General features: G+C 54.9%; 9 protein-coding genes across 21 annotated transcripts; 3 read left to right on the forward strand and 6 right to left on the reverse strand.

Moving 5' to 3' along the window:
* Positions 1 to 44,288: 44,288 nt before the first annotated feature.
* On the forward strand, positions 44,289 to 51,773 carry COMP (cartilage oligomeric matrix protein; the record flags this gene model as incomplete). Its single annotated transcript, XM_079702863.1, has 19 exons — positions 44,289 to 44,367; positions 44,598 to 44,683; positions 45,097 to 45,148; positions 45,578 to 45,747; positions 46,443 to 46,580; positions 46,836 to 46,910; positions 47,013 to 47,171; positions 47,261 to 47,365; positions 47,454 to 47,561; positions 47,761 to 47,920; positions 48,464 to 48,582; positions 48,793 to 48,845; positions 48,946 to 49,127; positions 49,341 to 49,519; positions 49,647 to 49,695; positions 49,899 to 50,095; positions 50,590 to 50,762; positions 51,382 to 51,521; positions 51,605 to 51,773. 19 exons carry the CDS (start codon positions 44,289 to 44,291, stop codon positions 51,649 to 51,651), a joined length of 2,271 nt encoding a protein of 756 aa, XP_079558989.1. The 3' UTR covers positions 51,652 to 51,773.
* A 4,955-nt stretch (positions 51,774 to 56,728) lies between these two features.
* Positions 56,729 to 130,232, reverse strand: CRTC1 (CREB regulated transcription coactivator 1; the record flags this gene model as incomplete). 7 transcript variants are annotated; one of them, XM_079701654.1, is made up of 15 exons in its annotated part: positions 56,729 to 57,556; positions 58,827 to 59,007; positions 59,632 to 59,718; positions 63,178 to 63,282; positions 65,394 to 65,444; positions 65,553 to 65,705; positions 67,646 to 67,779; positions 72,462 to 72,682; positions 73,160 to 73,200; positions 76,340 to 76,425; positions 78,498 to 78,592; positions 80,574 to 80,631; positions 81,642 to 81,783; positions 84,594 to 84,710; positions 130,107 to 130,232. In XM_079701654.1, the coding sequence occupies 15 exons, from the start codon at positions 130,230 to 130,232 to the stop codon at positions 57,345 to 57,347; spliced, it is 1,809 nt and encodes a 602-aa protein (XP_079557780.1). In that variant the 3' UTR covers positions 56,729 to 57,344. The 7 variants fall into 7 exon arrangements, with proteins under 7 accessions (XP_079557780.1, XP_079557776.1, XP_079557782.1 ...); XM_079701650.1 differs by adding an exon at positions 83,320 to 83,367 and having other exon boundaries at positions 65,394 to 65,705; XM_079701656.1 differs by lacking the exon at positions 84,594 to 84,710.
* Positions 130,233 to 140,608: 10,376 nt separating this feature from the next.
* KLHL26 (kelch like family member 26) lies at positions 140,609 to 168,343 on the reverse strand (the record flags this gene model as incomplete). The annotated part of the gene is given in 4 exon segments (XM_079703972.1): positions 140,609 to 142,240; positions 142,242 to 142,272; positions 144,373 to 144,555; positions 168,267 to 168,343. Coding segments are annotated over 4 exon segments (1,923 nt in total).
* Positions 168,344 to 183,983: 15,640 nt separating this feature from the next.
* Positions 183,984 to 188,433, reverse strand: TMEM59L (transmembrane protein 59 like; the record flags this gene model as incomplete). Of its 3 annotated transcripts, none has more annotated exons than XM_079703285.1 (8): positions 183,984 to 184,112; positions 184,358 to 184,475; positions 184,578 to 184,695; positions 185,045 to 185,147; positions 185,719 to 185,871; positions 187,002 to 187,111; positions 187,197 to 187,341; positions 188,272 to 188,433. In XM_079703285.1, 8 exons carry the CDS (start codon positions 188,431 to 188,433, stop codon positions 183,984 to 183,986), a joined length of 1,038 nt encoding a protein of 345 aa, XP_079559411.1. The 3 variants fall into 3 exon arrangements, with proteins under 3 accessions (XP_079559411.1, XP_079559410.1, XP_079559409.1); XM_079703284.1 differs by having other exon boundaries at positions 187,197 to 187,353; XM_079703283.1 differs by having other exon boundaries at positions 187,197 to 187,356.
* Positions 188,434 to 194,854: 6,421 nt separating this feature from the next.
* On the forward strand, positions 194,855 to 205,239 carry CRLF1 (cytokine receptor like factor 1; the record flags this gene model as incomplete). The annotated part of the gene is given in 11 exon segments (XM_079701506.1): positions 194,855 to 194,966; positions 199,573 to 199,854; positions 200,190 to 200,319; positions 200,487 to 200,656; positions 201,890 to 202,047; positions 202,182 to 202,350; positions 204,269 to 204,456; positions 204,565 to 204,618; positions 204,620 to 204,627; positions 205,109 to 205,156; positions 205,158 to 205,239. Coding segments are annotated over 11 exon segments (1,401 nt in total).
* A 451-nt stretch (positions 205,240 to 205,690) lies between these two features.
* Positions 205,691 to 208,769, reverse strand: REX1BD (required for excision 1-B domain containing). Of its 3 annotated transcripts, none has more exons than XR_013810854.1 (5): positions 208,277 to 208,769; positions 208,100 to 208,182; positions 207,595 to 207,886; positions 206,465 to 206,614; positions 205,691 to 205,913 (listed from the first exon to the last, which is right to left on the reverse strand). XR_013810854.1 is itself a non-coding variant. In XM_079702954.1 (5 exons), the coding sequence occupies exons 1-5, from the start codon at positions 208,376 to 208,378 to the stop codon at positions 205,841 to 205,843; spliced, it is 540 nt and encodes a 179-aa protein (XP_079559080.1). In that variant the 5' UTR covers positions 208,379 to 208,760; the 3' UTR covers positions 205,691 to 205,840. The 3 variants fall into 3 exon arrangements, 2 of the variants coding, with proteins under 2 accessions (XP_079559080.1, XP_079559079.1); XM_079702954.1 differs by having other exon boundaries at positions 206,538 to 206,614; positions 207,595 to 207,799; positions 208,277 to 208,760; XM_079702953.1 differs by having other exon boundaries at positions 206,538 to 206,614; positions 208,277 to 208,760.
* Positions 208,770 to 209,681: 912 nt separating this feature from the next.
* Positions 209,682 to 211,182, reverse strand: UBA52 (ubiquitin A-52 residue ribosomal protein fusion product 1). The gene is made up of 4 exons (XM_079702395.1): positions 211,072 to 211,182; positions 210,718 to 210,804; positions 209,965 to 210,067; positions 209,682 to 209,879 (listed from the first exon to the last, which is right to left on the reverse strand). Exons 1-4 carry the CDS (start codon positions 211,172 to 211,174, stop codon positions 209,786 to 209,788), a joined length of 387 nt encoding a protein of 128 aa, XP_079558521.1. The 5' UTR covers positions 211,175 to 211,182; the 3' UTR covers positions 209,682 to 209,785.
* A 1,674-nt stretch (positions 211,183 to 212,856) lies between these two features.
* On the reverse strand, positions 212,857 to 217,813 carry KXD1 (KxDL motif containing 1). The gene is made up of 4 exons (XM_079702976.1): positions 217,695 to 217,813; positions 216,499 to 216,651; positions 215,032 to 215,078; positions 212,857 to 214,224 (listed from the first exon to the last, which is right to left on the reverse strand). Exons 1-4 carry the CDS (start codon positions 217,793 to 217,795, stop codon positions 213,995 to 213,997), a joined length of 531 nt encoding a protein of 176 aa, XP_079559102.1. The 5' UTR covers positions 217,796 to 217,813; the 3' UTR covers positions 212,857 to 213,994.
* A 9,844-nt stretch (positions 217,814 to 227,657) lies between these two features.
* Positions 227,658 to 236,798, forward strand: FKBP8 (FKBP prolyl isomerase 8). Of its 3 annotated transcripts, none has more exons than XM_079702938.1 (9): positions 227,658 to 227,703; positions 228,698 to 229,017; positions 231,346 to 231,515; positions 231,673 to 231,761; positions 232,053 to 232,273; positions 232,848 to 233,020; positions 235,125 to 235,202; positions 235,702 to 235,833; positions 236,259 to 236,798. In XM_079702938.1, the coding sequence occupies exons 2-9, from the start codon at positions 228,723 to 228,725 to the stop codon at positions 236,343 to 236,345; spliced, it is 1,245 nt and encodes a 414-aa protein (XP_079559064.1). In that variant the 5' UTR covers positions 227,658 to 227,703; positions 228,698 to 228,722; the 3' UTR covers positions 236,346 to 236,798. The 3 variants fall into 3 exon arrangements, with proteins under 3 accessions (XP_079559064.1, XP_079559066.1, XP_079559065.1); XM_079702940.1 differs by having other exon boundaries at positions 232,056 to 232,273; XM_079702939.1 differs by lacking the exon at positions 227,658 to 227,703 and adding an exon at positions 228,027 to 228,055.
* Positions 236,799 to 237,861: the final 1,063 nt, after the last annotated feature.

Genomic DNA, 237,861 nt, shown 5'->3' on the forward strand with positions numbered 1-237,861 from the left:
CGCAGGCTTCAGTAGTTGTGGCACTCTGGCTCAGTAGTCGTGGCTCTCGGGGTCTAGAGCTCAGGCTCAGTAGCTGTGGCACACGGGCTTAGTTGCTCCGTGGCATGTGAGATCTTCCCAGAGCAGGGCTCGAATCCATGTCCCCTGCATTGGTAGGCAGATTCTTAACCACTGTGCCACCAGGGAAGTCCCCCTTATCAGAGTTTTAAATGCATGCCTTGCCCTGCATTTGACCTAGCAATTCCACTTCTAAGGATCTCCTCTTATGTCCTACATACACTCACATTTGCAAAATGTTTTAGTGTATTTGATGATACACTAAAACATATCTATTTAACATAAAAGAAGTTGGTAATGGAGGAATTGAAAAAAAAGACATGACGTATAGAAAGCAAATAGCAAATGGCAGAAATAAGTCTTTATGTGTAATTACACTAAATATAAATGGATTAAACTCTCCACTTAAAAGACAGAGATTGTCAGAACTGATTTTTTTTTTTTTAAATCATGGTTCAACTATGCTGTCTACAAAAGACTCACTTTAGATTCAAAGACAAAATTGAAAGTAAATGGAGAGAAAAAGACACTCCATGCAAATAGTAACCAAAAGAGAGCTGGACTGGCTATACTAATCTCAGATGTTAAGACAAAAATTGTTACTTAAGACAAAGAACATTATATAATGATAAAAGTTTCAGTCTATCAGGAAGAAATAACAATTATACACATGAAAGCACCTAACAGTAGAGACCCAAAATACATGAAGCAAAATGTGATAAATTGAAAGGAGAAATAAACAATTCAACAGTAACTATGGTTTACTCTTGAGGAAAGGAGTCTAAGGCCTAGGGAGATGAAAATGTAGAGTGGATTTGTCATTTAAGACCTATTAACCCATCCTGGGAGGTCCCAAGGATACAACTTTCACCATGATTGTGAGAAATAAATTTGTGAGGGGAACCCCAGCATCCTGGAGGAGCTCTATGATCTCTCTTCTCTGTAGCTCAGAACTTATAGCAGTAACTGCTGCCACTGAATTGGGAAACCTAAATACAATGAGAGTAATTGAATCCTGGGTTGGCACAAGCCAAGTGGTGGCACTCAAACACCAAAGGCAAGGTGAGTGTCATTACCATAATGGACATCAGAGTCAAAGCAGCAATCAGGAAAAAAAAAAAAAAGCAATCAGAATAGTCTGACTCACAGAGACCTATGGCATTGGCTAGCTGATCATGGTGTTCCTAGAAGTGAAATAGATGGGAAGCCTACTAAGTTCTTATTTGATCTGTTTAAGCAGAGAAGTTCTAGGTCAAGTGAACAAAAGTCTAACTTGAATCATAAAAATAGAGAGTCGTGGCCCCTCAGTCAATCCTCAGACTTGATCCAGTTCACAAACCTAGAACATCTTTAATGAAGATGAGGCTGAGTGCCCTTGAGGAAGGACCCTGGTACACTACCAAAAATTTGTATGTTAACATTTCTCCCAGTCTTCTCCAATGAAACCTATGGCCCTTTACCAAGGTGACTGTGCACTGGGGAAAAGGAAATAATTAGGCCTTTCAGGAATTACTGGACACTGGCTCTGAACCAACACTAATTCTGGAGACCAAAAATATCACTGTGGTCCATCAATCAGAATAGGGGCTTATGGGGGCTTCCCTGGTGGTCCAGTGGTTACGAATCCACCTTCCAATGCAGGGGACACGGGTTCCATCCCTGGTCAGGGAACTAAGATCCCCCATGCCGCAGGGCAACTAAGCCCATGCACCACAACTATTGAGCACACATGCAAACCACAACTAGAGAGAAGCCCAGCACGCCTCAACAAAAGATCCTGCATGCCACAATTTAGACCCAACGCAGCCAAAAAATAAATAAATAACTAAATATATTTAAAAAAATAAAACTAAAAAAAAAAAAAGAATAGGGGCTTATGGAAGTCAAGTTATCAATGGAGTTTTAGCTGGTCCATTTTACAATGGGTCCAGTGGATCCCTGAACCCATCCTGTGGTATTTCCCCAGTTCTGGAATACATAATTGGAATAGATATACTTAACATCTCGCAGAATCCTCACATTGGTTCCCTGACCTATGGAGTGAGGGCTATTATGGTGGGAAAGGTCAAGTGAAAGCCACTAGAACTGTCTCTAGCTAAGAAAGTGGTAAACCAAAAATAATACTGCATTCCTGGAGGGATGGCAGAGATTAGTGCCAACATCAAGGACTTGAAAGATGCGATTGAATGCACATCCCCATTCAACTCTGCTATTTGGCCTGTACTGAGGACAGATGGAGCTTGGAGAATGACAGTGGGTTATCACAAGCTTAAGCAGGTGGTTGACTCCAGTTGCTGCTGCCCTATCAGATGTGGTTTCATTCCTTGAGCAAATAAACACATTTTCGGTACCTGGTATGCAGCTATATAGGTGGCAAATGCCTTTTTCTCCATCCTTGTCCAAGACCAGAAGTAGTTTGTTTTCAGCTGAAAAGGCCAGCAATACACCTTCACTGGCCTACCACAGGGGTACATCAACTCTCCAGCCCTATGTCATAATTTAGTTCACAGGAATCTTGATCACCTTTCCCTTTCACAAGATGTCACACTGGTCCATTATAATGATGACATTATGCTGATTGGACCTAGTGAACAAGAAGTAGCAACCATTCTGGACTTACTGGTAAGACATTTGCATGTCAGAGGGTAGGAAATAAATCCAACAAAAATTCAGGGGCCTTCTAGCTCAGTGTAATTTTTAGGGGTCCAGAGGTGTGGGGAGTGTTGAGGTATCCCTTCTGAGGTGGCTAAGTTGTTGCATCTGGCCCCATCTGTCACCAAGAAAGGGACACAAAGCCTAGTGGGCCTCTTTGGATTGTGGAGGCAACATATTTCTCATTTGGGTGTGTTACTCTGGCCCACTTACCAAGTGACCTGAAAAACTCCTGGTTTTGAGTGAGACCCAGAACAAGAGAAGGCTCTGCAACAGGTCCAGGCTTCTGTGCAAACTGTTCTGCCACTTGGACTGTAAGATCCAGCAGATCCAATGGTGTCAGTGGCAGATAGCGATGCTCTTTGTAGCCTTTGGCAGCCCATGTAGGTGAAATGCAGCACAAGCCCTTAGGATTTTGGAGCAAAGCCCTGCCATCCTCTGCAGGTAAATACTTTCCTTTTGGGAAACAGCTTTATGCCTGCTACTGGGCCTTAGTAGAGACTGAACCCTTCACCATGAGCCACCAAGTTACTATGGGATCTGAGCTGCCATCATGAACTGAGCACTGTCTGATCCACCAACCCATAAAATAGGATGTGCACAGCAGCCCATCATCAAATGGAAGGGGTATGTATATAAGATCAGGCCTGGGCTTCCCTGGTGGCGCAGTGGTTAAGAATCCGGCTGACAATGCAGGGGACATGGGTTCAAGCCCTGGTCCAGGAAGATTCCACATGCTGTGGAGCAACTAAGCCCATGTGCCACAACTACTGAGCCTGCAAGCCACAAGTACTGAAGCCCGTGCACCTAGAGCCCGTGCTCCTCAACAAGAGAAGCCACCACAAGGAGAAACCCGCGCACCACAACGAAGAGTAGCCCCCACTCACCACAACTAGAGAAAGCCCGTGCGCAGCAACGAAGACCCAATGCAGCCAAAAATTAATCAATTAATTTAAAATATATATGACCCTGAAGGCAGAAGTAAGTTACCTGAAAAACTGGGCCAAATGCCCATGGTCCCCACTTCGGTTACACTGCCTTCTCTCTCCCAGCCTGCACCTATGGCCTTATGCAGAGTTTCCTATGATCAGTTGACAGAGGAAGAGAAATCTTGGGCCTGGATTACAGATGGGGCTGCGCAATATGCAGGCACCACCAAAAGTGGACAGCTGTAAAACTACAGCGCCTCTATGACAGCCCTGAAGGACAGCCATGAAGGGAACTCCTCCCAGTGGGCAGAATTTCAGCCAGTGGACTTAGCTGTTCATTTTGCTTGGAGGAAGAAATGGCCAAATGTATGATTATACACCGATTCATAGGCTGCAGCCAATGGTTTGTTTGGATGGTCAGGGACTTGGAAAGAACAAGATTGGAAAACCGGGAACAAGAAAATCTGGGGAAGACTATGTAGATAGATGTCCTTGAATGGTGGGGGGAAGAATGTGAAGATATTTGTGTCCCATGTGAATGCTCACCAAAGGGTGAACTCAACAGAGGAGTATTTTAATAATTTTAATAATCGAATGGACAGGATGACCCATTCTGTGAACACCAGTCAGCTTCTTTCCCCAGCCACTCCTGTCACCACCCAATGGACCATGCATGAACAAGTGGCCATGGTGGCAGGAATGGAAGTTATACATGGGCTCAGCCACCTGGACTTCCATTCACTAAGGCCAGTCCAGCTATGGCCACTGCCGAGTGCCCAATCTGCCGAAAACAGAGACCAACACTGAGCCCCCAGTATGGCACCATTCCCTGGCCAGCTACCCAATGGTAGGTTGATCACTTTGAACCACTTCCATCATGGAAGAAGCAGCATTTTGTTTACTGGAATAGACACTTACTCTGGATGTGGAATTGCCTTCTCTGCATGTAATGCTTCTACCAAAACTACCATCTGTGGACTTAACAGAATGCCTTGTCTGCCATGATGGTGCTCCACATAGCATTCTTTTGATCAAGAAACTCACTGCACAGCAAATGAAGTGTGGCGATGAATTCACTGGTCTTACCATGTTCCCCATCATCCTAAAGCAGCTAGTTTGATGGAGCAATAGAATGGCCATTTGAAGACTCAGTTACAGTGCCAGCAAGGTGGCAGTACCTTGTGGGGCTGAGGCAGCCTCTCCAGGAGGATGCATGTGGTCTGAATCTGATAGCCAGGATTCACTGATCCAGGAATCAAGGTGTGGATGTGGGAGTGGCACCTTTCACTATTACCACTAGTGACCCCTTAGCAAAACTTTTGCTTCCTGTCCCCATGACGTTATGCTCTACTGGCTTAGAGGTCTTCATTTCAAGGGGAGGAATGATTAGACCAGGAGAAACAACAATGATTTCATTGAACTGGAAGTTAAGACAGCCACCTGGCCACTTTGGGTTCCTCATGCCTCTGAATCAACAGGCAAGGAAGGGGGTTACTGTGCTGGCTGAGGTGATGGATCATGATGTCCAAGGGGGAAATTAGCCTTCTACTCCACAATGGAGGTAAGGAAAAGCATGTCTGGATCACAGGAGATCCCTGAAGTCATATCTTAGTATTACTATGGTCCTGTGATTAAGGTCAATGGAAAAATACAACAACTCAGTTCAGTTCGGACTGCTAATGGCCCAGACCCTTCAGGAATGAAGTTTGGGGTCACCCTATGATGTAGAAGACGATGACCACTCAGGTGCTTGCTGAGGGCAAAGGGAATATGGAACAGGTAGTAGAAGAAGGTAGTTAATACCAGCTATGACCACGTGACCAGTTACACAAGTGAGGACTGAAATTGTCATGAGTATTTCTCCTTTTTTTGTTATGTATGTGTGTGTAATATCTATATATTCTTCCTTCTCTTATCCTCTTATCATGGAACATGAGACATATTGACTTTATAGTACAGTATTTAAGTATTGTTAGCTTTACATTGTAGTATTTAACTTAAAGGTTATCAAGAACAAAAGTAAACATCACCCAAGGACTTTGCATTCTCCTCTAGAGAAAAGGTTAGTGCATTTTCATTGTATACAGGAAAGTTGTATTGTGTTAGGCAAAATTATGACCTGGTTATAATTATGCCTAACACAATAAGTAACTGCATGACACTCTATTTGAAAATTAAGTATGGTTTAAGGAGATGTGTATGATGCCAAGTTGACAAGGGGTGGACTTATGATGGTTAATTTTGGGTGTCAACTTCACTAGGCCATGGTATCCAGATATTTGGTTAAACATTATTCTAGATCTCTAGGTATTTTTTAGATGAGATTAACATTGAAATGAGCCAGGCCAAGAAGGATTCCATTCCTATGAGGTACTGAGAATAGGCAATTCATAAAGATAGGAAGTAGAATGGTGTTTGACAGGATATGGGGGAGGGGGAATTGCAACAGGTATGGGGTTTCTTTGGGGGGTGATGGAAATGTTCTGGAATGAGATAATGGTGATAACATTGTGAATATACTAAAAAATCAATGAATTGTCTACTTTTTTTTTCTTTGGCAGTGCCGCTCGGCTTGTGGGATCTTAGTTCCCTGACCAGGGATTGAACCTGCACCCTTGGCAGTGAAACCATGGAGTCCTAACCACTGGACCGTGAGGGAATTCCCTGAATTGTCTACTTTAAAATTATGAATTTTATGTTATGGGATTTTATCTCAATTTAAAAGTCGCTCCCTCATCAACATTTTGGAAGTTTAAAATATGTCCTCAAATCCTTTGACACTTTTTTCGATTGCCCTCCCCTTGAGTGTAACTGGACTTAGTGACTTGCAGGTAATGAATAGAAGGCAAACAGAAGGTGACAGAAGAAACTGCATGATATTGGAGGAACTGAGGTTTCTGCCTTGCCCTCTCCTGGTCACTCACTCAAGGGGACACAAGCTACCACATCATGAGGACACTCAAGCATTGCTGTGGAGAAGCCTCCAGGGAGAAGAAATAAGACCTCTCACCATCAGCCAGCACCTGCTGCCACCCATCTGTGGCAATGAATCCTACAGCCCCAGGAGAGTTTCCTCTGGCTCCAGTTCTAGCCAATATCTTGACCACAAGCTCCTAAGAGACTCTGAGCCAGATCCACCAGGGCAAGCCACTCCCAAATTCCTGAACTACGGAAACTATGAGATAACAAAGTTTATCTTTTTAAACTACTAACTTTGGGTGTAACTTGTTACACAGCAATGGATAACTGATACAGATATTTAATTGCAGGTTAGTTGGTAAAAGCAAAGGATTCCAAACAACTTAGGTGTCCATCACTAGTAACAAATGACTTGTCCCAACATCAGATTGGGTTGTCACACCCCTAAGGGCAGGACAGCCTCAGCTGTCATGGGCTGGGTGATATCCTGGCTGAGATGCCTCAGGAGGGAAGCCAGCCCTAGAACGTGGTCTGGAGCGGCTGAGCCCCAAGCCCTTCCATTGCACTTTAGTTCTCCAGCAAACCTGGAGACATGGTAGCCAGAATTCCAGACTCATGCCTTATCCCTCCTTTCCCTGTCACCCCAAGACTTTCCTTTCCCTTCCTCTGATGGAGCCCTTTTCACAGCCAGCATTTGTAACTGGACAGGACCCTGTGGGGCCATCCCAGGACAGACCCCACCTCCCATGTCTTCCGCCTGCCTCTTGTCTGCAGAAAAATCTTTAGCCTCCTAGGCCTTTCCCAAGTTCCAAAGAATAAATTTAATCAGAGAAGTGGGAAAATTCAGCTAGAAAGGAAAACAGTCAAGCAAGACAAAATAATTTCAGTTTAGTCATTAAACAAAGTCAAGGACTTTTAGTTCCTTCTCAAGGGCTATACATAATATTCTGAGCCATGTCCTTTGAGTTATTTTGCAGATACTGAAACTCTTACCAGGTAGAAGTTAACTGCATGCTGCCCACAAGCACATAAACCCCCAGATCAGCTGGAACTAGAAGATTGATGATATCAACTCCCAATCACCTCACCACCAGCCAATCAGAAGAAAGTCCATGAACTGATCACACACCCCACAACCCTCCTCCCTCACTGTCTTTAAAAACCTTTCCCTGAAAACCATCAGGGAGAGCCTTTTGAGGGAGAGCCTTTTGAGGGAGAGCCTCTAGCTGCCTGTACTCCTTGCTTGGTGCCCTGCAATAAACGCTGCCTTTCCTTCACCACAACCTGGTGTCAGTAGATTGGCTTTACTACGAGTGGGCAAGTGGACCCAAGTTTGGTTTGGTAACACATTGATCATAATTTTGATTAAATTATTGTCAGTGTGATTCTTTGTTGAATGTTCATTATTTTTTTGGAGAGGATGCTGCAGGTGTCCCACCCAGATCTCCTTTACTGGCTGACACACCCCTACCCCAGCTGCTGTAAATATTGTCTGCTAACAGCTCACAGCCACCCATTGTGAATTGCCCTCACCCGAACTGCCTCACCAGGGAGGTTATGCCCCACAAAACACACATCCCCTAGGGAAGCCCACACCAAGGACCAACTGGCATGGGGAACCAGAGGCCAGACCCCTTGCATCAAAGTAGGACCAACTTGGGGTTGTCACGCTCCAGGGTCCCCCCTAGATCAGTGGAGGCTTGACACCAGTTGAGCCCACTTCCTTGCCTGCTCCTTCCCTAAATTGTCCTGCATCCTTCACTCCCTCACAAGTTTCCCCCAAACTCACACAACCTTGAATCTCCATCTCAGGCTCAGCTTCTAGAGAACCCAACCCAAGGTGAGGCAGAAATCAGTTCTCTGAAGGCAGGAACTGTGTCAGTTTCATTCACTGCTGTATGCCCAGGGCCGAACACAAGGCTTAGCACACAGTAGGTGCTCAGTAAATGTTTCAGTGGCCAAGTCACGAGCCCATATTACTGCTTGGGGAGAACATAGAGGAGTCCTATTACCCATATTTATAGGTTGAAGGGATGACTAAAAGGATCGTCACACTTTTTCAAAATCTTCCATTCTCAGTCATCTCTGGCATGTTTCTCCTGCAAACTCAAGATCCATCAACATCTTCATGTGCTTTGAGCATACAGAGGCCAAGGACTCCTCAAAAAAGAAGGCACATTGATCTACTTGTTTCTTTTGTTGCTTGTGCTTTGGGTGTCATTTTCAAGAAACCATTGCTAATCCAAGGTCATGGACATTAACCCTTATGTTTTCTTCTAAGAATAGTATGATTTTAGCTCTTACATTTAGGTCTTTGATCCATTTTGAGTTAATTTTGTGTATGGTGTGAGGTAGGGGTCCAACTTCATTTTTTTGTATGTGGATATCCAGTTGTGCTAGTACCTTTTGCCAAAGAGATTATTCCTTCCCCATTGAATGGTCTCGGCACCTGTTATAAACTGAATGTTTGTGTCCCCCCCTAAATTCGTATACCGAAGCCCTAACCTCCAATGTGATGGTATTAGGAAGCAGGGTCTTTGGGAGGTAATTAGGGCTTGATGAGGTCATGAGGGTAGGGCCTTAATAATGGGGATTAGTACCCTTATAAGAAGAGATGCCAGATCTCTCCCTCCCTTCCTCCCTCCCTCTCCCTCCCTCTCTCTCTCTCTCTCTCTCTCTGCCAGGTGAGGACACAGCAAGCAGGTGGCCCTCTACAAGCCAGGAAGAGAGCTCTCACCAGGAACTGAATTGGCTAGAATCTTGATGTTGGACTTATAGCCTCCAGAACTGTGAGAAATAAATGACTGTTTAAGCCATCCAGTTGGTGGTATTTTGTTATAGCAGCCCAAACAGGCTAAGAAAGCATCCTTGTTAAAAATCAATTGATCATGAATGTAAGGCTTTATTTCTGGATTCCCAATTCTATTTTATTGATGTATTTGTTTATCCTTATGCTAGTACCATGCTGTCATGATTACTATGGCTTTGGAGTAATTTTCAAAATCAGGAAGTGTGGCTTTCAAATTTTGCTCTTCTTTCTCAAGGTTGTTGTTTGGGGGGAGAAATGTCTATTCAAGTCCTTTGCCCTTTGTAAATTGTTATTTATATTTTTACTATTGATGTGTAAGTGTTCTTTTTGGATACTGGATACAAGTCCTTTGTCAGGTATATGATTTGCACGTGTTTTCTCCTATTCTGTGGGTTGTCTTTTTCATTTTCTTCATGGTATCATTTGTGGCACAAAAGTTTTAAATTATGCTGAAATCTAAATTATCTATTTTTCCTTTTGTTGCTTTTGTGCTTTTTCCATCATAGCTAAGTAACTGTTGCTTATTCTAAGGTCACAGATATTTATTCCTATATATGATAGATGTCCAACTTTATTCTTTCACATATACATATATATATGTATACATATGTATGTATACATATATATATACATATACATCACAATACATATACGTTGTAGATATACAATTGTTCCAACACCACTTGTTGAAAAGACTGTTCATTTCCCATTGAATTGTCTTGGCACCCTTGTCAAATGCCTTTTTAGTATAAGTGTGTGCCATGGGACAAACTTAGGCTAAAAAATTTTTCTATGTTTATCTGAAATTCAAATTTACCTGGGTATCCTGCATTTGTATTTGCTGAATCTGGCAACTCTATACTGGCATCTAGTGGGTAGAGGCCAGGGATGCTGCTAAACATCCTACAACGCTCAGGACAGCCCTCCACAAAAAATGAAATCTTATCCAAAATGTCTATGGTGCTGAGATTAAGAAACCCTGGTGTGAAACCAATACAGGTATAGCATCGCTTGACGACCAGCACACCAGCAACTCTGAGAGTAGGTGGGATCTGCCCATTTTCCAGGAGTGGAAACTGAGGCTCAGAGCAGGTGAAGCAAGCATGGGAGGTTGTGGGCAGTGGGGATTCACCTGGATTCTCTTTAAAAATCATCCAGGAGGGGCTTCCCTGGTGGCACAGTGGTTGGGAGTCCGCCTGCCGATGCAGGGGACACGGGTTCGTGCCCCGGTCTGGGAAGATCCCACATGCCGCGGAGCGGCTGGGCCCATGAGCCATGGCCGCTGAGCCTGTGTGTCCGGAGCCTGTGCTCCGCAACAGGAGAGGCCACAGCAGTGAGAGGCCCGCGTACCACAAAAAAAAAAAAAAAAAAAATCGTCCAGGAGAATCTGTCCCAGAAGAGACAAAGAGGTTCTTCAAAGGGGCCTAGGCTACCCCCTATGGATGCAGGCACCACAGATCAATCTCCAAGGATCCTCCCCACCCCCCCACCCCTGCCAGACACTTAGCCTGAGAAGATCCTGGGCACGCCCGGGCATTTGCATCTTAACGCTACCCCAGGAACTCCACTCAATATTCTGTAATAACCTATATGGGAAAAGAATCTGAAAAATAATGGATATATGTATATGTATAAATGGATCACTTTGCTGTATACTTGAAACTAACAAAACATTGTAAATCAACTATACTGTAATATAAAATAAAATTTCAAAAAAAATACATACTAACCCAGAGCGCTTCTTTAGGATGTCATATGGAGAGGATGAAAAATAAAATAATGCTTGGTCTAGCCACATTCTCATCACTGGAGGGTCCATGGCCACTTTTCGTTTACTTGGTTAGTAGTCATTTTTAAAAACCTACAAATGGGGAATTCCCTGGTGGTCCAGTGGTTAGGACTCTGTGCTTTCACTGCCTGGGCCAGGTTCAATTCCTGGTCGGGGAACTAAGATCCCACAAGCCGCACAGTGTAGCCAAAAAAAAAAGGTTTTTTTAAAACTACAAATAAAATAAAAACCTACCAGTCATTAATATTTGCCCCCTCTAGCAGGTTGAATTGTGTCCACCCAAAAGATATGTCCAAGTCTTAACCTCTAGAACCTATGAATGTGATCTCATTTGGAAAAAAGGGTCCTTGCAGATGTAATTAAATGAAAGATCTCAAGATGACATCACCATGGATTTAGAGTGAGCCCCAAATCCAAGGACAAGTGTCCTTATGAGAGACAGAAAAGGAGAAACATAGAGGAGAAGGCCATGTGATGACAGAGGCAGAAGCCGGAGTGCTGCAGCGACAGGCTAAGAAACACCTGGAGCCCTCAGAAGCTGGAAGAGGCAAAGAAAGATCCTGCCTTAGAGCCTCCAGAGGGAGCACGGCCCTGCCAACACCTTGATCCTGGACTTCTGGCCTCCAGAACCGTGAGAGAATAAATTCCTGTTGTTTTAAGCCACCCAGTCTGTGGTAGCTTGTTACAGCAGCCCCAGGACACTAACACCCCCACCAGATGACTCTCATCTCAAAGACCCCCATCCAACCCTTGTACTATATTTTTCATACCTCTATTAATTATTAAAAATACATATACATCTTTATTTGGATTGCTTTTAACTGTATAAAAGGGCATCAAGCTGCCTGTGATCTTGGGGTCACTTACTCTTTTTCGCATGGTGATTCTATTTCTGAGCTGTGGCCATATTGTTACTCATCCCTCTGGGCATACTTTTTGATGGCTGTATAATATTCCACCATCTCCATTCAGCATTTAGGCAGATTCCAGACGTGGACACCTCCAACACGTCTAGCAATTTCTCTCGAGCACGTTGCAAGGCATGTGAATATTCCACTTGAGGAGGAGAAACAGCATGGCCACCACACACACCTGCCCCCCAGCTTTCTATGAGTTCCCCAGGAGCCCCATTCCCACCATGCTGGGTATCATCTTGCTGGGTAATTTTTGCCGATCAGCTGGATGCAAAGTGGTATCTCATTGAGGTACTCAGGTTATTCTAATTTTATAATGCAATTCACACAATGTAAAATTCGCCATTTTGGCTATTCTAAAGTGACATTTAGTACACTCACAATGCTGTGTGAACATCAGCTCTAGTTCCAGAACATTTTCATCACCTCATAAAGGAAACCCTGTACCTTTAATACAACTTTTGAGCAAAACTAAGCAGCTGTTTAACTGGTATTTAATTCTTGTTTGTTTTTCCTATTCGGGGGAAAAAACACAATGTTTGTATGTATGGGGTGGAGGATGCCTCACTGTAAAAGTAACACATTCTTGATGCTGGAAAAGAAAAAATCAGACAAAACAGAAAAGTAGAAAGAATATAAAACCACCTGGAATCTCACAACTCAGAACACAGTGTGCGCCATGATCCCCACCCCCAGGTGGCTAATGTGAAGAAGATTGACACCAGCAAGTGTTGACAAGGATGGGGAGGAACTGAAACTCCTGTCCAGGCCGCTGGAAATGCAAACTGCTGCAGCCACTTGGAAAGGCAGTTTGGCGGTTTCTTCAAAAGTTAACATAAGTCAGGGCTTCCCTGGTGGCGCAGTGGTTGAGAGTCCGCCTGCCAATGCAGGGGACACGGGTTCGTGCCCCGGTCTGGGAGGATCCCACATGCCGCGGAGCGGCTGGGCCCGTGAGCCATGGCTGCTGAGCCTGCGCGTCCGGAGCCTGTGCTCCGCAATGGGAGAGGCCACAACGGTGAGAGGCCCGCGTACCGCAAAAAAAAAAAAAAAAAAAAAAAAAAAAAAAAAAAAAAAAAAGTTAACATAAGTCAGCCTTTCCCCTCCTCAGTATTTAGCCTAGAGAAATGAAAGCAGGTGTTCACAGAAGACCTGGTACATGAATGCTCCCAGCAGCTTTATTTATTAGTAATCGTCCCAAACTGGAAATAACCCAAATGTCCACCATCAAGGGAATGGATGAACACACAGTGGAATACTTCTCAGTAATAAAAAGGTGTGAACTGTTGACACTCCAGCAACAGGGATGCACCTCCAGCCCATTATGCTGAGTGAAAGAATCCAGACGCAAAAGGCTACATACTGCATGATTCCTTTTATATGCCATTCTAGAAAGTGCAAACTAATGTAAACTGACAGAAAACAGGTCAGAGGTTCCAAGGGGAGGGGTGGGAGGAAACATTTAGGGTGATGGTTATGTTCACTATCTTGATGTGGTGACAGTTTCACAGGTGTAGACATATATCAAATGCATCAAATAGTACACATTAAAAATGTGCAGGCAGGGAGATCAGCTCGGTGCTTTGTGACCACCTAGAGGGGTGGGATAGGGAGGGTGGGACGGAGGGAGACGCAAGACGGAAGAGATATGGGAACATATGTATATGTGTAACTGATTCACTTTGTTATAAGCAGAAACTAACACATCATTGTAAAGTAATTATACTCCAATAAAGATGTAAAAAAAAAAAAGAAAGAAAAAACATGTGCAGGTTTTGGTATGTCAATTATAACTGAACACTGCTGTTTTAAAAAGCAATGACAATGACAGTATTATATGAAAAATGTGTGTGTGTGTTGTAAGAAAAAAAAAACATAAGAAAAGAACTCAGAGTTGGGATTCACAGATACTTGTATGGGTATGTTCATAGCAGCCCTATTTATAATACCCAAAAGGCAGAAATAACCCAAATGTCCATTAGTGGTTGAGTGGATAAACAAAATGTGGTCCATCCAAACAAGGGAATATTATTCAGCCATAAAAAGGAATGAAGCACTGATTCATGCTACAACACGGATAAAACTTTTTTTTTTTTTTTGGCTGCACTGCACAACATGTGGGATCTTAGTTCCCTGACCAGGGATCAAACACACAGCCCCTGTAGTGGAAGCATGGAGTCTTAACCAATGGACTGACAGAGAAATCCCAACACGGATAAACCTTGAAAACATTATGCTGAGTAAAAGAAGCCAGACCCTAAATGCCACATGTTGCATGATTCTATTTCTATGAAAAGTCCAGAACAAGCAAATCCACAGAGACAGAAAGCAGATATTAGAGATTAACTAGGGGGTAGGGGAGGGGGAGATGGGAGTTATTGCTTAATTGGCACTGGGATTCTATTTTGGGAGATGAAAAATTTTGGAAGTAAATAATTGTGATGGTTGCACAACATTTCATGAATGTACTTAATGCCACTCAATTGTACAGTAAAATGGCGAATTTCATGTTAGGTATATTTTTCCACAAAAGAAGTCTAAAACGATAAAATTCAACTAAAAAGAAAAATACAACACATGGTTGTGTTGATGGGTTTGGGTTAACTAAAGCAGGTCTGGATTTATATCCCTGCCCTGCTATCGGCTTGCTGTGTAACCTCTCTCACATGTCTTGACCTCTCTGTGCCTCATCTGTAAAATGAGATTCTAGTGACCCCAACACCCCACAGTGTGTTGAAGGGCTTAGGGCAGTATCTGGACGGCAGCCATCAAGCACCAGTTCTCAGTGTTCTTTACTTTGTCTACATTTTCACAATTCATCATTGAAAATTAAAAAAATATATATATATATTTCAAACCACACCAAAGTTCCCTCGGGCCTCCACCACAGCCCAGGCTGGGTCCCAAGTAGATCTCAGCCAATCCCAGGCCTGTCCCACTCAGTGACTTAACCCAGCATGGGTCGCACTCCGGAATTCACCCGCCAGTCCTGAATTCACAGTTCTGCCCCACGTCCTGGTCCAGCCCCTCCTCAAGTTCCATGTCAGCCTCCAAGTCCAGGGACATGGCATTCTTCTCTTGTACCAAGAGAGGTCCCTCGAGGGTAAGCAGCGGCCATGGTTGCTGCAGGGAAATTCCATGACTTTGGAAAAAAAAGACATTTAGGATCTTAGCTTTCCCCCAGACCAGCTTCTTTGAAACCCCATCTGTTGGGCTCCTGGCTCCCACAGAAGTGGCCCTCGCCAGCCACGCCTTGCTGAGATGTGGGCAGCCCAAGCTGACTGTGGACCCCATTTGGGGCTCTTCCCAGGAACAGTGGGCACTTGTGCGTTTCTGTGGGCCCCCCTCGTGGCCCCATTCTTGCTTCAAAGGAGTCTCTTGTGGGACATGGATATGTGGCCAAAGCCCCGGCGATGCTGGTGGGGAAAGAAAAATAGGCATGTGTGTATATTTTATAGCCTTCCTCTGCTCTCTGAACAGCCTCTTTGAAGGTGACGATGGGTCACAGCAGGCCTTGGGTGGGGGGGACAGTGAGTGGCCACCTTGATTCTAATTCAACCACAGGCTGCTTTTGGGGGGGATATGCTGGGGTGTCGGGAGAGGTGGGTTTTGGCCTGGCCTCAAAGCTCCGGTTGCCAAAGAGACTCAAGGCTGCCATTGTGGGTGGCAAGGCTCCAGGAAAGAAGTCAGCCCCCAGGGACCCTCTTCTATTCCCATACGAGGCTGTACGCTGGGATATATTTGGGGTGGAATTCACCATGGATGTTTTAGAAGGTGTTGGGCTGGGAAACTAAATAACACTTCCCAGTGGGCCCGACCCAGGTCATTCTCCCCAATTCACAGACAGCTGTGTGGCCTCTCAGAGCAGGGAGATGGATGATAAGCAGAAGTCATCAGAAATCAGTAACTGGTGTAGTGTGTGAGAAGGGGACAAAAGGATGGGGAGGAAAACGGACCACGCCACACCCACTAGGAGGGCCACAATCCAAAACGGAAAATAACATGTGTTGTTCAAGGCTGTGGAGGAATCGCAACACTTACGCGCTGCAACTTGTAAAAACGTGTTATGGTGCAGTCGCTGCGGAAAAGTTTGGCGGTTCCTCAAAAAGTTAAACATTGAAATGCCGTGTGATCCAGAAATTTCACTTATGGGTATATGTGCAAAAGCGTTGAAAGCAGGGTCTCAAAGAGGTGTTTGTAAACACATGTTCACAGCAGCACTAGTCACAATTGCCAAGAGGTGGAAACAATCCAAGTGTCTGATGAATGGATAAACAGAAGGTGGTGCCTCCATACGGTGGAATATTACTCGGCCATAAAAAGGAATGAAGTTCTGATACATGCTACAATGTGATGAACCTCAAAAACGTTATGCCAAGTGAAAGAAGCCAACACGAAAGGCCACACAGTATATGATTCCATCTGTACGAAATGTCCGAACAGGCAAATCCATAGACAGAAAGCAGATTAATGGTTGCCAGGGGCTGGGGGCGGGGGACGGGGAGTGACTGCTTAGTGGGTACAGGGCTTCCTTTTGAGGTGATGAGAATGTTCTGGAACAAGAAAGAGGTGATGGTTGCACACATAGTTAATGTACTAAGTGGCAGTTTAAAGGGGTAATTTTTTGTCATATATTTTACCACCAGAAAAAGAGAGAAAGAAAGAAAGGAAGGAAGGAAGGAAGAAAGAAAGAAAGAAAGAATGAAAGGAAGGAAGGAAGGAAGGAGGGGGAAAGGGAAAGGGAAAGGAAAGGGAAGGAAAAAAGAAGAGAAGAGAGAAGTAAATAGTTCCCTGAGGGGTCGATGGACACCTGGGTGCAGGGCCACATGCAGGGTCAGATGTGTGACTGCAAATCACTGGCCAGATGTGCCCAGAAGATGGGCACAGTATAAAACCCACCAGACCAACTGAAACTGAATCATCACAGATGAGTTAGAGGACACTGCATGAGGTTCCTGCAGCTGCTGTAACAAAATATCACAAACTAGGGGGTTTAAAACAACAGAATTTATTCTCTTGCAGATCTGGAGGCCAGAAGTCCTAAATCAAAGTGTCGGCATAGTCACACTCCGTTTGAGGGCTCTAGGGGAGGATCCTTCCTCGTCAATTCCAGCTGCTGGGGGCTCCAGGCGTCCTTGGCTTGTGGCCACATCACTCTAGTCTCTGTCTTTACATCACCTCCTCCTCTTCTTCTGTCTCTTATAAGGACACTTGTCATTGGATTTAAGGGCCACCCAGATAATCCAGGATGATCTCATCTTGAGACCTTCAACTTAATGACACCTCCAAAGACCCTTATTCCAAATAAGTTCACGTTCACAGGTTCCGAGAAGACATATCTTTGGGGGACCACCATTCTACCCACTAAACTATCGCTCCGAGGACTGAGCCACTTCCTCAGGGCCCCTCTGGCAGCTTCTCACTCAGACCTGGGCAATGTTGAAGTCCCCAGGAAGTGAATTCAAGGTCCAGTGACATTCACAAAGCCAGCATGGCCCGTTAGGCCTGCACACCGAGGCTTGAGGCCCAGGAGATCAGAGGGGTTTGTGGACACCAGCAGCCCAGCATCCCCAAGTGAAGGGGTGCAGACTGCCTGGCATCAGCTACCCAGTGCGTGTTCGTTGAGCACCTCTGCGTGCTGGGTGCCCTCACCTCAGGCTGGGCAGAGTCTGTGTATGGAATGCTCAGATGGGCCTGGGGCAGCAGCACTGTGGGTGGTTTAAGGCTGAGGGCTCTGGGTTTGAGTCCTGACCCAGCCTCTTCCTGATTTAGGAGGCTGTCTGCACTCTCTCCTCACCCATTAAATGGGGCAAAATCAAATCCTTCATGTATAAGTCAAGATTCCCCAGAGAAACAGAACCAGTCGGTTACATATAGATGTATAGAAAGAGATTTATCATGAGGCTTACGTGATTATGGAAACTAAGAAGTCCCACAATCTTCCATGGGCAAGCTGGAGCCCAGGAAAGCCAGTGGTGTAGTTCAGTCCAAACTCAGAGCAGGGGAGCTGATGGTGGAAGTTCCAGCTGAGTCCCAAAGCTTGAAAACCAAGGTGTTGATGTCTGGGGGCAGGAGAAGATGGAGAGCCCAGCTTAACAGAGAAAGAGCAAATTCACCCTTGCTCCAAGTTTTTGCTTTATTCAGGTCCTTACTGGAGTGGGTGATGCCCACCCATACTGGTGAGGGTAAACTTCCTTACTCAGTCCTCTGATTCAAATGCTAAGCTCTTTGGAAATGCCCTCACAGATGCAGCTAGAAATAATGTTTTCCCACCTCTCTAGGGACCCCTTAGCCCAGCCAGATTGACACTTGAAATTAACCATCAAGAGCTAAAGGATAGGGCTTCCCTGGTGGCACAGTGGTTAAGAATCCACCTGCCATGCAGGGTACACAGGTTCGAGCCCTGGTCCGGGAATATCCCACATGCCGCGGAGCAACTAAGCCCATATACCACAACTACTGAGCCTGTGCTCTAGAGCCCGTGAGCCACAACTACTGAGCCCACGTGCCACAACTACTGAGCCCACGTGCCACAACTACTAAAGCCTGCATGCCTAGAGCCTGTGCTCCACAACAAGAAAAGCCACCAGAATGAGAAGCCCACGCACTGCAACCAAGAGTAGTCTCCGCTCGCCACAACTAGAAAAAGCCCATGCACAGCCACGAAGACACAGTGCAGCCAAAAATAAACAAATTAAATAAATTATTTTTTTTTAAAGAGCTAAAGAAGAGGGACTTCCCTAGTGGTGCAGCTGTTAAGAATCCACCTACCAGTGCAGGGGCCATGGGTTTGATCCCTGGTCCAGGAAGATGCCGCAGAGCAACTAAACCCATGCACCACAACTACTGAGCCTGTATTCTAGAGCCCGCAAGCCACAACTACTGAGCACGCATGTCTAGAGCCCATGCTCTGCAGCAAGAGAAGCCACCACGAGAAGCTTGCTCACTGCAATGAAGAGTAGCCCCTGCTCACCGCAACTAGAGAAAGCCCGCATGCAGCAAAGAAGACCCAACGCAGCCAAAAATAAATAAATAAATTTATTTTTTAAAAAAAGAAAGAAAATTTCAGCTCATAAAAAATAATAGGACTTCCCTGGTGGCACAGTGGTTGAGAGTCTGCCTGCTGATGCAGGGGACATGGGTTTGTGCCCCGGTCCGGGAAGATCTCACATGCCACGGAGCAGCTGGGCCCGTGAGCCATGGCCGCTGAGCCTGTGCGTCCGGAGCCTGTGCTCCGCAACGGGAGAGGCCACAACAGTGAGAGGCCCACGTACCGCAAAAAAAAAAAATAATAATAATTAAAAAAAAAAGAACATGGATATCTGTGGAAGAAGTGTACTCCAGGTGCACCTAGGAGGGGTTAGATGTGCTAGAGCAGCAGTCCCCAACCTTTTTAGCATCAGGGACCGGTTTTGTGGAAGACAATTTTTCCACAGAAGGCCAGGGGATGGTTCAGGTGGTAATGTGAGTGATGGGGAGCGGCTGTAAATACAGATGAAGCTTCGCTCGCTCTCTGCCACTCACCTCCTGCTGTACTGCCCGGTTCCTAACAGGCTGTGGACTGGTATCAGTCCACAGCCCAGGGGTTGGGGGCTCCTGTGCTAGAGGTTTATTTTGGAGCCAATGGAGGCCAGCAGGGCCATCCAGACAATGCGAGTGTCACTCTGAGAAGAAGAGAGGGAAGGAAAGAGGATGTGGAGAGGCTCAGGTGGAAGCAAGGAGAAGATTCCTGCCAGGTCAAAGGATTCTTCCTGATTAGGTCCTGCCTGATGTCAGCATTGGTCTCTGTTGCTGATAAGCTGGACCATTCCAGAAGTAGTGGTAGCTGAATCATCATGGTAAATGGGGGTTCCTACTGATGGCCTACATGTCACCCCTTCTCTGTCCTGTGGCCCCTCTGTTCACATGCCCATCACGTGACAAATGACAAATGTGGCCGACTGTTGCTTGGCTAAGTCATGTGGTCTCTGTGGTTGTTCCAAGCGTTCTTTGTGGTGGATGATTTCTGGAGGATGTTGATGCTGATACAGAAATCCTCGTGTTTCAGTCCACTCCTGATTGTCCATTGATGGCTCTACCCCAGACCTCCTTGTCTTTGATCTTCCAGATCTTTTTTTTTTTTTTTTTTTTTTGCGGTACGCGGGCCTCTCACTGCTGTGGCCTCTCCCGTTGCAGAACACAGGCTCCGGATGCGCAGGCTCAGCGGCCATGGCTCACGGGCCCAGCTGCTCCGTGGCATGTGAGATCTTCCCGGACCGGGGCACAAACTCGTGTCCCCTGCATTGGCAGGCGGACTCTCAACCATTGCACCACCAGGGAAGCCCCCAGATCTTTTTAAATTAATTAATTAATTAATTAGGCTGTTTATTTATTTATTTATTTATTTATGGCTGCATTGGGTCTTTGTTGCTGCACACGCCTTTCTCTAGTTGCGGCGAGAGGGGGCTATTCTTTGTTGCAGTGCGTGGGCTTCTCATTGTTGCGGAGCACGGGCTGTAGGTGCGCGGGCTTCAGTAGTTGTGGCACATGGGCTCAGTAGTTGTGGCACACGGGCTTAGTTGCTCCGCGGCATGTGGGATTTTCCTGGACCAGGGCTCGAACCCATGTCCCCTGCATTGGCAGGTGAGTTCTTAACCGCTGCGCCACCAGGGAAGTCCTGATCTTCCAGATCTTTTACTTCTGGCCCTGGCCCAGGAATCTGTGTATACTCTCACCTCAGGTCACCTCTCTGTCCCACAGTGTGTCTAGTCAGAGACTCTCTCACAGCTCTGCCCACGGGGGAGAACACCCCTCCACCATGCTTTGGGGCCACCCCTGCATGAGGCTGTACTGCAGCCTTTGGCTCACACCTGTGTGCCAAGCAATCCACCACACAGACCCAAGTGGGAGAGCTAAAATGCCTCTGGGTGTAGGCATGCCAGATTCATCAAGACAAACACACACCCAGAAAAAACTTTTTTTTTTTAAAAAAAAGGACATTCAGTTAAATTTGAATTTTACATAAGCAGCAAATAATTTTATTAAAATTTTTTTATTGTGCTAAAATACACACAACATAAAATTTACCATTTTAGCCGTGTTTAAGTGTATAGTTCAGTAGTGTTAAATACATTGTTGTTGTGCAGCCGTCACCACCATCCATCTCGAGAACTCTGTTCTCTTCCCAAACTGAAATTCTGTGCCCATTAAACACTAACTCACCATTCCCCCTCCCTCAGCCCTTGGCACCCACCATTCTCCTTCCTGTCTCTGATTACTCTAGGGACCTCATATAAGTGAGATCATACAATGTTTGTCTTCTTGTGTCTGTCTTCTTTCACTTAGCATAATGTCCTCAAGGTTCATCAACGTCTCAGAATTTCCTTCCTTTTTAAGGCTGAATAATATTCCTTTGTATAGATATACTCCAATTTTATTTATCCATCCATGTGTCAATGGCCACTTGGGTTGCTTCTACCTTTTGGCTGTCGTGAGCAATGCTGCTATGATTATGGGTGTACAAATATCTCTTTGAGTCCTTGCTTTCAATTCTTTGGGGAATGTACACAGAAGTGGAAATGCTGGATCATATCTTAATTCTATTTCCAATTTTTTGAGGAATTGTCATACTGTGCACCATTTTACATTCCCACCAACAGTGCACAAGGGTTTCAGTTTCTCCACATCCTCACCAACACTTGTTATTTTGTGTTTTGTTTTGTTTTTTTAAGAGTCATTCTAGTGGAGATGAAGTGATATTTCATTGTGGTTTTCTAAAAATATTTATTTATTTATTTGTTTGGTTTTGGCTGCGTTGCGTTTTCATTGCTGCGCGCGGGCTTTCTCCAGTTGGGGCGAGCAGGGTCTACTCTTCGCTGCGTGCGCGGTCTTATTGTGGTGGCTTCTCTTGTTGCAGAGCACAGGCTCTAGGCATGTGGGCTTCAGTAGTTGTGGCGCACGGGCTTAGTAGCTGTGGCTCACAGGCTCTAGAGCGCGGGTTCAGTAGTCGCGGCACACGGGCTTAGTTGCTCTGCGGCATGTGGGATCTTCCCGGACCAGGGATCGAACCATGTCCCCTGCATTGGCAGGCGGATTCTTAACCACTGTGCCACCCGGGAAGTCCTGTTTGTTTTTTAATTGCAGTAAAATATACATAAAGTTACCGTTTCAACCACTTTTAAGTGTGCAAATTCATTGCCATTTAGTACATTCACCATGCTGTGTAACCACCATCACTATTTAGTTCCAGAAATTTTTCATCACCTCCCCAAACAGAATGGGCATCTGTAGCTTTTTGGGCAATCCTAGCCCTGGGGCAAAACTGTAAATGCATATCCTGTCTATCTTGTGGGAATGTGAACTGTTTCTGGTCCTTCTTTCTAATCAGAATAGAAAAGAATGCATCCACCAAACCAGTGGCCACAGGCGACATAGCTGAAGCCTCAGGAATAAGCTCTGTCAGGGCCACCCCCTCTACGCAGCAGCTGGATGGGGCACCCACTTGATCAGACCTGAGGAAGTCCATGGTCATTCTCCAGGGCCCATCTGGTATCCTCAGAGGCTGACTGGAGAATTTGATTGGAGAATTAAACAGAGATGTGATAGGGACCCTCTCCTGTGTCTTTGATGGTGGCGGATCTCTATGGATGTGATATTGTTTGTGTTTTACTACTTGGCTGCAGGTGGGGACAGATTTAGAGGTTTCTTGTGGCCTTCCCCACTCTTATCCTTCAGGCCTCAAGGGTGAGAGGAAGTTCCTCCAACTTCCAAGTATATCTGTTCTCATCAGCTCTACTTGTATACTCAGGGACCGCTGAGCTGGTCCACCATGAACTAGACTTTCTCCAGGACTTTGTTCATTACCTGACCCCCCAGCCCTCTGTCTGCAAGTGGCCATGGTGACTCACTGGTTTCTGAGTATCAGTGTCAGCTCAGACCCAGTGTCTGATAATCCTCAAAATGTCTGGGCATCCAGGTTCTGCAGTGGACGGCCACTTGAGTCCAGCACCACAGGTCGCTGTGAGAAAAAGGACTGAGGATTTGTCAAGGAAACAACTTTCCAGTGTCCTCCCTCCTCGCACCTGACCAGATCTTCAGGCCAGCTCGGGTCTGGGAACTGGGCAAAGGGATTGAGACTCAGCATCCCGCTCCTCTGTTCTTGTGTTTTTAGATCGTGGTTGTTAATTATGCAGTATCCTTGGTAGCTGCCCATCCATCTCACCCCAGGGATATTCTATTAGCCTTATTAATCATCTTCACAACTCACTGGGGTCAAGCCCCCTTCCACCTTGCCTTGCCGTATCAGCCAGTTTCTCCCAGAGATGGAGCTATTAGGACATGTATACATCAAAAGACTTATTGCAAAAAAAAAAAAAAAGACTTATTGCGAGGAATTGGCTTATGCAATCATGGGAGCTGGTGAGTTCGAAATCCAGGCTGGCAGACTGGGGATTCAGGCAGGAGCCAACAAATTGGTCTCCTTGACCAAACTCAAGCCAAACTCCTCCGAGCCCTCTTCTCAACTAGGCTCCAATCTTGGCCTATAAAGACTTGAACGAAAAACTAATGTGGTATCCAACGGCTCAAGGTCGTTTCCCTAGGATGACCCTAGCCCCTCTTTTTTTTAAAAAAAAAAAAATTATTTATTTATTTGGCTGTGCCGGGTTTTAGTTGCCATGTGCAGGATCTTTAGTTGCGACATGCGGACTCTTTGTTTCCCGACCAGGGATCGAACCCAGGCCCCCTGCTCCCCCGGGAGTGTAGAGTCTTAACCACTGGAAGTCCCAACCCCAGCCCCTCTTAAAGTGCCTGCCTGAGAAAACTCAGGGCTGCCAAAAGAAGTGACCATTTGTTCCAGTCAGCTCTTGGAGATGGCGCCCCGGTCTCTTGGCCTCAGTGGGAGGGTGGAGGCCAAACTTTGAGAAGCACCAGTTGGCAAACCTAGATGGGTCTCATGTGGAACAACCCTTCCTTCCTGCGTTTTGTCATTTTCACTTCCCTGCCTCTACAGAGCCCCCCTTCACCCCCCACTTCCATTCCCTCATTCTCCCTTTAAAAAGACAAATCAAAGTTGAGTTCGCTCCACATTGAACCTTTTTCCTTATGGCAATAGTATGTTATGGATTAAAATCTCCCCTGATCGCTTTATTTTATTTATTTATTTTATTGAAGTATAGTCGATTTACGATGTTGTGTTAGTTTCAGGCATACAGCATAGTGATTCAGGGTGTTTTGTTGGCTTTTTTTTCTTTTTTTTGCAAATTATATTACATTACAGGTTATTGAAAGATATTGGGTGTAATTTCCTGTGATATCCAGTACATCCTCCTGCTTATCTATTTTACGTATAGTAGTTAGTATCTGTTAACCTCATACCCCTAATTTGCCCCCAGCCCTGCAGCTTTGGTAACCATAAGTTTGTCCCGACCACTTTAACTAGGGTCTGGCTTTGTTTATCTTGGACAAAGTGGAGTTTCTCCGTCCTTGGGAAAACCTTAGTTTTGCTCCTAGATCATCTCAGCTGCCTGGATGAGACCCACCCTGATTACTTAGGGTCAACTGGATATGGAAGTGAACCACATCTACAAAATACTCCACTGCAACCCCTAGACTGGGGCTTAAGGGATGACTGGGCACAGTCTAGCCAAGTTGACATGTAAAACTAAACAAGCTGACATGTAAAACCATGGTACTGTTCTTAGAATAATTGTGGGTTCTGGCTCTTGGCGGTGAAATGCCCACCCAACCTCGTACTTGGAGCATCATGCCCACGGCTCTGTGACCACCTGCAGAAGACACCACTACCCAGCTCCCTCCTGGCGCTGGCATCTCTCTCGGACAGCCTTGGGAGATGGTGTGCCCTCTGAGCCCTCCCGCGGGACACCATCCTCTGGGATGCTTCCACATATGCTTCCATTGCCCTCAGCCGCTGCCAGAGGACAGCTCACCCAGGTAATTCCACTCCTCTCAGCCTGAGCCAGCACTTTCTCCAGGCTTCTAAGAGCCAACTCAGCAACCCAGCTGGCCCATCATCCTCTGAGTCCTTGCCAGGATGTTAAATCCCAAGATTTAACATGTCCCAAGAAGGTGCCCCCAAGTCAGTGCACTCTCGTTCCCCTGGTCTTACATTCTGGCTCCTGGACAAAACACCTTCAACAAGAAGCAAAAGCAGGGACTTGAACGGATGCTTGCACACCTGCGCTCACTGCAACAACATTCACAGAAGGCAAAAGGTAGAAACAGCCCAAATGTCCATCGACAGATGACTGGATAAGCAAAATGTGGTGTATCCACACAATGGAATATTATTTAGCCTTAAAAAGAAGGAAATTCTGGGCTTCCCTGGTGGCGCAGTGGTTGAGAGTCCACCTGCCGATGCAGGGGACACGGGTTCGTGCCCCGGTCCGTGAAGATCCCCCATGCCGCGGAGCAGCTAGGCCTGTGAGCCATGGCCGCTGAGCCTGCACGTCCGGAGCCTGTGCTCCGCAGCGGGAGAGGCCACAACAGTGAGAGGCCCGCGTACCACAAAAAAAAAAAGAAGGAAATTCTGACACCTGCTACAATGTGGTTGAACCTTGAGGACATAATGGCCAGTGAAATAAGCCAGTTATAAAAGGACAATACTGTATGATTCCACTTATATGAGGTCCCTAGAGCAGTCAGATCCATAGAGAAAGAAAGCAGAATTATAGTTTTCAGGGGGCGGTGGGGGTCAGGGGAAATGGGAAGTTAGTGTTTAATGGGGACAGAGTTTCCGTTTTGCAAGATGAAAAAATTTCTGTGGGAAGATGGTGATGACGGTAGCACCACATGTGAATGTACTTACTACCACAGAAATGGACACTTAAAAATGGTTAAGATGGGGACTTCCCTGGCGGTCCAGTGGTTAGGACTCCACGCTTCTACTGCAGGGGGCCCAGGTTCAATCCCTGGTCGGGGAAGTAAGATCCTGCAAGCTGCGTGGCACTGCCAAAAAAATTTTTATAAAGAAATGGTTAAGATGTTAAATTTTATGTTATTTTACCACAATTAAAAAAAGAGAGAGAGAGGGGATAAAAAGAGACTTAAGGGAGATGACAACCAAATACGGACTTTGTTTGGAACCTGATTCTAATACACCAACTGTAAAAAGTCATCTTTTGAGACAGCTGGGGAAATTGGGAGATGCATGATGCATCGTGGGTGCCTATGAAAATCTCCATCATTTCTGGAGCCAAGTGGCAGAGAAACAGAGAAATGACTCGAGGCCTGGGAGTGCTTTAAAATATTTCAGCAAAATAAAGTAAAAATAAATTGAAAATAAAGTAACCTTGAAAACATCATGCTGAGTGGAGGAAACCAGCCACAAAACCCCTCATAATGTAAGGATCCATTTATATGAAATGTCCACCACAGACAAATCCATAAAGACAGAAAGCAGATTAGTGGCTGCCAGGGGCTGGGAGAGGAGAATGGGAGTGACTGCTCATGGGGACTGGGTTTCCTCTGGGGGTGATGGGAATGTTCTGGGATTAAATAGAGGTGGTGGCTGCAAGACACTGTGAATATACTAAAAACCACTGAATTGTGCACTTTAAAAAGGGTGCATTAGGGGCTTCCTTGGTGGCACAGTGGTTAAGAATCTGCCTGCCAATACGGGGGACAGGGGTTCAAGCTCTGGTCTGGGAAGATCCCACATGCTGTGGAGCAACTAAGCCAGCGCACCACAACTACTGAAGCCTGTGTGCCTAGAGCCCGGCTCCGCAACAAGAGAAGCCACCGCAATGAGAAGCCCACGCACAGCAACCAAGAGCAGCCCCTGCTTGCCACAACTGGAGAAAGCCTGCAAGTAGCAACAAAGACCCAACACAGCCAAAAATAAATAAATAAATAATAATTTTTTTAAAGGGTGCATTAAATCAAAACTACAGTGAGGGGCTTCACTGGTGGCGCAGTGGTTGAGAGTCCGCCTGCTGATGCAGGGGACACGGGTTCGTGCCCCGGTCCGGGAAGATCCCACATGCTGTGGAGCGGCTGGGCCCGTGAGCCATGCCCACTGAGCCTGTGCGTTCGGAGCCTGTGCTCCTCAATGGGAGAGGCCACAGCAGTGAGAGGCCCGCATACCGCAAAAAAAAAAAAAAAAACCTACAATGAGCTACCACCTCACACTGGTCAGAATGGCCATCATTAAAAATGTTTACAGGGCTTCCCTGGTGGTGCAGTGGTTGAGAATCTGCCTGCTAATGCAGGGGACACGGGTTCGCGCCCTGGTCTGGGAGGATTCCACGTGCCGCGGAGCGACTAGGCCCGTGAGCCACAACTACTGAGCCTGCGCGTCTGGACCCTGTGCTCCGCAACAAGAGAGGCTGCGATAGTGAGAGGCTCGCGCACCGCGATGAAGAGTGGCCCCCGCTTGCCACAACTAGAGATAGCCCTCGCATAGAAACGAAAACCCAACACAGCAAAAATAAAGAAAAATAAAATTAATAAACTCCTACCCCCAACATCTTAAAAAAAATGTTTACAAATAACAAATGCTGGAGAGGTGGAAAGGTGAGTGGTGCAGCCATTATGGAAAACAGTATGGAGTTTCCGCAGGTGGAAAGGTGAGTGGTGCAGCCATTATGGAAAACAGTATGCAGTTTCCTCAAAAAGCTAAAAATAGAGTTGCCATATGATCCTGCAATCCCACTCCTGGACATATATCCAGAAAAAACTCTAATTCAAAAAGATACATGCACCCCAATGTTCATTGCAGCACTATTCACAGTAGCCAACACATGGAAGCAATGTAATGTCCATAGACAGATGAATGGATAAAGAAGATGTGGTACACATATACAATGGAATACTACTCAGCCATGAAAAAGAATGAAATAATGCCATTTGCAGCAACATGGATGGACCTAGAGGTTATCATACTAAGTGAAGTAAGTCAGACAGAGAAAGACAAATATCGTATGATATCACTTATACGTGGAATCTAAAATACAACACAAATGAACTTATTTATGAAACAGAAATGGACTCACAGACCTAGAGGACAGACTTGTGGTTGCCAAGGGAGAGGGTGTGGGGGAGGGGTGGATTGGGAGTTTGGAGTTAGCAGATGCAAACTACTGTATATACAATGAACAGACAACAAGGTACCACTGTATAGCACAGGGAACTATATTCAATATCCTGTGATAAACTGTAATAGAAAAGAATATATTAAAAGAATACTGTGTGTGTGTATATATATATATATATGTATAACTGAATCACTTTGCTGTACAGCAGAAATTAGCACAACATTGTAAACCAACTATACTTCAATTAAAAAAAGGGGGGGGCATTGCATGCTGTGTGAACTCTATCTCAAGAAAGCTGTCTAAAAATAGTGAAGAGGGTCAAGGAAGCCAGTGAGGCCAACGCTTGATAATTTAGAGTCTGAGAAATGGGTCCATGGCAGGCGTAATGTATGATTCTTTCGATTTGGGGGTATGTTTGAACATATTTATAATAAACAATGGGAGTACTTCGTGGAGGAAGATGGGAATTATTAAACCAGAGGTTCGTGCCTGCCCTGCTGGAGCAAGATCCGAGTAGCCGGTGCCCTCCCAGCGAGGTGTCCAGGTGGGAGGTGAACCAAGGGCTCGCTCTCGGCCTTAGGATGGGCTGACTGCAGGCCCCAGGCTTACTGTGGATCCGGCTTTCCCCCCAGCCTTCTGGAGCTGGGATGTAGACTCCAGTCAGTAGGACGGGACGGCAATCACCCAGGCCTGAGAGCTCCCAGTGCCAACGGAGTTTCAGCAGAATGTTTGCTGAGATGTGGAGGGAATTAATGCGGACGCATCCCAGGCACGCCGTCCTGGGGCATGTCAGCCGATTTCCTGGGCAACTGGCTCTGCGTGGGTCAAGGTGGCTTCTAGGGTCTGGACTGTCCAAAGAAGGGTCCTTGTGTTCCTGATATACCAAACTCAGCACACTGAACCTGGCTTTGCTGCGGAAAACTGGTTTGAGGTCTCTCAAACAATTCCACATGGAATTTCCAGCAATTTCAGCAATGATCCAGCAATTTCACTCACAGGTATAGACCCAAGAGAACTGGAAACAGCTGTTCAAACCAAAACTTGTACACGCATGTTCAGAGCAGCACTAGCATGGAGACTAAACAACATGCTACTAAAAAACCAATGGGTTGGGACTTCCCTGGTGGCGCAGTGGTTAAGAATCCACCTGCCAATGCAGGGGACACGGGTTCGAGCCCTGGTCCGGGAAGATCCCACATGCCACAGAACAACTAAGCCCGTGTGCCACAACTACTGAGCCTGTGCTCTAGAGCCCGCGAGCCACAACTACTGAAGCCAGCGTGTTTAGAGCCCGTGCTCCGCCAAGGAGAAGCCCGTGCACCGCAATGAAGAGTAGCCCCCGCTTGCTGCAACTAGAGAAAGCCCACGCGCAGCAACGAAGACCCAATGCAGCCAAAAATAAAATTAAGTACTTAATTAATTTAAGAAAAATGTCTAAGGGATATTTAAAAAAAACCCAGTGGGTCAACAATGAAATTAAAAATACCTGGAGACAAATGACAATGAAATCACAACCATACAAAATCCACGGGATGAAGCAAAAGCAGTTCTTATAGCAAAGTTCATAGTGAATAGGCCTTCCGCAAAAAACAAGAAAAATCTGAAATAAACAAACTAACCTACCACCTAAAACAATTAGAAAAAGAAGAACAAACAAAACCTAAAGTCAGCAGACAGAAGGAAATAATGAAGATCAAAGAGGAAATAAATAAAATAGAAATTAAAAAATAGAAGAAAATCGATAAAACCAAGAGCTAGTTCTTTGAAAGGGTAAACAAAATTGACAAACCTCTGGCCAGGCTCACCAAGAAGAAAAGAGAGAGGCCCCAAATAAATAAAATATGAAATGAAAAAGGAGAAATAACAACCGATACCACAGAAATACAAAAAAAATAAGAGAATACTATGCCAACAAATTCGACAACCTAGAAGAAATGGACAAGTTTCTAGAAACATACAGGCCACCAAAACTGAATCAAGAAGCAATAGATAATTTGAACAGACTGATCACTAGCAGTGAAATAGAATCTGTAATTTGAAAAACTCCCTACAGGGACTTCCCTGGTGGTCCAGTGGTTAAGAATCCATCTTCCAATGCAGGGGACGCAGGTTGCATCCCTGGTTGGGGAACTAAGATTCCACATGCCACGGGGCAACTAAGCCTGCATGTGCCACAGCTAGAGAAAAGCCCGCACACTGCAAAAAAGAGATCCTGTGTGCCACAACTAAGACCCAACTCAGCCAAAAATAAATAAATGAATAAAATATTTTTAAATATAAAAAATTTAAAACTCCCTACAAAAAAAAGTCCAGGACCAGAGCAACACTAGTCACAGTTGCCAAAAGTGGAAACAACCCAAATGTCCACTAACAAAACATGGTACAACTGTACAGTGGAATATTACACAACTATAAAAGGGGATGAAGCTCTGACACACCCTACATCGTGGATGAACTTAGAAACCATTACACTAAGTGAAAGACGCCAGACACAAAGGCCACAGATTGTATGACCCTATTTACGTGAAATGTTCAAACAGGCAAATTCACAGAGGCAGAAAGCATATCAGTTGTTGCCAGGGGCTGAAGAGTGGGGTGGGAGTGACTGTCAATGGATAAAGGTTTCTTTCTGGGATGATGAAAAAGCTCTGGAATGAGACAAAGGTGACGGTTGCACAACATTGTGAATGTACTAAATTCCACTGAATTGTTCACTTTAAAATGGTGATTTCTACATTTGGGGAATTTCACCTCAATTAGACAAAAGAAAGGCGTCTTTGGAACTGCTCTATGTTGGTCTCTGCCCCTTTGCTTATTCCCTGCACCGTCTCGGGCAAGCTGCCACCTTCCCTGCCCCCCTTTATAGACCTGTGACCTGGGGGTACTCTAGTGCCCCTTCCCACCTGATTCTGGTCCCCACTCTAGGGCAGGACAGGTCCCACTTGTTCCTGCTGTGTCCCCAGCACCCGAAGGAGACCACACAGTAGGAGCACAGCAGGCGTTTGTTGAATGAATAAATGTTGGAAAATGCATTAGCTCCAAGCTTTATCCTGAGCCTCTATTTTGCTGGAGAATTTCTCCCCAGTCCGGGGGAGGGCGGCGAGGGGGACTTTGCTTGGCTAGGAAATCCCTGCAGAACCCAGGCCTCTAAGGAGGGCCCAGGAGGCAAGCAGGGTCGAAGACGCTCTGCAGAAGGAACAGCGTCGGGACGAGGCCTTTCCACTCTGCGGTCAGACTCCCAGCCCCGAGAACCATAAAACAGTCCTGCTCGGACTGGAAACATTTTCTTTTAATATATTCCTGGAGGCGTTGGCAGGGCCTGTGAGGAAAATTCCAGGGGAATAAGGAGAGAGGTCTTTGGCATCCACGAAGGGCCTGGAAGGGGTAGCCAGGCCTAGGGCCTTGGGGGGACCTTGCTGTTCTTGGGGGATGCTGAGGGGCCCAGGCAGGGCCAGGTGGCTGTCAGCACGTTAGCTGGGTCTGGGAGGCTCCTGCAGACCGACAGACCTCCCTGAGTCCTGTGGTGGTGGAGGTGGTGCGTGGCCTCACCAGTCGGAGACAGTTCTCCACAGGAATTCATATAAAGCTGCTTCGAGATGTACCCAGCAAACATGAGCTACCCACAGTGTGCTGACGTCTGAGGAAGGAACCTCCTGGTGCCCGGCACAGGGCAATGGGGTCCACACACCTCCCATGGCTCCCTATTGTCCCAGGATGGAATCCAGACCTCATTGTCTGGCCTGTGTCCCCTGCCCCCATGTGAGCCGGGCCCCAACACAGCCAGGTCCAGGAACACTGCCTTGTTCTCGTCCCCTCCGGCCTTTGCCCACACTGGCATGTATTGAGGGTGAAGTTCTGGATTATAAATCCTGGGGCATTGCTGGGGGAGGTCAGGGGGACTCAGAGGGGTAGATGTTTCTCAAACCTTGTCATTGGGGCTCGTATGTGCCTTTGTCCCCTAGAAGACAGGACCCCACCTACTATGGGCTGGGCATGATGGTACATGCCGGGGGTAAAACACAGTTTGTATTTGTATGACCATACACACAAAGAAGATAATTTCAAAGAGGGAAGAGTGTTTGGAAGAAAGTTGAGTGAAGGTATTTTTGTTCAGGGGTTGGGGAGGCCTCCTGAGGTTGGTGATATTTAAGCTGAGATCTGAAGGACAGGAAAGTACCGTGTAAATATGGAGAATGAGAATTTCAGACAGAAAGGATGGCTTGTGCAAAGGCCCTGGGGTGGGAAAGGACGTGGCTGTTGGCAGAACAGTGAGGAAACCAGTGTGACTGGAGCAGAGTGAGGGAAGGAGGAGACGGGTAGGAGGGATGGGAGGAAGTCAGATTGTGTGGGGCCTTGCAGGCCACAGAGAGGAGGTGGAATTTATTCTGAGAGTAATAGGGAGCCATGGAGGGTGTGTGAGCCAGAGAGGAACATGATCTGATTTATGAATTTGAGACATCCCCTGTGGCTACCCTGGGGAATGGGGCAGTGTCCAGGCAGGAGTCAGTGGGGTGGAAACCAAGGCTGTGCTGCTGGGAGGGGCAAAGTGTTTGGATTTGTATGTTTTGGAGGCCGAGGGGACAAGAGCTGCTGACAAACTGAACATAGCGGGGGGCGGGGGGAGGGAGGAGCCTCAGATGCTGCCCAGGTCTCAGGCCCAGCACGGAATGGATGGTGGGACCATTGCCTGGGACAGAAAGCCTAGGAGAGATGACGTCAGGGTACCAACGGCTGTGCCTTGGCCGTGCGGTCAAGGTGTCTGGTTGGAACCACATTCCTGGGCCAGGCTGGTCAAGCTCCAGATGGAACTGTGGACCTTGTGGGCGAAGAGTGGACTTTGACGTCCAAGCCTGGACCGGGTCCACCAGGGAGAGGCAGGCAGGGGCATGGCCCAAGCCCTAAAACCCCAAGCTTTGTGTAAGCAGGCAGGGCCCAAGTTTTCCCCATCCGGGTCCTTTTTTTCCAGCTGGAAACTGGGACCAAGTGGAGAAATCCAGATGTGGAGTTGGATGCAGCCCCGAGACCGTGTGGTCTGGGGAGGCCCAGCATCCAGGCGTCCAGTGGGTCAAGCCTCCGTGTGGCCTCTCTGGCCATAGCCCGGCCAGGTGTGGGGGGGCAGGACGGTTTCAGCTTTGTGTCTCTGGCTGCAACTGCAAAGTTAAAAAAAATAATCCCAGCCCCGAGGCCTCACCCTTCCCGGTGTCAACCCAAGCTCCGGGTGGAAAAACAGGCCCCGGGCCCCCCGCCAACCCACAGGTCTGAGACCCGCCCAGGGACCTGTTTAGGAGCAAGAGCAGGGGTCAGGAGGGCAAAAGACTGGCTCCCAGCATTTCTCTAGACATGAAAGTTGACTCCGTTTTCCACCTGGAAAAGGGGGCATTGCTCTGGACTCGCATCCACATTCAAGGTCTCCTGAAGGACCAGCTGTGTGCTCAGCCGAGGGCCACGAACTGGAGACCAACCCCTCAGACAAGCCATGGCCAGCCCTGCCCTGAGGGCCTCCCAGTCCAGCGGGACAGGGTGTGGGGTTCGCTAGACAACAGCTGTCACATTCCTGGGTCTCAGTTTTCCATCTCTGCAATGGGGAGAAAAACAGCCCCACCTCAGGGAGTCAGCATTATCCCCATGACAACTTCCTCATTTCGGACCATTCATGACCCAGCTTGGGGCCCCATGGACAAGATCCCAGTGGTCCCAAATCTTCTAGATCAGGGGCACAAGTCAGCTGTTTAAAATCAGGTGGGGTGGGAACTGGGTTGAATCACTTTCAGGTCTTCTGATCCCAGTCACTAGGAGAAAGTGGTTCAAGTGTGGCTTAAGAAGTGGGGACAGGTAGCAGGGGCGGGGAGAGAGCTGGGGTGTTGCTTAATGGGGACAGAGTTTCAGTTTTTCGATCTGAAAGTCTTCTGGAGATGGATGGTGGGGATGGTTGCCCAACAACCTGGACACACTTCAGGCCACCAAACTGTGCACTGATTAAGATGGAAAGTTTTGGGCCTCCCTGGTGGCGCAGTGGTTGAGAGTCCGCCTGCCGATGCAGGGGATACGGGTTCGTGCCCCGGTCTGGGAGGATCCCATATGCCGCGGAGCGGCTGGGCCCGTGAGCCATGGCTGCTGAGCCTGTGCATCCGGAGCCTGTGCTCTGCAACGGGAGAGGCCACAGCAGTGAGAGGCCCGCGTACCACAAAAAAAAAAAAAAAAAAAAAAAAAAAAAAGATGGAAAGTTTTATGTTATGAGTTTTTACCACAATAAAACGTAATTTTTAAGAAAGAAAACAAAAGGTGAAGACTGAAATCAGATCTGCCTCTCATGTACTGTGTGGTCTGAGCAAATGTCTTGCCCTCTCTGGGCTTCTGTTTGCTCCCTCCCTCCCTTCCAGCTCTGGATCATAGTCACAGCTCTGATCTCGATGATTCCCTGTGATTGTGCATTTCCCCCATTTCAACCCTCTGGGACTTGAAGCGGGGCTGGGGAGCAAGGGAGATGAATGTCAGTTGAGCAGCCTTGAAATGAGTGATGGGGTGAGAAGCTAGTGAGTATGGGCCCCTCTTGCCACCTGCCAGCCATTTGGAAATAACACATTGGTGACTGCAGCCGTCCCGGGCAAAGCCTGTTTCCTTGTGATGTTCAAGGTTGCCTGGTACCCAGGGGAGGTCAAGAGGCCAGCAGACTAAGGAAGGGCCTTGGCTGGGCCTGGAGCTTCCCCCAGCGGCAGCCTTCCAGGGAAAGCCTGGGCCAGAGCTGGGACCACCACCATTCCTGCAGGCAGAAGGTAACAAGAGGGGCCTTGAATGTAGCGTTTGGAGATGGAGGCAGACGATGGAGGCTTGGCATACTGCCAGGGTCACCTCCATTAAAGCAGGTGGTGTCCGACAAGCTGTAATCCAGAACGCTCACTAAGGCAGGAGGCAGGTGGCAGATCCAGTCTCCATCCTTTGCATCTGGTGGCATCCAGCTGGGGGCTTACCCCCTTCCCCACCTCGACAGGATGACTTAAGCCCCTGGCCTGTCCAATCAAAACCTTCCATCTACAGAACACAGTGACTGGTTCCGGGAAAGGCATGGAACCTGAGCCGGGCCAGCGAGCCTCAGCCCTGAGATCTCTACTGGGCCCAGCAGGGAGAAAGGTACTCTGCTTCCGCTGGACCATGGGGCTGGAGAAATTTAAGCCTGGCCCATCTTTGCCACTCCAAGAAGCAGGAAGAGGGCTGATCAGGGAGATGCAAATCAGAACCACAAAGAGACATCACCTCACACCCACTAGGATGGCCATAATAAAAAAATAAATCTAAAAACCGGCATTGGCAAGGATGCGGAGAAACTGAAACCCTTGTGCATTGCTGGTGGGAGTGTCAAATGTTGCAGCCGCTGTGAAAAACAATGTGGTGGTTGTTCCTCTCAAAGTGAAACATAGTTCATCATCCTATGATCACAAGATCCAGCAATTTCACTCTAGGTATACACCCAATTGAAAACAGGTGTTCAAACAAAAACCTGCACACACATGTTCCTAGGGTTCTTTATTCACAATAGTTAAAAGGTGGAAACAACCCAAATGTCCATCAACTGGTGAACGGATAAACAAAATGATGAACCCTGCAGACATACTGAGTGAGAGAAGCCAGACACAAAAGGACACATGGTGTATGATTCCATTTATATGAAATGTCTAGAACAGGCAAATCCATAGAGACAGAAAGCAGATGAGTGGTTACCAGGGGCTGAGGGAAGGGGGAACGGGAGTGACTGATAAGGGGAACGGGGTTTCCTTTTGGGAGAAGATGAAAATGTTTTCGAACTAGATAGAGGTGATGATGGCATGACCTCACAAATGTACTAAAAACTACTGAATTGTACATTTTTAAATTGTTGAAATTATAAATTTTATGTAGTGTGTATTTTATCACAATTTTTTTTTGTTTTAGAAAAGGGAGAAGACAGCTGACAGAGAGACACAGATCCTGAAAGCATCATTTGGGGTTCTGGATCCAGCCGTAGCTGAAGGTAACCCTGATGCTAAGGTAAGGCAGCAAGGGATGGGCTTTCCCTCCCTGTAACCTGGTATTTCAGAAAATCAGCTGCTTCGTCCCCATCATGATGAGAACAGCCCTCACTGAAGGTGCCGGGGGCCTCAGGAGGCTGGAATCCCCTCCCTGACCCTCTGCTTTCCCATCTATAAAATGGGAGGAAGGGAAAGTTCCTCCATGCCAGCAATACGAGGTCCCAGTGTGCACTCATGTTTGATCATGTATGATCATGTTTCATCCCCGTGGCAGCTCTGTGAACAAGGTGTTCTGAGTTCAGCAAAGGGAAGAAATTGCCGAAGCCCATGCTCCTGCCTTCGACGCTGTGTCACATCTAGAAGCAAATGGCTGGGGCCCCAGGAGGAGGGGGGTTAGGGCTCCCAAGAGGAGGCTCAGCTGGGTGGTGACAAGCTCACTCTTAGCATCCAACAGCCCTGAGTTCGAGTCTCAGCTCTGGCCCTCTGTGATCCCGGGCCAGTGGTCTTCACCTCTGGGCCTCGGTTTCCCCTCTCCAAAACAGACTGGTTACTCTGGGCGTCAGGTGCCGGGTCTGCTGGGTGAACAGTTGCTGTCCTGGGAGAGCTCATTAATACACGGATGTGTCTGGTGGAATCCGAGCTGGGCTATGACTCCTGGTGTCGGGCAGAGGCCAGCGCTGGGGGGGCAGCTTACCAGTTGACTGCCATCCGGAGGCAACGCAGCCAGGATACAGCCTCCCCTCCATGCCGTGTTGCTGTTGGCTTTTAAGAGGATATGGATGCAGAAGGAACTCGTTGATGCTTTTTCCACTTGCTTCTGAGCACTCGGCGTCCCGGCGCGCCTGGCCGGAGGCTGGCACTGTTTCCTGGCACCTGGACAGCCTCGCTTGGCCCTGGCCACAGGGACTCACTGAGTGTTTGGCGGCTGGCTGGCCCCAGACATTGGCGATGGCGTGGTCCTTCTCTCCTGTGGCTGCCCCAGGGAGCAGGGAGAGAGCACCTCAGAGCTCCCGTGGCCTCTGGGAGACTCCCTGGACAGGTGCCAACAGGTGAGGGTGGATCAGAGAGGGTGACTCTGATGGCATCACCTCTGAGACTCCATCCTGTGGCATCTCATATGTGGGGCTCACCAGTGTTGTGTCTCAGGCTCCCTGGGCTCCTGCGGCTTCCACCATCCCACAGTTCTGTGCTTCTGTTGACTGGTGGCCATATCACCTGCGTCTGTGGTTTTTAGCACTGTGATCCCATGGCCCTAGGATCCCACAGTGCCGTGGCTTTAGCATGTTGTGGTCCCATGTCTCCATGAGCACATAATGCTATGACTCTGTCATTCCTTAGTTCTGTGGCTCCTTGTTCTGTGGTCTTGTGACTCTTGGATTCATTGGAACTTCCTGAATTTACTTTTTTAAAATAAATTTATTTATTTGTTTGTTTTTATTTTTGGCCGTGTTGCGTCGTCATTGCTGCGCGCGGGCTTTCTCTAGTTGCGGCGAGCGGGGGCTACTCTCAGTTGTGGTGCACAGGCTTCTCATTGCAGTGGCTTCTCTTGTTGCAGAGCACGGGCTCTAGGTGCACAGGCTTCAGTAGTTGCAGCACGAGGGCTCAGTAGTTGTGGCTCACGGGCTCTAGAGCACAGGCTCAGTAGTTGTGGCGCACGGGCTTAGTTGCTCCGCAGCATGTGGGATCTTCCCAGGCCAGGGCTCGAACCTGTGTCCCTTGGATTGGCAGGCGGATTCTTAACCACTGTGCCACTAGGGAAGCCCCACTTGTGGCTTTAGAAATGGGTAAATCATCTAACCCAGCGGGAAACAGAGTCAAGAAAACTCATGGGGTGGGTGTTGCAATGACCCCCCCTCCACCAGCACTATGTGGGCCAGCAGCAACAGAGGCATCACCCCTTTGCCAGAGGGTTCCATGTGGCTGTCATCGTCCCATAGCTCTCTCGCAGACTGTCCCAACAGCTGCTGTAGTCAGTCTCCTTCTGTGGGGTGAGAATAGGGACACACAGGCCAGCCAGCCTGGTCCAGCCTGAGGGAGTAAACTTTAAGTTAGTGTAAATAGGGGTCAGCCAGGTAAAGAGCTGAAGGAAGAGTGCTCCAGGTGGAGGGCACAGCCTGTGCAAATGTCCTAGGGTGGGGAGGAGCCTGAGAGTAGGAGGTACAGGGAGAGGCATCCAGTGTGGCTAGAGTGAGCCAGGCCAGTTCACTTTCCTTTGTCTCATGTAAGGTAAGGGAGACAGAGACTGGACAGAGGCACCTGCTATGTGCTTCACCTTCACTGTCTGACTGACTTCTCACAATGACCTTTGAATGGGCTTGTCACATAGCTAGAGAGGCCCCAAGGGGGCATCCATTCATTCATCCATCCATCCTACCATCTGTCTATGATACATCCGTCCACCTGTCATCCACCCATCCACCCACCCAGCCATCTATCCACCAACCCAACCATCCATCTCCCCACCCATCTGCCTGTATATCAATCCACTCATTTAGCCATCCCATCTATTCATCCCTCCATCCATCCATCCATCCCCTGATCCAGCCAGCCAGCTATCATCTATCCAACCATCCATTCATTTGTCCATCCATCCGTCTGCCTTCCTTTCTGTGAGTCCGTCCATCCACTCACCCGTTTACCCATCCACCCACCCACCTACCCACTCACTCATCTATCTGTCCATCAGTCCACCCATCCATCCATCTACTCAGCCATCCATCCATCATTCATTTATTCTAACATGTGTATGATGCTGGAGATATGGTGGGCCTCAGTGTGATGAAGGATGCAGCCCCATAGCCATGTAATCCATCTGTGCCCATTCAGTGTGGTCAGAGCTGTGACAGATGATACTCAGGGCACTTTGGAGGCCAGAGGATGCTACTAACCCAGCTGGGACAAAGAGGAGTGAGCGATGTTAAAGGGGAAGGTGGACCAGGGAGAGTCACAGCCCAACGAAGGGCCCAGAGGGCAGAAAGAGATGGGGCTGGAGAGGCCCGTGAAGCCCAAAATGGCTCATGGCTCTGTCCCGTCCAGCCCTCTCCCCTTCCATCACACCCTCACCTCTCTGCTCCAGCCACACCTGCCTCCCTGCTTAACCTCCCATACATCAGGCACATCCTCCCTCCAGGCCTTCACCCTTGCTGTGCCCTCTGCCTGGGATACCCCTCATCAGCTGGAACCCGTTCACTTGTTCAGGTCTCGACACTAACATCCCACTGCAGAGTGGCCTCCCTGACCCCTGGGCTCTGTTTCCACAGCCCAGCCAGCCCCTACTTCCATGCAGCTTGTGTGCACTTGTCCACCTTCGAGGCTACCTACCACAGGGCTGAGAGGCCGAGACCACCTCCTTCCCATCCGCTGTGCAGCAAAGGGTCAATGCTTGTGCAGTGGATGGAGTTATTTAGTTTTATCCTATTGATTGCTAAGCATTTATTTGGCACATATTGTATGCAGTCCTCACATTTGCGGGCTGGGGCTCTCCCCTGCCTGGTAGCCTCCCTCCCCCACTGGCCCATTCGAGCCTGGGCCTCTGCCTGCCAGGCGGTCAGTGGATAAACACACCCCGCCCTCACCCTCGGCCACCCGCCCGTCACTGGCTAGAACAAGGGCCTCCTGTTAATGAGCTGAGGTGGGGGCTGGAGAAGGGGGGAGGAGGAATTGGGGGCAGGGCTCTGGTTCCTGTGATCTCTCCTGCCTACCCACCCACAGAAACCTGAGTGGGGGGCCTTCTCCCCGCGGCAAGGCTGTGTGCCTTCCCTCTCTGAGCATCCAGTGCCCAAATAGAGGAGGCACGACCAGCCTACTACACCGAGCCTCAGTTTGCCCATCTGTAGAGTGGGGGACATTGGCAAACACCAGCATCAAAAAGTGCTGAATGCGCTTTTCATGGACTAAGTATTTGGGTGTCATGATGAGCCTAAGAAGTTGGGGCTCTCATTGTCCCCATTTCACCTGGGTTTTTAGTGCTGCTGGTATAGTGCAAAAAGACTTTAAGAATTTCCAATTTTCACTTCATTAGACAGAGAGGCAAATGGACAGACAGACAGACAGACTGAGGGAGAGAAGGAAACCACTGCAGTGAGACCGCAGGCAGTCTCTCTCCGTGTAACACAGACACAGGTTTGTTTTGCTGTTACCTACAAGACTCTCACTAAATGCGAGAGGAAAGGAGAAAAGAGCAGGGCAGTCATTTGCCGTGCCACAATTATCCCTGGAAAATTATGAAGATAATGGTGGTGTAAAATCATTCTCAGAACTCAGTGCCCATAGAATGCCACATTGTTAAATTCCAGTCGCTTCCTAGTGAAGTCCTTTCTCCCCTAAGGCAACTCCATAGTCCATTCTCTAAACTGGAGATGTAAAAATTTACATTATAATAAACTTTTGAAGGTGTCCTCCCCGACCCTGTCCAAAGAAAAGAAAAGAAACACACACACACACACACACACACCCCACCGCTGCAAGGCACAGTGATGTTAAGCAACTTGTCTCAAGTTGCACAGCAGAGCTGGGATATGAAACTCAGGGTCCTGGTGCCAGAGACCAAGACCTTCATGGTGGTGTCCTGATGCCTCCCATGATGATGAGTTCCTGCCTCCTGAGGCTGCGGGGAGAGTGGGCAAAAAAGGAAAACCCACAAAAGTGATGTGGCAAGGTTTCAAGCATTTGGCACTTGCTCAATAAAATTGTAGTCACTATATTTATTGTTATTTTCTTCTTTCTTTATCATACCTTTTGAAGAGCCTGAGACCGAATGACAATAGATTCAGGGTAAATGGAGGGTGGGAGGGGAGGCAGGGCTTGCTGAAATTCACAGAGCAAGTCAGGGTGGGCCTGCCAGACTCCAGTGCCCAGATGGCACCCTATCTGTCCCCCTGCCCCTCTTCCCACCACTTGGTCCTTCTGGAGAGATGGGTCCAGTCAGGCCATTCAAGGCAGGCTGGGTCAGGCTCCTCAGCTGCGGATGCAGCAGTGGCTAAGTGGCCTCCCTTGCTGCTCTAATGAATTCCCCAGACCCTGGGCCTGTGGTGGGGCCCGCCCAGGGCAGGGCGGCTGCCTTCCCGACATACTTTCTCTCTGGATTCACAAGGAGAGGCGGCTGGGGGAGCTGGGGGCGCCCACATGTCTCCTGGCGCAGCAGGACTCTGCCAGGAAGGGCTCAGGGGCCCCATCACACAGGCATCAGCCCCTCTGCCTCAGCCTGGCCAGGTTCCTGGAACCACTGGGTCCAGCATCATGGGAAGGGGGGATGTTTGGGGCTCCAGCCAAGGGCTCAGGCCAGGAGGTCCTGGGTAGCAGAGTTTTCACAGCTAATGAGGGGCCTGGGCTAGCATTTCTCGTCTGGAATCTGTGGCCAAGGGCAGAGAGTGGGTGGTATGAAGGCCTTAGGGGTCCTGCCTTCTCCTGTTTTAATCCTGGCTGTGTGACCTTGAGCTGTCTCATGCCCTCTCTGAGGGAAATGTGAATAAGAACGATCTGAGGTATAAGTGACATAGTGTATAAATTACAGATTATATAATGAGGCTAACACAGGAGGCAGACACGGGGCATGGGTTAGCTCATTCAATCCTCTCAAGAGTGATCATTCCCACTTTCTAGGTGAGGAAACCGAGGCACAGAGAAGTCAAGCAACTTGCCTTAGGTCACACAGCAAGGCTATGCCCGGCTGACATTCGAATCCAGGCCATGTGGCTCCTGAGTCTGTCCTAAAGTACAGTGGTAGCAGGGGTTACTATTATTAATAGTAATTACATTACATTAATTATAAGGAATAATAACAATGTTACACTAATCATGGCAGGTGCTCTTTGCAGGCCCAGTGGCCCCCAGGGTAGGAGGAACGGAACAAAACACAGACATTTCCAGTCCCCCAGGTGAGGCCATCCCAAATTTCTCTCCCAGAAATATTCTGTCAGGCATTCTAGAAGAATGTCACACAGGCACCAGCCCCTAAGCCCTGCCCAAGAAGAGCAGGGAGGTATTCCTGAAGGAGGGGGCACCAGAGCCAGACCTTGGAGGATGGAGGAAGGTGTTCAGGATGGTGGGGGACAGCAGGTACAAAGGCCAGAAGGACACCCAGAGTGAGTTGTTGTGTAATGTGAGGCTGCCGAGGTGTGCGTGGGAGGAGGGGGCTGCTGCCTGGAAGGGGAATTTCAGGGCCGATGGGATTCGGGAGGCAGGAGCATGAACCCAGATTGCCCATGTCTCCAGGCCTCTGTTGTCTAACCTGCAGACTGGGGCATCTTAAGGGCCTCTGCCTTTGCCATTCCCTCTGCCTAGAATGTCCTTCCCCGCATCTCCTCACGGCCGGGCCGTGAACAAGGCCACGTGTGTCCAAGCCACAGCCCCATGCCAAGCCTGTGGTGGGGGCCTGGCTTCCATGTGCCCTTGTCCCAGCTGCATGAGGCACACGCAAGCCCACAGCCCTTGCTGGAGCCGTGGTTTTCCCAAGAATTCCAGCACCAGCCAGGAGTGGCCCCCAGGTGTGCCGGATGCCAAGGAAAACAGGAGGTGAGCTCATGGCCCTGCCACAGGCATCAGGGCATGGGCCTGTGGCACTTCACTGGAAGTGCCCAGGCTGGGATTGGCTGCTCCTACCCAGCCTCCCCTCCAGACCCACCACTCCTCACTCACCCTCTGTGGCTCCCCATTGCCCTCAGAAGACAGCACAAGCCCTGCCCCACTGGTATTACTTCTCCTGAGCCCCAAGATTTCTCTACCCTGAGATCAATCTGTCCATCAGACCAGGCTCATCTTTGCCTCAGGGCCTTTGCACATGCTGTTCCTCTACCTGGAATGCCTTTCCACCATCTCTTTATCTGGCCATGGCCTCCTCACTTTCCTGGTCCTAGCTCGGTGTTCCCTCCTCCTCTAAGAAGCCTGCCCAGACTCCCCCTGCCACCCCAAGCTGGGTCAGGCACCTTCTAGGAGCTCCCACTGCTGCCTGTGCATCCCCCACCACGGTCCTGGCCCCTTGGGATGATTACATGTAGCTGCTTCCCCACCAACCTGGGTTCCCCACAAGGGAGGGGCCCAGTCTGGCTTGTTCACTCTGTGTCCCCAGCATCCTGCACAGGACATGGCACACAGTAGGTTCTCAATGCATGTTTGAGAATAATGAATGTGCCTGAAATTTCCCCACCTCCAAGCTCCACATGCTTCCCTCTGCCAGAACTGTCCTCACCTTTTTGTCTCTGCTGATCTGAGTCTCCTTTCCTTTAGGTTTCCTTGCCACCTCCTCCAGGAAGCCCTCAGTGACTTCTCTGCAAGCTCCCATGAGAACAAATCTGGCAATGAACCTACCCTGGCTTCATCCCTGCCCCTCGCAGTGGCCCTAGGCTAGTCACTTCCCCTCTCTGGTCCTCAGTTTCCCTGCCTATAGAATAGAGACTGCAAACGCTGAAGGGTAGGGGCAAAGAGAGTTAACTCCAGAAAACAGAGGTGTTTTGTAGCTTAAGAGCATGGCTGGGCTGGGAGGATTTTCCTGATTAGCAGTAATTTCTATTTTTATTACAGGCTGTTCCCACAGAGCTGGACTGGAGCTTGGATGGTATGGCAAAGTCTCGACAAACAGAAGCACAGGGCCTCCCCCGCTCAGATCTCCTCCAGCCAGAGCCCTTTAATTTGCTCACCCTCCTGCTGGGGAGGGACACACACACAGCCCAGTGCACAGATTGGGAGACTGAGTGGGCTCCGGCCCCTGGGCGACCAGGCTGCCCCCCTCCCCTACTCACCAGCTAGAGAACCGCAGAGAGAGATCAGAAAGGGGTTGGGGGAGGAGGTGAGTCCTAACCTTTAGCCACTCTTGACTCAGTTTCCCCAAGTGTGAGCTGAGGGGAGCCACTGTGGGGATCACTTCGTTCCCAGATATGACCGAGTCTTGGCACGCAACCATCACTCAGATAAGCGAATGAGAGGGCTGGAGGGCGGTCCCACTTGATTCCCCGCCCCACCTACCCCGGCACAAGCCCCCCCGTGACTCAGTTTCCCCGCCGGATCCGGGTTCAGCCGCGCTGGGCGGGGCCTTGAAAGCGGAGGCCAGCGCCGTCTGTTTACCTTGAGGCTGGACGCTGGGCAGGGCCGCGGAGGGCCGTCCCCGGGGCCGGCCGCGCCGCCGGCATAAATAGGCTGCGCGGGCCTCGTGGGCGGCAGAGAGCGAGCCGCTGTCCAGCTCCCCGCCGCCGTCATGGTCCTCACCACCGCCCGCGTTCTCTTGCTCACCCTGGCTGCCCTCGGCGCATCGGGCCAGGGGCAGATCCCGCTGGGTAAGCCGCGCCTGACCCCCAAACGGACACGACTCGCGGGAGGCCTGGGGTCGCGGCTTCTTGGGACTCGGGGACTGTTCGCCGGGGCGTGCGGGGCGGAGAAAGCAGGCAGCGGGGGCAGAGGCTCAGGAAATGGGGTGGGCGTCAGGGGTCCCTGCGGCGGCGGTGTGAGGGGTGGTGATGGGGGTCTCCGGTCCCCGACGCCCCACCAGCGCCCCCTGTCAGCGCAGGTGCAGACCTGGGCCCGCAGATGCTACGCGAACTACAGGAGACCAACGCGGCGCTGCAGGATGTGCGGGAACTGCTTCGGCAGCAGGTGCCTCCGGGGTTGGGGGGACGGGGGTGCCGGGTTGGCACAGAGAGGCTTGGAAGAGGGGAAGGGGGTCTCGGAGGTAGGGGAGTGGGGGGCAGTGGGGGGAGGACCGGAGAAGGGGATCCTGGTGGAGGTGAAGAGGGCCCAGAGTTATGGAAAAGAGGAAAAAGAGGGGTCCCAGGGACAGGGGGTTCCTCGGGAGAGGGGTAGGGATCCGTGAGGGGGGAAGGGAATCCCAGGGAAGGAAGAGAGGGGCTGGGAGAGTAGGGATCTCGGGGTAGGGACTCCGTGGGGAGGGGGCCCGGGCCGAGTGGGTGGGTCTGCGGGAAAGGAGTTTGAGAGAGGGACAGGGGAGACCCGACGGGGGAGGAGAGGGATGGACCCGCTGACCACACCCCATCCCCCTTGCACCAAAGGTCAAGGAGATCACGTTTCTGAAAAACACGGTGATGGAGTGTGACGCGTGCGGTGAGCGCAACTGGAGCGGCAGAGACTGGGCGGCGGGGGAGCGAGAAGAGATGGGGAGACAGAGACAGAGAGCGAAGGACAGACCGGGAGGAAAAGAGACAGAGAAGAAGATGGAGGCTGACAGAGATGGAGAGATTGGATGAGGGATGGAGAGAGAGAAACAGGAAGGGGAGACAGAGACTATGGGAGGGGGAGACCCCAAAAGGGCCAGAAACCATGCGAGAGATGCTGGGAGGTGGAGAGTCGCGGAGGGAGAAGCAAAAAACGGCCGGGCGCAGAGATCCAGATACTGGAGAGACCTGGCGGGCAGAGCGCTCAGTACGAGGCGGGGTCGCAGAACAACCAGGATCTCACCATGCCCTCAGGGGCCACCCCCCCAGGCTCCACCCCTGGGCGTGGCCCTAACCATTCCCGCCCCACCCCCCGCAGGGATGCAACCCGCGCTCACCCCCAGACTGAGCGTGAGGCCCCTAAGCCAGTGCGCGCCCGGCTTCTGCTTCCCCGGCGTGGCTTGTACCGAGCCAGCAAGCGGCGCGCGCTGCGGACCCTGCCCTGCAGGCTTCACCGGCAACGGCTCGCACTGCGCCGATGTCAACGAGGTGCGTCCGTCACCACCGCCCAGACGGTCCTCCAACGCGTGACCCCACAGCTCCCCACCGCCCCGACGAACTCCTCATCCGCTGGGGGTGCTCTCCCGGAGAGCCCCCTCATCTCCAGGGGCGCAGGTCTAGACGACCTCCCCACCGCCGGGGGACACCCCCCACTACCACACCCCTCTCCACCTGGGACGCCCATCCCGACGACTTCCTCCGTAGCCGGTGACCTCCGCCCCGACGACTCCCCTACCGCCGGGAGTGGTCCGCCTCAACGACCCCCCTCACCACGGGGAGCCGCCGACCCCAGCCACCCTTCCACCACCGGGGGGCTCCAGCCCGGACAGCCTCCTCACCGCCGGGCACGCACGCCCCGACGACCACTTCCCGCCTCCTCTGGGGACGCCCGCCCTCAAAATGTCTTCCCCCGCCCATGAGCACCCAGCCCACCGGGTCCCAGGAACAGATCCCCTCAGGCACGCCCTGTTCCCCGCCTGGTCTTGTCCCTTCCCACATCAAGGCAAAGCCATGTGTGACCCCGGGACAGTGGCCTCTGCCCCACATGGCACTCCCCCTCGCCAAGAGCTAGCTGATGGCCCTTGAACTTTACAAGTACAAGCCCAATAAGCCCTGAGGCGCCTCTCTCGGGGGGCCCAGCTACACGTCCGTCCTCTGACCCTCCGGGGCCCTTCCTCCCCCAGTGCAACGCCCATCCCTGCTTCCCCCACGTCCGCTGCGTCAACACCAGTCCGGGCTTCCGCTGCGAGGCTTGCCCGCCGGGGTACAGCGGCCCCACCCACGAGGGCGTGGGGCTGGCCTTCGCCAAGGCCAACAAGCAGGTGAGAGCCGTGGGCGGTTGGGGTGGGGAGCCAGGAGGAGCATTTTGGGGTGGGGGGCATTTTGTTGAGTAAACTCGACCTCCAGCCTCGCAGCCGAGTCTGGGGAATAGAGGAAGTTAAGGGTCCACGTCAGGGATGGTCCGGGTTGGAGGCAAGACGTAGGGGAGAGGTAGGATTCAGAGGAGACGTGAACCGGGTGGGAGGTCTGGGGGTATCTGCGTGGGAGCAGTGACCTCTGCCCTCCCTCCCACCCAGGTTTGCACGGACATTAACGAGTGTGAGACCGGGCAGCATAACTGCGTTCCCAACTCCGTATGCGTCAATACCCTGGTAAGGCCTGGGAGGAGAGGGGAAGGACTGAGAGATGGAGGATGGGACGCGAAGTGTCAGGAGGTGGGAGGGGGGTGCTGACCTCCTGTGGCCCGGGCTCAGGGCTCCTTCCAGTGCGGCCCGTGCCAGCCCGGCTTCGTGGGAGACCAGGCATCAGGCTGCCGTCGGCGCGCACAGCGCTTCTGCCCCGACGGCACGCCCAGCCCGTGCCACGAGAAGGCCGACTGCGTCCTGGAGCGTGATGGGTCGCGATCCTGCGTGGTGAGTGCGAGCGGGCCAAGGAAGGGCGTTCGATGAGGGTCCGGGGGTGGGGTCACGCCGGAGCACCCACTCACTCCCCCACCCCGCAGTGCGGCGTCGGCTGGGCTGGCAACGGGCTCTTCTGCGGCAGAGACACAGACTTGGACGGCTTTCCCGACGAGAAGCTGCGCTGCTCAGAGCGCCAGTGCCGAAAGGTGGGCGGGGTCTGAAGGGCGCGGCCTGGTATGAGGGTGGGCGTGGCTCCCTGGCAGCGCCCCTCATGCCCGCCGCGCCCACCCCTAGGACAACTGCGTGACGGTGCCCAACTCAGGGCAGGAGGACGTGGATCGCGACGGCATCGGAGACGCCTGCGACCCGGATGCCGACGGGGACGGCGTCCTCAACGAGAAGGTGGGGCAAAAGCGGGGGCCTAGGCGAGACTAGATGGGGGCTTGGCTCGAGTGAGGGGTGTGGCCTTAGAGGCTGATCTCACGGGTCCCCGAGGGTTAGGGGTTCCCTGCAGAGGAGGCGGGGCCTCGGAGATGGACAGTCTGGGGAGTGACATTTGCCTCTCTAGGCCTGACTACTCCCAACCGGCCCTGACCTCTAGGACAACTGCCCGCTGGTGCGGAACCCAGACCAGCGCAATGCGGATGGCGACAAGTGGGGCGATGCGTGCGACAACTGCCGGTCCCAGAAGAACGACGATCAGAAGGACACCGATAACGACGGCCAAGGCGACGCCTGCGACGACGACACAGACGGCGACCGTGAGCTCTGTGGCAGGGGGAAGAGGAGAGAGAAGGGCTGGCACCAAGGGGCGGGGCTTGGCTGGGGGCGGGGCTCGGCCTCCTTTGGGAGCCGGAGGGGGTGTGCTCGCCTAGGGCTCCAGGGACCGTGGACCATGCTCCGGAGGGCAGCAAAATGCAAGCTGGGATATGATGTCGAGGAGAAAAGGAAGGAACTTTTGGAGGAGGGGAAAGTGGTCCTTGTGTTAGATGCTGCAGGGAGGAAATAAGAGGACAGAGACGTGAGCCTGGGGTTTAGGGCTGAGGAGGTACCATTTTTACATCTGGGCAGAGACTCGAGGTGGTGCATTCACAGAGCTAGTCCCCTCACCGCCATCCATTCATTTAGTCTCTAGGAGGCTGGCGACTGGGCATGAATACTTGGTTTAACTTTGTAGTTATTGGGAACCAAAGATGGGGTGGGACTCTATCCCAAGCTAGCCCCAGGTCTGCACCTGCCCTGCTGAAGTCAGCCTGGCCCCGTCCTAATCTTGGGATCCCGTTCTGTCCTTCTGCTTCCCGCAGGGATCCGCAACACGGTGGACAACTGCCCCAAGGTGCCCAACTCAGACCAGAAGGACAGTGATGGCGATGGTGTAGGGGATGCCTGTGACAACTGTCCTCAGAAGAGCAACGCAGACCAGGTGAGGGCAGGCCAGACCCCAGCTGGGTCAGACCCCTGGGGTAAGCCCCAGGCTGATTAACAAGACTCCAGCCCAGTCCCAGCAGCCTGGCGGGGGGCTGGTATTCCTCCGCGTCAGGAAGGACCTTGGCTCTGGAACTCGGAGTGGGCGGGAGGCTTCTGAATTCTTCTGCCCTGATTATGGATATTTACATCCTTCCCCCGCCCACAGAGGGATGTGGACCACGACTTTGTGGGAGATGCTTGTGACAGCGACCAAGATCAGTAAGGAGGACATCTGGGGCTGAGATGGGCACCCAGGGTGGGCAGCCCTTGATCCAGCTTTCTGGGGTCTCATTGTCTCTGCCCCACCCACGCACTCTAGGGATGGGGATGGGCACCAGGACTCGCGGGACAACTGCCCCACAGTGCCCAACAGCGCCCAGCAGGACTCAGACCACGATGGCCAGGGTGACGCCTGCGACGACGATGATGACAACGATGGGGTCCCCGACAGTCGGGACAACTGCCGCCTGGTGCCCAACCCGGGCCAGGAAGACGTGGACCGTAAGGCAGGGTGCAGGGCCTGTGGTGGGGACGGGGCTAGTGTGGAGCCACTAGGGTGAGATTTGGGGTGGGCATGCTGGGGCCAGTGGCACGTGTGAGCGGAGCTGGAGACATGGTGTGGGCAGGGCCGGTAGCCTGTGTGGGCGTGGCCAGGCCTGGGGCGGGGCCTGGAGCTGACTCTACTACGGTGGGGGGCCTCCCATCTCCTCTCAGGGGACGGCGTGGGCGACGCGTGCCAGGGGGACTTTGATGCAGACAAGGTAGTGGACAAGATCGATGTGTGTCCGGAGAATGCTGAGGTCACCCTCACCGACTTCCGGGCCTTCCAGACGGTTGTGCTGGACCCCGAGGGCGACGCGCAGATAGACCCTAACTGGGTGGTGCTCAACCAGGTGCGGGAGGGGCCCAGGCGGGAGGTGGGGGGAGCCCAGGACCGCCACAGCGGGTCCTAAGCTAGGGGCGGGGAGCCGAGGGCCCAAACGGCTGGCCTGAGGCCCTTCTTCCTTTGAACCCCACCAGGGGATGGAGATCGTGCAGACGATGAACAGCGATCCTGGCCTGGGTGTGGGTGAGACATGGGGAGGGGCCAGGCCGTGCAGGGGGCGGGGCTAGAGGAGAGGTGGGACGGGGCGGGCCTGGACTCAGGAAAGGCGGGGCCAGGTTGGGTGGTCTGGGCTCAGGGGTCGGGCGTTCTGAACTCTGGAGGGGCGGGGCCGGGGGGCGGATCTGGGCCCCGGTGCGGCAGGGGCTAGCGTCCCTTCCTCTCCCCAGGTTACACGGCCTTCAATGGCGTGGACTTCGAAGGCACGTTCCACGTGAACACGGTCACGGATGACGACTACGCGGGTTTCATCTTTGGCTACCAGGACAGCTCCAGCTTCTATGTGGTCATGTGGAAGCAGATGGAGCAGACTTACTGGCAGGCAAACCCCTTCCGTGCAGTGGCGGAGCCTGGCATCCAGCTCAAGGTGCTGGGCCCTACCTGAACTCGGCCTCAGTGCCAACTCGGAGGCCCCAAACCCTCCCACAGATCCCCAAAGCCTTACAGCCCCCAGCCTCATTCTATGGACCTCGAAGTCTTTCTACCTAGTTCCTCCCACAGGCCCTCAAACACTCCCCCGAGATCCCCCAACCTTTCTGTGGGCCCCAAAACCCTCTCACCGAGCCCAAACTTTCCCTCAGGCTCCAAATCCTCCTGCAGGCCCCAAAGACCCCAGTATTTCACTGAAACCCTAGAATTCCCCAAGTCCTCTACACTCGAGTTTATCCCACAAACCACTGCTGCCCCTACAGCCTGACTGCAAAGCTCCTCGTGTCCCCCAAGGCTTCTTCGTGGGTCTCCCATCCAGGCATACTGGGGGACCCCACCACTCCTTTATGACTCACAGCTCCTTGCCTGTCTGGGAGCTCTGGTGGCCTGTGTGGTCTCTGACCCCCGCTCCCCTGTTCTCCGGTGTGGCAGGCCGTGAAGTCCTCCACAGGCCCTGGGGAGCAGCTTCGGAATGCACTGTGGCACACGGGGGACACAGAGTCACAGGTGCGGCTGCTGTGGAAGGACCCCCGCAATGTGGGCTGGAAGGACAAGACGTCCTACCGCTGGTTCCTGCAGCACCGGCCCCAAGTGGGCTACATCAGGTGGGAACCCGCCCTCTGCCAGGGGGCCCGGAGTCCCTGCTCTATCCTGGCTCTTGAGGGCAGGGGGGAGTGCTTCAGGGGGCCTCGGTCCCTGTATCTGTAAAATGGGAATAATACAGGCAGTTAGAAATAACTGTCTGGCCCTGGGGCATGATACCCCTCCCAGGACAGGGGGAGGGGCCAGGCTGTGCAGGGAGCTGCTCAGGGGGCAGGGCCAGAGGAGAGGTGAGACAGTGGGGAGCCTGGACTCAGAAAAGGTGGAACCAGTTTGGGTGGTCTGGGCTCAAGGGTCCGGTGGTTCTGGACTCTGCACACAGCAGTAGGTGGGGTCTCACTGACTCCTGGTTTCTCAATCCCCACTCTACGCTGCCAGGAAGACCAGGCACTACGCTTAGCACCTACTGTGTGCAGGGCCCTAGATGTCCATCCTCTCACACAGGGAAACTGAGGCTCAGGTCAGGAGCCCCCTCTGCCCTGAGCATGGCCCAGGCAGGGAGACATATGGCCCCCTCTCCTAGAGAGGAGGGGGCCTAGCTCATGGGGCAGGATGCTGAAGCTCTGAGAGGGGAGGCAGCACCTGGCCCAGGGCCCCGAATCACAGTCCCTTCCTTCCCCGCAGAGTGAGGTTCTATGAGGGCCCGGAGCTGGTTGCAGACAGCAATGTGGTCCTGGACACGACCATGCGGGGAGGCCGCTTGGGAGTCTTCTGCTTCTCCCAGGAGAACATCATCTGGGCCAACCTGCGCTACCGCTGCAATGGTAAGAGGGCACTGCTGGGGAAGGTGGGGTGTCCCTACCGCCCAGCCTCACCCGCCTCTCACCTGCTCACCCTCTCTCCACAGACACCATCCCTGAGGACTACGAGGTCCAGAGGCTGCTGCAGGCCTAGGGACACAGGTGGGGACCCGCCACTGGATGACGGCCACCCTCACGGCTGCCCTCACTGTGGGAGGCCATCAGCACCCGGCCCCAAGAGGCAGCTGGCCTGGTGGGGAGGGAGAGGGGCTCAAAGAGGACAAAATAAAGTGTGCGTGTGGCGGAGCAGCCGGCTGTGGTCTCTGCCGCGGGGAGATGGCAGGGTCGAGCCTCTGAGGGGAGGCCAGGGACCCCAAACTCGGGCCTTGGGCGAGTTGGGGGCCTGCCACTCTCTCCCCCCGTGACTGGCTGGGGCCCTAGGTGCGTGACTAGGAGTGTCCGGCCCTGCTGCATCCCACTCACTCTCCTGGGGCGTCTGCCCCAGGATCCTGGGGTGTGTGTGTGAGGGGCTCATGCCTGCGTGTCCGTGTGTCTGTGTCTGTGGCCCCTGTGTGGCTCCTGCCTGGTGCACCTGCAACACCCACAGTTCATCCTCCAGAGGGGAGAAGAGGGCAGGAAAAAAGGGGAGGAGGCAGAGATGAAAACATTGGATTTTTATTACGTTTCATTACAAAGGATGCAAAGGTACACAGACGATAGCGTCCACGCCAGAGAGGATGGGCAGGGGCCGGCCGAGTGCGCCCTGAGCGCCCGCCCCCGCCCGCCATGGGCACCCACGCGTGCGGCCCACGGGACATCTACAGCACAATGTACATGCTGGGGGTGGGGGCAGAGCCAGCCTGGGGGAAAGAGGGACATGAGTGGGACAGGGCTTGGACTGGCAGGTTTGCATATATCAGTGCCCAGTCCCTGGAGGGGCAGGGGCAGTTTCCAACGGAGGGCATAGCGGGGTCAGTGGACCTTGACTGCCAAAGGCCTCCCTTCCGGAGTCTGGTGGCAAATGCCACAGCTGCGTCCCCTTGTCCCCGGTTGGCAGGAGGTCAGAAATGACAGGCTGGGCGTCGATTACCCCCAAATTCCACAACCCTGCAAGATGGGGGCAACCCAAGTGTCACTGGCTCCTCAGGACAGGGTATTGGGCACTGGCCAGGAGGGCAGAAGGCAGAGGGAGCTGTCTGGAACCAGTCCCTGACATCCAGCCCCTGCCTGGGATGAGCCTGGGGCCCTGAGACCCGTGGGCCTGAGCTAATGACAAGAGGGAACTGAGGCCCGGGTCACAAGGGTCTTGTCTGCCCCCCGGCGCCTTCAGGAGTACCCCAGTGCCCAGGCCTGGGGGTGCAGGTCACCCCACCTCCATTGGGGTAGAACTCTTGTCTGTGGCCAGCCACCTGTGGCACACCAACGGTTATGAGAGGTGCCTGAGCCCCACGCAGCCAGGACCCCCAAAAGCTGAGGAAGCCAAAAAGAGTTGGTTTAGGCCAAGCTGGCCGGGCAGGGCCTGACAAAGCAATGTCCCAAGGACCCCTGTCATATGCTGTGAGACCCCCAGGGGATGGGGGCCCAGGGTCCACGGAGAACTCAAGCAGAAACAGACCTGTCTGCCCACTCACCCCAGGGTAGGCGAGGTGCCAAATCCTCCCCCAGCTCTTCAGGTCACGTGGGGGGGGAGCGGAGCTCAGGTGGCCACAGCTCCCTCACCTGAAGCATCACCTGCAGGGGTGGTAGGCCAGGCCCAAGAGCAGCAGGTACCCTTGACCTTGCACCCCTGTGCCCCAACACTATGCCAAGGGCACCCTGAGGACTCCTACTACAGCTCCCTCAGAACCCAGTGAGGACAATGGGTGCTGCTACTGCTGTGTCAGGGCTGGGGGCGGGGGTCTCCTGACCCCACCAGGCCTCACCACACCCAGCCTGCACCCTGGGGTGGGGATGCCTTCTTTGGAAATGCAGAAGACTCAGAATCCAGTTGGGGGCAGGAGTTTGGCAGCAAGTTTGGTTATGAACTAGCTCGGGGTCGGCTGAGATGTGGAGGTCTGGGGAGGGGGGCACCACCCCAAGTGTTCTCAGCTGCCTGGAGGCCTCCAGGTCAACAAAGTCTTCTCTAGGAGAAGGGGATCATGGGGGCTCATTAGGCCCAGGAGGCTGGACAGAGGGGGGGTCGCCCCTGCTGCTTGAGTCCCACCCAGCACCTCCATGGGCCTTGTACCTACTCCCATCCCCTGTGACCAGGCCGTGGCCAGCACCCGGCATGCACACAGGCCCCAAACTGGACACCCACCCCAGCAGGATGGACGGACGACACGGGACGTCTCGCCCTCCATGCAGGAGTCTCACAGCATCTGATGGACGGACAGATGGACAGCTGTCCTTGCCCGCCCCACTGTGACACACAGGCCTCACAACGGGCCCACTTGGCTGGCCGCCCTCCTGGGAGGTCGGCCACCTGAAGAAATCAGGCCAAACACACATACGACGTCAGAACCCTCCTGCCCAGCCCTCAACACCCACAAGGAGATAACAGCACACAGGCCGCAAAGGCCGGCCAAGCACTCCCAGTGAATGGAGGTGTTGCTGGGGAAAGGGCTGCAAACACACACACCTGCCCTTGCCTTCCAGCCTCACAGGCCTGGTCCCAGGGAACTCCGTGGACCGCACTGGGATCAGGGGCTGGACCCAACGCAATTAGGGTCCCTTCTGCTGTGTACTTGTCCCCACAGGGAAGCCTGACTGTTTTTTGGATACCGCTGGCTGTGGGCCTCCAAATTTTGCTGAAGGGTCGACCTGCCCCCTGAGCTTTCCACTGAGGGTCTCAGGGCCCCCTGCCCCAGGGGACTGGCCCCTACCCTTCTTGCCCGGAAGAGCGCTGGGGGGGAAGCAAGGCGTGCAAGGAAAGCGGGGAGGGGGCTGCAGGGAACCCCAAACAGTGCTGCCTGTCTTCCCTCTGCTAAGGGCACGGTGTGGGGGGAGGTCCTCACGGGTACCTGCGACAGGGATGTGACCCCGATGAGACTCCTCCTTCCCCAAGTCAACCCTGGGCACTGCAGGGGGTGATGCTGACAGGTGAGGGGTGGGGACCAGGGGCATGAACTCTCTTCTCTGGGGGACACAGAGACAGGCTGACCCCAGGTCTCATCCTCGGCCCATGGAGCCTCACGGGGGAACAAATTTACCACCCTGGGGGCTCAGAGGACAGAGGCAGGTGGGGACACGGTGGTTGGCTCACACTCCCGGAGGAAAGGTTTGCACAGCTGAGGGGGGCTCGGCCACAGCGAGCGGGTCTATATACACGATGCAGGGGCTCCAGCTCACCCCTCACGGCGCAGCTCGCCTGAAATCACAGTATTTTCACATCACAAGTCAAAGGGCTGATTCCCTTAAGCTGTCCTGTTTCTAAAAGTCTTGGCAATTCATATTCAATATTTAGTAGAGAAATGATATTTAAGAAAAAAACCCAAATCCCCTGTTGTAGACCCCCAGAGGCCTGCCCAGGCCCAGGAGGGGGCAGTGAACCCTTTGAGGACGCCTGGCCGCTGGCTCCTGGCTGGATCCCCTCCCCGGGAAAGCTCTGCACCTACACCCCTCACGGGCTGAGGCTGCCGTGTTAATACAGTATCACCTGTGCTCCTGGCTGAGGGATGCTAGAAACGGGCCATGGGGCTGGACAGCCCCTCCTTCCCTGCCCATCTGCACCAAGAACCCAGTGCCGGGCAGATGGGAAGTGTAGGCTGACAGGGCTCCCTCACGGGGTCCCCTACTCCTTGTTTGAAAATTGCATCCAGGAAGGTTGCTTGTAATTTTATTAAGGCCATTTTTTAAAAAAAGTTCTACATACAAGTCTAATGGTAATCAAACCCTTCTATGTACATACATGTAGTTTTTCTTTAAAAAAAGAAAGAGTCCACTCTTTGCCCCCAGCCCTGGAAAGAAGACAGGCCCTTGACCTGGATGGACTGACACTAAACCTAACTCCACTCCAGACAACAGCGGCGGAGGCCAAGTGACCGAGGACAGGGGGCTTCCCGTCTGTGGGGCCACGCGGCCACTTGGCCACGTGCTAAGAGTCCGGCCAGGGAACAAGAGAGAGGGATGGTCGCTAGGATCAAATCTGGCTCCCACAGATAGAGGCGAGTGCTCCCAAGACGCCGACGGAGGCGGAAACGCACCAGGCAGGAGGTGTCAGCCCTGCTGGCAGGCGGAGGAGCGAATAAGAACTCGAGATGTGATGTCGGAGGGAATGAAACTGACGTTCCTTTTCCAAAGCAATTGACAGAACACAAAGCCAGCCCTGTCACCCCCTCGCAGGGCCTGTAGGGCAGACGGATGGCCTCTGGTGCGCCAGTGAGCCCTGATGGACGGTCACCTGGGCCTCCTGAGGCACTCTGAGAAGCACCTGGAAACCAGCCACTAAAATGCACACTGCTCTTTGCCTCCAAAGCCAGCCCTGCCAGGAAGGGCTACAAAAGAGATGGCGGGATGGTGGGAGGGGATGAATGTCGGCTGGTCCTCAGGATGGGGGTGCTGAGGACAGGCTTGTCTCCGGGGCATCTCAAGAACAGAGGGGCCGTAGCTGCTGCCGCTAGCCATGGGGTCTAGGACAGGCCTGCCCTGAGGACTGGCTGGCACCTTTGGGAAGGCCGGGCAGAGCTGGGTCTTCACGAGACCCCTGATGGAAGCCGCGGCTCCTTCCCAGAAGTCTGTTAGGGATCAGAGCAGAGGTCACTCTGGCCGCTGCTGCCAGCTTCTGCCAGAGTGCCCACCCAGGCCAACCTCATGTCCTTGTTTTGGGATAACGGAGCAAAAGTAAAAAGGCCGGAGATGCAGCTCAGACCCAGGCAGACAGCAGACCACTTCCAGTTAGCTTACAAATATTATAACGTTGGATTTCTAGAATAAAAACATGCTCTCAGGCAAGTGTTGGCTTGAAGGAGTCAGTTATTCATCTACAACCAAAATGTAAATACAAACCGAAAGAAACAAACCAAAAAATGCCCTGGCCGCCTCCACCCCCCCACCCCCGGCCATTCTTTAAATAATAGTAACAGTGACCACGGTACAGAGAAAGAAAGATGGAAACAAGTCGCAAAACCCCCTAGAAATAATCCCCGCCTCCACGTGCATCCCCGACAGGCCTGGGTGGGGATTTCACAGCAAAGGTGGCCACCGAGGAGCCCAGCTGGGGGTGGCGAGGCGGGGGCATGGGCTTCCCTACTGGGCCCCGGGGGAGATATAGCTGCTTCGCATGCTCTGTTCACACATTCACATCCCACCTCCGTAGGATGGAGTCTAGTGTTCTGTGTGTGCTCAGAAATATAAAAGACGGCAGTCCAAATAGTGTTTATTTCCGCTTCATGTCCGCCCACCCCCCACCCCCGGCGCCTTCTCCTTTTGGCGGGGTGGGACTGGCTCGCTACCTAACCAAGGGCTGGGGGCTCGGGCGGGTGGGGGGACCGGGGACAAAGGAAGGCAGTGAGAGCTGGACAACAGTCGCAAGATGCACCTCATCCCACCACCGTCGCTGAGCACGGCGCCCCCCGAGGCCGGCGGCCCTGCCCAGCACGCATTCCGCATCTTACAGGGGGAGGAGAGAGCAGGGAGGGAGGGTCCGCGGGGGCGACGACACGCGGCCTCACGCGGGAGGTGGACGACCGGGGTGGGCGGGCGGGTGGGCTGGGGCGCTTGGCGGCATTGCAAGCTCAGAATCACAAGCTCGGCCGTTTGCGAGGGACGGAGCGCCGCCGTCCCCAGGCTTGGGGAGACGCCGTGGGGACCACTGACCGGTAGGGTGACGGAGCCGGGGGCTGGGCGGCCGTGTGCCGGGCGTGCGGCTCACAGACGGTCCATCCGGAAGGTGTCCTCGGTGGCCGGGTCGGCCAGGACCATGTCTGGGTCATTGAGCATGTGCAGTCCGTCCAGGGTCAGGGGGTCAATCTTGAGTTCGTCCAAGGGGAACTGGTTGTCAGAATCGAAGCTGACGTCACCGACCCCGGCCAGCGTGCTGGTCAGTTCTTTAGAGAGGCTGGGAGGGGACTCTCCTGTCACTGGGGGTGGGGGGTACACACAAAAGGCTCAGCTTGGCCCTGACTCCCCGCACCCCGACTCTGCGCCTCCATGGCTCCCATCAATGCTCAGGCCATACCAGGGAGCTCACCTGAGCAGTCTGTTCCCCAAAGGACATTTGCGATGTCTGGGGACATTTTTGGTTGTCACGACTGGAGGGAATGCTACTGGTATCAGGTGGGTGGAGGCCAGGGATGCTGCTCAACACCACATAGCACACGGGATGGTCCCAACCCAGATGTCGGGGTACCAAAAGGCTGGAAAGCCCTGGGATGCGGGCTGCGACAGACTTCAGTGTGACCTGGAGGGAGCAGGGGCCTCTCAGGCTCTGCCAGGTTCTGCCAGGCAGTCTGCTCCGTGTGCATCAGGGGCCTCCCCATGGGTGGGAGGGAAGCCCGGGTTTCCCTGCAGAGACCCAGGTTCACACCTGGGCTCCTTCCTCTACTTGTGGTGAGACCCTGGGCCTCAGTTTCCCAATCTGGGAAACAGATATGAAAGTTTCGTACTTTCTGGGCTGTTGGACAATCACAGAGGCCTGATCCTTCTCACACAACCTCCAAGGCCGAGGCTTCTGCACCCAGAGCATCTCCTGCAGACCCTTGGGGCGGGGAGGAGGCACTGGGTCTGCACTCGGCTGTGGGGAGCTCTGGGCAGGAACCCCTCCATCCTAGAGATGTCAGTGGGGACTGCTGAGAGGGTCTCACCCTCAATTCCCCGACAGCCCTGGCTTATGAGGAAACTGCCTCCGTCTTTGATAAAACCTAGAACCTTCAGGGGCATGACGAGGGGTGGGGGTGGGGGACTGCAGGGTCTGAGCTCTGCTGGGAGAAGACTCACTCAACATGCGCGTGCGCAAGCCTGGGTGCCTGGGCACTGTGCTCAGGCCGCGCGGGGAGGCCCGACGCAGCATGCGCGAGCTCTTACGTGTCTGTCAGCTGCACAGGACAAGCCCCAGCAGGCAGGGCCCACCCCACAGTCACATGCATCCCCGGCACGCTCAGCTACTGGGGTTCAGGGGACTGGGCAGGAGGTGAAGGGCTAGGTGAGTGACCGGTTTCATCCTGTTCTCACTCTTGAGCCTGGGACACCGGACACCTGGTCCAGGGTCCAGTGTGCATCCCCCCAGCCTGTGTCCTGTAAGCCCAGCAGTGAGTCGAGGTTGGTGGGTTCTGGCCTCCTTGGACAGGGACACCTCAGCCCCATTGCGCCTCACCCTGCAGGGCGGGGACTCCACCTCCCCCGGCCTCTCACCTGTGAGGATGATATTGGGGATGCTGCTGTGGCTAGGGAAGCTGAGCTGCTGTGTGTCCGGCAGGCTCCCGTGGCTGCCCGTGAGGCCCATCATGGCCGCCTGTGAGTAGTTGAGTGTCGAGCCCGGGCTGTACAGGCTGCTGGAGCTGATGGCATTCTCTATCATGTTGAACTGCTCCAGCTGGCAGAGGAAGCATACAGGTGTGAGGCCAGCCCCCCGAGCTGGCCACCCTGGGACCCCGGTCGTGGTTGGCTGGCCGGCCTGCCTGCGACCGCCAGCACCTCCTCCCCTACAGGACAGCCAGCACTCATGCCAAGGTACACTTGGGGCTGCCAAGCATGAGTCCCTCTGCCTTGGGGTCTCCCCGTCTCCGAACCTGCCTGGGCCTGCCGGCACACGGCCCCCTCAGAGCTTGCTGGATGGATGGATGGATGGATGGATGGATGGATAAGTGAATGAGTGAACAGCTCCAGGCAGCAGCCAACCCTTCCCGTGCCCACACGCCCCCAATCCCGGCCTTCACGCAAAGCCACTGCAACCTCCCGGCAAACCCACGTGCACGGCCCACACTGAGGCACCGCTGTAACAGCCACTGCCCGTCCCTACCAGCGTTCACCACCCACCCTTCCTCCCCCTCCGCTGGCGGCCTCGTTCTGTGGGCAGGGTGCAAACGCCAGGAGAGGCCAAGCCAAGCCACCCCCTCCAGGGCCTGGGCCTCTGCAGCCTGGAGACTGGAGAGGCTGAGAAGCTCAGGCAGAGGAGCAGGCAGGGTCTGGCGAGCGTCTGCGGTGGGCGCCCGCTCACCTGGTGGGACAGAGCATTGGCCTGCCTGGCCGCCATCTGCTGCTCATAGTATGAGTCCCCAAACACGCCGCCCAGGGTGGAAGAGTGCTGCAGACAGAAGAGAGGCCCACTGTCGTCAGGGTTCCCAAAACCAGGCAGGGGGTGAGGCTGCTATGGGGTGGGGGGGTGCTCCCACGGGCTGGCGGCACCCATACCCTTCTCCCAGGACCTCACCACCGGCCTGGGCTGGGAGAGGAGGGAGGCCTCTGGAACTTCCTGGAAGATGCTCAGGACGTGAGAGGCTGATGACGTCTATCTCAGGGCTCCTGGGAGAGCCCACACCCGCTGGGGTGGAGGGGTGCACCCCTACTCTCGGGATGATTGCTCCTTTCCACCGCCTGCTCCTGGGGGTTGGGGCCTCTGCCGCCCAACTTCCCCCAAAGTGCCATCCCACCTCCTCTCCTTAAGCTCAGGTGTGGGTGAACCCGCTGTCGTCAGATGGAAGACGAGGGGCCACAGGGACCGGGAACCCCACCTGCCAGGCCCCAGAGGAAAGTGTGTGAGTGGGGCAAGGCAGGAGATACTCGGTGTTCAGGGTGGGATGTGTACCTTGTCAGACGTGGGAGACGCGGGACAGGCAGCAGGACACACACACTTGGGCAGGAAGGGTGCACAGAGTGAGCACGGGACAGGTACACGGAAAGCCCCTGCCCACCTGTCCAGCCGTGGCTGCCTGCCTGCCCGCGAGGCCCTGGGGCCTGGGGGATGGCAGGCAGTCCCACTCCTGTTAGCCCAATGCCAGCTGGGGCAGAGGGATGGGGGCTGCCCCTGGGAGAGGAGCAGGGGGCTGGGGATCCTCTGAGGCAGTGGAGATGCCAAGAATAGGAGTGTGGAGCCCCTGCCCATTCTTCAGATGCTGCCAGGGAGATGGCACGACAGTCTGGCGGGATGTGGAAGGGAGGAAAGGGATGGCCGTGTGTGTCGCCAGGTCACACCAGAGGCAACAGACCTGGGGAAACAGATGCCCCACCCAGGGCCCTCGGCGTCCCTGAGGCTGGGAGCTCTGGCCTGTTTCCTCCTCTGTAGAACAGGGTGACCTGCAGAAGTCGCTCCCCTGCGGCCGTTTCCAGGTCAGAGTCTTCACGGACCACAGGCCCTGGACCTCCCCGCTTTGAGCTCTCTATTCTAGAAAGGTCCCCGCGTTCTCTGACAACTGCCAAAGCTTGACTCTCAGGCCTCCATCCCAGAGAGGAGTTGGCCACAAAGCCCCCAGCCACTCTGCGTGTTCAGTGGACTGACCACAGAAAGGGACAGCCACTCCGGCTGGTGCGGTGGTTCCTGGGGATGCACATTCCATTCAAACACCAGGAAAGAGTTAAAAATGTGAAAGGAGTAAGAAGCAAAAAAGACAATGTGGCAAAAAGGCCACATTTGCCCTAAAAATCGCCAGCTTCAGGTTTGGAAAAGGGGGCTGTGAGGTTGCTGTGTTTACCTGTGAAGGAGGCAGATGATGGCCTTGGCTGAGGCCGGGGGCAGGCTGTTCTGGGGCACTTGACCCTGTCCCCATGACCTTGAGCCCAGAGAGGCCCGGCACACACAGGAGACCCCAGATATGGTTTCTCTTGTGAAGCTACCATGAGGGTTTGCCAGAAAGGTCTGCCCAGAATGGAAGGGCTGGGGCTGGAGGGGGCAGCACAAAGGAGCCAATTCCAGCTGCCTAAGGTTCAGGGTGCAGCCGGACACACGCAACATCCGCTTGGGGCCAAGTGGGGCAAGGCGGCTGCCTCGTGCATCCAGGGGAGATGCTGGCTGGGCCGGGGAGGCGTGGGGTGACCCAGGCCCATGGGGCTGATGAATGTGTCCCCAGAGATCCAGCTGCAGTGGGAAACCATGGTTTGCCCCCAAGCGAGCCCCTGGTTGGGGCCAGACAGCCTGCCGGCCCCGTCCTCACATCTGAATGAGCAGCCTGCCTCCCTGGCCAGTGCCCAATTGATGGACGGACAAACCAACACACAGACACGGGCTTGAGGAGACAGCAACATGCTTTCCGCTCAGAATGGCCCATTTTGGTTCAGGAGAACCTCTCCTGAGAGCGATCTGCTCCACCCTTAAATTCCCGTCCTGCCTCACGTACGGCAGGCGCCCTCTATTGCTGCCCCTGCCTGGACCAACTTCTCCCACTCCCACGTCCCCTCGGCACCACGTGACGAGACCAGACGCGAGAGCTCAGAGCCGACAGGGATGGACGGAGAGCATGCAGACACCAGGCTGACCCCCCGCCGGCCCCGAGCTCACTGCACCTTCCCTGCCTTCTGCGGAGTGGGGGGCTGCACGCCAACAGTCCCAGCGGGACCCCTGGCTGCCGTGGGTGGTGGAGGGAGCGCCCTGGGAGAGCCCCTCCTGTATCAGTGAGCCATGAGAACAGTCTCAGGTCCCCTGAGGGCTAGGCCTACTCTCCTGACACACAGGGCCTGGCTCGGGGTGCGTTGCTGCCAGCCTGGGAGATGGACAGCGGGGCATGTCGCCGGGGACAAGGGAGCCCACGTCCTGCCTGGAGGAAAGCTCCTCCCCCTGCTCTACCCGGGAAGTAAGGCCCTATCTTCCCCTGGCTGAGGAGACTTCAGGGTCTTGGGCACTGCAGTAGCTCCTGAGGTTTCCCAGCTTGGTGACGTTCTGGGGATGGGGTGGTGAGGTCCTGGGGAGGCTCTGCTGCTACAGAGAGAAGTCTGGGGCCTGGATGTCAGTTTTGCAGGAACCCCTTCTCCCCTGATGGAAGGTTCCAGACAGAATGCAGCCATGGGTGGAGCAGAGCCAAGAGGGATTCTGAGGAACCTGGAAGGGGTGTGTGTGTGCGTGTCTGTGTCAGAGATCGGGGTCCCGTGGTGCCTGGTGTGGAGGGAGGGAAAACCTGAGTCTGATAGACATGATCTAGCCCTGCCTGTTGCCTGGGGCAAGCCTCAGTCTCCTCATCTGTGGAGAGAGGACAAGGACACTGGAGGGGCTACTTCCTGTGCTGGGGGTCTGAAGGCGAGAGACACGCCATCCTAAAGGGCGGAGGGGGCTGAAGAGTCAGAGCCCCCATCACAGGCTGGCCGTCACCTCAGCTGCACCCTGATGCAGGGGGAGCACGCCTCCACCTCCAGAAGCCTGGAAGCAGGAGGCCTCAGGGCGGGCAGACCTGGGTGGGGATGGGTGCACGGGCTGCTCGATGCCTGCTCTGAGCCGCACACCGGGCTCGGCATCCTAGCCACGGGGTGAGGAGCTGGGGCGAAGGCGACACCAACGTCACCAATGCAAATGGGGAGCCCGCCAACCCCACCTGGGGCTTGGCGTGGACCACAGAGACGCCGAGGGAATGTGACAGCTCCAGGAGAGGGTGCCTTCTCCTTGGCCACTGCCCAGGGTGGCCGCCCCTCACCGGTCCCCACCCCGGTGGAGTGAACAAGATGGGGTGGAGTGAGACGGGAGGCACAGATGGCGGACAGACAGGTGGATGGGGGACACGTGGGGGGGGTGCCAGCTAGGCTGGAGTGGGGGAGGCCGGGGAGGGGAGGCGGCGTCCCTTACTTGCGGGGAGCTCCCGGGGGAGAAGCCTTGATTGGAGACGGGTGAGGTGGGAGACTGGTTGGCTGGGGAGCCAGCGCTAGTACGGTACTGCTGCAGAGCCGGCGCCTGTGACGACAGACAGGTCAGGATGCTCGCGGGGCCCCAGGCCTGGCTTCCCGGGACTGGCTGTTCACTGCTGACACCCCTGGCAGGGCCCCCATCCCTCAGGTGAGCTGAATACCCAGGGCACCTGCAGGAGGGCACCTGAGCCCAGGGCCTCAAGGGGCCCTACCTCCAAACCCAACTCTGGGAGGGGTGGGGGCATTCCATCAGAGAGCATGGAACCCAGCCTCACAGAATCGCCCTGGGGGGCTGGGGAGGGAAGGAGGGATCAGGCTCTACTCAGCAGGTTTTAGAGCACTCACACGAACGCACACCACACCCACGTATGTGTGCACACAGCCGCACACGTGTGAACACGCACACCCGCACAGGCAGGGAAGGCCCAGGGCCAGTCAGATGCCCTCGGGCTAACAGCCAAGGCCGTCTGGGGCACACTGCAGGGTTCCTGGCGCCGGGCAGTCACTATCACTGGTATTGCTTGGGACAAGTCCGCCAGGTTATGCTGTCCACCGACTTCCAAAGAACGGCCACCTCCTCACTCGAATGACAAAGGGTCTTGGCTTCTTATCAGACTCCTGGGGGGCAGGACAGGCTAGGCCAGGACCTGGATTTAGACCCTGCTCTGGTCCTACCCAGTGAGGCCCTGCTGTGTGCCTCTGGGCAAGCTGCCTGACCTCTCTGAACTTGTTCAATGAGACCCAGCCGGCCGGCCCAGGGCTCCCTAAGTGCTATGTCTCCTTCATTTCCTCAGCGGCCTGTTCTGAGCAGTTTGGGATGGGGGTTGAGCCCAGATGGGGCAGGGGGCTCGTGCATCAGGGTGTGGGTGTCAGAGACATCAGCGTGGTCACTTGGCAATGACCAGCTCAGGCCTTCTTCGGGTTGAAAAGAGGGGAATGACCAGAGGGACATTCTCCTCGCTTGGGTGGATCTACAGAAACTCACAGAGGAGGCCACTGGAATCTGAGCCCTGAGGGAGCCACCACTCCCACGGGAGGGGAGGGGGTTGCCCGACAACAGCGCCCTGACCCGAGAGCCTGGCCTGGATAGCCCATGTCTCCAAAGTCCCCCCAGCTCCACAGAGAGGCACCGCCATGGCAGGGTGTCATGGAACTGGGTGCCCCAGGCAGCCCCAGTGTCAGGGCCACCTCCGTACCTGCTGTGTGTCTGCCCAAGGCAAGGCTTGGGTGCAGTCCCATCCAAGGGGACCCCTGAGGTCTGCCCTCTGAGGGATCAGAGCAGCCTGGAAATGTGGGTTTCTACCTGTTGGGTTACCTGCCCGCCCTGGCCAACCTGGGGGGGGGGGGCGGCCTGTTCTTCACAGAGCACATGATGTTCTGATGACATTTATCCTGGGGCTGGCAGCCATGGGCCAAGTGAGTGGGGAGGACTGGCTGGGCCCCAAATGTGGCTCCCTGTTCCTCTGGATGTGGCCAAAGGTAGCTGTGACCACTCCCTTCCCATCAGGGCAACCTGGGTGAAAGTCTGAACAAGCAGGAAGGTTTGGGGTGCAGGGGTCAAAACCTAGCACTTGTTACCCCAAGCCTGGCCCCAGGCAAGGGGTCCCATGGTCTGAGCTGCAGGCCCCCGGCCCAGGGCACTGTGCTGTATGAACCACAGAACTGGCTTCATCCCTTCTTCTCCTCCAAGTTCATCTCCATCCCTCTGGCTCTCAGAAGTCAACTCCCGAGGCCCTGAGAGCTCCGTGTTCTCCCTGCCTCTGAGGAAGCCTTGTCTCGGGTGGGAAGGGCTGAGGGGGGCAATCGGGGCCATGGGGGAGGGCTTGGCAGCCAGACGTGGGGTGGCCCGTCCTGGGTGAAGTCTGGGGCACCTGACCCCTGCTTGTGCCTCAGTTTCCCCATCTATACCGAGGTGACAAACTTGGCTTGAGGATTCCAGGGAGAATACCCCACTGAGCTCCCAGCCCCAGGCAGTGTTTGCCTCAGCCCCAACCCCTGGCCGAGTTGGCCTCAAAGTGGAGCCTCGAGGTGGCTGCAGATAAAGCCAGGCACCCTGACACTCCTCCTGCAGGTCTGATGGTGGTCTCCCACAGCCCCTGGGCTCCTCCTGCACAAGCCCCATCCCCCGCCCCCCGTCAGGCCCCGCCCCGGGCTTACCGAGGCAGTGTCGATTCCCATCGGCGGCTGGCCCGAGTTCTCTGGGGGGGACTGGGGGAGAGAGGATGGTACCGTGACCGCAAGCGGGGGCAGTTGGGGCCCCCGAGTCAGGCTGGCGCTCGGCATCAGGGAGCCGCCCTGGGGGAGGCCGACAGGCACCTGCGGGGGCGGCGGGGGCGGCTGCTGCTGGGACGCAGGCGGCGGCGGGGGCGGGGGCTGAGGCTGAGGCGGCGGCGGCTGCTGAGAGCCCGCCTGGGTGAAGAAGGCGTAGGGCAGCTGCTGCTCCAGAGACAGGGCGTCCATGGCCACGGCCTGAACGGAGAGGAGGGCATCAGGTGGGACACATGCTCAAAGGAGTGGGCCGGGCAGGCTGTGAGCACCTGGCCCCCAGGGGACCCCCATGGCCTGGCGTGATTGACACTGAAGTGAGAGATGAACAGAGGGATGTCCAGACCCTGGACCAGGGAAGCGAAGAGGGCTTCCCCCAAGGCCCACGGAGGCCTGGGCTGCAGCTCAGTAGGCCTGCCCCCAGTGAGCCTTTCTCACTGCACACCCCTCCACACTTGCAGAGACTCAGGATGCTCCACCTCCATCCCCCACCTCTCTGAGCTGGAGTTTCCCCACTGTGGGCAGGCACAGGGCACCACGCTCTGGTAGCCCAGCGGGGAGCCAGCACCTAGCCCCTGTGGGGTCCTGCCAGGGAGAAGGAACCCCCTCCCGCCACCCTGCAGCCTGGGCACCAAGGGGAGGCTGGAGACGATGGGGCTGACGGAGGCCCCTGTGTGGTCACTCGGCAATGACCAGATCGGGCCCCTCTTGGATTTGGAAAGAGGAAAATAACCAGAGGCAAGTTTTCCAGGCTCACGAGTCTGCGCTCCTGCCCTCTGAGGGAGGCTGGGTATGCCCAGGAGCTACAGGATGTAAACACTTAGCAGAACGCAGGAAAGGAGTGGCCGGAAAGGAGTTTCCGGAAAGGGAAGGCAGGCCTCAGGGGTGGGGCGTGGCGGGGAGGGGAGAAGAGGCTGGGGTCAGGGATGAAGAGACTGAAGACACAGCCGCTAGGAGCCATGCATGGCTCTGTTTGGATCCTGATCTGAACAAGAACTGTACAAGAGACAGAGACACGGTGGGGAGCCGAGACCAGGCCGGGCATCGGAAGGTATAGAAGAACTACTGTTAATTTCGTTGTGGGTAGATAAGACCATCGAGGTCACGTTAAAAACCAAAGAAACAAGGGCTTCCCTGGTGGCGCAGTGGTTGAGTCCGCCTGCTGATGCAGGGGACGCGGGTTCGTGCCCCAGTCCGGGAAGATCCCACATGCAGCAGAGCGGCTGGGCCCGTGAGCCACGGCCGCTGGGCCTGCACGTCCGGAGACTGTGCTCCGCAGCGGGAGAGGCCACAACAGTGAGAGGCCCACGTACCACAAAAAAGAAAGAAAGAAAGAAAGAAAAAAACCAAAGAAACAATATTATCTATTAGGGACTGAAAAGCAGACAAAATGGACAAATTCCTCAGAACACACAAACTACCGAAACGGACCCAAGAAGGAAAAGGACGTCTGAGTAGGACCGATATTGAGTAAGGAGGTGGGATCAGCCACCAAAAACTTTCCAGTGAAGATCTGCCAGACCGCAGCACCTTCACTGAATTCTACCAAACGTTCAAAGAAGAATTAATACCAATGCTTCTCAAACTGTTCAAAAAAATAGAAGAGGAGGGAACACTTCCTAACTCGTTCTACGAGCCTGGATTGACCAAAAAAGAGAAGATTCCAATTATGGAAATCGGAAACGAAAGGGGCAACGTTACTAACCACTTCACAGAAATAAAAAGGATTATGAGAGTACTCCGAACAACTGTATGCTGGCACGTGGGATAACTTTGATGAAACGGACCAACTCCTAGACACACACAAAACTACCAAAGACGCAGACGAAGCAAATATGGTAAATTGGGGGGGGGGGGAAACCTTCTCTAAACATTTTATTTTGGGAAATTGCAGCTAGATCTTAAAGAAGAGAACAGCATAATAAAGGATGCCCAGTCACACGGGCACAAGCTAACAGCCATGATGGGCACAGGGGAATCCAGGCCACTGATTTCTGCATTCCCCGTGCGTTTGAAAATTTGACAACAAAAAGCAAAACAAATGTTGGCAGGATTTTCAGGATTCTGCTCCCTGGAAGGAGCGTGAGCCCTCCCAGAGAGGCAGAGCCGGGCCCCACCTCCCCCGCCCCCCTGAGCCCTCGCACCTGAGTGATGGGTGACAGTGGGGAGAGAGTGGGCGACACCTGCTGGGCCTGCTGCCGCCTTGCCTCCGTGCTCAGGGACAGCGGGCTGACGCCGGCCGGGCGGTGCTGCGGTGAGGAGCCAGGTGTGCTCATCCCTGAAAGGAAGGGAGGGTGGGCATGATGCCAGCCACTGGGATCATGGCAGGGGGCACTCACACACCCAGGGTCATTGCTGAGGACAGTCCAATCGCTCAGACAGACGCCAGTGGGCACATCCTGATCACCAAACCCGGGATGCCCCCTCTGAGGTCCCGATACCCTGACCTCAGGGTCCCCCAGCTCTGCATGGGCTCCCACCTCCAGTGCTGACGAACACTCTCCCCACAGATCCTGCCATCCCTCCAGGAGGGGCGTGTCCCGCAGGCCCTGCCAATCAGCGCTTCCCCACCTCTGGGCTACCGCATGATTGGCCCCCAGATGGACATGTGACTAGGCTGGCCAAATGAGACCCTGCCCAGGGGCTTTTGATGGGCTTTTGAGGTCCAGAATTGTGTGAGGAGGCATCCTGGTAACCACAAGGGAGCTGAGGGGCAGAGATAGCACCTGAGCCCCAAATCCAGCCATGCTGGCACTTCCCTGGTTTCAGAGACAGCCCCCCTCCTTTTTTTTTTCTATAATGGCTTGGGTTTTGGTTAGCTCCAACCAAATCGGTGCTGCCTGATGCTGCAGTTTCTTCTTGAGCCTCATCGTTCTCCTCACCCTCATTCCGTGAACGTGCCCCTTCCCATAACTGCTCCTTTGGCCAGATCTCCTCTTGGCCCCTGACCTCTGTATCTGGCAGCCCTTCCCCCCACATCACACACCCACAACCGCCTCCTCCCACCTCATGCACTCCCCATGCTGCAGCACCAACCCCACCAGGATGCCTGAGCAAGAAACTCAGTTATTTGATCTTCTTCCTGATGGAGCTTTTGCTGGGGGGGCTCCAAGTCACCCCTTCCCTCACCCTGGCCCCCTCCCCCAGCAATATGATCCCTGGATGTGTCTGCTGTGAAGGAGCTAAGTGAGGTCAAGTTCAGTGTGTTGGGGCCTGCCAGATGATCCTGGGGCACTGTGCCAGGGAAGCAATGGGCCCCCTGATGCTGGGGGCAGGAAGGGAGCCCTGGGGGCCTGTCCTGATCACCCCAGGCTCAGTTTCTTTGTCCTCTCCAGTTCACCATGAGGCCCTAAGGAGGTCGTGAGCAAGCTCAGAGAGAACCTGGCCTGCAGTCAAGGCCAGGTGAAGGTGCCTGACTCACTGGGGGAGCCGGGCCCACTCCGCGGAGGGCACCAGATCAACCTGGTTCCAGCGGGTGAGGCGGCAGTTTCCAGGGCTGGCAAGAATGCACCCAGCATACACTGAGGGGAGATGACGGGCAGCCTTCCCTCCACCCCAGGCAGCTGTTCACTGGGGCCGTGTCATCTGTGCAAGGCGAGCCCGGTCACGCCTGCACTTCCCCTCGGATGCCCTGGCAGCTCCACTCGGCTGAGCACTGCTGGGGGGGCCTGGCACCGTCGACAGCTCCTGTAGCAGAGCCCCCGGGGTCCAGTTTCTGCACAGACCTTGGGCCCAGAATCAGGCTGCTGCAAACACAGTGACGTCAAGGGAGCCATCGACAGAGGCCTAGTCAGGAGGAGTCCGGAAGACGCCTGCTGAGAGCACACTGGGAGTCGGGACCCTGCACCGCTCCCTCGTCTTCTCTGAGCATCCGACGCTTCATGTGTCCGGCGGGCCGAGGAACGCTCAACACGCACGTCGGGAGCAGATGTCGGGGCTTGGTAAGCAGCAGAGGTAGATGCCAAGAGTGACGGGCACAGAGGGGCGACGGGGACAGGAGGGGCCCGCAGCAAACTGGAGTGCTCTAGCCCAGCTTGAGGCACACGACCTCGACCCACCATTGCTGGGCCTGACTCTTCAAGATAAGCTGGAAATCCAGGTTTTTACGTGCATATTTGAATGTCAATTCAAAGTCTCACACACACAATCGTAGGAAAGCCAAAATACACTGGGGGGCTGGATTTGGCCCTTCGGCTGCCGCCTGTGACGTCTGTCCTGAAGGCAAGGGAGTTTTTAATCCTCTGCTAGGCTGTAACCTGAGCTCCTGGGCTCACATGGGGTGGCCACCACCCCTGAGACACCAGTTGGGCCAGGAGGGCCGAGGGATGCCTTGCTGTTGAGTTCCTTTTGACAACCTGGATCAACTTTAGGAAAAGAAGTGGGGCCAGCTGGAAGGGAAGCCTAGCGTGGGCAGGGAGAGCTGCCAGGGGAGGGCAGCGCAGGTGGCAGGAGCCCACCCCAGTGGCATGGAAGCCCTGTGCACGGGGCTAGCCGGCCACGGAGCTGTGCAGGGAAGGAGGACCTCAGCCTGCCCACTTCCCGCTTCCGGCGCGCAGCCAGGGAAACGACTTTGGCAAACTTGGAAGGAGATGAGAGGGGCCACTGTCTCCCTGGCGGCGGAGGCCTCCGTCCTCCTCCTCCACCGGCTCCCGTCCTGACTGCAGGGTGGGCCTGGTGGTACGGGGGGCGATCTCCATGTGTGCCAGGGGCCGGCGGCTCTGCTTGATTTAAAACACATCTGGAGAGTGAGGCCCCCGCCAGGCGAGCTGCTGGAGCGCGGCAGGTTCGCAAACAGCCGAACACATGTCAGACATTACCAGGCCGAAGCTCTGAGCCAGGCAGGCTGGGGTCTGGGCCCCACGCTCGGGGTCTGCACTCGTTCCCGCATCTACGGTTTTCACATGTGTTGTGTTTTCCTGTACTTGTTTAGACTCGGCGCGGGCTGGAGGTGCGAGGCTCCCAGGCGGGCGCTGGGGGGCTGCCAAGGGCCCTCCAGTGGAGGGGGTGGTGCCCTGGAGGCTGCTGCCAAGGCGTGAGGAGAAAAACGGGGGCCGGGAAACAGCGACTCTCTGCCGGAGGGCCAGCAGCTCCAGGGCCGACCTGATTTCTTGCCTTGCACAGGCATCTGTGGATGCTGCCCACCCACTGGTGTCTTGCAAGGGCCACGGATCTGGGGCTCCCCTGAATCTGCTCGTTTTGCCTTCTGGGCCTTCCCTGGAGGTGTGGGTGGGTGAGTGGGGTGCACACGGCCAGGGCCAGTATCCTCTGCCCAATGGCTGAGCCTCAGTGGGCACGGGGCCAGGTGCATGGGAAAAAGAACACAGCCTGAATGGCATGAGGCAGAATGTCACTCTCCTCTTCACCACTCTGGCCTCCATCTCCTCGCCTAAATACCTAGGGAATGTCTGTACCACCCTCAACACCCCTCACCTGGTCCTGGCCCGGTCGGCACCAAAGCCGGGAATGACTCCGGGCTCCTCGCTCTCCTTCACTCCCTGAATCAACCCGGCTCCAAGGCTGGCCAACTTCACCCTGAAATCTCTCTGCAAAGCTCCCAATGGGGCTCTGCCCTGGCCCAGGGGCTGCCTCCTATTCCTCACAGTCAGCTTCTCCCCGGGGCAGTCAGAGGAAGTGTGGCAAACACGAATCTGAGTGTGTGATTCTCTCTCAGAAAACCCTGCGTGGCGCTACCCACCATGCTCGGGGCGGAGGTGCCGTGGGCCTGTGGATGGGGTGAGCGCTGACCTGTGCTGTGGCTCCAGGACACAGGGAGGGCATAGCGAGGCAGTGCTCTCACCGACCGCCGAGTCCAGACACATGTGGGGACACATGTGAGTCCCCACGGCCCCTCCTGCCCGTCCCACCGCCAGGCTGTTGGGGGCCCGTCCTGTCTCCTCCCTGGGCGCAAACCCACGCCTCCCACAGTCAACGTGGGTAGAGGGGTTAGAGCAAGGGCGTGGGAGATCAAGGCCCAGCACAGGGGACAGACGAAAGAGCAAAACAGTGACTCAAGAGCAGCACGGTGAGTGCAGAAAAGCAACCCAGTGTGAGAGGGGGCAGGGGCAGGGAGTCAGGAAGGCCTGCAGAGGGGAGGGGAGGCGGTCTGCGTAGGGAATGGGATGAGGAGCCTGGAGGAGCGCTGTGTGGGTGGGGTGGCATGTGCAAAGGCCCCACGGTGGTCGGCGGTAAGCCTGTTGGCTGGAGAGGAGTCGGCATGGGCAGCAGGAATTAGGGGGCCCCGCGGGTCTCAAGCTTTCACTAGGGAGGAAACTGAGGCGCTGTGCAAGGTCCTGACCAGAGGAGGGCCATGAGCTGATGGCCCTTCTGGGTGAAGAGGCAGGGGCTGGGCGGGGAGCAAGCAGATGGAGGCCATGCAGGGGAGAGGGTCTGAGTGGAGAAGGACACCTCCAGGGTCCCTGCCTGAGTCATAGGAGGACGGTGCTGCCAGAAGTCCCAAGGAGGAGCAGGGTTGGGGCAGCACCGGGGGATACTGGGACAGGTCAGGGGCCCATGAAACGTCCTCAGGGGAGGGGGCCGGGCTGGAGCATCCTAAGCAGGCAGCCACGGTCGGGGGATTGGGGGGTCGGGGTTGGGGGAGTGGGAGAGGTGGGGGAGAGGAACAGATCAGGCCTGTCCCTTGATGAGGGGCATGAGGAAAGCCTGGCCCACCCCAACTCTCTGAAGCCCCCAGCTCCCCCTAAGAACCATGGTCCCATCCCTGGGGGCATGAGCTTTCCCAGCCCTGGTCCTCTGCCCAGGCTGTGCCCTCTGCCCAGATGCCTTTCCCCTTGGGTCAGCCTGGCAACCCTGAACCCCCATGGTGGACTCTGTGCTCCACCCCCATGCCTGGCATTTTGGACGTGACCCTGCTAAGTTATCATTCAAACACACTTGTCATTCTCACTAGACGGTGACCTCTGTCAGGGAAGGGAGTGTCCCCGCCACCCAGCCCGGCCTTACCCTGGCCGGCACCGCCGATGCCCAGGTGTGTCAGGTTGGCTGCGAGGTTGCCGGTGCTGCTGGAGCTGCTCAGCGCGGGGAAGGTGGGCTCCTCGGGGTCCAGCGGGGTCGGGAGGGGGGAGGGGAAGTGGATGTTGGTCAGGTCAGGCAGGGAGCCCCCCGTGTTGTGGGTGGCAGGGATCAGGGCTGTAGTGTTTTCCTGGTCGGCGGATGGAAAGATGCTGGGGGGAAAGGCCAGACAGAGGGGGCGGTGAGCTCTCGGGGTGGCGGCTGGCCTGTTCTCCCACGAAAGCTGTGGCAGGGGCGGAGAAGGCTGGTGCAAAAAAATTCGCAGGCGCAAAATGACACCCCATAATTAGGCACCGCCCTGCTGGAGAAACAACTGTCAGCACCTCCAGTGGGACCTCAGGAAGCAGCCTATCCCTGCGGGATGGGGGCTGGGGTGAGGGTCCTCCCACTGCCCAGGAAAAGGGTGTGTCTGAGGGGTGAGTGTGCTGGGGCTAGGACAGGGACTCTGTCATCTCAGGGAAGGAGGGGTAGGAGTGTACCCCTGCGGTGGGGCTTGCTGGGTGGCTGCCAGCGGCACAGTGCCCCTCTTGTCAGGATATGTAGCCTCATGAGCGGAGGGGAAGCCCTGGCATCGTCCAAGCAGCCCAGGGTGGCCTTGGGCACACAGGGTGGGCCCTGCTGAGACTTACTTGATTCCAGGGACCTCGCAGGACTTGGGCCTGGACCCCGTCTGAAAGAGAAGACAGCAGAGGCTGAGCTGGCCTCCTCATGTGCACTGCTCCTCCTCACAACATGGCTTCTCCCCACCAGGGCTAAGAAATGCTCAACAAGAGTGGAGTTTATCTGCAGATGAAGAACACGTGGCCCCATGGGATTGGGGGGGGGCCTGCCCCAGACACACCCAGGGGCAAACCAAGAGTTGTGTGGAGATGGTCTTTCTACAGCCCCCTCCCAGCTTCCACTCTGTCTACCTGTGGGCACGGCCCAGGGGTGGTGTGGTCCCCTGTGAGAGCAGGCACTGGGGAAGAAGAGGAAGCTTGCCCACTCTTCACATCTGAACCCCCCAGGGCTGTACCATGGCTGTTAGCAGCCAGCCGGGGGGCAGGGTCACTGAAAACCCAGGGGCCTCCAGGCTAACACCCTGTGTCACTCCTGAATCGAGGCAGGCAGGGCTCCAGTGGCAGGGGCTGCCTCTGTTCCATGTGCCTCTGTCCATGGCAAGGAAGGACACCACGCGGAGAAGTCTGAGAAGGCTCAAACCGCATGCCCTAAGTAACACAGAGGGCGCTCCCCACACCCCCTGCTGACACGCCTTGCAGCGGTGTGGTGCCCCAGAGCTGCGACTCCCACGGCGACCCCGGTGCTGACGTGCTCTCTGGCCCACGCGGCCCAAGGACAGAGACCGTAGCTGCCCTGGAGACCAGCCCCGGGGAGAGGGTCCCAGAGAAATCCTGTTTCCCCTTCTGTGAACCCGGGACACTATCACCATCCAAGAACTGCAGGCTCCAGGCAGGGTCCCCAGACCTGTTCAAGGACAAAGGAGGAAACTCTCTTCCGATGGAAGCAGACATGACTGGACAGAACCTGGCATGCCAGTGGAGGGCTCGGCTGTGTCACGTTCCCTTATTCCTCTCTGCCTCTCGGGCCCTGGGGCAGACACTCCTGGCTGACATGCTACAGGAGCGTGGACACACCGGCGGGGGGGGCTAGGCCTGCCTCCCATGCACACACCCAGTGCGGTGGGGTGGGGGAGGCCCCACTGGCAGTGACTGGGGAGCCCAAGGGGGGACATGTGACCAGCAGGCATTTAGCCCCTGCAGGGAATGCCGGAGGAACGGGTTTCTACTTGGCCACAGGCTCCTTAATTCCGTGGGTAAACACTCGCTTCATTACCAGATTTTTTACTAAGCACTTTGACAATGACTTTTTCTAAAGAATCTTTTCAAAAGCATTCCACGAATGTTATGGGATCCTAACAGATTTCTAAACAGTATTAAAAATTCACCCATCACCCCCCACCCCACCCCCAACAAATCCACAGGAATTCCTTTACTGACATCCTCACAGATGCATCGTTTTTGAGCGGCAGTTAAAGGAAGTCTCGCCAAGATGCTGGGCTCTGCCACCATCTTCTCACTCCCAGGATGCTGGGGCCGTCCCCCTCCCCAGAGTCAAGATGCTGGCCATCTTCACTTTCTTTATGGTAGCACCACGTTTGGGCATGTGTAGGGACCCTGCTGTCCTTACTGACGCACCTCTCTGCAACTAGACGTTTCAGTTACTTTTTGACTTTGTTTGGGTTGTTAGAATTTTTAAGTTTCTCCCCCCAAGTTTGAAAATCATATGCGTTCCTTGTGCAAAACTGGAACATGCAGACAGGGATTAAAAGGCCAACAGTGCTGCTCACACCTGCACTCGGGTCTCCCCCAGGGCCTGGTCCTGCACACCCAGGGATCTGTTGGCATCATTACGTGTCTTGTGCCTTTCTAAACAGCTTTATCCTGCTCTTTCCACATACCAGTTTTATCACAAGTCTCTCATGCCTTTAAAATTCCTTCAAAGATCCCAACCCATACACACAGAGCTTTCCACACGAGGGACTGAGGACAGTTTCCTTATAAATCCCCTACTGTCAAACATTCAGGTTGTTTCCTGTTGATTTCAAACGTTCTGAACACATGCCTTTGAGGAACATAGTGCTGTTTGCTCATTCATCATCTCCCTCCGAGTTCCTGACAGGGTTTCAATTTTTTTTTTAAAAAAACATTCAAAATCGCTTCAGTGTTAATGCATTTTTGTTCTATTCAAATTCGTTGAAATCTGTATTCATGGCACGAATTCTATCTTATCACTAGACATTTTTGTAGGTTGAACTTGAGAAATTTGTTTCTGGACCTGGAAATAACACAGAAATCCCAATCCAACTGGGAATTCCAAGCAGACTCTGTACTCTAATAAAAGCTGCAATTATTGTGCAAGTGAATGGAAGTTTATGTTTAAGAATGAGGACAGGGAACTCCCTGGAGGTCCAGTGGTTAGGATTCCGTGCTTCTACTGCAGGGGGCACGATTTCAATCCCTGGTTGGGGAACTAAGATCCCGCGTGCTGTGCGGTGCAACAGAAAAAAAAAAAAGAATGACGATAAACGATGATAATTACCCAATACTGTGGGTTAGTAGAACGATCACAGGCTAAAAATTAGGAGGTATATGTTCTAAACCCTAAGTATCTTCACCACCTTGGGCAAATCACTTAACTTCCCTGGCTTCAATTTCTTTCTTCCTTTTTTCATTGAGGTATAATTCGCATATAATATTAGTTTCAGGTGTACAATATCATAATCCTCTATTTGTATATACTGCAGTGGTCACCACAATAAGTCTAGTTAATAGTTAACATCCATCACTACACATAAAAATATGGAACGCTGTGTGAATCTGCACATAATCCTTGTACAGGGGCCATGTTAATCTTCCCTGCACTGTTCCAATTTTAGTATACATGCTGCCAAAGTGAACATAGATTTTAATTCTTTACATGGTTTTCACCAGTGTAACAGGCCTGCCATTAGTATTCAAGGCTTATGCGACTGGTCAAAACTGAATGAGGTTTAGGCAATTCCCTGGTGGTCCAGTGGTTAGGACTCCAAGCACTCACTGCCAAGGGCCCAGGTTCAATCCCTGGTTGGGGAACTAAGATCCCGCAAGCTGTGCAGCACAGCCAAAAAAAAAACATTGAATGAGGCTCACACTTCAGGGAAGGCAACACTCCCCCAATGTGCTATTCCACCATCTTCACGTGGGTTGTGCTAAAAAAAAAAAAGAAAGATCAAGAAGGAAAACCACTTCCGAAAACCCTTAGGCTCTTACCTTCTTGGTGTCCCATGCTTGCTTAGAAAGGTTCTTGTCCATCTCTGATGTGGTCTCCTCCATTCCAGGGACTGTTAATAGTAAGACTGGGGTGGGGTGGGGTTGGAGAAGAAGGAGAAGCAGAAAAGGAATCTTTGCAGCTGTGTGGTGGCACCAGGAGGGCACTTCCCTGACATACAGAGTCACGACCGTGATATGAATGAAACTGCCCCAACAGTAACTTCTGGGGATTGTACTAAAGTAAAAAAGAGTTTCGTTAAAAAAAAAAAAAGAAAGAAAGAAAAAGAAAAGTTAAAAAAAAAAAAGTCAGAGAACCTGTGACTTAAAAAGAAATGAAAATGAAAGCTCTGGAGCTAAGGACGTGTGTCGACTCTGTCTCTCACAGGACCCACTCAGGCCTCGGGCTGCAGAGAACAGCCAAGAATCTCTCCCCGTCTCCCATGACGGGTCGCCTCACCCCGTGCACCCCACCTACAGCCCTGTGGACACCTGCCTCCCCCTCTGGGCTGTCAGCACCCAGAGGCCGGGCCCCTCTTGGGCTTTTGGCACCAAGCCACGTAGCTCAACGTAGTCTGAGGTCGATCCAACCATGGTAGCTACGGCTCCGTGAGTTAGCTGCAATGCCAACCAGTCCCAGAGGAGGAAAGGAGGAGAGAGAAGGTCTAAGGGACTGGATGGGTATCGTTCGAGGCCCTGGAACCAGCTGTGCCTGAAGGCCCCTTTCCTTAAAACTTTCAGTTAATGTGAGATTCAACACTTTCTTTATGAGATCCAATTTCTTGATGCCTGTTGGAGGTTCCGTTTTTCACCTGCAACAGCACCACTACGAACATAATTAGAAGGAGGAGGTTAATTCCTCCTTCTAGAATCCTGGACTGGGCGATGGGAGGACAGCCAGGCTAACACCAGACTTCATTACTGCCTGGGCCCCTCCTAGAGGAACAGGGAGAGGTGATGTGTCCCACGCCCCCACCCCCACCCCCGCCAAGGCCAACTGGACTCTGAGCTGCCAGGGGTCCTTCCACAGTCACAAAGAGTCCCTGGGGAGGGCGAAGCCCACTCACCCACCCCCCCAAAGCCCCAAGTTCCTGGAGGACCCCCCTCAGGATAGACGGCACCCTCTGAATTGCCCCCAGCATCAGGAACAGGAGGGAAGTGCCAGGTCCATTCTCGTCACCCCTAGGCATTTGGAATCCTCACTTTTATTATGGAGACATTCCCATCTGCAGTCTCGCCTTTGATGCCCAATGAGCTGGAAAGATCACATGAGGAGAGCCCCTGCCCACCAAGGGGTGAAGTTCTGGTTGACCATCCTTCTATCAGCAAAATCTCCCCGGTATGTTTACATACTCGCACAGTGAAACGCTACCAAAAAAGTGGTGAACATTTGGACCTGCAGTGTAAACGATTAACTGTCTAGTTTCAGCGTCTTGGAGCAGATCAGGCCCACATGGGTTTCTAGGGCTGGCCTCACAGCATCACACTCCCCTCTCTGGGTGACACTGCCCCAGTTTTTAAGATGCCATGTACCTTCCTGGAAGGTCCCAGGGATGCTGCCTCCATACCTGGCTCCAAGAAGGAACTGAGGCCTGGGCACAGATCTGCCCCAGCTGCAGGGGTGTGTGCATGACCCAGTTGGAAAGGAGGCTCTGGACAAGAGTTAGGAAACAGTTAGCCTCTTTTCCACCCACTGTTGCCAGGACAGACCCTGTGGACCAAGAGGTTCTGAGCATCAGAGCCGGGAAATGATCCAGTGTGAAGCCCTGGATCAAACGGTACCTGAAGCTGAACATCTAGCTCCGACTGTTGGTCACGAGCTGATAAATGCCCCTTTTCCCCGGGCCTGCTGCTCCCAACATTTGAAAGAATCTGCAAGGCCCCCAGACTGCACGGCCATACCCTGAATCCATGATCAGAAGCTAATCTGAGGTTGCAGGGACTGTTTTCTCTGTCTAGAAAACTCCTACGCACTCCTCAAAATCCAAATCAAATAGCGCCATCTCAGAGTTTCCCTGAACCCCTCCCCTTGTCCCACAGCACCTGCTGAGTCTTCCTTCTCAGGTCTGTCCACCTACATATTTGTGACCTCTGGGAGCACAGCGGTCACCCACTGGACTTGCATGACCCCAGGAAAGACACCCATGGGCCCCATTGATACCTTTTTTCTGGTGCACGTCCTGGGACCCACCCGTAAAAGGCTCTGGCTGGGTGGGTGTCATTGTGCTCTGGTGCAGGGCAGAGTCAGAATTGGTCCTGGGGAGAGGAGAAAGACAGTGAGCCTTGGCCCCAAAGGGGACGAAGGGACAGTCCTGGCTCCACTCTATCTGGGACCCACCCGATAGAACAGGGTGGCAGTCATGGGTCATTTTTGTGAGCTGCATACCTGAGCAAAAACCCTGAAGAACCACAACAGTGATTGTGGTTTTAGTCTGCAAAGGCTGCAGCAGAGCTGTCCCTTCATTCCTAACCAGCCCCTGCCCATCCCTGCCCCTTCGATGGCCTTCACGGCTTTAGGGAAAAGGTAGTGCTTTCCTGTTGAAACCCTGAAGAGAGAGGGCCTGACAGTCCCACAGTGGCCCAGCCTTGGGAGTATGAACCCATCATGGAGCCCCCTACTGGTGACCAATGGCCAAGGGGGGGTCTTGCTCCAACCAGCCCAGTGTTCCCAGGAGTCTGGGAGAGGCTCCACTCTCTGCCCCAGTAACACAATCTGCCCCCAGCTGCAGGTGCCTGGAGGGAGGGTCCTCAGAAAAACCCCTCAGCTGCCTAGGAAACCAGGGGCAGCCATGGGGAGCTGGGCAGACACGCAAAGGGCAGGTCCAGCTGCACAGCCAATTCAGGGAAAGAGCCACACACCCTCAACGGGGATGTCCCAGACACTGAGAGTGACGTAGAGGAAACTTGGTTCAAGGACAACAGCAGGTTACAGAGGACCGGGCTGTCTCTGACCCTGGGGCCAGCTAAGCTGTGAGGAGCCAGGGGAATCCTGGCTCCCCAACAGCTGTCTGTCCCTGAGCAAGTGTTCTGACCTCTCTGCACGCTTTCTTATGCCTAAAATGGGGCGGATAACAGCACCAACTCCACAGAGCTCTGTGCGTCTTACATCAGTTAATGTATGTGATGGTTGAAATAGGACCTGGTATATAAGCACGTGCTTGGTGGGCATTTAATTATGTCTTTTAATTAATTAATTAATTAATTAATTTTTGGCTGCATTGGGTCTTCATTGTTGGGTCTTAGTTGCTGCACGTGGACTTTCTCTAGTTGTGGCGAGCGGGGGCTACTCTTCATTGCGGTGCGTGGGCTTCTCACGGTGGTGGCTTCTCCTGTTGCAGAGCTTGGGCTCTAGGCACGCGGGCTTCAGTAGTTGTGGCACGCGGGCTCAGTAGCTGTGGCTGAGCGCAGGCTCAATAGTTGTGGCTCACGGGCTTAGATGCTCCGCGGCATGTAGGATCTTCCCGGACCAGGGATCAAACCCGTGTCCCCTGCATTGGCAGGCAGATTCTCAACCACTGTGCCACCAGGGAAGTCCCTAATTACGGAAGTCCCTAATTGAATGATATATTTTGTGCTGTGTTTTTTTTTAACAGCTTGCTTACTTTGGGTTTTTGTTTACTCAAGTCACCTACATATGTTTTATTGTGTGTGTGTGCTAAAATAAATATAAAATTTGCCTTTTTAACCATTTTTAAGTATACACTTCTATGTCATTAAGTACATTCACACTGGTGTGCAACTATCACCTGTGTTATTGTAGGTATTTATATTAACTATATTATTGTTATTATCTTAGATCTTCCTAGATGATGGCATTATGGACTTTTTTTTTCATCTTCTAGATGCATTTATGTATTTTCCTAATCTTCTAGTAATAAATATTTCATACTTTTCCAATCAAATTTTCTTTGGCTTTTCAGGAATGTGGGAAACAATCATAACAGAGCATTAAATAAAGCAAGTGACAACACTGAATATTCACTACGATCCCAACTTTGTTTAAAAAAGAAAAGGAAAAAAAAAGTCATAAATAGAGGGGAAAAAAAAAAATCCCTGGAAGACCCCAAAACTGTGACCTCATTGTTTACAGGGATAGAGCTGATTTCTAGAAACTTCTGGATGCTTCTAAGTTTTGTCATTTTTAAGTGACTGCGTATTGGTTTTCCAAGCACAGCCACGATGAAAGTATAGTTTTGTTTCCAATGAAAGGGCTGGGGGTTGGCTCTGGGTCACTGACCTTCTCCAGCTGGTGTCCGCAGGTGGCGAGAGGTACACGGTGCCATATGGGCAGCTGTCTGCGTGAGTATGAGTTAAGGGGATGGTGCTGTCAGCTGAGGCCCTGCCCTGAGCCCCAAGAACCCTGCGCTGGCCAGCCCGAGTAGCCAGGCTGCTGGGAGCCGGCAAACAGCTGGGGCCTCGGGGCGGGGGCCTTTCCTGCCTGGCTGCGAGCAGCCCCCAGGGTGCAGCCCCATCCACCTAGCACTCAGCACTCACCCCCTGCAAGCGCACGTGCAGGCTGCACCCCTTCCAAGAGGGGCCTCAGCCATGAAACGGGGGCCCGTAGGGGGGGCTGCAGGGAGTCTAGTTCAGCTGACCCCGGTCTTGACTCTTAACTTTGGGCTGACGGGGTGACTCCCAGGGCCCGAGGGCTTGGTCTGGCGCCCAGTTGCTCAGGCTCCCCCAGCCCATGGAAACGAGAACCAGGAAAGAACAGGCTTCTCTGTTCTAGAGAGCCAGGGTTCCCAGGAGCAGCCACTCAGACCGTAGTGGCGGGGGAGACTGGCTGGTTAAGTACCAAGGGGCAGCCAAGTCGGTGGGGCGGGGGGTATTCCTCACAACCTCTCTGCTTGGCAGAGGTGCAAAGGCAAATTTTGTGTCTTCAGATCAAGCCTCCCTCTGATCTGTGTCTGGCTCAGATCCCCCTCGGCCCCACTGCCTTGGCTCCATATGGCCCCCAGAGGGGTCCACCATCATGGCCCTGACATGTGGGTGCCCTGCTCACAGCCTTCCTGGGCCCCACTGCCCAGTCAGGCATCTGAGTGTACCCTTCCAACTCTCATCTCAGGCTGTGTGCTCCAGTGGGCTACTCTGTGTCACTGTTCCCTGTGCTCCCCTAGGCCCTGCCTAGCTAAAGGCTCCTCAGCTTGCACTGCCTCCTCCAGGATTGCCATGCAATGGCACCCCCTCTTGGTGGGGCCCAGTAGCCCTGGAGGACTGGAGCAGCCCTGATTCTATCACAGAGCTGGCAGCAGGCAGGTCCATCAGCTGGATGAAGTGGTCCCCGCCCCCATCCTCTGGGAAAAGGATATCTGCCTTCCATGTTTGTCCACTGAGAGGGGCCGGCGATGTGGGGAGCCAAGGCGGCCACGCTCCCGGTACACTCTGTCCACTAGCCCATGGTGCCGGGTAGTTCGGCTGGTGTCCAGGCCTGAGGACTGGAAGGGTGTCTGGGGGTGGGGAGGGAGAAGAGGAAGAGATGGAAAAAAAGAGAGGAACCCAAACCACGGTTACCAGCTGTGGTCCAAGATCTGACCCCAGCTCTGCCCACAGGATCTCACCTCAGGGTCCCTCTACAACGCCCCTGCCCAGTTCTGGAGACATCCTCGGCTACTCCAGACGGGCTTCCTTTCCTCCTCGGCCCCTGCCCCCAGCCTCCGAGCACTGTAGGGGTGGCGGCGAGCTGGGGTTCCAGGTGCCGGGGCGGCAGGCGTGCAGTGCAGCTGGCATGCACGGGCCAGGCAGAGCGGTGCAAGCTCGGGGCCCGGAGCCGGCCAGGGTGCCAGGGGTGCAGACGGCCCGAGCACCCCCTCCCAGCCTCGCCAGGTGCAGACAGGCCTCCGCCCTCTCTCTCCGGGCCTGGCCGGCCTCCTCTCCCCACCTACGTCATCCCTGGAGGGGCCTGCCAAGAGACAGCCCCAGGGCTTCCAGCCCAGGACGTCAGGGGCCCACCTGGCCAAGTGCTGGCTCCCTGGAGGCTCCTCGTGGAGCTTGGGGCTGGTCCTGATTGAGACTCGGCCCCCACGCACTCTCCCCCACGGCCTTGTCCCAGCACCACCGGCAGCCAAGTGCAGGCACTTTCCGGAGCCCTGGCCCACAGCTTGGCTGGATGGGGCTCCCTTCCAGCACCTGGGGCTGGCATGAGGCCCCCAGTCACGCCCGGCTCCCACTCCTGGCTCCATGCTCCTGAGGTCCCCAGGAGCCTGCTCTCCACCAGCCCTGGTGCCACGGGCCCCTCACCATCTGACTAGGGTGAGACTGGCAGCCTTAGCTAGCTCTGGATGCAGCTACCAGCCTCCTACCTGGCCATCTGGCCCTCGGGCCCTTCTGTCTTCTCTGGGCAGCCAGGCAAAAAGCAATTTCCTCCAGAAGACTGCCACTGGCTGGCTCACTGCTCTTCTCCACCTGTCCGAAAACCTCGGATAGCATTCAGGGCTGACTGCTCTCCCTGGCGTCCGGGGACCCCTGGCGTCCGGGGACCCCGTCTTTCTCTGACCCAGCAAGGACGCTGCCAGCTTGGGTCTTTCTGTGCTTCTGCCTCCAAAAGGCTGTGGGCCCGGGAGATAGCAGTGACCGAGGGAGGGTAGGAATGTCCAGGCACAGACGCCAGAGGACAGGGGCCGTTCATCTCCTCCCAGAGATGCCTGGAAGCCCAGAGGGGAAACCAAGGCGGCTGAAGCAGAGCCAGAGGCACAGAGAAGCTCAGGCCCAGCTCGCCAGGCCGAGTTAGGATCCGCGCACACGCGTGTGTGCATGTGTCACAGGAACGAACCATGCAGCGTTGGCACGCATGCTAGGATCCCCCAGGAAAGGGGTCTCTCGACGCGACCATGTGCACTTCCCCAGAGAAGGGGGTGCAGAGCGAATCTGCTCCCGTTTGGCAGACCGGACACCTCCCGCTGGGCCACGGGGGCGGCCGCACAGGAATACCCAGCGCCCACACACGTGCCGGGGATGCCGAGGCCTCAGCCCAGGGGCTCATTTACCAGAGAGACAGGAGCCGCTGCCAGAGCCTCCCCCAGATATCCGCTGGGCTGAAAATGCAAAGAACCAAGACTTTGAGACACTCCTGCCTCGCCTGGCCCCCCAGTGGGAAGCCCAACAGGCCCCCATGCACCCTCGGCCCTCGGGGGCTCTATAGTGGCCTCAGGCAGGGCCAAGCTTGGGGATGCCCAGAGAGACACTGTCCTTGACGGAGGAGGGGATGGGGAAACAGAGGAAGAGGGGAGCCAGGGAGGAGAGGAGAAAACCCAAACTAGAAAGGGCCCTGACAAAGAGGTGAAGCTTTTGGAGCATGTCAAGATCAGCATGACAGCCCCATGCATCTATCTGCTCTGACGTGGAGGCCATCTGAGGAGGGCCGTGCTCCAAGAGGCCTGGGGATTCAGAGCTGAGCCAGCCGGATCCCAAGCCAGCCTGTGGGACCCTGGGCTGGTACCCTGCCATATCCCAGCAGCAGTGTGGGAGGAGTACAAGCTGGGGAATGACTGCGGGGTGGGTGGGGACTGAGATCCCTGTGAGACCGACCCAGCTCCACCTGGCCTGTCAACATACTAACGGACATGGCTGTTTCTGGGGCTCTGTCCCGGCAACGGGACAAGTGCGTGGCTGTTCGGTGGACCTGTCCCTGCAGAGTCCAGACATCGTGCTGGAGTGGGGGGGCCCAGCTATCAGCCCAGCTCCTGGGCCCACCGTGCCCCCACTTCCACCTGCAGACCAGGGTCGAGGGACATGGCCCGGGAGAAGAGGCCGGCCCTGCACCGGGCAGGCGGTGGACCTTATCTGTTCTTATTTATGATAAGGACGTGCGCGGCAGCTATGCGGCCTGCGGGAGCCGTGCTGTGTGGGTCTCTGCCAGAAAACGTTTGCAGACAAGTGGGGTCAGGCTGAGGGGCCTCCTTCTGAGAATTGCTGGGCTTGCGGATTACTGAAGCGGGACGGAGCCAAGCCCCAGAGGCCCTGAGCGGTTCCCGCTGCCGCACAGCCGGCCAACAGGTGTAGCGGCTGCCGAAACACTCACAGCCAGACCTCGGCCTCTCTGCAGGCTCTGCTGACAGAGGATGGGCAGGGGGGATCCGGGTGAGGCCTGGCCAGGCCATCCCAGGGGAAGGAGTAGGTGGGGGCTGGGTGGGCGGCGGCAACTGTCTGGTGACCCCAGCTGTTCACAGGCTGTCATGCACGCTCTCTTGCTCTGTGGCCAGGGCCCAGACTGCAACACACTCCAGGTGGGAGGTGGTGTGGGAGAGGAATGGGGGCTTACCTGGAAGGGCAGATCCACGGTGCCGCTCCCAATCTGGTTCACGTTGGGCAGGGAACCGCCATAGTACTGGCCACGGCTTGGGCCCAGCTGCAGGTACTGGGACTTTTGGAGCTGGAGCTGCAAGAGAGAAACCGACAGCTATAGCGTAGGGGGAGCGGGGGTTGGGGGGGGTGGTTCCTGAGCACACCCTGTGGAGCGCCATTCCCGAGGGCCCCAAGTAGTGGAGTCAGTGGCACCAGGCACAGAGGGTGTGGCAACCCCATGACTCAGATTCTCAAAGGAGCCATGATTCTCTCCACCAAAACCAGCAGAATCAGAGACCCGAGACGCCCAGGTGGCCCTCCCCAGGCAGGGAAACTCGCCCTGGGGGTGCTGCCTCCATGAACTTGAGGGGGCGTCGCCAGCTGATTCAGACAATTTGTGAATAAGCAAGAGTATCAAGTGGACCTGGAGCCTGGAGCCTGTGCAGGAGGCCCCTCACCCCCCCGGGGGAACCATTTCTTATCACGCCAAAGGCTGCGTTCCTGGGGTGTGGGCCAGAGGCTGCAAATTTACGCCCGGACACAGGAGAAATTGTCTTTCCACTGGCCTGAATCAGAGAGGCCAGCTCAGAAGTGCAGTGCTGGCTTTCAAAGTGCAGCATGTACAATCCCTCTGACAGCACACACAGGGCGAGAGGGTCTGCCAGACCCCGCCTGAGTTCTAAGGAGTCCTGCCCAAGCCCCCAGGCTCCTTCTGCCTGTCCCGCCAGCCTCACGCATTACAGAGCCTTCATCTGGGGTGGCTGCATCCCTGCACAGTCCTCTGCCCATCACTCGCGTGGGGGATTCATCCTGCTGGGCCAGGCCTCAGAACCAGGAGTCCGGGGCTCCCTGACCAGCCACGGCTGCCTTGGCGCGGGGCTGGGACCTGGCCTTTCCTCGCTGGAGCATCGATTCCACTTTGCCAGGAATAGCAGATGCTCGTGACCTGGTTGACACCACTGGTGGCCCTAGGCCGTCAGCCAGGTCCCCAAAGCCCGTCAGTCTGCCCAGGCTGGGATGCAGGTGCTGTGACGAAGGGGTGGCAGCTGGGCAGCCGGGGAGAGGTGGGTGTCCGCTCCAGCCGGCTGGGGCGGTTGCTAGGGTCGACGCTGTGTACACAACAAGACCGGCTCACGTTCCCTCACAAACAGCTCCTGGCAGCGCTCCGTTTGCTGTCCGCCCACACCACCCGGCTCTCCCACGCCAGTCCCGGCTTCCTGGGGGGCCTCCGACACCGGAGGGGGAAGTGAAGCTCGGGAACTGGCTGCTCGCCCGGCCGAGCACCTCACCCAGGTAAACAGCTGTTTCCTGCGAGCTGCGGTGGAGCCAGGAGGGAGATTGACCTTGCTCCGTTCCTCCGCGGGTGGTTCTCAGGCATCTGTAGGGTCCGGCCCAGGCTCTGTCTCCAATGGCTGGAGACGCTCACGGTGAACACCCCACTGTGTCCCTCCCTGCGGTTGCACGAGATGAAATAGGCTGGCCCCCGATCAGGAGAGGTGGGGAGGCCAAGCAGGATGGGCGATGGGCACGGGTTACCTTGGACCCGAGACCTGCCCCCCACAGCCCCTTCTTGTGTCTGAGCCACGTGGCAGGAAGTCGCCTTACATCCACCTCTCAAGAACCACCTCTAGAGTACCATGTGGCCCTGGGGAGCTACAGCCCCCTTCTGGGCCTCAGTTACCCCCTGTCTAGAGTGGGTGGTCCAGGTGAGCGTGTGTGCACAAACGCCAGGTGTGTGATACAGGAAGTGCTTATAACACACGTGCTTCTGTCACAGGCTGAACTGCCAGCTCTGGAAACCGCAGCATCCAGGAAAGTACTCTGCAAAGCTGCCACGTTCCGGGCCAGAGGGAGCCCAGACTGGGGACAGGCTGCTCACGGCTTGTGCGCTGCTGCAACAGCGGCCCTCCGGCGGAGGCTTTCTTTCCCTTGATGGTTCCCAACCCCCATCCACTGTGCTTTGGGAATGTCAGGCTTTGTGGTGCGGCCTCTGGAGTGGACACAGTGCGGGGCTCCACTCGTCCTTTGGGGGACCCCTGTGCTCACCCTCAGTTGTATGTGGGGCTGTGCAGGAGAGTTGACCTGGCCCAGGGCAGTTTGACCTTTGCCCCCAGCTCCTGGGAAGTGAAAGCCCTGCCTGATACAGTGTCTCTGTTTGCCTAGGTCCTCGGGCCACGCTGGGTATCTATGCCAACAGTGTGACTGCGGGTGGAGGTCTCAGGCCAATGCAATACCAGCTCACCCTCTGCAGCAGCTGGAGACAGCAGTCAGCAGAGTCTGCGTGGCGAACCCCAATAAAAACCCTGGACACCAAGGCTTGGGGCACATCCCTGGTTGACAGTCCCCATGTATGTCATCACACACTGGTGCTGGGAGAAGCAAGCACTGTCCATGTGATTCCACGGGAAGGGACAACCTGCAGCCCTGTGTTTGGAAGTCTCCCGGCCGCCGCCCCATGCCAACTGTGATCTGTGTCCTTTCACCATAATAGATCGTGACCGTATGATGGTTTCCAGTGACTTCTGAGTCCTTACAGTGCACTGCCGAGTTGAATGTAGTCTTGGGAACCCTCAAATTCTGCAGTTGGTGTCAGCTGTGAAGGTGGTCTTAGGGACCCCCTTGACTTTTGCAGGGGCTGACTGCCATCCCAGGCCTGGCCAGGAAACCCCAAGAGTAAGGTCCTGGGGTGAGGAGGTGCCAGCCTGGGCTCCACCCATGGACCTGATGCCTCAGAGGGTCCACAAGGACGACAGCAGAGTGACACCACCAGTCAGGGTCTAACAAGCTGCCTGACGTTGAAGTTCATGCCTCTTCCCGCTGTCAAGCCACAGTCCCTCGTGCATCCCTCCACCCAGCGGTCCTCACTCTGTACCCCCTCGATGGCACTTCCTACCCTACCCTACCCCCAACCTCACCATAAACCTGGCATCCAAGCCAGGGTCTAACACTCAGCAGCACCTGCTGGTGGAACAAAGAAACACAGAACACACGAGTGAATGGATGAATCAATGAATGAACACCCCTGTTCCCGCTCTCAGGAGCTGACTTTCACCAGCCAGGTGACAGTCCCATTTGGAGGCCATATAAGAACTTTTCAGGACACCAGCATAGCTCCTGATGCCCTCAGGAGGCTTGGGCCGCCCCTTCCCCTCACCCCATCCTCGGGTTTTGGCAGAGGCAGGCGCAGACAGAGCAGTGAAGCCTGGACAAGGCCCACCGGCTCAAAGGAGCTGTGACTCCCAGGCTCCCCCTTGCTTTTGGCCTGTGGGTCAGGCAGCCTGGGGTCCAAGTCCAGGCTCCCCGACTGTGAGAGTGGACCCCACTCCAGATGCTGAGGGCAGGCTGATGCCCCATCACCCACGCTTTCACTGTGGCCTCCTTGCCCTCTGCTCTCCCCACTCTTCATTTCCTCTGGCCACCTGACCCCAAAGCACCCCGAGTTTGTGACGCCCCCCCCCCAGGGCCTCAGCCTGTGACAGCTCTCCCTCCACACCTACCCTGGGGGGGCCTCTCTGACACCCCACCCAAGGAGCAGGCCCCCGCAAGCCACCTTCACACTGGCCTCTGGCTTTGTTGTTGTTGTTTTTAATAAAGTTTTCGGTTCACAGAAAAACTGCAGAGATGGCACAGGGAGTTCTGGAATCACCCTGCCCAGCTTCCCCTAAAGCTACCCTCTTCCTTTACTGGGTCAAAAGGAAGAAAAATGACAGCACCACTGACTGACCCAGGCCTTTTCCATATGGCCCTTGGTTTGTCTAGCCACGTTTGCCCCATCCAAAATGCCTGGCCCATGAACCCTGTCCACCATCCCTATCCTGTACCCACCAGGTGGCGGGGTCCCAAGATTCACGGTCTACTGGTCACAATGTGTCTGGTGCCAGCACTGCATGGGGCCACGCCGGACCCCCAGGAAGTGCTGCTGCATGTCTGGCCTTGCCTCCCACTAGCATCCTGCAGCCCCAGGTCTTTCCAGAACAGTCCAGTTCGTGTCTCTCAAATCCTCTTGCTCTCAGATGTGAACCAACCAACCAACGACGTGGCGCCACACCCTAGGGGTCAGAGGTGTTTCAGGGTTGAGGCCGATGGGGACACGACAGATGACCAAGAAGCACAGCACAGACCTTAGGCACCCTCTGAGCCACTCTCCCACCCCAAGTGTTGCAGACGGCACCCCTGAGCCCCCGCCATGGGCCACAGAGCTCTTTTCAAGTCTCAGTACATTTAAACATCACAACTGCCCTGTCTCAAGTGTCCAGAGGCGACCAAAACAAATTACCAGACTGGGTGGCTTATAACAACAGGAATTCCCTCCCTCACAGTTCAAGAGGTGGAAGTCCAAAATCAAGGTGTGGACAGGGTTGGTTCTTTCCAGAGGCTCTGAGCGATGATCCGTCCCAGGCCCCTCCCGACTTTGGTGGGGGGTGCGGCTAGGGGCTCCAGGCATCCCTGGCTCACAGCTGCCTCACTCAGATCTCCGCCTCTGTCTCTACATGGCCTTCCCCTCTGTGTCTGTGTCTCAAATCCCCCTCTCCTTTCTCTTAGAATAATACCTGTCATTGGATTCAGAGCCCATCCTAATTTAGAATTAATCTCATCTTGGGACCCTTAATTACACCTGCAAAGACCCTCCTGCCAAGTAAGGTCACATTCCCAGGTTCCAGGGGTGAGCACGTGGACATATCTTTTTTTGGGGGTGGGGGGCGTCATGAGGCATGGGGGATCTTGGTTCCCCGACCAGGGATCGAACCTGTGGCCCCTGCAGTGGAAGTGCAAAGTCTTAACCACTGGATCACCAGGGAAGTCCCCAGGACACATCTTTTGAGGGGACACAATTCAACCTAAGACAGGCCCTTTGGGAGTTCTCTGGTGGCCTAGTGGTTAGGATTCCAGGCTTTCACTGCAGTGGCCCGGATTCCAGGCTTTCACTGCAGTGGCCCAGGTTCAACCCCTGGTCGGGGAAGATCCCACAAGCCGTGCAGCGAGGCCAAAAAAAAAAAAAAAAAAAGAAAAGAAAAGAAAAAAAAATAGTAATAAGACAGGCCCTTTGAGGAGGTTACCAGCACACTCCACTTTCCAGATGGGAAAACTGAGACTCAGCAGGCAAGGGAATTGCCCAGGGCCATTGAGCTCAGAAGTGGCCAAGTGGGGCATAGACTCCACTCCTGGAATCTGACTCTCACGTAACCCTGTGGACCAGCGGGTGGCTAGGACCGCAGAGTGTCACAGAGGCCACATCACATCACAGATCAGAGCACACCAGCTCTTCTGGGAGCTTATAGTCAGAGCATCAACCCAACCATTTCGGCTCTGTCAATGGGGACCCAGCACAAGTCTCACTATAAAAAGCCACTTTAGGTCCTGCTTTCGCCCTGGGCCCCTCATTTCCACACAGGGTTCCCCTGCCCCAGCCCCTGACACAGCCTGAGTGAGGACCGGCCCTCCCACCCCATACAAAGTCTTTCTCCCCCACCCGACCCCCACTCCCCCTACAGAACCGTGTATAAATGGGTGGCTTCTCCAGCCTCTCCCAATCCCCTTGCTGACAGGACCCCACAGGGACAGAGTTGCCCAGCACAGCGTACATCCCCAGTGTGTGTCCACATCCCTACTGGGCACACCCCCCCCCGATCCTGGCAGCATCCAAGGGGCTGGGAGGAGTGGGGGCCACAAGGCCGGGGAAGAATGGGGGCCCATGGCCCTGGGAAGGCATAGCATGGCAGATGCAGTCACTTCTCCAGGGCAGCCCCCATCCTCTGGGACCCCCACAGGATACAGCAAATTCCCATCTGCCAACCCCTCCCAGGCCTCGCCGTCTAGAAGGAGCTGGCCTCAGTCAGGCCCATCAGCAACCACCATGGCAACTGGCCAAGCTTCTAATGAAATTAAGGGGAGGAGCTGAAGGCTGAGCTCTGTCCTGCAAAGCCAGGGCAGGCATGGGGGCTGCAGCAGAGCGCCAGAGAGGAGCTGTGAGCTCTCAGCAGACCTGTTTCCCCCTCTCACCACGAAGGCCTGCACTATCTGGCCCTCTGCTCTCCCCCAAACACTGTGCTCTACCAGCTGAGGTAACTGCCTCAGGGCCTTTGCACTGGCCCTCCCTCCTCCAGAAGGCTCTTCCCACTGGGCCAGCCCAACACTGTGCACCTCTCCCCCATGGGGTCACCTCCTTCCACGGCTCACTATCCGAAACCACCTGACCAAGGTCTATCTCCTCTCATTAGACTGTCAGCCCTGCAAGGACCCTGGCACAATGGAGTAGCTTGGCACTCACATGGGGACTGAGAGACCAGATAACAGATGAACATGTGAATGCAGGAACAACTAACTGTTTGATGTGCTCAGAATCCCAGGCAGGGACAATGTTTCTCCTGCACCCACATGGGACAGCCCACCCCCCGACTCTGGGGAAACTGAGGCCCAAGGAAGAACAGACAGTTTTGCAAGTACACAGTCAAAGAGCCACTCGTGAGAGGGAGGTGGATAGCAAATCCCATCTCAAGTGCAGGATCCTTCTGGGACCTGAGTGCTGAGCAGGACCCCAGGGGATTCGCACACCCTGGTCTGAGCACTGCCCCTCAGGGATCCCCTAGGTGGAGTCCTCAGGAGGCTGCCAACAGCAGAGGGGTCACCTTTGGGGGTTATTCCCTGGGAGGGAGAGACCAGGGCTTCATCAGGTTCTCCAGGTATTCCAGCAGCAGTAGGGGCCTGTGGAGGGAGCCCCAGAGAGCCCCTGAAAGGGTCTGATTCTGAGTCACGTGGAGCTGCCAGTGCATTTTCTGGGGCCAGCAGTCCCTGAGAGGTGTGTGCACCCCAGTTAGTCTGGCTGTGTCCCTCCAGGTTCCTTCCAAGGCCTGGCCCCAAGTGCCTGCCTGGTCTTAGCTCACGCACCAGACGTGAGTTTGGGGAGGGGAGACGGCCCCTCCCGGGCTCCATTCACAACATCTGTGGGTTGTGCCGTCTCTCCCCACACCTCTCCTGCCCGCTCTGGAAAGGACTGGAAACCTGGGGCTCTGGGGGAGATGGCTGTGCCTGCACAGGTACCCAACCAGGAAGGCCCGGAACCACTCTTCTCCCTTCTTAAACATTTTTTTTCTTTGTTATCAAAATAAAAGTCACACAACATAAAATGAACCCTTTGAAATTGTACAATTCAGTACCATCTAGTACATTCACAGTGTCGTGGAACCATCACGTCTAGCTAGGTCCAGAACATTCCCATCACCCCAAGAGAGACCCAGCGCTCATTAGCAGTTGCTCCGCATCCCCCCACCCAGAGCCCCGGCAACCACTAATCTGCTTTCTTTGTCTATGGATTTGCCTGTTCTTGATATTTCATATAAATGGGATCACACACTATCTGTCCCTCTGTCTCTGGCTTCTCTCAGCATGGTGTTTTTAGAGTTCCTCCACATGGCAGCACGTGTCAGAGCTTCATTCCTTTTTATGTCTGAGTAATATTCCACCGCATGGATGGACCACATTTTGTCCATTCATCTATTAACGCACGTGTGTTGTCCCACCTTTTGGTGACTGTGACTAGTGCTGCCATGGATGTGCATGTACAAGTATCTGAGTCCCTGTTTTCAAATGTCTCAGGTATGCACCTCCAAGGAGAACTGCTGGATCATATGGTAACTCCATATTTCTCTTGTTGAGGAACTGTCAGACTGTTTCCCACAGCTACTGCACCATTTTCTATTCCCACCAGCAGGGCACGAGGGTCCCAATTTCCCCACATCCTCATCAACACTTGTTAAGTGTCTGTTGCTTTGATAGTAGCCATCCTGATGGGTGGGAGGTGGTCTCTCATTTCGGTTCTGATTTTCATTTCCCTGATGACTAGTGATGTTGAGCATCTTCTCATGTGCTTATCGGTCACTGTACATCTTCTTTGGAGAAAGGTCTATTCAAGTCCTTTGCCTTTTAAAAAAATTGGGTTGTATGTCTTTTTCTTGTTGAGTTATAAGAGTTCTTTATATATTCTGGATCTTAATCCCTTATCAGCTATATGGTTTGCAAATATTTCATTTTCTTGACAGTCTTTTGATGCATCGAAGTTTTTAATGCTCATATGCTCCAATTAATCTTTTTTTTTTGCTTGTGCTTTTAGTGTCACATCTAAAACTCCATCACCTAACCCAAGTCCAGGAAGATTTATACCTATGCTTCCTTCTAGGAATTTTATAGATTGAGCTCTTACATTTCGGCTTTTGGTACATTTTTAATTCACTGTTGTTGGAAATTCCCTGGTGGTCCAGTGGTTAGGACTCTGTGCTTTCATTGCCAAGGGCCCGGGTTCAATCCCTGGTCGGGGAACTAAGATCCTGCAAGCCGTGCAGTACGGCCAAAAATAGTAATAATTCACTGTTGTTAACTTTGTTGCTGCCCCAGTCCCACCTCACCATGGGCCCCCACGCCAACTGACAGCTCCACAGTGAGGAGAGCCAGGTTGCCCCCACGAAGTGTGCCCGGTACACTGGAGTTTCTCATTACACGTCTACCGAGCACGGGAAGGAATAATGAATGAACCCGGGAATGAATGAAAGCATCACAGGCATGTGGCCGAGCGTGGATTCCAGGCTGAGTCACCCCGGCCCCCGGCCCCCTGGCCGACTGAGACACTCCCCAGCTGCCTCCTCACTCGTTCCGTTCCCAAAGTGTAAATACAGAACCAGATACACAAACACCGAGTGCGCCTCGGAATGCCTTTAATCAGGCTCTGCTGCCGCTGCCAAATCCCCATCCCCGGCTGAATCAGAGGGTCCGCTCTGAGCATGTTTTGTTTACCTCGTTGGTGGCAGTTGTTGAGCACAGACGGTCGGGCTGGGATGTAGGAAGGGTCCCTTGGGGTCTGAGTGCAGCACAGCTGGCTCCTGGGGGGCCTCTCTCCCCTGCCCGCCAGCCAGGCACCCACTCTGGGTGGGGCCTTGAAGCAGCCCTGAGATGGGGAGACATGGCTTCACCTCCGTTTTACAAGGGGGGAAACTGAGGCCCGGGGGGAATGACTGGCTCGCCCTGAGGTCACCTGGGAAACAGGACGGGGCCTCGGTTACAATCCAGGCTCTTTTCCTGGCAAACCTCAATTTCCCGGTGGCCCACGAGGCCCTCCCTTGCCTCCTGCCTCTGGGCCCTTGCACCCACCTCACCCTTTTCTGGAACCTTCCATGGAGCTCCTTCTCATCCTTTGGGTTTCAGCTCGAACATGACAAGAAGCCTACCCTGACCCCTTACTTACAAAATAACCCTCTGTATTAACTCGGGCCACTGTAACAAAATACCACAGACTGGGTGGCTTAAGCAGCAGATGTGTACTTCTCAGAGTTTCAGAGGCTGGAGTCTGAGATCAGGGTGCCGGCACAGCCTCTGGTGAAAGCCCTGCTGTTGGCCTGCAGAATGCTGCCTTTTCCCAGTGTCCTCACGTGGCCTTTCCTTGGGGTGTGTTCAGCGAGAAGTCTCTCTCTCCCTCTTATAAGGACACCTGTCCTATCGGATCAGGAACCCTCCCTTATGACCTCAGTTCACCTCAATCACCTCCTGCACGCCCCATCTCCACATAGGGTCACACTGGAGGCTAGGGCTTCCACACAGGAAACTGCGGAACACAGTTCGGTCTGCAGCACCCTCTCACGGATAAGCTGCCGGCCTGTGTCTGTCTGGTGGGCCAACAGGCCCTGACAGCTGGGGCCCTGCTTGCCTGGCCTCCGTAGGTGCCTCAGGGACCAGCTCCCATCCCGAGGAAGCAACCATTGACAGCTGTATCTGTTGTTGTGTTTTGTTAATATTTATTTATTTATGTGGCTGCGTCGGGCCTTAGTCACAGCGCATAGGCTCTTCAGTGAGGTACGCGGGCTTCTCTCTAGTTGTGGCGCTCCAGAGCACACGGGTTCAGTAGTTGCGGTTTGCAGGCTTAGTTGCCCCGTATGGCATGTGGGATCTTAGTTCCCTGACCAGGGATGGAACCCACACCCCCTGCAGTGGAAGCACGGAGTCCTAACCACTGGACCACCAGGGAATTCCCAACAGCTGTATCTGGAATTGGGAAGCCCAGACCGCCCCACACCCTGAGTCCTCTGTGAACACCCACAGCTAGCCAGGCCCAGGTGAAGCCCAGGGACCCCAGGACTCTCCCAGCAGGAGCCCCCAAGGTGCAGGGTGGGGTGGCCTGTGAGGAAGGCTCTTCTCTGGACCTGCCCCGGGAGTCAGTGAGGCAGAGGTGACAAGTGGTGCGTGCTGCTCCGGGGCTGCTGAAGACAGAGATGTGATGGGTGGACAATCACGGCTGGCGTTTCCAGAATCAGTGGCCCAAATGTAAAGTCATGTGCCTGTTCACCAGGGTCACAGGTGGGGGGCCGGGTGGGGGCACGTGCAAGGCAGCACAGAGGAGCAGGAACAGCCCAGGGTGAATCGGTTCAGCCACTATACGGGGGCTGCATGCCCACCCGGCACCTCAGGATATGACCTTGTTTGAAAATAGTTTTTGCAGCTGTGATGAGTTCAGGCTCTTGAGATGAGGTCATCCTGGATTTCGGGAGATCCCTAAATCCAACAACTAGTGCTCTTCGAAGAAGTGAACACAGACAGACAGGGAGAAGGCCGTGTGAAGGTGAAGGCAGAGATCGGAGGATGCAGCTACAGCCAAGGGTTACAAGGAGCCACCAGAGCCGGGAGAGGGGCCTGGGACAGACTCCCCCTGAGAGCCCACAGATGGATCCAACCCTGCACACACCCTGATCTGGGACTTCTCGTCTCCAGAACTATGAGGGAGTAGATTTCTGGGGGGTTTTTTCTCTTTTTTTCTGTTTGTTTTTGTTTTGAATCTGTTTGGTATTTTTTGATCCTTGTATTGTTATTAAATTCTTTTTTTTTCCAAAACAACTTTTTTATTGAAGTAGAGTTGATTTACAATGTTGTGTTAGTTTCAGGTATATAGCAAAGTGATTCAGTTACACAAATATATATACAGCTGTTCTTTTTCAGATTCTTTTCCATTGTAGGTTATTACAAGATACTGAATATAGTTCCCTGTGCTGTATAGTAGGTCCTTGTTGTTTATTTTATTTTTTTATTTTTTATTTTTTGGCTGAGTTGGGTCTTCGTTGCTGTGCATGGGCTGTCTCTAGTTGCGGCGAGCGGGGGCTACTCTTCATCCAGGTGCGCTGGCTTCTCATTGCGGTGGCCTCTGCGGAGCACGGGCTCTAGGTGCGCAGGCTTCAGTAGTTGCGGCACGTGGGCTCAGCAGTTGTGGCTCACGGGCTCAGTAGTTGTGGCTCACAGGCTCTAGAGCGCAGGCTCAGTAGTTGTGGCACACGGGCTTAGTTGCTCTGCGACATGTGGGATCTTCCTGGACCAGGGCTCAAACCTGTGTCCCCTGCATTGGCAGGTGGATTCTTAACCACTGCGCCACCAGGGAAGTCGCTGTTTATCTATTTTATATATAGTAGTGTGTATCTGTTAATCCCAAACTCCTAATTTATCCCTCCCCCTCCCCTCTGGTAACCAGAAGTTTGTTTTCTATATCTGTGAGTCTATTTCTGCTTTGTAAATTCATTTGTATTATTTTTTTAGACTCCACATATAAGTGATGTCATATGGTATTTATCTTTCTCTGGCTTACTTCACTTAGTATGATAATCTCTAGGTCCATCCACATTGCTGCAAATGGCATTATTTCATTCTTTTCTATGGCTGAGTAGTATTCCATTGTATAAATATACCACATCTTCTTAATCCAATCATCTGTTAATGGGCACATGGGTTGCTTCCGTATCTTGGCTATTGTAAATAGTGCTGCTTCGAACATTGGGGTGCATGTATCTTTTCAAATTAGCGTTTTCATCTTTTCTGGATATATGCCCAGGAGAGACTTTTGTTGTTTTAAGCCTCCCAGCTTAAGATACTTTGCTACAGGAGCCCTAGGAAGCTAACTCTGGGGGCCCAGAGAGGAGGCAGGGCCACTCAGAGCCAAGCTTGGGGGAGGTGGGGGCCCTGAGAATGGATGATCGGGGAAGGTCGATGATGGGGACCCTCAAGGTGATACTCCAGGGTGAAGAAGTAAGGGTCTAGGCAGAGGGCAGATTAGGGGCAGAAGTGGAAGCCCAGGAAGAGAGGGAAGACAAGGTCAGGCCAGCTCTGATGGGCAGTTACTGCAGAGTGGTGGGGAGGGAAGCACAGGTGCCCAGTCCGTGACAGCACAGGGAGGCAGTGAACGCCCAGCTGGAGACCCAGGGGCTGGTGACACCATAGTGGACTCGCCAGGCGGGGCGGTCTCGGCACCCTGGGAGCTGCAGAAGGGCCCCCCAAGACACGCCCCTGGAAGGTCCTCAAGGCACCCTTCCCCAACACTATGCCAATCCCACCCCAAGGTTCTGGGGGCTGCACTAGGTGGGACAACAGGGACACGGGGTCTTACTGGGCACAAAGCTCCGCTGGAGCTGCACACCTCCCTCTGGCCTGCACCTGGGCACCGCATCCCAGCAGGCTAGGGTGGGATCAAGTGAGCAGGGGCCTCAGCAACGTGACTGCCCCCAACCCCTTCACCACATACTGACTGCAGGGACACAGCCCGTCACTGTCAGGTTCAGAGGGTGGGAGTCAGCGGGGAGGGTGTGTGCAGCAGGCCAGGAGGGCCCGGTGTTTGCTCTCCTACCCCTGCCCTACACAAGCCCTGACAGGTCCTAGAGAGGTGTGAGGGGCCCCAAGTGGGACGCAGGGGAGCCATGCTTTGCAAGCCCAAAGGCAAAGCCCAGTGCTGCCAGCTGGGCCAACTGGAGATGCTGCTCCCGTTCCACAGCCTGGCGTCCATGGGAGAGGAGGCCGACTGCCCCACAGGCACAGGATGGCCCGCACACAAGCGCCAGCCCTGACCCCATCTGTCTGGGCAGCAGGTCCCCACAGCGTGGCTGAGCCTCCCCCAAGGCACGTGGCCGAGCCTCGCACACTGTGAGGCCCCTTCCAAATAGCCAAACGCACCTGGTTTCACCTGTGACCTCAGGAAGCTCTCCCGGCCTCCAGGGGGGCTACTCAGCCTGGGCCCAGCAGGAGGCTCTCAGGGGAGGCCCCAGGGCTGAGGGGCTCGAGGCCAGAGGGGCTTCCAAGAGTGAGGCCAACAGAATAATCAAGTGAACTTCGAAAGCAGATCAGGCTTGAAGAAGTTACTTGGAGCTGCCCATTTCTACTATTACTGTGTTCTAACGTTACTTGATTTCTGGAGCTGATAAGATCTAGATCTCTGATATGTTTAAGTCCAAACCCCTTAGACGCTGCAGTTCTTTCCCAGTTTTGCTTACCCACAATTCATTCTGTGTAGCTAGTTAAGCTGGAGAAGGCTGGGAATAATGTTTGGAACCAGGTTAATAAAGTTCCTTGCCTAGTAACAAAAAAAAAAAAAGGAAAGAAAAGAAAAGAGTGGGGTGGTGGTTCAGGACAGTGCACACTCCCGACCCCTGGCAGCCTCGTCACATGGAGAGGCACGGCGGGAAGGGTGCTTCTGTGGGAGCAGGAACCCTGACCCCAGGGCCCTCGATGTCCACCCCCCACTCTGGGGCACTATACAAGTTTCCTGGGGCTGCCGTAACAAATGATCACAAACTGCATGGTTTAAAAAACAGGAATTTATTCCCTCACCGTTCTGGAAACCAGAAGTCTGAAATCAAGGTGTGAGCAGGGTTGGACCCTTCGGGAGGCTCTGAGGGAGAATCTGTCCCAGGCCTCTCTCCTGACTGCAGGTGGCTTTCAGCAGTCCATGGTGTTCCTGGGCTTGTAGATGTGTCACCCCGATCTCTATCTCTGTCTTCACATGGCCTTCTCCCTATGTGACTCTGTTGTGTTCTTGTAAGGACCCCAGGCACTGGATTCAGGGCCCACCCTATTCCAGGATGACCTCACGGTGACTTGATGAGATCTGCAAAGACCCTACTTCCAAATAAGGTCCCATTCGCAGGTTCTGGTTAAACATGAACTTGGGGGAGGGGGGACACTCTTCAACCCATCAGAGTCACCCAATCCTGTGTCCCCTCGAGTCCCACACTAAGAACCATCCCATAATGGCAACACCTGAAAGCTCAAGCCCCAACCCTGCCTGCAGCCCCTGGGGCCCCCAGGCCATGCCCTCTCCTTCATTTCCTCAGCTGTCACCCAGGGGCTGAGGGGTGAAGCCAGGTCAGCACACAGACCCGCCCAGCACACGTCAGCTACAGAGGAAATGACCCAGACCCTGAGAGGCAGGTGGCCGGCAGCATCTGCAGAGCCATTTGGCTGCATCCATTGGGAGCCTGAACGATGTTCCTGCCCTATGACCTGTAATCCCACTTCTGGGAAGCTCTCTTGAGGAAGAGGGTCCAAAAGGCAGATTTATGCACAAGGATGTTCCTGCAGCGTCGCAGAGCTGCAGAGAGAGGAGCCCGAGCCGCATGGCAGGATCCTCCAGAGAAGAGCAGGGGACACATGCCCGCCCCCAGGGCTGGAGGTGGATGATGGGGAACCCACCTTCTGTTGCAATTTCTGGACCATCTCTGTGGTTGGTCCGTGCAGGCGCAGACTGACCCGGGAGAAGGCTGGGCTATCCCCTTTCCAGGGACATCCCCAAGTGGGAACAGGAGCTGGAGTGTGCAGGCTGCAGGGTGGCCGGCAGCCCCAGAAATGCCCCATGGGACACGGGAGGAACTCCAGGTCAAAGGAAGGGTCACGGCAAACCGCATAACCAGGGTGACTGGGGCGACCTGGGATTTAAGCGGGGACCCAACACTCCACATTCGTCCTCCACAGGCCAGAGACTGACGTGAACCCCAAACCAGGCCAACACAATGATCCTGACAGTGAGGGGTCCTGTGAGGGAGGGGGGCTCCCTTGGAGGCCATAGGGAGAGACGCCCCAGCTGCATGGAGCAGGGGAAGGGGAGGCTTGAGGCTTGAGGTGCAGAGGCCCCGCAGAGGTCAGAGGTCAGAGAGGAGGCTTCCCCCACTCAGGCCAAGGGGCTTGGGGAGTGGTGGGAGCGTGATCTCACATGCAGACAGTGAGTCACAGACGTCCACCCAGTGTACCTGGGGGATGCGGAGAGGCATCCCCAGCTCCGGGCAGGCCCACCAAAAGGGCATGGGAGGTAGAAGGGACAGAGCAGGCGTGCTGGGGTGACACAAGGCAGGGCTGGGCGGGTGACAGGGTCAGAAGCCCCTAACTGACAAGGGCAATGAAGATGGTGACAGCAAGACCTAAATGGCACCTTCCCACATCCCACCAGGTGCCGACCAAGCACCTGATGTGGGTCAGCTCAGGCACATGCAGTGGGTTCACTTATGTCCCGAAAAACTTAAGTCCACATCCTCACCCCAGAAACCTGTGACTTTGACCTTATTTGGAAAGAGGGTCTTTACAGATGTAATTAAGGAAAGTATCTTGGGATGGAGAAATCTTCCTGCGTTATCCAGGTGGGCCCTAAATCCAATGACAAGTGTCCTTATAAGAGACAGAAGAGGAGACACACACAGGGAGAAGGCCACGTGGAGATGAGGCAGAGACTGAGGTGATGCCATCACACACTAAGGAACGGGGGAGCCCCCAGAAGCTGGAAGATGCAAGGAAGACTCTGCCCCCAGACTTTCAGAGGGAGCCATGGCCCTGCTGACACCTTGATTTCAGACTTCTGGCCTCCAAAGCTGTGAGAGAATAAAGTCCTGCTGTTTGAAGCCCCCCAGTCAGTAGTACTTGTTACAGCAGCCCCAAGACACTCATACCCACAGATCGCCCAAGCCAGGACAGATGCAGCCATCTCCCCTTCCCAGGGGAAGCTGAGGCTGGTGGGCGGGTCCTGAACCCCTCTCCCTCGCACAGATGGTGCCCTATTACCTCTTTTAACTTGAAAACGGAGTTGAACTCCAGCAAGCACAAAGAACTACAGACCACATATCCACTCCCTCAGTCTAAGACCTAATAGCTGTCACTGCTCCGTCATCTCGGCCTCTCACCTTGCAAAGTGGACAACGGAGCCCTGAGGAGGCCACCAGGGCACCCACATTACTGCCATGCTTCCCACCGGGCGACAATGGACGCCATCGCCCTTGATGCACTGACTCACGATCTGCCTTCTGGGGGCTCTGAGGGGACAGAGGCTACGAGGGGACAGAGGCTACTTGGGGACCATCTAGTTCCATCAGGGCCCCACACCCCTCTCACTAACAGGCCCCTCTGAGCATCCAGGTCACACAGCCCTCTTAGGCACCCCCTGCCCCCAAACAAAGGGCCCAGAGGCAAAAGACACCGAACAGATGAGCACATGCCCCGGCCTTCCAGAGTTCCCCACAAGGTCCTCCGTCCAGCAGGTACCAAGCCCACTACTGGAAACACTGCCCCAAACCCACCACAGGCATGAACTTCTGACACTTTAAACCTCACAGTGGTGCCACCACATGTCCCCAGAGGTCGGACAGTCCCACAGCTAGAACCAGCGGACAGAGACAGAAGTGGGGAGACTGAAGGTCATATGTAAACACATTTACAAACCGTGGATGGACTGTTCACGACTGCCAAAAGGCGGAAACAACTAAACGGACGAAGGGATAGAAAAAATGTGGTCCGGCTATACCATGGAATATTCCTCAGTCATAAAAAGGAAAGAAGCACTGACACAGGATACGACGTGGATGAACCTCGAAAACATCAGGGTGAGTGAAAGAAGACAGACACAAAAGGTCACACAGTGTAGGATTCCACTTATGTGAAGTGTCCAGAACAGGTAAATCCATAGAGACAGCAGATTAGGAGTCACCAGGGGCTGCAGAGGGGGTGTAGGGAGTGACTGCTAATGGGGACAGGTTTTCCCTTGGGGATGATAAAAATGTTCCAGAGCTAGACAGACACGACAGTTGTCCAACATTGTGAATGCACTAAATGTCACTGAATTATTCACTTAAAAATGGTGGATTCTATGTTATGTGAATTCCACCTCAATTTAAACATTGGTGGCTGCTGGTAATCCTTGGTGTTCCTTGCCTTATGGCTCCATCACGCCAATCTCTGCTTCTACCCTCACACGGCCTTCTTAGAAGGACACCAATCACTGGATTCAGGGCCCACCCAACTCCAGGACAATCTCATCTCAAGATCTTTGACTTAGTCACACCTCCAAAGACCCTTTTTCCAAAGGTCACAGTCACATGTTCCAGGGGTTAGGACTTGGACATACGTGTTTGGGGGACACCATTCAACCTACTCCACCAGGGTTGCTGTAAGGCTGACAGCCTGTGTCTGTGCCCACCCTCCTACTCCCCAAACCCCTGGACTTCTGCTCTCCAGCCAAGGGACCATAGGCAAATCTGTAACCTCTTGGCCTCAATTTTCTCATCTGCAGCATGGGGCTGCGAGTGCCTCCCCAGCCGGATGGAGGAGGGGTCGGAATGATTCTCACAGGGGAGCACTGAGGGGTGCCTGGGAGGCAGCGAGCCTAGGCAGGGACACCAGGGGCCCACAGTGCACGTCCACAAACCCCCAGCTCTGTGCCCAGTGAAGACCCCACTCACACTAGGCTGCGCCCCCATGTGCTTGAGTGAAGGCAGGGCAAATCACTGCACCTCTCAGGGAGCTAGGGCCTCACTGAGGGCCAGTGGACCTGCTTGGTGGAGGGTCTGTTGTGGGTTGAATTGTGTCCCCCGAAAATATACATCCACGTCCTAACCTTCGGTACCTGGAAATCTGACCTTATTTGGAGACGGTGTCTTTGCAGATATCATTAGTTAAAGTGAGATCGTACCGTAGTAGGGTGGGCTCCAGTCCAATGACTGGTGTCTTTAGAAGATGAGAAGCGACACAGACACACAAGGGAGAAGGTCACGTGGAGACAGAGGCAGAGACTGGGATGATGCGGCCACAATCCAAGAAACATCTGTAGGCACCAGAAGCTGGAAGAGGCCAGGAGGGATCCTCCCCTAGAGCCTTCGGAAGGAGCACAGCCCTGCCACACCTTGCTTGGGACTTCTGGCCTCCAGAACCGTGAGAGGAGATGTATTTCTGCTGTTAAGTCACCCAGTTCATGGTCATTTGTTACAGCAGCAACAGGACACCAAGACGGGCCTGAGGACTTACACGTGCGTGCGTGCTGTACACGGGGAGAGGCGGGGGACTCTGAAACTCATAGTTTCTCCACCTCTACTCCGAACACACACCACTTCGGGAACGTGTGAACACGTGTCTCTGTTTACAGCCGAAAGAATGGACCCTCAGCAGTTTAATTTTAAATCTCATCACCAACTGGAGAACACAAACCACCAGCTGGGATGCCGGTCACCAGAAACCGGGGCTGCCTCCCAGCAAGGGGCCCCTTGGCCCCGGCATGGAGAGGGAGCCGGACTCAGACGGGCCGTGATGGGTTCCGCGCCTCCCTCTGCCCGGCCCGCCTTGAAAACATCAGACTGAGTTTCTGACAGGTGCCAGATGCAGCAGGGAGCACAGCCTTCTGCACGCCCTAGGGGTCAGCACCTGCCGGCCTCCAGGATCCCCGGCGCCGTGGGGCAGTCTGCCAGCAGCAGCTTCGGGCCGATGCCAAACAAATGACTTTTGAAAACGGCCTCCACACAGAACTCAGATTCTGGTTGAAACCGCTTCTTGTGAGTGGCTCCTTCAATGCTGCCTCCCCCTAGGATGGAAGGGGCCACGGGAAGATAAGACAAAAGCGAGATGCCCTCATTACCACGGGCCCAAAATAGCTTTTATGCTCCATTTTTCAGACAGCACAACTCTGGAGTTACATATTAACACTGCACGCTGTTTTGTGGTCTGGGAGGCAGGATCCCGGGCCTGCCCAGGCCCACCCTGTGCCCCTCAGGCGCTCTCACAGCCCTGCCTGAGCCCCTAAGACCACCAGCCCCCAGCGGGGCCCTGGGTGGCACCTGCTCCGGGCATGGGGATGGGCAGGGTCAGCCCTAGGGCTGCCTCACTGCCCTCAGACCACAGTTGGCCTGGCAGGGCGGGACCCACTCGGAACTGTCGTGTCCAGTGGACATGTCCCAGGAACCGTCACCAGCCCGGGGCCACGCCCCCCGCCCCCCAAGGAAAAGAAAGCAAAGACAAGGGATGAGAAAGGTGAATGCCAAGGGCTTGTGGGGATGAGCAGCTGGGCAGGGTGACATGGCGAGGAAGCCATGAGAAGGTGAGGCCAGAGAGGGGGCCGGGCCGGGCTGGAGAGGGCCTCAATGCAGGGCCGAAGAGGCGGGGGCAGGCAGGGGAGCATCCCATGGCTTCCCCTTTCCCTCTTCCCCTTGTTGTTTCTGTGAGCAACTCCCAGTGGCTCCCCCTCCAGGGCCCCTGTGTGCCCCGTCCACATTCCCAGCCTGGGTCATCTTGCACCAGGATGCCCACACAACCTCCTCCCCGATCCCCCTGCCCGAAGCCGTCTCCGCACACTGCTGCCAGGAAAGCCTTTCTTTCCTTTTTTAATTAAGTTCAAATTGTGTCACGCTCCTCTTTTAAACACACCAGTAGGTTGCTATCCTATTTAAAATCAAAGCCAACCCCACTTCGGCAGTTCCTGAACAAGTTAAAAAGAGTTACCTCAGGATGTAGCGGTTCCACTCCTTGGTACGTGCCCCAGTGAAGACCTACGTCCACGCTGACACTTGCACACGCGTGTTCACAGCAGCCAAAAAGGTGGAGACAACCCAAGTGGCCATTGATGGGAAAATGGATAAACAAAACATGGTCCATTCACACAATGGAACATCACTCAGCCATAAAAGGAACAAAGCGCTGACACACGCTACAATGAGGGTGAACCTCGAAACCATCATGCCAAGTGAAAGCGGCCAGACACCAAAGGCCACATGCTGTAAGGCTCCATTTAAGTGAAATGTCCAGAACAAGTAAATCCACAGAGACAGACAGCAGATTAGTGGTTGCCAGGGGCTGGGGGAGGGGGTGGGGAGTGACTGCTCACAGGCCTGGGGTTTCCTCTTGTGGGGGGTGGGAATATTTTGGAACTAGATAGTGGTGGTGGTCACACCACATTGTAAACATACTAAATGCCATTCAACTGTTCTCTTTAAATGGTTATTTTTATGTTACATGGAATTCACCTCAATAATCAATCAGTCAGTGAAAATCGAACCCGACCCCGGGGGGCTGGCTGTGCCTGCCATCTTCTCCCTTGCCCCCCTGCCCCGTCACTCGGCCCCGAGGTGGCTGAGTCCCTCTCCCCCCCAGAACCTCTGTCTGTGCGTCCCCTCCTCCTGCCCACGCTCCCCCCAGCTCTGGGAACAGCTGCATCCCAACCTGGGGGTCCCATGCCAAGCCCCCTCCTCCGAGAAGCCCTGATCTGCTTCCTGCCCAGCACTCGGGCCTGCCTCCTCCCCTGGGCCCAGGAGGATGGGAGCAGCATCTGCAGGCCTCCGAGCCCCCTGGGGTCAAGTGGGGCTGCTGATGAGGAGGGGAGGACCTGGCCACTGGGCTGTGCCAGCCCGCAGTGAATCCACCCCAGCATGCGGTGTGGGAATGCAACCCCGATCCTCTTCATGGGCCGCCGAGAAGACAGAGCCGGGCTCCAGGGCACACTTGACCCCGAGGGCCACCGCCCAGAGACCGATAAGGGGGAGGAGCCCTCCCCTTGGCTCCTGACTGAAGTCCACTTGGACCCTGACTCCCCAGTCTAGCAGCCTCGTCTCAGCCCCCGTCTCACGCTTGTCAGGATTCCCTCGAAGCTCTCCAAATTCTGACTTCCAACCCAGCGCCCGCCATCCTCACAGAGAGGCTGCACAGACATCACAGGCGAGACACGCACACACCTCGCTCACATGTGTGTGCAGAGGCAGGCATGCATGTCTGGGCACACACACTCACACGAATGTGTTCACACACACCCAGTACTGAATGCACACGCACGCGCATGCACACACTCACCCACACACTCGTGTGTGCACACCCATCCACACGTATGTGTGCTCACTCACTGGTGCACACGCTCACACCCCTCCCATCCGGAAGTGCATCTCTCAGAGACACCCCCAGAGTGAAGAGGCAAAGAAGGATCCTCCTCTAGAGCCCAAAGAAGGAACCAACCCTGGCAGCATCTTGATTTTGGACTTCTGGCCTCCAGAACTATGAAACAATAAATTCTTGTTGTTTTAAGCCACTAGGCTTGTGGTCATTTGTTGTGGCAGCCCCAGGAAACTAATAAACACAGTGCTTGAACTGTCCCTGAAGACTCTCGGGGGCCCTCCCCAAAATCGCCCTCCAGCTGGGTGCAGTGGCACCAGAGCCCAGTGGTAGCAGGAAGGGCCCTGGAAAGGTGGTGAGGGAAGCATGGAGGTGCAGGCAACAGGACGCAGCCAGAGCGGGGAGGCCCCCGAGGTCATCTCCACCCCTCCAGATGTGGGGATAACATCCCAATCCCTAACCCACCATCCTGAAATACAAAAGCTCTGCAGAGACCCTTCTGGTGAGCGTGGTACAGGCCTACCAGCAGTAACACCAGTGGATGGGAGGCTATTCCTGTTTGTTCACAGAGCATCAGTTTTTCTGCAAATATGTTCCAGGTCCATACTGTGAGGCTGCCCAGACCCCACCATGTCTGTACACGCACAATGCCATCTTCCCAGAAATAGAGCCAATATGATTCCCAGTGATTTCTGGAGCGCCCTTGACCCCCTGCTCCTCAGTCTTCCTGGGTGTGTGTCGCTTGCCTGGTGTCACACTGGAGGCCAGTGGGGGGACTGCATGGGCCCCAGTGAGCACTGCCACTCTGCTGCCTCTGGGTGGGCCTGGGAGTGAGGGAAGGAGTCCAGTACAGGCTGCCCACAGGAGGCACGTGGCTGCTATTTTCAGGGTGGGTTTCCACACTCGCAGGCCAAGCCGCCGGGACAGGGAGTGGACTGTGTGGGTACAGGGCACAGCAAGGCGGGGGACTTGCTGGCAGCCACTGCACAGGCATCCAGGGGCACCTCCTTGGGCATGCAGTTAGGTGTGCACAAAGGGGTTCCCTGCTCTGGCCTACACCCTGGGGCTCTGTGCCTGGGCGTGTTATGCAACATCCCTGTGCCTTCACGTCTTCGCATATAAATGGAACATTCCAGATGGACCAGGGCAGGAATCCCAGCCTGCATCGAGCCCCCAGACATTGAGCTAGAAGCAACGAGCGGTGAGCCTCATGGTTACAGGACCGTGTGCAAACAACTCAAACCTCCATAATATAAAATAAGACAATCCTAATAAAATTGGGAGTGAGTGGGGAGGGGAGGTGAAGGACCGGTAAATGGGCACAAAGCCCCAGCTCCCAAGCTGGGATGCAACACAGAACATGGAAAGGGTTGTTTGCAAAACCAGCTGGCTCTTGGAAGATGGTCTGGTGGGTCCTCGAAAAGTGAAACACAGAATTACCACATGACCCAGCAATTCCACTCCTAGGTTACAGACCTAAAGAACAGAGCTCAGGTGTTCAAACAGAAACCTGTACAACCATGTTCATAGCAGCACAAGTCACAGTCACCAAAAGGTGGAAACAACACCCATGTCCACTGACTAATGAATGGATAAACAAACTCGATCCATCCATACAATGGAATATAAAAAGGGATGAAGCACTGATATATGCTACAACATGGATGAACCTCGAAAACGTCATGCTATGGTACTGGCAGAAAAACAGCTACAAAGTTCAATGGAACAAAATTGAGAGCCCAGAATTAAACCCTCGCATATACAAATAATTAATTTACGACAAAGGAGTAAAGAACATACAATGGAGAAAGGACAGTCTCTTCCATAAATGGTGCTGGGAAAAATGGACAGCCACGTGCAAAAAAATGAAACTAGACCACCAACTCACACCATACACAAAAATCAACTCAAAATTTATTAAAGACTTAACTGTAAGACCTGAAACCATAAAATTACTGGAAGAAAATACAGGCAGTGCACTCTGTGACATCAGTCTTAGCAATATTTTTCTAGTATGTCTCTAGATAGGCAAGGAAAGAAGCAAAAATAAACAAAAGGGACTACAGTAAACTAAAAAGCTTCTGCACAGCAAAGGAAACCATCCACAAAATGAAAAGACGACCCCGCCGATGGGAGAAGATATTTGCAAAACATATATCTGATAAGGGGTTAATATCCAAAATATATAAAGAACTCATATAGCTCAACAACAACAACAAAAAACCCAATTTAAAAATGGGCAGGGGAGCAGAATAGACATTTCTCCAAAGAAGACACACAGATGACCAACAGGCCATGAAAAGATGTTCAGCATCACTAATTATTAGGGAAATGCAAAACCACAATGAGATTATCAACTCACGCCTGTTAGAATGGTTATTATCAAAAAGGCAAGAAATAACAAGTGTTGGTGAGGACGTGGGCAAAAGGGAGCCCTCGTGCACTGTTGGTGGGAATGTTAAGTTGGTGCAGCCACTATGGAAAACAGTATGGAGGTTCCTAAAAAAAATTAAGAATAGAGGGCTTCCCTGGTGGCGCAGTGGTTAAGAATCCACCTGCCAATGCAGGGGACACGGGTTCGAGCCCTGGTTCGGGAAGATCGCACATGCCGCGGAGCAGCTAAGCCCATGCGCCACAACTACTGAGCCCACACGCTGCATCTACTGAAGGCTGTGTGCCTAGAGCCCGTGCTCCACAACAAGAGAAGCCACCACAATGAGAAGCCCACGCACCGCAACAAAGAGTAGCCCCAGCTCGCCGCAACTAGAGAAAGCCCACGCGCAGCAACGAAGACCCAACACAGCCAAAAATAATAAATAAATTAAAAAAATAAAAGAATCTGCCTGCCAATGCTGGGGACATGGGTTCAAGCCCTGGTCTGGGAAGATCCCACATGCTGCGGACTAACTAAGCCCGTGTGCCACAACTACTGAGCCCACATGCCACAACCACTGAAGCCCACGCTCCTACAGCCCATACCCTGCAACAAGAGAAGCCACTGCAATGAGAAGCCCACGTACCGCAGTGAAGAGTAGCCCCACTTGCTGCAACTAAAGAAAGCCCACATGCAGCAATGAAGACCCGATGAAGCCAAAAAATAATTAATTAATTGGTTTTTTTTAAAGCTTTGTTTGGTTTAAAATAAATTAAATTTTTTAAAAAGTCCCCTCTTAAAAAAAAAAAAAACAGAGGTGGTGCATGTATACAACAGAATACTACTCAGCCATAAAAAAGAATGACATTTTGTCATTTGCAACAATATGGATGCAACTTGAGGATATTAGGCTAAGTGAAATAAGTCAGATGGAGAAAGACAAATACCCTATGATTTCACTTGTATGTAAAATAGTAAATAAATAAGTAAATAACCAAACCAAACAAAAATAAACATGTAGATACAGAGAACAGAGTAGTGGTTACCAGAGGGGAAGGAGTCGGGGGGGCAGAGAGGGTGGAATGGCTAAAGGGGATCAACTGTCGGATGGTAACTAAATTTTTTTTTTTTTTTTTTTTTTGCGGTACGTGGGCCTCTCACTGTTGTGGCCTCTCCCGTTGCGGAGCACAAGCTCTGGACGCGCAGGCTCAGTGGCCATGGCTCACGGGCCCAGCCGCTCCGCGGCATGTGGGATCTTCCCAGACCGGGGCACGAACCTGTGTCCCCCGTATCGGCAGGCGGACTCTCAACCACTGCACCACCAGGGAACCCCAGGTAACTAAATTTTTGACAGTGAGCACACTGTAGGGAAGGCAGAAGTAGAAACATAATGTTGTACACATTAAACTTACATAGTTATAAACCAACGTTACCTCAATAAAAAATAAATTTAAAAAAGAAAACATGACAGAAGCCAGACACAAAAGGCCACATAATGTGTGATCCCATTCATACGAAATGTCCAGAAAAGGCAAATCCATAGAAACAGAAAGCAGACTAGTGGCTGCCAGGGTATGAGGGGAAGGAGGGAGTTGGGGAGTGACTGCTCATGGGGACGGGTCTCCTTTGGGGGTGATGGAAATGTTCTAGAACTAGATAGAGGTGATGGTTGCACAACTTTGTGAATGTGCTAAATACCACTGAACTGTGCACTTTGAAATGGTAAATTTTATGTTATGTGACTTTTACCACAATAAAACAATATGTAAGAGAAATGAAAAGCATTCCCAAGATTCTGGCCAAGCGCAAAGTGCACGTCAGCATGGAGGTGAGCGGTGGATGAGACCCAGAGTGACCTGTCCTGAGCCCCCGCCCGCAAGACAATGGTGTGGGTGGGGGACGGTCGCAAAGGACCACGTCCCTGCCCTCAGAGCAGTGTCATCTAACTGGGAAGCCACCACGGCCCCACATGTGTACGCAGAAGAGGAACACAGACTGCCACGTGGCTTCTTGGCCATGGCACATCCCCTCTTGAGGCAGCCCAGGGTCAACCTGCCAGGCACCCACCCCAGGAGGGGCACAGCCACCCACGCACTGCCAACCCACAGCGCCTTGGGGTCCATCGGTCCACGTCAGAGCCTGTGATCTGGCAGGCAGGAGCACCGAGGCCGCAGCTGTGGCCTTCTTGAGGTCTAAGAAGCATTTTGAAAAATGCAAACTAGTGGCCAACTTCTAAATTTTTTTGAAATTAACTTAAACATCAGAATTGCTGGCTCCTCCTGTAACACTAAAAGTGCCAACAACTTGGGGCCTGGATTCCTGGCTCGTGATTTATTATCAGCCAGCGCAGGGCCACATTCCCCGCACTGAGACAAGAGGGCTGCACAGGTCCCCTCATGCCCCATGTGTGAGTCTGGGTTCCAAGAGGGCCGGCAGGCCTGAGGTCACCCAGCTGGCTGCAGACCCAGGGCTGCCAAGCCCAGCTTGTCCCCGCTGCCCCTCCCTCCAGCTCAGCAGCTGTGTGGACCGACCCAAGGCCTGGAGGGAGGAAGCCCCCACCCCACCCCCAGAAGCAGGCCAAGTGGGACAAGAAGGTACAGAGCTAGGATGTTGCATGTGGGCCAAGCGAGGCCCAGAAAGCAGGTCTCACCCTGAGCCAAACCCCAAAGAAATCCACTGCTGCCTGTCCAGCATTTAACCATGAGCAGCCCCAGCCAGAGTGGACACCAAGAGGTCTGCAAAGCCCTGGGGAGGGGACAAAGCAAAGTCAAGGGGTCGGCAGTCAGGCCCAGGCCCAGGCTGGCTCAAGAGCCAGGGGTTCCTTGGGGAGACACACTACACTGCCACCCAGAGCCCCCACCTGAGGGAACCGCTCAACACAGCCCAGGAGCCCTGCCACCCTCACTGGCTCCTGTCTTTACCCTCCAGCAGCCCCAGAAAACCCTGTATGTCTGGCCCAGCCGGCGGGGCTAGTGCCCTCCAGGGAGGGTCCACTAGGTATTGCCTAGGGCCAGCAGGACAGGAGGCCCAAGCAGGCAGTTGGAGACACGGGGAGCCGCCCGTCACCTGGGGGTGCTGGAAAGGAGGCTGGCAGGGAAACCAGCAGGGCCGGGGACGAGCTCTGTGGCTCACGTGCTTACCCACCAGCATAAAGAGGTCCTCGGGCGCTCCAGGTTCCGGGCTGGGTGGAGGCTGAGGATTTCTGAGTGAGAGGGGCTGTGCAGAAAACAAGCAGGAAAGGGGGTCGGGGGTGGGGGAGCAGGTGGCAAAGGAGGTGACACTGGAGCTGGGAAAAGCACTCCAGGCAGGCGGCCCAGTGAGTGCAAAGGCCCTGGGGTCAGAGTGAGCATGAGAGGCGGAGGGGGACATGGGGGCAGGCCAGGCCACCCATGAGTGAACAAGGAGCTAGGGGGAGGAGGGCGCAGAGCCTCGCGGGATCTCACTCTGAGTGTGATGGGAAACTACGAGAAGGATTAAAGCCAGTGACCTAGGCTGCCTTCCCTCGCACAGAGTTCCCATGCTCGGAGGAGGTGGACAGAGGAGCCAGTGTCGCGCTGGCGATGGGGGAGCAGACGGCCCATCCACGGCAGGCAGGGCACAGGGCAGGTGGAGATTAGGCCCCTGAACTCAGCCACCTTCCAGGATGGGGCCCAATGCGACACCTGGACAGATGAGTGGCTGTGCAGGCACAAGGAAAACCACCCAGGGCAGACGGGACCTGGAGACCCACCTGTCCCAGGGACCAAGCGCACCTAGGCAGCACCCCTGGGTGCACTTCCAACTTTCCAGCAGGTCCCAGGAGGGTGTTGACAAGCACACCGGCTCACCCCAATTATCATCCATGGCCCCTGGCTGGTCCCCAGGCTCTTTCTGTCCCTCTCTTGTCCCCATGCAGGTGCTGGCCAGCCTTCCTCCCAAGGTCTCCCTCCTTCCCACCCAGACCCCAAGGCAGGGTCTGCTCCCCTGCTCCAGCGGCTGTGCCCCTCACTGCAGGCTTCCTGCCACCACCCTCGGAATGAAGTCCCACGTGCCCGCAGGAGCGTGAGGCCAGGACAGGCGCTCTCAGGATCCTGTCCCCTTGGTCCCCACCTTCTCACAGGCAACCCCCACCCCGCCACGCCAAGCCTCTGCAGCTGCTGTGCCCTCTGCCAGGTGCACCCTCGCCCGCCCCCCCAGGCGAACCTCACTCGGGGCACCACAGGGCCCAACATGGCTCCCCCCATGCCCCATCGGGCACCCACTGCTCCAGACGCAGCTGTAGCCCTGCACCTCCAAGCACCATGAAGGCTCAGAGCAGGCACTGCTGGTCATGCCTTTGTCGACCGGGGGTGCCTCTCCAGCCTGGTGCCCGTGGCTACCCTTGTGAGGGAAACCCCCTCTCTCCCCATTACTTCGCTCCTCTCCCAGCCTCCGCCCTGTGGTCCCCTCCCAGCTCCCTCCAACACAGCTCTCTTAAGGACTCAGCCCTCTGCTTCTCACGTGTCACCCCTTCTAGGGCAGCCCCGGATGCCAAGTCAGCCAGCAACTCCTGTGTGCCACCTGGCCCTGTGCTCGGAACGCTCTCTGTCACGCTCACAGGAACCTCCTCCATCTCAGCAGCCCCTCACGAGGCTCTTGTCCTCCCAAGTCCTCCACTCCACACCCCCGCTCCTCCTGGCCCTGGCAGATGACACCGTGATCTTCCCCATGTGGCAGCCAGAAACCCGGGGGTGGCCCCGTTCTTCCCTCGGGCCTTCCCGCCGTGGCCGGCCTGGCGGTCACCTCTCCTCCACAGCTCCTGAGCCCCCAGATTCCCCTCGCCCCACAGTCGTGCCCCAGACAATCCCCTGCCAGGTCTCTGTGCCTCAGGACATGCTGTTCCTCCTTCTCCCAAAGACGCTGTCGCTCCCTACCCACCTCGTGTCCCACCACAGAGCTCTCCGCCTCCAGGCAGCCCTCCCAGCTTGGCCCCACCCTCCAGTAACCTCTTCTCCCCTCTATGTCAGTAGCTCTTCAGGGCAGTCAGCAGATGTGATTCCCTCCACAGGGCACCAACTGTGTGCAGGTACAGTCTTAAGGGTTGTTCACACACTGAGATGGTTAACCCCCTCTACAGCACATCTTAGGAGCGGTGATGGGAAAACTGACAGGGGTCAGTTATGTGTTTGCCCAGGGTCACACAGCTGGCAGGAGAGGAGCAGAACTTCATACTGTTAGGATACCAACAATACCCAAAGCAACCTACAGAGACAATGCAATCCCTATCAAAATCCCAACAACAGGGGCTTCCCTGGCAGTCCAGGGGTTAAGACTCTGCTCTCCCACTGCAGAGGGCACAGGTTTCGACCCCTGGTTGGGGTAAGATCCTGCATGCCGCACAGCGTGGCCAAAAAAAAAAAAAAAAAAAAAATCCCAACAACATTTTTGGCAGAAATAGAAAAATCCACTGTAAAGTTCATATGGAATCTCAAGGGATCCCAAATAGCCAAGACCATCTTTAAAAAGAAGAACAAAGTTGGAGGACTCATGCTTTCCCAATCTCTAAACTTACCACAAAACTACAGCAACCAAGACAGTGTGGTACTGACATAAAGACATATAACACTAACAGAATAGAATACAGAGTCCAGAAATAAACTCTCACATATATGGTCAAATGATTTTTGACAAGGGTGCCAAGACCATTCAAAAAGGAAAGGACACTCTTTTCAACAAATGGTGCTGGGAAAACTGGATCTCCACATGCAAAAGACTAAACCAATACCTTATACCATATATAGAAATTAACTCAAAAAAAAAAAAAAAAAAAAAAAAAGAAATTAACTCAACATGGATCCAGACCTAAAGCTAAAACTATAAAACTTTAACTATGTAACTAAAACTATAGAAGCTCAGAAGAAAACAGAGGAAAAGCTTCAAAACATTAGATTTGGCAATGACTTCTTGGCTGTGGCACCAAAAATACAGTCAACAAAAGAAAAATATATATAAATTGGACTTTGTCAAAATTGAAAACATTTGTGTATCAAAGGACACCATCAACAGAGTGAAAAGGTCCCATTCCCATGGAACGTGAGAAAATATTTGCAAATCATGTATCTGATAAGGGATTAATATCCAGAATATATATGGAACTCCTAAACCTCAACGGCAAAAAACAACTCAATTCAAAAATGGGCAAAGTAACACAAAAAAACTAATTAGAAAAGATATATGCACGCTTATGTTCATTTCCACACTATTTACAATAGCCAAGATATGGGAACAAACTAAGTGCCCATTGATGGATGAATGGATAAAGAAATCGTTTTATACATATGTATTTATACACACACACACACACACACACACACTACAACTCAGCCATAAAAAAGAATGAAGTCCTGCCATTTGAGACAACATAAATGGATATGAGAGTGTTATGCTATGTCAAATAAGTCAAATGGAAAAAAACAAATACCATATGATTTCACTCATATGTGGAATCTAAAAAAAAAAAAAGAACAAACAAAATAAAATAAAAACTCATCGATACAGAGAACAGATTAGTGATTACCAGAGGGAAAAGGGGTTGGGGGTGGACAAAATGGGTGAAAGGGTCAACTGTATGGTGATGGACGGTAACTAGACTTGTGTTGGTGATCACTCTGCAATGTACACAGATGTTGAACTACAATGTTGTATGCTTGAAACTTACATTTAAAAAAAATAAAATGGGCAAAGGACCCAAACAGATATCTCTCCAAAGAAAATATACAAATGGCCAACATGTGCATGAAAAGATGTTCAACATCACTAATCATTAGGGAAATGCAAATCAAAACCACAATGAGATACCACCTCACACCCACAAGGATGGCTATAATCAAAAAGTCATAAAATAAAAAGTACTGGTGAGGATGTGAAAAAATTGGAACCTCTGTGCACTGTTGGCGGGAATGTGCAGCCGCTATGGAAAACAGTGTGGAGATTCCTCAAAAAATTAAACACAGGATGGCCACATGATTCAGCAATCCCACTCTTGGGTATACACCCCCCAAAAAAATGGGTGCAGGGATTCGAACAGATATTTGTACAGCCATGTTCAGAGCAGTATTATTCACAATGGCCAAAAGGTGGAAGCAATCCAAGTGTCCAATGAAGAATAAATGGATAAACAAATATGGTCCATCCATACAATGAAATATTATTCAAGCTTAAAAAGGAAGGAAATTCTGACATATGCTACACCACAGACAAACCTTGAGGACATTACGCTAAGTGAAATAAGCCAGTCACAAAAGGACAAATATTATGAGTCAGTCCATTTACATGAGGTTCCTAGAGTAGTCAAATTCATAGAGACAGCAAGTGTTTAATATGGGAACACTTTCAGTTTTGCAAGATGAGAAGAGTTCCAGAGATGGATGGTGGGGACGGTAGCACCACAATGTGAATGTACTTAATGCCCCCGAACTTAAAAATGGTACACTTAAAAATGGTTAAGATGGTAAACCATTACATGTATTTTCCCACTTTATTTATTTACTTATTTGGCCACGTCACGTGACTTGCGGGATCCTAGTTCCCTGACCAAGGATCAAACCCGGGCCCGGGCAGTGAAAGTGCTGAGTCCTAACCACTGGACCGCCAGGGAATTCCCTCCCACAATTTTTAAAAAGGAAAAATACAAAAAGAAAATTAGCATTTCACTCCTATGGAATTCCTGCCAAAAACACACCACCTTAACCCAATGGCAAGAAAACAGACAAACCGCCCTGAAGGACATTCCACAAAAAGACTGAGCAGTTCTCTTCAAGAGGTGAAGGTCATGGACAATGAGGAAACCCTGAGCATCATGGATTGGAGGAGAATGAGGTGACCCAACGACTAAATGCAACATGGGAGCCTGGACAGAACCTAGGCCCAAAAAAGTCACTGAGGGACATCTGGGGAAGTCCAAACGCAGACTGGAGTCTAGTTGATAGACCTGTGACAATGCTGCTGTCCTGGTCCTGTGACGCCGTTCATGGTGAGGGGCTATGGAAACTGTACTGTCTTTGCAACTTTTCACTAAATCTAAAACTCTCTCAAAAGAAAAAGTGAAAAGAAATGAATATCCCCCCCGCAATAAAACTGAACAGACAATTCCTAAACTGTTTCTTGGCATCTGTCACATGTCAAGCCAGGGCACATGGGTGCAAAGTGTAAGACCCTGCCCCATGGGGCACCCTGATGCCCCCCAGCACGAGGCTAAGAGCTTAGGGAGGGCACGTCATCTAATCTGTACAAGTCTACACACGGGAACCTGAGGCACAAGAGGAGGAGTCATTTGGGGGAAGCCGGCAGAGGCAGGGCTTTGAGCCCCAATAATAGCCACTTAGACTTGCAGGGTGGGGGCGTCACCATGAGGCGGGCTCTTGGGCACAAGTGACCCCCAGAAGGCCCCTGCTACTGACCCTCAGGGCTCCTCCCTCTGCATCTGCTGAGCCAGCAGGGATGAAATTAGCATCTCCTTGGCATCTTGGCTGCTGGGCCCATAAATCACTCCTGAGGCTGTGCATTGATTCTGTGATGATTTAATGAGCTGCTCCCATCCTAATTACAGCTATCAAAGCCTCCAGCTCGGGAGGACAGCAGGGATCAAGACAGCACAATGCTCACGGGTACAAAAGGACCCATGGAGGAGGGCCGCAGGAGTTTGTCTCTTCTGAACTTGATCTCAATGTGAGAGAGGCTCTTTAGCCGGCAGGGCATGGACACAGCAGCCCCCTGGACGTTCCGGCAGGGCGGACAGATCTCAGTCTTTGTGGGGCATGCTCCACCCCCCCACCCCGGTGTCCCCAGCCCGAGGACTGGCCAGCCCTGCAGAGCCAGCCCTGGGCACTCTGCCTGGCTGGGCTGACACTTCCTCCCTGAGATTTCCAGGCGAATGACCAGCTGGCATGCACCCACCCACCCTCTGCGCCCAGGTGAGCTGTTGTCAGATGCACGGAGGAAAAGGGAAGTGCTTTGGGTTTTCTGTTTTCAATTCTCATCAAAGTTTTGAGACATAAACAATTTCTTTTATTATTGAAAAAAAAAAGTGTGGCAGGGTACGTCCCTGCAACTCCAGCCGGCAGGGAAGGGCAGCCCTCAAAAGCTCTCACAGGGCTTCTCCCGTCCTAAGCGTCCTTGCGGGAGCAGGGCAACTCAGGAGGGACCACCGAGCTCCCAGGCTGGATCCAGGAACAGAGGCTCAACGCTCAACAGCCAACAAGGGAAAAGATCTGTCCTTCACAGCAGAGACTGACCCCTCTGGATAGAACGCCGTGCCCCGGCTCTGGGGTGAAACCCCCGTGACCAGTGGGGTGTCAGGATGGGACCACCTGACAGAGAAGGAAGTTCACATATCAAATTAGGACTCAAGGTCTCTTCTCTGCTGCAGAAATGCCTTTCCTCATTGTGGGGGCCACCAGAGCATAAAGTGAAAGCTATTTAATATAAACCTCCCCCATCCCCACCCTGGGGAATCAGATTCCGGATTCTTGGGTGAAAGAACTTCTGCCAAGTCAGCAAGTCCTGGTCTGTAAGGAGTCAGCGTTCATTCCCTCAGCACCCACCACCCCTTGGGGATGCCTGCCCTGGTCCCCTCCCAGGGGACTAGTCCACCCCAGACCCCTGCATCCCCTGCCCTCACTCTCCCCAGGCCTGTGCCCATATGGTGGCTGGAGGGATCTCTGCTAAACCTACAGCGCACATCACTGCCCTGCTCATAATCTTTCTGGAGCACCCTACCACCCCAGAATCAGACTCTGACCCCTCACGGGGGCCCATGACACATCACCCAAGGAGTTCAGCCGGGCCAGGCTCTCCCCAACAACAGGCCTCACATCCCCCAGTCCCATGGCTCACCCTTGTGCCCCGGGGCTCAGCCCAAACGCCACCTCCACCAAAGGGTTCCCCTACTCCCATCCCATTTCACTCTCTCAGAGCCATGACTTTGGGGCCAGGGACCAGCTGGCTGCTGGCATGGTTCCCCCCCACTCCGGGGCAGGGGCTCCTGGTGACTTGTTCTGCAAGGTGTCCCCAGGGCCCAGCACAAAGTAGGTTCTCAATAAATACTGACTGAAGGACTAAACTTTCCAGTCCAAACCCTGGCCACTGCAGGGAAGACGTCATTGGGGGGCCCGGTGCTTCCTACGTTCCCCAGCCCAGGGTACCTGCAGGGCCAAACAGGCACCACGCTGCCCCAGGCCCGCCCTCCGGAGGCCACAGGGGTCTGCTAGTCCACTCCAGACCCCTGCACAGTCAATACAAACTCCAAGTTTCTCCCTAAAACTGTTCAGAAAACTGTAGCTCTGGGAAGATCCCATTACCCACCTGGCTCTGTAGCCACTCGGCACCTGGTACACATTCCCAGATGGAAAACGGGACCCCACGCCACATTCCCACTACTTAAGGGGAGAAGCCTGGCTGTGTGGTGGGAAACTGGCCCTTTTAAAGGACACTTGCACCCAGAAGATTCTAAAATGAACTAGAGATAGGCCTGCCCTCAGGGGGGTCACAGTCCAGTATCTGCCTAGTGCCTGTTGAAAACCCACTCTGTGCCTGCTGAGTGTCTGCTGTGTCCACTCCACGCCTGCTGCCAAGTGCCTGCTGAGCACCTGCTGGGTACACCCTGTGTGCCTGCTGAATGCCTGTTGTGCACCCACCAATGGTTCACTCTGTGTCTGCTGAGCACTCGCTGGGTATGCTGCGTACCTGCTGAGCAGGAGCCGAGTGTCTGCTGAATGCCTGCCATTTGCCCACCCAGTGCCGCTGAGTGCCGCCGTGCGTTCACTGTGCACACGCCTCCAGAATCCTAGCAGCAGCAAGCACGCAGCAAGCGTCTACATGCAAGCCCCATTCCGGACACGCTACCTGGGTTAACCCGTCTATGTCTCACCACAATCCTATGAGGCAGACGCCACTGTGACCCCCGCTTCACGGATTGGGAGAAGAGCCCAGAGGGGACTCCCCGGTCTAAACTCACTCAGGAGGAAGCTGGGAGAAGCCCAGCAGCATGGTCCCAAGCTGGGTACCAGGTGCTACAGGACCCCTCACCCCAAGCACCTTCTCCCCTCCATGCCCATCTGAGAACCCTGAGGAGGAAGCCCCGGCCGCGCCTCATTTCCATCTGGCAAATAACAAATATTGACTCTCTCTGAATCCTTGGCCCGAGAGGCAAGCAGTGGCTTCCTTGTTTGCGCACCTGGACCCCCAGCCGGCCAGCGGCACCAGAGCCACCCCTAGCCAGGGCAGGGCACACCCACCTCTGCTCTGGGGTAGGGCTGGACGTGGTGGAGGGAGGGAGGTGAGGAGAGGGGGTCAGAGACGATCCAGCCAGAAATGGGGGGCCAATCCATCCTACAAGCTCCAAGACGAGGTGAGACTCTCCCATCCCCACCCCTTTCTCACTGGTTCCCCCACCTCGCTCTCCTTCCTGTTCACCTCTGAATAAACCCTGTCATTATTACCTCTGAAATGTCCCAAATCGGCCTTCCCTCAGTCCTCACCGTGGCCGAGCCCAAGGTGCTACAGTCCCCTCCCTGCTGCAGGGGGCTCAGAGACAGACACACAGGTGGGGCAGGCACAGAGAGGAACACAATGAACGCCTGATTTGCACAACACCAGGGATGACCGCCATGGTCATCAACAGATGTATATGAATCGAAGCTCAACCTCCAACAGGGTCCCTTATGGCTGCATTAAGAAAAATGTGGGCCCCAGATTCAGACACAGGGTCGATCCCAGCACCTCCACACACAGCAAACCACATGACCTGTCATGCCTTGGTCTCTCATCTGTGCACCAGGGGAAGCAACAGGCTCTTTCTTGGAGTGACCGCCACCACTTGCTGGGTGTACGCACCTGGGCTCTAGCAAGTATGGCCCCTGCCACTCCCACACCTTCGTGTCACTCACGTCACCATCCTGCTGGAACCTTCCATGACACCCCATGGCCCACAAACAGGGCCTGGCCTAGGGCCCTCCATCACCCGCCCCGCCTCCCTCCCCAGCCCTCTGCCCCTGCAGTGTATGCTCCTCAAGCCCTTCCCTCCACGCACAGGGTTCCAGCAGCCTGGAAGGCTCTGCCCCACCCCGACCGGCTGGCCAACTCCCAGAGCCGCATGAGACAGGGGAAAACGTGTGGTGACCTGGGTCTGTCCAAAGGGATCAAATCCCAGCTCTCCCACCTCGAATGTTCTGGGACATTTGCTCTCTGAGCCGTGGTTTCCCCCTCAGTAAACCCGGGAGGATGCCATCAGCTGCCTGGGGTGTTGATATGTCGCCAGGCTCAAGGTCTGCACCTCAAGGAACCGGGGGCCTCTACTGACCCCTTCTCGCCTGCACAATCCTGGCACGCGGGGGAGCACAGGAGCAGGGCTTCTCAACCTCGGCACCCACCGACATCAGGGGCCTTGTGCACACTGCAGGGTGTTGAGCGGCATCCCTGGTCTCCATTCACCAGATGCCAGGAATACCCACCCCAAGTCATGACAACCCAAGGTGTCCCCAGATGTTGCCAAAGGCCCGCAGAGGCAGAACCGGCCAGGGTGAGCACCCTGTAGCACCCATTTTTGACACTTCCCCACCACTGCACTCGGGCCGGTCTCTCCCCAGGCCAGACCCCACCCCTGACATCCGCATGGCATTTTCAAGAGGGTCCCTGTTTAAAAAGAAATCCCCAGCACCAAGGACTCTGAATCCCAACCCCTGAGGCACCGGTGCCCTGTCTCATGCAACAGCACGGAAGGGAGCCTGTACCACTGAGCTGAAACCAGAAGCTCCCAGTGCCGAGAGCAGCAGAGGAGGCCCAGCACTCAGCCTTCGGGACGCCCGCAACGGCCCAATTCTGACCCAGAGTAACCTAAGTAACCCCGAGCAGGACCAGAAGGCCCACTGCATGGACAAGAGTCACCTGGCACTCTGCCCCCGGGCCAGCCTTGGGGACAGTGACAGCAGAACCCTCCCTGGTGGTATGGACCAACAATTACCACCAGGCCACCAACCAAGGGCCAGACAGCCCACTTACCCCTCTGACGGAGGCCAACCCTATCCCTCCACCTGGCACAGCCCTGGTGACCCCGGTGTCCAGGCCTCCCAGCAAGGCCCACATGGCAGGGTCCTCAGATCCCCACTCAGAACTCAGGTCCCCACCCAGACCTCCAGAAGCAGGATCTTGGGGGAGCCCAGAGTCTGCATCCTTTAGTTCCAAGGTGGTTCAGAGACCCCCAAGAGTGACAGAACCACTGCCCACCATCCTCCCAACCTTCCTTGTTGCTCTTGGTCAGTGGGGCTCAAACTGTGGGTGACAGCCATTGGCCCAGGGCCAGCAAACTCCTGTAAAGAGCCAGATGGTAGATATCTCCACCTCTTTAGGCCATCAGGTCTCTGTGGCAATGACTCAACTGCCACAGACAAGGCATAAATGAATGGGCGTGGCTGTGTTCTAATAAAACTTTATTTACAAAAAACAGGTGTAGCTGGCTGAGCCCTGGATTACTGGGTTATGAAACCAATTCAGTGGGTCCCTGGCATTTTATAATAAACAGAAGGGAACCAACTATATCAACTTTGCACACACACAGGGAGGGCTGGACTCCTTGGAGAAAACTGTTTCAATTGTATGTTTGTTGGTGGCTGCTGTTATGTCACGAAACACAAATTTCTAACACTGGGTCACAGTCAAGGAAATGAGAAGGCGGCCTCGGAACTAAGCCCTCAGCTTCCATGCCCGTCCCTCAGCCAATGACACCCTCCCCTCACTCAGCCACACACACCCCTGGTTCCACACCTACTGCAGGTCCAGGAAGCCCTCCTGGATTCCCCAGAGCAGGTGGGCCCCAGCACCGCACACCCTGAGCACCGGCCGCCACCTAGTGAAGCAACATGCCCAGCAATTCCACTCCCGGACATGTGCCCACAAGGTGAAAACAGGGGCTTGTGCAAACACCTGCACACACATGTTCACAGTAGCACCATTCATGACAGTGAGAAAGTGGAAACAGGCCATATACCCACCAACAGGTAACAGATAAATTAAATGTGGTCCATCCACACAACGGAATATTATTTGGCCGCAAAAAGGAATGACACTCTGACACATGCTACAAAGTGGATGAACCTCAAAAACATCATGCTGAGTGAAAGAAGCCAAACACAAAAGGCCACATGTTGTATGGACCCATTTACATGAAATGTCCAGACACGCCAATCCGTAGAGACAGAAAGTAGATTAGTGGTTACCAGGAGATGGGGGAGGGGAAGATAGGGAGTGACTGCTAATGGGGACAGGATTTCCTTCTGGGGTGATGGAAATGTTCTGGAACTAGACAGAGGTGACGGTTGTACAACACTGTGAATGTGCTAAATGCCACCGAAATGTGTATTAAAGTGGTTCATTTTATGTGAATTTCACATCAATTTTTTAAAGGCTTTTTTTCAAAAAAAGGTCACTCAGCATGGTTCCCGGGCTGGCCATGAGCTTTAGGAGGGTTCTCTACACAGGACCCCGGGCTGGCAGGGCCACTCAGCAGTCCCGTGGGAACAGAACCGGGGCTCTCCAAGAAAGCCTCCTTCCAAATGACAACTGGACCAATTAACCCGGAAGCGTGTCCCGTGCCAGCCACAGAGACTTTGGCACCCAGCCTGATCTAGACCATGGCTTTTATGGGAAAAGAGCCATGGGCCATGCACAAAGGTGTATGTGATGGTGTCCCAAGGCTGCCGCCTCCAAGGCGAGGACAATTAGTGACAGGAAATATGGAGTCCAGGGTCCAAGTCATGGGAGAAACAGGGGCGTGGTTGGAGAAACTGAGTCACGTTTCGGAAAAACCAAGGCCCACATGGGGCCAAGCAGGCTCTGGCGAGCTACTGAAGGTTCTAGTTTGTGTTCTTACTTCCTTGTTTCGGACACAGCGTGTGTGCTCATCCCAGAGCTAAACGTCATTTCTGCCTCTTCCCAGCTGGGATGCAGCACTGGGCCTCAGCTTCCCTATGGGCACAATGGCAAAGATGACACCTCCTCTCCGGTCGGGGAGGGGCTGAGCAACAAGAATGGGGTTGAGTGAAAGCCACACGGTGCCCAGCAGGGGGCAGGACCCGAGAGTGCAAAGGACAGACTTTACCCCCGACCACACTGTGACCATACTCTTGGTCAGCTCCTGACAAGATGCCCCCTCCTGCCCTAGGGCCCTTGCTCTAGCTGCTGTTTCTAGCTGCTGTTTCTCAGGCTTGTTCACCATCACCACCAGGCCAAGTACAGAGCGAGAGTCCCTAGTTCCTGACAATGGGTGTGTGATGGGTCCACTCAAGGCCTCGAGGGGAACATGACCTGCCAGAGAAGGACAGATGTGCACATCTGCAGACAACCCTGAGGGCCACCGCCCCGAAGCGGGCTCCGCATGGTACTTGGACTCTGCAGGCTCTGTCTCAGCCCAGGGGAGAGTGTCCCGGGGCTGCCATCACAAATGACTGCCAAAGGGTGGGGTGGGGTGCGTAAAACAACACAAATTCATTTTTGCACAGCTCGGGAGGCCAGACATCCAAAATCGAGTTCGGCAGGGCCACAATCCCTCTGGAGGCCCTAGGGGAGGATCCTCCCTTGCCTCTTCCAGCTTCTGGGGGCTCCATGCATCCCTGGCTTGTGGCTGCAACACTCCAATCTCTGCCTCCGTCATACACGGCCTCTCATATGTGAGTCTGGGTCTTCTCTTTTCGTGAGGACGCCAGTCATCTGACCACCCTAAATCCAGGACAACCTCATCTTCAGATCCTTACCCTACTCACATCTGCAGAGACCTTTTTTCCAAATAAGCTCAGAGTCACAGGTTCTGGGAGTCAGGATGTGGGCATATCTTCTTAGGGGCCCCCATTCAACCTATTATTGGGTGTGGCAGATCACAAGCTGGAGAGCACTGAGACTGCTGGGGCTTTCTGGAGGTGGGGTACAGTGTACCCCATCCTCTCAACAGAGCAGCTCGGCGAGTCCTGCGTGCATGTGTGTGTGTTAAGGCTGCAGATGGCACCAGACACTTGAAGCAGCCGGCACAGAGGCAAATGGTGCCAAAGCCCAGGATGGAGGCCAGGACTGGGGGCGGCCTCCGTGCTCAGCTAACCCAAGCCCCCGCTGCACGGTGCCTGCGGCCCAGAGGCCCATTTTCCAACAGCCTGTGCAGAGCCACCCCCGTCACAGGGTAGGGCCGGGAGAACACCCTCCTTCAGCGCAGCCAGAGCTGGCAGCCCTGACTGGGCCACCGTGGACTGCTTTGCACATGGGCTTTTTCTGGCCCAGGTACTGCTCCCTGGGATGCTCAGTGATCAGTTACAGGCAGAGCCTCCTGTGCCCTGGGCCCCTGGCAAGTGGGCGACACACCCCCATCTCTTCCCCTCACCTCCCACATCCGGTCCACCCACACGTCCAGTCATCTCTGCTGCCAAAATATCACCAAAATCCACCACTCTGGGGCTTCCCTGGTGGCGCAATGGTTGAGAGTCCGCCTGCCGATGTGGGGGACATGGGATCGTACCCTGGTCCGGGAGGATCCCACATGCCGCGGAGCGGCTGGGCCCGTGAGCCATGGCCGCTGAGCCTGTGCATCCGGAGCCTGTGCTCCGCAACAGGAGAGGCCACAACAGTGAGAGGCCCGCGTACCGCAAAAAAAAAAAAAAAATCCACCACTCCGGCCACTGCCACGGCCACCTCCCTGCTCAAGCCACCTTCTCCATTCCCCAACCGGGATGTTACAGCGGCCTTTGCACCATCTGCCTGCTTCCCTTCTCAGTCCCTTGCCCACTCAGCTCACAGCCATCTTTGTAAGACACAAAGCGTCCTTGAATGATTAAATAGAGAGTTACCATTTGAGAGTTACCAGCAACTCCACTCCTCAGCATATACACCCAAAGGAAAGGAAGACCTGCATCCACACAAGCACTTGGACACAAATGTCCGCGGCAGCACTATTCACAGTAGCCAAAAAGGTGGAAACAACCCGAGTGTCCACGGATGAACAAATGGATACGCGAAATGCAGTGTATCCACACAATGGAGTATTATCCAGCCTTAAAGAGTAATGAAGTAATGGACAGTGGTGGCTACACGACACTGTAAAAGTACTTAATACCACTGATCTGTACACTTATCAATGGTTAAGATGGTAAATTAGGGACTTCCCTGGTGGTCCAGTGGGTAAGACTCTGAGCTCCCAATGCAGGGGGCCTGGGTTTGATCCCTGGTCAGGGAACTAGGTCCCGCATGCCGCAACTAAGAAGTCCGCATGCCGCAACTAAAGATCCCACACGTCGCAACGAAGATCCTGAGCGCCTCATCTAAGACCCGGCACAGCCAAAATAAATAAAATAAATTCATAAATGTTAAAAAAAAAAAAGGTGGTAAACTGTATGTTTTGTATATTTTACCACAATTCTTAATAAAGAGGGCTTCCCTGGTGGCACAGTAGTTGAGAGTCCACCTGCCTATTCAGGGGACACGGGTTCGTGCCCCGGTCCGGGAAGATCCCACATGCCGCGGAGCGGCTGGGCCCGTAAGCCATGGCCGCTGAGCCTGTGCGTCCGGAGCCTGTGCTCCACAACAGGAGAGGCCACAACAGTGAGAGACCCACGTACCGCAAAAAGAAGAAAATTAAATTAAATTAAATTTTAAAAAAATAAAGAAAGGAAGGACTGATACACCCTACAATATGCATGAACCTCGGAAACATCACGCTGAGTAAAAAAAGTCAGACATAAAAAGCTACGTGTTATATGATTCCATTTATATGAAATGTCCAGAACAGGCAAATCCACAGAGACAGAAAGTAGATTAGTGGTTGCCAGGAGTGTGGGAGGGGGAATGGGGAGTGACTGCTAAGGGGACGGGGTTTCCTTCTGGGGTGATGGAAATGTTCTAAAATTGACTGGTGATGGTTGCACAACTCTGTGAATATGCTAAAAACCACTGGATGGTACACTTTATTTATTTTTTTGGTGCCGCGCGGCTTGAGGGATCTTAGTTCCCTGACCAGGGATTGAACCAGTGCCCCCTGCAGTGGAAACTCAGAGTCTTAACCACTGGACCACCAGGGAAGTCCCTAGATGGTACACTTTTTTTTTTTTTTTTGGCTGCGTTGGGTCTTCGTTGCTGCATGCAGGCTTTCTCTCTAGTTGCGGTGAGTGGGGGCTACTCTTCACTGAGGTGCGCTGGCTTCTCTTGTTGTGGAGCACGGGCTCTAGGCACACGGGCTTCAGTAGTTGTGGCGCGTGGGCTCAGCAGTTGTGCCTCGCAGGCTCTAGAGTGCATGCTCAGTAGCTGTGGCACACGGGCTTAGTTGCTCCACGGCACGTGGGATCTTCCTGGGGCCAGGGCTGTCCCCTACATTGGCAGGCGGATTCTTAACCACTGTGCCACCAGGGAAGTCCCAGTACACTTTAAATGAGTGGTTTGAATGTATTGGGAATGATATCTCAATAAAGCTATTACAAAAACAAGCAAAGGATCAGGCCACTGACTATCACAAACCCTCCCAGGGCCCCTCCCTCAGGGGCCAGCCACATCTCTCCTCTCTCTCTCTCAATATGCCAGCCTCAACCTCGCCAAGCCCCTCCCACCTCGGGGCCTCTGCACCTGCCTCCCTCACAAGGGACACCCTTCCCCAGCATGGGGTGGGGGACCTCTGTCTCACTGTCCAGGCGTCAGCCTCCCACCCTAGCCAGTCCTAGCACATTGCTTTGCTTCTTCTCTCTGAGAGCATCTGCCTCATTTATCTGCAGCAATTCTCTCCTGTCCCCGCTAAAACCATGCCAGCTCCCCAAGAGCATGGTCCTCACATGCCTCATATGCTGCTGGCTCCCCACTACCTAATACAGTCCCTGGGATGTGCTGGGCAAATAAAAATGTCATTTTGTGGAATAAGCAAGCTACCCTTGCTCACAGATCAGGATTCTCAGACCCAGAGAGGTTAAGAAACCTGCCCGAAGTCACACAGCAGAGCGCCACAGCCCTCTCTGCACATCAGGCTGCCCAAATGTGAGCACGAGAAAGGAACATTCGTGCACTCACCTCTCTACCCTGAGACCCGAAAGGGGACGTCACACCCCATCCCCCACCCGAACTAGCCCTTGGGGTACCTGCCCCTGGGTGATGTGACAGCATGGATCTACACATCAGGCTCAACACCTGCTGACCGGCCTTTCACAAGGGAAGGCACTGAGGGTGCACCCATCATGACTGAGGACTGTGCACAGACACACATCGACACGAGTGTCCCCACTCGCTCCGGGAGTGGGCGTGCTGACCTGTGGAATTCCCCTGAGAAGAGCAGGTACCAATTGGGCCACGTCCCACCTGTTCTCAGGTGAAACCCTTGTGTCTACTGCAGGCAGAGGCAGCGCGGAAGGCTGCAGCCACGGGAGGGTGAGCAGGAGGGGACCCTGCATCAGCCGGGTTCACTCACCTGCACCAGACACTGCTGATGTACCACGTGCCATGTGCAATAGCCGGAAAAGGCTGGGAAAGAGCTTGCCCATCCTGGTCTCAGGTGCAGGCAAAGCCATCAGCCTGCCCACAGTGGCACAGAAGTATTGGTGGGCGCGTAGTTTTGAACTATCTGCCCGGGTGCAAAGCTCGCACCCCTGCCCACACAGCGTTTCCTTCAAACTGAAGGTATCTCGGCCTTGACACTGCTGACACCTGGGGCCGGATCACTGTCTATGATGGGAGCCGTCTATGAATCGTGGGGCGTTGAGCAGCATCCCTGCTCTCTACTCACTAGATGCCAGTAGCAGCCCTTCCCCTAGTCGAGACAACCAAAAATGTCATTGCCAAATGTCCCCTGAGGACAAATCACCCCCAAGAGAGAACACTGCTCTGTTTGTAAAAATCTAGTATAAGTGCACTCCGCCCAGGGCCCAAGCCCACCCTACCTCCCCAACTCCCGAACTAAAGGAAGGCAACAGGGTGAGGGAGGAAAGAGACGGGAAACGGTTACCAGGGGCCAAGAGAACTGCTGTCTGCGAATCTTAAAAATCTTTTCTACATCCATCAACCAATGAATGGATAAGCAAATGCGGTCCAGCCATACAAAGGAATACTACTCAGCCATAAAAAGGAAAGAAGCTTCCTGATACACACTACAATGTAGGTGAACCTTGAAAACATTAGGCTGAGCGAAAGAAGCCAGACACAAAAGGCCACATCTTGTATGATTCCATTTATATGAAATGTCCAGAACAGGTAAATCCATAAAGACAGGAAAATGGGTGCCTGCCCGGGGCGGGGGGGAGGGGCAAATGAGAAGTGATTGCTAATGGGTGTGGAGTTTCTTTGAGGAATGATGAAAACATTCTGGAATTAGACAGTGGTGATGGTTGCACAACTCTGTAAATGTACTAAAAACCACTGAATCGTACACTTTAAACAAGTGAGTTATATGGTACTATCTCAATAAAGTTGTTATTTCAAAATATCTTTTCAACAATAATTCAAAAACAAACAAACAAAAAAAACCAATAATTCATTTCCAACCCTAAAGCAGAAACCAGGCCTCGGATAATGAAGAACTGTCATGAACCAGTGTGACCCCTTCTTCCTGTCATACCACATACATTTGACACCTACTGCATGCTAGCACACACTACATGCTGTTGACAAGATGAAGTGGACACTCCTGCACTCAGAAGCCCTGACGTATGGACAACACTCAAGCTGCATGCTTTCATTCATTCATTCATTCACCAACCACATCCTGAGTGAGGCCACAAGCTGCTGGAGCAGGGATAAGCAGCACCTGGCCGACAGTGTGCACCTAACTGATATAGCTGAACAAATGCATGGAAATGAAGACACACATTCTAGTCTTAAGGTCATGATCTCAAAGAGAAACAAGCAACTAATTAAAAAATAACGACACCCCAAAAGCCCACCTGAGGAATCAGAAACTGAGGCTCACAGCATGGAGGTAGGTCTGCCTAGGACAGTCAGATCGGACGCCAAATCCAGAAACCAGCGGGGTGGGTGTCTGCAGCTCCCACTCAACCCCTCCCCAAGGCCCCAGGGTACAGCACAGGGGTCCCATCTCTCTGCAGGATCGAAGCAGAGATTTACTGCCACCTGTGCAAAGCATGCTCCCCTCCCTGACCCACGAGGAAGGGCTTGCTAGACACACTCCACAAGGGAGGACACCGAGACCCAAGGAGCTTGGCACCTCACGGTGGTCGCCAGAGAGCTGGGGCCCAGAAGAAGGGCCAGGACCCCCGACCCCAGCCACAACCAAGCCCCTGCTCCAGGCCTACAGCGGCTTCCCAGGTGAGGTTAGCAGGTAACCGGGCCTGCCCCTGCACACCAAAAGCACCCAGCCATCTGAAGAACTGTCCCTCCATCCTGGTCCTGAGGGGCCGGGGCAATCTGTGGCCAGCTGTACCTTGTCCCAGTGGGAGGAACATCACCTGATCCCCACCATATGGGCTGCATGGGGAAGGGGCAGCTGTCTGCACTCCAAGCTCCAAGACAGCCCAATCTGCCCTCCTGATCCTGCCCAGGTCCCCACAGCAGAGGCCAGAACTTTCCCTCAGGTATCCAAAAGGGAGAGATACCTATCCCATCTCAGCTCAGCAAGTGGGGGTACCTGTCCTTCCCCCAACACTCAGGCAGTGAGTGCACAGGTGACAATGATGGAGAGACACCTGTCCCTTCAGGTAGCAATGGTGTGGGGGCAGCTGTCCTCCTCAGGTGCCAATGATATAGGAGCACCTATCCCCCCTCCCCAGGTAACAGTGATGCTTGCAAGCAGCACCAAGTTCACACACCTCAGTATCACTGCCCTAGGTAGCAGTGATATAAAGGCACCTATCCCCCTCAGGTAGCAGTGTGGGGACACCTTTCCCCCCACAGGTACCAATGATGTAATGGCACCTGTTCCCTCCATGTAGTAATGATGTAGAGACCCCTGCCCCTACAGGTAACAATGATGTAATGACACCTGTCCCCCACTTCAGGTAGCAATGATGCAGGGACACCTTCACCCCTTCAGGTATCGATGATGTGGGGGCACCTGTCCCGCCCACGACGCCCGGGGCGTGGGGACACCTGTCCCCACGGGCCGAGCCAAGTCCCGCCCCCGCCGCGCGCGCCCCGCCCCCGCCGCGCGCCCCCCACCCCGTGCACGCGCCAGACACGCGCCCCCTGCCTCCCTCTCCGGCCCAGAGGGGTCGGTGCGGGCAGCCCCCTTACCCGCGCGGCCCGCGTCAGGCTCAGGTCCTTCATGACCTCCTCGAAAGCCGCCGTCTCCTCCGCTTGCTTCTGGTTGTGCAGGGCGATCTTCTCGCTGAATTTCCGCGGATTGTTCGAAGTCGCCATCTTCTCGCCGCCTCCTCCTCCTCCTCCTCCTCCACCTCCTCGCCCCCCCCACTCGCCGGTGCCACCACGCAAGCGCCGGCCGGACCCGCGGGCGGCGGGCAGTGCGCAGGCGCGCCGTCTGTAGTGAGAGCGGCACATGCGCACAGGAGTGGCGGGCGGCGCGGGGGCGATGGCGCATGCGCGCGCCTCGGCGGCGCGCTCAGAGGCCAGAAGGGGAGGCGGGAGAGGGAGGGTGGAGATTTCGGCGCAGTCGCAGTGAGCTGCCTCCTGGCCCGCTGGACAGCGGCCGTCTGGCTGTTGGGCAAGGGACAGGCTGGGGCGCTGGAGCTCCCAAGAGAGAGACTCCTGGACGCAAACCCTTCCAGGTCACCAAGATGGAGCCAGCACCCATCCCAAGGACAGGTAGCACTCGAGGCTGAGCCTGGGCTCGGACCAGTTCAGCTCAGAGACCAGTTCAGGGCGTTGCTCATCCATGCATGCATTCATTCATTTATGGAGCGCCTATGTGTGCCAAGCGTACTGGGGGAACGGCGTGAGCAAGCAGACGTGGTGCACAGTCGGGGTGGGGGGAAGGAACATAACCCACCAACAAATGACCCGAGAACTTTTCAGATGGAGAGAAATGTGATGTGGAAAATAAAACCAGTGATGGGCCAGGAGGAGAGTGATGTTAGGAAGGGAGGCTCCTATGGCCAACATGGTTTTCGGGGTGCGATCAGTCCCCAGCCCAAAATCCCAATGTCGTCCTTAACACCTTTCTTTCCCTGTTCCTATCCCCTATCCAGTTCCTATTTTCTGGATCCTTAAGCTCGGAGAACTGGAGCTACATAGCTTCAGCCTCCTCTCTGTGAATTTCTCCAGTCCAATTTTGCTCAAGGGAGCCAGCTTTGCCATGGGGTGCTAAAGGACAGGTCCAGAAATCCTACCCAGACCCAGCAGTGAAAGGGACAGCAGAGTCTCCCCAGTGATGAGGTGGGGGGGCGGGCAGGTGACCTAGAGAGGCAAGAGGGATTCTGACACCTAGTTGTCCCTCCCCAGACAGAGGGACTCCACCAGCAATGTCAAAAGTTTGTATTCAGGAGGCTCCAGGGATTTCAGAGCCTGGGCGGGGCAGAAGCCAGGAGGGGCAGCCAGGGGAATTGGGGGTATCTCTAATTGCACAACAAGCACACCTTTTTACCAGGGTGAGGGATGGCTGGAGGGGACACTGATGGAGATCATAGGGGGAAACAAACATTTTCCAAACATGCTTTTATTTACATTTTACAACAGTTTAATGAAAAGTCCACATTAAATACATACACATACATAGATTTTAATTTGGAGTGTCCTGGGCACTGCCACTGCTCTATTTTATCCTTCTTGTTCATATGGTTTTGAGCACTTTCTTGGACTTCTAGCCTTTTTGCCTAGCAAGTATCTGCCCCCTATCTGGGGTGTCAACAACCAACTACCCTTCAGGGAACCCTTTCCAACTTTCAGTCCCTGGTTTGTGGTAGAGCTAGTCTCACCACTCGCTCTCCCCACAAAGTCTCCCCTTCAAATTGGAAGGCTTGGCCAATCAGCAGAGCCATTGCTCTGACCAGCACGATTGGGTCAGGGCAGGCATAGTTTGCCCAATGAGATGCAAGTCTGGAATTTTTGTTTGAAGCATGGAAAAGAGAAGCACCCTCTTTGCTTGGGTGGCTGATTTGAAGGATAACACAGGTTTGCAGAGCCAGAGGTCACCACTTGAAGAGAGGTGGCCTGGGGAATTCTCTGGTGGTCTAGTGGTTAGGATTCTGTGCTTTCACTGCCGTGGCCTGGGTTCAATCCCTGGTTAGGGAACTGTCCCAGAAGTCGCACAGTGCGCGTGGACCAAAAAAAAAAAGAGAGAGAGAGAGAGAGGTGGCCTGAGAGTAAACCCACACAAAGGACAACAGAACCAAATGTAGGCAGAGACACTCAGAATTCCTGCGTCCAGCCATACCTGAAGCTAGACACTCCTGCCTTTTCAGTTATATGAGCCAATAATTCATTCCTGTTTCGCTGAAGTCGATTTGAAGTCCATCTTCTCTCCCTGGCAGGGGGACTGAAGCTTCTGGGAGTCAGGTAAGGGACTGGACATTCTATTTATGTGACTTTTAGTCCCTGCCACCATCCTGTGAGATTAGAGAGGAAATAGTGACAGAGAGCAGGGACGGCAGCTGCCCATAACAAGTTAAGCGCCAGAGCCAGGACTGGAACTCAGGCCTGACAGCAGAGGTCGGCTTCCTTCTCTACACCAGGTTTTGTCAAGTTTAAATGAGGTTAATATATGTCAAGTGCCTGGCTCATAATAAGTGCTCAAAAAATGCTGGTTACCCTGATCACTTACATAAGGCTGCACTAAGCCGGTTTCTCCACAGAAAGATGGAGGAGAAAAGATTTGGGGGGTAGCAGGGGCCACAGCAAGAGGCCATGCCCACAGGGCAGAGGTGAGGGGCCAGTGCTCGCCCTACTCACCCCCGTTTACCCCACACCCCAGCAGCAACTCGATCCATCCTAAACCCTGGTGATGAGTCAGAGGAAGCCACAAGCCTGCTTATTGCACAATGGCCAGACAGTGACCCAAGCCCTCCTCCCACTCCACTGACCCCCAGCCCTGAGAAGGGTGAGGCCAGGGCGTCTGGTGACCCAGGCAGAACCCAGCCCTGACTTTATCACTTTCTCCCTTCATCAAAGGCAGCTTCCACCACCCAGTGTGGCCTGGGCAGGACTTCTGGAGCAGCTCATGGTCTTTGTAAAGGGGGGCGGATCTCATGCTCCCTATGATACTCAGAAAAAAATCCAGTGGCCCGCAGGGTCCTCACACTCCCTGCCCCTCACTCCAGCCACCCTGGCTTCCTTGCTACTCCACCACCAGGTCTTTGCATGTGCTGTTTCCTCTGCCCGCACTGCTCTCCCCCCAGATCCTTTCATGGCTGGCACCTTCTCATCTTTCAGACCTCTCCTCTGGCAGACCCACCCTGAGGGCGCTATCTAAAGTGTACCCTTGAATGTTTGTCCCATGATCCAGGAACATCCCACCCTCTGAAGGCAGCTGTGTCTGGAGTACTGTCTGCTCCCCTATAGACTGAGCAGAGATCAGAAGCTGAAAGTATGTTCACCCTTCTCAGACACTCCGGGGGCTTGAATTTCCTGTGTGATGCAGAAAGAACACAGACACACCCAATTCCCTACTCCTAAGGCTTGTTCTCTGTTGATGGCTCTGAGCACTTTAGGCCTCATTTTATACTCATCTGTGTTCATTCTGTTTCCCTGGCTCCCCAGAGCTAACACAAGACTAGTCAGAGATGGGGAATTAGGAAGGGTTTGTTAAATGAATATGCCTGAGAAACTCCTATCTATCCCTCAAAACCCACCTCAAATGACCCCTCCTCCAGAAAGCCATTCCTGAACCCAAAGCAGAGCTGTTCCTCCCTCTGGACTCACACAGCCCTGGGTCCTTCTCCAGCCAACCCTGACCCAAAGGGATAAGGAATATCCCATTCTCTCTTTTTTTTTTTTTGGCTGCACTGGGTCTTCATTGTGGAGCGCAGGCTCTTTGTTGTGGCACGTGGGCTTCTCTAGTTGCACCACACGGACTCTCTAGTTGTGGCGCAGTGTGGGCTCAGTAGTTGCAGCATGCAGGCTTAGTTGCCCACGGCATATGGGAATCTTAGTTCCCCGACCAGGGATAGAACCCACGTCCCCTGCATTAGAAGGTGGATTCTTTATTTTTTCTTTTTTAATATTTATGTATTTATTTGATTGTGCTGCATCTTAGTTGTGGCAGGTGGGCTCCTTAGTTGTGGCTCACAGGCTCCTTAGTTGTGGCATGCGAACTCTTAGTTGCAGCATGCATGTGGGATCTAGTTCCCTGACCAGGGACTGAACCCCAGCCCCCAGCACTGGGAGCATGGAGTCAACCACTGAGCCACCAGGGACATCCTGGAAGGTGGGTTCTTAACCACTGGACCACCAAGGAAGTCCCAGGAGTATCCCATTCTTTTTTTTTTTTTTTTTTTTTTTTTTTTTTGCGGTATGCGGGCCTCTCACTGTTGTGGCCTCTCCCATTGCGGAGCACAGGATCCGGACGCGCAGGCTCAGCGGCCATGGCTCACGGGCCTACCCGCTCTGCGGCATGTGGGATCTTTCCGGCGGGGCGCGAACCCGTGTCCCCTGCGTCGGCAGGCGGACTCTCAACCACTGCGCCACCAGGGAAGCCCGGAGTATCCCATTCTTAAATAGCTTCACTTGGGCTTCCCTGGTGGCACAGCGGTTGAGAGTCTGCCTGCCGATGCAGGGGACACGGGTTCATGCCCCGGTCCGGGAAGATCCCACATGCCGCGGAGCGTCTGGGCCCGTGAGCCATGGCCACTAAGCCTGCGTGTCCGGAGCCTGTGCTCTGCAATGGGAGAGGCCACAACAGTGAGAGGCCCGCGTACTGCCAAAAAAAAAAAAAAAAAAAAAAAAAAAATAGCTTCACTTGAGTTACAGAGCACATCCAAGTGTGAGCTAAGAGGCAAGTCCTATAAGCTACTTCTTGCTGCCTCCATGATATAGTTTTCTCTCCTCTGCTCCATAACTCTGGCTGGCTCCCTTTTTTTCTCTGCCAGCTTCCCTAGCATCCTCTCCCACCCTTCCCTTTCTCATGTCCTCCATCCAGCCTTGCTGATCCTGTGTGGGCCTTTGCACAGGCTGTCTCCCTGCTTAGAATGCCCTTTCCCCTGCATCCAGGCCACAGCACCCCTCAACGTAAAACTTCTAAATACAAGCTAAATTAAAACCTAAATTCCTGTGCGTTTCTACGTGGCCCAGCCCTTGCCAATTCTCCAGCTGTGTGACAACAGGCAAGTGATTTCATGTCTCTGAGCCCCACTGTCCTCCCGTGTGAAATACAGATAATGGCACTCCGCAGAGCAGGCTCTTGGGAAGATTAAATAGATAATGCATGTAAAGCACTTAGCTCAGCGCCTGCTTCCTCGCAAGCACTCAATAACTGTTAGGGAAGCAAAACCCTACATCGAGATGTTAGTTTTCATGGCTTGCTTTTCTGCACTGCCTTATATGGAATCTTAGTCAATCCAGGGTACCCACATTGCATGAAGGTGAACTCGGGCCATTTGGATCTGGAAGGCAAAGAGGAAAACCATCCAGGGCCCGTCTTTGACTTCCAAACCAGGCCCTCATCAGACAGAGTTTTGAAAGGCAAAGCAAGAACCAGGTTTGATTATGAAGCGAAAGGGAAGAACCCGATGGGAGCCAGAAACAACAGACATGGAGCTCACTCCTTACGACTGAATAAGAAGTTAGATGAGGACCCAGGCCCCTCAGCCCCCCACCGAAGGCTGAGTGTGGGGTGGACGGTAGGACGGGGTGGACTGCCGGACTGCCAAGGAGGCTGGAGTTGAGGGGGCAGGGACCCAGGGGGATGGATCTAGGGTGTGGTGGGGCAGAGCCAGCCGTCCGGTCCCCACCACAACAACTACCACGCTGAAGGGACATCTGGGGCAGGCCTTCCAGTGACACCAGAATGCCCTGAGACTTGGCTGAGCTCCAGCTAAACTGCCTCACAGAGCCCCCCTACCCGCTGTCCAAAAGCCCAGGACACTTAACAGCCCCAATCTACTCCACAATAAAAGAGAAGGATTCCCCAACCTCTAGGGGGCAGTGGCTGCAGAAGAGATACAGCTGGCTTTTCTTTTTGGTGGCCCAGCATCTGGAGGCTGGGGAATCCCCATAATAGGAATTCAGCCTGCCCACTGACAACAGAGGCTCCAAAGCCAATGGTGTGATCAGTCAAATTATGGGCCTCAGTTCCCCTTCGTTTCTGTGTCCCACCCTTTGCCACACCACTGTGCATTCTTCCTGCATAAGGTAGGGGATATTTACCCAGCCCTGATTCTGAGCACGTCATTTGCTTTGGCCAAAGGAATATGGGTAGAAGCAACAGCACAAGAGTTCCGAATCTGGACCTTAGGAAGCCTCATGTGATCCCACTTGTCCTCTGGCACCATTGTAGGAGGAGAACATAGGTTGACTAGCTGCTGGTCCCAGGAAGATGCAAGGCAGGTGGAGCTGAACTTCCTGGTTACTCCACAGTCTTGCACCTGGAAGCAGAGCTGCTCAGCCAAGGGAAGCCTAGAACAGATACCCCACCCCAGCTGAGTCACAGACATGTGAAAAATATTTTTGTGTGCCATTGAGACTTGGGGTTGCTTGTTACACAGTGGCAGCAGCTGACTAATACACTGAGGTACTAAGTTTCCCCACTCCCTAGGGCATTGGAGCAGGACATGGGCTGGGCCAACAGGATGTTTCCAAGTGATGCAAAGAAACAGCATTGGGGCAGGAGCATGTGGTTTCCAGGGGCAGCTATGGCAGAGTACCAATGGCAGTGCCAGTTGAGGCATCTGGATTCTGTGGTGGTGGCAGGAGTGACCTCATCAACCAGTTCCCTGGCATGATTTCAGCTAATCACCCTCGCCTCCTTGATTTCTACCACTTTCTGAGCCTGGTTTTCCAGCCTTCCTGCCACTTTTGTGAGGAACTGAACAGACTTCCAATGCACATTTTTGCTATTTAATTTGGCCGGTGTTCCTGCTGCTTGCAAATTAAAACCTTGACTTACATAAGATGGGGAAACCCCAGCATCTGTTACATTTATATTATAATTTTGGAACAGTTTGGGTTACAATTAGCAGAATATCTGACCACTAGTATCTTAAGTGGCACAGACATTGTGATTTTTCATAAAAAGGAGTCTGGAGGCACAAGGTTCCAGGGTGGGACTGGTGCCCCCATGGTTTCAGGGCTCTGGGAGGCAGCATCTCTGTGCCTGTCTTAACTTGCTCCTCATGGCCACAAGATGGCTACAGAAGCTCCTGGCATCATGTCCTCGTAGGAAACAGTAAGGGAGGGAAGGGGGCAATAAAACCTTTTCTGTGTCCAGAAACCCCTACCCCAGACCTCCCCTTAAAACTTGCTGGCCAGAACTGGGAAATGTGCCCAGATCGAGAAAACCCCCCACAAAAGACGTTGCCAAGAATGGCTCAGCCAAATCCTAAATTAACCCCCGAGGCTGGGCACCAAACCATGGCTCTGTTGGTGAGGAGGGTGAAATGATCGCCGGGATGGCAACAAGCAGGGTCAGCCACAAGAATTAAGCTGGGCCCTTTGTTGTGGGCAGGAGCATGGCTTCCTGGCCCTCTTGCCCTTGGGGTCTGCAGGCCAGTGGCGCCCACGGATCCTGGGGTGGATGAGACTGCTCCCACCGCCCCACCCCAGAAGCTGTCATTTGTGCAACAAACATTCAGGCTGTGCCTCCTGGGATACATGGCCAGGTGCCCCTAATAAAACTGGTGCGCCGAGGCTCCACCATGAGAAGCAAAAGCTCCAGGGCCCGTGAGAACAGAGGGGCTGGAGCTGCATTCTCAGAGATGAAGCCAGGGGCGGGTTTCCAAGCTGGCCAGGTCTGGGGCAGATTCCCACCTCACACGGCTCCCCCGAGGCCCCCTTGGCCCTCGCTCGCTGTGAGGCCCCAGAAGTCACACTTGGCCTCCCTCTCGCGGGCCTCCATCCCACCGTCCCAGGAGATGGCGTTTTCCCACAGCCCAAGCCCAGGTGCAGAGGGAGGCTCCTGCTGGCCACATCCAGGGCCACGGTGGGAAAGCAGGATATCTGGAAGCAGACGGGCTCTCCACAAGCTCAGTCCCTACGTGCCCAAGCTGCCCTGGGCAAAAGGTGAAGGAGGTGATGAGGTGATGAGTTCCAGACCCCTTCAGGGTGCTGTGCAGAGGAGGGCCAGGCTAGTCCAGGAGCATGTACACATGTGAGTTGTGTGTTTAATTGTGCGTGAGTGAGCATGTGAGCACGTTACACAGCCTATGAGCAAGGCTACCTGTGAGTGTGACCACGTGGATGTGGGTGTCAGATGCATGACTGCAGGTGTGCGTGTGAGCGTCTGCGTGCCTGTGTGCACGCATGTTCCGCCTCCCTCTGAAGGACACAAATGTGCACAAAGTGAAGATGCAAGCCAGTTTCTGCTAAATTAAAAACAGCTTTTTCGTGTTTAAAGTTTACAATACGAAAAATAATTTTCCTTTCTTCCGGGGGGGTGTGGGTGTGGAGAGGGACGGGCAGGGGGCCCCTGAGAACATTCCTTGAACCAGCCCAGACGGTTATGCACAATCGACCCGGTTAGATATGGCAGCACCTCCCCGCCCCCAACTCCACGCCGGCGCCCCTGCCAGCTCGTTGGGGACAAGATGTTCTGAGGTGTGAGCTGATCTGGGGGGACTTGCAGCTGGCAAAGGCTTCTCCCTGCCCCCCCGAAGGGGCCGTGCCTCCAGCAGGGAGGGGTTCTCTTTGGGGGAGCTCAGGTTGGGGGTGATGAGAAGGGGCTAGAATGTTCCAGTAAGTCCCTGAGGGCTGCTGTTTTTTCACTTCTATGCCCCTGGCAGTGTGGGCTCCTTACTGGTTCCCAACCAAGTTCTTATTTCCACCCTGCACCCCCATACACACACCCAGCCTCACCCCGGGCCCCGACGGCCGCTGCACAGGAGCACCAGGCCTGTGGGTACGTTCTGAGGGTGATTCCGGAAGCCTGCCCTTTCAGAAGGCTGTCAGAATACTGCATTCTCCACCAATTTGCAGCCGGGTTCGCAGAGAGGCCCGCCACAAGAGCAGGGGCCGGGGGCAATGTGAGGAGCTCTTGGGCCCATAGGGAAGCACAGTGACTTCGTGCTTCCTTTAGGATGTGCCCTGCTCCTCCCCTATCACAGCCTCTGGGGAGGGGGGCTCCCCAGCTTCCCAACCTGGAGTCCCAGGACTGAGCAGATGGAGACAGAACCTGCCAGGGGCTGTGGGGCTGGCTGATGGCAAGGGGCCGGGTCACCAGGCGCAAGGAACCACCTGGAAAGAGTCTCTTGAAGGCTGCCTTGCCCCGGCTGGTTGCCCTCTGTCTTCCGGGCGCTGGGTGGAAGGAAGTCCTAGCCTCCTTTCCTGCTGCCCCCAGGCCTCTGAGCCAAAGGCCGGCCCCACTACCGGCTCCTCTGCAATGCTGGAGGAGGGCGAGGCGGGAGAGGAGCCCCCAAACATGCAAGGACACGAGGAATCTGTGACCCATCGAGCCCCCCAAGCTCAGCGCTGGGCCCAGTCCATCTTTTTACCATAACATTTTTATTAAATAAAAGGAAAATATTAGGAGACGACGTCTTCTAAGGTATGAGGTTAATTCTTTACATGGCGAGCGGGTCACAGAGACACGACATCAATCGTCCATTAGCAGCAGAAGAAACACTTTAAGTTGCCCCAAGGGGACAAATCTCATTTATAAGACAGTGGTGCTGGCCTCTTAAAAGAAAAAAAAATGGTTTTGAGGTTTAGACACCAAAAGAAATGTGGCTGGAGATGCCGCAAAGCCCTTGAAGGCAGAGGCCTCACGGCCCGCCTGACTTCCCACGCAGGGTGGGCACAGGCCTGTGGCATGTCAACCTGAACACAGGGTTGGGGGGAGCAGAGGGCTGGAAAGGGGGAGAAATGAAAAGAACGGGACAGGCCTGTGGAATGCAGGCGCACTATGAGATTCTGGAGCAGGCGTCCCCTTTCATTCATGGGACCGGGACAGGGATGAGGAGAGTCAGCCCGTTCTTAATTAAGGCCCCACACATCACCCAGGGCCAAATGGGAGGGCCTGATGCCCGTAACGACAGTCTCTGGGAGCTGGCTGTGTTGTTTTTCCTCCTGAAAGCAGATGACAGAACACCCTGAAGGTGCTAAGACCCAGGCCAGGAATGGAAATGAGTGCTGGCTCCCTCCTGCCCAGAAACTCAGGCTTCTTGGGGAGGCGGAAACGTGCCCTTCTGGCCAACCCGAGCCAGGTACTTGTCAGCCATTTCTCCTGCTCCTGGAGGTCCGTATGTTACAGAGATTTGGGGTGTGTTTATTTTAAAAAGGACGCATGCAACTCATGGGGGTTGGGGGGGAATTTGGGGATCAACCGAGAACGAGTTCGCATCTGCATTTCTCAGACCTCCGGGCAGAGGGAGGGGAGAGAAGTGGGGCAAAGCCACACCACGACGCCCCAGAGGAGACCCCGATTCCCACCCACCAGCCAGCCAGCGAGAACTCAAGGTGGGCGAGGAAACCACCTTGGGTGTGAGTTTGCTGCCACATCAGCCTTGTTGCTAGCAGCCTCCCCCACCGGGCACAGAGCCAGAATCTGCTTCAGGAAGGAAGGCGGGGTGAGGAGGGTGCCTTATGCGAGACCAGCCCGCGGGGGTGGAGATTCGAAGTTCCCCACCCAGACGCGCACCCGCCAAGCCCCTCGCAGAAACAGCAGGCAGCCAGGCCGGGAACCGGGGTCTGGGGAGCTACCTCCTGGTCCTGGCCCGGGGCAGCAGGACGGGGGCACAGGCGATGCCAGCAAAGGACTCCGGGAAGTGCAGGTCACGCTCCCACTCGTCTGTCTCGGTGTTGTACACCTGCACGATGCCTGTCACGTTGTTGAGACGCCAGTTGTAGCCCCCAACGATGTAGATCTTCCTGTCCAGCAGGCAGCAGCCGGCCTCTGACTGTCCGGCCCGCATGGGGCTCACACTGGTCCACTGGTCCGTCTCAGGCACGTAGTACTCCACGGCCAGCACATCGAAGCAGCGGTCAACGTGGTCCATGCGGCCACCGAGGGCGTAGATGCGGCCGCCGGCGCCCACCATGGCATGGAGCACTCGGGGCTCGCTCATGGGAGCCTTGAACTCCCACTGGTCGGCCTCGGGGTCGTAGCAGTGCAGGGCCTTCTTGTCCTCCACCGAAATGCCGTAGCCGCCCGAGATGTAGAGGCGGCCCCCAGACGAGGCACCCGCGTGGCCCCACGTGCGGCGCTTCAGTGAGCAGGCGTAGCCCCACTCATTGCGCCGCGGGCAGTACCTCTCAACTGAGGCCAGGCTGCCGGCCCGGTTGCGGCCACCCGTGGCGTATACCATGCCGCACAGCACGTTCAACTGGAACTGGATTCGGCTCTCCTGCATGGCCTGCAGGCGCAGCCAGCGGTTCAGGTGGGGGTCGTAGCGGTAGCAGGAGTCCACGGCGCCCTCGCCACTGCGGTACTGCAGGTGCTGACCCCCGGCCACGTACACGAAGTTGTCCAGCACGGCCACGCACGTGTGGCTGAAGCCCACCTCCATCTCCGTCAGCTCACGGAAGTGGCGGGACCCCGGCTCGGGCAGCTGGTATACCTTGCTGCTGACCGAGCGGTCGCTGTCGGTGTAGGGTGTGCCGCCGAAGGCAACCAGTGAGGGCACGTCCGAGCGCACGACTGTGCGCGGCGACTGCATCTCATGCTGCCGGAAGGGGAGCACCTGGTAGTTGAAGGCCTCCAGCAGGTACTGGCGGCACAGCACGTCCTCCACCATGATGTCCAGCGTCTGCACGCTGTCCACCAGGTCTGAGGACCGCATGAGCGGGAAGCGGATGTGGCAGAGCACGTGGCTGGCGCGCAGCCGCCGGGCGGGGTCGTGCTGCAGCCAGCGGACAGCCACATGGAACAGGTCAATCTCGGCACAGCTCTGCAGCCGGTTGCTCTTCAGGAAGAAGACGAGGCGCTCCAGCGGCAGGTGCAGGAAGTCCTCCTCCTCGGCAATCTGCAGGAAGTGCCGGAAGGTGAAGGTGTCCACCGATTCCTTGAGCGAGGCCAGGCTGAAGGTGGTGGCCATGTGGCCGATGTTGAGGCAGGTCTCCACGCTCATGGCGGCCTTGAGGAACTCCTCACACAGCTCCACCACGGGCAGCATCTGCAGGAACACGGCTGCACCCAGCACATCCTGCACACAGTCCAGGTCCAGTGTCACCTCGGCACTGTAGGCAAAGTCGATGATGTGCCGCAGGCCGCGGGCCGACACGCCCTTCAGCTCAATAACATCCTGGCTCATCTCCCTCATGCCGCCCGTGAACATGGCCCTGAAGGTCAGAAACACAGCATGTGGGCTCGGGGCAGCCAAGGGGCACTGTGGCTGCCCGAGCGTGGCCTGGCCCTGGGACACTGCGAGCAGGGCACGGCCAGCCAGGGGAAAGCAGGCCGGATGCTCATTAAAGACAGGCAAAAAGGAAAAGAAAGATTTTTAATCCACCCCTAGCCATGCATCTTCCTACAAGCAGCAACTCCCCACTCTGCCCCCCTACGTGGAGCCCTGCCTGGCCTCACCCAGAGGTGTGCGGTGCTGGGGCCCAGCTGCCTCAAAGGGCGGGGACCAAGGGCTGCTTGCTGCGGGCCTGGTGCGGCTGTGCAAGAGAAGACCAAACCTTGGCTTTGGCTTTGGCTCTGGGGACAGGTCTCCAGCCCCACATTAACAGCCAGCCCTGGACGACCACTCTGGCAGCAAGTTCAGGAGACAAGGCAGGGACCCCCAAGGGCACTAGGCACTGCGGTTCACAGAGCCCAGCCCCTCACGTGGGCAGCTGGCTCCACCTTCCCCAGCCTGGGTCACTGTCACATGGGTTGGGGAGGGGTGAGGGTGCCCAGGTCAGAGGGCCCATCAGGGGGCTGTGCTAGGGTCCCTGCCATCCCCAGAGGCTTACATGGTCAGGAAAGCCCCCTGAGAATGGCCCAAAGGAACACCAGCCCATCGTGAGACCCGCCCCCCAGCAGCAAGTAACCCCAGCTCTGTCAGCCATGCTATCCTGCTCTGAGAAGCAGTGCTAACGTGAGCGCTGCTGAGAGACGTAGGCTCCTCATGGCCTTTGAGGGCCCCCCACCAGGAAGAGGGGTGAGAACCCCAGTGCCTGCTCAGGGTTCATGGTAGGTTCTAGAAGAACGCGTGTGCTCCAGCTTGGGGCAAGCTGGCATTTCATCATAATTATAACTACCATCAGCACACGCCTGTGACAGCCGTCTGAGGGGAGAGAACGTCCCAACATTGCCCGACAGATGCCCATCCCCTAGTCGCACACCCAGTGGGCCCAGCTCAGGCCCCAGAGAAGGGACAGCTGAGCTTGGTGCTGCCGTGGGGCCACTGACTGACAACCGCCCGACCCTCCACCGCAGCGCTCTACCAGCCCCCTGGACCCTGCCCCTGCTTGTCCCCGCGAGTCCCGTCAGCCCATCGAAGGCAGAAGCAATCACGGTGACGGTGACGGTGACGGGAGGGAGCATTGCCTTTTAAGGCCTCTCCAACTGCAGTGCCAGCGCAGAGGAGCCTTTAAAGGGCAGTTCTGGCTGGGCCAGCCTGCCCATCCCCAAATCCAGAATAAAAATAGAAGCGGCGCCCCAGATGGCTTGGCTGCTCCAACTCCCCAGAATGGCCCCTCTGAGCCCGTGGGGCGGGCAGCCAGGGGGCGCACCAGGCAAGGCACCCCAGCTGCGAGGAACATGCAGTCCAAGACGGGCACCTGGGATGGCAGGTGGGAATGCTCTGGCCACCCCTGGCAATGTGGGGCTGAAGAACCACCCCCAGGGCGGCACCCCGGCTCTCTCTGGTGTCAAGAGGAAGCTTGCCAGCTGGTCACTAAGGGAATAAAGGAGACTGTCCCCAGCCTGTGACAACCCCCAGCTGATGAGAATGGCCCCTAGCCCTGCTCCGTGGGGCCTTCGCTCCCCTGCCCAGCCAGGCACAGGGAAGGAGCTTTCAGGAAAGGGCCTTCAGGGTAGAGAGACCTGTACACCCAGCAAGGCCTCACTCATCACGTGGGGCCTTGGACAGAGCCTGGCACACACAAGGGCTGCCGAGCAGGTGTCCCATCCCTCAGCCTGAGCACAGGTGCCATGAGGGCAGAGCTTGTGCCTGTTTTATCCCTGCTAAATCCCCAAGGCCTAGAACAGCACCTGGCACATGCAGGCATCACATAAAAACTTAGAATGAAAACCTGATGGAGCCCTGCCACCTTCTCAGGGTAGAAGTTGCTAATTGGGCACCCACCTCTGTCCGCCAGGCATTCTCTGCTTGTCTGCTCAGTGTCCCCCACAAGTCTGAATAAGTAGCAAACCTGGAAAAACCTGCAGGCTTACTGGACTTCTCTCTAAACCCAAAGATGGGCTAACCCCAGCCATTTTCCCTCAGCCATCCCCGGCTAGATGCCCAGCCCTGAGATCTTCCCTCTTAGAAGGGCGGCACCCTCCACCCTGCCCCTGGGGGCCCACGCTCACCTGAAGTAGTCGCTGCAGGCGGCCAGGACCACCTTGTGCGCGTGGAAGGTCTCTCGGTTGATGGTGAGCACGACATCCAGAAGCTGGCCCTGGGCGCGGAGGGCGGCGAGGCCCTGCAGGAGGCTGGTGCTGTGGCCGGGGGCCGAGAACGTACACTTGAGGGCCCCGTTCTTGTCAGCCATGCTGCGGGAGAGCAGAGGTGGGCAGGTGGCTCCCAGGCCTCAGGGCCGTCTGGTCCCTGCGCTGGCTTGGCAGGGCTCTGAAGCTGCCCCGGGGGGAGGCAAAATTGCCAGAACCAGCCCCAGAGAAGTGGAAACCAGGCCTGGGTCCCAGCGGTGTCTGCCACCTGCCCACTGACTGGCCGTGGCAGTGGATGCGCCTCTCCAGCCTCCATTTGCCGCCTGTGAAATGGGCGGGGTTTGATGCAGGACCTGCAGAGCCTCCCGCATCCCTTTTTTTTGTATTTGAGATGAGATTCACATAACATTCATCATTTTAAAGTGTACAATTCAGTGGCATAAAATCCACTCACAATGTTATGCAACCATCACCTCTATCTAGTTCCAGAACATTTCAGCACTGTGAAAGAAGACCCATACCCATTATCAGTCACCCCCCAATCCCCCTCCCCCAGCCCCTGGCAACCACTAATCTGCCTCCTGTAACTATGGATTTGCCTGTTTTGATGTTTCATATAAATGGAATCATGCAACATGCGGTCTTTTCTATCTGGCTTCTTTCACTCAGCCTGATGTCTTCAAGGTTCATCCATGTTGTAGCGTGTGTCAACGCTTCATTCCTTTTTCTAGCTGAGTAATATTCCCCTGTGTGGAAACACCATAATTCCTTTATCTGTTCACCCATCTATGAACCTTTGGGTTGCTTCCAACCTTCTCCTCTTTTTTTTTTTTTAAACTTTAATTATGAGGAAATTTTCCTTTAAATTTATTTATTTATTCTTGTCTGTGTTGGGTCTTCGTTTCTGTGTGAGGGCTTTCTCTAGTTGTGGCAAGCGGGGGCCACTCTTCATTGCAGTGCGCAGGCCTCTCACTATTGCGGCCTCTCTTGTTGCGGAGCACAGGCTCCAGACGCGCAGGCTCAGTAGTTGTGGCTCACGGGCCCAGTTGCTCCGTAGCATGTGGGATCTTCCCATACCAGGGCTCGAACCCGTGTCCCCTGCATTAGCAGGCAGACTCTCAACCATGTGCCACCAGGGAAGCCCCAACCTTCTCCTCTTTAAAAATTTATTTCATTAGCTTTCATTCTAAAATGACCTGTGCCAGGGCTTCCCTGGTGGTGCAGTGGTTAAGAATCTGACTGCCGATGCAGGTTTGAGCCCTGGTCAGGGATGATCCCACATGCCAAGAAGCAACTAAGCCCATGTGCCACAACTACTGAGCCCACGCTCTAGAGCCCACGAGCCACAATACTGAAGCCTGCATGCCTAGAGCCCATGCTCCACAACAAGAGAAGCCACTGCAATGAGAAGCCCGCATACCGCAACGAAGAGTAGCCCCTGCTCACCACAACTAGAGAAAGCCCATGCACAGCAACGAAGACCCAACACAGCCAAAAATAAATAAATAAATAATAAAAAATAAAATGACCTGTGCCTACTGAGTGCTCATTTTAAGGTACAGGACTCTCCATGTCACCTCACTGTCCCCTGTGCCCCAGTGAGTCATCCCCACGAGTAAGCCCCTCTTCTCTCCCCTGCAGGAGGCAGGGTGGGATTAGTTGCCAGCACAGAGCTCCAGCACAGGTCTGAAGGAGGAACTCGAAACCTGCAGCCTCCCGGGTGGCACTAAGCCCTGGGGTTGGGGGTGCCACGGGCCAGCTTCTCACCATGGGAGAGGGAGAGCCACCTCCAGCAGGTGCTGACCTTCAAGGTAAAGCCACTCTGACACCAGCCAGCATGACTCTTGTGCCCTGTACCCCAGGGGAGGGCAGCCACACGACCATAAAGTCACCCTGGCCGTTTACAGAAGAATTTGGCTCTCGCTGCACTCAGCAGACACCCAGTCGAGGGGAAACGCCTGTCAGTCCTACCTTTCAGGGACATGCTGAGCAGTTTGTCCGCAGCCCCAGAGCTGTAAGAGGACACAGGAGGACTGAACCCGGGCCCAGGAAACAGCAGGTTGCATGGGATCTTCCTGTCACCAACGTAAGGAAGCCATAAAACCAAGAATAACTGCCCTAAGATGGATTTACCTATGGGGGCAGTTAGCTGGGGATGCGACAAGTAAAACAGATTCCTGCACGTCAAAATGAGGATGCACAAGGCAAAGGTTGTCTTGGAATAAAAATAAAGTTTTGAAAAGGAGAGGGGTGGAAATAACCCAAATGCCCATCAGTGGATGAACGGATAAACAAAATGTGGTGTATGCATACAATGGAATATTACTCAGTCATAAAAAAAGCATGAAACTGATTCATGCTACAACATGGAAGAAACTTGAAGACATCAGGCTGAGTGAAAGCCGCCAGACACGAAAGGCCACGTGTTACATGATTCCATTTATATGAAATGTCCAGAAATCCATAGAGACAGAAAGCAGATTAGTGGCTGGGGGAGGGGGGTGTGGAATGACCGCCTGAGGGTACAGGATTCCCTTTGGGGTGATGAAAACGTTCTGGAACTAAACAGAGATGATAGTTGCACGACACTGTAAAAGCACTAAATGCCACTGAATTATATACTTTAAAATGGTGAATTTTATGTTATATGACTTTCACCTCAAAAACAAAACAAAACTCAAGGACATCTGAGCCTTCTCAGGTCCCGGGCAAAACCCTGCCATGACCTCCAGGGCCTCACAGCATACAAGGTCCTCTGTGGCCCAGCCCCTATCACCCCCACTCGCTTCCCCTCATCCCCTACCACCCCCCAGCCCCTGTCCCCTTTGCTGTTTCATCTCGGAAAACTTTTGTAGAAATGCATCGATAAATGAGTAGTTTAGGAGGCCCTAGTATATCACTTCCTCCTCCAAACACAACAGAAGGGGGCAATGCCCATCAGCCTCCATGGGGTCAAGAGCCTTCCCAGGACTCTCTCAGCCCCCACCCCACCCCAGGCAAAGGCCATCCTCCCCAGCCCTCTGCTCTCTCCCCATGGCCTCCGGCTCTCTGGAACTTGCTTTCCCATTCCTGGGACTGACGCCTGCCCCTGCCCACAAATGAGGGCCAGGAATGTGGGCACTGGTCTTTCCAAGAAAGCAGGAAGAGAAAGAAGGTTCCTCAACTCCTACTGCCCACCAGCTCCCAAAACACAACCAGGGGTAAAAGAGCTGTCACCGGGCACAAGACACACAGTCGCTGCTGACGGGAGGTCCCCGACTCACACAGGCCGCCCACATCAGCGGCCCTTCTGCAGAGCCTCGGGAAAAGGGGTAAACCATCCAATGGGCAGAGGGGCTGCAGGGCCCTGGGCACTGCCTGCAGGCCTGTGAGGTGCTCAGGGTTCCGAAGGTGTGGGGACGTGGCAGGGGGACAGGGGACGTGGCAGGGGGACACCACCTGTGCTTAGCAGAAAATCATCCTGTATCTGGGAGGCAGGAACACATGTGATTCAGAGCCCAGCGCTGTGGTCATCTGAGCTGGTGATACTGGGACGCCAGTGGTGTGGGTAGCCAGATCCTGGGTTTGTCCTGGAGGCTGGGTGTGCAGACCGTGGAGGGAGGGAAGGAAAGGGACCCAGGAGGACCCTGAGTCTCTAGCTTGGCCGAGTCGCCTCTCCGCACCAGGTGGAGGGGACGCCCACCTCACATGCCCCCCTCCTCTCCCAGGCAGGAAGCAGCCAGTGCTGCTGCATCCAGCCCACTGGGTCACTGCTCGGATCCGAGTCTCTGTTCTTTTGGTTTCCCAAGAACCCCACCTGACCCATGTGCTGAAGATCACGAAGAGAATGTCATTGGACCCTCAGGATTCAGAAGGCCTCCAACTGTACCCACCCACTGGCCAGGGCTGCCCTCAGCCATACAGGCCCTGCCAGGACATCTCCAGGGACAGGGTCTTGCTGTGTCCTCTCGGCGACACCCTGTGACGGGCCTCTGGAGCGCCGAGCCAAAGCCACATCCCACATGAGCCTCCAAGGACCCTTGAGGTGCTCATATCCATCACCCCTCCTCCACTATCCTCATGGGCTTTCTGTCAGCCCCTTGTCTGTTTCTCATGGGTGGGAGGACACAGCATGAATGAGACAGAGCAGACCTGCCCTCGTCAGGCGCACAGTCCGGGAAATGGGGACCCAAAGTGGTCACATCATCCAGAACTGGCTTCACATCAAAGCTGTGAATGTCCTGGGGGGAGGAAACAGGAGCAGCTGGGAGCAGAGAGGTGCAGAGGCCAGAAAAAGTGGGCGTGTCCCCGGCTTCTCCTCCCAGCTCTGCCACCCCTGAGGTTAGACAGTGACGCCCAGCCTCTCCCTGGGAGCAGAAGGGCTTGGCTGCATCCTGGGTGTTGGCCCTAAGGCCCGACTTCCACAAACAGCCATCCCTGTGCAGAGCCACCTCCCCTCCCAAGACGGGGCCCCTCCTGCCTGGAGCCAGGTGCTCCACCTTCCCTGTGCAGCGCAATGGCCTGGGATCAGGGACGACTGCTGTGACCCCTTGGAACCTCCCTCCCAGGACCAGAGGGCAGAGAAGAGGTGTGTCTCAAACCAGGGACTGTGTTAAGATGCAGACACAGACGTAGACTTGGCCAGTCTGGGTAGCCCCGGGGATGCTGCTCTCTGCAGATGCCACTCAGCACAGCAGGGGCTGCAGGGTGTGAGGAGGTGACACGCAGACAGCACCTGTGTGCCACTTTCATCACCAGGATCCCCTAGAGTCATCCAAGCCTGGATCCTGGCCCTGAGCAGAGTGTCTGGAGGGTTGGGCCGGGACCCAAAGCCTGGGAGGTGAATCTTGGCCAGACCCACTCTGGAAAGACTGCCCGGGCTGCACCACAGCCCTTGCTGCTCCAGGCTCCGGCACCTGGTGTGAGGAGCAGAGGGCAGGATTCCGAGGCTGCCCTGCTATCTGCCAGCTGTGTGACTAAGGCACGTTCCCCGGTCGTCTGGGTCTTCATTTTCTCAGCTCTCAAATGGGGCAGGCAGAACCGCCCTGGTGGTCCAGTGGTTAAGACTCCACGCTTCCACTGCAGGGGGCACGGGTTCGATCCCTGGTTGGGGACTAAGAACCCGCATGCTGCACAGCGCGGCCAAAATTTTTTTAAAAGGTGGGGAGGGGCAGGGAGGAGCAGACATCACAGGGCTGCCATGAGGCTCCCCGGCCCCCATCACCTCCTGGGAAATGAGGGACCACAGACCCCCTACTTCCCCCAGCTTCACTTTGGGCTGGCAAGGCCCAGTGGGGGGCTAATTCTGCCACCAACCATACAAGCCACTCACATGCCTTTGAATTGGGCCAAGTGCTTGGGAACTTGAAGCTCGGAACCACCCACAGAGCGCCGGCCCACAGCAGGTGTCAAGTGAGCCTGGCTGGCCTCTCTGTGGCCACCTCATCTCACAGATTTTGTATATTCCCCCCACCCAGCCTTTAACATTTTGCTTTTAGCTGGCCTCAGTTTTTTCTTAGAAGTTCCTCTGAAAGTGTGAGGTGAGCTGGGAGGATTTCCTGTGCTTCCTCTGAGCTCTGGGGACTGGCGTGCCTATGCATGTTTTCACCAGAAGAAAGATCTCACACCAGAGGCAACTTCATCCTGGGGCTGCTTGGTCCCTGGACATATATTTACAGTGGTCCTCCATATATAAAGAGCACCAAGAAATCAATACAAAGCCAGCAATGTCACAGAAGGGTGTGGGCTGACGGTTCCTAGGAAAGGAAGCACAACTGGCTGGAGAGACCTAAGACTCAGCCTCGCTCACGATAAGGGAAGTGTGCTTGCCAAAGGACTGGCTTCACCCCTCAGGTGGGCAGAGTCACGGGGTGGGCCATCTGGCAGCAGATGCTCTTGTCCATTCCCAGCAGGAGTGCAAAGAGGGACAACTCCCAGGCAGGCAGTTTGGCAGACCTAGCAAAATTCTAAAGGCTCACATCCTTGACCTAGCAAGTCCACTTTTGGAATTTATCTGAGATATACTCACATGTGCAAGTTGAGAGATGTGTGAGGATATTTACCAAATACCATTTCTGGGGGCTGAAGATGGGAAACAAGCTAAACACCCTTTAAGGGGGTACAAAGGGCTGCCCTCTAGCCAAGCACGGAGGCCGTGCATACTCTGAGCGTTAAACACCCCTCTGCAGGAGTTAGGACACCCCGGCCCAGGAACCCCTACAAAGCCCATAGCACTTCTGCTTACAGGGTGTGGAGCCTGAGTTGCACCAAGGGGGTAGGAAACGGCCCCTTTCTGCACATGCCTCATCCTGTCCCAGGTGCTCCTCCTCGTGCCCCCAGTAAGGCTCACGGCACCTCACAAGGCTGGTTTCCTCCTCCCATCTCACTGCTGGGACAACTGTCTCTGAAGCCCCCACCGCTACCCCACACACACCTCACAGCCTCTGGGGAACTCAGGGAAGGAGGGAGGAAGCCGGCAGGGGCAAGAGTCCCCAGCCTGGACAGAGAAGCAGGCTTGGCTGGGCGGAGGTGGGCAGGAGGAAGAGGGAGGGCCAGGGCCTGGGACCGATGACTAAGGGAAGGACCCATTACTCAGGCCGGCCCAGACAGGGGGCGGCTGGCGAGGTGGGGCCCCGGGCCCCCAGGAAGGCGGCAGCGGCAGCCCTTGGGCTAGTCCGAGTCTCCAGACAGCCACCCAAGCCACGGTCACCCGCGCTGAGTCATCGGAGCCAATGCGTCAGCAGCCGGGTCAGGGCGTCTCTGGAGGCCACTCACTGCCTCCCCAGCTGCACCCTCAGCCTGGACCTGGCCTCTGACCATGTGCCCCCCACTGTCCTGACCCCAACCCCCACGCTGTGTCTCTCTAGCACTGTCATCAGGCACCCCCAGCCATATGCAGTCCCGTGCTGGACACGGGGACACAGCTGCTGCCTCCTTCTGGATGTCCCTGCACGGGGGCTGACAGCCAGTGGGACTAGGTGGGGTAAATGCCCACCTGTGGCAGGATCCCCACAACCTTCAGGCATCCCCAGCCTGCTGAGCCCATTGCCCATGCTGTTGCCGGATCCTTGCTGGCGCCCCCTGTGTGCACTCCTTCCTGCCCCCCATCCTTCATGGGGTCACCCCCCAAATATACCAGGGGCTAGAGTCCTTGCCTCAGGGCCTGCTTCTGGGGGAACACAAGGCAGGACGGCCTAGTGAGGGACAGCCACAGGAGGTGCAGAGCCACACCAACAGTGACAGAGCCCCGCGACGGTGGTAGGGGCTGCCTTGGGAGCAGCACTTGGTGGGGTGGGCGCTCCCCTCCTCCTGCCCTCGCCCGGCTGCTGGCCCTGGTCTCCACGGTCGGTTTCCCAAGCCCACAGGAGAGATATGAAGCCCCGGAAAGTTTTTTTCACTGGAATGTCAAAAAAAAAAAAAAAAAGGGAAAAGGCAAGACCAAGAAAGAATTTCATGGAAACATTTCTTTGGGGTTTTGTAAACTCCTTTCCCACCCCCACATGGAGCCCAAAACTCAGGCCAGAGCAGAGTCTGACGGTATTGCCCCTTTAACATACTGTTCTGACATGCAAATTCCCTCACTTCCCCTCAAAACAGAGAGTACTTCCACTTTCAAAGCCAATTTTGGTTTTATTGTCCATGTGGCTCGATGGAGTACAGCAGCGCAGCGCAGCTGGTTGGCTCACACCCCAGCTGATGCAGTACCAGGGAGCTCCAGGCCACTCCGCCTTAGGGTCCTGGGTGCATCAGCAGGGAAGACACTGCACTTGGGGGCACAAAGGGAGACAGAGACCCAGAGAGGGGGAGAGAGACCCAGAGAGAGAGAAAGAGACCCAGAGAGGAGGGACAGAGACCCAGAGAGAGGGGGACAGAGACCTGGGGGCTGGGGACAGAGGTTGGGGGATGGGGATGGGGTTCTCTAGCTGCAGATGGAGAAGCACCGGCAGCCCACTGGTCACCTCTCTGTCTTATTTCCCACATCACCAACCACTGCCTCCTATCCAGCCACACTGGAAGCTTCTCTGGCTTCCCCTTCCTGCCCTCCTCAGACCCTTCACAAAGCAGGCTCACTGACAGAGCACATGCTGGGCACAGCCCTTCACAAAGAACTTCATGAATCCCTGGCCAGCCCAGGAGGTCAGTGCAGCAAGTGTCCCCTTCAAGATGGAGAAACTGGACTTCCCTGGTGGTGCAGTGGTTAAGAATCCGCCTGCCAATGCAGGGGACATGGGTTCGATTCCCTGGTCCGGGAAGATCCCATATGCCGCGCAGCAACTAAGCCCATGCGCCAGAACTACTGAGCCTGCACTCTAGAGCCTGCGAGCCACAACTACTGAGCCCACGTGCCACAGCTACTGAAGCCCAAACGCCTAGAGCCCGTGCTCTGCAACAAGAGAAGCCACCGCAATGAGAAGCCCACGCACCGCAGTGAGGAGTAGCCCCTGCTCACCACAACTAGAGAAAGGCTGCGCAGCAACGATGACCCAAGGCAGCCAAAAATAAATAAATAAATAGATTTATTTTTTTAAAAAAGAAACTGAGGCCCAGCATGGCCCCCCCATGGCTGCAGGCAGCTCCAGTACTGGCTCCCACTCCCCGCTCTACTACAGCCTGCTGACTCTGCCAAGGCCACTGCTCTGCCTTCCAGGCACGCAGCTCCATGGATCAAAGGTGCGTCTGAGCCAAGGTCCCACATGTCTCACAAAGGCAGACACCCCAAGCCACTGTTGCTGTGGTTACCACAGTATTTCACAGCTCTGGGTACTGTGCTCCCAGCCCAAAGGATGGAGTCACCATGTTTTGGCACCTGGCAGTAGCCCTCAAATGCTCTGGCTGGCCAGCAGCCCCCATGCTCACGTCAGCACACTCTCCCCTGGGGCTGCTCACCCCAGGCCGGCTCCACCCTCCTCATCCCCAGACAGCCGCAGCCCCACGATAAGGGGCAGCTCCTTCTGAGATGCCTGCAGCCCTCTTGCAGGGCTTGATCCCCGGGCGCTCTGGGGAGCAGATGAAAGAGCAGGGCTCCTGTGTGGACAAGTGTGGAACCCAGGAGCAGATGAAGGTCCTCAGAGCAGTGTCCCAGCAGGCCTGGAGGCCAAACCACTGCGAGAGACTGGGGGACACAGAGACCCATAGAGTGGCGAAAGAGACCAGAGAGGGAGGGGACAGAGACCCAGAGAGAGAGAGAGAGAGAGGGAGAAGAAAATCTGGCCAGGGCCCCAGAGCCCATGTGCCCCTGAGCCTGGGCTCTTTCCACAGCATCAGCTGAATTGTTTACTTCTCCCTCCTGGTCATCATACTGGTTACTTCCTACATCTTCTGCGATAATTTAAATCAGGATGCCCAGTGCCAAGGTGGATCTGCACACCCCATGGGAGGCCAGGTGAGCCAGGCCGCCAGGCAGGGACAAAGCCTCATCCACTCCTTCCCACCTGCTCTGCCTCCTCCAAGAGCTGGGCCGTGGACACGTCTAGGGCCCACTGCGAGCCCACCCTGGGAGCACGTCGCCCACAGAGACGCTCTCCCTGAGTCCTGCAAAGGGGCGCCAGGCCACACTTGCCCACCTCATCTTCAGAGCATCACCAGGCAGGGCCACCCCCCACAAGTATGTCCTTGGCTCCTGCCTGTCTGTGCCTGCAGTGCAGTGACAGGGTGACAGAAGAGAGGCGGTGCTGGGTGCTGGGGAGTACCGGGAGGAGGGAACCATGCAACCTGCCGGCACCCGGGACTGGTGGCTCCTGAGAACCCCCACGTGACAGCCAGGGAGGCTGAGGGTCCAGAGGGTGGTAGGGAAGGCAGACAGGTTCTAGAACCCACGTCCACCTCAAAAGAACCATCATGACTCCTCCCAAGGACCCAGAGAGGTGACAGGAGCAAATTCCTAGGGGCTGGGAGTAGAGGCAGGGGTGTGCCTGGCCCCACAAGTCACCAGCCTCACAATGAGACCCCACCAGCCATCCCCAAAGCCTGGCTGGGATCCTGCGCACACAGAGCCTGGCACCGGACAGCCTCACTCAGTGCTGGTTCCACTCAAGGCAAGTGGAACCACCCGGTCAGCTCCGTCATCCCGCCCTTCTGAGACAGGGACAAACCGCGTGGATTCCCCCACTCCCGCAATACTCACTGGGTTACAGCCAAGAACTCTACAGGTATGGCCCACCCTCCCACAAGCAGAAGGCAACAATGACATCAAAGTCCATCACTCTCCTGCCTAAGCCCCCTGTGGCTCTCCAACAGTCTTGCTCCTCAGGGGCCACAGTGAGCCCAGTGCCCCTGAAGCCCAGCCGTGACCTCTTGCCCAGGCCTCTCTGCCCTCACCCCAGCCTCTGACTGGTGCCCCAGGGAGCCCAGGATGTGTGGGGATCTGGCCACTGCTGATGGACAAGAGGACCCTGTAGGCAGCACTTCCCCAGTCCCAGACCTGCCCAACTCTTCCAACTTCTCAAGAAGGAAGATGGAAGGGGGACACCCAGACCCTCCTTCCCTCACCATCAGCAAGCTCTCTGCCTCCACATACCCCCACCCCTCCCCATCCTGGCAAGCGAGCACCCACTCCATGCAAGACTGTGGGCCCGGGGCAGTGCCAACCTGGTTCCCAGTTCGCCTCTCAGTGGGCAGCCTGGAGAGGGGTATCGTCACCATCTTACAGATAGGGACATTGAGGCACAGAGAGGTTCAGGCACCCACCCAAGGCCACACAGCACGTAAGAGGCCTGGCCAGTGTCGGTCTCTCTGTAGCCCCAGGTGGATGGGCCCCCTGATCACCTCCATGATGCAGACGGGGAGACTGAGGCTGGGAGAGCTGAGACCACTCACCAGGAAGGCCAAGCCAGGAGGTGGACGTGGAGCTGGACAGCAAGTAGGGCAGGATGTGGCTCCTCAGTGGCAGCCAGGGCAAGGGTGTGGACTATCCCACTAACCCTCCAGCCGTTATGAGAGAGGTAACCCCATTCTGCCAGGTCACAGTGGGAAAGCCCCACCCAGGCCTCCACACCTCTCTGACCCCAACCCAGCTCTATTTGTCTTGCCTGCCCATCGCTCCATCTGGTAAACCATCCGTCTGTTTCCAACCTGTCTCCTCGAAGCTGCAACAGGAGCCTCACCAAGCAGGGCAGGGTGGGTTCTGTCTCCTGCTGTGTTCCGGCACCTGGCACCATGCCCAGCATGTGCTCAGAACTCAGTCACACTTGTTGATTAAATGGCTGGATGGCTGAGTGGGTGGGTGGATGAGTGGATGGATAGATGGACAATGCGTGATAGGGTAGATGAATAGATGAATTGACAGATGGGACAGATGGATGGATGGTTGGATGGAACAGTGGGTGGATGGAAGGATGGGTAGATGGATAGACGGATGGAAGGATGGATGGATGGATAGGATGGGTGAGGTGGCAGGTGGATGGCTGCTAGGTGGCAGCAGTGGCTGGGTCCTGACTCATAGCTCTTCTTGTTGCAGGTATCTGCTGCATATATCTGCTCTGTTTCCTCCTCCATGAAACCTCCTGGTCCAAGTCCTGGGACTAGGTATGTTATCCTTTGACTGGGCTCAACCAGGAAGCCCTCGGCAGGCTCCTCTCTGGGATGTCTGGCCGCCACACTTTACTCATGCTATTCCCCATGCTGAAGGGCCAACTCTTTCTGCCCCCCACCTCCACCCCTCCTCCCTATGCTGCACTCTCAAGCCCACTAGCTCTTCCACGCTCCTCCATCACTTTCCCTTCCAAGCCTTCTCGAAGTAGAAGGTCTCCCCCATGACCTCCCTTGCCCTCATGGCCCAGCCAGGGTTCCCCACAGCCTCCGTGACCCCTCAAAGCCCAGCCAGGGCCCCAATGCCAGGGGCAGCAAGGGCGACTAATAAGCAGGACTCAGGCTGAAGCTTCGCCTGTTTTGTTCCCACCCACTGACAAGAGGCTGATCCCAGTAAGAGCCCATCCCCCCACATTATCCCTGCTGCACTGGGCTTGGAGATGGGGCCACATGAATGAGCAAAACCCCTTCACTCTACGAATTAGGCAAGTAGGCACATGACTGCATGGCCATAGAATACCACTCGGAAACCTTGTGAGAATCCAGCACTGCAAATGCCAGCGTTTCAGGACCCAGCCCAGCTGCCTCCTCTGGCAGGGCAGGTATTGAGGCTCTGAAAGGGACAGTTCCACCAAATGGCATGTGCTCATGCCCAGTGGTGCTAGGCCATATGCAGGCAGACACAGTATGGGTATGGCGCAGCAAGGACATTCCAACAGCAGCACAAACTTAGGCATCAAGAGGGGCCTCTCACGAACATCTTCATTTTAGGGGGTGCCAACATCCCTTCCTTCTTCTGTTAAGGGCCCCCTGTTTTCCTCAGGGAATCTCCTTCACTCTCAGCCCCAGTGGTAAGGATCAGGAGATGCACCCCTGGGCTGAAAAGGGAGAATTCATAACCCAGCCTGGCCAACCAGAGCCTCTCAGGCCCCCAGCCATGCTGACTGAGCCCAAGATAGGGAGTGTGACCCATTCGACCCAACCAAAACCTTCCCTGGGACTTTTGCTGGAGCCACCAGGATGGAAACTTGCCTTCCCTCTAGGGTTGCTGGGATGATGGAGAGCAAGGTGAGGTTACCTTGCCCAGCTAGGAGACGGGAGTCACAGGTTCAAGAGGAATCATCTGAGCTCTGAATTTAATGGATATAAAAACTGGAATTCTCCCTGAACTTATTTTTTATGTGAACGATGAACTTTTATTTTTTAACTGAAGGGAGTGAGTCGAGTTGAGTTTCTGGCTCTCATAACCAAAAGGGGCCTTCAATGTCAGAAGCCTCTGATCTGGGGCTCGAATTCCGGACGAACCTCTGGAAAAACCACTGTGGAGTTAATACTTCTCCAGCTACCGCCTTTTCCTGCAATGCACACCGGCTTCCTACCCTGGGAATGGGGACGAGGAAGCCTCAATGGTTGATCTGCAGGTGAGTGGGTGGTGACCAGACCCAGCCCGAGCCCCGCCTGCCTGCCCGTAAAGAGACAGCCCAGCCATCTCCCTGTGAAAGGTCAACAAGCTACCCATGCCCCCTACTGTGAATGTTCAGCAACTCTAAATGCTAAAATGCTGGAAGCATGCCTAAGGCTGGAGCTGCAGGGCAGCCCAATGCCATCAGCCTCGGCAAGGAAAACACACACCACCCAGAGTTTCTGCAAGTGACTCACGTAGAGCATAAACATTTGTGTGTTCCCAGCCTCCCTGCCTTATGGCCCACGGGCTGCCATTACCCCTTGCACAACAGAGGGGGAGAAAAGAGAGAAAGAGAAGCCCTCCTAGGATCGACCAGACTTCACCAAGCCAGCACACAGTTATGACTTTAACTATAGTCCTGGAAGTTTTCCAAGTTGAGGCTGCCTCGGGGGTTTGCAGCGGGGCTCCCCTATATGAGTGTTGCTTCACGGGCATTTTGTCACCACCCCCACAAACCCTCCCTCAGGAGAATGTCCCACTCTCAGCTACAGTCATGGAAGATTCCGGGTGATCACGTCTCCCTGCTGCTGCTTCCTCCGGCAGACTGCTTCAAATTCTAACATCCCTTTGAGAGGCGAGCTGTCCGGATATCCAGCCCAGCCCAGCCCAGCCCAGCCCAGCCCGCTCCTGCTAGGATCCTGTCTTTGACCCCTGTGGAATTTCGCAGTTGTGGCGTCAGAAAATGTCTTCGGCCTCGATCCTTGATCCTCGGGTGACCCCCCCTTGAGGCCTTTAAAAGCCCAAAGGTCCACCCCTCAAGATTTCCTCCAGGCTGACCGTGTTCAATTCCGGAAGCTGCTTCCCTCATAGGAAAGGTCTGCGATTCCCCAAAGGTGCCGGTTACTTCCTCCCGAATCACAATATTTTCAGTGTGTGGCGAGGTGGTCTGCGGGAAGAGCTCAGCAGCGGGGCTGCTCGGCAAGGGGTCTGAAATCACGCTGGATGCGCCCCAAAACCCACTCCACCAAGGAATGTTAGGGAAACGCTCTCATAGCCATGGGGGATGAGTTCTGTGAATCCTGAGCAGCCCTCTCTGAAGGGAAATGGGAAAGGGGCGGGGAGGAGGAAGGGACTGGAGACTCGGGGTTAACAAGTGTTAAGAGCCCGTCTGCACAGCTGCGGAGCGGCTACCACAGGAGGAGGGCGGGTCGGCCCGGTGGGGACTCAGCGGGCCCCAGCCCCCACTTCCCCCGGCAGGCAGCTGGACAGGGAGCGCGGCTGGCCCTTTCCCCGTCCTCAACCCGGCGCTAAGATCCTGTCCGTGAACTAAATGGAGCTCATGCAAAAGGGTGCTGCTCACTGGCTTCTCTCTAACGGGACTGATTCACTGACAACACACCTGTGAGTCTCTGTTTCTCTACCCGGACCCTGCCATTAACAAAAATCAGGGGAAGAGTGACCCTTGCTCGGCTGGCCATGGAGGGCCATTCCAGAAGCCTCCCAGTCAGGCCAGCTCCTCCTGCAAATCCATCGTAGATTGTATGTAGAATATCCGCTAGACTGTATCAGAGCCTCCACAGTGAAGCCCTGCCTGCGGGGAGCACACATTCTAGGGGACACAGATCCTTAAGAACACAGAATGGACCATGAGCCTGGGGCAGAGGACGAAGAGGGGCAGACGGGGGGAGTCATGATGGACAGAGTGGCCAGGCCCCAAGGAGGCAATACAGGAGTTGTGCAAAGTTCTGGGACAGGTCACCCCAGCCGAGGGAGAGTGAGCTCACGAGGCCCAGGAGGGGCACCAGTCTGCTGTTGGAGATGTGGGCTGTGGAAGCATGGGGGCCCATGTGCGGGCAGGGCCTCGCCGTGGTGGCCAAGGGGATCATGTGGAGAAGTGAATTTTGTTCTGAGACTGTTCTGAGAGTGAGGAAGCCCCCGGCAAGTGTCAGGCAAGGGACGGCCTGGTCTGATGCCTGCGTTGGGAGGGTCCTGCCAACTGGAGGTGGGGGGATAGCAGCCAGGAGGGCAAGAGTCGATGGCAGCTCAGAGCCAGGATGAGGTGGAGGTGGAAGAAGGGGCCGGACGGTGATGTGGCTCAAAGGTGGAAGCAACGCAATGTGCCAATAGATTAAAGGAAGAGAGAGCAAATAAGTGTGCACGTGGTGAGTGCTCTCAAGGAGGTCAGAGAGGAGAGGCAGGAATTGAACCGGGAAGGACCAGGTCCTTGTTGTTAGAAGACCAGGGACCCTCGAGCAAGGAGAGGCACGAGGACTTTCCAGAACAGAGGGGGGACCTTGAGCCCTCTAGGCCAGATGTCCACGTCTGCTCCCTGTCCCCACTGGATGCTCTCGGGCAGCAGAGCCTCTCAAGCCAAGTGGAGCCTCATCCTCCTGCCTGACGTGTCCTCCACCAGCACTCACTCTTTGGTCCATGGAAGAAACCTGAGAGCTGGTGACTCCCAACCTGGCTGCCACCATAGGTCAGCATGTCACACAAGTTTAACCTTGAATCTTCCCCAAACCCATGCCCACCTCACCATCTCCACGCACCCCCCCTCAGCCCAGGCCCCCTCATCTCCTGCCAGAGGGATCCTTCCAAAACACGAATCTGACCCAGGTACCCCCTCACCCAAACCCTGCACCAGCTCCCAGTCTCCCCACTCCTCCCTCTCACCCTCTCCAGCTCCTCTCTGCCCTCCGGACCCCTAAAAAGCCAGGCTCCTCCCCCTCCAGAACCTGCACATGCCACTTGCCTGTACCCAGAAAACAGGCCACCTCCCGAGACTCCCTTCCCCCAAGCCGATGGCACTAACCTTCAGACTCCGCTCAACCTCATTTGTAAGGAGACTCTCAGAACCTTCCTGAGAAGGCAGGAACCTCCAACTCAGCCTCGGGACATTTTATGGCAACCATGGGGAAATGACGGCCCAACTGTTTCACATGCTGGCACATAAGTGTCCCACACAGGCACGGCCCATCTGTCCGGGGGCCCATATGCCCAACACCAAGCACAGCGGCAGGCACACAGGAGGCATGTGACCATCGACGATCGCCAGGGGAAGAGAAAGGTGTCAAATGAGTCCCGTCCACAAGAGGAAGGAGCTGGGGATGCCAAGAAGTCACCCTCCCTCCTCCCCCTTCTCCAGGGCCTTCAACCCTAAGTCTGAAACATGCCCCAAGACCAAAGGGCAGGAGTGCAGAGAAGCCCCACTTTTAAAGTGTCTGGTGGGGAGGCAGGCGCAAACCTCCAACCTGGCCTCTCTGAGCTCTCCCGTGAGGATCGGCAATAAAAAATAACCAGTTAAGGAAAGCGGGATGACACACTACGTCTACTCCCTAGAGATGGTGCAATGATAGCAGAGGCTAATAACTGCCTTTCTACCCCATAACTATGGCCGACAAGAAGGCCATCCCCGGGGGGTCGCAGCTACCGGATGGAAGTGGTTCAGCTATGAGACAATCAGGCTGCACAATTCAGGGCGAAGTGTGCAGTTTTCAGAGCAATTTCACATCGTGAGCTCAAGGGACCCTACCAGTGAGAAGATGAGGAATGGGGCGCCTCACTCCCAGAGGAGGAGTTGGGCTGCGTGACCCAGCCCCCCAGAGCACCTCTGCCCAGCACTCTCTCCAGCTCACCCCAGACTCAACTGCCCCACCCTAATACTCTGCCAAGACCCACCAGCTCATGCTCTACACTCTGTTCCTAGGTGCCAGGCTCACGTGGCAGCATCTGTCCTCTCAATGCTACAGAAGCAGCTCAGACTTGACATGTTCCATTCTCCCACTGGCCCTGCCACTGTCCCTCTCATGGCCGCCACCAAGTAATGATACTACCATCCTCCGAACTGCTCAAGCCGACAACCACAGAATGAATGCTTGTATCCCCCCAAAATTCACACGTTGAGACCTATTCCCTAATGTGATGGTATTAGAGGGCAGGGCCTTCAGGAGGTAATTAGGTCATGAGGATGGGGCCCTTGTGAATGGAATTAGTGCCCTTATAAGAGACCCCAGAGAGCTCCCTAGACCCTTCCACTGTGTGAGGACTTAGCAAGGAGGCCGTGTCTATGAACCAGGAACCAGACACCAAATCTGTTGGCACCTTGATTTTGGACTTCTCAACCTCCAGAACTTCAAGAACTAAATTTCTGCCATTTATAAGCCACCCAGTCTATGGTATTCTGTTATGGCAGCCCAAACAGACTAAGATACCAACTTTCTCTTCCCAACCTGCCACATTGGCTCGTTAGCAAGACCTGCCAAACACCCCATGATCCCTTCTTGGTCCACGTAGGCACGGCGGACAGAATGCTAACAGCTTCAGGACCGTAGGGCAACACTGCCACTTCCACACTCACACACACACATGTGCAACATGCTGGGCGTCCTCTGAGCATACCCTCACCCTAGTTTGCTTCTTCCTAGCTACCCTGCCCAGTGGGTCCAGGGTCCCACTTCCCAGATGAAGACTAACACACAGAGGGTTGCAGATGTGCCCAAGGCATGCAACAAGCATGTGGGTCTGATGAGGTGCCTGATGCCACCAGATCTCCCAGAATTCCTAGGAGGAGTTGAGTTCCTGTCTCTGAAGGGTCAAATTCCTGTCTCTCCCTCTTAGCTGAAGAGAGGATGAGGCCAAAGGAACAAGAACCTTCTCAGAAGGCCAAATCATTGCCCAGTCTTTCACACAGGGGTTGGGGGGCTGGACTCTTCCAGAGCCTCAGGGATTAGTGGAGACAATCTAGGGTGCAGCCAGAGAGGGCTTGTTAAGCAAGTTTAAACAAGCAAAGGCCACCAAGCCAGGAGCAGACGCCTCAGCTGAACTGTGCCAAACCCACTCACACTGTGTCCCAGTCACGACTTCCCAGAGAAACACCTGTGACCGGCGTGGCCCTCACCCAGATACTCCTGCCTCACCCCCCAAGAAGCAAAGTGAATCAACGAGACTGGGGCCCATCCAGACACCTTTAGGAAAGATGGGCGGTGAAGAGAGGATGCCAAAGGCCCAATGTCTGAAGAAACTTAGTGGTGAGAAGGTTCCTCCAGAACTAGGCAGGCCAGGTACCTCACAGCGATGGAATTTTAGCTGGGGAGGTGTGACTCCTGGGAGAGTTCCTCCACCCCCTCACAACACACTGTAAACCTCCTCTCTCTCCAGAAGCCTGGAACCCCTAAAGGGCCTGAGGTGGAGCTGAGAGGGGGCCTGCTGCAGAACAAGTTTCTTTTGTGTGAGTGAGCCTGCAGCTAGGACCCCACCTCCCCTCAGCAAGCGCCCAGCCAAGGCAGCCATGCTCTGTCCATCCCAGAGGTTCGGCTTGGTCATTAACGACCATCTCTACTAGGCAACGGGTTTTTTGTTGATCCCTCGAGATAGGAAGGAAGGAGAATAAGCTTTTCTCTTTCTTTTTTCCCCCTTGGTTGCAGAAAAGTGAAGTTGGAACAAACAAGTTATGTAATGCTGGGGGCGGCTGGGGGAACGCAGTCCCTCCTAAGGACAGTTTTTCGAGTTGTGGGACCGTTGGAAGGGCCAAGGGGAAGGCAGGAACCGCCCCCACCCCTGGCCAAATGACAAAACCCTTCATGGGACAAAAAGGCAGATGCAGGCACCACCTGGAAGGCTGGAAAACCAGACTCACAGACAGGGCCAGCCTCCCCCCCATCCCTGGCAGGCCCACAAGTCTCCCCGAGAAGGCAAGGGACAGACCTGACCACCTAGAAGGGACTTCCTACCAACCAGACTACAAGCCCTAGAGAGCTTTTCCACACTCCATTCATCCATCCCTCTCTCCCAGCCATATTTCCTTTTTTTTTTTTTTTTTTGGCTGCTCCAGGTATTAGTTGCAGCATGCGGACTTCTTAGCTGCAGCATGCAGACTCTTAGTTGTGGCGTGCATGCAGGATCTAGTTCCCCAACCAAGGATCAAAACCAGGCCCCCACATTGGTACCACAGAGTCTTACCCACTGGACCGACCACCAGGGAAGTCCCCCAGCCATATTTCTTGAACACTTCTTTCCTCCGGGCTGCCCGTGCTCCAGGCATACAAGACCAAGACTACACGAGACAGACATGCTCTTTACCCTCAAGGCATTTCCAGTAATAAACACACCAAGTAGTGTTGGGTGGTAACTGCATGTTCAAGGACACACAACAGCCATAGGACCCAGCAATTCTGCTCCTGGTATATACCCCTAAGAACTGAACACAGGTGTTCAGACAAAAACTTGTACATGCATGTTTATAGCAGCATTATCCAAAACAGCCAAAAGGTAGAACCAACCTAAATGTCCTTCAGCTGGTGAACGAATAAACAAAATGTGGTATGTCCACACAATGGAATGTTATGCAGCCATAAAAAGAAATGAAGTACTGACACACATTATACTGTGGATGAACCTCGAAAATATTAATGTGGAGTGAAAGAAGCCAGACACTGAAGGTCACATGTGGCATGATTCTATTTATAAAACAGGTAAATTTAGGGAATTCCCTGGCGGTCCAGTGGTTAAGACTCTGTGCTTCCACTGCAGGGGCATGGGTTCCATCCCTGGTCGGGGAACTAATACCTTGCATAGTCGCGTGGTGAGGCCAAAAAAAAAAAAAGGTAAATTTACAGAGACAGAAAGTAGATGAGTAGGGACTTCCCTGGTGGTGCAGTGGTTAAGAATCTGCCTGCCAATGCAAGGGACACGGGTTCGAGCCCTGGTCCGGGAAGATCCCACATGCCGCAGAGCAACTAAGCCTGTGCGCCACAACTACTGAGCCTGTGCTCTAGAGCCTGCGAGCCACAATTACTGACCCCGTGTGCCACAGCTACTGAAGCCCACGTGCCTACAGCCAGTGCTCCGCAACAAGAGAAGCCACCGCAATGAGAAGCCTGCGCACAGCAACAAAGAATAGCCCCCACTCGCCGCAACTAGAGAAAGCCTGCGTGCAGCAACGAAGACTCAACACAGTCAAAAATAGGGCTTCCCTGGTGGCGCAGCGGTTGAGAGTCCGCCTGCCGATGCAGGGAACACGGGTTTGTGTCCCGGTCTGGGAAGATCCCACATGCTGCGGAGCGGCTGGGCCCGTGAGCCATGGCCGCTGAGCCTGCACGTCCGGAGCCTGTGCTCCGCACCGGGAGAGGCCACAACAGTGAGAGGCCCACGTACCGAAAAAAAAATTTTTTTTAATAATAATAAATAAATTAATTAATTTTTTAAAAAAAGACAAACCAAGTAAAAAATGGACAAAAGATTTTAAAAGACACTTTACCAAAGATCTGAATAGCCAGTGAGACCATGAAAAGATGTCCAACATCGTTAGTTATTAGGGATATGCAAAATGAAACCAAAATAAGATACCAACATACACTTAGAATCGCTAAAATTAAAGACTGGCCACATGAAGCGTTGGCAAGGATGGGGAGCAGCTGGAACTGTTGCACATTGCTGGTAGGAATGCAGTTATGGTGCAGTCACTCCAAACAACTCAGCAGTTTCTTGAAAAGCCTACAGTGCAGAGGGACTTCCTTGATGGTCCAGGGGGTAAGATTGCACTCCCAATGCAAGGGGCCCGGGTTAGATCCCTGGTCAGGGAACTAGATCCCACATGCATGCCACAACCAAGAGTCTGCATACACGAGTAAGAAGTCCGTACGCTGCAGCGAAGATCCTGCGTGCCGCAACTAAGACCCAGAGCAGCCAAAATAAATAAATAAATATTTTTTAACAAAACCTATGGTGCTTGCTTCGGTAGCACATATACTAAAATTGGGGGCTTCCCTGGTGGCACAGTGGTTGAGAGTGCACCTGCCGATGCAGGGGACACGGGTTCATGCCCCGGTCCGGGAAGATCCCACATGCCGCGGAGCGGCTGGGCCTGTGAGCCATGGCCGCTGAGCCTGCGCGTCTGGAGCCTGTGCTCCGCAACGGGAGAGGCCACAACAGTGAGAGGCCCGCGTACCGCCAAAAAAATAAAAATAAAAAATAAAAATAATAATAAAATTGGAACTTATCATGGCCCCTGCACAAGGATGACACTCAAGTTCGCAAAGCATTCCATATTTTTTAATCTAACCTCAAAAAATAGGAAGCAAGGGGCTTCCCTGGTGGCGCAGTGGTTAAGAATCCGCCTGCCAACGCAGGGGAAACAAGTTCGAGCCCTGATCGGGGAAGATCCCACATGCCGCGGAGCAACTAAGCCTGTGCGCCACAACTACTGAGCCTGCGCTCTAGAGCCTGCGAGCCACAACTACTGAGCCCGCGTGCCACAACTACTGAAGCCCGCAAGCCTAGAGCCCATGCTCCTCAAAAAGAGAAGCCACAGCAATGAGAAGCCCGTGCGCCGAATGAAGAGTAGACGCCGCTCGCTGGAACTAGAGAAAGCCCGCGCGCAGCAACAAAGACCCACCACAGCCAAAAGTAAATAAGTAAATAAATTTATTTTAAAAAAATAGGAAGCAAAAGTACAAAGATTCAATGAACAATTTTTTATATTTTCTGCGATGGGGAGGCCCTACTTGTTAAGAACCTCAATTGCTAAGGTGAAGGGTTACGCTACAATGTGCTTCTTCATTGATTTCCTCTGCCTCTTTTGCTCTGTTTTATTACAACCCCTAATATGTTCATCACTCTAGTATTTGTAGAAAGATGTTTTGTATTTTGCCACATCATGATAATAACAGTCCCGGTTTGACTGGCTGGTTTATAAGTTTAAGTACAAATAAATAAAAGATCCATTTTACCTTGAAAAAAATAAAAAAAACTTAAACCTACACCTACCATAGGACCCAGTCATTCCACTCCTAGGTATTTACCCAAGAGGATGAAAGTATACGTCCACACAAAGACACATACCCAGATGTTCACAGCAACTTTATCTGCAATTGTCAAAATGGAAACAACCCAAATGTCCATCAACCAGTAAATGGATAAACAAATTGTGTCCATCCATATAATGGAATAGTAGGCAGCAGTGAAAAAGGACGAACTTCTGATACTTGTGACAACACAGATGAAACTTCAAAAATATTCTGTTAAGGGACAGAAGCCAGACACAAGAAGCCACATATTATATGATTCCATTCATGTAAAATTTCTAAAAAGACGAAACTACAGAGAGCGAAAGCAGATCAGAGTGTGCCTGAGGCCAGGGGTGGGAGAAGGGTTGACTGCAACGGGCTTGAAGGAATTCATTGTGGTGATGGACGTGTTCTGAAAACCTGGATTGTGTTAATGTGTACATAACTCTATAAATTTATTAAAGCTCAGTGAGGAGACTTCCCTGGTGGTCCAGTGGTTAAGACTCCGTGCTCCCAATGCAGGGGGCCAGGGTTCAATCCCTGGTCAGGGAACTAGATCCCACATGCTGCAAAACCCCACCTGCTGCAACTAAAAGATCCCGCATGTGGCAACGAAGATCCTGTGTGCCGCAACTAAGACCCAGTGCAGCCCAAAAAACAAAAAACTCCAAAAAACTCAGTGAACTGTTCAGCTAAAATGAGTGAATTGTATAGCATGTAATGAATTATACCTCATTCTTGCCCTAGGTTATCCCTAGCCAGGGCTCAAAGCAGGGACTAGGGTTCACTGTCCCTTACATGCCACCTCATACCGGTCACCAAATCCTGTCCACTCTACCCCCTGAATGTCTTCACAAATCCCCTGATCTCTCTTTGCTCCCCACTACAGGCCTCCAAAGCCCAACTCATGCACCCGGACCCTCAGGCCTTTCTGAGGCACACGAGTATTGACCATTTCATCATTTATCACGCTGACGGAAATTATTTGCTCCCATAAGCTCACCAGTAAGAAAAAGTCCGAATTTCTTCCTTGGCCAGCCAAGGGTAGCAGACTGTCCTGGGGGACCGGGATGAGAGGGTCTAGACTACTCTGGCCTTGTGCAATGGGAAGAGGGAGGGAGGTCTTACATCCTAAGGCAGGTGTTCTTTCCCTCTGAGAGCCCAGAACAATGCATAAAAATACCTTCAATTGCTATGCCAATTCTGCGGTTCAAACAACCAGTCTCAGGACTTGTCCAAAGGGAAAGGGGGCCTCTCTCAGACCAAAAGGGGTGAATTCTTCCACCGTGATCTGAGGGCAAGACCTTGCTTCAAGTTCTTTGCCCTGGGGGTGAATGGGATTTACACCCCATGGGGCTTGGAGGGAGCAGCCACAAGGACAGACCCTTCTCGTGTATTTTTTAAACCTTCAGCGCTCTCTCACCATCTTCAGGCTTCCCAAGATCCACTCTAGCCCCTCAGGACCCCTGGGACCCCAAGACCGCTCCCTGCCAATCAGGACTCACTGGGACCCCCAGGGCCCCTCAGCTCCCTTTCTCAGGTTCTCCCTGGTCCCTCAGGCCTCTTTCAGGCCCTTGGGTTCACCTGAGCCTCCTACTCCCAACCTTCTACAGTCCTCACCCCGCCCAGGTCCCCTCAGCATGTCCTCAGGACCACCTTTAGAAACCTCAGGGTCCTTCAGCACCCTCCAAGAAGCCGTGGGCCTCAGCCCTCCAAATTCCCCTCAGCCCCTCCTCAGAGTCGCCCAGACAGCCTCAACAACCTCAAGGCTTCCTATAGCCCCTGCTCAGGACCTCCCTGCCTCTCAGACCCCTTGGCATCCCCAGTTCCCCCATGGCCACATCACAGTCAGGAGCCCCTGGGTTTCCTTTCAGATCTCCACACCCCTCAAAGCCCTCTCAGGCCCCTAGGGCCGCATGCAGACGCCTGGAGGCCCTGGGGCCCCCAACCCGCCTTCGGATGACCCGTGAACAGCCCTCAGTCCCCTCAGTACGCCATAGCCACCTGAAGTCCGCAGCCCCCGTAAAAATCCTCGAGCCTGACCAGGCCGCTCCTCCAGGACTCCCCTTAGGTCACTCCAGCCCCGGGGCAGGTGCAGGCCCACCCTGTGGGCTGGTTCTCACCTGTTCCGGCGCTCGGGGCCCGGGCCCGCGCCGAAGCCGCCGCCACCAGCGCCACCACGGCCACCGGACGCCGCCATCTTCCCGCCGCCGCCACCGCGCGTGCTAGTGACGGGAACCGCGCGCGCCGGCCCGGGAGACTAGGTCTCGGGGGGTGGGGCGGGGCCTGCTCTGCGGAGGGGCGGGGCCCTAGGCGAGGGGCGGGGCCGGGTCTGAGGAGGAAGCGGGTCCTGGGCCGCGAGGGGGCGGGGTCTGCGGATGCGCGGGGGCGGGCAAAGGCAAGTGCCGGTTCAGCTGGAGGAGGGGGGGTGGGGCCTGGGGAGAGGGGCGGAGTCTGGAACGAGGCACGGTCGTGGGTTTGAGGAGGGACGGGAGACTGGTGGGACAGGGACAGGGGGCGGGGGGCATGGTCTACGGAGGGACGTGGCCCGAGTAGGGGGAGGGACCTGTATGGGAGAGACTGGGCAAAGGAAAACTGTGCGTGTGGGGGCGTGGCCTGGGGGGGCGAGGAATGAGGCGAGGGTGGGACGCAGCTAGGAGTAGGGGCAGCCCGGCCGTTAAGTGCTGCACTTCAGGAGCGGGGTTGGCTCTGGGAAAGGGGAGCGGCGGAGCTGAGCCGAGATGAGGGCAAGGACATGGAGAAACTGGTCGAAGAAATCTTAGAACCACCCCCTCTCTCCTTCCAGGGTCACTCCCTCGCCAAGACCTCCCTCAGACTCAGGAACTCACCTGGTGCCCAGGCCTCAGACTTCCAACCCATCTTTGGGTCCCAGCCCTCCCCCATCTTCCCAGAGCCTCCTCTCTCACACCCAAGAACCTCCACCTTCAGATTCCAATCATCTGCCCTCAGATCCCCAAACCTCCTGCTTCACCCTCAGTTGTGGTTCCCATACCCGCAAACCCCTGCCCTCAGTTATCTCCCCCATCCTCCACTCAAATCCCAACTCCACTCCCCCAAATCCTTGCCCACAGACCCTTCAAACCCACACTTACACCCCCAAAGTCCATTCCACCAGACCCAACCCCCTTGGACCTCCCAGCTCCAGTGCTGCAAACACCCCAGTCTTCAGCCAGGGCATGAAGTCCTGCATCTGTTTCCTTACTTTTTCTCTTTGTTCTTCCTTCTTGCCTCCCTCTCCTCTCCTCCCTTCTGGACCCTATGGAGCCCAGAGCCAAGAAGGTGAAGTTCCCAGAGCCTTTGAGGCCACCCCCCACCCCACCCCCAACCCACTGAACACCTAGAATCTTCACCCTGGAAGGGTCCAAGCTTCCAGGATTTTCTCTCCAGCCTTGAACCCATTTATTCTTTCACCTTCTGAGTTGGAAAACCCTCCCTTGTGCAGCCTCAGACAGGGTCCAAGGGGTCCAAATGGGGCTCAGAGCCTTCCTGCAGTCAGCGCTGGGGAAAGGGGGTGGACATGGGGCTGGAGGGCCCAGAGGAGGAAGCAAGGAGCCTCCCTGGGTGGGCTCCTTCAGATAGAACCAGATGCAACTGATCCATCTCCAGCAGAGGGTCGGGTACACAGTAGGTACTCAATCATTTGTGTAAAATGCTCAGGACACTGAAAGTTGATAGATACCAGGTGCTGAAGGGCCCTGCTAACTCCTCCAGCACACAATAAGCGCTCGATAAATATTGAATGTGTGAGAGCATGAGCAGCTCACATTCCGGCTAGCTCTGCACACATCCCCTCACCTGCCTGTGGTCTGCCTGCCACTTGAGCCTTTGTTCCGGATGAACCACATGCAGGCATCAAACCCCGTTCAGCAGAGACCTTCAGCTCACACAGCCGACACATACAGCTGTAGTCAATGGCATCCATATGCACCCACACTTCATAAACACACAGATTTGACCCACATGTCAGACGCACAGTCAAAGATAAGCAAGAAGAGGTTCACTGGGCCCCTGGCTGCAAGCTTACAGGTAGCACACTGCAGACACATGGTCTGTGGACACACTAGTTACTTCAAGATCACATAGCACAGGACAGCCAGTGCAAAGGCCCTGAGGTAGCATGCCTGCAATGCTGCCTGGTGGGGGAAAGTGAGGGAGAGGGAGAGGGAAGGAGAAGATGAGGTGGGCAGCCACGAGGGGTGGTCTAGGTCATGGAGGGCCTTGTGGACCACTGTGGAGGCATTTTCCCTGTGTGAAATGGGGGTGGGGAGTGGGGGCTAGTGAGCAGAGGGAGTATAACCAACACCGACAGTCGGAGGCAATATCTTGACTTACAGACATTACTTAGGAGGCAAGGTTTCCTGGCCAAAAGATGGTGCTCTTCCCATGGTGGTGGCCAGGGAGGAATGGGAGGCAATCCTTGCCAGGATGTACTTTGCAGGTGGAGCCAACAGGTGATACAGCAGATGGGATGTTGGGGGGCAGGCAGAGCGAGGCCAGGGATCCTCCCCCCAGGGTTCTTGGCCTGAGCCCAATGGGCTGCAATACCTGGAATGCATCACGGGCAGGTGGGGACAGAGAGGACCCAGGAAGGTTACTGCACACAGTCATCCAATAATGATGACCTATGGTCTGGCAGAGCCCACAGGCAGGGACATGGCAGACAGCATCTGCAGGCCTGGCCACCATCTGGCCCACAGCTGGCACAGCTCTCCCAGAGGCAAGGGCTCACCACCTGCTCCCCGCTCCAGACCAGCTGTGGGACTCATGGCCCCAGGTCGGATCTGGGAGGCCTCCTTATAACCCCCAGCTGTTACAGAGGAGGAAATTGAGGCCTGAGGGATAGGAGATGCCTTGCTTTCCTACAGCCTCATGCTGGGGCCTCATCCACCCTGTCTGCCCTTCACCATTGAGTGGCCTCAGAGCAAGCTGCTGACACTCGGGCGCCTCCTTCTGCTTCTTTATAAACCAGAGAGGTCACCATCAAGTAAATTCTCACAATCTTTGCTATTACCCTTAGTTGTGCATCAACTTCTTATGAGCCTCGAGGCCTTGAGTGGGTTGCTCCAGCTCTACACATCAGTTTTCCCATCTTTAAAATGTCCCTGTGGGACAGAGCAGAAGCCCAGATAAAATAAACAATGTACAGTGCTCAGGGCCACTCAGGTAGTAGATCCTAACTCCATGCCAGCTGTGGGCATTTCCCCTCTCCCACACTCACTCTTCAACCCCCAGCCCTGCTTGATTTTTCTCTGTATCTAACAAACTCTGTATTTTAGGTTTCCTTTTTTTTAAATTGAGATATAATTCCCATGCCGTAAAATTCACCATTGTAAAGTGTACAATTCAGTGGCATTCAGTGCATTCATGATGTCATGCAATCAGCACCGCTATCTAGTTCCAAAACGTTTCCATCACCCCACTAATCTGTTTTCTGTCCCTATGGATTTACCTATTCTGAACATTTCATATAAATGGAATGACATGTGTCCTTCTGGGTCTGGCTTGTTCTATTTTACTCAGCATAATGCTTTTGAGGTTCATCCACATTGTAGCATGTGTCAGTGCTTCATTTCTTTTTATGACTGGGTAATATGCCATAGTATGGGGATTTCCCTGGCAGTCCAGTGGTTAAGACGCTGCAGTTCCACTACAGGGGGTGTGGGTTCGATCCCCGATCAGGGAACTAAGATCCCACATGCCGTGTGGCATGGCCAAAAAAAAAAAAAAAATTCCACAGTATGGATGGACCACATTTCGTTTATTCATTCATCCACTGATGGACATTTGGGTTGTGCCTGTTTTGGCGATTGTGACTAGTGTTGCTGTGAACATGCATATACAAGCATCTGTCAGAGTCCCTGTGTTCACTTTTGGGGGGGCACATACCTAGGAGTGGAATTGCTGGATCACAGGTTAGCTCTATAAGGAATTTTTTGAGGAACTGTCTTGCATTTTCTTTTCTTTTTGGCCTCATGGCGTGCGTCACTTGCAGGATCTTAGTTCCCCAATCAGGGATTGAACCCGGGCCCTCGTCAGTGAAAGCGCAGAGTCCTAACCACTGGACCACTAGGGAATTCCCTACATTTTCTTTTCTTCCTTATCCTCTGTCATCTCCTCAAGGGATGGGAACTCTGTTTTCTTCCTGGCCACTCCACAGAGCCCTGGGCAGCACCCAGAATGTTAAGTAAATACACGATGCATGAACAAATCAATGTGACTCTTGGCTGAACAAGAACTCTTAGGTTCTCTGGGATCTCAATTTCCACGTCTGTGAAATGCGAATGGGCTCAATCCTTCCCTTGGTAAGAATTAGTCCTGGGCTTCCCTGGTGGAGCAGTGGTTAAGAATCCATCTGCCAATGCAGGGGACACGGGTTCAAGCCCACGTCCAGGAAGATCCCACATGCTGCGGAGCAGCTAGCCCCATGGGCCACAACTACTGAGCCTGCACTCTAGAGCCCGCAGACCACAACTACTGAGCCCACACGCCACAGCTACTGAAGCCCATATGCCTAGAGCCTGTGTTCCGCAATGAGAAGCCACCACCATGAGAAGCCCACGCACTGCAACAAAGAGTAGCCCCTGTTTGCCGCAACTAAGGAAAGACTGTGCACAGCAACGAAGACCCAACACAGCCAAAAATAAAATAAATTTTAAAAAAAAAGAAGGAAAAGAATTAGTCCCCCTTCCTCCAAAAAGGCTCTGAGCCTGACATTCAGATGCCCACAGTGTAAGCACCATGGGCTGCTAACTCTCCCCAAGCAAACAGTCACCAATTCTGCATTTCTTCCTCCCAGTGCTGCCTCCACAGATGGCCGGAACCTGAACAGCAGAGAAGGTCAAGTGCAGAGATGGGGAGGGGCTCCTGCAGTTACACAGCAATGGCTTTGGGCTCTGCACCTTAAGGAGTGGGCCGTCTGGGAGGCTGAGACAGAGGCAGCTCTGGGGAGCCCCACCTCAGTTGGAGCACTGGGGGCAGACGCCAGTCCACAGCCAGGCAGGGCCAGGACTGCTGCTTAGAGGTGAGCCAACCCCAGGGGACCTCATGCAGGGTGGGCAAAGGAGGCCCCAGTAACTGATCCCCAGTGGGAGTGGGCTCTGGACGAGGGGAAGAATCCCAGCTTCCCCCGTTGTTGCTATTAATAACATAGTAGCCACTATGGACCAAGTGTTGTGACATGTCCTCCCAGACGCTTCTTCCTATGAGCCAGGGGTCCTGGTAGCTCCCCAGGACCAAAGTCACATGTGAGTGTCCGGCAGAGCCCAGCCTCAAGCCAGGTCCAAATCTCACCTCATTTCAAATCTACACTCTTCACAGCTGACTCATCCCCTCTCAGCCTCAGTTTTCTCATCTTTAAAATTGGCGTACACCCAAGGGAAGTGAAATCGGGTGTTTAAACAAATACACATGCACACATGTTCACAGCAGCATTAGTCACGACCACCAAAAGGAGGAAACAGCCCAAGTGTCCATCAAGTGACGAATGGATAAGCAAAATGTGGTCCATTCATACAATGGACTATTACTCAGCCATGAGAAGGAATGAAGCTCTGACACATGCTATAACGTGGAAGAACCTAGAAAATATGCCGAGTGAAAGAAGCCAGACACAAAAGGTCACCTTTTGTATGATTCCATTTATATGAAATGTCCAAAACAGGCAAATCCATAGAGACAGAAAGCAGATTAGTGGTTGCCAGGGGCTGGGGGAGGGGGGTGGGGAGTGGCTGCTAATGGGAACAGGGCTTCCTTTTGGGAAAAATGGAAATGTTCTCAATTAAACAGAGGTGATGGTTGCACAATATTGTGAATGTACTAAATGTCACTGAATTGTTCACTTTAAAATAGTTAATTTTAGGGCGTTCCCTGGTGGTCTAGTGGTTAGGATCTTGGGCTTCACTGCCAAGGGCCTGGGTTCAATCCCTGGTCGGGGAACTGATATCCCTCAAGCTGCGCAGCGAGGCAAAAAAAAAGGTTAATTTCACATTATGTGAATCTCACTTCAGTGGGAAAAAAAAAGAGGAGGGGCATAGAGACCACTTCCTTGCAGGATTGTGAGCAGGGCTCAGTGACAAATAAACACAGTTGCCCTTGATCTTGCTCTCTCGCTGTCACCCCAGCCGGCCTCACTGCAGCGCCCCCTTGAAGTCAGATCTGCACCGGGTCCACCTTCTCTAACTTTACCTGCCGTCTAGAACGTTTCCTGCCTGGGTCACCCTCCCAGCCCACCACCATAGCTATACCTCCTAAGATCGTACTGGGTACTCGGTGACCTCCAGACTTTGACACTCATCCTCACAACAACCTTGCAAAGTGGGGAAAGTGAGACTCAGAGAGTGGAAGCGTCCTGCCAAGGCTCAGGAGAGGAAATGGAACCCCCAATCTCTGACCCCAAGGCTATGCCCTCTCCAGCACCCCATGCTGACTCACCCTCCTCCTTTTCTTCAGGCATTCAATGAGCACTTATTGACAGCCTCCTATGCCCCAGACCCTGTGATGGGCACGGAGTACATGCTCCAGACAAGGCTGAGACAGCTCTACCCCCAGGAGAACAGTCTCGCTGAAAAGAAATTGAACAAACGCCCTCACTGTACTGGGTTGAATGGTGTCCCCCCAAAGACATGTCCACCTGGAACCTCGAAATATGACCTTGTTTGGAATAAGAGTCTTTGCAGATATAATTAAGGTAAGGATCTCGAGATGAGATTATCCTGGATTGGGTGAGGGAGCTAAATCCAATGACTGGTGTCCCTAGAAGAAGAAGTAAATCCAAACAGAGAGAAGTCCATGTGAAGATAGAGGCAGAGATTGGAGTGATGTTGCCACAAGCCAAGGAATGCCTGGAGCCACCAGAAGTTGGACGAGGCAGGGAAGGATCCTCCTCTAGAGCCTCCAGAGGGAGCACAGCTGCCAACACTTTGATTTCAGACTTCTGGCGTGGCAGAAGTGCTGGTCAGTGTGGTCCCGTGCACCCTCCCATGTTCTTCAAACCCACCACAGGTCTCTTCCTCCAGGAAGCCTTCCTGGCTGCTCAGCAGAGATCCCATTTCCCCTCTGCCTAGTCTGGCTGCCTAGCCTGTGTCCAGATTGGGGCCTTGCCAGGCTTCCAGCCTCTTGAATCCAGCACTGACTGGCAGCAAATCTGACGGTGAATGAATGAATGAATGAATAATATTTTCTTGTGCTGGCTCTGCTCTGGCTTTCCTTAGTTGCTTCCAGCCTTGCAGCTCTCTTGGGCCTCCCAGTGTCCCCACTATCACCCCAGAACCCAGCCCCCACTGGCTTCTCCTACAGGGGGAGAGGGTTCCCACCCCGAGCTCCCTGTGTGTGACTTCTAGGGAAGAGCAGAAAAACCCAACACTGAAGACAGATGGAGCTGAGTTTGCACCTTCTCTGCAATTTTTCTTTAAGTTACCGTTTACAGAGTGTTTTCAATGCTCAGAACTGTGCATTCTCATGTATTCTCACCACACCTCTGAACGGTAATTAGTGTCCCCATTTTAGAGATGGAGAAGCGATGGCTCTTACGCCCAGCTGGTGGGAATGTCAATTGGTACAACCACTTGGGACAGCCGTGTGGCAATATTTGCTAAAAGGGAGTATTTATACACTCTGTGGCCTAGCAATTCCATCCTTAGGCATTTTACGAGTGTCCTGGGGCTGCCACAACAAATGACCACAAACGGATGGTTTAAAACAGAAATTTACTCTCTCACAGTTCAAGAGGCCAGAAGTCCAAAATCAAGAAGTTGGCAGGGTTGGTTCCTTCTGAGGGCTCCGAGAGAGAATCACATCTCTCTCCCAGCTTCGGGTATTGTCTGTCATTTTTGGCATCCCTTGACTTGCAGCTATATCACTCCAATCTCTGCCTGTATCTTCACATGGTCTTCTTCTTGTGTCTCTCTGCATATTCATTTCTGTCTCTTACCAAGACACTCTCACTGGATTTGGGGCCCACCCTAATCCAGTTTGATCTGGATTCTTAGCTAAATTCCATCTGCAAAGACCCTCTTTCCAAACAAGGTCACATTCTGAGGTTCCAGGTAGACATGAATTGGGGGTGATTTGGGGCACCACTCAACCCACTACAGGTATCCATCCAACAGAAAGGAGGACAGGGATTCACCAAAATATGTAAACATAAATGGTCATAGCAGCCCCGAACTGGAAACAGCCCAAAGGTTCATCAACAGGTTGATGGATAAACAGACAACAACATGTTCAGTGGTGGAATACTATGCAACAAGGAAAAAGAATGACCCACTGCTACATGTATCCCACAAGGGATCTCACCAACACTAAGCAAAAGAAACAAAAAGGACACATGTTGTGATTCCATTTATGTGAAATTCACAAACAGGCCACACTAATCTGTGGTGACAGAGGTTGGGCCAGGGGGCCACCTGGTGGGGATCATCAGGGAGGCAAATCAGTGACACAAAGGGATACGGGGCCTTGGGGCGATGGAACTGTCCTATATGTTGATTATGGGGCAACAGGGGGGATTACATTTGTCAAAACTCATTGAGCACTTAACATGGTTGTATTATTAAATGTAAAGTTTGCCTCATTAAAGCTGATTTATTAAACAAAAATAGGGAGTTCCCTGGTGGCCTAGTAGTTAAGATTCCAGGCTTTCACTGCCGTGGCCCAGGTTCAATCCCTGGTAGGGGAACTGAGATCCTGCAAGCTGCATGGCGTGGCAAAAAACCAAAAACAAAACAAAACAAAAAAACAGGTCGGGGGCCTCCCTGGTGGCGCAGTGGTTGGGAGTCCGCCTGCTGATGCAGGGGATACGGGTTCGTGCCCCGGTCTGGGAGGATCCCATATGCCGCGGAGCGGCTGGGCCCGTGAGCCATGGCCGCTGAGCCTGCGCATCCAGAGCCTGTGCTCCGCAACGGGAGAGGCCACAACAGTGAGAGGCCCGCGTACCGCAAAAAAAAAAAAAAAACAGGTCGGGGCTTCCCTGGTGCACAGTGGTTGGGAATCCACCTGCCAATGCAGGGAACATGGGTTCGAGCCCTGTCCGGGAAGATTCTACATGCCACGGAGCAGCTAAGCCTGTGTGCCACAGCTACTGAAGCCTGAGCATCTAGAGCCCGTGCTCCGCAACAAGAGAAGCCACCGCAATGGGAAGTCAGTGTACCACAACGAAGACTAGCCCCGGCTCGCCACAACTAGAGAAAGCCCGCGCACAGCAACAAAGATCCAATGCAGACAAAAATAAATAAATTAATTAATTAATTAAAAAAAGAAAAACAGGTTGGATGGAGCCAAGGGGACAGAGGTCAGATGTGGGGCTGCCTCTGGGAAGTGACTGGAAGGGGGCACAAGGAAGCCCCTGGGGGCTGGCGGGTACTCTGTATTTGGGTCACAGGAGTGTTACCGTTCATTGGGCTTCACAGTAAAAATGGGTGCACCTTGCTGTTTGTAAGTTACATTGGATTGAAAAGAAAAAACCTGGGGCTCAGAGAGCTAAGTAACTCACCCAAGGTTCCAGCAGGATAGTGTGAGAGCTGCCTCCCCTAGAGCTCATCACCACCTCCTGGTCTCATCACGCCCTCTCTCCATTCAATCAACAAGCACTTATTATGCACCTGCTATGCACCAGGGGCTAGGGATTCAACTGTAAGAACACCAGACCCGATCCCTGCCCTTCATGTTCCAGAATATTCTGGAATGTATATTCCAATGGGAAGGATAAACCTGAGACATACAAACCAATCAATGGCCAAGACCTTTCCAGATGTGATAATTGCCATGAAGGCAACGGGCTGAGAGTGACCAAGGGAGGAAGGACTGCTTTAACCAGGAGGTTGGGGAGAGCCTCTTTGAGGAGGTGATGTCCCAACTTTAATAAAGCAGGAGACAGAATGTTCTAGGGTGTTCTGGGACATTCCAGAACATTGTGGAAGGGCCCAGAATGTTCCAGAATATTCCAGGTGGAGGTAATGTGTATGGATCAAGCCGGGTGCCTGAAAGAGCCTGAGGGACAGAGGTGAGACCACATTGGCTGGGTTGACATGGGCAAGGCTTGGAGCTAGGAGGGAGACTGTTGACAAAGATGTATTGAGAGCAGCCTCCTCAGTGTGTGGGACACAGCTGTGACTGAGACTGCTACAGTGTCACATCTGGCAGAGGGAACATTTATTAAACCAATCATCACACAAGCAAAGAAGCAATAACTTAATTGTCAACATGATAGAGGCTTGAGCTGGGGCATAGTGATTTAGGGGGTCTGGGCTGAGCCATGAGATCAAGGAGGGATATTCGGGTTGAAAAGTTGGCTAGGAAGAGAACAGAGCCTTCCAGCCAGAGGGAACAGACTGTGTGGGGACCGTGAGGAGGGAGCATACCAGGAGCCACTTGGAATCTGGTGGGACTGGGTGTGAAGGGGGTGGTGGACAGCATCACATGACACAGGACCCCTGGAGACTTCAGTTTCCCTGTTGGGCTCACAACTGGCCCCAAGCAGGGACTTAAGCAATCCTCAGCTGGGATCTGGCCTGCACCTGCCCCCCTCACAGAAGAGAAAGACATGAGTCCCCATTCTTCCCTCCAAGATCTTACAGCGTGTCTCCAGGGATGCCTCCCTCCCTCCCTTCCCACCCCTAGGCCCAGAACTCAGGCCTGTCGCCAGGGAACCAGGACCACAGGTTGCCATGGCAACCCTCACTACCCAGACACATGGGCGTTCCTGCTTGTTGCCATGACACCAGCCACCCACCCACCTTCCACCAGGCCTGCACTGGGGTACAAGAGGAAGGCGGAGGGAGGGGCAGAGAGGGTGGCATCTCAGATGCCTTGCAGAGCTGGGGGGAGGGCTGGGGACAGACGAGAAAACTGAGGCTCAGAGAGCTGCAGCAAGTCAGGACTTATCTGTGGGTAAGCTCTGTGGGCCCCTGTCCCTGGGAGGAGCCTCTGATGGAGGTGAAGGGCTCCCTCTCTCCTAAGACTCCAGAAGAGTCTTCACTTGGCACTTGGGGCCCCTTCTCCAGTGAAGCCCTCAGAACGGCAGGTTATGTGAGTAGGTATTACTTTTCTCTGAATGTACACACACACCTTCAACACGCATACCCATGCACCTGGGACTCCCTCCCTTCTCCCCGGATTCTACCCATCCTTCAAAGTCCAGTTCGGCTGCCACCTCTTTCAGGCAGCCATCAGTCACCACCAGCTTGGAAGGGAATCCTCTCTCACCTCCACACATCCACAGAGCTCACAGTTTCTACCCGCACCAGATGGCGTTACACATTCCACAGCTATGAGGGATCCGATCTGGGCCCAACCCTGGGCTGTTCACTGGGGTTTCAAGAACTAATGCACTAGGGACTTCCCTAGTGGCGCAGTGGTTAAGGATCCGCCTACCAATTCAGGGGATGCAGGTTCGAGCCCTGGTCCGGGAATATCCCACATGCTGCAGAGTAGCTAGGCCCGTGCGCCACAACTGCTGAGCCTGCACTCTGGAGTCCTCGAGCCACAACTACTGAGGTCGCGTGCCACGCTACTGAAGCCCACGCGCCTAGAGCCCGTGGTCCGCAACAAGAGAAGCCACCGCAATGAGGAGCCCATGCACCGCAACTAAGAGTAGCCCCTGCTCGCCGCAACTAGAGAAAGCCCATGCGCAGCAACGAAGACCCAACGCAGACAAAAATAAATAAATAAATAAATAAATTTTAAAAAATAATTAATGCACTAGGGAATTCCCCAGCGATCCTGTGGTTAGGACTTCGTGCTCTCACTTCCAGGGACCCTGGTTCAATCCCTGGTCCGGGACCTAAGATACTGTAAGCCATGTAGCAAGGCCAAAAAAAAAAAAAAGATTTAATGCACTAGACACACAGCAGCATACAAACAAAACTCTCTGCCCTTTCAGCTCAGTCTTGAGAGAGGGGAGGGAGGACAAAGAGACAGGGATCAGTCACAACTTTTCAGTTCCAAGGAGCCCAACACAAACTGGCTTAAGCCAAAAAATCAAGGACAAGATGGCTTCAGGCACAGCTTGACCCAGGACTTCCAGCAAAGGCATGAAGATACCATCTCTTTCCATCCCTCTATCTTCAGACTGACATTCTTCCAGCTCAACAACCCCACTTAACAGGGCATGTCTATCTCCCAATAAATCCCACCAATACCAGAGGAAGCTTGGGTCACGCTGCTCAACTTCCCCTGAGTCACATAGCTTTGATCAAACCAAACCAGAGTTCTGTTAGAAAGGAAGATGATGAAAAAAAAAAAAAAAAGAAAGGAAGATGAGGGTGACAGGTGACAGGTAGATTCCTATCAAGTCTATGACGGTGTTCTGAGCAGAGGGAGCAGCTATAGCAAAGGTCTGGAGGCTGGAACATTGATGTCCCTTATGTCTTTAGACTAAAAGTTTGGAGGAACATAAGAGGTGGTGGCTGCCAGCTTGGTGAGGATTAAAAGCCCTTAAAAGGTAAGCAGAGGAGGTACTTCCCTGGTGGTCCAGTGGGTAAGACTCTCGCGTGCATGTCGCAACTGAGTTCACAGGCCACAACAAAAACAAAAAAATCCCGCATGCCACAAGTTAAAAAAAAAAAAAAAAGAAAAGGTAAGCAGAGGAAATTAGGTGGTGTCCGAGGGCAACAGGGAGCTTGTAGGAGAGGGACAAGGTCAGACTCTGTGTAGAGAACGGGCTTGACCGGGTGAGGCTGCTTCTGGGGTCTGAGAAGGAAACAGGGAGACACCCAAGCAAAAATAATTACTGGTCACCTGCTCCGTGCCAGTTCACATGTGAGACCCTAGGGAGCTGCCTTCATGGAGTTCATAAAATTATGTTAAAGGAGGCTGACATTGAAGCAAATAATTATTAATCGACTGTAAATGTGGTAAGCACAGGGAAGACGAACAGGGAGCTGAACATGGGTATAACAGGGGATGCTGGCCGAGTCTGGGGTGGTGGGGATGTCTTTGGTTGAGGAGGAACCCTTTCTGTTGAGAACTTTGGTAGAACAGGGCTTTGAGGGTGTTGCTGGCAGAGGGAGATGCAAGTGTAAAGGCCCTGGGGCTGGAAGGAACAAGGTAGGTTCGAGGGATCCAGAAAGAACCCATGTCAGCAAGGGACAAAGCCTCTGTAGAAGCGGTTGGAGATGCTAATTGGGCCAAGCCATGGGGGTCCTTGTTGGTTCATGTGGATATTTGGGCTCCTCATGGCAGCACTAGACCCCAGAATGGGTGATGTCTAGGATCAGGTTTGCTTTATACCAACAGCTCCCCAGCTGCTGCCTGAAGCTGGAGCGTGGCTGGAGGGGAAGCAGGGAGCTCTGAGAGGAGATGGGCACATTTGTTGGGCAATAGATGATGGCAGCTTGGACCTCAGCTGTTGCCATGGAGATAGAGAGAAGCATGTGGGCTGGAGGCTGAGGGGACAGGCCCTGCTGATGGGATAAGGTGGAGGGAGGACAAAGAAGAAGCAAGACGCCACCCAGCTGTCTAGAGCCATTGAAATGGGGAGGCCAGAGGCAGGGCAGGTCTGCAGGGGAAAGGACGGCCAAGGTCCCCTTTGAGCTGGGCTGAGGAATTAGGGTAATCATTTAAATAGATAATGGTGATAATTGCACAACATTGAAGATGTACCTAATGCCACTGAATTGTACTCTTAAAAACTGGCTAATGGGCTTCCCTGGTGGCGCAGTGGTTGAGAGTCCGCCTGCCAATGCAGGGGACACGGGTTCGTGCCCCGGTCCGGGAAGATCCCACATGCCGCGGAACAGCTGGGCCCGTGAGTCATGGCCGCTGAGCCTGCGCGTCCGGAGCCTGTGGTCCGCACCGGGAGAGGCCACAACAGTGAGAGGCCCGCGTACCGCAAAAAAAAAAAAAAAAAAAAACAAAAAACTGGCTAAAATGGCAAATTTTATGTGATGCATATTTTTTACCACCACGAAAAAATAGAGGAAAAACCTTAAATGTACATCAACTCAAACTAAAGAACCAGGAAACACAGTCCTTGAGTCGCACTAGCCAGGGCTCTGCAACACCATGTGGCTGCGGGTGGTGCGGACAGAACGTTTCCGTCATCACACAGTGTTCTACTGGGCAGCGCTGGCCTGCCATCACTTCTCACCTCTGCCCGGGTCTTATTTCTTGGTGACGTTCCCGGGGCTGCTCTGAAACCCTACACTGGGCCCAGAAATGTACTCAGGGGCCTAAATTGCCTTTATGTTGAATCCTGATGCTCATGATATCAGGCAGGGTCCTGGCAGCAATCAGGAGCCAGTCAGAATGGAAGATTCAGGAGAGCAGTAATAAAGGGGATATTTACAAAGGTGCAGCAGGGCTGGGTAACTGACATGGGGTGGTGCAGCACACAGGATGGGCAACAGTGGGGAGCTGTTTACACGCCCAGGCTGAAGGCTCACTTGGTGGAGTTGTGGCACTGGGTTGGAGGATGCAGGGAGGGAAACAGGGAGAGAAACCCCCGACTTCTCACTCCTCCTTCCTTCCACCTCCTGCTGGTGGCCCCCCCGGCTGACTCTAGTAGAGGCTGAGGGCCCAAGTGCATCAAACTCCCAGGACACAGGGCGGGGCGAAGGGTGGCGGGGCAGATACTCAGCCCCACTCAGCTCTAACTCACCTTCCCCCAACCACTCACCCATCACCCACAGGCCTCCATCAGACCTTGGAAACCTCTGCCACATTGACCACCATGTCCCTCATCCCAAACTCTTCCCAGGAGGTGCGGCCCCCACCAGCCAAGAATCTCTGGTTGCCAGCAACAGAAACAACTCTAGCCTACTTAACCAAAAGATTTACTGGGAGGATCTTGGGGAGTCTGCAGAATGGACAGGAAGGATGGAGTGCCATGGCTGTGGCCTCATCAGGGTGGGCTGTTCCTGTACTACAAGACTCCTCTTGAATGCAAAGTGCAGGAAAGAACGCCAAGTCTGGACCTCTTGGGTAAGGAAGGGGAGAGAACCTGTGGACAGGATCCTGAGACTGCCCCCAACAGGGCAGAGCTGCATCCCCAAAAGAAAGGCGGATGGAAGCCAGGTGGCGACAAAATTAACAAATATCCTCTTCAAGATGTGACCTGTCCATTTCACAGGAGCCCCGTGGAGGCCCAGGAAGGGGCACTGACCCACCTGGGCCAGGCAGGTGGCACAAGCCGCCTATCCAGAGTCACCCCTAGTTAGGAATGTGATGTGCGCTGGGTAGCAGAGGGGCTGTCCTTCCAGGTGTCAGCTGGTTCTCACCACTCAAGCCACGGGGAGTTCCCGAAGTTCACCTCCCCCATCTCAGAAAGGGCCTGGTGGGCAGGGGTCATGGCCACGTTCAGGCCAGTCCCCAAGAGGCAGGTGGAAAGACCAACAGAAGCAGGCTCAGTCCAAGATGGGTTTTATATCATGGTTTATTCCTCCCGACCCCCATGCTGCAACTCCCAGCATGGAGCTACCCACCACCTCCTCTCTTGGGGGGGGCCTCCTCTCACGAGGCTACATCTCCAGGGGTGGGGTGGGGAAAAAGGGGGAAGCCCTAGAACAAAGCAGCTCCCCTGTGGCCTCAGCCCCCCAGAGGGGAGAAAGGAGGAAGGACGAAGGCAGCACAGAACTGGGGTTGAAATACTCAAGAAGCTACACGATAGAAGACAAAAGTAACACGCTCTGGGGAAGGGGGGTGTGGAGGAACCAAGGTCAGATCCGGCCCCCCAGCAGGGGCAGGGCAACCCCAGGATGGGGGGGGAGGGGGGAGGGGCGGGACTGGGGAGAGAAAAAGAATTTGGGGAGAGGAGGAGCCCAAGGACCGTCCCACCCTGACCTGGACTCAAGACCCAAGGAGCTCCTGAACTTGGCAATGGAGGCCTACAGCTTGGTCAGGTCCAGCTTCAGCTTGTAGGGCGGGGGATTGTCTGCAAAGGCGTGCGATGGAGGAGGGTACAGGGGCCAGTCTGGCTCTACCATAAAGCCCTTGTGCTGCTCCAGAGACAGGGGCTGCAGGGGGAGGAAGAGGGAGCGAGGGCTATGAGTCCCCAAACTGGCAAGGCTCCTTCCCACCCCTGACCTGAGGTTACCCCTACTAAGGGTGGGAGTTGTTTCCCTCATTTCATAAGGGAGTGAAGAAACTTGCCTAATATCACGCAGCAAGTCAGGGGTCCCTGCCTCCATGGGAGGGGGGGCAGCCCTATCCAGACGAGGGAGCAGTTCTCCTCCCACCCCTGCCTGTGGGCCCCACCCACCTGGAACTTGAGGTGCTGGCCGGGTGCGGTCACCAGGGTGGAACAGCTCAGCCACAGCATCACCAGCACAGAAAGAAAGAGGCAGCAGGCCAGGATCCAGCGAGGAAGCCCGGAGCGCCTGCCCCACCCAGCAGGCACGCTCAGTGGCCCTAGTTGAGCCAGATAGTCACTCCCCTCTGACCCCACCCCCCTCCACCATCCCCAGGGTTCTGCCACCCACCGGGACATGCAACTGAGGAAGTCGTTGTCCTGCAGCTCATCGGACTCCACCTTGGCCTTGCTGCTGGTCTTGACTCGAATCTTGGCCTTCCTTACTTTGTCCAAGGGGCCTACAGGGTCTGAGAGAATAGGTCACCTCTCAGCAGCCTCCAGGCCTTCGCCAAGAGGCAACAGCAGCCATGGAGAACAGAAAGGAGGCCAGGACCTGGGGCAACGGGGCATTGGGTCCTGGAATAAATCAGAACCCTGAAAGATGGACCACGGACCCCTGGGAGATGAACCAAGGAACCCTGGGAGATGGACCATGGAAACTTGGGAGATGCACCATGGAACCCAGGGAGATGCACAAAGGAACCCCAGGAGTTGAGAGATGGAAATCCCAATCCTCAAGGGTTCATTTGTCAGGAGAACCCCTTGTGGCAGTGGAGCCACCTGTGGAAGGAACACTGGTCTAGGCTTGGACCTTACCAACATGCACCTCCAAGGCCTCAGGGTGGGATCCCCGCCAGGTCACCTCCACTCGCTGCAGACGGGCCCCCTCGTGCCCCAGGCTCTCTACCACAGGCTGGGTCTGGGCCAGGAACAATACAGCACAGAGAAGCCCTTTAGAAAGGCACCATCTTGGCCCTAGGAGGCACCTCTCTGTGCCCCCTGTAGGTTACATTGTCCCAAGCCCAGCTGGCACCTAGTTCCACTGGGGACAGAGAGGACACCCTCTATGGAGCTGTGAGCTGTGATACCAGGGATGCTGTTCCTTGCTAATGTGGGGCCCTGATTTGTCTTGCTCCTAAAGTTGGGATGTGATCCAAGGCATGCCAATAGAATCACAAGGATTGGCTGAGAGGTTATCACATGACTGAACCAGGGCCAATCAGCTTAGTTAAAACCTCAGAGAGGTTGTCATCTAGAGCCTCAGGCATCCACCCTGCTGTGAGGAGGGACGTGCTTGCCTGAGAATGAAGCCACCAAAAAGGACAGCAGAGTCCAGCGATGGAGTGAGACACTGAACCCCTGGATCCAGCTGTGCCTGAAGCCTGCTTCCTGTGGACTTTGCATCCCATGAGCCAAGAACCAACTCATCCCACCTTCTTACCCTGACCACACAACCACTACTCTAGTGCGGCCCCTGCCAGAGCCCTCACCTGGAACACCACCACCTTCCCATTGTCAGTCTGCAGGTAGTATGTCCAGGTGGAGGAGACGAAGCCCTGCGCCGAGTTGACAAGGTCATTGCAGAGGGTGGAAAACAAGTCCAGGAGCGAGAGGGCCCCACTTGGAGCTTCCAGGACTTTTCTCTGCCAAGGGGAGGCCCAAGGCACAGAAATGTCACCAATGTAGGGCATTAACCAGTGGGAGGGGAGCTGGGAGAATTCATTGTGATCAAAACTCACTAAGTGGTTTGAGGCAACAGGGCTTTATACAATGAACACAGACTGAGGCACTGCATTTGGATGACTGTGTGCCCTTGGGAAAGTGGATTGCCCTCTCCGAGCCCTGAAATGGGGATGATTCTCTTCCCTCGTGGGGTTGCTATGAGATTTCAACTAGACAATGGTACAAGTGCCTAATATGTAGTAGCTGCTACTATTAAAAATATCACCATCATTGTTCTTATTTTGACAGCATCAGGAGAGAATTAAGAATAGGAAGAAATGATAGTGCACTGTGCTTTTATGAACAGTGAAAGCCTGGAAGGGGTGGAGGAAAATGAGTGAAGAGGGAAAGGGCTTTCTGGGGAATCCCAGCCCATGCGTTTCTGGCTGTGATGAAGGATTTCCTGTGCCTCAGTTTCCCGATGCAGCATTTTCTAGACTCTCTCACAGACTATGATAGGTGAGCAGTTATTATTTCTCCCTGGAGTGGGGGGAGGGGTACTACATGTGTGCTTGGGAAGCTGCTCCCTGCACCTCCGTTCTGAGCCACCCCAGATGAGAGTGGCCACTCGTTCATCACAAGGAGAGTGATTAGACCAGTAGCTGGCATGTAGGTGCTCAGCAGTCAGCTCTTGTGGCACTGAAGATGAGGGAGGTGAGGGGTGGTCACAAGCCCTAGTGGCACTGGCTTTAAATCTCACCTCTGCACAGCACTGTGTGACCTTGGCCAGTTGCTCTGTGGGCATGAAATGAGGATGACACTGTCTCAGGTGCCTCCGGGTGGCCCAAGGAATTTAGGACAGGCTGAGGTCAGGCCTGGACCAGGACAAATGCTTGCTAAATAATGTAAACTGTGGCTGTTCTGGCGGCAGCAGGGGCGGGGAGAAGTCACAGAGATGATAATTGAGTCTTGAGATGTGAAATGGCTTAATCAAGGACACCCAGTAGGTCCCGAATGGAATGGAGAGTCTCAGAGACGCTGGATATGAGTGCAGATTTGGGGGGTAGAGGAGAGGGGGCATGGGCGGGGCCACAGGTGGGAGGGTGCCCACCTTCTGCTCCAGCTCAGGCTCGGCTTCGGGCTCTGGCTCTGGATTCTGGCTCCAGCAGCCCTCGCTGCAGGCCTGCTGCTCCGTCTCCTTCACATAGGCCTCCACACAGGCTGCAAGAGGCAGGAGAGGGTGACTGGGGGCACAGCCCTTCCCAGGCCACTTCTCCCCACCCTGGCCCACCCATCCAGCCCATACCTGCTTCACACTCAGCCTGTGTGGCATTGGGCTTGGAACTCCTGGCCACGAATCGGCAGATGGAGAAGAGGCGGCAGCCTCGCTCGCAAGCACTGATCAGGACGGCCCTATTATACGCATTCGCTTTCCGGGACTCAGTGGGGTCCTCCTCCAACTCCTCCTGGAAGCGAAGATGTGGGGTTCAGGCCAGGGGAGGGGCAGGAGGAGGGCAGCGCTGGAAGCCCTCATGTGAGGAGGTAGATAATTTGATCCCCCCCCCAAATCTTCTAAGGGGATTGGGATGAAGTTGGGGAGGAGGCTAAGCATATTAGCAGGGTCTCTTAGCTCTGAGGAGGAGAGAGGGAGAGGGGGCTTGAGAAAGAGAATAAACAACGGAGGTTGTTGAGTTTGGGTAACGGCTGGAAAGCTGGGGAAGATCGAGGGAAATGGTCCCCCCCAAGGCTCCAGGGAGGAGGGCTTCTCAGGCCTGAAGAAGGAGGGGGGGCTCAGAGGAGGTTTTGTCCCCCTTCAGGCCTGGGAAAATTGGGATCCGACTGGGGGGGCATGAGGATAGGAGTGGGGGCTGGTAGCTCTGAGGCGGGGAGGGAGGAGGATGTGGAAGCTGCTAGGGTAGAGGGGGAGGAGAAGGGGACTGTCAGGCCTGGGGAAAGTGGGGGTTGGACGCCCCAAGGGTCCTTGCGCAGCATTGTGGAGCCAGAACCCTCTAGGCAGCATCAGGAGCCCCAGTCTCCTCCCTGCCTCAGGCTTGGAGAGACTCCAGCAACACCGAATTCATCGGAAGGACCCGCATCCCTAAACCTTCCCCCATCAGAGGGACCCCACGGCCCATCCCCTGCGGGAGGAACATCCCGATCCTCATCGGAGGGACCCCCGACCCCTGCGCTCACCACCATCGAAGGAACGCCAGCCCTTCCCCAACCAGAGGGACCCACCCCCATTGGAGAGCCCCCTTCCCTGACCCCTTCCCCCTCCGAGGAACCCTTGTCTCCCGCTCCGACTCGGGGGAATCGCATCCTCAACCCATCCCCCATTGGAGAGATCTCTGGTCCTCCCGCTGGCGCCGCATGCGCTTCACCTGAGCGGGCTGCGGATTAGGGTAACGGTCGCGGCACCGCAGCTGGCAGCTCTGCGTGTCCCCGAGCTGCAGGGCGAAGGGGTCGCGGGCAGGCGGCGCGGGGGTGGCGGGCGGAGGCTGCAGCAGCAGCAACAGGAGCGGCATCAGGGCGACCGAAGCCATGGCCAGGCCGGGCGCAAGGAGCGCGGGGGACGCCGGCTCCTGGCAGGCGCGGAGGATGCGGCGGCGGCGGGGACCGGTTAGCTGACGTCACCCGAGCGAGGCAGCCTGGGAAGGGCGGGTGGGGGATGCGGAGAACGGGCGGGGGAGCGGCGCTGCGGCACCGTCAGGGTGCGGGCAGGGCGAGGCAGGTGGATCGTGGCCCCTGCCGTCTGTCCCATCTCGGGGGTGCCATGACACCTCCCTAGTATCCACGCACGAGGGATCTCAGGCATCGCTAGGGGCCAAAAGAAAACAAATAGGGTGGTAGGATGGGGGAGAGATCTATTCGCCAGGGAATCAAGGAAGGCCTCCCGGATAGGCAACGTTGGAGCTGGCCACGCGAGGAGGCCGAAGGAACAGCGAGGGCCCTGAGGAGGGGATGAGCTTGTTGGAAAACGGAAGTAGGAGGGCGGTGGTCGTGGCTGGAACCCAGCCAGAGAGCGGAGATGGAGGGTCGTGAGTGTCGCAGAGCTGTGTTAGAGAAGGCCTTCTGAAGGTCTGTGTCATCATCTACTTTGGTACCCAAGTCAGAGATCCGGTAACGTGTGTGCAGTTTGCCTCCTTTAGGAAGCCCTCCCAGACCCTCCAGGACTCCCCCAGCCTCTCCTCCCTCTGACCCAGCCCTGATCTACAAACCTGGGGGATCTGGTCCCTGCTCCCCCAGACTAGGGGCCCCTCGGCCTGGGGCTGAGAGGGAGGCGGCACAGAGATGCTGATAGGGGTGATGGGGTGCTGCTAAAATTTCTAATTCTCGTGGGAAAACTTGGGACAAGCAGGAACACTTCTGACTTCCATCGCACTCCAAGGTGACAAGAGTGTAGCCCCATGAATCTTGGGTTAGGAGGTCCCCCTAGCTTCCTCTCCGGCAGGCATGGGAGTGGGGGCTCCCCTCTAAGCCTGAGACCTTGCAAAAATGACACCCTCCCTCTCTCTGGCGTGCCCCGCGCAGGTGTCTGTCGCCTGCGCATCTTCCATCCACCCTCTGCCTCAGCAGACAGGGTGGCAGCCACTCGGGGTCGGCGTGTCAGAGGGCGCCGTAGGTTCCGGCCGAGGAGGAGGGGACTGGCGGGGGGGGGGGCTGATGGCTGGCACGCCCCCTCCCCCGGCCGGCCGCCGCGCTTTCATCTCCGCGCCTCAGCCAGCCCCCACATGGCTTAATCAGGCGCGGCTGTGCCTGGCGGACCCTGAATATCTGGATCCCCGCGCGGCCCCTCCCCCGCCCCGCCCCTCCCAGGCTAGGCTGCCGCGCGACCCTGAGGCCAGGGCCTCCAGCCTGCGGTTTGCGCGAGAGCCAGGGAACCCCGCGTCTAACCCACCGCGCGCCAGGCCTGCGCCTTGGGAAACAGCCATTGGTTATGACCAATACTGTCCCCCGTTTCACAGGTGGGAAACCTAGTCTCCAGGACCCCTCCGCAGAGCCAGGATTCAAGCCCACACATGTCAATTCCAGAGCCCAGCGCGCTGAAGCCCTCCACAATTACTGTTCTTCATTCATTCCAAACAAAACACTTCCCAAGTATTTTCTTGTAACAACCTAGAAGGAAGAACTGGCAGCGTTGTCCAATTTACAGCTGAGGAATTTGAGGATCAGGGTGGCAAAGGGGGTCGGCCCAGGTGACAAGCGAGGGAAGCCAAGAGAGGTGGGCAGACCCCTGCCAAGACTAGGCGGTGGGAGTCAGGGGAATCGGGCTTAAGAGGCGTCTCTTAAACCACAACAGGAAGGAAGGATACCCGCGCCTTTTTAAAAGCGGAAGGGGAAACTGAGGCTGGAGGAGTTGGGACGCTGGCCTAGGTCGCTGGAGAGGAGTGAGAGGGTTTGATTGCCTCCCACTCACCCCCTTTTCCGCTGCAAGAGGCCGCCTGGGGCGGGAGCGGAAGGAGAACTTGACCCCGGCCCCCCAGGTGAGCCCCCGCGCCCCTCCTGCCGTTCCCGAGGGAGCAGGTCCAGGTGAGGGGCAGGCGGGCCGGCGGGCGGCCGGGGTCGGGTTTCAGGAAATCCGCCGACATTCCTTCGGGGCTTAAGAGGGAAAGTTGACTCGGCGCCGCCCCTCGCCCCCCCGCCCCACTTCCTACCCCCCGGGGCGGCAGGCGCGGGGGGGGGGCGGTGCCGGGGTGGGGGGAGGGCGCTGCGGCCGGCCTGGGCGTGAATCAGAGTCCGGCCGGGCGTCCGGGAAGCGGCGGCCGAGGTCAGGGCGGGCATCGGACAAGCGCCCTTTATCCCTTGCCGCCCTCGCCACGACCCCGTTGACCCCCACCCCCAAGCCGGGTACAGCCTGGAGAGCGGGCACGGCTCCCTGGCGCCGGCGGCTTGCAGACAGTGGGTGGGGGGAGGGGAAGGGGCACAACTGTCACCCCCAACATAGCTGGCGCCTCCTGGAACCCAGATGTCCGAGGTTCTCCAGGGTGCGGAGAGGCAGGGAACCCAGGCCTCCAAGGCCCGGTAAACACTGGCCCTGACCTAGACACAGGCAGCTCTTCACTCCTGAGATCTCACCTCCAATGCCTATGGGGGCTGGATTTTTAAAGTACAGACTGCACAAAGCTTGGGACCCAGGCAACCCAGCTCCCCAGGTGAGCCTCCAGGGTGGAAATGATAAAGCCCGCCTTCTCCTGCACACATGTCCTGAACCTAGGTTCTGCTGTCCCGAGCCCACGTCCGGGCGAGACCTTCACTGTCCCTGCTTCCTGGGCACACTGGCCTGGAACACAAGGCAGCTAATCCCATACTGAGGGGTCTCAGGGGTCTCAACATGGGAGAGGCAGCTCTGTGCCCTCCTCACTCCCAGTGGGACCCTGAAGGGGCTGTTACCACTGCCTCTCCCTGGGGCCCCCTCAGTGCCCTGGAATTATGCAGGGAGCTGGGCCGGAGGGTCTCCCCCAAGGTAATCCTTAGGTGCAAAGACTGAGGAGCCCCTCCCCCATGTGGGGCCCTCCCTCCATCTGCCACCTCAGTACATTCCCAGCCACCTTCAAGGACTTGGGTCAATATTTGCCAGAAGTTCCATCAACGCTCTTTCCCCTTCCTGCACAAAGAGGTGGTGGGACTGATGAGGAAGGGGTTAAGCCACCTGGAGAACCAAGGGCAGGGAAGGGTGCACCTAGAGGCCATATCACTTTCCTTAAAGTCAAAGGTTTGAGGTAAAGGTCACCCAGAGGGCAGAGGGCATGCTCCAAGGAGGGGCTGGGTGAACAACCCATACCCTTCTACAGGTAAGGATCAGAGAGGGGTGGCTACCAGGTTGGGTCACACAGCAAGTCCAGGGCCTGTCTGGGACCCCAGACAGCATGATTCACTGGGACTGAATTTTCTTGCTACTCTGAGGCACTGAGAATTCTCCATCCTTTCATCTTGCAAATGTTCACTGAGCTCTTCTCCTGTGGCCCTCACTGGGCCCAGCATGGGGTCCTAATGGCTCTCAGGGTGCTCACAGTCTAAAGAAAATATCTCAAGAGAAAGATGATGTTCGAAGAACTGTGTTACAAAGATAATTTAAAAAGGGGAAGGGGGGCTTCCCTGGTGGTGCAGTGGTTGTGAGTCCGCCTGCCGATGCAGGGGACATGGGTTTGTGCCCCGGTCCGGGAGGATCCCACATGCCGTGGAGCAGCTGGGCCTGTGAGCCATGGCCGCTGAGCCTGCGCGTCCAGAGCCTGTGCTCCGCACCGGGAGAGGCCACAACAGTGAGAGACCCGCGTACCGCAGAAAAAAAAAAGCGGGGGGGAAGGGGATGGAGGGTGCCTGGGAAGGTTGGGGGACCCCTCTGAGAATACCTGACCTGTGACCTGACGGAAGAGAAGGTGCTAACTGGGTGAAGATTTGGGGGAACTGCATCCCTGCAGGGGGAAAAGCAAATGTACAAAGACCCCGTGATAATAAACAAGGCTATGTGTTTGGGAGAAACGGGGGTGCAGCAGCTGGAGTGGACTGAGGGAGAGAAAGAAAGAGGAGGAGAGAGAGGAGAAAAGGAGGGGGGAGAGGGTGGCAGGGCAAAAAAGACCCGCTTTGCTTCTTTTAAAAGCTCCTTCTGCCTGCTGTACATACAAGGGCAAGAGGATTTACCCAGGAAGCCTAAGAGGAGGCTGGGCGGCATCCCAGACGGAGATAGTGGGGCCTGGAGCCGGATGGGGTGGAGGAAAGGGGTCCAAATCTCAGAATGGGGATGTGTTTTGGAATCAGCCAACAGGATTTGCTGATGGACTGGACGTAGGGGATGAGCGAAGGAGATAGTTGTCACGCGCACCTCCAGGTCTCTGGCCCGAGCATCTGGGTGGATGGGGGAGCCTTTTCCCGAGACTGGGGAATGACTGGGGAGGAGCAGAGACTGGGGAGGAAGATAATCAAGATTTTGCTCCAGAAGCCTGAAGTCCTCCAGGAGGGAGTCAAACGTTGCAGGACAGAGGTTGTGGGGGAGGGGTGGCATATATCCTGGAAACACAATTCCAGCCAAGAACTGCCACCTCCACTTAACTCTCTGGACCACCTGGCAGGTGGGACTATGGCCCCATTTTTCAGAGGTGACAAACTGAGGCTCCAAAAGAATGTGCCCCCAGTGCCAGACACTATGCTAAGTGTTTAGACCATGGAGCCTTCTGCTACGTTGCAACTTCCCACAGAAACCCTTAGGCTGGCTAGGAGTCACCCACTGTGCTGAGGAGGAAACTGAGGCAGAGAGGCCTGGTGTGCCCCAGTAAACGACAGTGCAGTATGCCAGGGCTTTACTCTCTCCTTCACAAACACATCCAGAGTCCAGAATGGGGGACTAGAGGGGCACACCCCGGACTCCATCCTTTAATCCTCTTTTCTGACAGTCTGAGGTCTGAGTTGGGGACCCAAGTAGCAGGGGTGGAGGGCAGCCGTGAGCAAACGAGATGGGAACTCCTGAGCTCTCCTCAGACACTTTTACCCCGTTGGCTGGTTAGGGACCAAGACGGAGGGTCCAGGTCTCTAAGGGAACCCCTGGAAAGGGGAGTTAGAGCCCTTCCCCTCTGAGGGCACGCGGCTGGGGGCAGGGCTGCGACTCTAACAGCCGGACTGAAGGCGGCCCCGGAACTCTCATTTCAGGCTCCCCCTCCACCGGGGCCTTGGAGGTCAGGAGCCCTTTTATCGTGGGCGCCCGAATCGGGTGGGGACCAAGAGGAGGGGGGTGAGGCGCCCGGGCCTGGAGGGGTCCCGAAACCCAAGCAGTGGCCAAAAATAATAACACGGAGAAGGATCCCTACGCAAAAAAAGGAAGACAAACTATGCGTCGCTCGGGGCAGCCGGCGTTACCTGGAGTCGGCGGGCGGCGGCCGCCCGAGCGATTAGTCACTGCGTGGCGCACCCCACCCGCGGGCCGCTGAGCGGATTTTTCGGTGGGGGGGGTGTCAGCGAGTCGGGGGGAACCTCCTTACCGCTCTCTTCCTGGGAATCTGTCCTGCCCCGCATACGGGACCCGCGCAAGCCCCCGTCCCCTTTCCCACGGGGGCCCATTTCTCCCCGCCTCCCCACGCGGGAACTCCCTACTGAGGCCCCCGGATGCCCCCAAAGAACCCCAGCTCGGTCCCGCTCGAGGGGGACAGCTGAGCCAGGGTAAGGTCCAGGGACGCTGTGCCTTGCAGCTTTTTCTCCGTCTTCCCTCCAGCAAAGCCTGGGGCCGAGGCTTCGCGCGCTGGAGGACCAGAAGAGGCGGGATGAAGTGGGAGGGGGAGCGCTGGGCCAAAACCGGTGGGACCCGCGCGCCGATGGCCTGGGGCGGGAGGGAGGGCGACTTTTAGGCCCCTGGGGAGGAAGGGGGGCTGGAGATGGGAGCAGGCGGGGCTCAGGGACCGCTCAGTGGGGGGGCGGGGCCAGAGTTCGGGTGGGGGCCGAGACAGAGGATGGGGGGGAGGAGCGGGCGAGGGCTGGGGGCCTCAGGGGACGCCGAAGGGGCACATGGCTGAGAGCAGGGTGCAGAGAAGTGGGCGAGGGTATGGAAACCCGACTGGGGGCTCCAGGTCCCAGATTGGGGGTAGGGAGCCTGGAGCTCGCGGGGTTGGAGAGGGAGGTCCCAGGTCGGTAAGGGTAGAGTGGGGGGTTTGGGGCCGCGGGAAAGGGCGCGTGAGGTGCGCGGCGGGGCGGAGGCCGGACGGGTGGGGCCCGCGGTGCCCGCGGGCTGGCGGGCGGCGGGGAGGCCGGTGCGGGGCCCGGCGCTCGCCCCCACCCCGGGGGCCGGGCCGGGGGCGGGGCCGGGCGGGGCCAGCGGCGCATTAGCGCCTTGTCAATTCGGTTGCTCAGACTTGCTCTGGCCTCCGCGCCCGCGCCCAGCGACGTGCGGGCTACTTGGCCCGCGCCTCGCCTGCGCCCCGAGTCCCTCGCCGCCGCCGCTGCAGCCGCCGCCCGCCGCGCGCCCCCGGCAGCGCCGGCCCCATGCCCGCCGGCCGCCCGGGCCCCGCCGCCCAATCCGCGCGGCGGCCGCCGCCGCTGCTGCCCCTACTGCTGCTCTGCGTCCTCGGGGCGCCGCAAGCGGGATCAGGAGCCGGTGAGTAGCCGGCGCCGTGCTCCCCTCTTCCCGCCTGGGCCGAGAGCGTGCGCCCCGGGGGCAGCCGCGGGGGGAGGGGGCGCGGGCGCCACCTGGACGGCCCGGGAACAAAGGAAGGCGCCCCCGGCGCGGCCCTCGGGGCATCCTCACCTGTGGGGCGCACAGCGCCGAAGTCCCCTGGCCCGAGGGTCCGGCTTCCGCTGCCGAGGCCTTTTTACCTGGGCTGTCCTCTGGAGGACGCCCGAGTCGGCCCAGAGGGGTCGAGGGGCCGCGGCCTGGGACCCTCTGCACTCCAGGACGCGGTGGGCGCACACGACAGCGTCTGCTGACTCGGAGACGCGGAGACCGCGGGTCACCGCTCTTGGGCGGCGGCGCACGCGGTAGGCGCGCTGGGTGCCGGCCCTGAGCGGGGCCCCCCCCGGGTGGAGGGATGAGCCCCGTGAGGAAGGCGGGGCGGGAGGGGGCCGCTCTGGCCGCCTGGCGCGCGGCCCGGGGTCCCCGGGGACGCGCCTCTCCGCGGGCCGGCGCCGCCGCCCTCCCCCTGCGGGACCCCGAGCGCGGGGGTCCATGGAGTCCTCGCCACTGGCGGCGCTCAGAACTGTTCCCGGCCACGCTGCGCCGGGCTAGGAGACTCTAGGGAGAGAAATCTTTGTGAGAGAGTGGGTGAGAGTGAGAGGGAGCGGAACCCAGCGAGTCCGGGCACCGCAGGCCCAGCCGTTGGTGGGGGAGCAGCCACCGGGAGCCCACAGCCCCCGCAGGCCGAGACCCCCGCCCTGCTGGGAGCGCCTGGCCTCCGGTACTCTCCGGTCCCCCACCCAATGCACACCCCCGCCAGGACACGGTCTCCACATCCAGACCCGCTCTGGGACACACCCAGAGACACACAAAGACTCACACTGGCTTGTGGCCCGTCACCCTCGCCCTCAGATGTGCGCACACTGCATCCCAGATGCACATTCGCACACCATCGGGGCGCACACACACATTCCATCCCTGACACACACACATTCATGGTCACACTCTTTTCGAGGGAGAGGCAACCCAGGGCACACACGCAGGCACAACCTGCCCTGGATGTTTGCAGTCACTCCACGCACCCCATCCAGGCACACAAGTCGACCCGGGTGGGCAAACACTGCACCCGAGGTGGACCTACACTGCACAGAGCTGTTTGCAGGCTCCCTGCGGTGCTCCTTCAGAAAGAGCAGGGTCCGGTGTCCTGGAGGCACTTGCTGAAAGCCTAACATGCCCAAGGCTCTTGGGCAGGTGAGGGGCTTCCCCAGGCCCTCCTGGGGTTCCTGACAGCTCTGCCAGGCAGTGGGCAGCACCTGTGAATGCCACCTTTAGTGGCAGGCTTTGTTTCCCAGCCAGCAGAGCAGCAGGCAAAGGTGGTGGTGGTAGAAGGATTGTTGTGCGTGTGTTTTTTCCTTTAAGGGGGAAGAAATTAAAGATTCTCACACCTCAGCAATATGTTTCTACTTACGGTGTGGTGTGTCTTAGCACCTGACCAGCAGGCGGGTGGGTCGTAAAGCGTCTGCAGGTACCGGCGGGACAGGAGATGGGGACCCCCATGGGGACCCCGGGTAGAGGCCACCCTCCTGCCTTGCTTGCAGAGAGTCTCACACTTTTCCCTTTTAAAACACATGGTGTTCCTTTTTAATAACGGCAGTGGCTCCAGATTGGGAAGGGGGAGAGAAAAAACTTTTAAAGGCCCCAGCTCTGAGGGAAAGGCGGGGAGGCAGGGAGCAGGGGAGGGGGGCTGTCCAAAAGCCTAGCCTAGGGATCTGCTTAAGGGAGCCTTCTAGGAAGCCCCCAAAACCAGGCCAAGGGCCCTCCCAACCTCAGTGAGCTGTCCCCAGCTGCTTTGCCTGGGCTGGAATGTGTGCATCCTGGTCCCAAATGCCTTGGCCCATTGTTTGGGGAGGCCTGGAGGGAGCGCACCAGCCAGCCAGGACCCCAGAGCTGGGAGGGGCCCTAATCCCAACAGTTCCTAGGCACTGCAGTGTGCTGGGCCCTCTGGACATGGTGAGCTCATCTCATTCATCTCCCCAGCAGGTAGAACGTATTTTCCTCCCATTTTACGGAGGAGGAAACTGAGAACAGGGGAGGGGAAACCAATTGCCCAGGTGCCCCAGCCAAGATGGGCACCCACGTCCCAGGAGGAGAAGTCCTCCCTGTGACATTTCCTGCTGGAGCTTGGGTTGGGGGACTGGCCTGTCCAGGCCCGCCTGGCCTTGCCCTCTTGCCCTGTCCCCCGCCCAGCCCTGGGAGGGCAGCTGCAGCTGCTGGCAGGCAGGCCACACCAGCCCAGGCCAGGCTGGTGTGGCAGAGGGGCAGTGCCACAGCCAGCCAGGACCCCCCTGAGAGCCCCCTTCCTGGCCTGGCCGTGGGGGTGAGTGGGGGACAGGAGGGCCGTGACCCACCCCTGGAGGTTTGAGAATGGGCCTGGGGTCCGGGCAGGCCTGGCCATGCCTCCCACCCTGCTGGGGGAGCCCAGGCAGGAAGCGGTGGGTGGGCCGGGGCAGAGACGCTGGCACGCCCGAGTTCATGCTGAAGGAATTCCGAATTAGCGGGCGGCTGGCTGCCTGGGACCTCCGGGGCGGCCCCCTGGCCCCCCGCCCCCAAGCCGCCCCCGCCTCCTCGGCTCTGGCCGGCACAGCCGGCTCCTTCGCACGGACGCTGAGACCTCCGGCGAGCCCTGGGCCAAGCCCCAAACGCAACTGCGATCCCAGGCTCCAGCAAGACATGGCCCTCAAGCCAAGTTTGCCCCGGAAAATCGTCAGGGCTGGCCCCAGGAACTGTGTCCACCCCATCTCGCCCATTTGGGGCAGTGAGAGCCAGCACAGGGCAGCCGCTGGCATTTAGGGGCCTCCCAGGGGAACCAGGATCACCCTGTCCTTGGCTGCCAGGGAAGCTGGGCTGCCCCTGCCTCTCTGCCCCCCTGCAGTCCCTTCTTCAGCTGCCTAGTGATCCTTTTAAAATATAAATCCCTCCCTTGCTCAGAACCCTGGAATAACTCCTCCCTGCAGGTCTGGCCCCCTGCTAACCTCCCAGACCTCATTTCCTACCACCCCTGCCCCCCAGTATCTTTGCACTTGCCGCTCCCACTGCCTGGACACTCTCTTCTGTATATTTTCATGGCTACTTCTTTCACTTTATTCACATCTCAGCTCAAATGCCACCTCCCCAGACAGGCCTCTTGGGCCATTTAGCTGCCACCACTGATTTGTGCTTTATTTTCTCCCTTACTTGTTCTCCTAGACATTTATTTGTTCTTTTTCCTACTGCTCCCTTGGATTCAAGGCCCAAAGGGGCATGAATTTGGGGTATCTTGGTCACCATTGTGCCCTCAGGTCCTGGCACACTGTAGGTGCTCCTTGAATGAATGAATGAACAAATGAGTGAATGAGTCCTCATTACCACTCTTGGTGGAGGGAGAGGCCCCTTCCCAAAGTCTCAGAGAAGTAAAAGAACTGGCTTAACCTCCAGAGTGAGCTGGGGGCATTCGAACACAGCTCAGCCTGGCTTAAAGATCCCACAGGGTTGTCCTTAAGACAATATTTTCACTCTTCTCAAACAATCTCATGTGGCTGATACCATGATGCCCACTTCCCAGGTGGGTAGACTGAGACTCAGAGGGGCATCAGGGGCTTGAACTGTGCATCCCCATCCCCTCTTCTGCGCCTTGGTTTCCCCTTGGATAAAAACAGGTCTCTCTTAAGTTCTAATCTTTGGACTAGAAGGCTTCTCCTGTGGAAGGCAGGAGGAAAGGCATCAACCACGGCATCCCAGAGGCCCCTGTGCCCAGCACCCAATTCACACACAACCCAGTTTAGGAAGTCACTTTCCATCTGATCTTCCCAATGGCCCTGAGGACCGTGAGTTTTCTTGTTCCCATTTTGCAGATTAGGAAAACTGAATCGAGGGAAAGCAGGATGACGGCAAGTCCCTTTGGATGGGGGTGGGGAGCCTAGAGCTTGCCACAGTCACTCTCAGTTCCAGTGGCAGCGCAGAGACTGACAAATATAGGTTTAAATAGTGTGCCCTTCTTCTATTTGGTGACCTTAGGCAAAGGACTCGATCTCTCAGAGCCTTGTTTTTTTTCATCCATAAAATGAGCAGGATTCTAGTAGGGGTCAGGGCACCCCTTTTTAGAAGTGCCTTCCTCCCCACAGAGACACATGTGTGAGGTTCTGGGGGTAGAAGAGAAAGAACACACAGTCTGTTACTTCTAATTGTCAAAAATAAAATGAAAAAAAAAAAAGCAGAGTGTAGTGGTTGTCAGAAGTATGTGCAAAGCAAGAGGTACTTGGATCTGAGTGAGGTTTGTAACCACTCAGAAAGCCCTGAACAAGTCAGTGAGGAAGTGGTTTGGGAGGACCTGAGTTGTGGAATCAGGCAGTCCTGGGGCTGAATCTTGGCTTTGCCACCAACCTTGGGTTTGTCACTTGACCTAATAGAGCCTCAGTTTCCTTCTCTGTAAAATGGGGACAATCATATAAAGCTCCTTTGCAGGACTACCGTGAATCTTGGAGGACCTAGGATGGTGGGGGATGCTCAGGGCAGCTCCATCCCAGGCCTGACGGGTGCTCCTCTCTGACCCCAGACACGGCTGTGATCAGTCCCCAGGACCCCACGCTCCTCATCGGCTCCTCCCTGCAGGCCACGTGCTCAGTGCACGGGGACCCACCAGGGGCCACCGCCGAGGGCCTCTACTGGACCCTCAACGGGCACCGCCTGCCCCCTGAGCTGTCCCGAATGCTCAACGCCTCCACTCTAGCCCTTGCCCTGGCCAACCTCAACGGATCCAGGCAGCAGTCGGGGGACAACCTCGTGTGCCACGCCCGTGACGGCAGCATCCTAGCCGGCTCCTGCCTCTATGTTGGCCGTAAGTGGGCCCCCAGGACACCTAGGGGTAGCTCTTGGGGGCAACATCTCCCTCTGGAGAGGGGCATGAATCATGGGCCCTCTGGTCTGGGGCTGAACAATGGGTATACTGGCATAAGTTGAGAGGTACAGGCCGCTAGGGTGGGAATGAGAGCCTGGAGACCACCCCCCCACAAGACCATCCTCAAGAGAGCTATGCAGGTGGTCCTGCCAACATCTGCTCTGTCCATCCTCCTTCCGCTCCAAGATGGGGGCCCCAGCTGGCAGCCAGCAACTCCCCCTTCCACCTGTCCACGGCCAGTCCAGACCCTCAGCCCCTGCACCCCCCTTCCCCAGTGCCCCCAGAGAAACCCTTCAACATCAGCTGCTGGTCCAAGAACATGAAGGACCTGACATGCCGCTGGACGCCGGGGGCCCACGGGGAAACCTTCCTCCACACCAACTACTCCCTCAAGTACAAGCTGAGGTTGGTGGTGGCCCTCGGGTGACATGTGTTCCAGTCTGGCTGTGTGGCCTTGGCCAAGCCTTCCCTCTCGGAGTGCTGGTGTCCTTTCTGCACTCCGGGGCTGCTGGGGGGAGGTTTGGGGGCCCAAAGGGACCCTCACATGTCCTCCTCCCCTCCTGCCCCTGCAGGTGGTATGGGCAGGACAACACATGTGAGGAATACCACACGGTCGGACCTCACTCTTGCCACATCCCCAAGGACCTGGCTCTCTTCACACCCTATGAGATCTGGGTGGAGGCCACCAACAGGCTGGGCTCGGCCCGCTCTGATGTGCTGACACTGGACATCCTGGATGTGGGTGAGCCCTGCCCCCCCGCCAAAGCCAGCCTGGCCCACCTGGGATCCACCCCCTCCCCCTCGGCCCCCACCAGCCCAGCCAAGCTGCAGCTCAGCTGAGGTCTGCGCTGCTGGTTGGGATGGGGAGAAGCTAGGCATCCACCCGTCCGTCTCCAGCCCCCTGAAGCAGCCAGGATACCCCTACTCTGTGGAGAACACCTGGCCTGGCTGCCTCCCCCTCGGCAGCCCAGGTGTGCTGAGGGGGGCCCCCCGGGGAGCTGGGAGGGGGGGCGCCCAGGTCTGGAGGCGCCCCAGGAAGCAGCAGCCTGTAGCTGGGGGGGGGGCGTGCAGGCGGGAGGCAGGAAATGGATGATCTGCGAGCAGAATTGGGCCTAATCTAATTAGGGTGTTTCTCAGCCCCAAGCAGGCCTGTGCCTTAACCCTTTCGGCCCCTCACCAAGGCCTCAGGGGAAGAGGCCCGCCCTCCCTGCTGCCCAAAGGGCTCCCAGAAGGTTCCTCAGAAGTGTTGCAGTGACTCCCTCCTCCTGCTTCCCACTCTGCTTCCTTAAGTCCTGAAACTGCAGTGGGCACGTTCTAAGCCTCAGTTGTCCCTTTGCACCGAGCAAAGCCGTCACGTTGAGGACCTTTGTGAAGTTGGAAAGAGCAGGAGGTGGGCAGTGGGGGGGTTGGGGGAACTTCCCAGGAGTCTGGCAGCCCGAGGGCTCCCTGGTCTCCTGGGCATAATAATAATAATATCGGGCTTCCCTGGTGGCGCGGTGGTTGGGAGTCCGCCTGCCGATGCAGGGGACGCGGGTTCGTGCCCCGGTCCGGGAGGATCCCACAGGCCGCGGAGCGGCTGGGCCCGTGAGCCATGGCCGCTGAGCCTGCGCGTCCGGAGCCTGTGCTCCGCACCGGGAGAGGCCACAACAGTGAGAGGCCCGCGCACCCACCCCCCCTCAAAAAAAATAATATCATCATCCAGGCAGTGTCTGCTTTTTACATAGTTCCCTGAAGGTAGGATTATGTTTCTCCTGTCACAGATAATAATGGTGATAACAGCTAACATTAATTGAGTGCTTCTAGGTGCTGAGTGTTTCCTGAATATTATCTAATGTAATCCACCCGTCCTGAAGGGGGGAGAGGGGAGAACGGAGGCAGGTGCCATCTAAGCCACGTTCCCTGGTATTTGGACCCAGACAGAGGCCAGCCAGGTCCAAAGAGAGCCCGGTGACTAAGCCCCGCCCCACCCCCCTAGTGACCACCGACCCCCCGCCAGAAGTGCACGTGAGCCGCGTAGGGGGCCTGGAGGACCAGCTGAGCGTGCGCTGGGTTTCACCGCCTGCCCTCAAGGACTTCCTCTTCCAAGCCAAGTACCAGATCCGCTACCGAGTGGAGGACAGCGTGGATTGGAAGGTGCCCGCACCCACCCCCCAGTTCCGCTCCTCCCTCCTCCTCTCCCCCCTCCCCACCCCAAGCTGCCCCCGCCTCTGACCCTTCCCTTGCCACCCAGGTGGTGGATGACCTCTGACCCTGCCCTTTCTGCCCAGGTGGTGGACGATGTAAGCAACCAGACCTCCTGCCGCCTGGCGGGCCTTAAGCCAGGCACCGTCTACTTTGTGCAAGTGCGCTGCAACCCCTTTGGCATCTATGGCTCCAAGAAGGCAGGGATATGGAGCGAATGGAGCCACCCCACGGCTGCCTCCACCCCCCGAAGTGGTGAGCACCCCAACAGGGCTGGGTGGTCGTGGGGCCAGCCCCAAACCAGTCTGGGGCCTCTGTTTCCTTGTTCCCTTCAAGAGAGCAGAGGTCTCAAACTCTTGGCCCCGGGGGCCAATTGTGGCCCTTGGATCTATTTTCTTGGCCTGTCATTTGGAAAAAAAAGTTTGACCTACTGGCAGACTTTTAAAAACAATAAGTTTGAACACAAATATCCTAGATTCCCTAGAAAAATTGTCTAGAAAATGTAATAGGACACAACCAGAGTTACTCCACAGCCCCCATCAGCAGAGGCTGTCCCTTAAGTCAGGGCCCTTACTCTTTCAGTTGCACCATCCCCACCTGGCCTGTTTCACCCGCATGTACCCCTTCCCCAGCCCCTAAGGGCAAGTGAGTTTGAGACCCCTGCTTCTAAGACGATGGGCTGCCAACTCTCCCTATGACCGGCTTTGATTTCCCCTTCTGTTAAAGGTAGCGGGATGGCATGATCAGGGGCTGGGTCTGATTCCCTTTGTGGTCGGGGGTTTATCTAAGCCCATGGACCTCCCTTCTCTCCTTTGTGAAATGGTATGAAATCTTATTTGGTTCGTCCGGCCTCAGCTTCCCTATCTGGAAAGTGGGGATGATAATCATGCCTGCCTCAGGCTATTGTGAGGGTTAGATGAGAGATAACCCATGGAAAGTGCTCTCATGGTGGGTGCCACTCAAGCGTTTGCAAGTAATAGTTACTGAGACTCCCATCCCCTGCTCCCCCAGTGGTTTCACCTAAGGGAGGGCCCCTTTTCTGAGATGAGGACACCAAGGCCCCAAGGTCACACAGGGATCTGAACTCAGTTCCCTTGAAATCCTGGCTCATGCTCCTGGGATGATGGGGAAACTAAGGCCCAGTGAGGATCCCAGAGTCAGGGAGTGGCAGAGCAGGGCTCCAGCCAGTCCCCCAGCCCCCGTCCGGGGCCCCTCCAGGTTCGGCGGTGGTTCGGCGGTGGGCGGGAACTAGCACAGCTGGGAGGGGCCTGAGCCTTGGCCCCTGCTCGTGCCCAGCACCTGTGATTCTTGCACGTGAGCCAGCAGGCGGCTGTGTCCGCTGGGGAGGCTGGGGAGGCCAGGGGAAGCCGGCAGGGGCGGTGGGGGCCGGGGCTGTGCCAGGGCCTGTCAGCGGGTCCCCAGCGTTATTTATGATGTGAGGCCGATGTCCTTATCCGCCGGCCTGCTCAGGGCTGGCTGCGGCCAGTGACTGGACCGACAGGCCGGCCTCCCACCTGGCCCTCCTGGCCCACTCCCCATCCAACGGGCTGTACTCTCAGGCCTGTCCTGGGGGCTTGCCCCTCCCCCTCAGAGCCACCTCGAATTCTCTGTCTCCCTTCATCTCTCTGTCACTCACTCTCTCTCCCTGTTTCTATCTTTCTGCCTTTCTTGGTTTCTGCGTCCCTACACCCCCAGTGTCTCTGTCCCTCCCAGCTCTGGCTCTCCATCTCTCGACCCTCTGCATCTCCTTGGCTGTCTCTCATTGCTTTCGCTCTCCCTCTATCTGTCTCTCCTTGCCTCCATCGCTCAGTCTCTGTCTCTCTCTCTCCAGCTCTTTCTCATCAGCGTCTCTCTCTTCCTTCCTCTGCCCCCTGCTCTGTCTGCTTCTCATCCCTTTGGCCCTGGCCTCTCTCCTCCCCCCGCCCCCTTCCACTCACACCTGGCTCAGGCCACGGGAATCGGGTTCCTAGAGGGGATGTGGAGGAGGAGCCCCTTCCTTCCCCTGCCCCCTATCTCCTTGGGGGCGCAGCTGGGCTGCAGTGCTGGGCTGGGCCGTGGGGAGGACCGGGTCCCGTAGAAACAGGGAGGGAGGTGCCCTAAGGGAACATCCTTCTCCTGCCCGCGCGCGCCCTCTGCCGGGCGCGCTCTGACGCTGCCTCTCCGCCCCTATTAGAGCGCCCGGGCCCGGGCGGCGGGACGTGCGAGCCGCGGGGCGGCGAGCCGAGCTCGGGGCCGGTGAGGCGCGAGCTCAAGCAGTTTCTGGGCTGGCTCAAGAAGCACGCGTACTGCTCGAACCTCAGCTTCCGCCTCTATGACCAGTGGCGAGCCTGGATGCAGAAGTCACATAAGACCCGCAACCAGGTAGGAAGGAGGGACGCCCGGGCGAGAGGTGGAGGGGTGGGGCCAGGGGGGTAAACGGGCTGGGGAGGTAGGTCCTCAGCCCTCAGACACTGCCTCCTTCCTTCCAAGCACAGGACGAGGGGATCCTGTCCTCGGGCAGACGGGGCGCGGCGAGAGGTAAGGGGGGCCCAGGTGGGTAGACAGGCAGGGAGACAAGGGACCCTACTGGTGGCCGTAGGCCACGGGCCCTCCACCCTCAGCCCTAGTTACTGAGGTGCAATCCCTTCCTCCATCTCTTATCAGCATTTACGTTAACACCTACTGTGTGCCTGCCCCTGTAGCCCTTAGTCTAGTAAGAGCGTCCAGATCCCTTTAAAATGTCCAGAGGGGAATGTCATCCTCAGGGATGAATGCACATAGCCACCCGGTAGCATTATATGAGCGCCTACTGCATACCGGCCCTGTGCCAAGCACATTACCTGCAGGACACTCCATGGGATAGATATTACTTTTCAGATGGGGAAACCGGTGCCTAGAGAGGGGCAATAGCCTACCCAAGGTCACCCAGCTGAAAGTGGTGGGACCAGGACCTGAACTGGGGCCTCCTCATTTGCTCTGTGGTCCTGGCCCCTCCCAGGCTCCTTGCTAAGCCTGGCTTCCCCTCTGCCTGCAGGTCCTGCCAGATAAGCTCTAGAGGCTGGGGCTGCCCTCCCTGCTGCATGGACCCCAGACTGGGGGCCACCTCTGTACCCTCACCTCAGGGTGCCCCAGCCCTCTCGGCAGCAGCTGGGGCGAGCACTCTGAGCTCCGAGGGCCACAACAGCTCTGGCCTCCACGTGAGGTGCACCCCAGTGGGGGGAATGTGTGTGAGGGGGGCTGAGCTTCCCAGAACGCCTGCCAGGGCTGCGGGTGAAAAAGGGTCATTACTCCCCCCTACCCAGGACCACTCCAAAGAGTCTTTTTAAATAAACAAACTATTTAGGTGCCCTGATTGTGAAGGTGAGTTTGGGGCTAGAGTGGCCTAGGGTGGGGACTGATGAGGAATCCTGATGACCCGTTGGGATGGGAATCTTGACCTCCCAGAATTTCTGACTCTCTCCATGATCTGAAATATCTGGTTCCAAACTCCTTGGAGAGTGTGATTCAAAACACCAGGGTTTTTACACTCATGGAGTGGGGGAATCTTGCACCTGCCATCCCTGGCTTTGTGGGATCCCACCCCAGCACAGAGACAGTGGAGCAGCTGCAGACGAAAGGTTCTTTAGGTTCTTTATTATGAGAGGTGAGGCGAACTTGAAGAGGGTCAGTGGTCCAGTGGGGCATGACCCCAGCCAGCTGGCAGTCAGGGCAGAGCGCTGCATGCCCCATTTCCCATCTCCTTTGGCTTGTCCCTGGGGAGCCACCATCACTCGGCAGATTCTGCATCAAACCTGAGATCCTGGAGAACATCGCTGATTGCTTCCATGGTTTTAATTACCCTACAAGAGTGGATGGGAACTATAAATAAAACCCAGATGGGGCAAATCAGCCGCCGCTGCGCAGCTCCGAAGGGGCTGTAGCCAGCCCCGGGCTCTCCTGCCTGCCGCCAAACCTCCAGGCAGCACTAGCAGCCAGAAGGACCATTTAGGTGCCTGGGAGGATGGGTGGTCCCACGGGTCCCGAGTGGCAAGAGAAAAGGCCATCTTGGGTGGGTGTGTGCCATCAGGAAGGTGTGCAGGGTGACGGTGGCACATGTCTAGTGGGTGTGCACATTTGTGCGCTTGGGGGGCCAAAGGCAGGAGTGTGCAGGCGTGTGCCTGGTGGGGCCTGGGCGACCATGTCCAAGCTCGGAGTCGAGCCATGTGAGCAGGATTGGTGTGTATGAGGTGCACAGCTGTGTCCTGGGAATGCACAGCGAGTCTGGTGTGAGACTGCACAGCCTGTGTGCTGGGGGAGTGTGTAGTACATCTAGGAGTCACCAAGTGAGTACTCTGGCATGCACACCCTAAGGGTCGTGTGCAGATCTGCCCTTGCCAGCCCTGGGGCGCACCTGGCTGGGGGTGGGTGCCCAAGGGTGCATGTGCAAATCTAGCATGGTCAGCCCACTGGGAGGTGGTGCTCACTTCATCTTCAGCCGGTGCATCTGCAGGTTGTCCTGCCCAGTCAGCTCTGGTGTCCCCATCAGCTGCAGCAGGGCCACCTGGTTGGGGAATAGGCAGCAAGGAGGATGTCACAACTGGCAGAGGCCACCCCCTGCCCTCCCACATAGTAGGGAGGAAGAGACACTGAAGCACCAGGAAAGGCAGCGCAAGGGTGGGGCCACAGCAGGCAGGAGTCTCAAGGGTCGGTACTTAGCGCAGGAGGAATCTAGGATTAGGTTTAGGGGGGCTCCTGAGGAGAGGGGCCGAGTGGGCGGGCCCTAGAATCAGTGCAGAGCGCAACATGGGCATGGCCTCACGTAGGCGGGGAAGGGGAACAGTGGTGAAATCACAGCCAGGGATAGGTGGGCGGGGGCGGGGGTGGGTGGGTTGTGAGGGTTGTGAAGTAGGCGGAGTCTCAGGGACCAGCCAGGGAGTTACAATCCCAGGGTGGAAGTAGGCCAAAAACCTAGACTGGGATTGGGTCTCTACAGCAGCGTGGCCTGGGAATCCCAGCGTAGAGTGTGATGTGGGCGTGGCTTCGCGTGGAGCTGACCTGGGAATGGTAGCGTATCTTGGTCAGGACTGCCTGTAGAGGCAGAGTAGGCTGGGCCTTGGATCCCTAGCGGGAGGAACAGGCCCAGAACCTAGGCTGGGATCGAGGGTGTACCCGGGAGGGGACCTGGCCTGGAAATCCAAGGCCCCCAATCAGCCGGGGGTTGAGTACCTGGCCTGGGGCATTGGGACAAGCCAGGGCGGGTAGGAGCATTGTAGGGGCGGGGTCTGGGATAGAGTGGGCGTGTCCTGGGACTAAAGATCTGGGTGAAAAGTGGGGGCGGACAGGAGGGGGTTAACCCTGAGACTCTCGAGTGAACTCTTAGTGGATGACTGAGGTGGGGCAGGAAGAGGGGGTGCTGGGGCGCCAGGGGCGGGGTTCAAGGGGACGGAATCTGGCCCCTCCCCCAAGGGGTGCACAGTGGGCCAAGGCCCGAGAGACAAGCCGTGGAGTAGGGGGATACATGGCCGGGGGGCGGGACCTCACCGTGGCCAGGCGCGTCTCCTCCAGCTGCTGCAGCCTGCGCACGTGGCTCGCAAGCAGCGGCTGCGCTCGGGGTCCGGCTAGCTCGGCCTCCACCGCCAGCACCTCCCGCGAGGCGGCGGCGAAGGCCTGGGTCACCTCGTGTACTGTGCTCCGGTAGCGCGGAAAGTCGTAGGGCGGGCCGCTGCTCAGGTACTGTCGGTGGCCTCTGCGGCAGGCGGGGATCCTGAGGCTACGGCCCCGGCTCTCAGGCCCTGCACCCGCATCGACCACCTGAAAGCCCTCCAAGTGTTCCCTAAACCCCAGAGTGTGGAGGACGTTCTGACTCCCGCAGGGTAACCCAAGACGGGCCCACCCCTGCGCACGCGGAAGGGAGCGACCTGGTCTCCCCGCAAATCCCACCCCACCTCTGACACCGCGGCCCCGTGGGGACCCAGTTCCTCCCCCAAGGCACGCCCATCCCCGGAGCGGGCTGGGGGGCTGACCCCTCCCCTACGCCCTCACTTACTCATCCAGCCGGCGGAAGGCCTGCGCGCGCTCAGCCTGCAACTGGTGGATGCGCTGCACCAGCGCCCGTATCGCGGCATCTTTCTACGGGGCGAGGGGCACGGCTAGGGTATGAAGCCGGCGCCCCCGTGCCTGCACCGCCAGCCCCGCGCCTGTCCCCGCTCGGGCTCGAGCTCACCCAGGGCCACACCAGCTGCTCGCGCTCCGGGGCTCCAGTGGCTTCCACATCACCGGGCACCGCGGGAACAGCGGACTCCGCCGCAGCCTCAGTGATGATCATGACTGCGCAGCTCTGGTCCCACCCGGGAGCAGGTTGCTCCGCTGCGCCTGGCGCCCCCTGCAGGCCCGGAGGCCTCTGGAGCCAGCTTGTGGCGGCCAGCTAACCTGGAGACCCCGGGGGAAGAATGGGGAGCGAAGACTGGGGGCCTGACACCCTCCGCCCACCCGCAACCCTGCGCTTGTTCCCGACCGGCGCCTGCCTTAACGTTTTCGACCTTAAATGTACGGCTCTGTATACAGCAAGGCTGTCCTTCAGCTTGTTTCTATGCAGCTATGTCAAAACCCGACTTCACTTCCTCACATCCCATCCCAAGATAAAGAAAATTGAATCCAAGAAGTGATAGCCATCATCTAATGCCACAAGGTTGTGACAAGAGTGAGATTTGAACGCAGGTTCTGACACTGGAGAATTCAAGTCACTGGCACCCACAGGTTCTGTGTGAACTGCTCTGAAGGGGGGGGGGGCTGTGCAAAAGGCCCTGAGGTGGGAGTCTGGTGCAGGGCTGAGGTCAGGGGTGGGGGGTGGGAGGGTTCCTATTAAGTACAGAGAAAGCCTGGGAGCTGGACGTACACTGCCTAGTTTGAGCTTCAGAAAGCTTCCTCCTCCAGGAGTGGACACAGGGTAAACCAGAAAGATGGTGGTGGCCTGGCCTTAGGGAGGAGGGGGAACTGACAAAAATGAAACCCAACTGAGGCCTGAAGTGACAGCCTTTAGCTGGCACTCCAGGTCTCAGCTGTTCTCAGGCATCACTGTCTAGGCCTGGGTTGTCACCTACAGGAAGCCCCAATCACCCCAAGACAAATAGAAGCATGGCCTTGTCAGGGCACTACAAGCCCTCACCTGACAGACATCAGTCTTGGATGGGACCCAGGAGCTCCTAAAGGTCAGTCAAAATTGAGAACAGGTATTTTACACTAGGTGGGGTGTTCCTTCCTACCCCGCCATCCACCTACACCTGAACACCTCCAGGCCCCAGATGTGAGGGTTGTTAATGTGCCTGACCAGGTCCCACCAGTCCCTAGGCTGAGGTCTTTATTCCCATATTACAGATGACAAAATCCAGATGGGTGGGCTCACTAGGCTATGTGGCAGAGGGCCAGGAGTGAGACTTGCCTGTGCTGTGGTTATGACAACTTTAGACATGAAGGGCAGAGACCATGGCCCACTTTACAGGTCAGACAACTGGAACCCAGGACAGAGGACCCCCAAGAGCTATGAAGAACTCAGTGACAGGAAGTCCCTAAGGGAGATGCCCGCACCTCAGCCACCTCCCCATTGGACAGACCAACCACGTGGACACCAGTTACTGCTTCAGTCAACGAAAGGGAAACTTTACTGAGGCCCCAGGGCCATGGGGCTTAGGCAGGAGGCCACCCTGCGGGCAAAGAAGAAGCCGGTGGAGGGACCTTATTTGACCTTCTTCTTGGGGCGCAGGTTGTTGGTGTGGCCGCACTTCTTCTTGCGGCAGTTGACAGCACGGGGGTGCAGGCGAGCGTAACACCTGTGCGAGGACACGAGCGAGTGGTGAGGGCACATCCCGACCCCCACCAGGGCCAGCCCACACCCCCAATCTGAAGAGTACACACTTGCGGCAGATCATCTTGTCGCAGTTGTATTTCTGAGCGAGCTGGCGAAGGGAAGGCTCAATGATGCCACCTCGCAGACGAAGCACCAAGTGCAGGGTGGACTCTATAGGAAACGAAGGGCACAGAGAGACAGTGACTGAGCCTAGGCTCACCACCTCAGTCCCACAGGTGCAGGGCAGCCTCCAGTGCCCTGCAGACCAGAGCTTCTCACGTGTGGCAGGGACACATCGGAATCCGTTGGGCGTTCTATGTATAGATGGACACACCAGCCCAGCCCACCCCACAGAACCTCCACCTTGTCATTTCCCACCAGTCCTCAGGGAGTCTGAGACTAATATAAATATACATCAACAGTGGTGTCCACCTGGGTTTCCCCAAAGGCAAGGCAATTTCTAAGTGGTGCGAGGACGACCTTTTATTTTCCTAGGTAAGACATTTAAATCTTTTGCTGCAAAAAGTGGTGCCGATTTTCTTTAGTTATCACATTGAGAAACACAAACACAAGAATTAAAGAAAAAAAGTGATTAAGAACATGAGAAACCATCGCCATTTGGAAATCCTGGTGGAGATCTTGAGATGCTTTCCAGCGATGGAAACAGTACCTTACAAAGCAATACTCCCTAGCCCTATGTGATCCTCACCTTAAGAACAGTCCTCCTCTACAGCCCCCTCCAAGTGCTGAAGAGGCTGTCAGGGCCCCATCCTGGGTCCTAGGCCTCACTGAGGTATTGTCTAGCCACCCCACCCCCGTACCTTTCTGGATATTATAGTCTGACAGAGTGCGGCCATCCTCCAGCTGTTTGCCCGCGAAAATCAGACGCTGCTGGTCAGGTGGAATGCCTAAGAAGAAAGCACTTCAGTTACTAAAGCTCTGGCAAGAATACTACCGGCAGATCTCCCCTCCCTCCACAGGGCTGTGCCAGGATCACCCCCAAACTGTCAAAAGGGAAAATGAGGTAGAGAGGACAAGCTGCCTTCCCAAGATCACACAGGGGAAGCACTGGCATGGCTGAGATCTGTCCAAAGCACCCATTCCACACAGGACAGCAGATCCCCAGGGCTGAAGGGACCCCATTTTGCGGAGCACACAGCCCCAACCCAACTCACCCTCCTTGTCTTGGATTTTAGCTTTGACATTCTCAATGGTGTCACTGGGCTCGACCTCTAGAGTGATGGTCTTGCCCGTCAAGGTCTTCACAAAGATCTGCATCTCTGCGTCTGCTGGCGAGAGAGGGGGGAGAATGACCGGATGGAATGGTGAGCACTGAAGGTCTGAGCAGCCCGAGCTCACAGGCTGGCCAGCCTTAGTTCCTGCCAGCCCTGTTCCAGCATCGACTTCAAATGCAGGCCCGCCCCAGAGCCTGCTTCCTTCCACCCTCCAAGCCAGCAGCTTCGTCTTTGAAGATGGAACGAAGAATACAGGTCTACAGCACCACCTTGCCAAGAACGGTCTGGAGGTCCCATCCTTCCTCTCCTCCACCAGCCCCCGCTCTTCCTGCAGCCGGGGTGGGAATCCCATCTTAGTAGCATCCCCCCACGTGCTTTCCTCCCTACAGTCCCTTCTCCTAATTGCAAGCACAGACACCCAAAAACTTTGGCTTCCTTCTGGGTTACGCCCTAATCCTCAGACCACATTTCCTGCCTTTGATCCAATCCATAAGTAACAACTGCCAACCACGTGCCTGATACTTGTTTACACAGGTATTTCTGTTTTTTCACTTTCCAAGTCTAGAAAATGGCTGCTACTACCAGACTCTCCTTACAGATTTAGCAAAGGAGACGGGTAGAGACCCAGCTCAAAGGCTTAATATTTTTAAATGGACTGACAGAGTGTGCGCCACGAGACAAAGTTTTTTGTTTTTTTTGTTTTTGAGACAAAGTTATAGTTAATACTCCTCCCCATTAAATCGGATCTGCCCCGAAGGACACATCCTCGCCCCAAAGCCTCTTCAGATAGCTGGGACCGGCGGAGCGGGCAGGGTCCTCTTCCAAAGGCCGGCTTCCCTCCCGGGGCCCAATTCGGGCTCGGAACCCGGCCCAGTGTGCCTTGCTAAGCCGCCCCACAGGGCCTAGCTCGCCTAGACGGATTCCAGGCCGCCCCCTCCGATGCCTGGCCCCCCGCAGGCTACCGCCCAACCCTGCCCAGGGCCAACCCGCAAGTCCGCCATCACCGACCTGCTCCGTTGTCTCGTTGAAGAGAAAGAGGGCCGTTGAACCGGAAACCGCCGATTCGCCGCCGAGGGCGCCTGCGCACCGAGCACGCTGCGCGTCTGCGTCACAATCCGCGCCGCGCCCCGCCCTCGGCCCCGCCCCCCCATGTTGGGTGCGGGCGCACGAAGCCGCGGCGCCTGTGGGCGACCGGTGCCCACCTGCCTCGGGGTGTGAGCTCCGCCCGTCGGGTCACGTAGGATAATGCCGCACCTTTCCTGGTGTTTCTGCCTGCTGTTTCCAGGCCGCCTGAAGACTGCCCGCACGTAGCGGGTGCTCCGGAAATATTTCAACAGAGTAGGGGAAACTGTTTTGTGCTAAAGTGGAGGCATTAAGCAGAGGGTCTGCGGGTCCAAGACGCAAGGGTCGAGGCAGGAGGCGGCGTAAGGGCCGAACGTGTTGGAGCCACTGGAGGCCGGCCGCTGTGCACAGATGGATTAAAGGGCGGGTCCGTACAGGAGCACGGAGAGCAGGTGGGGCTGGTGCATTCACCCAAGGAAATGGGGTGGGACCCAGGGTCTGTTTAGGATATAAGACGGAGAAGACTCAAGGATGGCTAAAAAGTGCTGGGCGCCGGAAAGCGGTGAGAACTGAGAAGTTACCTGTGGGTTTGGCAGCGTACCTTATTTCCTTGAACACTTCCCGGCGCCCCCTATGGACCAGGCAAAAGCAGACACTCTGAAGTCTGGGAAGAGGCCTTTAATAACGTAATTTCTAAGTGCTCCAAAGATGAGGGGACTCTGTGAGAGTGTCTGATGGGGAACGAGACCCTAGCTCCTTGAGGAGCCCACCTTAGGGCTGAGATTTGGAGGAGGAGTTACGGAGGTAAAGGAATAATGTTGTAGGCAGTGGGAACAGCACATTTGAAGGCCTGGTTGGTGATAGCAAGTGGGGTTATTATGGTTGCCACCACTGGAGACTCCCACTCAAAGGAGAGCAGCCCACTTCTTTCCAGCTCAGTGGTGCCTGGCTGTCCATAACCATCCTGTCCCACATCCAGCACTTGCCCCCATTCTGGACTGCTGGGCCCAAGGATGGAAGGAAGCCACTGCTAGGTGCACCCTTCCCTTTTTAGTAACAGAGTCTTTTTATTGATAACTTCCCAACAGCATCTGTAAACATCGGGTACAAAAATATTCTGCTTAACTCTGTTCTCCAAGGTGGCTCGGCTTGCTCCATGGAGGCCCCAGGAGAAGCCTGCTGGGCCCTCAGGGTCCACACCTCTGGTCCGAGAAACAGGGCCTAACCAGGCTCGGTGCTGAGTGGATGGCTAATCTCTGCCTTGAGGCTTCTACAACTGTCTCAGAAACCTCCTTGAGATAATGACTGGAGAAAGTATTCAATACTGTCATTGGAGGAAGGGGCAAGGAGACCAGAATTAGTAGGCACAGGGGTGGGCTGGGGTGAACTCAGACATGACAGTGCTTGGCCACCTTGAGGAGGTCCTGACCAGGGTGCTGGGGCAGAGGACATCTGGCTCTGGTCTCTGGGAACCTTTAGGTGTTGCTCAGAGCAGACCTCAGGCCTGGCTCTGGAAAAGCTCCCTTGCGCCCAACCCGACTCCAGCTGGACTGGTCATCCCCTGGCCTGGCAGAGAGGTCTACAGAAGAGAGACGTTCTCAGTGAGAAAGGAGGGGGAATGATAGATCCCCAGGAATTCCATACCCCAGGGAAGGAGCCTTGTCCCCCAGTGAGCCCCAAATGACAGAGTAGGGTGGCAAAGCTGACTGTCTCAAGGCAGGGTTACCCACTGCCACCTCAGACATCTGGGCAGTGGCACCGCTGCTGCCCTGAGACCCCTCCGAGCTCCTGGGAGTTAGGGCTACTCGCCCGGCGTCTCCTCGTCATCTGTATGGCTGTGGCCATTGATGGCAGGGGAGCCGGGCCGGACGTGAGACAGGTCCTCGAAGCCGGGGCTGAGGGAGGGTGAGACTGTGTCGGGGCTGGTGTCACACGAGCCTGTGCTCTGTTCCGAGGTGGCAATGGTTGTTGTGGTACTGGGCGGGATGGGGTCTTCATCCTCGTCTTCCAGGAGGGACGCCTCCGGGATGTCTGGAGGAAGGAGGCCCAGGAGTTGGCTTAGTCACCATGCCAGGCACTGTGATGAGGGATTAACTGGGCCCGGGACCCCTGACAGCTACCCCCACCCCATGGGACATAACTTGGTTCATTTTACAGATAAGGAAACTGAGGCCCAAGCAGGTGAGAGGCCTCTCTTTAAGGTGAGGTAAGGTAAAGACTCAGGTTCTCTGGGGTTAGGCCTACGCGGGCCCTGGGGGCAAGTCTGAGCCTGGCTCTGCCCCCTTGACTGTGTCACCTGGGCCAGGCCCCTCACCTGCCCATGTCTCAGCTCCCTGCTCTATAAACTGGGAATGACGGCATTGCCTTTATGCCTGTGGTTGTCAGCGGCCCTGGAGTTGGGGAGCTGTTGGCCCATTCTGCAGACTGGGTGAACTGAAGCTCAGCATGGGGGATGCTGTGCTTCCTCTGACACGTCACTGCCCCTCTGGGCACAGTCCCCACCTCATAGGTGGTTGTGGGTAACAGCCTGGCTCGTAGGGGTACGTGACATTCACTGGGCTAAGGACTGACTGTCATCATTCTTGTCCACATACCCTCGTGTGACCTCCCCCAAGGGAGGAGACTCTAGTCCCAACACTTGCTCCGCAGGTTGCCAAGAAGATCAGGCCAGCACTCCCGCCCCTGCCCCAGGTCTTACTGGACCCACTGCCCACTATGGCCCGGGCTTGGTGTCAGCCCTTGAGGTGACCTTCCAGAAGCCAGCCCTGGGCAGAGGGCCCTGGCATCCAAGGGCACAGAGCCCAGAAACGGGATGTAGGAGCTCTGGGAGACACTTACGGCTGAAGGCCTCCGGGTGCTGCCTGGCCAGCTTCCCTTTCAGTGTCCTGCAGGGGAAGGGAAGGCACACAGGGCTGAACCCGCAGAGTGTGCAGGCTGGGCCCGGTGCAGGCCAGGAACCTCCCCCTCACTGCTTGTCATACTCTGCTCCAGGGCTGGAGGTAGGACTGGGCGCTCAGCCAGCAGACCTCCCACCCCCAGGACGGATGGCAGCTACCCAGCTGTCACCCAACTTCTGCGTGTCCTTGGTGCTGGCTCTGCGTGCTGGCTGGGCCCTCTACCTGCAATGCCTCATGTCTAAACCTCTTCTACCAGGACAACCTTCCAGGAAGCTTCCCTTCCCCTTGCCTCAACAGGCACTCCTCTGGGTGACTTGTCCCAGCCTGTCTCTCCATCCCCAGGGTGAGGATGTCTGTGGGGGCCAGGAGTGCTGACTATCCACATCCCAATCACCGAACACTGGCACTCACTAAACTGAACTTCACAGAGAAGCACCTGCTTCCCTTTTTAACCTGCTGCTTTTTCCTTTTTACCTGAAGTAACGCAGTTCTGTTTACAAAGAATTACAAAAGGCTCTTCAGAGCAGTCTCTCACCCTTGACTATGGCCAGCCAGCACTGTCCCCCCCAAACCCCCCCCCCACCCTGAAGTACCACTGCTGCTGCATCCCTGCCTGGGTGAACACACTTATCTCCTTCCTGAGTGACACAGATACACACAAAAGGTGTCAACCCTTGTGGTTCCTACTTTACTCCCACCCCTGCAACACCACACGTGGGCAACCAGCCTGGTGAGATGCCCCAGAAAAGATACGCTTTGATAAAGGATTTATCCAGCCTGTCTTGTGATTTCTGCACAGAGCATGCTCCAAGGAAACATGTTGCCCTCAATCTGTGGCACCTGCTCTGCCAGCAGATGTGGCTGCCCCCGGAAAAGAAGAAGCGGCACCATCAGCCAGAAATACAGCTGTAGTACCAGCTTGTTCCAGCCCTGGGCGCCCCAACGGCAGTTGTTAATGGCAGCAGTGGTGATAGGAGCTCCGGGGGCTGTGTCAAGCATTCTATGTGGCTGGGGACTTGGACATCGTCTTTCTCTTTCCTCGTGGAAACCAGCTTGAGAAGGACCCACAAAACCTGGCAATCTCATTTTTCTCTTGGGAGAAGTCCTGGGTGGAGGCCAAGGGGGACACGAGGCTAGCCTTTCACTGTCTGCTCCTGCCTGCCTTTTGCATTATGGGTCTGGCACTATGTTGCATTTTCAAAAAAGGAATAAAATTTAAATTCAGAAACTCCAAGATTTTCAGATCTTCTCCAATACTAAGTGTGCAATGAAGCCTCGTAAAACAAGCTGAATCTCCCCACCGCCCTGCTACGTGGAGAGGACGGCCCTCATTGAAAAGAGGAGGAACCCTCTTTTCAGGCTTAGAGGCTCAGAGCAGGAGGCAGAGACTGGAGGGCCAAGCACCCACCTGATCCTGCGGAAGATGCTGTCCAGGTCCCGTTTCATCTCCACCAGGGTCCTTGTGTGGTGCAGAAAGCGCTCGCTCATCTGCTGCAGGCGGGCACTTGACAGGTTGTTGAAGTTGAGCAGCATCTCGTTTGTCTTCTCAAAGCGGTCCAGCCTGGTGGCGGAAAAAGGGCACCGACTCCTCTGCTCAGCCTCCAGGTCCCTGCCAACTGATCCTGCTAGGCCCTTTCCTGCTCCATGACCTTTGCGTAGACCATTCCCTTGTCTTGTGGAGTCCTACCTGGTGTTTGAGCCAGCTAGCAAACTCCTATTCAACTTTCAAAACCCTACTCAAAAATCCTACTCAAGTGTACCCTTCTCATGTAGCCTTAACCCTCTCCCTCAAGTAGACTCTTTGACACTCTGACTCCCCTAGCCCCAGCTTCTTTCTCTGGCCCAGCCCTGACACCCCGAGGCCAGGAAGGTTCAAGTCTGATTTTGTCTCCCCTCGGTCTGGGAGTTCCCCGGGGTCAGGTCTGAATCTGAACTAAAGACCTAGGAGGGAGATGGGTATTGCTGAGACCCAGACATATCCAGCACCCCTGTCACAGGGCAAGAAAGGTAAGGTATCAGGTCTGTGCTGTGCTGTAAATGGAAGGAAGAGCCTTTGGCTTAAAGACACAAAAATAAAGCCCCAAGAGACCATGTTTCCCCCCGAAGGTTGTGTCAGCCCTTCTTCCCCACAGAGCAAGCCGGAATTAGGGTGAGGCTATGGTGGCCACAGTGCCAAGCCCCAAAGAGGGCAAAGGCCATTGACAGCCCTTCCAAGTGACCCTGGGTGCTCTGCAGAGACAGCCTAGGCTCTGAGAGAATAGGTTCCCAACAGGAAGTGAGCCGACTGGCTCCCTTAAATCCCCCAGCAGTTCCTTCCTTATCCCCCCCCCAAGTCTCCCTACCCCAGGCCTCGGGAAAGGAGCTGCTGTGGTCCCCGCCAAACTGTCCGCAGCTGCGAAACTGTCCCAGAGCCCTGCTTCCTGTGCCAAGGCCTCGCCTCCAGACCAGGAAGGAATTTACTTTGGAGCCAGCCAGCAGATTTGCTCATTTCCTTCATTTTATCACCAGTGTGGGCCCAGGGTAGAGGCGGGCAGGGCAAGAATGCTGGCCAGCAAGTGGATTCCTTCCCACACCGGGGGCCCAGGGCCCTTGGCTTCCACTCACATGTTCTTCTGGGCCAGGATGATGGCGTTGACATCGTCCGCATTCACCATGCTCAGGATGCGGCTACAGAAGACCCTCGAGGCCGAGTCCGGGGGGTCCATCTCTTCCTCCTCCTCCGCTGCCTGAAACAGGCAGGAACAAAGTGTTTTCAGTCTGCATCAGGAAGTGGGGGGAGGTGGGATGGAGAGGAGGGGCTGGGAACCCCACAGGCCACCTGTCCGTAAGTGGGTCATGCCACCTGAGCCTCAGCTTTGTCATGCCAGGAACTCGGGGGTGTTTCGAGAACCACAGGAGTTCCTATTTATAACTTGCACCCAAGCACATCACAATCCCATCACCCCTCCCACCTCCACACCCGCCCCTCTCCATGTGCCCAAAGCTACAGGCACCTTCCTCCTGCATAGATCTGCCCCCCTCCTCCTGGCTGCCCCCTCAAATCATCACCCCCTCCAATGTCTTTTCTCCCAAGAGGTCTATGATGACTACCCCTATTCTGGTCACTCATCACTTCACCTTTTTTTAATTGCTCCACTGTCTCATCTCTTCCTGAAATTATCTTAGTTATCAGTTAACCCTTTTGCCTGTCACCCCCACAGCAATATTAGCTCCAATAGAACAGAGGCATGTGTACTTTCTTGCTCGCTGCTCTGTCTCCAGAGCCCAGCCCAGAACCTTGTTCACAGAAAGGAATTGCCCGAGAATTTAGTTTGATGAAGGCAAACAGAACCTTTCAAACTCAGCTCTGAAGCTAGACTTATATCAGCAAGTTAAAGCCAAGAATTTCAGGCACTGGCAGCCAGGCTGTGGGCCCCAGCAACCCAGATGGCTCTGTGGCTCTTGGCTCCCAGCTTCCCTGGCACACAGATGCCATCCCAGCAGGTGGGGACTTCCTGGACCATGCTAGGGCAGGAGGGACCACAGCTTCAGCACTGACCCTCCTAAGGGGGTTCAGGAAAAACCCAGAATCCTGACATAGCTTGGCTCTGAGGTCTGCACATTTAATGGCCGACAGAAAGGCCCACTTGCAATTGGTTAAGATTCACACACAGGATCAGGAAGGGCTTTCAGAGCCCACTTAACTACCCTCCTCTTTATTGAGCACCTACTGTATACTAAACAAGACACCAATTTCAAACACTGGCAACTGTTACGATCCTTATTTATATATGAGAAAATTGGGGCTCAAAGACTGAGGAACTAGGCCGTTGTCACACAGCCAGTGAACATGGGTCACAACTCAAACGCCCACAGACCACAGGATCCACAAATGTGTGACTCTGACGTTCAGTAGCTACCTGTGACAGGACAGCTGCTTCTTACAGCACCTGAAATATGGATTTCTTTTTCCTGTGAAATCGCCTCATTTACAAATGTTAGCAACTAATATTTTTCTTACCCCAACACCATAGAGGCCAAGAATACGTATCTATTTGTGCCCAGAATGTGGCTATCAGTTTGCAGCCATTACGTGCCTTCTGGAGATAAACTGCCACACCTGATGAAATCCACCCCCTCCCCAATCACCATGTTTGAGCTCCTTCTATGTGCCAGGCATGGACACCCACACCCTCCACATTTCCAAAGAAGATCATGTATAAAGAGGACACTTGGGGGGCTTCCCTGGTGGCGCAGAGGTTGAGAGTCCGCCTGCCGATGCAGGGGACACGGGGTCGTGCCCCGGTCCGGGAGGATCCCACATGCCGCGGAGCGGCTGGGCCCATGAGCCATGGCCTCTGGGCCTGCGCGTCCGGAGCCTGTGCTCCGCGTACCGCAAAAAAAAAAAAAAGGACACTTGGGCTCTCAAAGGACAGAATGTGGTGGGAAGCCCACAGCTAGAGCCTGGCAGGTGCAGGATTTGAACCTGTGGGAAATGGTTCTGCTACAGAGATGGGCTCTTTCCTGTCTCTGGCTCCCAGATGTGAGGGCTGAGGGATTCAAGGCACACTCCCCCACCAGCTGCCTCTCACAGGAAGCCTTCCCTGACTGCTAATCTGGCCCACATACAGAGTGGAAATGGCCCAGCATGGGCTCTGATCCCTGCTCCAAATATATTTATGGGGGACACACGCAGAGAGGGAGGCTGTGTGACCTTGGGAGAGTCACCTCACTTCCTAGATCCGTTTTCTCACCCAGAAAATAGGTATAACAAAGAATCTGTCTGTGGGGACTAAAACCAATAGTGATAAGAGGTGCTGGGCTCGGAGCAGTCAGTTTCTCCAAGTGGAATGTGAAGAAATCCTAGGACAGGGCCGGGGAATCAGTATTCTAATGAGGGCCTCCCTAGTGCTTCCAAGAATACAGAACAAACACTTATACAGCACTTCATTTAATACCCAGTCTCCCCTACAAGGGCATCTCCGAGGGCACCTAAGACTCCCAGGGGTGGGCTCAGGTCACACACCAATGCGGAGAGGCGCCGCAACTCCACCCAAGTCATTTAACAGAATTTAATTTGGCTGCCCAAGCTCAACAAAACCCGCGAGGCGGGGCGGGGCTCACAAATCCCCTCATGCCCCGCCCCTGTGAAGCGGGAAACTGAGGCCCAAGCAGGTCAACGCCCGATTCCGGGAGACACTGCACAGCCTGAACACAGGCGGCCCCAACTCCCGCGCCTCGGATCCAGACTCGACCCATGGCGCCGCCCGCGCGTCCACCGCGCAGACGGGGAAACTGAGGCCTGTGCGCAGGAGGGGTGCCCAGATGTTGCCAGCGGCGCGCCCCACCCCGCTACAACCCGAGGACCGCGCCCGACCCGGCCCGGCTCCCCAGAGGCCCCTGCGACCCCAGCCCCACCCCGAACTCGGCCCCGGCGTCGGTGGCAGCAGCACCTGCACATCTGGCGGCCTTGCTCGCGCTTCCGGGATGGCGCCCGCGCCGCCGCGACGTCACCACGCACCATGCGTGCGAGCGCGCGTGGCGGCGACGTGCCCTGGGCTGACTTGCGTGCGTGGAGGCGCGGCAAGAACGGGTGGAGCTTAGATGCAGCTTCTATTTGCGGGCGCATCACAACAAATAGCCAATCAAGCAGTCCCTCTCGCGCCTGCGTAGTTTCCAAAGCCCGAGCTCCAAGGCAGCCCGGAAGGGGGGAGGGGAATGGGGAGGGATGATGAGACAACCACTTTTATAGATGGTAAGACTGAGGTCCGAGAGCGGCAGGCATTCCCACAGGGTCATATAATCCTCGAGTGGCCTGTGGTGGATCCAGACCCAAATGTTCTGCTTTCCAGGCTGGGAATCAGACTCACTCGGGTTTAAAAACCCCTGCTCCGTTTGGTAACCTTTTTCTGGGCCAGGATCCTGCATTGCATTTAGTCATGTCTCCTTGGTCTCTTCCACTCTGTGACAATTCCTGTCTTCCTTAATCTTTCATGACCTTAAGACTTTTGAAGAGTACTGGTTTTGTAGAATACCTAACATTATGGGTTTGTTCAATATTTCCTCATGATTAGACTGAAGTTGAGCAGTTTGGGAAAGAATCCCACAAAAGTGATGTTGTTTCCTTCTCAATGCATCATATCAGGAGGCACTGGGATGTTGATATGTCTCATTGTTGGTGACTTAACTTTGATTACTTGCTTAAGGCAGTGTCTACCAGCTTCTCAACTGTCAAGTTACTATTTTCCTTTGCAATTAATAAGTATCCTATGGGGGGATACTTAAGAGACCATGTAAATACCCTTGGTGTTTTGGTCTTGGTTTTTTTTTTTGTTGTTGTTTACATATTTTTCACCCTTTAGTTTTAGCATCCATTCATGACTCTTGGCAGCAATAATGATTACTTACTATGTGTTTGCATAATGGTGATTTTTAATTTAATTATTAATTGGAATTCTGTTGTAAACAAGAGCTGTCCATTCTTCTCAATTATGTATTCAAGTATTTATATCACTATGGAGTCATGAGTATTTTATTCTGTGGCTTATAATTAATTTCTATATTATTTATTTTACTGCCCCTTTAATTTAGCTCCTATGTCCTTTTAATATGTCTCCATGTTTCTGTGAGTACGTCCTTACTTTTGGCACCACAAGATGCTCTGTGCTTGCTTTGGAATATCCCTGGAATCAGCCATTTCTCCAAGGAGCCTGGTTCTGCTTCTTGGAGAATGGTATTTAGAGACCAAGATCTGGGTGCTGGGTGTGCTCACTGCTACCCAGGTATTATTGCTTAGAGACCCTCTCAGCAGTCAGAGCTACGAAATACAAGTATGTCTACTAACCCATGCATATACACATCTATTTTTAGTTCTATATCTGTTCCCTTGTGTCTCTACTGAAAACCATGAGTTCATACTGAGATGAGGATGCATTAAGTGAGATAACCCAAGTTAAATGCATGAACAAAATGGGGCAAATAGTAATTGCTTGATAAGTGTTAGCAGTTATCATTAGTTTCTGAGGTCTTATGAAATGTATGTTATATATTATATGTCTGATTTTTCTGTGTCTCAGTTTGTTAACTGTGAGTCTGGGTGAACCTAGCATCTGCCTCTTAAGGTTGCTAAGAGCTTGAGAGATACACACATACCCTTGGGCACATGGAAGACTCTTTGAGAGCCCTGGAATTGGCATATCTGAGTTCTACTTCCAGCTGTCACATCCTAGCTGGGTGGCCTTGAGCAAATGGCTTAACCTTAAGAAATCATGCAGGTTAATTCCTTACAAGAGGGGTCCCAACCCCAGGCCGTGGACCAGTACTTGTTCTCGGCCTATTAGGAACCAGGCTGCACAGCAGGAGGTGAGCGGCGGGCGACCAAGCAGAGCTTCATCTGCCGCTGCCCATCACTCCCCATCTCTCGCATTAGCACCTGAACCATTGCTGGCATTACGGCCTGAACCATTGCCCCACCCCACCCGCATCCGTGGAAAAATTGTCTTCCACGAAACCAGTCCCTGGTGCCAAAAGGGTTGGGGACCGCTGCCTTACAACAGAGTTTGGCCCATTGTAAGCCCTTGGTAAATTGAGGGTAAACTCTATTATTACTCTCACGCTCTCCTACATTCATTCATTGAAAAGTTAATGATGATCAGGAATCTTATACATTCTTATAGTTCAACCAACAGTTTTAAAAATTGTTCAGTAAACCCTCTAGTCACCCCTTCTGGGTTTGGCCCATATTCTGAGAATCCAGAAAATACTCAGTCCCTGCCTAACCTTGGAGGATGAAGGAGAGCCTGACAGACAATCCCAGCCCTGAAGGGAACAATGTGGGTTAGAGGGAGGAGAGACTCAAGGTTGGAGGAACCTGCAGAGTGGGGTTATAAGGACTTCTGAAGGCCAGGAAGCAGGTACATCTGGATGGAGTTTTGAAGTATGATTAGGAGTTTTGCAGGTGCTGACAATCACTCAGGACTGAGGGGATCACAGGAGCAAAGACAGGATGGTGGGAAAGCACATAGTGTGGATTTGATCTTTTAAGAACTGTGGAGCTCCATGAGCCAGACAGCAGCCAGTGCTGAGAAGAGCCTGGGTGGCGGCTGCTGGGAAAAGTAGAACCGTGGCTCTGTCTGCATGGCTTTGCCAAGCTGTAGCAGAAGAGGCCCAGACTGGAGAAACCAAGCTTTTCAAGGGGTCTCTTGGGCTCTGTTGGAGGCCAGGGAACATTTACGAGGTTCCTGGAAGGGGTGGGGGCTGCACATTGAAGCCAAAAGGGACTTGGCTGGTCCCAAATGTTTTCCTTTTTTATTTTGTTTAAATTTTATTTATTTATTTTCTTGGCTGTGTTGGGTCTTTGCTGCTGCGTGCGGGCTTTCTCTAGTTGCGGCGAGCAGGGGCTACTCTTCGTTGCAGGGCACGGGCTTCTGATTGCGGTGGTTTCTCTTGTTGCAGAGCACGGGCTCTAGGCGTGCGGGCTTCAGTATTGTGGCATATGGGCTCAGTAGTTGTGGCTCGCGAGCTGTAGAGTGCAGGCTTAGTAGTTGTGGTGCACGGGCTTAGTTGCTCCGTGGCATGTGGGATCTTCCCAGACCAGGGCTCGAACCCGTGTTCCCTGCAGTGGCAGGCGGATTCTTTTTTTTTTTAATTTTATTTACTGATTGATTGATTTTTGGCTGCATTGGGTCTTCATTGCTGTATGTGGGCTTTCTCTAGTTGCAGCGAGCGGGGGCTACTCTTCGTTGTGGTGCATTGGCTTCTGACTGCTGTGGCTTCTCTTGTTGCGGAACATGGGCTCTAGGCGCACAGGCTTCAGTAGTTGCAGCACGCGGGGTCAGTAGTTGTGGCTCACGGGCTCTAGAGCGTAGGCTCAGTATTTGTGGCACACGGGCTTAGTTGCTCCGCGGCAGGTGTGATCTTCCCGGACCAGGGATCGAACCTGTGTTCCCTGCATTGGCAGGTGGATTCTTTTTTCTTTTTTAATGAGAATAAATTTGTTTTATAGAAAAAGAACATATAAAATACACAAGAACAGTTTAAGAATAATTACAAGTGAATACTTATGTATTCAGCACCCCAGTTAAGAACAGAACATTCCAAGTACTTTAGAATTCCTCTCTGCATTTTCTTTTTTTTTTATTATTATTAGTTTCTGCTTTATAACAAAGTGAATCAGTCATACATATACATCTGTTCCCACATCCCTTCCCTCTTGCGTCTCCCTCCCTCCCATCCTCCCTATCCCACCCCTCCAGGCGGTCACGAAGCACCGAGCTGATCTCCCTGTGCTATGCGGCTGCTTCCCACTATCTATCTACCTTACGTTTGGTACTGTATATATGTCCATGCCTCTCTCTCGCTTTGTCACAGCTTACCCTTCCCGCTCCCCATATCCTCAAGTCCCTTCTCAAGTAGGTCTGTGTCTTTATTTCTGCTTTACCCCTAGGTTCTTCATGACATTTTTTTTCTTAAATTCCATATATATGTGTTAGCATACGGTATTTGTCTTTCTCTTTCTGACTTACTTCACTCTGTATGACAGACTCTAGGTCTATCCACCTCATTACAAATAGCTCAGTTTCGTTTCTTTTTATGGCTGAGTAATATTCCATTGTATATATGTGCCACATCTTCTTTATCCATTCATCCGATGATGGACACTTAGGTTGTTTCCATCTCCGGGCTATTGTGAATAGAGCTGCTATGAACATTTTGGTACATGTCTCTTTTTGAATGTTGGTTTTCTCAGGGTATATGCCTAGTAGTGGGATTGCTGGGTCATATGGTAGTTCTATTTGTAGTTTTTTAAGGAACCTCCATACTGTTCTCCATATTGGCTGTACCAATTCATATTCCCACCAGCAGTGCAAGAGTGTTCCCTTTTCTCCACACCCTCTCCAGCATTTATTGTTTCTAGATTTTTTGATGATGGCCATTCTGACTGGTGTGAGATGATATCTCATTGTAGTTTTGATTTGCATTTCTCTAATGATTAATGGTGTTGAGCATTCTTTCATGTGTTTGTTGGCAGTCTGTATCTCTTCTTTGGAGAAATGTCTATTTAAGTCTTCTGCCCATTTTTGGATTGGGTTGTTTGTTTTTTTGCTATTGAGCTCCATGAGCTGCTTATAAAATTTGGAGATTAATCCTTTGTCAGTTGCTTGATTTGCAAATATTTTCTCCCATTCTGAGGGTTGTCTTTTGGTCTTGTTTATGGTTTCCTTTGCTGTGCAAAAGCTTTGAAGTTTCATTAGGTCCCATTTGTTTATCTTTGTTTTTATTTCCATTTCTCTAGGAGGTGGGTCCAAAAGGATCTTGCTGTGATTTATGTCATAGAGTGTTCTGCCTATGTTTTCCTCTAAGAGTTTGATAGTTTCTGGCCTTACATTTAGGTCTTTAATCCATTTTGAGCTTATTTTTGTGTATGGTGTTAGGGAATGATCTAATCTCATACTTTTACATGTCCCTGTCCAGTTTTCCCAGCACCACTTATTGAAGAGGCTGTCCTTTCTCCACTGTACATTCCTGCCTCCTTTATCAAAGATAAGTTGACCATATGTGCGTGGGTTTATCTCTGGGCTTTCTATCCTGTTCCATTGATCTATCTTTCTGTTTTTGTGCCAGTACCACACTGTCTTGATTACTGTAGCTTTGTAGTATAGTCTGAAGTCAGGGAGCCTGATTCCTCCAGCTCCGTTTTTCGTTCTCAAGATTGCTTTGGCTATTCGGGGTCTTTTGTTTTTCCAAACAAATTTTGAAATTTTTTGTTCTAGTTCTGTGAAAAATGTCAGGTGGATTCTTAACCACTGCACCACCAGGAAAGTCCCCCCACCACCTCTTCTGACTGGCCACCCTTCCTTTCTCCTCGCCTTCCTTCCTTCCTTCCACAATGATTTCCCTGAATACCTCCCTCTGTTTTGTGCCATGCAGTATGTAGGCCTCAGGACTAAAACAATAAGAAACAATGTACCCTTCTCAGATTTTGGGGGTCTTCCAGTCTACTGGGTGAGGCAAAAGTCAACTGATGGCACAGACACAAGTGAATCAGTTATGAAGTGGAGGTTGATTTTACCAAGACTGCAGCCAATCAGGACACCTGGCCTTGCCATGGGGAGGTCAGGGATGGCTTCCAGTAGGAGGTGACCTCAGAGCACCTATCTGACAAGTTACCGCCAAAAGCCAGTTACCTTCTCCAGTGTTAGCTACCTCCAAAAGCCAGTGTCCTGCTCATTTATTCATTAATTCATTCAATTATTCATTCATCTATTGAACTCCCATAGGCCCTTAAGCATCATTCAAGGAGGTGGTGAGGACAAAACAGACAAAATTCTTTCCAGGCTGGAGCAAAGTGGGGGCAAGGGGGGAAGCAAAAGAATGAACAAGATCATTCTGGAAGGGGGTAACTGCTGGGAAGAAAATAAAATATAGTGAAGAGGAGTAAGTGCCCCCTCTTTCAAAACAAGAGCCATAAAAACCCTTCTAATCAATGCTGCCACCTTCTCCTGGGACCGTGGGCACCTTATCATACTCTAGCAGAAGGTGCAGGGAGGAGGGACTCCTCCCAGTGGCCCTGCTCACTCAGCAGTTAACCTAGCCATTATTGAGTTCCTCCTGTATGCACCAGGCCACCCTCCCGGGATTAGACAGACCAGGTGCGGGGGCGGTGTAGGGGGGGGCGGAGGTTCTGTGTGCTCTTGGGCACGTCGCTCCCCCTCGGGGCTTCGGGTCTACAGAAGTAACTAACGGTTCAGAGTGGGTTATCTAGCAGTCTGGCTGCCCTGACCTGCAAGCCTGAGCTCCTTAAGGAAATACCATTTAGTGTTGTCCTCCCAACAGCCCCCAAGGTGAGAGTGCGCGCATAGAGGTGTTTATCGCCATTTCACAGATGAGCAGAATGAAGCTCAGACAGGGGTTGTAAGTCTGGCCAAGCTGCGCGGCGCTGACCCGAGAACTGACTCAGATCTACAGCCCCCCGCCCCCGCCCCCACCTCCGCCCCCGCCTCCGTCCGGGGTTGGCGCGACGGCCTCTGCCCCTTTAAGAACGCCCCACGGATACAAGCAGGAAGGGGGCGGTGCCTGTGCCTGAGACGGATGTGCTCGCGCACCAATGGACGCTGCAGTCTCTGAGGCGGCGTCCAATGGGCGCGGCGAGGGCGGTGCTGGGCGCCAGAGCCTGGTTCCCGAGGCGCGGCGGCCGCGGCTGGGGGCGGGGAGGGGGGCGCAGGACCCCAGGCCGGGGTCCCGGAGCCGGAGGCACGTGTCCCGGGGCGCCGGCGGGGTAGCGCCGGCCCGGAGCGCTGCCCGGACCTGGGCTAGCCGGGGACCGGCGCGGCGGGGGCTGCGGCTGCTAGGCGGAGTGAAGGGCCGCGGGGGAAGCGAGCCGGGGGGCGCGGAGGGTCTGAGTGCCGGAGAGGGCGCGGCCTGGTGAGGGTAGCTGGGGGTGGGGGCCACGGAAGGTCAAGGGCAGCGGGTGGAGGCGCTGCCGGCAGAGACGTGCAGGGCCGGGGGCGCCCGAGGGTTGCAGGGGGTCGGGAGCCCCAGACTGGTGGCGTCAAACAGGCGTAGGGCGTTGGGAACTTGGGTGGGAGGTCGACGGTAGGCCAGGCCGGTGCAGGGGGCGTCTGGAGAGCGTGAGGTATTATGGGATGGGGGAGGCGTCTGGGGATATCAAGGTGTTTAGGGGCGACAGGCCAGCTGTGGGGGAAGCTGGCCCGGGCTGGGGTCGGTGCTTGGGGTGGGGGGAGGGCTATTTATGCGAGCGCAGGAGATTGTGAGGGTGGGGGCTGGGAGGGTCTCAGAAAATGGGACCCGAGCCCGGAAGGAGCGGGCAGGTGAAGGTTAGGGAGGGGATGCTGTGGGTTAGAATGACGGCTCTACCACCGCCAGAGCTTGGGGCCTGGGGGAGGCGGACAGTTCTTGATGGTCCAAGGAAGAAGCCATGGGGGTCTCGACCACTCCTCCTCAAAGGAGGCTACTTTGAGAAGGTGGTAAGAAGGCCTGAGGAGAGGAGAAAAGGCTCCCAAGGAATGACTTGGGTCACGGTCCCTGGTGTTGGGGGCGGTGGTATTAGGTTCAGTGTATGGAAGGAAAGCCTTGGGGTTTCTGGGTGGCTCCCCTTAGGAGAAGGGACAACTGGAGGTGGGGAGCCCTGGTAAAGATTCAGTTATTTTTCCCTTGGGCTCTAAAAAAAGTCTCCCCAAGATCTCAGGGGTTGTCCCCCTGAAAAAAAATCCCAGCACCAGCTCTGGACATTTAAGCAGATAAAGCCCTAGGTTCAAATCCTGCCTCCTGTGGTTGGCTTGCTCTGTGACCTTGGGCAAATGGCTTTGCCACTCTGGGCCTCAATTTCCTTTTCTGCAGGGGGATGTTCCCTACTTCCCCGGGGTGTTTATAAAGATTAAATAATAATAATAGCTAACACTGTTTGAACCTGATGCCAGGGCTTGATGAGTGGGTTGTTAAGTCCTTTGGACAAACCAGGGTTGTTACTCTACCCACCCTGTAGATGAGGAAACTAAGGCCTGGAGCCCCTGAGTCACACAGCAAGTGATTGGCGGTGTGGAGAACTGAGGCAGAGGAGATTTGAGGGGCTTGGTGGGATTCTTACCCCCATCCATTCTCCCCACCAGGGCCAATTCCCATCCCCCCAGCAGCATGGCATCCTGTGCTGAGCCCTCTGCTGCGGACCCTGAGCCCACTGCCCCGCCACCTGCTGGGGTCCCACCACTTGAGGACTTCGAAGTGCTGGACGGGGTGGAAGACGCAGAGGGCGAGGAGGAGGAGGAGGAGGAGGAGGAGGATCTGAGTGAGCTGCCGCCACTTGAGGATGTAGGGCAGCCCTCACAGGAGGAGGCCGAACAGCCCGGGGCCCTGGCCCGAGAGTTCCTGGCTGCCATGGAGCCGGAGCCAGAGCCCGCCCCGGCCCTGGACGAGTGGCTGGACATCCTGGGTAAGGAGCAGGGGTGGCTCGGGTTGACCGACAGCGCCTGGACAGCTCAGGTTCAGGAGTGACCTTGGCCTAGGCCCTCTCCTCCCCTGAGCCTCATTTCCCCATCTCTGTTGTGAAGGAGGTTGGAAGTAAAACATGTGGTAACCACGTTGATCGCCAGCCACAGGCAGTTGTTTGAGACACTTCATGTTTATGCCCTTTTCTTGCCTCCCCACCCCATGACTTGCTTTCGCAGAGCTGCTGACAGGGCTCAGAGAGGCTGAATCACTTGCCCAGAGCCACACAGCCAGCACAGCAGGCGCTGGCAGCTCCCAACCCCCACTTTTCTTGGCATTTGTCTGGCAAGTGCCTGTCCCCAGAACAATGTGTCCTGAGGTCAAATAGATCTGCGGAACATCCCATTTTGTTCATCCCTGTGTCTGGTTCATAGTATTCATTAGTGTGCTAATTGTTCAGAAGAGTCCTGCAAGAAAGAAACTAGGAGAACCCACACATGTGCCACCCCCATGTACCCCATCACAACAACTCTAGAAGATAAACACAGCGCTACTAGTTCTGATATCTAATACACTAAATAATGCTAATGGCCACACAAATAATAGTAAAACATTATTACTGCCATCATTAGTGCTAATGATACAGTAGTATCAAATAATACTGGCACTGGTAAAATCGAATTGGTACTGATTTCACCTCCACTACAGATATAAACCTTACTGCGCCTAAAAATAACACCAGGTGATATTTACTGAGCACTGGTTCTGTGCCAGGCCTGTGCATCATCTTATTGTATCCTCACAGCAACCCCACGATGTAATTCCTGCCATATCCCCGTTTTACAGATAGGGAAATAGGCTCAGAGAGGTGAAGGCACTTGTCCAAGGTTGCACAGCCTCCTTGGCTGTATTAAAGTTTGGGAAGCTCTTCTCTAATGATATTAAGAGCTGCACTGCTCCCTGCCTGAGCATGAGGATGGCTCTGTTTGTTTATATTCAAGCCAGCTGCTTTCTGAAGTCAGAATTCAGGCTTCTAGACAAGGAAACTGAGGCCTTGAGAGGGGATGTGATTCTACATCCCTTGGTTTACCTGGGTGAGAGGCAGTGCCTGGTTGAGGTCCTACCAGCATATCCACTATTAGTGCCCAGAAACCTCAAGACACGGGTCTCTTGGCATCCTCTAGATCACTGGTTCTCAAACTGGATGCGGGGGCATGTACAAGTTGGGGAGCACTGCAGAAATTTGGAACACTCTAGAATATTCCATAGTATGAATAGATCTCTCTGCCCCTAACCTTTAGACTAGGGTCTACTCAGATTCATGGTAGCATTTTCCAGACCAGTGGAATATTACGGAATACAGGTACTTGTTGGAACATGGGTGACTGCAGATGATGTCAGTCTGACGTGCCCCATAGGTGTAAGCCCTCTATTGCCCCAGCAGTTGTCATGGCATGACAGTGGGTGTCATCATTGTGGGGGCTCCTTGAGTGGATTCATGAGAGCATGGGGCCTCATGCCTGGTACTCAGTAGGTGTTGGCTGTGGCCATTTGGCCATTCCTAAGATCGTTTGGGGTATGGAGGGGTCACTTCGGCAGCTGGAGGGGGGCGTTGGGGGCTACCTTTGCTTATAGGTCCTTCTGTGATGTGGTGCTTTGGTCGGGACACAGTCCTGGCATCACAGGTACTCTGCTAACCAAGCAAACTACTCACTAGGTGTCACCAGGATACCCCCTGACCACCCCATTTCATGGCTGGGTAAATTGAGGCCCACATGTCACAGGGCTGAGATTGGAACCGGAGGAGGGAGGAGAGGGTACCTCCAGAGTCTCATTACTGGGTATCCCTGCTGCCCTAATTGTGGTAGGCAGGATGGCTTTTCTCAGCCCTTTGCCCTCACTGAGCCTTGACTTTTTTTTTTTTCTTCTTTTGGCCACACCGCATGGCTTGCGGGATCTCAGTTACCCGACCATGGATTGAACCCGGGTCACAGTAGTGAAAGCCCGGAATGCTAACCATTAGGCCACCGGGGAACTTCCTTGGTTTTCTTAAGATAACAGACCAACCAGCGTTCACTGAGCCCATCCTTGGAGCCAGTATCGTCAGTCCCCAAATCAATCCTTTCATGCCCAGTGTCCAAGCTGGGGACACCGAGGCCCAGAGGCATGGGGTCACCTGCCCAGTAAGTGGCAGAGTGGCCACTGAAAACTCATCTTGTGCCCTGGTGCTGTGCCACCCCCAGGATAGGCAGAGCTGGGGAGGGGGAAGTGCCCAGGGGGCAGCCCATCTGAGCTGCTCAGTGACAGGCTGCTTGTCCCTGCTCCATGGCAGGGAATGGGCTGTTGAGGAAGAAGATGCTGGTTCCAGGCCCACCAGGCTCAAGCCGCCCGGCTAAGGGCCAGGTGGTCACCGTGCAGCTGCAGACTTCGCTGGAGAATGGCACACGGGTACAGGAGGAGCCGGAGCTGGTGTTCACCCTGGGTGACTGTGATGTTATCCAGGTGGGAACGGTGCAGGGCCTGGGCAGTTCTGGGTGGGGAGGGGCTGGGGTGAGATGCAGGGGAGGTGGTGGTGGTGGTGGTGGCGGCCGGGTGGGTGGGCACTGCTGTGCTGCACCTGGACCCACTCAACTCATGCCGCTCCCCTCCCCGACCCCAGGCCCTGGATCTCAGCGTCCCGCTCATGGACGTGGGAGAGACGGCTATGGTCACTGCTGATTCCAAGTACTGCTACGGCCCCCAGGGCAGGTGAGTACCTGCTGCCTGCAGGGGTCCCTGCGGGGGTGAGGAAGTGGGTGGGACGGGTTGCTCCCGCATCTCACCCCATCTAGGTGTACGTTTTATAGAAAAGGAAACAGGCTCCAGGAGGGGAACTCCCGCACCAAGTCACGGAGCTCGAGTAGCAAGAGTTAACTTTCCTTGTGTTTTACTGAGGAGGGGGTGACAGCCCTTTCCCGCCTGCGCCCACTGAACCTAGCTTGTCTGGGGTTAGTCATGGTGGCCGCTGGGTCTGAGTGCTGTCCCCACCCCATCCCCCAGCAGGAGCCCATACATCCCCCCACACGCGGCCCTGTGCCTGGAGGTGACCCTGAAGACTGCCGTGGATGGGCCTGACCTGGAGATGCTCACGGGGCAGGAACGCGTGGCCCTGGCCAACCGGAAGCGGGAGTGTGGCAATGCTCACTACCAGCGGGCCGACTTCGTGCTGGCCGCCAACTCCTACGACCTCGCCATCAAGGCCATCACTTCTAGTGCCAAAGGTGACTGCCAGGTCGAATTCCCAGCACCTCCCCTGCAAAGCCATCCCCACTAGTGCTAGAAACTTCAAGCCACAGAGGGCCCCAGATTCAAAATGTTATAGAAAATTCTAGAATATGGATAGATGTTTAGCTATGCCTAGTCTTTAGCTATTTCTAGACTTATATCCCAGGTCAGTGGACTGTTGTGGAGTTCAGGTAGATGTTGGAACGTGGGTGACTGCAGATACTCTCAATCCATGATCAGGCCCTCGTTCACTTAGGCTCCGTTTTGTCGACTCCTTGGGAGTGCCCTGAGGACGGCACTGGTATTGGCCCGTGTTAGAGATCAGGAAACTGAGGCCAGAGAGGCCTGAGGTCCCCCAGGGAGTAGGTGGTAGAGGCCCCAGCACTGGGATCTTGGAAACTCCCCATCTCCTGTGACTGGGACACTCAGAGACCCTTCCCCCCCAATCTCCTCCAGCACCAGGTGCACGGGGGTGGGCCTTGGCCTGGGTCACATCATCCCTCTGCAGATGGTTGTGGGCGGCTGGCGGTGTGGTGACAGTGGCTGTAGTTGAGTGCTGTCCCCCCACAGTGGACATGACATTCGAGGAGGAGGAGCAGCTCCTGCAGCTGAAGGTGAAGTGTCTGAACAACCTGGCAGCCTCACAGCTGAAGCTGGACCACTATCGTGCAGCGCTGCGCTCCTGCAGCCTTGTGCTCGAGCACCAGCCCGACAACATCAAGGCACTCTTCCGCAAGGGCAAGGTGAGCTGCAGCTCACAGGCAGCAGGCGGGCAGGCTGGCTCCCTGACCTCAGAGCAGTGACGCTGGTCCCAAACCCTAGATTTGAGAAAGGCATAGGTATCAGTCAGCCAAGCTCCCTGGGGTATAAATGGGGAAACTGAGGCCCAGACAGGTGCAGGGGTGTGGCCTGGGTCACAGCAATTCATTGACTGAGGCCAGATTTTCTTTCTTTTTTTTTTTTTTGTGGGCTGCACCACACGGCATGTAGGATCTTAGTTCCCCAACCAGGGATCAAACCCGTTCCCCCTGCATTGGAAGCGTGGAGTCTTAACCACTGGACCACTAGGGAAGTCCCCTGACTGAGGTCAGATTTGAACCCTGGGTCTTAGGTTCCCTCTACTCCCCGACACTGCCCTTTGGCCCATTGGTAACTGTTCCTTGCATATAACCCTTTGTGACTCCCATCTCCCTCAGAGTAAAAGCTGGGTTCTTATTTCAGCCTTTAAGGCTCTGAGCTATCTGGTCTTCCTCCTGCCATCATCTTCCAGTATACTCTTGCTTTTTTGCATCCTGCTCAGCTTCTCCACTACTTGTTGCCTGGGCCAGGTCTGCTCCTACCCCCGTGCCTTTGCACAGGCTATGTTCTCTGCTTGAGATATTCATACCCCAAATACACCCATGGGTCCTTCTCTCACCTCCTTCAAGTCTTTGCTCTGATGTCACCTCCTCAGGAAGTCCTCCCTATAACACCTACCCTGACCCTCTGCCCTGCCTTCATGTTTCCCGTGTCACTGTCAGCATGGCCAGGTGTCATGCCTCTTGTCCATCTCCTTTACCAGAAGGTGGGGATTTTGTATGTCTCATTCACTGCTAAATCTCTAGCCTTTCAAACAGAGCCAGGCATACAGTAGGTGCTGAGTAAGTGCTGGTGGAATGTAGGAGTGAATTTGGCCTGAATGGACTTGACTTTAATTGCTTTTGTCCCCATCTCTGTTCATCTTCACTCTGTTGGGATAGGGGGTGCTTTCAGCGTTTTTTAGCGGTAAACCAAGGAAACTGAGGTGCAAGCAAATGCAGGGTCCCCTAGTGTGTTAATGAGAGGCCTGAGCAGGCCAGCCAGCATTTTTTAAGTACTTTTTTTTTTTTTTTGTACGCGGGCCTCTCATTGCCGTGGCCTCTCCCGTTGCGGAGCACAGGCTCCGGACGCACAGGCTCACGGGCCCAGCCGCTCCGCGGCATGTGGGATCTTCCCGGACCGGGGCACGAACCCGTGTCCCCTGCATCGGCAGGCGGACTCCCAACCACTGCGCCACCAGGGAAGCCCTTAAGTACTTTTTGTGTGTAGAGTTCTGCATAGAAACAGAGAGGAGAGAAAAGATGCTGTCCCTGTTTTTCAAGGGTTTAGAATCTTCTTGTGGGGAGTGAGACTGTCTGCTCATGTAGCCTTATACATGTTTGGGTCTGCTGGTTGAAGGTGATGGAAGACCACTCAAATAGATTCAGCCAAAGGAATTAACGACTTGTGGAACTGCCAAGTCAGGGGTAACTGGCTTCAGGCACGGCTGGATCCAGGTGTTTAGAAATGTTGTGCAGATGCTGTGTCTGTCTGCCGTGTTTCTCTCTCAGGCAGGCTCCTCTCTCAGGGTGACCAAGATGCTCCCTCATGCTCTGCCAAAAGCTCCAGGCTTCCATCCCTTCCACTTAGCAACTGGCCTCTCAGTGGTACCAGCAGAGTTCAGGCTGGATCTCATTGGCTGGCTTGAGTCACATGCCGGGCTCTGAATCATTCGATGTGGCCAGAGCTTTGGCAGCATCCATTTGTCTTCTCGAGCCAGCCGAGGTGGTGAAGGAGGAGGAGAGACCAGCACCTGGGTCTCCTGCGCAGGATGAGCCAGACACCCAGGAGAAGGAGCAGGTTAGGGGAGTGACACCAAGCCTGCTGGTCTGCTCATGTAGTCTGAGGGCTCAGGGGAGCAGTGTAGGGGTGACTGGACCCCCGGGGCACTTGCTAGAGATACATTTGGGACTAGTCAGGTGGCCAGGAGCCTGGCAGGGCTGGGTCTCTTGAAGGAGAACATGGCCCAGCGTGGGTCCAGAATGATATACTCCCCACTTCCTCCCACAGGTGTTGGCCCAGCAAGGCGAGTACAGTGAGGCCATCCCCATCTTGAGAGCAGCCCTGAAGCTGGAACCTTCCAACAAGGTGAGCAGAATGGGGGCACCCTGAGATTTGCTGTGCCGGCCTGTCTGGGAAGTTTTTCCTGTGGTCTGCCCCTTAGCCTTCTTGCTGTGGCTTTCCCTATGGTGTTTCTACCTGGGAAGTGGCAGGGGGTAGGTAGCTGAAGGGCCCCAGCCCACCTGCTGAGACCCTTATTGACCCTTGCATAGGCAGTCTGGACTCACCCCCAACAGGGGTCCAGAGGCCAAGGACACTAGCCAGCCTGGCCAATGCCAGTGTCTTCAGCTTTCTTCCCAGAACCTTCCTCTCTCCTGGCTACCCTTTCTCCACTCCATCTTCTGGCTTCCTAGGAGAATGGAGATAGCAGCCCTCACTTCGCTGATGCCCAGAGAATAGCTGACAGAATTCCCATGTCCCAGTGGTTCCAGCCCCGAAGGGCCCCAGGGCCCCAGAAAGGCAGACTGCTAGCAGTGATCGTTGGCTTCTGCTGCCACCTGCTCTCACAGACACCCCCCTCTCACAGACGATCCATGCAGAGCTCTCAAAGCTGGTGAAGAAGCACGCGGCCCAGCGGAGCACTGAGACCGCCCTGTACCGGAAGATGCTAGGCAACCCCAGCCGGCTGCCTGCCAAGTGTCCTGGCAAGGGTGCCTGGGTGAGCTGGGGCCGGCGGGCACAAGGAGGCTCCCAGAGTAGGGGCAGGGGCTATGGGCAGGGTACGCCATGCAGAGGGAGTCTCTTCATTTTGCAACGTTGATGTCTTCATGAACTGGGGTGTTGTGGACTATGCTGGGGACACAGAGAAGCCCCAGTGCTGTGTGACCAGGACTAAAGCAGAAGATAAAACACAATCTGGAGGGCTCAAGGTGGGGCTCCTCCAGAGGGGAAGGGGAGGTGTACCAGAGGAGGGGACATTTGGCTTGAGTTTTGATGCATGAGTAGGAGTTTTCCAAGAGGCAGGCAAGGCATTGTCAGGCAGTGGTTTCCTGGGAGGCCTGTTTGGGGCCTGTTGCTAGCTGAAGTGCAAGACATCCGTCTTGACCGCTGTCTAGCCTCCTCTTCCCTCTGCTTTATCCACAGTCCATCCCATGGAAGTGGCTGTTTGGGGCAACTGCTGTCGCCCTGGGGGGCGTGGCGCTCTCTGTGGTCATCGCTGCCAGGAACTGACCGCCTAGGTGGCCGCCATCCCCTCCACTCACTGTGGACCCCACCCTGCGCTCCCTAACTCCCCCAGGCTCCCTGTCCACTGCCCTAACTGGCCTGGCCCCCTCCTCTGGGGCGGGGGCAGTGAGGTTTGGGGGTCACGTGGCCCAGCAAGCAGGAGGGACTGAGCCCTATAGGAGGAAAGTGAGGCAGGGCCCGGGTCCCACGTCCAGCCCGGAGCAAGGGGGCCCTCATTCCTCCAGACCCAATTCCCACCCCTAACCCCACTTCCTGGGTTAGGTCCCAACAGGGACCAGCCTCAGTTTCTCCTTCCCAACAGGCCTGGGGGCAGCCCTTCCCCCACCCATTCCCTGTCCAAGCGCCAACTCCTCCTGCCCCGCCTGCTGCCCTCTGTCCAGGTACCCCCCACCCCACCCCCCAACACACACACAGTGAAATAAAGCCTCCCACCCCGCACCCTGCTGGCTCTGGAGCCTTCTTTTACCATCGCTTGGGGCTGAGCCAGAGACAGCCTGTGCCTTGTTCAGGGTCACACAGGACCGTGGATATGGCCGAGCCAGGACTAGAGTGGGGGTTGTCTGCTCTCAGGTCACAGCAGACCGTCTTTACCAACGGGGAAACTGAGACCTGGAATAGCGGGGCGTTATGCTCAGGGTCCCTGGTCAGACTCTGCGGGGGTTCACAGCTAGCTATGCTCCTTACCCCACCTCTCTTGACTCTGTTGCCTCATCTGAAATTGGAGACCTTGATGGGACCTAACTGGGGACTGTGCTGAGCCCTCAATGACCACAGGGGTCTGGCTGTGCAGCAAGCGGACAGCCCCATGTCTGGGCAGCAACATAGCCAGTGTGAAGACCTTGGAGCAGCGTCTGTCCAAAGTTGATAAAGGTGGGTGGTCAGCAGAGCTGGACCCTGCAGGGCCTTGGGGGCTATGGGGAGGGGTTGGGTTTGATTCCAGGAGCTCCATCCCATCTCCTTTTCCCTACAACCCAGGGCTGTCAGAGCTTCTTCCCAAAATGTTGCCCACCGTCACAACCAGGACAGCCAGAGCCAGTGTTTGGGCCTTTATTAACCTGAGTTCCTCTCGCTGCTGCTGTCTCCGAGATAGACCACACAAGTGTTCGGCCTGCCCCCATCCCTTACAGTCCAGGAGTAGAAGCAACTGGCCACAGCCACCCAGCAGAAGGTGGCCATCAGGCCTGGAAACTAGATCTTTGCCCTGCCTGCTCCAGGCTGTTGCTGGGCCACCTGGATTACTCTCGGCACAAATCGGGGTGGCTTGGACCTGCTTCTCCTCTCCACCATTCAGCCCCCTTAGGTTTCTACCTTGTCCTCAGACAGGAAGGGGGCTCCATGGAAGGTGCTGGGGCGGGGACCATGGGTTGGCCAGGCTTGGGAGACCTGCATCTCAGGCAGGATACTCCCCTCTTTCCTCAGTCTCCTTGACTTCAGGCTGGGAAGCTGGCTTGAAGGTTGGCCAGCGGGACTGTGGGCCGGCTGGGGTGACTTCCTGGCCCGG

Source organism: Hyperoodon ampullatus (genome assembly GCF_949752795.1).
Source record: "Hyperoodon ampullatus genome assembly, chromosome: 4".
In the NCBI taxonomy this organism is placed as follows: domain Eukaryota; kingdom Metazoa; phylum Chordata; class Mammalia; order Artiodactyla; family Ziphiidae; genus Hyperoodon; species Hyperoodon ampullatus.

Bases quoted from the DNA above. Each gene is read 5' to 3' on its own strand.
- REX1BD (XM_079702953.1), bottom strand. From the start codon at position 208,378: ATGATCATCACTGAGGCTGCGGCGGAGTCCGCTGTTCCCGCGGTGCCC. The intron at 208,183-208,276 runs GTGAGCTCGAGC...CTCGCCCCGTAG, and splicing joins AGCAGCTGGTGTGGCCCTGG to AAAGATGCCGCGATACGGGC. The intron at 207,887-208,099 runs GTAAGTGAGGGC...TCTGGGGTTTAG, and splicing joins GCCTTCCGCCGGCTGGATGA to GGAACACTTGGAGGGCTTTC.
- UBA52 (XM_079702395.1), bottom strand. From the start codon at position 211,174: ATGCAGATCTTTGTGAAGACCTTGACGGGCAAGACCATCACTCTAGAG. The intron at 210,068-210,717 runs GTACGGGGGTGG...CGTTTCCTATAG, and splicing joins AGACTATAATATCCAGAAAG to AGTCCACCCTGCACTTGGTG. The intron at 209,880-209,964 runs GTGTGTACTCTT...GTCCTCGCACAG, and splicing joins GACAAGATGATCTGCCGCAA to GTGTTACGCTCGCCTGCACC.
- KXD1 (XM_079702976.1), bottom strand. From the start codon at position 217,795: ATGGACCCCCCGGACTCGGCCTCGAGGGTCTTCTGTAGCCGCATCCTG. The intron at 215,079-216,498 runs GTGGGTGCTTGG...CTTCCCCTGCAG, and splicing joins AGCATCTTCCGCAGGATCAG to GACACTGAAAGGGAAGCTGG. The intron at 214,225-215,031 runs GTAAGTGTCTCC...TCCTTCCTCCAG, and splicing joins GCACCCGGAGGCCTTCAGCC to ACATCCCGGAGGCGTCCCTC.
- FKBP8 (XM_079702938.1), top strand. From the start codon at position 228,723: ATGGCATCCTGTGCTGAGCCCTCTGCTGCGGACCCTGAGCCCACTGCC. The intron at 231,516-231,672 runs GTGGGAACGGTG...CCCCGACCCCAG, and splicing joins GTGACTGTGATGTTATCCAG to GCCCTGGATCTCAGCGTCCC. The intron at 232,274-232,847 runs GTGACTGCCAGG...GTCCCCCCACAG, and splicing joins CATCACTTCTAGTGCCAAAG to TGGACATGACATTCGAGGAG.